Raw genomic sequence first — 234305 nt, forward strand, 5'->3', positions numbered from 1 at the left:
TAAAATAAGAGGCCCCCCCCCCCCCCCCCCCCCCCAATCTATTATGCCAAAGCCTCATTTTCTCTGCTTCATGCTCTAACATCCTTGCACCTCTGTAGGTATGCTTTGCTGGCTGTCTCAGCTTTGGAAGGCTTGGGTCTTCCAGGCAGCATCATAAGGAAAAAAATGGGCTCAGTAGAAAATATGTATAAAATATGCTTTTAATTCTGGTATGCCTGGAAAACTAAGAGCATAACATAAGTGGATTAGGTGACTCAAGCTGCTTGCAGGGATGTTCTACCCCAAGGGTTATAGATGAATTCCTGAAAAAAATCTGCAATATATCAGGCTCTTGCTTGACAACAGCATGGCTGAGGATTGGGGACAGTCTCTCATATTCTCTCTCTGACAGCTCATTCCTCCCCCCTATTCTCTGTACATGCTCTGCTATTCTGCTTTTGCTAATAGTGGTCGGAAATGAAGTGAGCCTTATAAAATATATAGTGCAGTTGCCACTCAAAATAGACATCAGGAAAATGAAGTAAACAGCACGGTAATAATTGTTTTTATCTAGTCAAGAGAGAAGCTCTATATACCTTAATAGCAATCACTACCCAGGAATGGTCACAGGGGTGGGTTTAGGCTTACAAGTCACTCTCTTTTCCTTGTTATTTATTAGGATAGGGAGAGCAACAGGCGTGCATGACACAGAACGATGAGCACAAAGCCAACCTTATGATCGAAGAGCCTCAAGCAAAAATAAAATCTTATCTCCAACCGCAGAAGGAAGAAATCCCACTGCAGCAATAAATCCAGAGGAACAGAACCAGGCTCTTAGTTACGTCCTTTGATTCAGCTGTAGGATGGGAGCAAGTAGCCTGTGCAGAGGCAGAAGACCAAAAGATGAATCAGCTGGGGCTTTTTGTTTTTGTCTAATATAGGCACAGCCTCTTCTTCTACAACTACCCTCCTGCCCAGGTGATCCCAGTTCTGTCCTGAAGGGTCTTTGAAGTCTTGTTTGCTTGCAGTGCATGACCTGAAACGATGGCTCCCTTGCTCACAGCATTATCATTATGATTTGCTATTTGTGCTCCTCAGTGGACCCTGCAATTACAGTTGACTGTCCTAAGTTTCCCTAAAACAGTGATGTTTTGTGTTGTTGTTTCTAAAATAATAGTTTCCAGAGGCCATTCCCCACCACACAATAAGCATTTGAAAGCAGCATTGTGTTGGGAGGCAACCTAATTCCCCTGTGGCTCTTTCCAAGGCCCGGCACTGCTGTGTTACTGAGGATGCTTTCTCCCTCCTCCCAATCTTGAAATGCCAAATATATCCTGACTACAGATGTTCCAGATGATATAATGACATTGGATTGTAATTCAGATGATGATTTTACTGCCAAGTAAAATCTTAGCAATGACTACAAACCTCGCAATGTTCTCCAGTGAGAAAACAATATTTACAGTAGGATTTCAGCCACAGCAGCTCCATGGTGCATTCAAGCATCTGTTTTCAAAAAGTTCAAAGAGGCTGAATTGGCTACTGCAAGAAGTGACCAATATACCACCTTTTCATGACATACCTCCATACATACTACCACCAAATATTACCTCCACTTAAATATTAGGATAAATTGTACAGACATAAACACAGAAATAGCTGCTTATATAACTTTGAAGCTGTGGCACAAACTTCCACGGTAGAAACAACCAGGGGAAATCCATTGTTGGGCAACCGTCTTTGACGTAGTTGGGGTTGTGCTCTGCATTGTGTTGAGCAACCAAGACCAAAGCTGAGATGGAGGATTTAGCGCCGTCCTAACTTTTAACTTCCTGACACATGCTGATATGTATCACAGCCTTCATGTTTTTTAAACAGAGCAATTCCTGTATGTTTAATATGGAAGCTGCTATTTGCTGTGGAGTTTCCAAAATTTATATGCGTGCAGGATATTTAAAAATATTTTCAAATCAGCCTATCAAGGCAGGTTTTTCTCCTGTCAAGCGGGTTTATGTAATAAAAACAAAGATCTCAACAAATGCCTCCCTTGTAACTTTGCCTGTATACAGAGCGGGAGGTTTGTATAAAGCAGGTGTCAGTTATATGAGTATTTCCCTGCCCTGTTAAACATCTACTCCACTCTCTAAATTACTAGCTCCATATGCAAACATAGCAGGTTTGCAGAAAAATACACTGCAACTGACAACATTCAGACTTAATCTACCAAAAAATAAGGTTGCAAAACTACAGGGTAACATATCCCTTTAATATTATCCGCTTCAGGGCTACTAAACATATTGTAACCACCTTCTCCAGCAGGATAGGTGGACCCTACTAGGAGGAAGGGATGCCTTACGGCAGGATGGGTTTTACGGTGATTTTATTTTGTTTTTTCATGGGGCACATGCGAGGCAGAAGCCACAAGGAAGAAAACATTTAGAGCTCCCCACAGTACAGCGCAAGACTGCGTACAGCCGTGGTTTGATGGACCGGAGGTTTGGCAGCAGAAGGGGATGGAGCAGCCGCTGAGCCTTGTCCCCAGCGTTACTCCCAGGCAGAAGCAATCCTACAACACCCAGCTCTACCACCGCCTGACACAAGCCAGGAGACAAAGTACGCCCCTTGGAATGCAGGTGCGCTCCCTGCTTTAAGATGACCCCGTAGCAATCCCTGGATCAGGAGCTGCGCGGAGATGGCACGCAGCAGCACCACACAGAAGTGCATCGCAGGCCATGCGAGGGTGCTGGTGGCACGACCGGCCCCAGCACTTGCCTTGACCTGGCACAGAGCCAGCACTGCCTGGTGAGACCCCTTGCCTGCACGGACGGTGAAGGCAATGTTGGGTCTCTTTCCCAGTCGCAGAAGGAGGCATCGGGTGCCCTCGTTCCTCCCTGCTGCTCCCAAGCTTCAGGCCCTCTCCTCCAAACCCCAGGGGTCCTTCAGCCACTTTTGGGACGTTTCTAGGTCTTTGACATTTTGCTGCCATTCTGTGCTCCCCTTAGTGCTTACTAATGCAATAGTCAGCGAAGTTCCCGATTCCTCCCTGCTGGCATTTTAGCCTTTTTTGTCTTCTACAGCTGCTTTCCCTAGCAGGTGTTCTTCAGCTGCAGTCTGAGATAATCCCCTCCTTGCCGTGGGGGTTTATAAAGCCCATGGCCACCCCTGTGCTGCCCCTGCTCTGGAGGTCTCTTCTCCCGCAGCCGCCCGGGTACTCACCCTGCTTTCCTCCAGAGATGCAGCCGAGAGCCCATTGCCCCACCACAATGGTACGAAGGGTCTTGACACGAAAGAGAAGCAGACTCACCTTTTCCTAACTACAACCAGCTCGTCTGCGTGCACAGAGGAACAAAAAAAGTCGTAACAATATTATTTAATAACTCAATAACTATTCAGGATGGACAAAAACACAAGGCACGACAAGGAAAAGATTATGAGCATGGGCAGCTTTAGGAAAATATGCTCACATGAAATTTTCTTCCTTACTGCAGGAAGTCAGAAAAAAACCCATGCTTTCTGAAGAAACTGTAGTGGTTCCCTTCAGGAAGCTCTATTTCGGGATAACATAAACTATGGGCTGGTTGGATTAATATTTAACATGGCTGAAAAATAGTATCACCCTACTACAAGTTCCTCCCCAAAATGGGCACAAGCCAAATTCCGTTCTAAAGTAATACCTTTAGAAATATAAGCACCTTGTAGGAGGAAGATACTATCATAAGTCAAATAAATGTTTAAATATTATGCTTATAATTAAGAAAATAAAATTAAGAAGTTAATGACAGAAGAAAAAAAATACAGATATCTGCATCTTGATATTCTGTTGAATCACCTTTATTTATATGGTTGATAAATAATCTGTTGATTCAGAATTGTGAAAAATGGGGATTCTTTTCCAGATCTGGAATTTGCTTAGGAAAAGACTTGCAATAATTCATGCCAAACTACACAGACACACACGTGTATTTTAAAAGCACTTTATTAGGATAGAATCAAGCTCTTCCTTCACCAGTGTTTTGAGTCTTTCTAGGAAGGAAGAAATATTTTTCAACTTTCTTTATTAAACATATCTGTTTTTTCTAGATATCACAAGTCCTCTCTTATTACCTGTGACAGTGAAATACCAGCCCTTTGGAGCCTGGTTCAAAGAGGTCCTACACCTTCCTTTTCTATTAGTTTTGAATGTTTTCTGTGGCTAAGATTCATGACTGTACAGATGGTCTATTCATCATGTTAGGCTCAATTACCTCTCAAAATATACGGGGGGAAGCATGTTTCCATTGAATTCAGTGTTAAAATTCCTATGACTGCAATGGGGCTATGATTTCACTCACAGGGTTTAAATGGCACACTGACCTTTGGGAGGTCCTCTGGATGGGAGTGAAAATCCTACAGTGTGTGTATTACTATGTTTGATAGCAATGTTTCTAGAATATACTGTTTCTGTAGCATATATTATTGCAAAAAGTAGTCATGCCATTTGCCAAAGCACTTTTTCAAAGCTGAATTTGTTCAATATTTTTTATAATTAATGGCATTATGGAGACTCTTAATTTAATTATTCAACAGTGTATTCTCTCTTTTGATGGATGTCATTGGTCATTAACTTTCTTGCTTCTTTTTCAATTAGCCTAGATGATAGAATTTTGCCCTTACTGGTTAACCCTTAACATGCACCCAGCAAAGAGGGTGCAGCCATAATCTGACACATGGTATGAGACAAGGATATACATGTTGCACTCTGTCAGCAGTGCTAATGCTCAAACACAGTTTACAATGACTTATTGACCTAGAAATTTCTTTGTCAGCTTCTTAATTTTCCTTCTTTAAAAATGGGTTTTAAATCATATCTAAAATTCTAATGTTCTGTCTTTGTGTCATTCTGTCCCAAATTCAAACCACATAACAAAATGCAAATTCTCTTATTTGTTAAATATAGTTTTTGCAGAACTTCAAAACAGTATGGTACATTCCAGTCCTGTCTTAGTACATGTTCAGGATTTCAAAGCAAACCCTTCTCAAAGCAGAAAAACTGAAAGATCACTCTATATGTTTTGTTAAAGAAAATTACTCTTTCAAACACTCTGGCGTTTCTTCTGTGTATAGACTCAAGGACGAGGGTCCTGTGTGGTAAGTAAGTGCACAAAGAATGTCCTGATTTTTAAATTGCACTTATAAACCAAAACTATTAATGACAGGTCAAGGCCTTCAAACGATAGAGCAATTTACTGCTTATATAATAAGAATACATGTGGCAAAAAGGAGTGGCAAGCTTTGGGTAGCAAAATTGTTTGCAGATGGCAAAGCCGTAAGTGAGTATACAAATCATGACAATGAAAACAGTATCAGGAAAATTAATTTTAAAGGCAAAGTGCAGGAAAGAAGTATAAAAGACTATGTAAAAAGACTACTAAAATGTTGGCCTGAATTTTTTTCCAGGAATAGTGAAAGATGCCTGAACTCCATCTTACCTGACAGATGTTTCCTCATGCTCACTGCCAAGAAAACACCTGTGAGAGCCACAGAAGAAATCCTATTGCTGCACTTTTCACTGACTCCTCCCACTCTGAATCTGCATGTTTGGTGGCTAGCATCCCCAGCGTGTGTCTCAGGGGGACACATTTCGTGTCCCGTGATAAGGGCTGAGCTGACACGTGCGGGTGCGGTGGTGGCTGGGTGGGTGCTGCAGCACTGGCACGTGGGGGCTGCCTTTCTGCGGGCAGCCTCGGGCTGGTGAGAAAGGGGGAACACGTGGTACCCACTGTGATCAGGCCAGCTCAGATTTCTTCACAAAGGCATCTTCTCTTTCCCAGCAGTCGAGTTGTGCTGTCCCATCACCTTATCCTGAGATCCAGATGGGGCAAAGGTTGATACTATCTTACGTAGTCGGTCATGTCTAAAAACTGAAAGATATTCTCTAAGTCTTCATTTTCCTTTGAGAAAATTTTTCCCTGGTTCACCTTCCCTTCAAGAAGCTCCTCCCCGAGCAGCCCAACATGGCTTTCACAGCATCCCCCAGGAGATAAACCATGCAGCACAGCTCAAGAAAAGGTTGACACAAACTACTGAAAGCAAATTCACCCTCTCTTTTTCAATCAGATAAGGTACCTATTTGTAGTGTCAGCTGGGCCAGACCTCAAACATGACATAACAGAGAAAATAACACTGTAATCTTGGAAGACAAATGCTGGGAAACTTGCTGCCCTTTGTCTGTCCTTGTGCTGTCCTTCATCCTAGAAGAGGTGACATGAGACTTACATGTTGAAAGCAAAGCTGTGGCACAGTGATTTCCAGGTGGTGTATAAAGCTTGGGAGCGTTGAACTGTGCCCTTCCAAATTCCCACATAGAAGAGAAGAAGCATGACCTGGATGTCCCAGAGCTTCAGAGATCCTCCACCTGGCATGACCTCTGGGAGCATACAAAACTGACTGGCATTTAGAGAAGCTCAGAGGTTTCTCTAAAATGTGCCAAACCTCAGCATTAACTCAAGGAATATGCAGATATTAAGATGATTTAAGGGAAAGATGTTTTCTGCCTCCCATCAGATATTCTGGACTTGCAGCTGAGGCTCTTGCCTGCAGAATTCCAAATCAGGGCAGTCAGCCCCCGTTCAGTGGTTTATACCACTAAGGCAGCATACGTGCGATTAATAAAAACACCTTATTTACCTTTCATTGGAGCTACTGAGCTGCTGTAAAGCACCTCTTTTACCAGACACAGCAATCATCCTAGATTTCTGATCTCTCTTCTCCAGTTTATGGGAAAACGGGGATTATGGGCAACTTTCTATCTTACAGAGAACTAAATCCTGGAGAAAAATCTGTATGGTTGCTCTAAGTGTGGAGAGAAAACAAAGACTTAGCTTTATTCCAAACTTTAACCCAGCTCTCCCCTTTGGAGTCCTCACTTCTTGTTCCATCCGGAAGCAATGTGAGGGCTACGTACTTAGGTCGTAAGGATCTTCTTTCTCATAGGGCACAACTTCTGGTACCACTCAGAAAGGAAATGTAATCACTCTCTTTAGGAAGTCTAATTAAACATACTTCATAACTACAACAACATGACAAGAAGCATCATAAAAACATATGAATATAAAAAAAAAACCAGGCTCGTTTAAGAGAGCTTGATGCTAAGGTATGAAACTACTTGTTTAATAGTCTTGCTAGTATTTATTCCTTTCTTTTCTGTCTTAAAAACATTTACCATTTGTTTTCTGAGGTCACTGCCTTTTAGCAGTCCAAATTTTTCCTGTTTGCTTTTCTTCTGTTTACTAGCAGTTCCAAGAAGAATAAATGTATTCATATAGTCATATGATGCATCCAAAAAACCTGTGTTCCTTTGGTTCACTGCTTACTCTGTGAAAAAACTTGCCTCCCCTTCTACCTGGAACTGGCCAGGCTGTAATTGAAACTCACCAGAACCTTTATTTATTTTATGCGTTTGTTGGTGGTGAAGCTAAGTAAACATTATATCCCCATTGGTAAACATTATATCCCCATTGATGAGCAAAACTTGAAAGGGTAGAATGTCTAGTTTGGATAAACACTCAAGTGTCTAGCATTTGCCCAATATTAAACTCCCAGAAAACAAAAAAATGAAGAGAAAAGTCTAAAGGGTGATACCTTCTGTCCTTCCCCTGCTAGTCATGGGCTTCACCAGCAACACTACCATAGAGCACATGCTCCTCTCCCTCTGGCCTTTTTACCTCTGCTAAGGGGAGGGCTTTGCGGGGGGGGCGGGATCTGTTTAGGACTCAGGGCTGGACTTAGACATGCTTGTCAGCAGCTCTGAGACAACACAGCCTTATGTGCCCTCTGCTGCCTTACCTTGCCTTGCCTTGCCAAGGTTTGCAAGGAAGGAGCAGGGAGCTTGGCAGAGGACAGGTCTAGGGACCTTTCATGCTGCTAATGGGTAGACTGCAGAGGAGAAACTCTTGCAAGCTCCTATTTGTCCCGATTTCACATTTTTTCTCTTAAATCATTCTCTCTGTCTTACAGCTCTCCAGGTAAAAGTCTGTTTACTCTTCTGGTTCTGCACCATGGGACCCTGACATGTGTGATGCCTTTTCTCCTGCCTCCATGCAGGCAGTCAGCTGTGCGAATGGGTCCTGCTCAGAAAACACCTGAGAAAGAAGATGTGCTTTGAGCTAGATCAGCTCTGGCTGTGCAGACTCAAGAGCAGGAGGAGGTGGAAACAACTGGCTTGCTGTAGAGGACCAGACAAGATCACTCACTTCTTTGGATGGCAGCTTCCATTAAAACAATGCAGAAACTGCAGCCACATTTTGATCAGACTCTGTGTGTAGTGTAGGGGTTGTGTCTACATCTGAAATCATGCATATGACCCCTTCTGTGTTGCATATTCAAAGAAAAAAATACCTGATCACTTGCTACTTCTCTTCCACAACGGCTGTTTTTATAGATGCTCTTTCTTTTTATAGCTGAATCATTCTTTTTCAAACTTGGCTTCCTTGCACACATGAAATGTTTTTGATCAGATTATATTTACGGTGAAGGCCAATGCTAATTTAATATCTGTCACAAGATCTTGCAAGATTTCCCATGAGGTCTCATGATGGTGTATCAGCATGTAATTAAATAAGAGGCCCAAGTCAGTCTCTGGTGGAAGTCCTGGGAAGGCAGTGATATTACATCAAGGAAGTGTTTTATCCTACTGCAGTCAACTCTAGCTTGCCTGACATCTTGCTACTTTAAATTTCTTTGGCTTTCTTTTTTTTTTCTTTTTCCCACCAGTTCTCATTCATTTGTACTTCAATTCCACTTTTCGTTTTTCTTTTTCCCATTTCAATCAACCATGTGAAACTGTGTCACTTGTCACAGATTCCTTTGATATGCAGGTTGGTTTCACTTTGTTTTGTTCAATGTACTGGTTAACTGCTTATTTATAATTTCATCCCCAAACAGACTGATGCCTACTGCTCTCTGATTTGAACAGCAAGAGGCTGCAATAGTGTAACACATGGTGTCATGATAATGCCTAGAGCTTTAGCTGGGATTCATTACTTGTCATATGTTCCCTTGAACTTTTCCACGCATGCCATATATTCATTCACAAAGAGAACTTTCTATTTTCAGCCATTCTCTGTTATGGCTGCTCACCCCATTAAGCTGCACCCCGGCCTTGCTGAGCCCATCATACGTGTTCAGGTGCTGCATGTCACCTCTGGCATCTTCTCCATCAACGTCCCTGGCTGTTATGACCACCCCTGCTGGCAGCTGGACACAGACACCTAAAGCAATGCAATGCTGCTGGCCTCTGCAGCTTGAGATGACCCTTTTGTCTGCAGGGAGGGTACATCTGCGGGGCCCAATGCAGCACTGTGCAGAGACATCTGCACCTCTGCCCAGGTTGATGAGCTCTGCAGAGAGGTGGGATGCTGGAGCCAAGGCAAAGGTGCTGCAAAAATGGCAGCATTCCTTCAAGAGCCTCTGCAAGATGGCTCAAGGCATGTTCAGGTTTCTCTGTATGCTGATGCATGATGCAGCATGGACTGGTGTAAAGTGCTGGAGTGATTCCTTCCTCTGCTGGAGTACATTGGTATGTCATGAGTAGGTTTCTGCCCATGTTGGAGCTCTAAGGACAGCCACAGGAAGAGGGCATTCAGCTGGTGTGTAGCGTGGCCACAGATTTCTAGAGTGACTAGAGCTACAGCACAAGAGCTGGGGGAAGATGGGGGAAGAGGGGTTTCTATTTTTTTTCTCCATTGAAAATTGTCAACCAGAAGTGATTGGGAGAGTGAGTATGGTCTTGCAAATCAAGATTCCAGATCTGCTGAAAAAAGATAGCATCTCTGTGGTCAAACCACAGTTTTCTATGTAAAAATACATCAGTGGATGCTCAATCCTCTCACCAAGTCATTTAGCCTGTCCCATACTTCAGTCACCTCTCAGGAAAATAGAGAGACTTCTCTACCTCACAGGGAGGAGCTGTAGCCACATCCTCCAAACACATTTCACACCCCCAAGCCCCTGGGAGCCCTCTTGGCTCTTCTCCCCACCGCACTCATCTCCACGCTGGCAGTCCCCAGAGCCCCTCCTGCCCTATCCTCTCTCCCTCTGCCCCAAAGCCATCATGCTCCCCTCCAGCTCTCTACCTTACCGACCCCTCTCCTTTCCCAATTCACTTCCCTGCCTCCACAAAGCCAAATTTTGCTCATCCCATCCTTAGTAATCTTGGTTACTTCACACAATCGCATCTTTGTCCAGTGCGGGTGTTTTCCTTTCATACTAGATTTGCTCTAATACAAACTTCACTACAACATGTCCAGTTGCTGACTGCCAAAATCAGTTCCTATAGCACAGACCTTTCCAACCAGCAGTCTGGCTGTCCTCCAGGCTGTCTGCAGGAGAGATATTTGAGGGAGAAGGCGAGGGAAGGAAGGCCTGGCACAGGATCTAGGTTTTTCTCCTTTAAATAAAGCTGCAGAGACCAGCAGTAATGTCTGTTGTTCGGGATCCCCACAGACATTGTTAATGGGAAGAGAACTGGAAGCATCTGTTGAAAAGTTTGAGAGGACTGTTAGAGAAATTAAGAGCAAGTCAGTGATTTGCATGGTGTATTTATTTTCTAAAATGGAAATTAAGGTTCTAATTGAGCATTTTATGTAATTAAAATCTTTTACGTGGAAAAATGAAGTCTTTGCTACAGAGGTAATAGGAAGTACAAAAATACTTTGGACGTGCTAAAGATAGTGCGGATAATTAAATGTTCTCCATGCTTCGGTTCTCTCTCCAACCAGATCAGGTAATTAATGTTTGCTTGTGCCAGATGCTGGATTAATCCCAGATCCTGCTGTGCACAATATGATTCTCCTACAAATTCCCATTTGTGATGAGGTGAGCTGAGATAACCTCACCACTGTTATGAGTCTCTGTACTTTTTATTCAGTAAGATGTATCCCTGGGAGAAGTTGAGAGTCCCACTGTGCTGGGTGCTGCACAAATGAGGAGCAGGTACCTGCTTGAGAGCATTCCTCAGCAGAGCACTTCATAGCCTTTTACATATTTGGGGAGTGGGGATGAGAAAAGGGATGTACAGAGCCCAAACTCTTATCCTAGTGTCGGTAACTGTGCCTAGTGTGAAACAGACAAGTCTTCCAGACGATATGGGGAGCAGATAAAGATGCCTTTGCAGTGGGATGTTTTTCCTGGTGCTGGCCAGTGAGAAAACATTGTGAGATGAAAGAGAACAGGAGAACCTCAGGAGGAGTTTCCAGATACTTTTTCCATTTTGTGCAGCAATTTAGGTTTGCTTTAGATTCAAACATGAGCATGTCTACTTTGTCTTAACTGCAGATTTGCATTTCCAGCATGATCCCAAAATAACTGATTACTAGAAGCTCCTAGTTTCCCAGCTCTGTGTGGGTTCTCTGGAGGCAGGAGGGACTTCCGCCTGTGTGAGAAACAAAAACCTTACCTGTTCACAACAGCATTTTATTCTGGAATGTAAAAATTTCTCTCTTTTCTTCCCCCTGTGTTTCTTAAGCTCATAGCAAATCAGCTACTATCAGCCAAGCAAAAAAGTGAAAAAATCTCTTTGAGATTGAGAGGGTTCAGCACCCTCACCTTTAGGATATACAGTTTCAGTTATTTTTGTTCCTTGTGTGCTTAAGCATCCCTGTGTAATTTCCATTTCGTTACACTATGCCTTTCTTTATTTCACATATACAAATGCGCATGATCATTGCAGAGGCAATGGGACAAACAAGGCAGTCCTTACTCAGCCAGAATCTCCATTGATTTCAATAAGCAATTCAATTAAGTGGAGACTACAGGGTTTGAGTCGGCCAATTTCACCCAGATAAGGGGAAAACATGCCTGAAATTGATTGATATAGAAGCAGCAAGAACATGTCCATTGGACACTCACAGCCTGCAGGCATCATGCATGCTGTATCAACACTAATATAAATTCAATAAGAGTACATAGTCCAGAAGCAGATTTGTCTTGATAGATCTTTAAAAGCTGCACAAGGAAGTTCTGCCTCTGAGAGCATCGCAATCTTTCTTGTCAGCGGGATGCAGGCTCAGCTAGGTAATCGATACCATGCTCTCGCCCAGCTCACTGCTGGGTTAGGATACCCCTAAATAAGCATCCCTTTCACGACGATTCTTCCCTTTTATCAGCACACAAACTTCACGCTGCTGCTGTCAATAGCACTATCACAAATTTGAATGATGTAGGGAAAGCCAAGGACCTATGAAGGTGAGACACCTCCTGAATTAGAGTTCAATCCCACTTTGTTGAGACATCGTGCCACCTAATCCTGTTCATAAATGTACCAAAATCTGCCTTATACTATACAGCATGGAACAGCTCTGTGCAGCTGCCTTCCTCTTTGAAAGCTCATTCAAAGGAGAAATCTTAATATGATGCTAACGCATAATCTTCCTTTGAAGCCTATGGAGCCAACCACCTCCTTACAGTCAGCGCTTCCATGCTCTTGCTTACTTCAATATCTGCTGTCAACAAGGTACTGAAGCTTTGGTGATTGCTGATTTGCATTCCTCTTGCACAGGGTCTCTGTGGAACACATCTCACACAGCCTGTCTAACCTCCTGGCTGGAGACGAGCCCACGCCATGGGCTGCTACGCCATATAGCTCAGGAGCATCTTTGCAGTAAACCTTCTCTCACCCTCGGACTCGTTGGCCAGCGAGTGAGCAATGCAACTGCTCCCTTTAAAACAAGCCCACAGAAAAGTAGCTGAGCAAAATGGTCATCCCTGGCTCATGTTGTAAAGGCTTTACAGAAAGGGAGAGAAAGATTTCAATGAAAAATCCTCTCGGTTGGAAAAGGCAGTTCTTATCTGCATTCCAGCAATTTCTAGCAAAATTTACTGTTTCTTTTATGTAGCAAATCCTCTGTAAAAATTATTATATATACAAACATTGAAAATTTCCAGGTCCCGGAACACATAATAATATTTGCCACTTATAAAGCCCTTTTCATCTTCAAAGCACTCTGAAAGGACCAGCTAATGAACCCTCAAGTTATTCCTTTGAGGTTAGGTGATGTGCTCAAGGTCAAAGCTTGAATCAGTCTCAGAGTAAGGATTAGATATGAGCAGATTTTTGCCTCTGCGTTCCCTACTTAACCCATGACCTTCATACGAGCAATCACTTGCTGTAGTTTAACAGAAATTCAGATATAGAAGCGTAACAAATTCTTTAAGGGAAAAAAAAAAAGAAGTTGGATGTTTCAGAAGTCATTTCTCACCTTTCCTCCAAATTATAACTACCCTCTGTGCTTTAAAAATAGCAGCCCGCTGTGTTTTGCAGTTTGGCAAGAGAGCTTGCCCACCTGCTTTGCAAGAGGAGTCTCTTTGTTTCTCAACAGGCTCTGCCTTTTTCTTCAGTCAACCAATCCCAAGGCCTGCTTTGAGATGATGACCCAGTCACCTTCCTAGCCAGATGCCAACCCTATTCCAACATTACTCCCTGCCCTGTTTTCCCCAGCATTAAGTGCGTCCACTTGCCCCCTGAACTAGATGCAAAGAAGAAAGTCTTATCAGAGAGATCCAAGCATGATATAATTATATCACTGAGCACGTTTTGTTTGGGTCATGCAGAGAGCTAATTCAGAAAAATCAGTTCAGTGTGTTTATCAGTACAAATTTAACAGGGTACTTTCTTATCAGTACAAATGTTGTCAAGGTGGATTTTTTTTTTTTTAGCATTAAAGCAAGGGGGGTGTAAATCAGTGTAAACCTTAGAGAGGTTTAACTCCCTTAACACCTGGGACTCATTGCAAAATAGCTCGAGTTGCACTCTGCTCTTTAAGCGTGTGGGCTTGTGGAGATGACGTGGTGCAATCTGAGTTACAGGAAGTCCTTAGGAAGCCCAGACCTGGCATGACTGGGGTGCTGCTCCCTGGGGCTGCCCAGTGGGAGGGAGGGTATCCCTGGGACCCCCGGTCCTGCCCAGGCAGCCCTGCAGAGCTGCACACAGTCCCTCCTGCCTTTCTCCATCTGCCTCCAGCTCAGCTTCAGATGCACAGCACCCATAGGAAAATCTATCCCAACAGCTCAGCGCTGCATGACTCAGCCTAAATGAAAAACAAGATGTTTTTTTGTCGTAGCTGGTTCGGAGTCACTCTGATAACGTGATTGTAATTTAGGTGGGTGGGGAGCAGGGGGGGGAGAGAAAAGGACATCTTGCAGACAGCTTGAAATGTCCTAAAACTTTCTGAAATTGAGCCTGCAGTATCTCTTTGGCTCTTGTAAATGTTAGTCAGAGCCCAGCATGTATTTATGATCTGAGGCTTACATTGCCCAGTTAACTCATGTCTTCCAGATAGCAAACCACAGCTACCTCACAGTCTTCCCGTGGTGCTCTCCACTGGCAGCTTCAAGCTGCTCAACAGATAATGAAATGAGTATTTTTGAAAATTTGTAAGTCCAATAAAAGTCTTTTATCAGCCATGGTAGAAGTGTCCCAGAATAACAATAAAAATTTTGTAACTCACTGCTATTCAGTAACAATAAAAAGATTATGTGAAACAAAAGACAGCAACAGTCCTGGGAAAGAGCAACCAGGTACTGGGATTTTCCCTGTCTGCCCACCTAGTAGGATATACTCATGCAAATTCTCACTTTTTGTCTGATTTAGTGAGTCTGAAATGCCCTTCTGCACAATCAACCTCATTCAAGAAAGGGGATTCACCCTTTCCTAGCACATTGGACATTTAGATTTCAGTCCCACCCAGCAGAAAATCATCAGGGTCCTCCACATCCCATGATGTTATTATCAAAGCACTATATCAAAGACAGCACAGACTAGCACTAGCTGTCTCATAATTTTAGAATTAAGTGGCAGCTGCTACTGTATTTTGTGGGGGACCTGGTCCCCTGCCTTGCATTAGGCATGCTTCAAAAAATGTTATTTGCAGCAGGTCCCTGGGGGACACCAGCTCAAATCTGGACTGGGGTGGGAGGCAGCACCATGCTGCTGGGACCAACACAACCCTGGAGGACATGGAGACCCTGTTCTAGGTCTCAGCATGCTTGGCACTATGTAACCCAGGTGTTTCCAGCCTCTGCAGTAGTCAGTTGGGATTTTTTGGATGTATTTCTGAATTTAAGCAGTTAAAGTCCTCCTAAGTCCTTTTTTAGACACTAAGTCCTTTACTGGATCTAACCCAAAGCATATAAGTAGGAAAAATGTGAAGTTTCTGCTCTCTCCATAAAGATGTCTAGCTGTCTTTTAAATTCATTCCTGTTATTTGCTTCAATAGCTTCACCTAGCAATAATTTATTCCACATGCTTATTACTTTTTGATTGAAATAGCTGTGCCTGAATTCCCCTTTCACTCTTAATTTCCTAGTTTTTAGACTGTGTCTCTTGTTTTTCCAGACTTCTCATCAGACTGAAGAGTTTATCTCATTCCAGTTGATCAAACCTTTTTACAACTTTAATATTTCTTCAGGTCTTCTTTTCTCTGATTTTTCTGACAAGAATAAATGCTTTCCTTTTGAACAAATGTAGATTAAGTCTGCTTATGCTTCCATCTCCAGAAAGGCAGAAAGCTATGTGAGAAAGTAACCATGTCAAAAGCCTGTATTTCAATCTTATGAGTACCCTATTTAGTAATAGCAACAGTGTTTTAGGGGTGAGAAATCAAACATACTATATGCCAATTCCCATCTTCCATTACTTTGACAGCTCTAGACTTTCTGAGCTGGCAGAGCAAGGTGTAGCTTCTTTTGTGACTGAAAGTGTACAAGTAACTTCATGAATGACAGAGAATGATTTGGGTGTAGTTTTTTACTAATTACATCTTTTTTTCCCCCATATTTATCTCACAGTGCTGCAAAAAGATGTAGCATACAGCAAAAAAATACAAGGTTGTACATGGATGTGTGTGCAGGAGTGTGCATTTCACTGATTTCAGAAAAGCCAGCTACAGTAACCATAGCTTTTAATGACTTAGTCATGAAGGTGTGTAATCAGCTCAGAACAACAGCTTATTGAATTTCTTTTGTTATATTAGTTTTTGCCTCTCACTGTGTTTTCCTTTTTCAGCAAGGTATGTATTGCAATCTCAGTGAAGGTTTTGGGCTAATGTCCCATGACACTTACAAGGCAGATCCCAAGTCTTGAAGTTATTGTTTTAGCATCCTTGTGGAGTGTGGCACATTGCCCCACATCAGTACATTTTCTGAAAGTTTTTTTCTTGTAGCCAGAATGGTCTAAGGCATTGTTTGGGACCAGTACCTTGGTTTAGGGAACATGTGCCTTGGAAAGGAGAAGATTCCCCAGTGAACTGCAAAGCTGTGGATGGAGACGTGGCTCCTGCTTGGCATTCATTGAACGGCTGAGTCCTACCTAGCCCTTGGGCTGGGGAACAAGAAAACTGGTGGGGGTGTGTGTGTGTGGAAAAACTGCATTTCAAACTGGTTTTGTTTTTCTTCTTTGGTGACTCAAATCTCTGCTTGTAAGCCTGAACTGAACCTGCTCTGCACAGACTGAAATCTGTCCCCATCAAATTTGTGCTAGATAAGTATTGTGGGCCTCCTCTCCTCCTCCTATAGCCTGGCCGAGGTGTCCGGCACTCCCAGCAGGACTCTGGGAAGACACCTGGCAATGGTGTCAGACATCGCCACTGGTACCCAGGGGACAAACAAAAGGAAAGGCAAGATAAGGGAATTGTGGGTCTGTAAAGATTGTCCTGCTGCAGGCCAAAGGATAGTAAATCAGTAATTTGGGGCCTGTTGGACTGTCTCAGGAAGATATTGCACACACACCGCCTTCTCCAGATGTTCACAGGCAACCTAACAAATGACATAATTTTAGATCTTCACGCATCTACTTTTCCATTTCTACTTTTTTTTTGACAGAGCTGATGGAAGGGGAAGTAAGCTGCCGAAGGAAAGGAGGTAGCCAAAATGGGTAACGAGGAACGACGGGTGGAAACATGCGCAACTGTCCTTGCCCATAGTGCCAGTCTTTGCAAAAGGAGAAGAAGGTGGCCAGAGGGAAACACACCAGCAAGCCTGATCCTGTGGCTCCAAAAGTTTTCCCATGTTTTAGAGTGGGAGGCTGGATTTGTGGTTTTCAGTCATATTCCTGCTGCTAGCAGTGCCCCTTCAACATATTATACTGTATTTTTCCCTATGGTGCCCAGAGCTAAAGGTATTAATATTGTCAACAGAGAAAAAATGAGCCTGATTTTCAATAAATACCTTATTCATTGTTTCCCATTAGTATCACTACACATGGTAAGTCAGAGCAGTGTTTCTTTAAACATCCAACATCCCCTTCAGTGGTACAGGAAGACCAGTGAAAGGTTCAGAGTACTGAGCTATTTTAATTAAATTTTCAGGGCTTGAGGATATAGATAAATTAAAAGGGGAGAAAGGATTTAAGCAGGGAGTGGTTTGGGATCCAAAACACTGCGTTTTTTGTCAGGGAATGACTCTCCAGAATATAATTCTGTTTATCTTGACTATTTATCAGTGTATCAGGGAGAGGAAAATAAGGTATTGTCACTGCCAGATATGGAAATGAGATCCTGGTGACTGAGTTTGCATCTCAACACATTGCTAGTTTGTCCTTCAAAAGGGGAGATACAACACAGAGAATTCAGTACATCCTGAGAGGACACTAACTTTGGAAACTGTTTTTGCAAGATGCTTTTCCAGGAGCACAGAAATACTTGAAAAATGTCAGATGTATTGGAATATATATATATCTATATATCTATATACACACACACACACACACACATATATATATATATATATATATATATAGGCTTAGTAGGAAAGAAAATCTTTTCCTTCTTTCTTCTTAGCTTTTTCTGGTTCCTTCTTTATTTTTATAAAGAAGAAAGGACTCTTCTCCTGTTGAAAGAAATCCTGTAGCCTCCAGAAATACTTTCTTAACTGCTTTGCCGTCAGTAGATTGCAAAAAGAGTGAACCACCCCTATACAACTGCATAGGGTTGTCCATTCCAGTTCAGATATGAATATCTGACTACAAAAAACCCGGAAGATCAAAAAGAGGAGTTTTTTGAAAGAAGAAAGTAAAGCAAGCATGGACTAATAAGCATTAAAAAGAAGACAGTTAAGACACAGTAAATAAAATAAAATGCCCAGAGACAAGTATTCCCTTTGAAAAGGAACATCAGAAGGAATGGAATTAGTGTTCAAAACATGGCTGACAATACCCCGGTGACAGCAGCGAGGTGGTGATGGAGAGTTGCCTGGTGCACCACTTACTGCTTAAAACAGAAGTTCGTTCCTGTGCAGAACGGGCGAGATGTAGGAGCAGATTTTTCTGTGCCTTAGTGGCAGTGGTTTTGTCTAGTATTTCCATCTGTTTTGATTAGCACTCTGGGAAATGTACATGCAAAACAGTGCTAATCACAAAAAGCAGTACTCTGAATACTTTGTGGGAAAACATCATGGGCTCAGTGCAAGATTTCGGCACTGGAAGAAAGGTTTCTAACACCTACCAAGGAATTAATACTAGCAGATGCAGAAAAAAACTTAAAGGAAAAGACTTTCTGTACCAAGATGCTTGGTACAGGGATGCTATATTTATATCAGAGATGCTTCATATATATCAGAGATGCTATATAAAAAAGTAAGTAGTGAATATACCAAAACTGGAATATCAGTTGAACTCACAGTGATTCTGATTTTGGGTTGAGTTAGTCTGGTGAAAGGTTTTTAAGCCAAGAAGTCTTGAGGAGGGAATAAAGCTGTTAATGCAGAACGATTTTGACATGAAGAGTTTACTTTTGGAACTGTTATAATGTTTCACATAGCTGTTTTCCTAATGAAACTTTTCAGCTTGTATTATGAAATATGAAAAGAAACTAACCTAAGTTAAAGGATTAAGCAAAATTAGAAAATTTGGTAACATAAGCAGATATTTCAATTAGTTTCACCAGCCATCCCCCAAAACATGGTTTTGGTTCAACTCAGGTACAATATTTGTCCTGTTTTCTTTTTCTTATTTTGAGCATGAAACTAAAAAAAAAAAAAAAAATTCATAAAGCTTTAGCTGAATGTTTCTACTAGGTTTTTAAATATGTAACTTGAAGAAAAAGAGCCAGTGAATATAATCTCTAAGAACTGCATGCCTGTGAAGTTGCTAGTTCACTGTGAAGCTGGATCACTATCATAAAGCCATTCAGTAGTAGGATCAGGCTGTCAACAGAGGGAAAAATGTGCCTCAAAAGCTACAAAAGACAAGGTAAAAATTAAATATAATAGACTAATAGAAGATGCAGGTGCAGATACATCTCTGTGAATTTACATGCAATGCTAGTAGGAGGCTTTGTCTTGATCCAAGACACTTTCAGATGTCTAGTTCAAGAAAAAAGAACATGAGAGCAACAAGAGAAAAGATTAATCCTAAAACCAGAATTTAATTACCCAACTGAGGAAACTCATGTACTATTCTGACCTACACAACCTTCACAAGAAGGCTCTCTGGGAAATGTACATTCCTGAAACCCAAAAAAGGCCCTGGTAGGAACCCAGACAAGAGCTGCAGACCACCCCACAGACAGCAACAAGCTCTCCTACCACACAGGCATGGGATCAGAAAGCAATTAACACTGGCACTCACCATATGCTAATGAATAGGGGACTGTAGATGGGAATAATACAGCCACATAATGTACTCAAAACCTGGCAAGGAGAACAATTTTATTTGGCCAAGAGAGTGTCTGGTCAACCTCTGGGGACAGACATAGTCCCAGTTGTTCGAGCGTGCCAGAGATGGATTGACGTGACCTGTCAAAATGGTCATGCGAAAATTGCCCCAAAGCTGTGGGCCTAAAATGCTCGGTACTTCTGACAGGCACTCTGATTTTGCAAGTCCGCATTTCTGCAGGATGCTCTCAGGCTGTCAAGTACCAGCCGTGTCCTGAGCCAGCCAGGGGTTGCTCTCAGCAGCCTCGAGGGGAGCACGGGCGACTGTCCCAGCCCTCCACTGACCCCTCTTCCAAGCTCTTCAGCTACCTGCCTGTTCAGAGGCCACGTGCTCCCTGAAGCGAAGTTCAGGGATGGAGAGGGCTTTGTGCTGACAGTCTTGAGAGGTTAGGATGGAAACAAGTCTGAGGAAAATCTGAGGTTTGTTATCCAGAACTAGGCTGTCAGTGTTTCACACGGCCCAAGTCTTAACCTATCTATCCTATTTAAAAAAAATACACTCAAACCACTATAGTTAAAAAAAAATAGTGGTACTTCAAAAGACTGTTCAGCCAGAATCATTATACTAGACTTTTAAATAAACAAAGTAGAATTCTAGAGAAATTTAGAAATAGGGACCTCTCCCTTGTTAATAGAAACAATCAGTGTATCAGTAAGTCATCTTTAACAGATTAAACTGAAAGCGCAATGAAATGCTTGACATAACATTTTCCATTATGTACTAATTCTAAAGCCACATTATCCTTAAAAAGCAACAAATGGGCTGCAACAACAACAAGAAAAGCCCAAGAAACAAACAAACAAACAAACTTATAAAGCCAGACGGGCCGAAGGCATATTTTCAAATAAGCACAAGAAAATTCAGACCGAGAAGCACTATATCATTGCTCGGTGACTTTAGCTTTTTTTCTTCTTCAGTAGTTTAACTAGCTGAAAACTCTGCTCCAAAACCCAAGCTTCCACTAGAAAGCCATAGTTCAGCTTGTGAAACGAATGCAGACCCATGCAGTGTGGACAACCTCTGCAAACAGTCAGCAATCTGGAAGAAGCATCACCAATGCAAAACCAGCCCTGAAATTTCTACATGGCTGAGCAGAACTCTAGCACTACCAATGTCACAGATTTTTGTATTTGGGCTTTTATTCATTTGTTTACACTTAGCTGTACTGAGTAAAACTATTTTTACTGTCACTATGTAAGGATTCACAGAGAAAAAAAAAATCAAGTCCATTAATGTCTAAGAGTAGTTTACTCTTTTTATTTATATTTATATTTAGGATTTGACTGAAGAAGAAGTTCTACTCTCTAAAATTAATTGCTTGGCAATTCAAAACCATTCTTGGCTTTTGTAATGACAGCACTGAATTTCACTGAGATCTTTGCAGAGCTGCCTGCGTACATAATAGTCAAGATTAGGGCCCTCCAGCACAGAGCAGGTATCCCAGTGCTGCACAGAACACATCATGTGCAACATCTCCTCTGCAACCTTTTACAACAACAAGTATTTCTAGCACTCATCAGCCCCATGCATTGTCCATGCAGCTCTGAAGCTCTCCTGGTGCTAGCTGTGACAACGTGCTCCCTTCCACCATGCCCTTGCTCCCACTGCTGCCTGTCCCCTGGCTCCCATGATGCCCGTCACCAGGCCAGCCTCCTCCTCTGGGTTGGGGAGAGGACATCTGGTAGGCTGCTCTTCCCAGGTTGGAGGACATTATGCTGCAGGATCTGTAGGACAAGAAATGCCTGAGGTCTTTGGCACTGAACCAGGACACAGTGTGGACAGGCTCCTCTTCTCTGAGAGCAGAGCTTGGGCCTAGCAGGCCAGCGGCCGAGCCACTGGCAAGTGACTGAGGGTGTCCATGTTTACTCACACTGGTTCAAGGTGTAACCTGCCATCCAGGGCCAGCATGCTGCCTTCTGGGCACCTCTACCCACCGAGAGGGAGGTGTTCATGACCCTTTCAACTCAGCAGCCCCCAGCCATTTTGGACAAATGATTTGCTATGGGGCAGTAGACAATGACGCCATCTTGCAGCTCCCCTGCACAGCTGTCATACTAACCCCCTGAAAGGATCAGAGGCAATTCCTGTGATAGGAGCTGGTGACACTAACAGGATACACATCCTCACATTGTGTCCACATGGCTTTTATGGCTATATCACCTCCATCATCTTGCAGACCCTTGTTGATCTCCATAAAACATTCATCGATAGGATGACCAGCCTAGCGGTCACATACACTGCCCAGATCTTCTGTAACTCCTTGCTCTTCTTCCAGAGCTTCCACAAAATCCTAATCCCAGCATGGTGCTACACATGCCCTGTTACTCTGGGTCATGTGGCTAGACTCCTAACATCTGCTTCAGCTTTGCCATGACTGTCTACAGGAGTGAGGCAGCATGAGCATGCAGACAGGTGACTACATAAGGGGAGATTTTAAAAGACAGACTAAAAGCCAGCAGCTCCACCATGGCCCATCATGGTCTGCAGTGCCATGCACTTGACTTGCAGTGCCTGGCACAACTGTAGCAAGACCATGCCTGCCATGTCATGTGTGCCCACAGTTGCACTGCTCCAACCAGCCATGGGAGGGGAGGGCCCAGTGGTGGGCTCCCTTCACCCTTGTTTTGTTGTTTGTGAGGTCTCTCTTGTCCACATCACCCTACATCCTCTGCTTGCCAGCCTGGTCCACCCCCTCCTCAGTTGGCTGTGGGTCATCATCTCCCTCCACATTGCTCCTAGTTTAAAGCACTCCTCACTGGGTTGGCCAGCCTGTTGACTGATTCTCAAAGTCCCTGATTCTCAAAGAGCTTGTAGAAAACAAATCCATGTAGTCAACACCAGCTGTGCAACCAGTTGTTGACCCACAGGATCTGTCTGCTCCTCCTCAACACAGCTCCCAGCTCCTCTGTTACCAGGGACTGAGCTACTCTGTAGCTGCAGACCTGCAGGTGGAACAGGAGCATCCTCCTGGTGCCGGGAGTCAGACCCCTCTCTTTCAGAGAATCTTGGGTAATGAAAAGCTTACACCATTTGCGATGGGGAACTCAGGTTTGGATTCCCCCAGGGAGGGCCCGGTCCCTCTGAAGTGGATCCATGAAAAACATGGTGCTGAGTCAATAGAAACCACGATGCTGCAGTAAGATCAAATGGACATAGGCAGCACTGCAAGGAGACGTCTCTTCCACTCTGCATCCTCTCCTGAGGATGGGTACCCCAGGCCTTTCTTCAAAAAAGTGAGCAGCGTTGCTTTCAAAACAGCTCTGGGGAAGAGGGACCTGGTGGTTGGGAAGTCAGGACTTGCCTCCAGCCTTCTGTGGGATATTTTATTTTGTTTGGATGAACACAGCTTCAGAAATTCTTGCAGATTTGTTTTATGTTATGTATTTCCTGCATTGCCCAGGCCATACGATTTCTTTCACTTAATTCATAATAACACAAATGAACCCAATAACCTGACGTATAACTCACTGCATCTGTAGAGCAGCTAATGTCCAGTCCCTCATGGGGATTCAAGAAATGACTATAGTAAAAGTTGTAACTGCTGCTGGCACTGTCAGTAATACACAGATAAAGCAGAGAACACCCTGCAGCAGGGCAAGCAAATACTCCTGGTTTGCTGACATGGGCATGCTCAATATGGTTTGCTTGATCTAACTCTGACTCCCCCAAAATATCATGCTCTTAGCCTCAGGCTTTAGGTTTCTTCTCCACGCACAGAGCTAAGCACTTGCCTTCAGCCTAACCTATATAAGGTAATAAGGTAATAAGGGCATAGGGCTAAATAAGGGATAAATGAGGGCATGGCAGAAATGCAGGTGGATGTGTAAGGGGGCTGCCTCAGCAGCCGGCACAACAGTCTGAGTGGGAAGGGGAACTCCTCGGAGACAGAAGAATTGGTTTGGTCTTCCTCAGATAGAAGGCAAAATCACACTTGGCTTTTCCTGGCTCTGAAGCCATCTGTCCCTCCTATGCTCTAAGGGACAGAGGCACAAAACATGGGTGTCTTCACTCCACACCCCTACGTCTGTGGTGCTGGAAGCTTTCAGAGACAGTCCTTAGGTTCTTCTGCCCAAAATCTTTTAAGAATTTTGCCAAAACATCCTACTTCTTAACCGTAAATGGAAGGAGAATGTTCTTAGGGTAAATAAAATAAATGCTAGGAAATACTCAGGGATCACTATGAGGCACGCAGAAAATGAAATGGCATGTCTTGACGTAATAAAGGGTTTCTTAGACATACAAAACTACAGTAAAGCATCTGTAGCATCACCTACCTCCACTGCTAATTAGCCCTATTTTATACATAGGCAACAGACCCAAAGCTGCCCAAATAGGCATATTTTGATCTAGAAATCTGGGTTTGCTCCATTACTACATTTTTTATTTATGCGATGAGAATTCCAAATTAATGTGTACCAGAGAAAGGAAGTCTGGCAAACAAGAGAGGAAAAAAGTAAGTGAAAAAATGTTTTCTCCTCTCTCATGTGTGATGAACCTATTGCAGAAGCACAGGCTACTGCATTGGGTTTGGACGGAGGATGCCTGGTGCCTTCGCTTGCCTGCTCTGAGCTGCAATCAATGGTTATCTCATCTGGGAAAAACAGGATCATTCAGAGCTATTAAAGAGTTACTGGAGTCTGGAAGGAGAGACGCTCTCTGAGCGTGGGGACTGTAGCAGCGTGTTGCCCTACATCGATAGCTCTACATTAGGACTGGTGCCCATATGAAAAGTAGGAGCTTTTCTGCATGATGCATGCCTCTCTTGGAGAATGCTTAAAATAAATGCTCACAGTCATTTCCCTGTCTGAGGGCTCTGTTGCTTTGGCTTGGTTTTTCTTTTTATTTTCTCTCTTTTTTTTTTTTTTTTAATGAGGAGATCCTTGTCCAAAAAAAAAAGTCCAAAGATACTATTTCACTCTATTTTGGGTTCCTTCTTGCCTCCCCTGTCCTGGTTTTGCCTTGCTGAAATGGTGCCTTGCCCTCAGTGGAAGCAGCACACGGTTTTGGCTCAGAGAGTGGGTGGGAGCAGCCCCCTCCATAGCTGCTGCCGATTCACCCTCCTGAATCATCTAGCAGGGGTGCTGCTTCTCTGGCAGCGAGACTGATGCAATGAGTGCGGCCGCCTCCGTTTGGGTCTCCTTCCACTCTGTGCTTCTGGGGCCGGCACACCCTGAGTGACACAGGCTGCGCGGGGGCCTGGGAAACTGCAGCGGTTCTCAGCAGCGTGGCTCCAGAAGGGCAGTCGCATCGCTCTACCACCAACATCCTCCCACCAGCTTGCCTGCAAATTCAAATAGCTGGGATGTTACCAAACACATCCAAGAAAGCCAGACAGCGAGGAGTCAAGCCTCCCACCCTCTGCTGCCTTTATGTAGCTTGAGGTCAATTATTATAAACTATCAATTTTTCAGGAATGCCATTAATTTAACTGCTGTGTAAACTGAGTTTCTGTTTCTCAGCAATTATAATGCACAAGATCTCAAGCAGTAGTAATTCCTGAGTTTTTGCCTCCTTTTTCTTTTTTCCCCCCTTTCTTTCCAGAGTTAACAGTTTCCAGCTGTGTATTCTTTGGATGTGTTTCCACACCAGCTTTTTCCATAATATAGAGCCGGCCCATTTCCAAATCCCAGATGTGCTATTTATTTACTCTGAAGCATCTGGGCCCCGACATGGTCTTGTCACTGCAACGTGGCAAACTTGTGAAAAATCAGAGTGGCAGCCAGTTAACAAGCTCTACTACACTGGCAAGCAGTGAGAACAGTTCAAAGGAGAGAGGAAGAGGGTGGTGGTGGAGTGGAAATGAAAAAGGAGCAAATTCCATGTTTGGCTACACTGTGTTTTCTAAGGTTACAAATGGCTAGTGGCATTCAAATTGGAAACTGGGGGTTTTGTTCTTTTGTAAACAGAGCCATAAAGACACTGGAGGTGGTTGTGAGATGTTAAACACCCTCTCCCTAGGTGGGTTCTCTGAAGAGCTTCAAGCTCAGAAATGGTGCTGCATGTCTTAAGCAAGCTCATGCATCCTCCTAAAGACCCTTGAAATGACCACAGAGCCTAGAATAAACTGAGAAAGGTATTCTATTTCCCTGCTCAGGAAGGGGCCAGCAGCAGTATTTTTTATGCTTGAGAAAAATATCCCTGTTGCTGTCATGTTGTAACAACAAACCTCTGGTTTTGTTTTAAAATGTGGAGTATGAGGGGGAAAGCAAGCATGCTCTGAAATGAAAACTGCAAGACTGCAGTGCAATAGAAATACGGCAAGCTAAACTGTAGCGCCTTGGTTATGACTGGGGTCTTTGGCTTACGTTTAACATTGCCTTCGAGCCAAGAATATGAAATTGCTTTAGGGTTACTGAGCTTTCAGTCTTTATGTGGCCCAGGAGATACTGTTGTTGAAGCAGGTGTCAGCATTTGTTTTAAGAAATAGAGTCAGAGTTGCATGTGAAAGGCTGAAGAGTCCAAAGGCTGTTAAAGGCAGCAAGGGGGAAACAAAGTAGTCTGTGAAAGCAGTATGTTACCTAGTTTGAGCTTAATCATGCAAATCTTTGATCACTCAGAAACAGGAAGGTTTCTCTACCACTGTATCTTGGTTGTCCTGTATTCTGCCTATTATTTACATTTTAGAGCTAGTAGGATATATATTTTCCCCCTTTAAAACTAAGGTAGGAGACCAGGTAGGAAAGACAAAAAAAAAATTTTAAAAATTTAAGGAGTCTTGCATGGAAACAGAAGGGATGAATGCAGGAAAAAGGGTTGGCAGCACTGTTTTCTCTAAGCTAATGATGTTCCTTGCTTTGTGTTAGAAGAAAGCAATATGTGACCCATGTAACATGGCAAGAAGAAATACCTCCCAGATCTGTCCCTCTCTCCATGTCCATCACACTTTCTCAAGACCATGTGAGTGAAGGAAGGGTATATATATATCCTTCCTCCAACATAGAAATCAATCTTTCCTGTGTCCTGTTTACCATTCATTTAGGCAACAAAAAATTCCCAGGAACTGAAGTAGTTATGTCAAGAGTTGCTGGAAGATGGTTAAAAACTTCATAGGAAATGTTTTCAGCATATTATTCAGTGAGATTTTTCATCTTCAGATCTTCTTTTCACAAAACTCTTGGGTAGCAATTTTGGTACTAAAGCATATCTAAAAGTTACTGTCACTGAAAAGGTACATATAGAAGAGAAGGTGTAAGGCAGAGAAAGAAGACAAAGGCCTGAGTCACTACTGGTCATACATGACCAAATGCAACACTAAGACACAGGCAATTTTGTCTGATCCCCCACATGTTTTTTTTATTTAAAAAAACTTACAGCAGCAGCAAGAATCTTTTGAAAAGTGCCTAACTCATGAGACATAGAGAAGCAAATCCAGATGCTTCTGCTTAGCAGACCCAGAGGCTAGGCAGAGCTTGCTCCGTATCAGACAAGTGTTGTCCTCTCTAGCGAGCTGGGAGCCAGGGTGCTCTGATTGTCCGGTGGCAAGGTGCAAAGAGTGGGAATGGTAGAGATAAGAGGGATAACCATCCCTCTTACATCTTTTCAAGGAAAAAAAGGCATTTTCCTAGCCATGAGAAGCAGAGAACATGGAGGAGTGTGTATTCCCAGCCTCAAGTTCAGGCTGATCTTTTCCAAGTGTTGCACTTTTCCCACCATTATGAACACAAAGTAGAAAGCTTGCAACCAATGTAATTGAAGCACTCAAACACAAGTGTCTGGCTTTTCATAATTTCCTATGAGAAGGTGCCATTTTCAGGCAGCCAGTGGCTCATACAGTGCTGTGGCACCAACTGGAAGAGGCCCATGTACCACCTCACGGAGGTCTCCACTGCACCCATGATTCAAGTGTGATGCCATTACTTCCAAGCTGGTGCATCGTGGTGCCACCCCAGGCAGTGGCAATGACTACCGGTGCTCCTAACAACACCTCCCTGAACTGTTTACACAGCAGCGAGATTAAAGCTCCCCATCACTTCAGTTCACTATGACTATCATTTCCTGAGATCATAAAATTACTGCAAAAATTAAACATGATCTTTTCCTGTTGTCAGAAAGCTTTAGGATGCTTTGCAGAACAGCTTATCAAACCATCTACTCAATTCCCAAGGGAAATGCAAGTATCACTTATGGGGTTGCTATACATGGCCTTTTACTGTTAATGGACATCAGCTATATGGGTGTCCTTTCATTCTGACATATTGCTGCATACAGTGGTATAGCACATCACATTGTAAGTAGCAAAATACTATTATTGGTCTTTTAAGTCTTGAGAACTGAGCAATGCTCAGTGAAACTAGCAGGTCAGACACCCTCTTATTTTGGCCATTGAAGGGCAATCCTCCAACTATGGCCAGAGAATTGCCAAGTAGATTTCATTTAAAAGAAAAAAAAATTTCAAGAGACAAGAGTCAAGCTGAAGGTTTTGTAACCTAAACAAGCACAACTGCTGCTTTTCACAACGATGTCAGTTATTACTGATGGCCAAATATTTTATGCTGTGTATGGTATCTATTGTGGACTGAGTCCATTGTCTTTGTGATACATCTGATACACCAAAAATTTTGAAGCCTACTTTCAAAACCCACGGGACAAGGGATTCGACACAAAAGAGAAGTACAGTGTTTCTGGGGCAGTGGGTTCTCTGCAGGTATCCTGCACCATCTCTGGGTTTATCACTTTGCATGCTCTTTAGAAAATCACCCTGGCCATTGCTGCTCCCTTTTGGAAAGTGAAATGATAGATCATTACCAAACAACCGAATACACAGCAAATGTTAATCTGATTTAGAACTACACATAAATGCTCTGCAGATTAGTACTCCTGCCATCATTCAAGGTCATCGCTCTGCTGTAGCCAAAAGGGTAATGTCTCATTACATCAAACCATGAGTGCTTTGGCCCCGGGCCGGATTCAGCTCAGTGATGTAATGCTGCAGGCATAAGCTATCATAAGATCCCCAACAGTGGAAAAATCTGCCTGCAGATGGGTTGGGTTTGAGCTGTTGCTGTGGTGGGTTGAAGGTGTTCATAATTCCTGCTCTTCCAGGAACGTATCCCTGAATGCCCCTTGCTCACCGGGGAGCCTGTGTAATTGCCATCCTTGGAGGACAACCCCTTCCAATGCCAGCAGGGAAAGGGGAGAGGCTTTAAAAGCTCCACCAGAGATTCTGCCAGGACCAGGCTTCAAGGCAAAGCCACTACTTTTTCAGAGACCCTCCGGGATGTCAGGACTGCCTGCTCTCTTGGGGAGAAATGACCCAGGGAGCTGCCAGCAGAGATGTGCATTTCCAGCAGGGGAGGATGACCCAGAGACTGCTCACAGGGTCCCTTTCAGCTTGTTTGGTGTCTGAATACAAACCTATCTCAGAAAACCTGCCATTTCCTCTTGGGCAAGCAGAAGAGCAGTGCCTCTGCTGTGGTAGACTCTTAATTTCCCTATCCTGCAAATGTCCCATGCTCAGAAGCACCCCTTCCCTTTCCTGAAGGCATGTTTTATTGTGCTGTTGGATTTTTTCTTTCTTAATTATGCATGTTGGCCACATATCTACGTCATCTCTCCTCCTTCCAGAAAGGAACTGCAGTCTCACAGGCCACATGAACTTTTCCATAAATCAGTGGCCTTGTTATTTAAAAAAATGATTAGGTAATTCTCATTCTAGAATTTTAGGATACAGTAATCTTAGATAAACTCATTAATTTTGATAAATCAGGATATTTTTCCTGAGCCAGAGTAGCAGCCACAATATACGTCATCTTCCTCTAAGGTCTTTTTCTTTATTATTTTTTCCAGAGTCTGTACACATTAGAACCCAGCGGGCTTGTTTTGCACATAGCATCGGGAGCCACATTCACCCCTGGAGTAATTCCACTTAAGCAGAGGGAATTACAGGAGGCTGAAACTGGTTCCAGCATGTTAGATGGTTAAAACATTCCTGGTGTTGATAGACTGGCATTTCTAGATCCCTGTGTATCTGGAAATGATAGTCTCAGGAGTGTGGCTGGTCTCCATGCCTTTGGGTTTTTTTTCCTGCTGCTCTGAGCTCATTAGTGGAAAAGGGAATTGAGGAAAAGTTTGTCAATCCCTTGACAAAAAAACCCAGAGCAATACACCAGTCTAATTTACACTAATAAAAGTCTTGGTCTCCACAACCACTGATTATAGCTTCAGCTCGAGTGGAAAGAGAACAGTGGGTACTAAGAATCTCTGCTGTAAATGGAGCGAAGTCATAGGACTTGGTTATATTCATCAAAGGCACAGGGTGACCTAAGGCACACAGAATTCATACTAAAGGTCTGTTGGTTTTGCTACAACCAGGACATTCAGGGAAAGAAGTCTTAGAGCTGAAACACAGTCACATACTTTTTGCATGAAAAATAATAAAAATTCTGATTTCTTAAGTTGTTAGAAGCACTTTCAACAGTTATCAGCTCTGTCCTGACATTGATTACTTAAAATTGATCCCATTTGGTGATCTCAACCGTAAATAATGATGTTACTATGCCAGCCCTGCCTCTGTTATGTGAGCAGGATATTTGTTTCCTGAACAAGAAATAAAGTACTGGATTCACAAGCAAGAGAGAAGTGGTTTTAATATATTTGTAATTCAGGCAAAACCAATTCCTCTTTCACAGGTAAAGGAGCTTATATCACATCTGTTGAAGATGAGAGTTTAATGTAAGTTGTAAGTTACATCTGACAATTTCTCAGAAGAAAAACCAAAGCTATTTGGAAAACTGAAGTTCTCTCAATGGAAATGTAAAGTGAAAAATGTCAAATGAAGCATGTCTTTTTTCTTCAGGAGATTAAGAATGAATTCAAATGGGGGGAAAAAATATTTCAAGTGTAAGGGCTTCTTTTCTTTTTTTCTCCTGAGCTGGAAATGCTCAATGCTGTAAATGTTTAAAATTAAGCTATTGTTTTCAAAATTTTCCATAGATAATCTAAACATTTTAACCTGAATTAACATCTTCCAGTGGACAAAAAAAAAAGATGTGGGTTACTTTAATTAGGAAAGATTTCACTACAAGAAATTTCAGCCAGCTCTAGGTGGAAGCCATAGTAGCTGCAAAAAAGGAACACCTAGACTAATTCATAAAACCAGAGGAGAACTTGGGCTGGGCTTGCACAGAGCACTCCCCTGTATCTGTCCATACTCTAAATCTCAGCACATTCCCCAGCACCAGTTTTGGCCATGCTAACCAATGGGCACTTTCCTGGCCCCTGCCCAGTCATGACTCAGGGGATAGTGCATGCCAAGGACCACTGCCAAAATGTCCCTGTCATGGGGTAGAGGAGGTAGAGCTCACTCATGCTAACGAGCAGTGCCCTGCTCCCTGGCTGCAGGGCTACTGATTGGATCCAGACATTCTGTTTAGAAGGAGCGACGTAGCCTATGAGCCTGAGGACTGCAGTAGAAAAGATGCTATGAGACGTGATGGGATGCTGAAATTATACAAAACTGTCCTGTAGGTTTCCTGAGTAACACCGTTCAAATGAGCTGACTTTTATCAAAATGCCCCCTTAAGCCTCTAACACATTTGCTTTCCTACAAGGATAGTTTTTCCTGATGATCCTCTGGAGCATGAGCAAGTAAATGGGACCCAGGCAGTGCATCTGCCTTGCTGGATGTGGGATGCTGGGCTGGTCTCTGGCAGTGTGTGCGCTGCCTGGGCCCAGCACGCAGCTCTGGAACACTCCTAGGACCTGTCTGTCCAGTGCAGCTGGGGCTAGGAACACAGAATACGTGGCGGAGGCTGAGGACACTGATGGCTGCCCTGTCCACACAGTAATGACAGCAAAAATGAAAGCTTCCTAAACAAACAACACTGGGCCATAAGCCTTGGATATTAGCAAATACACTCCAAACAGAGCATAGATGTATCCTCCCTCCCTTCGTCCCTCCTAAGGCGGCAGCTGTGTCCCTTAGTTGGGTGGGATTTTGCCTTATTGCAGTGCTGGAGTCATTAAAGCAGCTGCTGACCTGTGGGGAGAGCTGGGACAAGGCTGGGAGAGGGGCAAGAGAGATGTCAAAGGAGTATGCAGCTGCTGGGGGAGCAGAGGGTGGTACATATAATGGAGGAGACACACGCAGCAAAAGTTAGTCCTACATACAATTGCAAAGCCATTTTGCTCCTGTTGCTAAGGAAGGGGTTAGAGCAATGGGTACAGCAGGAGGAGACGATCCCTCCCAGGGCTGTCCTTGTGCTCCTTCATACATAGACCTTTAGCCCACCCCATTACCGCCCACAACAGCAGGTAAAAACCATGTGCTCCACAGCCATCTGAGCTTCTGACTCAAACTCCAGAGCAACAGCCAACCATTTTGGGGTGGGTGAGCAGGCCATGTTGCATGGATGCTTGCATATCATTGGCAACTATGCACATCATCAAGGAGTTTGCCACAGCTGCTGTATGAGAAGTGACACAATGCTTTTCAGCTCTGATGGATAGTGCTCTACCATATTAGTGGGTTGTTTCCAGTGATGTTGTGAACCTTAGCCTGAAACAGAAGGAGGCTATTTGTGGGGATGAGCTCCAGAACAAAAAGCCAGAAGTGGGTTCAATATCATAGCAATATCAAGACACACTTGTACTTTCAAAGAACATAAAAGGAATTTTAAGCCATATTCTATCCTAAGGAGAGGTCTCAGCATATTGCTGCTCTTTGCCATGTTACATTTTCCGCATTAAACTATGAGTATGCACAGGAAAAACTGCCTTTTTGTAAGAAGACATAATAACGCTTAGTAGTTTAGAAAGTCAAATGCTGCTTTTGGATTAAATCTCAAGGAGGTGCCAGGGAAGCTCTGCTGAAAGCATAGTTGCCTGACCTGGGAGGCAAATCACATGAGGTGCTGGACACAAGTATGTCACAGCCATCTTCTGAACTTTTGCTGTGGGCTACCTTTTTAAAAAGGGTTCAGTATCTCATTCCTTAAGGAATTAAAACCAAGAGAACCAAAGGAAATCTGGATTCAGAAATAACAATGACAGGGAAAACAGGCACTGTTGACACGGAGCAGAGCATTTGAAGAGCACAAAATTCAACATGAGCAAAGCTAGCAAGGTGTCATGTGGCGTTACAAAGTCCGTCAGTGGTTGTGCTGTATGTGTGAGCACCCAGCTCTCCCAAACTGCTGCTGCTCTGCTGTTCACAGAGGCAGGCAGGACAACACTCCTAACAAATTGATGGCTGAATTTTAAATTAACTTTGTGGGGCTCGTAGGACCTGGCCAGACCTGGTTAGTGAAGCTTAGATTATAATAAGCAGCGCCCAACCTAGGAAGCCTGAAATGACAGATAGCCACTCAAGAGAGGAAGACAACTCATTTTCAGGAATTGTCCAGACTCATTCCACTTCTGCGTTAATTCCCAGGCGAATCCAGGAGACATCTGAAGTTATCTGCCAAAAGCAGCCCTTATAGACATTATCTCCCAAAGAACACCCTTGGGAAGAGACAGATACAGTGCACTGTGTCCTGTGACCACACGGAGAAAGCCAAGCACACTGATAAGAAACTGGAGCATATGCCTTGTTTTTGTTCATGCTCCTTACTCCCTATCAGAAGTTTTGAATTATTACAACTACACTAAGCAAGTCAATGTTGAACTGCCCCACGGTTAAGACCTTACTTAATAATGAACAAATGAATAGATTTAGGATGCTGTAACAGTTAAATGGCCACTCAGTGAAATAATATGGGGTGTAACCTATTATTGCTAGATGCCCAAACAGCTCAGGACTGATGTTCAGTCCTACCTGCAAGCGAGGGAAGTAGGAGCACATATACAAAGTGTAAATACATATGTATTATGCTGAAGACTGGCTGTGGTTTCGAACAACAGGAATAATGCCAATTAAGCTCCAGCTGAGATCAAATTACTAGCATCAGGCATTCCTGCATCTTGAGAGAGAATAGCAGAGAGGGCAGTTTCTGTTTCTTCAGAGCCTGGCTCAGTGGGAAGAAAATGGCTTATTTTGTGACCTAGTCTCCATAGCTCACATGAAACTTCCTCTCCAGCCGCTACAAGGTTCTCGCTTAGATTTCATTAACTGTAGAGAATAGTACAGAAAGAGAAGCATGGGTTATAAAAAAAAATAATAAAAATCAATCCATCAGTCAGGAGAAGCAGAAGAGAAAGAGCTGTGTGTATGTGCATGTATGTGATTTCCTAGATGCAATCATATTTGCTAAAACAAAAGAAAACCACACTCACCTTTTCAGAAGAGTGGTCTGCTAGACACTTATCACCTAGCAACTGGCCAGTGATTTCTCCTCATGCCTTGAAACCCATCACTACCCTCCCACTGACTTTTCAGTTTTATCAACATTTTTGCCTGTCAGTAGGCAGAATTCATCCATGGCTGCTGAACCGTGGAGTTATATCAAGAATTGATTCCCCCTCCAATCTGGGTCCTGTAAATTACCTATTAACCCTCCTTTCCCCTTCCTCAAATTAAATACCAAAGAAAGTGGCTTTCTGTTTAAATTTTCATATTGTTATGTATTGACTTAACACAGATAAGGCTCTCAGGCAAGTTTGGGGAAATCAGCTGAGCAAAAATTGTTTTGCTGGGAGAAGATAAGTGAGGAAAGATTAAAGCTGCAAAGCCACAGTGTTACTGATTATTGCCCATATTACTGCAGAGTAAAAACCTAACCAAGTAGCAGAGGGCAACGTGTCAGCAGGTATCTAACCACCTAGAAGGCATCATCCTTTTAAGACCCAAGGAGAAGGGTGAAGGTTGCCATGCAGCTATTGAGTAATCCCACCAGCTTGACTGACAGTGAAGCAAAAAGCCAGGTAAAGCAGAGCTGATGCATCATCCCATTGTTGTTCTGCAAGCATGGTGTAAAGCTGTCACATCCCACGTAGGAGGCAAGTGTCCACTTCTACCACTGCTAGATAACAACCACCTTTCTGCCCACAGAGCCAGGCTGCCAGACCCTCAGCTAGTCCTTGCAGGCAGCTCCGGTGAGGCAGGCAGGACTGGAGTGGCTGCTTGGCATGGCAGGTGGAGTCAGCACTTAACAGCCCATCCACATTGCTATTTAGGACTGACAAAACACCTTAGAGTGGTCAGACCCAGCAAGGGAATGCCCTCTCCTGTATGGTAATTCCAGGATGACGTCTCAAAGGCAGCACTGCCCCGGGATGTACCCCGAGATCCCTTCCTGGTGCAAGAGGAGAGGACCGCTCTGTGGGCTTCATATTACCTTGCAAGCTTCACTCTGCTCCTGGGCAGGGGAAGGAAAGGAAGGCACCAAGCAGGCTGCACACCAACCTGAGGAAGTGCACATTTGCTCCTGGAATCCACCACTGTCTCCCCAAGTACTCACCGACCTGTTACGGGTAGGGGTGTGCCCCACCATTACAGATAGCAGCTGGAAGCCACTGATAGGTCTCACCAGGGGAATTCAGCTTGGCTGACAGACTCCAGAGCGAACAGCTGCCAAAGGACAACAAATAGACTGCAAATGTTGGGCTATTTAATCACTGTGAGTACATTTGTCCAAGCCCTATCTATATTGCTGTTCCTACTTCTATCTTAACATTACCTGGCAGAGTCAGAAAGCTACCTGTGTCAACCGGCTCAGAGATGGAGTTGGATTTATAACTGCAGGAGTCCTGGATCCCTGTCAGCTATACCCATGCCATTAGATTAAGTTGTTTCTCATAACTAGAACAGACAAAAATCATGTCTATTGAGTCCCTCTCCAGTCTCAGAACCCTCAGATTTGTCTCTTAATTGAAAGAAACATCACTTTTCTAAAATCTTGTTACAGCTTTCTGTATGGGTTACCGTGGTGCTCACATCCCTATGCGGGAGCACGTTATTCCTCCTCCTGCTCAGCCACTGCATCCAGCCGCTTTGTAAGTTACTTTTCAACCTGGGCAGAACTCACCGATTCCTTTTAGCAGACACCAACAGAACTTCTTCAGCTGAGACGGATAATAGAAGATTTCCATTTCCTGGCACACGCAGCTAGCCTTTAATCACTGATCTGGGACACGAACACTCAGGCTGACACATGCGATTCGCAGTTCCTGGAAATGCCACGTAGGTTTTGTAGCAGAGAGGTGGACTTGGGCACAAGGATGATCCCAGCATGGGCACTGCTGCTTTGCAGGGGAGTACCTGCTGTCACCAAACATCACTGAGCAGTCTAGATGTGCCCTTTCAAACAGTTCTCTCTCAGGAAAGCATCAATAAAGCAAACACATGTAATTGTTTTTAATAAGGAAAGACCATAAACAAAGGCTTTTCTTTGCTGTGAATGATACACTTTGATTTTCACTATTTAGAGAAATATGTCACCATCTATTTATATTGCTCCTGGTGTTCTGTTGTTTCATCACGAGAAATAAATAAGTAGCTAGCTCAAGAGAAAGGTTGAGGTTTTAATTATGGAGTATACTACATACGAAAGTATACTAGAAATAGCTCGCAAAAATACAGAATTTGTTAATACGCATCAGGAAAATTAACAAAAGATTAGTTTTTCAGTAAGTATCATCATTTCGTAAGCATAGATGTATCAGGCTATATTTCTGCCACATACTCCTACTAAGTGAAATTGATTTACATCACCAAATAAATCTGAACTTCATAAAGTAGCTATTTTTAACTTCTGAAATAAATTTTATTCCCTTTTAGAATTTTGTTAGTTCTCTACATTCTATTACAGATATTTGCTTTGCTAGAAATAGCGTTTGGTGGTAAGGCTTATTACTAGGATTCTGTTTGCAAATAAATCCCAGTATTACTGAAGCTGTGGAGGAAGGAAGGTATTTGGAACATTTGAGAAATAGGATATTTGGATCATTGAGAGATGAGGACTTCTATCAGCTCTTTCCTTCAGTTAAGTATATGATCAGGTAGTATGATGCTGAGGGATAGGGCTGCTCTTTGTGTAGTCAGAAGGTAGAGTACCAAGTTTACTATATAACTAAAAAGACCACAGTATGCTTTCTTGGTCATTCGTCAGCCGTGTGCCATTAGAATATTTACAGTCACCAGCCTGCTCACTTTAAATTAGATGTGAGTCCATCCTAGAAATCCTTTTGCTAGAAATTCCAGTTTGAATTTTGGAATGAATAGCACCCCCACAATTTCCAGGGTTTGTGTCTGTTGATCAAGATGTTAGTCTAGCAACTTGTCCAAGATTAATGTTAGCAGACTGAGAATTCACAAGAGCATCCCTTCATGTGCCTCACAAATTCTGAACACCATCTTTTCAACCACATCCAAAAGCCAAGCATCACTGAAGGGCTTCATAGTGAAGAGAAGTGCAAGTGATAAAGCACAAAGTTGTTTTTCTTGCTTGGTGGCATTTCAGTCTATAGAAGATGTATAGAACTAATACAGACAGATGTTAGCTGTCCTAGCAAGACCTATGAGGAGGACTTACAAGAAGCTTAAGCCTGAAGTAAAGATGTCAGAGATGCTCAGATCATGTTTGGGGTCAGGGCCTGCTTCATTCTAAAGAGGTCACATTCGATACAGACAGAAACTCAAAAGCTTTTGCTACCTGCCCAGTAAACTCAGCTGCAATGATGTATATTTAATATCACCAGAAAGTCTCTGTATTTATTGCATGGGAGACCCCAAAGGTAATCTGAACTTTGTACCAAAACCCTTTTGTAAAGTGTTTCTGATTAAACAGTCATTTACACGTTGAGATGACAGAAATCTTGACCAAGTACAGTTGATCAACTTTTGGTGCAGAAACAAGGCACAGGATTTTAAAGTACATCAGATTATCTTTTAGGACAGTTAGAGATACTGGCTTCCAAGCAGCAAGCATATTAAATGTGGTTTTGCTACTACCTGTGGAATAAAAAGAAAGCAGCAATATTTAAAGACAAGTGCTATGCTTTAAACAATTTTTTGTTATTTTCCTTTTACTATTATACTTTGGTTTTATTACAAATCTAGCACTGTCTGATACCAGGACACTACATGTTCTCCTTGGACAGCCACTTTCAGCCTTTACAAAACTTTATAAAAGTATTCAAATAAGAGTCAACAAATCTTTTATAACATAGGATCTTTCCCTTAAAAAGTAAAGCAATGCTTCATCTGTACACACTTTGACTTCAGATTAACAGCTCCTGTGGACCACATCATTTACTTAAATCCCAGACTAGGACTAGGTGCAAATCTCAAATGGTTTAATAGCACTGTGGACTTAGCTCTTCATGAAAACATATTTTGTTTGCTTTAGTTCATTTGAATTAGAGAAGAAGTACTTTCTTCTAAATGCAAGGAGGGACATTTTCAATTTTAGTATCTATTTGTAAAAGCAGTAACATCTATCACTGCACAGAAATAAGTCAGGATGTTTACAGTGGAGTGGCTGCTGTGCATTCCTCCTGGTTTTCCACCCTCAAGGCTCAAGCCTAGAGTGAATTTCTTCCTTCTTGTCTGTGAAATATGATGGTCTTCACCCACCGTGCTCCTGGTACTACTGGAATTACTTCGGACCCCCAATGCAATTAGCCCACAGGAGCCAAAATAAAAAAAGACAAACAAAATTAGTTTTCTCTCCCCTGCCTTCTTGGGATCAAAACCAGGATTTAATGAATTACAATTTTTAAATTAAATTTAATGCATTACCTGTTCTGGTAAAATGTGGTTTGCATACAGAAGTAGACCTCAGTCTTCACCGACCCTTCTCCCTTCTGAAAAATGACAGAGCAGAAGTTGTTTCCCATCCACCTAAGGCTCATGGAAAAGGGAGTGCTTATTCAAGCTTTTATTCCAGCATGAGTTCTCATGCTGTAAAATTTAGTTTTGTTCCAAAATTCACTATCCTCTTATTTTTCATTCAAGTAATAAGATGGAGACCTTGATACTAAATAGTGTTGAGCTGACTTCTGCAAGTATTTCTAAAAAAACCCCTGAATAGTAGATCTGAAGCTTTCTAGAGATCAGATGATTTTTCCCTATCACCACTGACTGCAACAAAATGCAGAACTTGGCCAAGACAGTATACATGTAATGCTGTTTCCATTAACCACAACCCAAGGTCTTTGCAGAAAGGACTGTGCTCTTATTTGTTTTACTTTCTGATTCTGGGCTCCCTGAAGAATCAGATACTATAGCTTAAAAGCTGTTAAAATATATCTTGGTTTCAGAGCTTAAAAGCTGATAATATATAACTCAGGATCTGAAAACACACTTATTAGCAGAAAGGAGGGATCTGTAAAGATGACAGATGAATGAAGAAAGGTATTTTACTTATATGGGTCAGATCCATTCACAGTCTCTCAACCTGCAACGTCCTCACCTCCATGGGTAGGTGAGGGCTCTGCTTCTTTACCCCCTCAGAGTAAGACTCTAATACTTTCTTAAGACTGTTACAGAGCATTAAAAAGATGACTTCACAGAAGCCTGTTATACCAACACCCAGCAAAACAGTCACAACACACGTTAACACACAACTACCTATTGCCCTACACAATGTTCTTGATGAACAAACTCCTTCCAGCTTGTCATATTGCAATAACAGGATTTGAAGTTCAGGCAGAGATACATTTTTCACTTTAGCAGTAAGTTTGTGTAACACGTCTCATGGAAAGAGAGACTACTTTAAGGGTAGAACCCAAACAAAAGAAAAAAAAAACCACACAGACTAGACAGCAGGGAGAGGTCTTCCCTCTGAGGCTGGGAGGGGTTGTTGCATGTGCACAAAGCAGCCCTTGGAGTTGTTCCTCAGCAGATCGTTTGGTAAACCCTTCCACTGCTATTGCAATGCTCAAGGGCCCAAATCCAAAGTGGTTCTGGGCTTTCTTAGTGGCTGGGTACTTGTGCCAACTAGGAAATCATTTTGCATGATGCCATGCAAAAGAGTGACCTTACCTCTACCATCACAGGCCCACACTGCAAAATGAACGTTGGCAGAGGAGGTGTCCTGGGGATCCTGAATTGTCCCCTCCAGAACGAGTGTACCACAGGAACATACTTCCCGGGGTGGGGTACTCACCCACATCTGGGGTGGCAGGGCAGGATTGCACAGAGCTGGGGCATCCACACCTCCCACAGCAGGGGTGTGTGGGCAGGGGGGCCTGCACACCCAAATGAGGAAGGTTGTGTGCGAATTCCACAGCCTGGGAGGGGGATGTGTGTGTGCACACAAATCTGTGTGCATGTGGCATATGTTGGGATCAGTTACAGAAGGTGATCTACAAATCTGTAGTTGCATGTTACCACTTGTGACTGGTATTGTGGTTATGTGTTGCATGGCTGATATTGATCCTGAATGTATTGTTCAATGATTGGCAGTTCATTACATAATGTTAATGAATCAATACACCCCAACCCTGATTTGGTTTAAACTGTGTGAACTGATGGTGATTTGCTACAGTGTTTAGTCAGTGACTGGAACAATGAGCTGAACTTCTTCAAATCCTCCTCAATTTGTCTGGGTAACCCAGCTGATGAACACTAAGAAATAAGAGTTTCTAACGCATCCATGGGACCATGAGGAAGAGCAGTACCTTTCTCCTGCCTTAATCTTTCCTACATGCACCATTGCAGCACATCCCTGAAGGCACTGCAGGGTTTCATTACATGTATATGGTTGGTCCTGTGCATGGCCAGAACGTGGGTACTTCAGTCTGGGAGCAGTGGCCAATTATCGTGACAGCAGTTAACCCAAACATTGTTCTGCCAAAGAAGTCACTGATGATGATGTCTGGGCTACCTTCCCTAGTCTTCTTCCATTTTGTGTCGTTTTCCACTTGTTTCCCCTCCAGTGAAGCAGGGTAGAGTGCAATACTCAGTGTGCTGTTGCAGAGCTGCGCGTATGCCATGCAGCACTCTGTGCACCAGCAGAAGTGCTGCTCACGGAGCTACAGCCATTTGTTTGCAACAGTGGGTTTGAATACCATCTCTATTGAGCTGTGCCAGTGGGGGGGATGTAGAGGAAGTTCTCATTGCAGTATCAGCATCCGACACTGATTGTAAGTTACCTGCAGTCATTCTGCCCAGAAAAAGGGACATTTTTATCGTATGCATATTTATGCTCAGCAGTAACCATCTTACAGAGAAACGGGAAGCAGTTTAACTTTGATGGCTGATTTTAAGTTTTCCCACTCCACCCCATGAAAACAGAGCTGGCAGCATACATTCTCAGAGAGCACATTAGCAGTGAATTCATTCAAACCTCCCCATGTGGGCAGGAAAAGGACTGGAGCTATTCTTACATTATTCATGGCAAGCTTTGGCAACTTGCTTGGTGTCAGCATTCACAGCTTCTGCTCTGTAGTGTCTCCATTGTCCCACACATCTCCCATGTTCAGGCTCAGCATTTCCAACAGTAATAAATACGTTACAGGCTTCCGGTGCCATTATGCAAAGGCAGGGAGGAAAGCACTAAGGCAGCCTGTATGCCAAAAGGATAAGGAAGGCATCTCCTCCGTCTCTTTCTTTTGCTGGTGAACCTGCACCTCTTTTTCCAAAACACAGCTCGTCCTTTTGGCAGGATCGGACATATTCAAACTCTTTCTCCACTTCTTTCACTTTCTTTTGTGCCATTAAGCAGTTGCCCTTAAAATTCTCTTGGCTGGACAGGATCACGCAAGGAAAAGACTTGGGGCAGGGTAACGAATGGCAACAAACAGACTTGGCAGCAGTAAACAAAGGTGTGTGAATGCCCATTTCAAAACTTCCATAGTAGTCTCATTTTGTCAACTCATTGTTATCTCAGATCATCCCCCATTCACCCCCCATCACGTATAATTCATAATTGTTACCCCTTCTATTGACATATGTGTGATAACTTAAAACTCTTCAGCTATGGAGGCATAATAATATATCAATCCACCACCAGTAACCAGCTGAAGCTGGAAGTTATTAAAAAATTAAAAAAGACATTTATTTAAGAATGCCCTGCCTGTGCTGACATATGGCATTTCTGGTGCCAGCGGGATTCCTTTGAGAATAAGGTGCAGACTGACTTGCTGAAAGGGCATGTTTGTAGGCTGTCTGTTTTGGTTCGGTTTTGGGTGAGATGTTGCCCCTTTCTAGGAGCGAAGGTGTTTCCTTTGCTGCCTCCCACTTCCCTCCTGCTGGCTCTAACTCTGTGTCCGTCTTCAGGGGAGCTTTGTGAGGGCAATCTTCTCACTTTTCCTTTAATATCTCCTAGTCTTGAGTGATGGAGAAATATCCACACAAAATTATATTGTTAACATTTCCAAAAGCCACAAAGTGGCTGTAAAGGACAGGTCCCCAGCATGGTGTTGGACTCCAGCGTCATTTTTTAGATGATTTTGAAAATGTTTCCTTTTATATCACACAGCTTTCCTCCAAAGCACGTGATTGAACTGAACTTCAATGGCTTTGTCTGGATCCCTGTTCACAAGTTTTCCTTGTACCATGCTTGAGATGAGATAAAACTGCTGAGGCTCCTTTAAAGTTGCAAAATGTGCTGTCTGAGATTGTTGCCCTGGGGTTTGGTGTGGAAGAAAGACAAATGGAAAATACAATTTTCCTTAAATCCCTGCTGTCCTTTGTTTGAGCATTTGACTCTAATCCTCCTTAGTTGTAAGAAGTTTATTATTTGTTTAATGTTCCTTTTGCGCCTCTGAAAATAACAGAATTAAGAGAAACAGGATGATTAATAGCTGCTCATGGAAATAATAAAGTAAACTGACAGCTCCTTCCCATCAGCACAGCGCTCAGGCCAGCCACACAGGGAGGTCATGGGGACAGAGATGCTGTAAAGCCATGATGCAGGGAGCCCATGCCCAGCCTCGCACCAAGGCCCATAGCTGCAGCTCTGGGGACAACTGCAGCTTTCCGAGACCTGAGCTCCGGCTCAGACCTAATTCAGACTCAAGCCTCATTGTCAGGGCCAGGAGACTGCCAGGAGACCACCATTGCTTATTCTTGGGAGGACCAAGGGCACAAGGCCAGTAGTTCCCAAACAGAGGGCTCCAGGTCCATCATCTGTGGAGATAATTTTATTTCACTTACTGCTGACTCTCCTCCAGTTTGTTCAATGGGTGTCTGAGATCTTCATTGCAATGAAGCTAGTGGCCTGTGAAGGCAACAGAAAACACATATTGCTGTCTTCTCTATGGCCACCAATCTACCAGCAAGTGGAATCCAATTTTATATTTAGTGAGTGTCCCAGAGGGAAAAGCAAGACCTAATAGACTTATTTCATTCCTAACTGCTTTAATGCTGTTCTTCTTCTCCATATCCACTTGGAGAGCAAATTCAATTAAAATGTCCTTGCCAATTTACAAAACGATTAACATGTTAATGATTTTGCAGTTTTACGGAAGGGCAACAAGGAGAGAGGAAATAGCTTAGCAAATCCATCCATACTATGGTCATGAAGAGTTACAGAGGGCTGTGGGCACTGGGTTGCTATGAGAAATCCCAGCCCAGGTCAGAGCTGCCTCCAGCTCTCCCCTTGCCTGGGGCAGAATTGTCTCTTTCACCACCAAAAACAAATCCAAGCAGTGCTGGGATAGTAGGGAGGTCACAAGGCAGATGTAGATGAGGACAGACAAACACGGGGCAATTCTTATCAGCAGATGGATAGGAAGAGCAAGTACAGTTATGCTACACCCACAGCAGCTCAGTGAACATCTGTCCCTCACACTGTGAAGGACGAAGATTTATTGCACTGAATCCAGCGGCACGGCACTTGTTTGAAACTCATGTTAGTGAGAACTGGGCTGGGCTGCAATTTCTGCAAGCATTTCAGTGATGCCTTACTGGCACAGCAGGGCTTCAGCCCATTGCTGCGGGTGATAGTCCAGTGTGGGCAAACAGTGGGAGACTCTTGTTTCAGCTTACACTGACCTCAGCAAACTATTAAAAACAAGCAAAAAAAAAAAAAGCTCAAAGCCAAAGTCTGGCTACTGCACAGCTCCACAAAGTGCTCTGGTCGTGCTTGGCAGCTCCTTAGAGGTGGCACACTGTGAACCTGCAGTGTAAGCAGGCGGCAGGTTTCATCTCCCCCTGCATGGTGGCTTTGCTCCTGGCACCCAGGGCAGCAAAGGGCCAAAAGTGATCTCAAGCACACCTCCATGAGCTGCTATAAAAAAATGACAACATGAAGAGCAAAGGCATTAAGATCCCTGCAGTGGCTAAGCGCTAAGGATGTGCCTGCGTGATGTTGATGATCGTGGCAGCAGGACACATGTTCTTGAGCCTCTTTTTTTGGAAGAGCTGTAGGGGGAAGCTCTGAGGGCCTTGGCTGAGCTCAGCTGTTTGGGATTTCATTGTGTCTTGGCTCTCCCTAGATTTGTACAAGAGCACATTTGTACAAGCCTTGGCACTTCACACCAGGGATTACCTGTGAAAATAATGGTCATTTTGGAGAGCACCAAATGTATATTAAACTGATAATTTCCCCTTGTTTAGGATTTTCTATGAAAAAGTCCCACTTATTTCAGTTGCACAGGTTGCATAAATTAATGGCCGCTGATGGATTAACCCAAAGGCCAGATTCAGCAAACTAAGCAAGACTGTAACACTAAACCATAACTACCCTGTTAGGAGACGTTATAATCCAGCGGGTTTGAAAAAAAAACCAAGCACCCTCCCTCCCCATACCATTTGTAAGCTTTGTAAAATTGCCTAATTAGAGTATATTTTACAAGGACTTTTGGCAGCAGCATCGACTTGCTAGCCAGATTAATGTGACAGAGCGTGACAATGGCTTCTCTCTGAAGTTTGCCAGACCCCACAGCTAGATCAGGGCTTCACAGTTTATCTTGGGCAGATGCAGCTTCAGCACCAGCAAAACAGTTCAAAGAAGTGGGAGGTGACTCGAAGCCGTGGATGTCTGAGGATATTAATGGCAATGCTTGGCTGCTCCAGCTCCTTCCCTCTGTGTCTCCAAAAGCTCTGCTCGACATGGCAAAGTTTTTCCTGAAAGGCCTGACAAGCTTCAAATGGACCTCTTTCTTTTGGTGGGAGAAATTACTCGGGACATAAAGATGACTTTTTTTAACCTGTCCACCCGCCAGGATGTTGTTAGAGACCACAGCTGAGGCTGCCACCAATTACACTGTAAGCACACATGGAGAGAGGCAGCCCTTACCCCAATGGATGCATTCATTCTGCTGGTCCGCAGACTTGTTTCTTTTAGAGAGAAACTGCATTTTGAGCACAAAAGACTCAAAGCTTAGAGATGCCTGGAGAATTTGGGGCAGGAGGCCTGGATTTGGATTATGCCTTTGCAGAGAGCAAAGTGCTCACCTGTAGGGAAGATGGACAGCCCTAGCATACCAGGCCTGCCCTGGCTGTCCCAGATAAGTTCTCTGTCCTTCAGAAACCTCCTTTGACTCTGTGTTTCTCCTCAAAAGGGCACAGGCACAGCTGAAAAGATTAACTCAATATTATTAAAAGGATGATAACAGAGGTAGAGCTTCTCCCCACCAGCAGAACACCCTTCTTCCTCTTTCTGCACTGAAGGTCCTTTTTAGTTACATAGTCCTTTAGCTATCAATATTTATGAACAAGAAATAGTAATGCACGCCCGCCTCTGGGATTAATTCTGAACCATGCATCTGCAGAGCTTGGAGTAAACTAGGAAAATAACTGTTGAATGAGTTGGGATTTCCCCTGCATCCTTCCTTCAAGCTGGAAGAGCTACGCTGTGGGATTTTGAAGAAGCCCCAGTCACGCCAGAGAAGTGATGGTAGCCTGGCCATGTTCTCCAGGTGTTTGCTGAAACGGCCAGAAAGGAACTGTCCTGTCCTGGTGTGCTCTGAGGGGCCGGTCTGCCTCAGGGACCAGGTCCCTCTGGTGCTGTTCGAATGAGCTGCAGTACATAGGTACAAGATTTACTGGGCCAAGGCTCGGGGTTGGCTTAACCATGGAACAGTAAAACAACACACAGAGCTGCATTTTAAGACTGACTGTTTTTTCTGGCTTAAATTACAAACAAAAATGTAGATGTTACGTTGCCTGGGAAGATGCTCATTCTTCAAATGCCAGTGAGCTGACTACTTCTAGAAAAATTTTCTGAGCTTTCTGAATGAGTAATGAAAACAGAAAGAGAGAGAAAAGGTGCACTATAAAAGACTTTTCCGCCAGTAAAATGCATGCGATGAATGCAAGTAAAACACAACTGAAGGGGAAATTTTTCCCTATGAAAAATTTTATATCAAAAGCAAATATAGGTCATTCCAACTGAAAGAGGAGAACGAATGTGTTAGTCATAGAAGTCCTTTCTGAAATAATAGGCTTTATTGCTTTCTGGTTTATTCCAGGTAAAACCTTGAATCTGGAGTGAACATTGACCTGGGCTAGGGCAGCCATGTTAACCAATGCCCGTTCAGCTTAAAAAATAGATTGTCACATCAGATTTGCCCTCCTGTCCCAGCATAACCTGCTCTTTCCCTGGAAGCCCATGCTGGCTGACAGACTTCAGGATTACTGGCATAACTCACTCAGCCACAGTTTCTTGCCGGCAGCCCGTTCAGTGGCACACAAGGGTCTGGCATTTGTGTCAAAAGAGATAAAAGCTAGTTTGAACAATGTGAAATTACAGGTGCTGCTTGGTCCTGCAATTCATAAACTGAGCTGAACAGTTTTACTGCCTTTTGCTGCGAAGAGAGAGAAAAAGGGGACAAGAGGTAATTGTGGTGTCATCTACTGCAGCAATGTTACACAGGACTTTACCCTAATTTAAATCACACTGATGTGAGGGACAGTGCTGTCTTTGATTTACTGAAGCCGGTTAACATGGAAAGCCTCTCAGAGCTTCCTATAACACTCTGCTTCATGTGGATGCCCTCCTTGGGACAGCACGGAGGACCCTTCCCTTTCCCATGATGTACCATTCAGTGCAAAAACACTCCAAACAGACCCAGCAAATCTCCCCTCCCAAAACAAATACCTCTCCCCTCACCAAATGATATTTCAAAAGGGCAAGGTCTTTAAACAACAAGGACGGACATCCTTCCCTCCTACCTCCTTCAGCACACAGCATGGGCCAAGGCACAACGTGCAAAGGGAGCTGCTGCCCCCCTGCTGCATTTGCTGCAGAAGCCGGGGAGCGAGGAGTTTCAGCGCTGTGCGGTACAGCCAGTCAAGGCCACATGCTGAACTCTGCAGATAAAAATAAATATTGAACAGCTGCTCTTTCAGGCAGCATTATTCATCCTGCCCAGCAAAGGAGGCAGGGACCCAAAGGAGAGGTAGTCCGTGGTTGTTGGCAGTAACACACCGAGGATGCTGCAGGTGTGGAAGGGGAGGAGCTGCAGGTCCCGGCACCATCTTCTGGCTTTTGCTCACTTCAGGTGCCTGTCTCATGCCCTTAAAGTGCCTCAAATGTGATTGGTTCTGGGGAAAAAAAAGTTATCTCTGGCATGTCTTTGTCACTGCTAAAATAGAGCATAGCACTGCTAAAAGCCCTGATTTCATCACTCTGCCATTTCACATCAGCGTGCCACATTTTTCTTTCTGAGCTGTGTGACTCTACTGTGTCTTCCCAGAGCTTGTACTGATTTTCAGATCTTATCGTATTGCACAGACCTCTGACTTAATCCTGTCCTTACCTGCTTGATACTAGCAGCCCTAAAACAGTTGTCAGGGCTTTTTAAGTGCCTCATTCCTTCATGCGCAAGAGTTGCACTCAAGCCACCCCTTTACAAACTGCCCCTGCAGACCTGGGTATGCCGGCACCTCTCGGGCAAGCTGAAGCAAAGAGCAAAACAAATCAGGGATGGGGAAACCATCAATCTACCGTTTCCCCCTCCCGCTTGCCCTCCTGCCAATATCAGAAGGGAAATGGGCCAAAGTTTGATGCTTTTTAATGTGAATGAAGCACTTTGATATCGCCGGAGAGGGAGCTGATCAGACAAGCTCTGCTATTCTTAATTCTGGCAAACAACGGAGCAGTATGTTATCGACCCTTGCCTCAGGCGAGGCCAGCTTAGATCAAGCAGGAAACCAAATGTTGATGTTTCAGAGATTTCTTAGCTCTGAGGTACTCTAACACACTGAAATATTTGTGCCATAGAAATGAGATTCAATGCACTCGCTATTTTCTCACACTGTTTGAACACCCACGAGGGGTTCCCATGAATGCCTGCCTGAAAGCAGGCAGGGGGTTGCTGATGCCATAATTATCTTGAAATGGTTGCATTGCTTTTTTATTGGATTAGCATTAAAAGCCCAAATACGAGCTTTCTGTGGGATGCTTCAGTGTAATTAGATGTTGGAAGACATGTAAATGTATATATGCCAGAGCAGAAGCTAACTCAATCCGTCGCTTATGAGCAGGCAACAGTGTCACTTTGTCATCTCTGGATTGTGTAGGGTCACCGTGTGAGCCCTACGCTGGAGTTCGGGTTGCAGTGAGCACGGGTCTATTTAAGGTCACTTAGGACAGGAGCTGAACAAAGGATTAATATGAATCTGACAAAAATCATGTTTGAAAATATATTTATTCTGTCAGATTTCATGAGTGGTAGCTATTGCTCCATTCAAGCTGAATGATAGCGTTCAGCGTGCACACTTACTCATCCTGACAGCTAACAAGATAAACATGTCAGCATGTGATTTGCCAAATATTTTCCTGTGGAATTCAGGCAGGAGTTGCCAACGGAGCTGGCTTTCGAGCGGAGGGACCAAGGCATTTGAGTATACACACATGCACCACGCAGAGCAAGCAAATCCCACACCCAACCAGTGAGGGACCTTTTCCATCACACTGGCCAAAACTTAGTTTCAGTGGTGCTGTTCAGCTCTGCCCACCGTGACGGTCTCTCCTGACTCTTCAGTAAATCTCAAAAATCCTGGTTTTGCAGCACAGGATAATTGCAAGGGGAAGAGCTGATATTCATGCAAGTTCGGTAGATGCAAGGAGCTGGGCAATGTTCATCAGGCCTTGGCAGCAGTGGATGCAAAGGGCAGTACTGGCAGGCCCCAAATTGGCTTTACCTTTCATTGTGGGGTAATTCTTCCCAGAGACTGAGCTCATGACCTTTATCATAGTGAGTTTTATTTACAGATTGGGAAATGGCAGGGTGTCCTTTAAGATGAAAGGAATCAAAACACAAGGGAAAAAGAAAGATTTTGCAGAGCAAAAGATCTGACTGGAGAACTGTTTAGAAAAGTCTGTATAAACAGACCTGTTAGGCTGATATCTCACATTTTAGCCACAGCTTTTTGGAGCCTTTAACTAGATAATGAAGGGATTTTTAGGTTTTGGACTCCCTGGTGCATCTGTCCTATTAATAACACCGCATCTATTTCCTCATGTGTTTGCAGCTGACTCCAGTGTAATTTTTACCTGCCTTCCCTGTTTTATGTTCCCTCTCTGTCCTTTTACCCGTTACCAGCAGGTAACAGCCACTGCTTTAACATTTTTTATCTTGAAGATGCTTAGAAGCATTTTGCAGCCTCTTGGCCTCATCCAGGTGTCTATTCCCATCTATGAAAGAGGATTAATTGCTAGGTTGCTAATAATGGCCCCTGTGTGATGGATAGGGATCATGTCACACCACAGAAATGAATCCAGACTCAGCAAGAGGCAGGTGACTGTCACAGGCACTGAGCAGAGATGTCCCCTGCTAGCCCCAGCCCCGCTGCATGGTGCATGGCATGGAGCGGAGCGGAGAGCAGCCCAGGCCAGGCAGCTGGCCAGGACCTTAATAGCCCTGCTTGTTGCCAGAAACCCCCCTGGGAGTCCAAAGTGGGACCCTGGACTCCGGGCTGGGCACCACCATGCTGCAGGTCCCGGCAAAACCCAGAGGGAAGGGTCCACTGCCTTCCCCAGCAGTTTAGGGGATGCTCAGGAGAGCAGGGTCCCCTCCCCTCCATTCCCCAGGAGACACATCAGCAGGAATTTTGTGGCAAAGGCCGAAGTGCCTCCAGAAAAGCACAAGTAAAGGCCTGATGTGAGGAGATCACCTACTGCATCAGGCTGTGCTGGGGAAAGGGGATCTCCTCTGTCAAGCTGCCTCCTAAGGACAGCACTGGGATGATGGGCAAGCTACTGGCTTTCCCCTTCATGGCTTGCCCTCACAGCAACTGCCTATGTCTTAAGCTGAATCCACTGCACCAATAATTTTACTGAAAGAAATCTTTAAATAGCAACAAACAACTACATATTATACCAAAGAAGAACTAGGAGGATAAATTATGATTTACTTTATGCTCAGCTCTTCTCAAAGGTGCAAATCACTCATAAACGCTGCTGGTGGTTAATGATCAACCCACCTTTCAGGCAGCCCAACGTAGCCACCATTAGTATTGTTCACAGAGCAGTGAAGGTTCCTGGCATCCTACAGACATGAAATAAAAATAGTTTGCAGTTCTACAACTGGGAAATGCTTGAGCCTGATAACGCTGCTGTGAGCTGTCCCCAGCTGAGGGAGGAGGGAATCGAGGTTAACCGCCTGCCCATGGCCGCACAGGAGAGGATAGAGCAGATGTGAGCAGGGCTCTGCTGGCCACCTGTCTGAGCTCCCCACCTGCATCTCCCTCCACCTCCAGTGGCTCATCCATATCCCACTATCCGTCAAGAAAATGTGAGATATCCGGGTACTAAAGCAGTCAGTGAAATAAAAATCTAATCTGTCCATAAGGATCTCCTAGCTCCCAATAGGTTTTGGCTTAGCTTTCTTCTGAAATACTTCATCAGCATTTTAGTGGAAGATGCCTTTCAAAGGAGCTCACCTTCTGCAGCACCTGTAACAATCCTAAAAAGGCACAAGGCTCTCAGTCCTCACTTGCACAGCTTCTTTCCAACCCATGATGCATCCCACCCATCACTTCAAGTGTTCACCACCCTACCCCAAAGCCACATCCCACACCCTGACCCAGCTTTGCTGTGGCTGTGCTGTAAGGGTGCCCTCACAGTGCCCCAGAGGCCAAACCCAACACATTGTCTTCACCACGCTCTTGAGCGTGTCATGACAGAGTCTGCCCTTTGGCCTCCCCTTTGCCTAATGCCTGCAAGAAAAATGCCCCCTCCACCACCTTACAGGAGGCCCGGGTGATGCTTGCTCCACAGAAGCGATGTGTGAGCTACCTCAGTGGAGTTATGTCTGCAAAGCAGAAAATGCTGGAACTGGCCAGCTCTGCAAGACTGCCCATCATCTCTTATTTTTGATCTTGGTTAACCAGAAGACAGCATGCAGAAGTACTCCAACAGCAGCAAGGTTTCCATATGGACCATCCTTCTGGCTGTACTGGTGTCTCTGACTCCTATTGATACACCCTGGCCTCTCCTCCCCATTCCTTTGACCAACTCAAATGCTGATAAACTGCAGTGGTGTGTAGGTATACGATCCCATATAAAAAACAAAAAGTGCTGCCTTATCTCAAAACCAGGCACTGGTTAGCCTGGTCTTCAGTACATGTATGAGAAAATGTATTAGAAATTCAGTTCAGAACAGGTGGTCTCATCTCAAAATGCCACATTTGCTCCTCTCTGGTGGACAGAATGGCCTTTGTGGGTGGAAGTAGTTTTTGGACATTTGGCATGCCCTTGCTCTACAGGTCTCCTTTTCCAGCCCTCCTGTGACTGACCACTGGTGAAACCATCACGCTGAGGAGAGGGAAGCTTCTTCCATCTCCTCGTGGCCTGCTGCTGGCTGAAGAGTGGTGAGGGCTAAAGCCTTGAGCATTGTCTTTGGTCAGTCAGTGGAAACTGAAGGTCTCAGGGATGACTGAGCCTCTTGGGCCCTGCCTTAGACCGGCCATAAGACAAACCTCAGCGGAAAACTGTCACAAGATCCCAGGAACCCAAGCAATGAAACACTTTGGGGTATAGGCAGAGGCAAGGGACTTCCCTACAAGCCCTAATGTGTGCTTTGGATGTGCTTTTATTTGGGGTGTTTCTATCGATTGGGAATTCCTTTATTTAGAAACCAACCTGGAAGACCCAAAAGGACTGTGGGAGAGCATGGTGGCCCTGAGGACCTTGGGACCTTCTGGTGGCCATTACCTCTCATGTTTGGCTGGCTGCTGCTCTTCCAGGGCTGATGTGAGTGCCTTTCCTTTGCACAGGAGGAGTGCCGGGGCACTTTGTACAGTGCAGACAATTGGGCAAACCTGCAGGAACATGAGCCTAAGTATAGACAGTGACATGGAGAGTTGTGAAGAAGCTGTTGGCTGAGACAGGACTAACAACTGCCTTTAAGGTCTAGCTAGAGGCGTGTGTTGCTGAGGTCCTGCTTCCACTCCCCGTGCCAGGAGAGACCTGGGAAGGGGAGTGCTGAGGAGAAGGGCTTTGCAGGGAAGCTGGGGGCTTGATGGTACCCAGAAGGGGCAGTGTGGACACTGCATGCCCTCATTTGGGTATGGTCTAGCTCAGTCCTCTAGGCACGATCCCTGCTCATAAATTTCTTCCTCAGCCTCCTCTAGTAGTTGGATACAAGACGTCCGCTTCTCGGAGTAGCTGCGGCTGAAGGCTTTGCCTCTGCTGCTGGCAGTGGTGGTAAGACTAGCCCTTTGGGGGCAGAGAGGTTGTGCCCAGTGCCTCTGCAGAGGATGGGAAGGCAGCTTGTGTCCTTTCCCTGTTTCTCCCGTATGATAAAACAACACTCTGGCTTTTCACTTGATCCACTGGTATTTCTGAAGGAATTTGCACAGCCTTGACTGTGGGTTGTTTCCCCAAGTTAAACTGAAAAGGGCTAAAAAACAAGGCTACACTTATATCAGAAATTAATAAGCTGCAATGGAGATCTATGGAAATACACTGTGCTGTGTGCAAAGGGCACAGATTCTTGTAAAAAAAAAAAAAAATTCTTGAATTGTTTTTTCCCAGCGTGGTTTTGGTCCAACCTGAGGATGCAGGTGTTTAGTCCCAGGACAGTGCAGGAGGGTGCAGGGCTCTCCCCCAGTGCTTGCACAGAAAGGGAGTCCCAGGGAGAGAGGAGGCGAGGCTGTGCAGAGGGTTTTGAAAGCGTTTTGGGGTGTTTTTCAACCGGTCATGATAGACGACCAATTGGATACTGAGCAAAGTTAGCAGGAATAGCTTGGAGTTTGTGGCTGCTCAGGCACTGGAGAACCAGCCATCAGCTCCCATTGCACTGTCCTCAGAACCACTCCACGGCTGAGCGAGGCAGACAGTAACATACCTTGTAATTATAGGCTGCAAACAAGCAGCGCAAGATGACAAACAGGGAAAAGTATAGCCTATCAGAAGCAACTCAAATCACAGCTGTAAATATGATTGAAACGTAGTTTAAAATTCAGAGATTTGTTGTAACTCTAAATGCACTGGTAATGTGCTGTATTATATTTGTAATTTTAACGTAATGTAATTTAATGCTAGGCTATTTTTCAATATTTCAAGACACTGTCAAAAGGGTGAGTTGAATAAAGGAAAAAAACAATATGGTGGAACATTTCAAAGAAATGTAACATCCAAAAAGAAAACACCACACACCAATATTAGGAAAAAAAAAGATTGAAAACAAATTTGTGAGTTATCTCCTGAATGCATTAAAATAGATAACATCAGAGGAATTTTACCTTTCAACTTTCTCTTCTACATCCTCATTGTTTGAAAAGTTAGTGAGAGAGGAATAAAAGCGAGCAGAATCTCACAGCCCAAAGATTAACTCTGTCACATTTAATGACAGGAGAAAGATGGGGAAAAAAAGGAAAGAATAAAAACCATTTAAGCCTCAAATTTGGAAATACCTAAATGTCTGCTTTGGGGGATTTCCCTTCCCTCCCAAACTCTAGAAGGAAATTAATTATTTTCATAAATGTCACTCCTTCTTTCCGGAAGAAAAGAAAATGATTCGTACAGAAAATTTCCACCGGTTCCAGTTGCAACTTCTTTACTATTAGAAGTGGTATGTAAGCAAAATGCATTCTTACATCCATTTATGGATATTTATGTCATACAGAATATGCAACCTTGAACTTAGCCATTCACATACAAGAATATGAGCTGATAGCAGATTAATTTATTTTACACCATCTTGTAGGGATATTTCACTAACAGGTCATTTTTAAAAAAAGAGTATCTTGACAAATAAACCCAGAACCGGTTATGGAGATCCCGCTGAAATTACAAACTGAAAAGGATTCATATGGGTGGAAAGTAACACAGCCCAGGAAGAGGAGATGATGAACCTCTACAATGCATGAAAATGGAGCTATTTTGCAGGAAAGTCATTCCACAGCAATTTCTCTTTATAGGCATGTACTGTGCAAGTCAGGAAGTACACAGTGTGAAGCTTGCACTGCAATTTTTTTCCACTCAACATTCCCAAAACAGTGTTCAAATCGATGGCATTTTAGATTTCTAATCAGTATTCCTTGTGTGTTAGTTAAAAAAAAAAACCAACAAAACAGTTAGTGGATGTTTAACTGTATGTTTAATTACAGAGTTTAAATTCTAAAACCCAAGGCCTGATAATAAGGTTGGGCTAAGGTCCCACTGAAGTTAAAGAAATGTTTGTCTAAGTAAAAAACCCAGGGCTAGCTCTGGAGGCCAGGTGCTTAGCTTATATCACATCTGCTTACTTTCAGGTATGGCCAATAATATAGGCAATTCCTGTTTGGACCCGGGGTTGCCTAATACAGCAAGGACACAAAGCACAGGCCCAGGATGATCATTTGAGTTTAAAGGGTATTTTCTTGCTTTCGCAACTTTAACACTGCTAGTGCTGGATTTTCTGCATGGCATTTATACACACATACATACACAGACTTACTGTACCAGAGAACTCAAAGCTTTACTGGTGACTCACAGGTATCTACATGAATTACAGCTTATTACTATAATTAGGACCTGTAGATCTACTCTTTTGAGTGCAGATGTGGGAAGCAGATGAAAGTTTATTGTTTCAAATTACTTTAGCTTTCAATGCATTTTAGTAGGAGTGGTATGAAAAGACAAGACTGGGGTAATTCTGCCAAGATTTTTAATACCCTCCCTAATGCAATTAATGTGTTAGAGCTGTGAAAAATAAACAAACAAACAAAAAATGTTGTCAGAAGTTGGACAGGGTGAGTGGGGAGAGGAAGCTTTACCAGGTCAGTTGCCTGGCATTCCTGACTACAAAATAAGCCATAGCCAGTCAACCAAAAATATTCACTCTGTACACTAGATTCCAGCTAATTTTTAACAGTCGGCATTATTAACACACTCCAGGTCTAGTTACTTAATCATAATTAATACTGCTTGTTCCTTCTTTAAATAATTTATCATTCATTTGGCAGTTAGTGCCTAGATTTGGGTGTGCATGTAAAACATCACCTGTTTTATACATCTCCTGTAAGATCTGCCTATATTTCCAACTGCTACACAGGTCAAGAAAAGTTTTGCTGTATGTTCAGTTACTTCTTAAATAAATTAAAACCCCAGAATTGTTTTTAAATGTGTAGGCAATCCAAAAACTGAGACAAATCTTTGATTTTGAGACAACCTGAATTGTAGGAGATTTCATTAAGGAAAACTTCTGTGCTTGAGAATCATTATTAATTGCTGACAGTGCAATAATTCTTAGATGATGCAGTGAGATTTAGGCCTCTCTCAGTGAAAGGCAACAAAGCTGCATGGAGGCGTCTGCTCTGTTCCTTCTCTGAAGTGCTGCAAAAGAAACTGAAAGAAGTCACAATCCTGCAATTTTCCCAGCATCTTTTAGGAGCAAGTATAATAAGAATGAAAAGTTGTGGAGTTACTTTTATTAAACACAGCAATCAGCTCTCATTGCAGCCTGGGTTTCTTTTTGCTGGCAGTGACCAACTGTCCTTCAAGCTGATGGTTACATGTCCCTTAATGACTCTGATATGAGAAAAAGCCAAATACAGAAAGATGGAAAGAAAATTCTCTCCTTTGTATCTGTATGGGAAAAACCACCGAAACATGGTGCTAGTCCAACTGAACACAGGGATGCTGCTGAAGGCTCTGCCATGCTGCTGAAGGCTCTGCCATGCTCTATGGCTCTTTCCTGCTCACATGAGAAGCAACAAAGACAGAAAGGCTCCTAAAGCACAGCTTTATTTACACAAAACCAGGAGTCTGTGGCTTGAAGGAACTAAATGAAATAGACAAATGAACTCAGTTCTGTCTCCCTGTTTAGACTCCTTGTCCCAATGCTTGTCCTCACCGGTTGCTTCTTCCAAGAACTTCTCTGTTTTCTATGCTGCCTTTTACACATGGAAAAAAGTTTACTAGGTCAATTGAAACAGCTGCTACAGACCTTTAACTACTTCTTTCCTATACATTAAAAAAAGGGTAACCCTATTTTGATGTGTTAACAAAAAACTGGGTTTTGAATGCATTTAAATTAAAGCAAGTTCTGCAATTAGTGATTTCTAGAATTGTGTGATCTGATTTTTGTTAGACTTCACATCTCCTCTATATATGTACCAGTAAAGCAGGAATGTGCCTCCAGATATCTCCTTTGCACATCTAATGACTTTTATCACAGGATCAAAAACATGGTAATCTTTGTAATATTCATTTGCAAGCAGAGTCTGTGTTTTCCATTTAGTATGTCTAAATGTCTAACAAACCCCCATTTTACAACATTATCTTACAAATACAGAATACTTTTATACTTTGCTATATACTTCATTAACACTGAAGTAACAGAGCTAAACAGGTTTCCCTCTATGTGGCTCTCACTAACTGCGTCTTCTCCCAGGCTGGTATGACCGTGAAATGCTTTCACATCCAGGTCTTTTTATTCTGGTGACAGATAAGCTTTATTTGCTTTAATATCACGAGAGTTGTTCCTGAGCCTGTTTTTCTATTAAAAAAGCGAAACAGTAAACAAAGATTAACCTGAAGTAACCATTTCAACTTGCTTCCATTTCTCTGTGTACAAAACTGCACAGGGCAGAGTCCCCTACCAATGCTGGAGAAGAAACGATGCCAAGGAATAGTTTTCAGATTATGAACGGGTAGATCAGGGCGGTCTCTCACGAGTGCACTTTACACACTTCACCAGCTGATCTGTCACAGTGGTGACACAGGTTATCTCAGGACTAGGGGAAGGACCGACTGCTGTCACTACACCCTCGTGCGGAGCCAAAGCAGCAGCAGCAGCAGCAGCAGCAGCTTGCTTGCTGGAAAACAAGTCCCTTGGCCAGAAGCCCGTAAACTCATATTCAGCAGCCCTTGTGCGTTACGGGGATCGGCCCTCGGTGGCAAACAGCATTTGCACGCTCTCTGTGGGCTCTTCGGAGGGGTTCCACTTCCAGCACTGCCCAGGCACCGCAAGCAGCAGAGCGTAAATGCCAAGGCCCTGCTTCACCACAGCTGTACCGTTGAACAAGTCACTTGGATGCTGTTGATGTCCGGAATTCCCAGACAACACACTTGGAAATGATCCCCTCTTGCCAACTGCTACTTTGTTTGTTGGGATGGAGGTTAGATGAATTGGGTGGAGAAATAATGTTGGAATCAACATCTCTTGTTTCAGAAATGACCCAGGCCACAGGCGCCCACACCGGTGGTCTTTTCTCAGCGCTGCCAGGGACAGTTTTGGATTGCTTTTTGCCCATAGTATAGTTGTTTCAACCTTATCAAAGAGTGTTTGCAGATCAAACACAAGCACTCCCACCCACAAATGGGCAGCCAGTGCCATACACCATGAGCACACCAGCAGCGGGCAACCTTAGGGCTTATCAGCAACAGAAAGTTGCACCACTTAACTTTGCTTTGCAAGTAAGTGCAAAATCTTGGGTAAACACTGATTTCAGTTATGAGTGGCTGCTTTCAGTGGTGTAAGCTGATACAACTCACTTAGGTTTTGATTTCAGAGATGTTAGTACGATTTTGCACCACGTTCTATCAGTCAGTGTAACTTTGAGTGTTACACCACATCAGTGCAAGATCTTATGTGAAGATCTAATAGGGTGTGTATTTGAATTCGGGAATGAGTGGAGCTAGCCTACCTGTGTGCATTCAAGATCTATGTCTGGTTTTATTACATTGTCAGCTTTATGCACTCCATAAAATACATTATAGGGTCTTCTCAATAAAACCTGAAATCATATTGAATGTAACTGGCTTTGTGCCTTAACATATATTTCATTAACAGGTCTCCTAAGCTTCCTATGCCTTTACGTGAAACTAGGTCTATATATAGCAACAGCCTACATTCACTGAGGAACTTAGTTTTTCCACCATATCTTCTCTATGAAGCCAAGAGAAACAGCACACTCATCTATAGGGAAATCTCAAGGGACAGGCTCTTCTCTGTTTTGGTTTTTTTTATTTTTCATGTTTAATTTTTTTTTTTCCTAAGACACAGTCAGGATTAAAGGGATGTTTGCAGGGTGTCACCACTCAAGCCCAAAGGAATCAACATGGAGGAGAAAAAATTATAGAAAAACTCTGTAAAAGGAACCTTCAAGAGCTTTGCCAGTTGCTAGTGAAACCATGCTATGTTGCACCAGAACAAAACACCACAAAGCTGCATAAATACATTATGGTTAATATCAAGTGTTCAGAAGACTTTACTGGAAGATGGGGATGGAGAGGAGTCTCTTGATATAAACAACTTGAACCACAGAGACTGCCTGTGTTTGAAAGTAAATACATAGCTGTTTGAACGAGGAAAGAAAAATATTTTAAAGTCTTAAAATACAGTTGGGCTTTTGTTGTTGTTGTGTTAAATGCTTGTTTGGTTTGAGGTCTTGTTGGGCTTTGGTAGCCAGGTCTAGGAAATGGGGAGGGGTTGGAAATAAAAGACTTTTAACAATACAATGAAAAACAATCTGTAGCATTCACAGGAGGGCTTGTCTTTGTGCCAGGCACAGTCCTTTCATTTCACGTATTACAAAGGAAAGACAGTAGCGTTTTTTTCTTAAGACCAAATCAAACGGTCTGTCCCGCTGCAGCCAGTCAGGGAGAGAATGCAACTTTTTGTGAGACAGTGCCAAGGATACAGTTACTTTGAGGGAATGATTTTCAATTTCTTGCGAAAGCTCTTGTTTTGCAGAAATTAGTGTTGTAAGACATTGGTTTGCTTCACAGAAGTTTTGATCATCTTTTTCCCTAGACACAAAGTGGCCGGGACATGAATGCTTGAATTCTTGCAGGCATATAAGCTTACATTATATTACTCCTGTTTTAATGACTTTACATTGGCTTCCAGGAAAGTCATGTATTGATTCTGAAGTTCTCTTTATTAACTGCCATTAAGAGACTTTCAGAGGACTTGCCACATCATAGCTCTCTGATCTTCTTTCTATTTATTAGCGACACCATTATTTAAAATGCAGATTGGCTGGCTATTTAATTTGACCTGAATTTATGGATCCTCACAACATTAAGGGGAAATTTGTTATATCTTCAGACAAATTCAGTAGTGAGAAAACATACACCTTCCTTTTATCTCACAGAACCACACCCTCCTCCTGCTGGGAAATGTCTCGCTTCATCTGCGCAGTATCTTTTGCTTCAATCATGTACAAAAATGTGCAATCATTTTTGCTAAAGATTAAAATGTAAAAACAATCTTTGGTGGACTTTTATTCCTGTTGTTTACATTAACACATTAGATAGCAACCTATAGTATTAAATAGCAACCTCACTAAAACCCTTTGTGGCGAAGGGAGGCAAGTCTGGACATTTCAGAACATCCTTTATCAAAAAAGGTGAGGCAAAAATGCCCTTTGGATTTTGTAAACCTTCTCTGGATGTGATGTTGAGATATTGAATTTGTAGTGACATGGTGAAGGCAAATAGCACAGCAATCGGATGACCGACAAGCCCTGCCTACACTCTCCATGCAGCAGTTTTCTTTTCACCTGTTATTCCCAGGCTGCTGCTGCAGTTCCACAAAGGCACCGACCTCAAAAGGCTGGAGAAGCAGCGAAACAGTTGGGTTTTGCGTTCTTTCTTTCTTCAGTTAAGAATCACCGCATGTAATATAAATAAATCATCAACATCTGCAGTCACATGAACATAATTTTCTCCTAGAACACAAATTAAAGGGCAGGGGGTTTGTGCCTGAAAATTGTGCAAGCACGTTGAACACCAGCATTATCCCACTGCTAAGTTACAAGCTCCGAAGAAGTTTGTAGGGAAGATTGACTGCAAAGAAAACTTGCTCAGGGGAAATCGTGGGAAATCCATCAATTTCAAACTTTAAAGTAAACCTTGACAAAAGACTCAGCATTGACTGCATGAAACAATCCTCGGCAAAAGGAAAAAGAAAGATGAAAAGCCCTGCTGTAGCAGTGTTAGACACTGCAGTTTCCAACAACAGCTTCATACAACAATTCTTCTGGCATCGGGGACTGTTGTTCCAAATTTCCCTTGAACCAAAATTCTAATATAAGTAAGTGCATTGAGATCAGCCAATTTTCACCTGCTTGGGTGACGAAGGATAATGACCCCATAAGTTATACATTTCTTCCACCCAGCTGGCTCAGGTTTGCTTAAAGCTGCTTTAAACTTCCAAGCCTGCCATCAGCCTGGCCCAACTCTTGGTTCTGTAACAACATCTGAGGCAGTTTCCTGGATTATAAATTCCTTACTTTTTATATAGTTGCACTGAATATAGGCATTTTGCTCTTCAGTTTCTTCTTTTTTCCAGCTACCAGAATAGTTGAGCGCTTCGGGTATCTTGATGCTACGTTACCTCACTTGGGCACAATAAGAATTTCTCATCCTCCCATTTGCATGTCTTCATATTTTAACTTATACATCCCATTTCCCTAAAGATGTTTTCTTCCACCCAAAATAAAAGACAAGAAAGTTTTTCATTCATCAAATGGCAGCATCTCAGACTTATTGTATGTAATTGGTGGTTCTACTTTTTTAACCACTACTGTTTGATTACGTTAGTGCCTGCAAGAAGAATAACTCCTCCCTGCGCTGCTTGCTTTTGGCTTTGTAAATTGTGAAGATGCATATCACTAGTGACGGAAATTGAAACTGACTTTTAAAAAAAGTAGCTGGAAAAAATATTTGAGGGCAATAAGTATTTTAAAGACAGTTTTAGTTTCTCCTTAAAGTACAAAGAAGAATGTTTTTATAAAACTAAGTTCTGTTGTGATTTCCTTTAGCAAAGAGATGCAGTTAATACCATGTACCAAATCTAGAGCTGGGGTCAGCAGGTGAAAAAGCAAGTAATTGATGTATTAAGGAGTCTGAAGACTTAGTTATCAGTAAACTGTCTTCTTAAGCCACTGGCATTACTTCAAATTTTGACTTTAATTTATACCCTGAGAAGTCTTCAGTGTCCGTAATTGTATCTACTAAGAAAATTGAGAGGATAGTAGACGAGTTTGTAATAAAACCAAACATGGAGGGAAATCCTCTGACATTTCACTAACTTGTAAGTGCTTTATGAGGGATGACTCCTAATTATTTGTACTAAAGGCTCAGTAAGCACCAGGAACAGAAGCAGAATATGTGAGATTCACGTAGATTTCTGTTCAGGATACTGGAGAAGGGCAGGACCTAGTTCTGTTTGCTGGATTTTCTCTGAATTGACTCCAGTAGGGCTTATTTCCTGAGCCATAAGAAAATGACTTTGGATTAAGAATAAATTAGACACTTTATTAAACTTACTCTGCAGTTTTATTATCCTAACTCTTATTCTTGAAAAAAACCCCCAACCAACCAACACTTCAAATTTGGAATATATTCCCTTTCCAGGCTGATGGTATTACTATGCATGATGGTTTTTGTACTTTGCCCTTGATATTATTTTCTAGAAGTCTCTGTGCAGAACTTTGAAGAGAAGCATTTACAATTTCACATGTAGAGGGTCCAATTTTTTAACCATCAGAAAATACTCCACATCTCCAAGATTTCATCTGTTTTGAGGTCAAAAACCCACCAAATTCTGATGTCTTTTCCATTCCAAACTGTGCATCAGCCACAGTGAAGATGGACTGCAATGGTATTCAGATTTCAGCCAAGCTGGAATATTATTTAGCTGCAAGGTTAATTCACCTACAGAGCATAAACTAGAAGATGCCCAAACCTCAGTTGTTTTCAGGTTATGACTGAAGATAAAAGATACCTCATTAGAACAAACAGTGTCCCACACCTCTGGCCGTATCCACACTAGGAAGAAGACCTTTTATTTTTTTTTCATTTTTAACAAATTAAATCTGCACAGAAGGCATACCTTTAGGGTGTGCCAAGACCACCCAGCAAGACGGTTACCGAGGCAGAATTAGAACTTGGGAGTTCCTGGTTTATTGTCTTAAGTTAAAACCACTAGACTGAGCTTATTCTAAGGTGAAAAAAAAGTGGCCAAAAAGTAAACTTTTACAGCATGGTGGTAAATTTAGAGCTTGTTAGAATGTTGGAGATTAATGGCAACAGGAGGATTTTTGTAAAAATCAGGATAACTTTGGGGAAAAGAAAGAGTCTAATGTAACTGCTTGCTCTGCTACAGTGCAGAACCCCCAACGCCATCTGCCCACATTTGCAAATGTTTTTAAAGAAATTGCTACTGACTTGACCAATGCTTATCTGAAGCTGCAATCTTTGTTTCTTCATATTTTAAGCCAGTGTAAATCAAAGAAACTCTGGGAGATCCTCCTACAGTTATTTTAAACTGGGCTGATCATTTTTTTCCATAGAGAAATCTAAAAGTGATAAGTTAAAAAAACAGGTATTAATTTCACTTTGTTAGTTTACAACAATAAAGTAACAGAGGTCTTTAGCTGGTCAGCAAACTGTTTCTGCAAATACTGCAAAACTCTTATACTTCTGTTTTAAAGGATCACCCATTACTGTGTGAATAAACACTGTGCAATAAACAACATTGCTACATTTGCAACTTCTCTGAAGTTTGCCAAATCCTGATGTCTCATATAATCTTACACCTCAAACCGATTTAGAAGTATTGTAGCAGCAGCTCTGAGACTAACTGCTGCACAAACACAGAGCAGTAATGTTTTCCCCATTCATCACTTCACAGATGAGGGAGGGAGGGATAAAATTTTCGTTGACACCTAATAGAGCACACACAGCAAATGTTTACTCAGTTCTTCTGCTTTGAAGATACTGTCAAGTGCTCCGCTGACAGCCATTACTGTTCCTGCTTGTTTAGACACAGCTCTGAAATGTAGAGATATGGAACATGAAAAGTATTAGACTTCAGTGATTTCACAGTGTGATGACAATGTTATATATTACAAATCCATTGCAAATCCAAGTCTAAAAGACATACAAGTACTACAGTTTGAGCTATAATTCAGGCTATTTGGGAGGAAAATAGAGTCTGTGACCCTGATCTCTTCCTGAACTTCTAGCATTTGGAGTGCAAAAAAAAGTATTCACCTCCACATGGTCACCAAGCATGAAAACTCTCCTGTCATTCTAGTTCTATGGGAGTATGGATGCAAAGGACCTCTGCACCCAGTGGATGAGCAGAAAGATTCTCCACGGCAATCCAACATTAGCTGTATAGAAAGAGGTCAACACCTGGACTCTGGTCAGTGATCCTCAGCTCTCTTTTCTCTAGATGAAGCCTGGAGTGATCACCCTTTCCACAGGACCACAGGGCAACCACTCAGGCTGAGGTGAGTGGCTGAGCTATCCATGGCTCATTTATTATTTATTTGTCACACAAAGACGTGGTGTCAAGAACAGCTGTGTCACACACTTCTTGCAGAACATTCCCAACAAATGCTTCTGGTCTTCACCCCATAAATTCAAGCTTACAGAGTTCTGGGAATATAGAACACCCAGCATGTTATCAAATGCATAGGGGAGGGAGAATCCCCTAACCAGAGAGCCTCCTGCGGAGCAGCCTCTGCTGATGCCAGCAAGCACTGTTGGGATTTTGCTCAACAGAGAAGGATATGTACATTTTCTGTAACTTCTCCTTTGAGTTCAAGTGAACACACGATGTCAAACACCTGAAATGAGATTTTGCTCAATCAAAAGTAAAAGTCTACACTTCTATCACGTCTGCTTCCTTCTAACAACTTGGAAATTAATCCTCTCTTCATGTTTAAAAATTTGTTCCTGTTGATAAATGGATTCATTTTTTGTAACTTAGGTTGTTGTTTAATACATGTGATACTTATACAGAGCTTACTGAATTATTTCATTTATTATCTTCTCATACCTACAGAGACACTACTGTTTATGAGAGGAATGAAAAGAGGCTTCAACAACCGCACATGCCAAAACCTAAGTTCAGCTATTTAACAAGCTAAAGGTATTTCTGCATTAAAAAAAAATAATAAAAAAACCCCAAAACAACAAAACCCCACAATTTCATCATTTTATGAAGATCTAACAGGACCAAATTTTTAAGTAAATTGTTCTACTGCTCATACTTATCCTTCCAATAAGCTCACCATATAGCCAGAAGGGACTCCTGCTTGGAGGGACAGCAATACTAAAGCTAGACTGAGTTCCCGATAGAGCTGTATCCTGCTTACCATTGCAAAAAAGGCATATAGGAATTCACAACTAGTGTATATTTTCTTCTCGACGTTTCATGTTACAGGCTCAGGCTACATTATAAAGGCTTAAAATAACTACTACGCAGAACTCAGCATTGGGAATCACTGCTGAAGAGAAGCCTGCATTTTCTTGTAGATATTTATAGCTTTCTCTGCTTCTATGATGAGCAATTTGGAGGGGTAAAGCTGTCAACATTTTATTTCCATTCAGAAACTATGCAGTGATTTATTCCTGTTAAACTGTCCATGGTTAAATGTCTCATGACTCACTTTCTAGTAATTCCTTTTATTACACTCATCTTACTGATGAGCTAAAGCTTGATAATAGCCACAGAAAGAACAGCACAGCAATTTTATTTTAAAACGTGGATATTTTGTTATCTGCTTTTGAACAATGATTAGCCTCTACATTGTGTATCATATTAAAAGCTGTGATACATTTCCGTCCTAGTGATAGAAATTTAAAGTAAAATAAAAAATGATGACTTGAAGTGAAAAAGAACTGGGAAAGTTGCTTTTAAGTACAAGCAATGATATGAATTCTCTGCAGCTGTAATAATATGACATAATATCCCTGGAAAAAGCAAAGGCATAGATAATTTAGGATAAGTAACATACTGAATAATCACATTCACAAAGGTGAAGTCAAAATATTTCAGAGATTATAACACGAGTCACAAAGAACCTCAGTGAAATCAGAGTTTTGAAGACATTCTGAAAGATTCGGTCCATGCACAGCACATCAGTTTTATCAAGATGCATGCAGCACTATTATCTCAATTCCTACTAAGGCTAAAGAATATAGTTGCCACTCTGTAAATCCAGAAATTTTTTTTGGCAACTTCTGCTTATAAAGTACATGCTTTGACAAAAAGCAGAAATGAAGTTATCTCCAAGGTAAGAAAGCTTTTCTGTGTTATGTATAGAGAGGGAAATGTGTGCAGGCATGCATTAATTTGTTTTAAGGTTAATATAAATGGCATAAGCCTACTTGTTTTCCTTCCAGAAATCACTACCTTGGTTAGCTGAGAGAAAACACAAAAATTATTTTCTCATTTCTCTCCCTTGAATTTGCAGTCCAGTGTGTTGCATATGATCAGTCAAAAATGTCACTTTTGCACAAAATTTTACACTTCAGCTTCAAAATTATCTCAGTGGTATAAAAAGAAAGTAGCAACTCATTTATGGGCAGCACAGCTTGGTTGAGGTAGGAACTTCTGTATCCTAAACTTCACTTCAGGACTGACTGGCTGCATGGCTTTTGGAAAACCATTTGATGTATTCTCTTTTCCTGTATTGCCCTACTGTATGGCCACTGATTTTGTGAAAGAGACTTAGCATATGTGTGATGGTCCAAAGCTGTGAAATGATATATATAGATGGCATTGTGTGCGACTATTTCGCATACATAATTGTCCCACATAATTCCTGGATGCAAAGTACTGTACCATAGTTTAAAATGGATATGCCTAATGTCCAAATTCTATCTTGAAATGGCAGTTTCTGGTGGAGGACTATTTCTTTTTGTTTGTCATGACAAATAGTAAATGCAAGTAGTAATGCAAATGCAAATAATGCAAGTAATGTAAATGCAAACAGTAATTACTAAAAGACACATTTTACAGATGAATTCTCATGCAGCTAAAAGGCGTTAACTTCCTATTCCTCTCCTCCAGTTGAACATCACCTCTGCTATGAACTTACATTTTGCATGCATCATGTATTTTAACACAGTGTTGCTAAATCGGGCTACACCAAACACCACTACCAACATTTAACAGTGAAACTGAGGTAGGTTTAGGTAGTGTTCCCCAACTCAACCAGCAAAGCAGAGTAAAACATTGGTACTTGAAGCCACAGTCCCTGCCTCAGTGTTACCTTGCTCTAATTTTTGTGGTCCCTTCTCCAGCGCTTCCCTCTTTGGTTTCCATAAACCTGATTTTCACATAGTTATGTAGAAAATCATGACTGGTGATGAAAACTCATTACATATTGATCACAAAGCTCTGTCTGGCCATAACACAGGCCACCGATAAAGGCAAGTGGTGGCCTGGATGGAGCTCTCACCCATGTGCTACGTGTTGCTCTTCAGAATCATCTCAATCACGTCTTGCAGTTCCTGAGCCCCAAGGCACAAAATACACAGATTTTTTCAGTTGGTTAGTCATTCCTATTATCCATATCACAGTACAGATGATGAGAAAGATGGAGTGAAAGACCAAAAAAACCCAAGAAAATAGAAACTTTACATAAACTAAAGGAGGTTGATCTGTCCTGAAGTGAAATTAAACTGCAAGCTAAACACAGAGCTGGATATAAAGTTGTCATTGAGGTCCTTTCTCCAAGGGCAAAGAGGATTACTAAGAAGAGAAGCACCTAAAAGCCTTAATCAGGTGCTAGCACAATGTATTTATTAAACAACTGTAACTACAAATCACAGCTCCATAGTTGGCCAAACTTTTGTGCAAAAGGGCTGGAGCTTCCAGAAGTATTGACCATAAAAGACTACGGTGTGCACGTGGACAGTGCTTACATGCATTTGCTGTAGACAGAAGATTACAAAAGGTCTAAGTTAAAACATTTCCATAAGTGTGGTGCAAAGATAAAATGGACTGTGCACAAAATAATATTCCTTTCTATTATATGTGATCAGGCCTTCCTATCATTTAGCAGAAAGGAAAAAAAAAAGCAGCAGCTTCTCTTCCAGAAAGTCTTGAATTTTCCCATTGAAGAGCTGCGATGCATGCATCATTAATTTCTATGCAGAAAACATTGTTCACTTCAACCAGCAATTAGTGGTAACATTTCTATCCTGTGCAGTGATGAGATTTTTATGCTAATCATTACACAGCAGTAAATTAATCATTTGGGCACATTTAGATGGTGTGTATATTTCATGAGACAGATATAGATATCAAGATCAGTTTGATATTTACTCATGGTAAATGGAAGTGTCTCAAATCGTTATGGGGGAAGCATACTAACTAAATACACAGCCAGAGATGTTTGCAGTATAGCAGTGGCAGAAGCACTGCTTCATCTCTTGTTCCAGGAAATAGCTCTCTTTCTTTGTTTTTAATTATTTTAAGGGAGGTAGAAATCTTGTGGGATCACATAGAACTGAATCATTCAAAGAGTCAGTGAAACTCCAATAAAGTCTTGACACATGAAGGACAAAAGCACCAATTCGGTTTCCTATCCTGCAATTCTTCTTTTATTACTGGCAAAATTACCTATGTTACATTATGCAGTATTGAAAAGAGACTTTTCATCAGCATTTGTGCTATAGTCTAGTCGGGTAAATGAATTATGTATTGGCCTCATCCCTCTGTAACTGTGTCTGAAAGCTTTGAATTGTAGCAGAAAGGAAGGCTACCCAGGGGCCTCCCTTCTCAGCAGATGCAAGAGATATGTAATACCTTGAGGAAAATGTTTATTTGAAATTTAAATTTTTGACATATATTTAAATACTACTGCTGTTTTTTCAACTCTTAGCTTACAGATCTTTGCAGACAAAAAGCAACCTAGTCCAAAGCTGATAGTGTTTTATTTTATCAGAGGGAAATGTACACATGGCCCCTTTATCTTAGAATGTCACCGAAATACTTATGAAAAACACAGATTTATGGGACCTGACCCTGACAATAATAATAATAATATAAATAATATCCTCAGCTATTACTTTCTCAACTGAAGTTGAGAAAAATCTCAAAAATCAAAGGTGGCGTGCCAGTGGAAAGCAAAGTTATGTTGGCTTATCTGGATCACTTCAGAAGAGCTCTTGAACTGAAAATTGATCAGCCGATAGAAGTTTAATTGCCACCAATTGAAACAGAATAATTGCTCCACTGAGCAGGGATAAAGATGAGCTATTGCACAGAAGGTACAAAATCCCACTGGGAAAGGAAAGAAATTTATTAGCATCTCTTTGTTTACGGAAATTTTTGAAAGAGGTACATCTGAACAGGCAGGTTATCAGGACAGCATCTTGAACAGCTGTACTTTTAGGTCTGAGAACCATTACAGATCAGACAGAAAAGAACTGATAATTCAAAAAGACAATGTCTTATTTTAATGAAATGTGTTTTTACATGTAAAAAAATCTTTGTTTTTCAATTTGAGAAGGAAAATATTTTTAATGTCGCTATTTTTATACAAATAAGATGGCAATTTTGATTTTTGAACTTTTTTTTTCAAAATCCACTCTGCAAAGCTTCTCTCTAGAACTATGTATCTGAAGTTGACGTGAAGGTTAAATTTTCTTCAGAGGCATCACAGTCTTAATTTTTATGGCCTATCTTATGTAGCCTAGGAGCCAACAAGCACATCTTGGGATGCGCTGTGGCACAATGTGCACGCCGCAGCGTTCTTCTCCTCTGCAGAGAGTATTCTTGACTCCAGAGTTTCTCCATTTGACTTGAGGCAATGGAGAAAAAAACAAATAAACCCTGTTTCCAAGTAAGCACAGGTTAAATTTTGTAACAATAAATGTAACTTCATGGAAAACCCTTCTGAGTCTCTGATGTACAAAGTGGCACTCCTTGAGGGAAAAAGATGTGGAACGCAGTTCAGGAAACAGTCTGTAATATTCTGTGAAGGTCAAAAGGCTGGATTTAGAGACAGCTGAGGATCTGTCAGTGGTGAGCACCACCACCTATGCTCTTGTCAAGCAAATCAGAAAAAAGAAGCATAGGCATCATGCCTTGAAAGCAGAGGAAATTTTTGCTAACTTTATTTCAATACTGTTTCTTTAAAAAGAAAGAGCAGAATATCTCCAGGCAGCTTTTATGTTCCTGAAATGATTTGGAGGGAAAATTGAAATATTTAATAAATTTGATGTAAACCCGCTATTATCATGGTAAACAGATATCATGGTTATTAATACTATAAAAATGAATGGCTCATCACTCAGCTATTGCTCAGCTACAGAGCTGATTAACAGCACCAGGAACTGCCTGCCATTTGGTTTAATACTCCATGTTGTTCGTTACATTAGTTGTCTGGCGTTGATTATATTGCAGCAGGTATTCACATCAGTAAGTTTGCTTGTTGTAAAATTTAAAAGCACAAACAAGGATCATGTCACAAAGAAATAAGCAGAAATCATATGCCTTAAAATATTCCCCAACACCAGTTACATCTTTCCTACAGATACCCCTGAAACTCATCTGAATATTCATAATCTTTGAGCAGGAAAAAAACCCAAACCCCAAACCCAATAAAGTATACAAGAATCAAATTCCCAGATTAATTCCTTCATCAAAGTGCATATGTCCCAGCATTCTCTCGCCTGGCTTCCAGCAGGGGAGGGGATCACCGCAAGAGAGGGGCAGCTGGGAATGGCTTCAGGAGACTGAATTAAAATCTGCTTTCACACTTCGTTTGGATATCAGCTGGCAGGTAGTGAAGGTCACAAATTACAGCTGTGATGCTGTTTCTGAAACATCATGGCATTTCAGAGAAAAACTGCCATATGAAATTCTCTGCATGCCACTATGGCAAGTATTCCATCAGAAAGAAAAGGACACACACAGCTTTCCACAGGGAGGTGCCCGAAGAAACACAGGAGATCTGGGAGTCCTGTGGTTGGCTTTCTATCCTCTATGTCCTGGTTTATCTGAGTCTTGCATGAAACAACCTTTAGTAAGATTTAACAGCAGGAGCTGAATGAACTATTAAAAGCCCTATTATTTTAGCATTTTGACCATTATTTGACCATTTTACCATACATTACCATTAAAACAGCCAAGATTAATTTGTCCTATAACCTTAAGCTACACTATTATCTTAGAGTAAAAAAAGGGGCTGTTTTATTAAGAGTACATCACTCTAATGCATAGAGCAAAAGACCAAAAACAAACCCATAAATGTGCACACTAACTCAATACATTAATTATTCTGATGCAACAAATTTATTTGGTATATTTTTCCTGCTGCATAGAATCACTTTGCATACAAATGGTTATTATACCATAATCAAAGAGGTATCATACGTTCATCAGAAATTTAAAAAGTACTTAAAAGAAGAAATTTTAAGTGAAAATAACAAGTGGAAGACATCAAAACAGCAAAAAGAAACAGGAATGTGTAAAAGAGCATGTGCTTTGAGGAAAACAGACATAATAATGCACAAAATTAGGGTGAAAACCAGAATTTCCCACAGCTGTAGACCACATGCATTAGTGGACTCACAATCTTTACTGAAGAACAGAAATCCTCTTTCTTGGTGTTTTATTATCTTGGCAACATCTCCTCCATGTCAGCAATCACATAGGAGACAACAGTCCAAACAGCAGCACAGAGATTCATCTGGTTTGGATCCTGAACTGTCATTGTGTCCCCTTGAGAATGATGAAACCAGAAGTATTTACTGAGGTCATCACGCAAGCTGGCACCTACAGAGAAAAACGGGCAATATTCCATTATAGGAATACAAATATTTAAAGAGGAATATAAACTTGAATCCATTCCTGGGCTGTTTATGATTAAATCCACATGCAACTGTATAAAGTTCCATATAATAACTGCACAGAGCCATGGCATGTGCAGTTTGTAGGTTTTAGGTTAATTGACTTGAGTGAGCGTGAGGCAGCAAAAATTCACACCGGGGAAAAGCTGACCTTCCCCTGGGAGACTCGTTTCCTCAGCAACAGTATACATCCATTTTCCTCGAAGACTACCAGAGTCCAAGTAGGAAAATCCCTACAGGAACCTCACATGCGGCGGCGCTTTCTCCATTCTTCATCCCACTGCTCCGATGATGAGTTACGACTGAGTGATGGATCCTCTCCTTGCTGTTATTTGTGTTGGGGAACGCTTTGGAATTCGCTTTTGCTTTTGTGACTTTGTTCATCGCAAGGATATGCTGTTTCAGAGCAGTTCTCCATATAACCTGCGGTAACCTAGATAGCCCAGGACTACGTTACCCTCTCAGTCAGGAGTCCTCATCAGCTGGGGCAGAAGGAAGTTGGGTGAAACCACAGTTCTTCCCATTCAGGAACAACTGACTTCCTCCGAGTGCACATGGGCAGGGAAAGGACTACTCTTCCCCAGGCCAGGTGGGCTCAGGGAGCACAAATAATGCCAGGGAGGCATCACGCAAGGCCCCAAGGCAGACCAAAGCCAAGAGGAGCAGGAGAAACTGCCACCACACCGGGTGCTGCAGCAGAGATTTTCACCCCAGCCATTCTCTGCCTGGTCCACATTCCCCACTGACCCTGTCTGACCCCTTGTCCCCTTGCAATTTCTTCTCTCCCACTTCATTACCTCTGCCTCCTGTTCTCTGATTTTATGCTTTGTTTTAATCTCAACAACCCTTCCACCATTAACAGAATTCCACGCCAAATTTTGAAAGCAAGTAAATGTGATATTTACCCCCACCGCACTGATTCACTGCTTGCAATTCTTCTGCGTTGATTCCCTTGGCCTGCCCGCTCATCAGGCTGGGAGGTGCACAGCTCCCAGGGTAGGACCCACCTAGCACGACAGGACCTCCGCCTGGCTTGGTCATCAAACCCAGAGAACAAGCACTGATGTGAATTCACAAGTAAGAGCTACGGGCCCCCGGCAGAAACACAGACTGAGGCTACTCCTACCATGCCAAGTAAGACAGGAAAAAAACCCAGGATTGTTTGATTATAAAGATGAAGTAAATAAATTATTCATATATTTATTTACACGCAGTGGAAATCAGTATCAGATGATGAGGGCTTTGATAAACTCATGTGTGCTCATAAGACTTACTGTTATGATTTTTCCTGGTTTCCCTGAGATGCTTGAAGCCTTTGAAGAGAATGAAAGCAAAATTTCTCACAGCATAACTGTACATTCCTATAATACATATCTTTTGATCACTTGTATAGTCATTCAGGACAGAGTCCAGCTCTCACTGTGGTTAACAGGCATGCTTCTATTGCTGTAATGGGGACTGACTTGGACCGCTTGTTTCACTGCTATTTTAGAGAGAAGGAATAGAAAGATAATGCATTTTATAATTCCATCCAAGGTGAAGATCCCTTCATAAGAGAGATGATATGCAGAAAGACCAAATGCTGTAGCACATGGTTATACGGTATTGTGATTGATTTTAAGAGGCTCTTCTTGCTCTTAAGAGACTTGTTTGCTACTGACTTGAAGCAATGCAATCCCACAGAAGTCACTGGGTAGGTTATAGGTGCTGAATCATGTTCCACTAATTTTAGCATTGAATTTATGCCAAGTCATATTCACTTTTAAAATTTGATTCTGAATTATTTTAAATATATACAACCATAAAAGGGTTGAACAATGATAAATTCATTAACTGATGGACTTCTGCACTACACACACATTACAAGTTAAGCCACTCAGGCAAACCCATTACAATTTTTGAACACTTTTGTAAGGCTCAAGACAAAAATTTAATGCCTGGAATTTGTCATAGACATCTCACTAATCACAGTAACTATGGATTTACAGAGTAGCATTTCATCTCTGTGAATGGAACAAGGATAAACACCCATTGCTTTGTAACGTTTAACTCCCTGAAATGCTGAAACAGATTTGTTTCTCTAAATTGATTTTAAAAATCAGCAAATGATCTGACTGTGGCATCAAGAAATTACTGTGCAAGAAACATCAGAGTGTATGAGTAGAGAGAATATGGAAGGGTTCCTAAACTGGCTGTGCTGTTTCTTTCATCTCTTGGGCTAGCATTGAAGTCAGTGACCTGCAAACATCTTGTGAGACTAAGGAAAAGACCCTAAGAAAGCAGTTTTATCCTACATAATTAGAAACAAAAGTGAAAATCCGTGTTCTTGGCTTTGAGCAGAAGAACAGTTTACAGCCGAGGGCCTCACGCAAGCCTCTAGACATGAAACACCCTGGGGCACAGATACGACTGCAAGCAATTTTCATGTCTTCTGCTCCAAACTTGAGACTCCTCCATGTTGATGTTAGCTGCCATATTTATGGCTTCCAGAGGTCACTGGGCTACGGTAAGGCACTGAATAGTGCCCTTTTGCCAGTAAATGCATCCAGGACTGAGATCAACCCCTGCAGATGACCATGAAGAGGGAAGTTCTGCGGGGCTCTGCAGACTGCAGTCATGTTGGGTTACCTAAATAAAGTCCATGGGATCCTACAGCCCCTTTTCCAAAAAACTAACAGAAGAAGCAATGCTGTGAGCACAAGTGCCATCCCACAGAAGGCAGGGGCAGGGACAGAAGAATTCTGCATAACACTTCAAACAGTGAGGTTTCAAAGCACATCAGCTGGCTGACTGTACTCTATCCTTGATAGCCACTGAATTATTAACCCTTCTCAAACAAAACCTGCCTGAAAAGCCAAGCATGCCGCTTCCAGAAGCTTGAAAGAAACTGGAAAAATTCACCTAGATACAAGTTTTAAAACTCCAGTTGCTAACCATTTTGTTCTTTCACCTACCATCCACCTAATGGGTTTTTTTGTTCTTGTTCTGTAACATTTCCCTCAGGAACAACAGCCAGTAACAAATGGAAGTTTATTTTTGCCAGCTACATAAGCTAGCAGTCAAGTAAAACAGATTAGTAGCCAAGTCTCATAGACCTATAAATTATTCACCCATCTCCATGCTAGCCACCTAGAAAGGGGATAGTATACAGCCTTACAAGAGTCTGAAAGGTCTAATTAAGTACTTAAAAATCCCCAGATGGGAGGTATTATGTAGGTAAGTATCCCATATTTAATTCTGATTTCCAGGTGGAACCAATACTCAAACAGAAAAACAAGCGATGGGCTGGGTGCTCCACTGTCACGTTTTATGCACTTTGCTGCTTTCCTGTGTTTGCAGAGCAAGAACACCCATAAAGAAAAGAGGGATGTTTGCCAAACAACACTCTTTAATTGTCCTTTTTCAGTCTGTTCACATTTACAGTGATGGGAATCACATGAGGAACACTGCTGGGCAATAAAGAAATCAGTGAGAAACTGCTTCTAGCCGGATGTAGTAGGTGTTGTGGCATGAAAACAGGGTACGTTAAAAACCGCTGCCAAAAATGCTGTACTTACTATTTGAATGCATCAAAAATACTGGAAATAAAAAATGAAAAGAATTAATAATTTACAGCTTAGGTAAGATAATATATAGATAATTCATAGTTCCATTTAAAACCCCCCTTTAGTACAGCGGTGCAGTTCAGTTACCCAATGGCTGCGACCTAGTGCCACTGGTGATCCCCCAGGTGCCTGGTGGGACCTGTTGACATGGGTCTGATGGAGGGACCAGAGAAGATATATCTCATGTTTGGCCCAGCTGCCGGGGCCAAGCAGTCCACTATTCAGTAGCACAACATGTGTATTTTGAGAACTTAAAGCAGGGTTCTCCTTGTCGCAGCAAGGCACCACCTTACTTGCCCTTTGTGGGAAATAGTGGCATAAGTAGGATCAGAGGGAAACGCTCAGTAATGCTTCTAACTTCTCAGGCTGGGCTTTCTGGTTTCTTTGTTGTGGAGGTTGCGGGTTTTTATTTTGTTTTGGTTTTCTGCTTTCAACTCCTTCTGAGCTCGTTTCCTTATACTTGACCGATTAGTGAGTCTGCATGCTCAGCAGGCTGCAGATGAAACCGATTTTGTCCTTAGGTTGTAGAGCAGGGCAGCGCCTGCCAAACAGATCAACTTACTCCATAAATGTAATACTTTTAAAAACATGTGCAACCAGCAAATGCTCTTGTGTGATCAAATGCCTGTTGAAAACCCAAATTGCACTGGCGGGTTTGGGGTGATACTGGTGTCATCTGAGCTGACAAAATCATTAATCACAGGGGTACCCTTAGCACAGGAGGCAGGTGTCCTGTGATCAAATCCAGCTCCTAGAAAACATATTGATCCTAGGTATTGCAGGTCTGCTACACACAGTTCAACCAGTCTCTCAGATATAGACATTATTTACCCCTTCTCCGTTCCCCAAGTGCTGCACCTTCTTTTAAGACTTGCCATCTTCCAAGCTTTGCCACCAAGCGCAAGTGTTTGTTCATGTGCTGATTCACTGTCATGCAGTTGTGAGAAAAATAAGGGAACGGTATAAAACTGCACCAAAGCAGTCCATTGCTTTTTGTTTTATTAATGTGAATTCCCAGAAGCAACAACCAAACCTAACGACTGTTGTTTGTCAACCTTCTGCCGCTACTGTTGCCAACCCTGCCACCCTCTCCATTTGCCCTGTTTGTGACTTGCCCAAACATGCCGTCAGGACCTTGTTTCCTGGCCCCAGATGGTGGGTACCTCATGGAGCAGGAGTAAGATACACCGCCTCCTGTGCCACTGCACCAGGGCCACCATCTCCAGAAATGGCATCTCTCCATCTACCCATCTGGAGCTCCTTACTGGAGTCCAGCACAGGGCCACTAAGACAATTAATGGACTGGGGCATCTTTCGTATGAAGAAAGGCTGAGAGAGCTGGGGCTGTTCAGCCTGGAGAAGAGATCTGTATAAATACCAGATGGGAGGGAACGAAGACGAGGGAGCCAGGCTCCTGTCAGTCCCACTGACAGGACAAGAGACAACCACCACAAATCAAACCACATGAAATCCCATCTGAATGCCAGAAAACACTTTTTTACTGAGAGGGTGGGCAAACATGGGGACAGGTTGCCCAGATTGACTGTGGAGTCTCCATCCTTGGAGATATTCAAAACCTGAGTGGACATGGTCCTGCTGCAGCTGACCAGGGGGGCTGGACTACATGAGCTCAAGAGGTGCCTGCCAACCTCAACCATTCTGTGGGATTCTCTAACCCATGGTGCCATTTCCTTGGCTCATTCAGACATCTCTTATAACTGACACACCATAAACAAATTCTTCAATTCAAGCTCATTCATGTCTTCATTTCATGAGTCTCTGCATAACCAGCTATATTTCATACATGGTTTGACGCACTGCACAAGGCAAGTAAAAGCAGCTGCTTTGGTAATGGATACTGACAATGTATTTTCAGTAATCAGCTGTGTAAGAGTATCTTGATGAAAATCCACACACACACATTGAGGAATTCTGAAAAACTGCTCATCCCTTCTAGCTTCTGACCTCAGCATGAAATGCACAATGTGAATGTTAATTAGCTGATGACCAGAATATTTACCTGCCTTACAACATGTCCACATTAAACACCGATTCTTCACACATTAATAAACTGTCTGCCACATTTTCTTCTTGCCAACTTAAGAAGATGTGATGCTGCTATTGAGGTAGAAGGATGAATGAACCACAAAATGAATGATGAGCATGTCAGTGATGACCACTGCTTCTTGTCAGTCACTGTCAGGCACTACTACCTTCATATGCACTGCTGTGATAAGTCACCATTAGAATTAAACTCTATTGCCAGATATTTAAGCATTAAAATTATTGTCATTGGTGCAAACAATGACTGGGAAATTAGTTATTGATTATCAGAATGATTATAAAGGCAGTTTCCATAAAACACAGATGTCTTCAAGGGGGAAAGCATATAGTAACTCCAGAGTATTTTTCCAGTGTAAAACATTCTACATTACATTCTGTCCTACATTTTGTTTCTCTCCTTTTTTATAACCCAAATAGCATTTAATTGCCAAAGGAAGCCAAATGTGAGTCTGGAAGTCAGTACACATTTCCCGTACAGCCCTATCAATGGCTTCCCAGTTGTATTTGCTTTCAAGTAAACTTCACAACACAACCATTCCATGAAACTTTCAAATACGATAGGAAATTCCCCAGTGTTTGTATAACTTCTCTTGGGTGTGCTGGGTCTTCAATATTACAGTTAGATCTTTGGGATACTGACCTCTATGTGTACATTGCCATATATAGTGAAGTTAATATGCTAATGAATTACAACAATGTATAACTTTTTTAGGTTTCATTTTACAGTAGTCCCTAGAGGAGCTGCAGAATTGCCACTCCATTTTACACAGTATATATACGCCTCCAAATAAAAGAGACTCCAGCTCAGAAGAACACACACTCTAAACAGACAAGAGGGACTGCAGAATGAGAGAGGCATGCAGAGATGAGATGGCACATTCATTTTCTCACAGGAGCTGAGAAAGAAATAGATGCCAGACATCTGAGCCTAGGCCAGTGCCCTGTTGAGCAAGCTGTACTACCTCCTAACAGCAAAGCTGCAAATGCCTTAACGGATGTTTTGCTCAAAGTTTCCAAAGTTTATGAAGCTAAAAGAAAGGCTTTGCAAGATAACATGTATCTCTTGCATCTTCCAAGTACCTATGTGTTCAAGCTTCATCCCCCTGTGAAGACAAATCTCCATACTATCGAAGGTACTGCTTGTAGTAAGATGTCAACACAAAGACCTGATCTGAAACCTTATTTTTATTTCTGCAGTGATTTTCCTGGCTACAAAAGACAGATTCCTTTTTTCCCCCATCTATTAAAGATTGCTTTTGTTTCCTGCTTTTTCCTTAAGAAACACGAAAAATTCCTTTACTTCATTATCAAGTTTATTCCAATCTTGGACCTTTTTAATGCCAATGACACTATGCAGGAACGTACTAAAAAACTACAATGCCTTGGAAATAAAGCAAGACCTGATGAAATATATGTCCTTTTCCTTCACGTCAAGTGCTTAGAATTAGGAAAAAAAGAGGCAAAGGGATACACCACAATCTTCTATGCAGTTAAAAACGGCTATGTACCAGGAAAGCATAAATACTGAAGATAAGAGCATTCTCCTCACACCAGAGTGCTAACTCAGCTTTGTGCTCCTACACACCCTATGAAATGGGGGTGTGGAGGTACAGATATGTCCATACAGTAACAGAATCAATAGCCTCTCACTTTTCATAGCTGGAGCACTGCTGCCCCAGACATTTTGAGAGGTCAAAACTCCAGGGCAGAGGTGGGGAGACACATGATTTTTCCTTCAAAGGAAGTGTGTCAAAGAGCTACCAAAGAAAAAACAGATAAAAGATATGAACAGGAACATAATTTCTTATTTTTTTATTTTCATTTTGTGTCTTTCTAAAACCCAGCAAAGTCACAAATCTTAAGTGGTCAGGGAGTAAGCCTGCTGCAATGGTAGTTCTGTTTTGGATGGGTTGGCTGGAAGGCTCCCCCCGTGCCACAGCATCCCCATTGCTGAAAGCCCCATGGAGCGCTTGGCTGCTTGTGCTAGGTGTTGCACAGATGTTTTGTGAGCTGCTGTCGCTTAATCACAGTCTTTGGAACTATTACTGTAATGAAAACCCAATTATTGCAGACATGTATTGCATGTATTTTGGTGCACGTATTAACCTCTTCTTTCGTGGGATAACCTTTGTTGGTGGCTGGCTTTAATGCCAATTATTTCATTATCCATTTTTCAAGTAAGCAGAGGCAATAGAGAATGCTAATGCTGTTTAGTGGGGCGCTGACAGCATTAGTTCTCCTGTCATTTAGTCTCAAATGATGAAATTACAGACTAAGTTGCTTGAGTTTCATGTCGACAGACACTGAAATAGTTTCCAGTACAGAGCTTATAAATAACATCAGAAGTCCTGCTGTTTCACCTCCTGAGTCATTCTCTCAAAAGTCTTTAAAATTCATGATTCAAACAACAAGGCAGAGGGAAAGCTTTCAGTCGGTTGTTTCAGTGGCTAATTAAACGAGACTACAGTGTAAGGGAGACAATATGAAGTGTGCATTATTTCCTGTTTTGCTTAATGCATTTGAGAATTAATCCTCTGGATACACTAAACAGACTAAATTACAGCTCAGGATTATCACAGTTACTTTTGCAACGCATTAACCTTTCACTCATTGCGGCAGAGGACCAGTGACAGCTGAGGATTTAATCTAAACTTGCATGAAATCCTGTGAAATGAGGTCTCAGGGAAGGAAGCAGTTCTACTACACAGAGCACAGGTTGACTAGACTCTAAAATAGTATCATAAACAGCGCTTGACTGGAACAAAAACATAAACAGATGAAGCTTCAACAGTAAAAGGCACTCACTGGAAGCTCTTCCTCCACTCATCCACCCTCTGTCTTAAATCAGCAAGGCTTTTTTAAAAGAAGAAAATAAAAGGGTGAGTCTTCCTAGCTGGCACTGCCCAAACATGACCCCACACTTGCGGGCTGGCTACCTGGGATGGAGAAATGCTCTACAGGCTTACTAATCCCATTTTTGAACCTATTTACGCCTCTGCCAGCCACAGCTCCGTGGCAATGCAGGGTGTGCCTGAGCATTTCATGTGGGCATGCTATGATTTTCGCTTCATGAGCTGCAGTAGTAGCACCCTGCCTCTCTTCGTTCACCATCTTCATACCATTGATGGCTTAATACGCTTCTATCACACCCTAACTCAGCAGCTTTTTCCCAAGCTGAAGAGTCCTCCTCATACAGAAACTATTTAATATCTCTGAGATTACAGGCTGCTGGTGACTCTTCTTCTCCCTTTTCTAATGGTGTTTCACCATTCCCGACATAAGAAGCCTAATACTGCCTGCAAACACCAGTGTGTGAATGGACTGATGACTGCAGTATACCGCAACAGGTTACCTATGAAAACCTTCTGTTTCTTCTCTCTTCCTTCCCCAGCTGCACAAAACACTGTGCTTTTTACCATCCCTGGGCACTGAGTTGACAATTTCAGACAATTATCCACAGTGATTCCCAGATCTTTCTTCTTGAATGGATCCTGTTGTCGTGTATGCATAGCACATAAACTGCATTACTCTGCATTTATTGACACAAAAATGTCACTGGCTGTTGTATTGCTTAGGCATTTTCTACTATAAGATTACTGTCACATTTTCACAGCATCAGTTCTGATATGAAATATTGGAAGTAGTCATCAGCAAACTTTGCCAACTTGCTAGTCTTGCTATTCACTCCATTTGCAGCTAGCATGGAGTTTTGTGAACATCCAAAGTGCCAAAAAAAGGGGGCTGGGCAGCCTAATAAAGCCCTTCTCCATTATGAAGAGGACAATTTATTTCTACCTTCTTTTAATCAGGTATTACTCTGCAAGAGGAAAATACCTCTTATCTCACAGTAGCTTATTTCTTTAAAGGTCTTTGATCCAGGAGCTTTTGAAGACTCGACTGTACTTTGCTGACCAGATCTGGCTACAAAAATAGTTATAAACTTCTCTGAAAAACCCTGCTAGATTGGTGAGGCATGACTTCTTTCTTCAAAAGCTACACAGACTCTTCCATTACTTTCGTATTTTCTGTCTTTGAAGCCCTTCTCTTGGCTCTGTGGCCACCCTGGTTCAGTGATTCACAGATCCCTCTTTAGCGGATTCTCTACTTAGGGCATTTCAATTTAGAAGGGTTATATACCTGTAGTAGATGTCTGTATATGTATGTGTATGTTATGTATATTTTAATATATTTTATTTCGTTTGTGCCTTCTTTAAAATTAGGTATATGGCTACTTTTATTATGTAGAGACTACTTAACAAAGTTGATAGTTTTAAAATTGGTTGTTGGAGTTATAAATCCTTTACATTTTGCATTCTCTTTTAAACACCGTGTAAGAGGGATGAAAGTCATTGCAAAATCAGCAATTTCGCTAATTTAGAATTCTTTTTCATGTTTTTGTTTACGCCTCAGCTCAGCAAAGCAGTTAAAGTTTGAGCATGTGATTTATTTTAATGCCATTGAGCTTTAAATGTCACACACGAGGGTCAAGTGAAGACTGGGACCCATGTAAACCATCTTTCCTGATCAAATGTATTTCTGTTTGTCTCTATACTCTCTGTATAACTGCACCATGTAGCTGATGTTATAAACCTGCTTAGAAACCCAGCATATTGAAGTGCTTTCTTCACCGTCCTCCACTAGCCAAAGAGCTTCCCTCTAAAGCCCAGGGGTAGACCATTGCTCCACCCTGTGCCAACAGCTTCCAAACCACCCCAGAAATTCAGTGGAAACAGGCACCCCCTGGATGGTTTGAAGTTCGGATGTGGGGAGCGGGAGCCATGAAAATGACCCACTTAGTGGGGGTTTGAGCAGCATTTCTGTTTGCAGTAACTGTTTGCATTCATTTACATTTTCAATCCATTCAGGAAGCTTCCTTGTATTTTACAATCAAAGGAGCTATTTCCTAAGCCAAACTCGCAATCCAATTTAATACAAGCCTTTAGGTCTGCTTTCCCAGAGGATGCTGGAGATTGAGAGGAAACATGCAAGATTCCACTGAAGTTCCCTGCAAGCTCTAACCTCCCCTCCTAGATATGATCACAACTGGATGTTTAATCACAAAGTACCTGTAGGGCGCTCCCCAGCGAGTAGCCAACTCCTAGAAATGCCAACATTCATGGGACCCAACTAAGCAGAGCTCTCTTCTGCCCAGATGGTGAACAAAGCCTGTTAATGACCACTCTGGTGCTTAACTAGTTATGAAAAAAACAAATGGTCACCCTACTTTAAGTAAAACACAACCTAAGCACACTGCAAGTCTGTTATATTTTATATCACATAAACAGCAACTGCATTTATACAACCACACCAAGACAAGCAAGGGTTTTTACTGTCTCTTTTCTGTCATACCCCATTGAGACTACAAAACTCTTCAAGGTCATGGTGGATTTTAGATGTGGGACCATTAGACAAGGCTGGAAGAATACTATGGCTACAACAATAAAGTATCCTTCAAAATATCTGTGGTTACTTTGATTAATGCATACTTGAGTTTTAAACCAATATAAGTTACTTCCTAATAAAAGTTAGATGCTCCAGGTATTGGTGATGAAATACCTCTTTCATTTGATCTAGTATATATTTAGCTAGTTCATTATGAATAGAAAAACAGAGAGGTACTTGAAACAAAGTTCAGATCTGATCTTATTGCAAAGTTCAGGGCTGTTCAGATCTGGGAGTTTTGAGTCTTTTCTGAAACAAAGCTGTAGTAATCCTCCCCATTCTGGTCTACAGATCACGTTGTCCCACAGGCTGTGAACACAAAGCAGCAGAAGGGAAATAAGCAATTCTAACGATTCAATGTTCTTAAGCAATAAATTGCATATTTTTGTCAGCAAAGCTGCAAAGAAACAAGACACTTTAACAAAAAAAAAAGAGAAAAAAGAATTAAGGTACAGTGAGGACACCTGCTGCAACACTGTTGTCCGCAATCTCAAAATCTTTCTCTGTTTTAATGTTTCATGAAATTACATGGGGCCGCATTTGGAAAAGAAAAGGGGAAATTAAAGGATTTCTGTCCTTTGAGGGAGGGAAGGACAGAAATTCCTCACATCTGCTCTGACTCTGCAGTGTATCACTAACTGTATGTAGGCCCTGGCTAATCCACAGAACAGAACTAATCCTAGAAGAAGAGAGAGTAAATAAAGAAATGTCCCTAACTAGCATGATTCTTCCAACCTGTAAATTTGAGTTGCTGTGATAGCTGTTTTACCACAGTGCGTACACAGTGACTTGTCAAAATGCAAATATATTAAGAGTGAAACAGAAGTCATACAAGCTTAGAAAGAACACTAAGAGAAACTGACAATTAATTTTAAGTTGAAAGGTTAACCTGTTTGCTTTCAGCAACAGAGCCTCAGTCCTACCAGTAAGTGCAAATAGCATTTGCCTTAAAGATAGGCTTACTGCATTCTCTGTATTACCATGCACAGAACATGCTGTTTTCTTACAAATTTGAGAGGTTTTTGTTTTCATTCAAATTAAATCTATATGGGTGAAGGCCCCATTTAAAAGATGGAAAACAAAGACTGGTTGGGTGAAACTTTACAGAAGCAGAACAAGGTACCAGCACGTCCAGCTGCCCTGAATGCCAAGCTGTGAGCGTAGCTTTGAAAATCCTCCTCCAGATGCCACCTGACTATCTCCATCACAATCACAATTTCTGCACAAATCAAGGACCAATACATATTTTTCACCATTTGGGAATAAAAATGTCCAAGGCCTCATTTTAAATTATATGCTCATGTTTCTCAGTGCAGCTTTTACAGAAATTTCATGAGCAGCTACAAATGGCACAACGTTCTACGTATGATGCAACAAACGTGGATAATTTGATAACAGTGACCAGACTCTACAAAACACAAAGTAAACAAACCTCTATTAGTTGAAACACTCCCTACTAAGGGTTGTCAGGCATTGGGACAGGCTGCCCAGGGAAGGGGTTGAGTCACCGTCCCTGGAGGTATTAAAAAAGTGCATCAACAAGGCACTTCAGGACATGGTTTAGTGGGCATTGCTGACAGTTGGACTTGATGATCTTAAAGGTATTTTCCAGTCTAAATGATTCTATGATTCTACCATCCTTCTGATATATTGTGCCCATGCTAAAACTTAGAGCAGTGTTTACAGCTGTATAAATTGAAGCCATTTTGATTTGGATTTAGTCAAAGAAATCAAGTGCAAGCACTCTCTTGTAAAGCTGTTTATGGTGCTACATTCAAACACCACCTATAGACTAATGCAAAGGGGAAAAAGAGCCAGTGATGATGATTGTTAGCAGCCTAGAGCAAGATTATTACCAAATGATTATAATTATTTTAATATAGAGAAGATAGAATTTAATACATTCCTTCAAAAAAACCTTAATCTCTGCATTGCTATGCTTACCTTTCGTAGGAGAAAGATATGCTCCCCAAATGCAAGTTTTCATAATCAGAATCCCATTCGACAGGCACTCAGGGCATTAAACCCAGATTAGATGGATTAGATATCCACCCTCATCAACCTGCCTTCGTTTTAATTACTGCACTAATACACACTTCTCAAATCAATTAAAATGTTTCCTGTACTATGTTCATCATTAAGAGAAGTCTGAGAATATAGATAAACCTTACAGTGTATCAAAAAGTTCAGAATACTCAGGTTTCATTGGAAAAGAGTAGATATGACCATTGGTTCCTTTCAAATACACAAATTGAAGACTTTTTTTACACAGCAAACATATACATATACATATACATACACATACACATACACCAACCCACACATAATTTAAAACCTTTCATGAGCCAAATGTGCACTTGCTAAATAGAATGGCATGGTATAAACTCAAAGGACTGCAATGACTACTCAGTCAAACTGGAATTACAGGTCTTACCTAAAAATAACATCTGAATGAAAAATTTTTACACTCTGGCCAATATTTATTTCACTTTTACATCCTCACTTTAAAACTCACAGGCACTTGATAGTAACAAAAGAAAAAGAGGATGATTTTTGTCTCTTTAAGATCCATTGTTGCAAAATAGTGTTGCATGATTATTGATTGAATAGTTTCCACTTCCTACTCCTACAAAGACTGACACAGAAGAAGAAAAACCGGCAGGTCTCATTAGTCCTGGGTAGCCCAACCGTAGCCTTAGCTAGTATCAGATTCCTCAGAAGAGGTGAAAAAAAAAGCACCACCTTTTCAGAAATGCAGCCATTGAAATCAGAATGCATTGAGTGAAGAAGGGAAGACTTTCCCCCATCACGTATTCAGGGTCAAAAAATAGACAAGTGAGACTTTAAATAAGTAACTCATTCCAGGTAAGTACAGTCAAATCGTTCCCAGGCTGACAGACTGCCATCACATCCCACTGCTGCCAGCAGGGTCCACAGCTGTGACTCCAAAGGTGGCTCTGGGTTTGGAAAAACACTGTATAGCAGAGAAGGCAATAATAATTACTTCAATAATTAGATTCTGTCTTGTGCTGTGTATTGAGAGCTCAGGGCTTATCTGGAATTAGATGAGGCACCCAGAGTGCCTTTACAGCTGTTTCAGTGAATGGAGCAGCCAAATATCCTCTTCTTGAAACAGTGGAAGAGCAATCACACTTTTTCCTGTCTCAATGAATTTAAAATATACTGCAAACCAAGAAGAAAGAGAACAGCCAGAGAAAAGCAGCAAAAGGCATGGAATAACACTATTCACGACAGGAACATTTATTCAATATTGCCTGATTAATTTGCCGCTGAAAGGATGCTCTACACCTAAAAGAGGGAGGCAGCTGGTTTTGCCCACGTAAGCCATAAGGAGGGCTGAGAGAGGGGCCCAAACCACGACTCGCACAGCTCAGGGAGGTGAAGCCAAAACATGGCTGGCTGGGGAGGACCGACCGAGCTGGCTCGGCAGGCAGGAGCTCTCATGCCTGTTAAATTATTACAGGAGTGTTTCTTAGCAACCTTAGCTCAGGCCCCAGGGACCACCTGCAGTCCCTTCCCTCTTGCTCTCTAATTAGAAACCTGAAGTCATTACCTGGGCCAAGGGATAGTGAAATGAAATTGTCACTAGGTTGAGTATACCGAGTGAAAAAGTTTTTAAAGATAACAAGATAATGTTCTCAAAAACATTGCACCATGTATCAAAATCATTTTACCATTAATAGATTTCCTGGCAGCTACTTGCCTGACTGAAAGAGAGGAGCTGCATGGAAAAGAAGAAAGCAAGCAGATGACATATTTAACTGTGTGACAATCCCTTCTTTTCCCCAAGCATGCTGAAACAAAAGACATAAATGCAGAATGCTTAGAGGCTTCAACAGCATCCAATGGACGTGCTTTTAATCATGACTGCACATGAACATCTGCCCCAAAATCTAGCCAGCAGGTTTTGGTGGACAAGAAAAGTACCCATAGTACTTAGGAACTAAAGGAAGAGGCAGGCAGTCTAATTAAATTTCCTCAATGCTTCCCATTTAGCACATCTTAGGGATTTAAAATTAAAGAAGTGTATAATTTGGGATGTTTTCAAGATTAAGATATCTAAAACTCGTCGATTAGCTGCACAATGAAATCTGTTTCTTAGCTAGAACTTAGAAGGGCTAAAATTGTTCAGGCCAAGAAAACAAGCTGCTGCAGCGGAGTGTTGAAGCCCTGACACGTTCAGCCTGTGGTTCTCACACTTCAGCACAGCAAGAGAGTGAGAGCTGCCCTGTCAGACCCGATCTCCATGCTGCTGGCAGTTACAAGCTTGAGACTAATGGTGGCTGGAGACCTAATAACAATTTTCAAGACTGGCAGTGGCAGTTCTATGCAAACAGCTTAGGAACCTCCCTCGCCCTTTTGCATGGGGAAGAAAACACCCCAAGAATTAACCTAGGCTTTGCCAACACTAGGGATTTTAGCTATTAGTGGCCATCTATTTCTGCAGCTTTCTGTGTACAGGCTGTGAACAGAGACGACAAAATGAGAATGAACTATGGCTTGCCCAAAACCAGTATAGACTGTGTAGAGGCAAACTGCAGCTTACAAGACTGCTGCCTGTTTCTCCAGGGGTTACTATTAATGCAAAGGCCCAGGTCAGTCTGCGAGATGCACTGGTTAAAGCCAGAGTGCAAGAAAAACAACAACTGCCCAGCCTTCAGCAGTGTTTTTCTAAAGACTTCTTTTGGTGATATTTGTAGCATGTACACGGGGCCTTAATTCTGCTCTGAAATACAAATGAAAAAATACTTTATAACTTTTTTTTTTTATTTCAAACCCATTCAGCTTATTTCGGGGTGTCTGTAATTTGGAAGCAAAGGGCTGCTGCTGCAACATCTCATCTGCTTGCAGATTCAGTTATCATTTTTAAAGCACAGAACAGAAGTAATACACAAGGCGTCAATAACAAATGTTGGTACCATTAATATTTCCTGATTATGTCTGACTTAAATCTGGAAAGCAACTAAAAGATGATTTCATTTGAGAGTGGCTAGCCTAGAAAGCTGAAAGCCTAAGACTCTACACAGCTCTACCCCAGCCACTTCACCTTCCCTCTCCCCTTTCTTTCCCTTCCCGTCTGCGTTACACTGCCTTTCAGCTCAGGCCAAGTGCTGCAGCGGGAAGCTGCAGGCACTGGGCTGCAGGACGAGGGCCTTGGATTTAAATTATACAGAGACAAAGGCTCAAAGGAAAGACTGCATCATAATTTACATCTAACATTTTAAATAACACACAGAACATTCCTGCATCTAAAAGGCCACTGACTGTAAAGAGTACCCGGATTATTTAACACTATTTAGACTATACACAGACTAGCACTACTTAGAACATAAAACCAGATGAACTGGGAAAAACCCCAAAGGTTCAGCCAGCCTGCTACCCGCTCTCTGGTAGCAGCCAACATTGTGAGAAAGAATGGGAGAAACAGGGTTTCCTCCTTCAGTATACCTGTCCAGCCATCAGCAGATTAAGGATTTTCTGAGTAGGAACTTGCACTCATATCACTGTGTTGGACAGCCTTTGCTGGACCTTTCTCCCATGCAGTAGTCCATCCTTTTTAAATTTACATTTGATTCTGGTCTCCAAAACGTCTTATGGTACTGATTTCCTCCATTCAATTATCCATTGTCCAGAGAAGTGTGACTTTTTGTCTTAAGTCTGTTTTCCGGTTAGTGTTGATGCTCTGATCCTCTGGTTAGATTATAAAAGGTGAATTGTTATTCTCTGTAATATAATAGAGCACTATCTATAATGTAATATTACAGAGGATAACTATTCATCTTTTCTGTGCTGTTCCTATATGTGTCTCATATACTTTTCTTTCTTCTTTCCAGAGATGATGATAGTTTTGTTGGTGGCTTCCACCTTAAGTCATGACAGGACAATCTGATAAAACCTGGAACTAGCCTCCTTCGTGTCTGCATCAAATTCCAGAGAGTAGCTTGTACAGTATAAAGACTGGTTTGCTTTGATTAAACTAATAATTTGTAACCCATATTACCTTGCTGCAGTAATACATGATGCAAAGAACTGCAGTTTCATGGAATCCTTAAGACAGGCAGACAAGGAAAGGCAGAGCTGGGGAAAGCTGGCTTTTTCATTTTGTAGCAAATGACACAATTCTGCTTTTCTCTTTTCCCAACTCAAGTGAAAATAAAAGGCACCCAAACTTTTCTCACAAAGTGAAATAAAACAGTAAACCCAAATAGCCCAGTCATGCACATTTTCTTGACTTACTACATATGTGAAATAAAAACCTTAAAAAACTAGTTTCTACCATTGCTCTAAATTTTAACTAAATGTTTATTCTTAGTGGAACTTACCATTCTGTTATTTTCCATTCTAATCTCATCAAAATAGATCTTGTTTATACACATCAACATTTCTTTCTTTCCTGAAGACTTAAAGAGCTAATCTACCTACAGAAACTGGTTCTGCAATGCATTCTAACTCTGAAGAAACCCCAAAACATACACCTAGGATCAATGTTTTTAATGTCAGACACAAAAGCACTGTGATCTCCAGATGCTACCAGAGCATAGTATGGTGCAGCACCTCAGTCTATGTCCTCACGATGGCTCCCTTTGAACTAACTTTCTGATCCTATAAACAATGTATAAAAGTTCAAAGTTATGTTAATCACTAAGGACACCAGAAGAGACAAAGAAAATGTTGCATATTACAAGGTTGATCCAAACTGGATGGTCAGTGTACTCAGGGAGTAAAACATGGAAGGAGATGCAGAGTGGGGCACCATAGGGGTCTGAGGCTATTTGGTATTTTCATTATAGACAAAAACAATGGAGCAGAGTCTTCCTACGCTAAGAGATGACACTAACCAGGGACGTAAAGCAGGGACACTGAGAGCATGATGAGAATTTGTTACGTGATCTTCACTAACGAGACACTTGAAAAAAAATCCAGGATGAAGATCAGAAGGGGCAAGTATAAACTACTACACCAAGAAAGGAAAAAATCAACTTCACATAAAAACCTGCTGCAAGATGAAAGAAATAACCATGTCTCTGGGTTCATAATGGAAAGAAAAGAGAGCTAATGCACTTAAATTGCAGCAGGCAAGACTTAGGCTAGATACTAGAAAAACCTCCCTAAGCACTTAGAATAGAACTGGGACATACCAGCTGGTCTATAATGTTCCCATTATAGTAAGTCTTCAAGAACAGCATAAACAAACGTGAAAGAAATGACACAGGCATTGGCGAGACTGTGTTGGAACGGAGGATGTTTAGAGGCTCTCTAGAGACCTTCTTGCCAGCTCTGTGGTTCTTTGAAATCTCATCTGTTTGTATGCATTTCTGAATTAGCTCCTTAATAGACTACAGATCTTCTTTCTCTGGCACTTGACTTGACCCATGGCTATGGCCAAGTTTGGCCTGCAAGGCAGAGGGAAATTCAGGATCACTACTCCAAGTGAACTTTGCATGCAGCATTAAACTAGACATCAAACTTCTGGAGTAACCTTGTTGCATTTTACAAATGGTCTAGAAATAAGAACTTTACACCAGAAAAATGTCCCACTCCTAAGTGTTTCACATGAACTGCAATGCACGTGTGTGTGTAAAACTGTTCTAAAAGTCTTTCCTCTAGAAGTTTATGAAGTACAAGTCATAAACATTTTTGAAAATCACTTCTGTGACTTCACTGGTGCTCAGAGATGAGCAACTGAGCACTGATGTTTCTCAGCCTGCTCCCAGCACCTTCCACTGTGCTTTGGTTGTTGTTGCTGTGGGTTTGGATTTGGGGAGGGGGGAAGCAGGCAGGCAATCCAGACAACCCTTGTTTACATAAAACCACTTTACTTTAGGATTCTTCACAATAACCTCTGTTGTCAGATAACTTTAGTTTTTCTGTATTGTATCTCTAATTTACTTTTGTAAGTTACTTTCAGTAGCTTCCAGCTGGTGACGTGTTTGTATGTTACACATCCCCAAGGGAATTTGGGATAGCTGTAAAATGCCAATACTCTAAACCCTCATGTCTCAGCTTGTAAGGATGGAGAATCTACCCTTTGAGAAGCCAAGCTGCTCAACTTATTTCCCCTCCACAATGCCACATTAACGGTTTTCAACTGCTTCCAATTTTAAAACCCATAAACATTTTCTAGCACATGGATGATCCCAACCGACAACAGATGGATAATCAAGACCACTGACAACAAACTTGCTCTCTTCTTAGTAGCAGATGAAGTTGTACATTTTTAGGAGTAATCCACAATCCCTCAGGAGTCTGGAGACCAGAGTCTGAAAATCCCTGCTTTCAGCTATTTCTTTACTTTAGCTTTTTTAAAAACAGCAGCAACAACTACAAAAATTCCGCTGTCCCAGAAGGTCATTGCTCAGGTTTAATATAGTTAATAGAACTGAACTGTTTTAAAATCCAGTTTAGCCAGCTAAGCAACAGGAAAAGTGCCCATTTTCTTTGGTGGATTTCCAAGCCTTACATGGTGATTGAGACAGCACTCTGTCATGGGCCCTGCAAACAGTCGAGAGCTGTGGACAGACGGGCCCTGATGGGTAATAATTCTTAATAAGGTTTTCTGGCTCTTCGGATGGAGAATTTGAATAAACTGCTGCTCATGTTGAGGTGCGTGCTTTGTTCTTGCAGACAGATTTGTTTACATGTCCCCAGAATACATTTGTAGGAAGTTTTTTCCACATATGCTGCTATTTAATTTACACGCATCCACAACATTTGATCAGGTAAAGCTGCTCTTGTGCTAAATAAATGCAAGGCTGATGATTCCAGCAGAAGATGGACCAGCTTAATTAGGAAGGTATTGAAGACTCTTTCCTCTTTATTGTACCTTACAGACAAAAATAGCACCTCAGCACACCTCTGGTAACTGTTATCATTAGGGAACCTGAGGAAGCATATATTGTTCAGTGATGATTGCAGCTGATGTCAGAGCCAGAACAGTATCCTTGTACCTTCTCTCTTGCATTCCTACACAGCCCACAATCCTTTCTTGAGGATTTGCCACTACAAAATACAAACTTATATTCAGTTTCTTTCACACTTAAGTGTTTTTCTGTGGTCTATTCCATGACTGAATTGACAGGAATTGTTGCATGAAAACACATATAATGTCACTGGAAAGAGAGATATCCAGGAAAAAAATTGGTGCTCAATAAATTCTGCTCTTCTGAAATTCAGTAGCACTGTAGACTAAATCTGTCGAATCATTTTTGAAGACAAACAGTTAGAAAGTTCCCATTCTGAAGTTCATAAATGTTAACAATGTCCTGGAGGGACTGCCACTGAAATAATTTTGAACTTGCTCCTTTAAGGAAGATGTCTCTATAAATGATTCCTGAGCTTTGTATTTGTTCAGCTAGGACTACTATCAAAAGCATTCTTCAGAAGCCTCAGACATTTACACCTAAAATGTCACCTGCAAATGAAAGCGTGATGTGTTTGCTGCATAAGGAAGGGACAAGTTTTCTGAGTAATATCTAAAGCTCTGTCACAGAAAAGCTTTCTGATCCTGGATCAAAAAACATACTTGGTTCAAACCTCTAATGTGCCCGCACAGCCAGTCAAGATGTTTTTACAGCCTCCTTTCCACATAAAACTTTTAGGTTGCTTGGGAAAAAAATGCTGTGGAAGTGCTATATTATTTGCTATATTGGCTATAATGAGTAACAGAAGAATAATAAGAAAGTAATTGCAGTGGTTTAAACTTTAAAGTAACTCTCAGGTCTCTGTCTGGCAGCAGAGTTGGGGAGAAGGGGGAACAGGTACTACTTATGGTATAGGAAGATGAAATTAGGCATTGTTTAAGTAAATAGGGCAAATACAAATAAATGGTATTGGATGGGCTGCATGAGGGAGCCGGCCAATGCCACTGAGAGGTTGCTTTCTATCATCTCGGAAAAGTGGCAATCAGGGGAAGTCCCCAATGGCTGAAAAAAGGCAAATGTTATGCCCATTTAAAAAAAAAAAAAAACAAAAAGCAGCAGGATCCAGAGACCTATAAGCCAGACAAACTAACCTCAGTTCCCGGGAACTTTATGGACTGGAGTAGTAGAGTAAAGGTGGGTGGAAAACTCACCAGACCACTGGGCTCAAAGGGTAGCCATCAAGAGTTTGAGGTCTAACTGGTGGCTGGTTATGAGTGGTGTCACCCTCAGGGGTCAATACCAGGCCAGTACCCTTTGCATCTTCAGAAACCACCCAGATGACAGGGATGGCCCACATCTTCATTAAATTTGTGGAAGGAGCAGTTGTGTGTGCTGGAAGGCAGAGCTACTGTTCAGAGAGCTCAAAATTCAGGAGTGGCCCGACAAGGACCTCAGAAAATTCAGCAAAGACAAAACCAAAGTTCTGTACTGGAATAGGACAACCCACTGGAACAGTACAGGCTGGAGGTGCGCTAGCAGGGTAGCAGCTCTGCAGAACAGGACCTGCAGGACCTGCTGCACAAGAGGCACCAGTGAAACCTCGTGGCAATGAAGGGAACGGATGGGCTACATCAGCAATAGGGTAGCCAACAGGTCCAAGGAAGTGGTTTTTTCTAAATATTGTATCTTCTTTTGGGACTCCAGTACAAGAACGGTGTGAACCATGTGGACAGAGAGGACTCAAACTTACATAATCACCCTGGCCGGATGATCAGCTTGTTCTCATCATTCTTTATCATTCCAATAGCAATTACATCAGCTGTGTTTTGTTGTAATTTTAAACTCGATTCCAAACCACCAGTGGAAACTCTGAATAGTTGAGGATGTACCAAGCCCTGAAGAATCCTATTAAAAACACTCATCATATGACTTCATATAGGAAACTACTTGGAGAGCTGCAAGCCAGATCTTAATCCTTTTAACCTGCGTCCCTCCCATCAAGAGCAGCTTATGCATGGTCTCTTGGAATGCTACTGAAAGGTTTATATTTTTTATTCAGTTTTCAATACTGATGCCATTACAGTTTGTTTTCCAGGAATGAAATCCACGAATCCACAGACATTTCTGCTGTTGTTTCTAACAGCTGTTCTGGATCATTACACATTTGGTGAGAAATCTCCCAACATTTCCAATGTGTCTTATTTTTCATACAGTCAAATTCTAAAAAAGTAAAAAAAAAAAAAAAAAAAAAAGAGAAAATCACATTTAACTTTCACACTTTTCCATTGGCAAACACTTTCCACCTCCAACTTCCTTACAGAACACAAATTAGACACACACACACACGTGCCTTTTTTCTCTATTTACTTCATTATTTGCATGAGCTTCAGTGAAGTAGGGGACAGTTCTAGGAATAACGCTTAACTAACTTGTACTTCCAAACTGCATATTTAGCATGTTAACACTGAGGTCTCTGTGTTAATGTAGGACACTTGTTATTTTAGGATGAACAAATAGCAAATACTTCCATATGAAAAGAATATTCCCACCCACAGAAACAGAATTCAGCTTTCCTACGCAGCAAACAATAGAGAATTAATATGCCTCTCAGAGGCACAGCCAGAATAAAACCAACCACACCCCAAATCCAAATGAGATTCTCAGTTAGATATTTTCAGTGTTTCTTTTCTGAGACAGAGCGTATTCTCTTACTAACAAGGTGAGTGGCAGGAGCAAAATTATTGACGGTTTTTGAAATATTTAGAAATTTTGTGTGCCTACAGAAGAAAACTATTTATAACAGGGTCTTTTACACCAATCCACCTCATGTAATTTTTAGAAGAGTAAGCATCTAAAAGTAAGGAAAAAAATTCAACCTTACTGATATTTATGGAAGGAACAGTGACAAAATAAGAGAAAGAAGTCCACTAGCCAAAAAGTGCAAGAACCATTAGAATTTACGATTTTATTTGAAACACCTTAATTTAAGTTTTCATTACTAGATTAATGAGCTTGTTTAATATTTGTACAGTGTTGAATGCACTGGAACACTTTTACTTCTTCTAGGATTCTAAAAGCCAAACAGAATGTCAGTGTTTCAAACTAATTTATTGTAATATTCATATAAGATTATTTTAAACCTGCCTTGCCTAGTTTTTTGAAAGATAAATGTAAATGCTATGTAATATCAGCTGCTTAACCCATGTGCTGTAATTCTTAGCTTGTGATCACCAAGAAAACTTTGTCAAATAAACTGCATCACAGATACTGAAGAAAAGAGAATAACTAGAAATAAAATAAGAAATTCAAGCTGTTCAGCAATGTTTGATAGAGTTTTGCAAATATTTTTGGTTTCACAGTTCAAATTTCCTCTGGGATTGGCAAGTTAACAATAGTTCTATTTTTTTAATTGTAATCAGGATTACCTAAACATTGTACAAATCAGACAAAAGCTTTTGACATTCAAAAAGCTAGTCTGTTTGAAATGGGTGAGGCTTAAATGGGGAAGGAGGCATTTAATTATAGAAAATGCATGTAAGATTTACTGGCAGATTCACAGATTTTTTAAGGCCAGCAAGACCCATTACCATATAATCACACCTTCCGAATAACACATGGCAAAGAACCACACCTTGTATCTGCTGCATCAAGCCCATTCCTCCTGATTGAATTACCCTTTACTTTTTGAAGGACAGCCAAGTCTTGTTTTACACATTCAAAACGATGGAGAATTCACCAAGTCTGCAAGGTGCTTCTGTAGCTCTCTAACCTTATTGGAAGGTGTTTGCTTTCTTCCACTTTGAATTTGTTTAGACTCAGATAGACCGAATTGCTAACAGACTATTTTTTAAAACAAGGGAGAAAGGCACTCTAATTAGACAAATCACTTCCCAGCCTAATATGTATGCTGTAGTTGAGTCATCACTTAATATAGTTTTGCATAAATGGAGAGAGATTTAAGGTCTCCTGTTTCTCACTGTAAGGTAGGATTTCTAGACTTTCAAGTCTTCCTGCAGTTCTTTTGTGACCTTGCTCTTACTAAAATGTCACTAATATTGAGTGAAGTAAAACCACTTAGTACTACCTGCTAGCAATTGCAGCATTCGCCCTTGACTCTTCTTAGTACTTCTATCAGTCTCTAATAAAATACTCTTAAAACATATTACTGAAAAGTGGGAGTTCATAGTTAAGGTAGACTTCAGCAAGTTCATTCAGAAGTAGTCTTCAGTTTTCAAGTATTTGCTACAATCATGAATTATTTTGCCCCAACGATGACACATTATTTTTGACTTGACATGACCACCCTGTGCCCTCACATTAGAAATGTACATGCTCTAATGAGAAAGCCCTCTTAAAACTACCAGTAAAATCTGCATTCAGGCACTGTGCCTAATCGCCCAACTCCATCCTTCTCTCCCACAGTACTATACCAGCTGAATATTTGCATGGTCTGTGTCTAATCTACGTGAAACAAAAAACCTTGCAATTCTGATGCTTCCTGTTAATTCTTAGAAGTAGCCCAATACTCCAATATGCCAAAACAAGACTCTAGCCCAAGCAGAACAAAGGTGGAAAGAATTCTATGTAAAGTATGGTCAAGCTTGTCTGGTAGTCAAATAGCACAACTAATAAGAAAACATACCATAATTTACAGACTAGTCCTTTCATTAAATGATTAGTCTCAAAGACCTTATTAACTTTATTAAAAGCAGAAAAAGGTCATATGAAAGGCTAATATAACTGAGATATTATGTTAAACTATGAGCCTTTTAAGGTATCCACCTTCATAAAAAGTTGCAGCATATTAAATTTGTTTAATTACTCTAGAGTAATTTCTAATTTCAAACGCCTATTTTATGGAACAATGATAAATTAGAGCATAGATGAATTATTTTACAGATTAATACACACAGTTCTTTCTGCGATCAAGATTTTAAATGGTTCTAATAGCTGTAGCACTTATAGTAGGTTCTTTAAGTGCCAAGCAATTATAATTGTTCTCTTAGCATACTGGTTTAATTTAATACCTCCCAAGTTGCAGAAAATTTGACTTCCTCAAGAACACACTCATTCACCATATTTCCTTTTGGAATGATAAAGTAAGATATTTAAAAGGAGAGGAATGACCTGGAAAAAGCAATACAATATTGCTAATTATCACACAACAGTGCTGGTATATCTCAGACTTACTGAGATCAAGACTCAGACAAGACATAGGTGTACACCATAAGCCCCTTACCACTCATTTCCACAAAAAAATAAATCAGGCCCATAGTGGCTGGTCTTGGTGGTGTGCTTCAACACTTGTCCAGAGCAGTGGGAACTCATGAAGTACAAAAATGTAGCACCTGTGGAGTAACTAAAATTATCTAAGTACTTATAATACTATGCATAAATCTGGTTCTGTGGGTAGTGTTCAGGAGTTTTGTCCAACTTTTTGCTCCATGAGTGAGCAGGAGACATTTCATTTATGTTAGTCACTTGATCAGATAACTGGAGCTCTCCACATGATAAACATCTCAGATCATGAATCACTTAAACACTACGTATTAAAGTGAGGAAGTTAAGTTTAATGTCTATTTTTAAGGAAACGTTTTTCTCTTTCCCTCATCCTGTATGAAGGTCTTTTGTCAAGTGCAACATCCCTCACCTGTGCACAATCAAGCCAAGGCTTTTCAGCGTTGGCCTATGAAGTCCTAGAGTATGTAAATCTGATTTTTCCTCTTTTTCTTTGCAGTTTTTATTCTTTTGGCAATAAAAAGAAGCTTAGAAAGTGGATCCAAAGAGTCTGCCCAAGTCTGTGGGCAGTATAAAACAGGTACACTGAGGGGCAGTGCTTCGTGCATCACAGTGGAGTATCACTTCCAAACAGTGATGTAGGTGAGAGTGAACACAGGTTACCTGCTTACAATTTGGGAAATAGGGAGTTTATCCAATTCGTCATGCCCAGCTGGCAACCTCAAGTCAGGGAGTTTTCCCATTACACCACTTTCTCAAACATGCCCCTGGCTGACATGGAGCAGAGGAGCAGGCTTGGCTTAAGCACGCCGGCAGGCTCACACTGGAGTTTGGTGCTACAAAGGATGGTGGGGACCGGGGGATGACAGGGCAGCATGCTCTAGAAAAGGGGTGGAACTGAAGGATTTAACCTCTTAGATAATAAGAAAGGAAATCATGCATGTCAAAGTCTGTCTAAAGCCACAATACATCTTATTTTAGATGAAGCTAATAAAGAAGTACTATGAAGATATAAAAATGAGAGAAATGATATATGATACTACTTGTTTGCCACCTCCAAGAAAATGACTAATAGGTTGGGTTAGCAATGAATTTTTGATTTGAGAAGAAACATTAAAGTTAGATGAACTACTGGTTTATTAGTTTCTGGAAGAATAATTCCTCCTCTTGTGTAATGTAACAAAAAAGCGAGACACTGTCACTGTGGAGACAGAGAGACACAAACAACCATCAAGGTTCAGAGTGACATTGTAAAAAGGAGTTTTACCTTTAGGTCACTGGTTGAATTTTAAATAGAAGAGTTGCCACATGTCTTTGGGGAGTTGCTTGATGTCCTGGGTCAGCTCGATCTCAAATACAGCTCAGTTCCTAATAGACAAGTGTTCCCATCGTAAGCACTGCAGCGACAGATAACCTCCCTGATGGGCCTGGCAGCAAGGAGCATCCTTGAACCAGCTCTCCTGGGAACACTGTGTCACAACAGCCTTCCCTCTGCAAAAATAGGAGAGCACCTGTTTTCCTTGCCCGTAACACCTAAAGCTGAACTAATGTTCACTGGATACCATAATACAAATATAATCACGGCATTCCCCCTTCTCAGTTTCTGAAAGTTTGCAGGGAAGGCTGATGCAGCCCTGGTCCCATTACCTTAGGAACTATGGTCTAAATCATGTTCGAAGCATCCTTGTGATCATCAGATACCTTGCTTTTTCAACAAAAATACCTGAGCGCTGGTCTAGCAGGGCTTGTTTAATGTTTTTTAACCCTTTCAGACACTGAAGAAGCCTGTTGTGAAAAAGCATGCAAAGAAACCAAACAAATAAACCCAACCAAACCATCTCCCCACCTATATTTGCAAATTCTGGCCAAACTTGATTAGGACTTAGTGTTGGAAAGGAGCACCTTTACATGCCACAATTTAGATGTATCCCTAACTAAAAATAAATACGTAACTGAATCCTTAAAGAGAAAGCTGAGGAAGATAATTGCATAATTAATAAAGGAGCAGTCTTAGGACCAATGGTCACCTCAAACTGTAAAACCACAGTGTAAAATAGGACACCACAAAAACCCCATTTCATTTGATTTATCCTTCATGAAAAAGCAAAACAAATGTTATACAAATATTTTCAGTAGCTGGAAACTGGCTATCACTAGAAAAACACAGCTACAGACATTCCTCATTGCTGGGCTGAACTGTTCTCAAAATAATCCTAATGTAAAGGCCACTGACAGAAATATTTCTAATATTCTGCAGTCACAAAGCATTGAACTGCTGTGTTTGGTGCAGATCACCTTGCTTGTGCTTTAGAAGTATTAGTTAAGCTTCAGCCTATGGTTTGAAAAGCACTCTGAACTCTCCTGGCCTCTCTCATCCTGAAATTTCAGAATAGCCACTGCTGTTTTCTTGCAAATATGTTTAAGTAACATTACAAATAACATTTCACTGCATGCCCATTAAAAATAAACATGCTGGAAATAGCAGAGAGTAAGGAGCCAGAGTCACTTCGCCTGTCTCAGAAGCAGCTATGAACAGGTCTGAAAAACACACGTACTGTTGCCCTCTGTGGATCTTTCAGACCAAAAGGAGCAGGAGGAGCAGAATTTTAATAGCATCTAAAAAGGTAAATCCCAGAATCTTTTTAACACTGAAAAGGAGAAAAAGTCTAGAGAAATTATGTCAGAAACCATGCTTACTGTTCAAGAACTACACTATATTTTCTCTCACTGTTGCTGAAACAAAGCCACCAAGTGTATTTTCAAGAAAATATTTAAATAAAATTGATGAAGTGTCAACACTTGACTGCTTGTTTAAATTGGACAAAATTATAAAAGCTGTTACAGTGTGTTCAATTTGTTCCCATGTTATTATATACCATAAGGGCTCATTCGAGCAGTGAGAATACTGCAGACAAGGCGTGAAGATTACAAGATGTCTTAGACTTCTCCCTGGTACAGTACGAAATACAATCTAAAGCAGCCGAAATTCTTTTAGTGGAGCTAATTCCTTCCCACTGGGGCTTCATGGGGGAAAAAAAGAATCACTGTTCCTTTATGCTGCAAGAACACTTTGTTATTTGCTTAATGAGAAGTTAAATGAATCAAAGCTTCAGACAGCAAAAAAACCCCACCATCAATTAATGTGCCAAATTTTTAATAGGAAAGCAAATCAGATTTATTTAAAAACTGAGGTCTCAGTTCTGGTGTATTTATGTTTTCCCAAGGTTGAGCTTATAGTTTATGATATTTTTCATAGTTTATGCTTTCTGAGGAATACAGATGACTGTGGGAGAGGGCTCCCATTTCTGCCCTGCTCAGTGTACTTTACACATGTAGCCCAGGTGACCAATCAAGATGACCGTGGCAATTGTAGCTGTTTATGCTCCAGGTGCACCTCAGCTGATGAAAAGTCGTGTAGAAGAGCTCAATACACACTGCCATCAAAAGCACCATTCACATTATCAACTGAAAACCAGGCATTTGAATGTTATTTTTTTCTCTCTTCTTCCATAATCTGTTGCACTTAGATGGGAAGCACAATGCAAGTCCCTGAGGACCATCTGTAATGCTCCTAACACCTTACCTAGGAAAAAATTCTGAAACACTTGCATTTTCTAAACACAGGCTGAGTGGTGAGTTCTCATACTCCAGCTACAACACAGACATGCTGGTCTGAAATTCTGGACCAGACGTCTTTGCATGGGTGCTTGCAGGCTGTGGAGGACGATGCATGGCTACAGCCTCTCAGCAGTGCTTACGGTCTCTCAACTCAGCACGTGGTCCTAACACTCAGGTAAGATGCACCCGCAGAGACTAGGAATGCGAGTGCACACCAATGTCACAGCTGTATGATGTTGCTCCAAACAGGTTTCACCTCACCAGGAAAGCAGCACACCAGCTGAAGATGAATCCCTAGCTGTTTAACAATATCCATTCATCCATACTTCTTGCCCAGCATACCTATTTTGCTTTGAAAATTAGACATCCATACATTTATTGAAGCAGTCAACTTTATGGTATCTTTGTACATCCCAGGTGAGTGACAAGTGTTCTGACCATAAATAAGAAGCATATATTCCATGACCCACTGCATCTTCCACAAGACCAGGTAAAAAACAAGGCAGTTAATAAAATATTAAGAGATTCTAAGCATATAGTAGCTACTAGTAAAACTAGCATGAGAAATGCGCCAGCCTACTTCAGTCATAAAACACCGGAGAAAAAGAACCTTAAAATTTTAAAACCAATCATAATTTTTTAAATATCAGTGTTATGAAACTTTTCTTTCTACTATTATTCAAGTGTGGAAACTACCATGGAAATTCACTAAAGCTTCACCCAGGCTGGCCTCTAATTGGGACTCTTGTCCCCCGTAAGCCCCCATGCTAGTGTGGGGCCTCCTGCATGGGGGAGCTGCCAGCGGTGGATCTCTCTCACAGCTTGCAAGCCTCTTTGCCAACAAGCTGCTCCTCACTGGGACCCAGATATAATACTCCAAAGAAACCCCTAAACCACTTCAGACTTAGAAGAATTTTACCCCTTTAGCACACCTTAATGCCCCATAACCTTTTAAATGCCACGTCTCACAAACATTGTTTCTTCAGCATATAAAACAGGGAGAAAAAGCCCTGTATTTCAAAGTCAAAATAATAATAATAATAGAAAAATTATTTGTTCTGCATTGGAGAATTCCCCTCTGCCTTAGTTTACTATTTATAAACCACCAGTCTGGGATTAATTATTAAAATCCTTAAAGCCGAAAAGAAGATTTTAGTCATGTTACGCTACGTATAATCTATACCATTATTAAACTGTAGCTCATATGCACTTTATGTCCTATTTCTCTTGGTCACCTTTTAACATTTCCACATTTTACCTACAGTAAATTTTACTCCTTGAGAGAAAACATTTCTCACTATTTTCAAAACACCAGACCACCCATCTGACGTGCCACTGCACGGGAGGAGTGATGTCACCTGTAAAGCGTGCTCACCGGGCACCCCGTCTCTCATCCAGTAATCGATGTCTGTTCCATCTGCGTTGTCATAAACATCCGTAACATTGATGGGCTGCAGCAGAGTCATGACCTCTTTCACGATGTCCCGAGCTTTAGCATTGCCAGTAAAACCCAGCCCAGATGGCTGGAAGGTGCCCTCATCAGACTCCATGACGATATCGAAGTTGGAGATATTTTCCTAAACATGTAAGGAAAGAAGATACTGGTTTATGACTGCTATTTTAACTGGCACCAGATACTGGATTCTAGATGTCAGCGTGAGCATACCATAGCAAATTTGTTCAAGAAGCAGAGAAATGCTTCCTGTGATCATGTGTATATAAGCATAAATGTAGGGACCTAATCTTTCTGTATGAAAACGCTGAAACAGTTCAAGTTCAGTTCTGAGGTATCAATATCCTGTAGGAGCCACAACATGACTGGCCTGCTGTCCCCAAATATTTGCTTTAAGAATTCTGAAGTGCCACCTAGAAAGGTAAGCCATTACCACCATACTTCAGTTCTCACTTGCAGCTCTCACTTCTCAGACCTGAAACTCAGAAATTCTGTTGCAGCGGGGAGGGTACGCAGTCTGGTTGCCTTTAAAAGTAGATGCATTCAAAGCTTATTTAGACTGTGAAGGACATCCCATTTAAAAAAAAAGAACAAAAAACCCAGCTGCTGCTTCTTCAGAAACACAATATTTTCAATATAGCATGTAGTCAATTCTGACTTTGGTTGGAGTACTGAAATGCCAAGGTTCCTTCTGACCTGAAGGAATAATGTCTGTTTTAAGGGAAGTTTGTGCTTGCAAGGTAAGTCCTTACAGGAAACGTGGAATTTTAAGATTTTGTGTGCAAATGGTATAATAACATTTGCTTTTTGTGTGCACTCAGAAGTTTCTTTTTAGCTAAAAGAACAAAAATTAGCATCCAGAGCCATTTATTTGCTTCCCATACACTCAGAATGCTCAGTCACAAAAGTTTAATTGGAATAAAATACTTAGGGACTTTACATGAAGGAAGGTTTCAATCTTTTTGTGAGGCATGTAACTTTTTTTTTTCAAAATAAAACAGTTTATGGCCAGGTCAGGCAGAAAAAAGCTATACTTCAGACTATCTTGAATGTGACTAAGAGAACTTACTGCAGGTTTTACTCCTATGCCCAGATTTCATTCCAGAATTTTATGGCTGTCATGGGTTATTACAAGAAAATTGTTACAAGAGATATGTGATAGCGGTGAGTAACAGATCCATGTCATTAACAGCTTACATACGCCTACAATTCCGTAAAGTATTCTTTCACATTTTTCTGGATATAAAACCAAATATGAACTACAGGTGGCTGTGAATGTGATATTCACATAAGTTTTCAGAAATTCTTTATAGAATTTACCAAGAACTGCATTTTATATTCTACTTTCCCAAAACTTTTCTCTTTTGAGTGAAACAAGTTCTGACATAGCAAACGTATTCATTTCTGAGAAATACATCCAGTGGTTAAAAAAAATCATAAAAAATCTTTGCATATGATGAAGTAACTGTAAATGTTATAGTACCTTAAAATAACCGATCTACCTATCCACCCATGCAACTACTGGAAATCAAGGTGGAAATACCCAACATTGTCACCAAACTGGCAATCACTATTTTTATACAAGGAAAAAAATCTTCAGTTTATAAAAGATTAAATGTAAAGAATTAGGATACATGTGGTGTCTAGGCCTATCAAATGCAGTATTACAGGTCATGAGCCTCAACATGAGATCATGATTCACAGACCCTCTGAACACAGTGGGAGAGAAGCAGGGCAAGAAAAGCACACTGCATGGTAAAAGGGACCAATGATGCTCCAAAGTCACAGGTACAACAGAAAGAATGTCTCAAAATGTAAATCTTCTTTATATCACAAGCCCAAGGAGCAAGACTTAGGGAAGACAATACACATTTCAGTGTGCTGGTTAATTGCCAACAAAAGCTAACTTAATTATAGTGAGCTCTGTATAAATACCATGATAGAAATCATTCAGAACGGACTCTTTGGCTGAGTCTTCAAAGCAGGACTTCTGCTCATTTTTAGAGAAGCTGCAATGAGTAGGAGCAATAAGGCAAGTGGAAGGGACTATTCGGGGCAGCGAGGTGAGGAGAAGAGCGAGCATGGGAACAGTGCAGACACTGAGAAGAAATCTCACCTACCACTCCAAAGAACAGAATTCCTGAGTTCCAAAACTTCATAAACCACTAGTATAGCAGCATTACTGCAGTCTTCAGTTGTGTTTTTTCATATAAACGTTTGCATGTGTTTTTAATATGAAGCTGAGAAAACAAACCACCCACAATACATTACACCATATCCTTGCTCTGTAAGAAAGCTGTTCAGTTCTTAGAACATGCTGGCGTGGCATGAAAACAGGACACCCTGGGGAGAGAAACTAGACTCATTGGAGGACAAAAAAGAAACAGGTCACAACTACTTGAAGTACTATGTGTCCCTGAGAAAGTTTTTTCCCTATTTTGTCCACTAGAAGATAGGCTTAATTACAAAACTATTCACTGTGGAGTTCAAAAGTTGCAATCTTAAAAAAAAGGGGGTTAGTTTGGTTTCACCATACCCACTTTTCTACACATATATTGGTGTTTCTACTTATACAGAAAGAAATATGTGCTGGAAAAATGCTATAAGGAAGATGCTCCGTTGTCCTTTGCCCTCTACGGTGCAGGGTTAACTGCCACTTAGCAAAGCAGGGTGAGACTGTACATTGCTCCCTTGACTAATTTAAGGGAACAGCATAAGAAAGCGGTAAGATTTTATAAAATAACTGCAGGCTCAGCTGTTTCCTTCATTTTTGCTCATAGGGAAGGTATCATTTAAATGAGCATTTTAAACTCAGTACGCAATTTTTTCAGAAAGTAATCCCATTTGCTGCATCTTGATACTGTGCCACTTCTCTTAGCACATACCAGAAAATTAAATTTTCTTGGGTGTAACCTGCTGCCTAATTCTCTGAACATCAAAATAGACTTTTATCCTTTATCTTCCTATGACTTGGTCACAGAAGAGGTCACCTCTCTTTAACTTACCATGTTTAGCTCTTACTGATTTTTAAATGAAACATAGGCATGATCCTTGCCAATACTTCTCCTATTTTTAATTTCTTTATTTTAATTCCTTTTATTTCTGTTTTCTCTATAAACAATCTGTTTTTATCTCTGCTAAGCAGAACTTTAAAAAAAGTGCTTCTCATCTCTAAGGCAAACACTTGAAAACATGTAATTACAGTCACATCTTTTCAATTAAGAAAACAAACCCTTGTCATATGCATGACTGGTACTTCTATTGGTAGGAAACGTGTCCCATCTAGCATAGACACTGGCAATCCCAAGCAGGTATACCTTACAGGTATCTACTTATTCAGTCAAAATCCCAATTCTTAATTTTCACCAAATGTTAAACTAGGCTCTAACATCTCATGACTAATCTACCAAGTCACTGATGGCAATTCCTCTTACCCAGCTAAAGCAGTGAGATACCTGAAAGGATAAGGGAGGGAACAGCTGTCCCAAAAGCCTTTAGTAATTTGGGGCTATTTAAAATAGAGTGTTATTACTTGTCCAATAGCTCACTTACTGATTTGCTTTTCCATTCCACTGAGAAAAATCACCACCTTACAGGGAAAATACTGAAGTCTGTAATGGCAAAGCACTGTCTTTGACTAATGGTTAATTTGTTCCAGTAATAAGGGACATCAGTTAATCCGACAGTGCATTTTCAGCTTTCTGTTATTGATTTACACTTAACTTTAGGAAACAGCAACACTTGTATTCTTGTATTCCAGTATTTGACTCAGAGCAGTTGGGATCCAAGTATAGCATGGCGACAACTGTGTTGCAGAACTTACGGTGAAATGACAGTCATCCCACTTGAAGTACTAAAAGTGTGTTTAAATCAAAGCCCAGCTTTGTTAGGCTGGCAACTAAGACTACAGATACCACAAGAGAAAACACCAGAAAACACCTAAGTGCATGTGACAGCTGGAAAAGAAAAAAACAAAATAAATAATACCCTCTAAGTATTTAATAATATATAAACATGGTGTAGTATAATTTTGAGTTGCTGTTTAGGATCAAGATTATTTAATGAAGCAAACCAGCATAAATGGAAACCAGAGAAAAAACACCAGAACAGCTGTTAGGAAGCAGAGATGTGCCAGCATCAAGGCATAATAACCCAGCCACAAGTGTGATCATACCACTCACACTCTTTTTGAATGAAGACAGGGAAAATCAGCAACACTGTGAGTTATAAATTTTTGTAAATTACCCCATCATTATATGGGAGAAAGCTGCTGTAAAGCTGAAGATTGGCACAATCTTTGATAGATGACAAGGTATGAATAAGGCTCATACTTTTGTTAAAAGATGAAATATTTTTCTGCCACATTTTGTGGGAAAGCAATCTGTAAGAAAGTCCACAGATTTTATGGCTTGTTCTCTATCAGAGTTACGGAGTTCTGACCTCCAAGAAGCCAAGGACAAAAGTCCTAGTAACTTCAACAGCCCTGGAGCAGGATTTGGTCATGTACCTATTAGCATTTCACTTACTAAAAACATACTACTAGCATGTCTTGCCTTGTACAATACCACTACTGTTTCCTCTGCAACCACTTGCCAGCACTCACAGAGATGACCATTCAGTATTGTAAGTTCTCTGGGATGATAGACAAGAAAAAGCAGACAGCTCTGAAGACAGCAGCAGGCTAAGTAAGGTATGCATCAGATTACCTGAAGCCTTGTCTTGGGAGGTTTTTCCTTTGACAAAGAGGTATATCAAAAAGAAGCACTCTTCCTGGAAAACGTTCCATAACTTAAGCCCTTTTACTGCTCAAATACAAGGGTATCAAAACACTGTCTATGATTCTGAATGACTGTCCCACCACTGTCCTTTTTTTGAAAGGTTTTAGGTTTTCATTTGAAAATAGGCAACACTGCCAAAATTAAAAATTGTGATTTCATGTCTTTCAACCAAAGATGATTTTTACTCTTTCAGTAAGCAAATGAGTACTTTTGTAACTTTCAATAAAAGATAGATGAAAATAAATTGGCAACACCTTAGAAATTATCACAGCACACGCATTGTTAATATTTGCTGCTTTTATGCAGAATGCTTTTAGGTTCTCATCTGGGTAAGAGGTGAAATGTTTAGATTAAAAGAAGTCAATGAGGAGAAAGTTCATCATGGTGAGTCAACAAGAGGCAACAATTTTCTGTGTCTTGCACAGCTGTGGGGAGTTGGGATAGAAGGTGCCCAGCTTTCTTACAGCAGAACATCCCAAAACACCAAGGACCTGTGGTTGGGTGAATCTGCCTGGAGTATGAAAGCAGAGCAGATATCCTCAGAAGATGTCTCCACCAGTGCACGTTTCAGACAGCAGCTCTGCTACTCACATGAGGGAAAGGGAGGAAAGATGCAAAGACAAAATTTCTCCTAACGCTAGATGTGCATGAAATTTGCCCCCATGGAACGAAGACTAGGTGGCCAGGAGACACACTGTCATGACTGATTCTGGGTCTTCTCTGCTTCAGACAGGGTAAGGAATCAACCCATTCTTCTGTTTTAGCAAAATCTCGCTTTCTCTGCAGCTTTCACTAGGAATGTGACACTTCAATATTAAGAATTATGCGTTCTTACTGACCTAGAATCCATATAAAACATAATTGTATAATTATGCTTAGCTTTACTGTGCTTGATACAATCGAGGGTGCTACTGCTTGTTAACTGTGATTCTGGAGAATACATTGCAATTACTTTCTTTTTGTAGTTTTCTAACTGAACATTTCTCTCTTTATGCATTTCTTTCATTTCTCAATGAAAGGGATCAACAGGACAGCAGTGGTCAAAACAACCAGCAGAAATCTTACAGAACTTTTGATTACAGAGAATATTTCCTGAGAACAGTCAATAGGCAAATGGTCAACATATTTCACCGGGATAAAAGAACCCACATTAAAGTCCTTGATATGTTTGGTTCAAATCAGACACAAATCCATGTCTCACATTTCACCAGAGTACTTGGTACCTTGGGAAACAAACAGGATTTAGAAATACACTAGTTTTCTGAAAACTCTGGTTTTGAGGAGCCAATATTTTCTGGGGAAGAATCATTTCACCTGAAAGCAACAGGAAATTTTTTGGATATTTGCTTCTTAGGGAAAGTAACTCATTAGCAAATCACAGTAGAAACCTCATAGGAGCATCAACAAAGAGTACTTAAGTCAGCAACAACAAGATACCAGCATTTCAGAAAGTCCTGTTTCCATGCAGACCCAGTTTGGGCAAAATATCAAATCTTCTTGGTAATAAACACAAAAAGGAAACCATAGTAAACACTGGTGATTGATATTTTTCATGAAGTTAAACCTTTACTAAAAAGTTAAAACAGTGTATGGTGTTTGCACCAGAAATTTAGGTAAGTACTGTAAACATCATTAAGATAGGAATAAAAGCGTGCAGAAATATTTTAAGAATGCTTTCTCTAACGTGGTTTGAGAAATTCATAACACATTAATGCCTCCAACGATCACAACAGAGTTACTAAAGTAAATTTGAATGTGGCCTAGGATCTCTTAGTCTTCTAATTACAAAATGTATTTGCTTTCCCAGGAGATTGTATGCAATACTTCTATTCCAAAATAAATATTATCAGCCATTCATAGTCCCTTAATTCAGCTGGGTAAATAACTGTAACCTTGTCTTCATGGTACACAGATCTTTCACAGAAACTAGTCTGAAGCAACGAAAAGGAGGCCAGACACTTCATTACATATGCTTCTTTCTCCTCTCATGAAGATAGCCTAACAGTAAACATATAAAAAAATTAAAAACCCTACTGGAGGGCACTCAGGTAACATTGTTAAAGGTTGTAGGAGAATCTGTACTGACTAGCTGCAACATGAGGTCCTCCAGAATTACTAAACCATGTTCCTCCTGCTTCTTCCATTCAACTTGGAAAGGAAAGCAGCAGTTGCAATGTTTCACATTTTTGAAGTTATTTAGTGTATTGTCTGTAAGTAAGAACCCTACTCAGCAACTGGGCCACACAACACCTAGCACTGGGCAAAGACTTCACATGTAGTGTCAAACTCCAAGATCTGGCGCCCGATTTACATTTAGATCCTTTAATTTCATTACCCTTGTCATGGTTTAACCCCAGCCAGCAACTAAGCACCATGCATCTGCTCACTCACTCCCCCCACACCCAGTGGGATGGGGGAGAAAATCAGGAAAAGAAGTAAAACTCATGGGTTGAGATAAGAATGGTTTAATAGAACAGAAAAGAAGAACCTAATAATGATAATGATAACACTAATAAAGTGACAGCAGTAATGATAAAAGGATTGGAATGTACAAATGATGCACAGTGCAATTGCTCCCCACCTGCCAATCGATGCCTAGTTAGTCCCCGAGCAGTGATCCCCCCTGCCCCCACCCCCCCAGTTTATATACTAGATGGGACGTCCCATGGTATGGAATACGCTGTTGGCCACTTTGGGTCAGGTGCCCTGGCTGGGCATGAGAAGCTGAAAAATCCTTGACTATAGTCTAAACACTACTGAGCAACAACTGAAAACATCAGTGTTATCAACATTCTTCACATACTGAACTCAAAACATAGCACTGTACCAGCTACTAGGAAGACAGTTAACTACATCCCAGCTGAAACCAGGACAGAGGCATTTCCCCCATGGTCAAAACTGAGCAGGCGCTCTGCAATGTACTGGTGGGTGGCAGGTACCCCTGCACTAATGGGGGCACTCAAACTGCTGGACGATACTCGGCTTTCAACTCTTGGAAGTGTCTTAGAAAAATCATACAAAGGAAACAAAGGATGAGGACCATGAGATGCTCTCCAGAAAAATATTTGATAAAATGAAAGCACAGTTGCATGGGTAATCTGTGTGTCTGCGTTATTGTGACTGCAGTTGGGCAAATATGCTATTCCTAAACATCTATTTACTGGATGCTATCAGAAACAGGAGACAGCCCTAGACTGAGCTTTTGGTCAACCCAATATGGCAGCTCTTACATTCTCATAAAGCTCTGAACAATCAATATACCCTATCACTAGTTTTAATAATCAGAAACTATAATATTGGGCTCTACAGAAATACTTGAGTGATACAAATAATGTTATTATGCAGGGATATGAGTTCATTATTGGCACCATAGTAAAGCCACTATGCTGCTGCTCTCTCAGTTATTTCTGCAGTAACTTAGCCACTTTCTAGCAGTGGCAACCTATAATGACGGATGAGGAAGAAAGACCTGAAATTAAACTGAAAGAAATAATAAATAAGCTACAAAAGTAAAAGTATTTGTACTTGTCCAGTACTATATTGTCTTCATTTCTTCTCCCTTGCCACATTTCCAATGACAAGAGGAGGTAATTTACCATGTCAAGGAGAACCATGTTTGCCTGTGCTGAATTACTGCATTCATATTTCTACTTGTTTGTAGCGAACTGAAGCCATAATAAGCCCAGCTATGTAGATGAGTCATACAAGCCATCTTTCATTTAACAAGGCATCTTTAAATACCACTCTTAGTTAACTTGTACTCATTACCATCAGCAAGCAATGTTTGTGCCATACTATCCTAATTGCCAGAAATTTGTGCAAGTAAATCATTAAAAGGTTAAGTTATTTTTCATACTAAATATAATGTAAAGTATTAATCTGCTTTATTTTGTTATTATGAGTAATGTAATGTCCTATAGTCATATTAATTTATAATTATGCCAGATCACATGGCAGGGGGGAAACAAGAACAACAAACAACAGACGGATGTCATTTCTGCTTAAATTCTCCCTGTAAATTACAAACTCTTTTTAAGTTAGACTGGGCTTTCTTGACAGAGCACAACATCCAGATGGAATCGCATCAGCAGAGCAAAAATTGAGACACATCTTTGTCTCAATTTTTTTAAAAGCAAAGTAACCAAATGTCTTTCAATCAACACCCAGCCTGCTTTATATTTCCCTGTTTGATCCTTAAGCCTGCTTTTTGATATTACTTCTGAATATAAATCCCAGAGACAACAGTGAAATGCAGACATTTTGGCAAAAGATGAGACGTGCGTGAGACAATTTCATGTGTTACTGACAACGTCACCATAGGATGGAGCCTATTGTCCAACATGGAAATCTAAAGAGGTGATGATACATTTCTCATGAGTGGAGTGCACTAGGCACAGAGCATCCCTCCAGCTCTTCCAAAATGCACTTTTGTACACGAGAAGCCTCTCTTTCCTGTGCTACGTATTCCAGAACATTTCATTCTAGTTTAATCCTGCTGAACACCAGAGTACCAGTGGTAAATCCAGAGGCCTTAATACATACTAAACCACAGCCTGTCAACTCCCTGAAGCTGAGAAAGCAAGCTCTTAGGTACCTCTTCGAAATGAGAAAGCTGAGCTATCCCTATAATTTGGAGATATAAGGAGGAACTACATTATATATAGGTAGTTACATACGCTTCTTCGTAATGTTGAACAAGTTAGTGGGAAATAATTCACTGTTCATCAATTAGCCAGAAAACCATAACCACAGTAATGCTATCTCTGACAACCCTACTGCAGATGCAAATTGATTTAGTTTTGTTCATCACAATGAACTTGATTCAAAGTGAAATTTCCATTTATTTGTTCTGATAGGTTGCTTACCATTAAAAACATACTTTTAGGAATTGCTTGTAAGCATGCTTTCATACTATTGTACAGCAGGTGACTTCCTAAACACAACTGCATTCATCTTGTCTCTGCCTTGGATATATTAACCATTGCTGAGAGTAATACTACTAAATTAGGGAAAAGAATAAAAGATAACTACTTTAGCTTAGTTATATGGGCACAGCATAATTTTTCTCGGAAAAAACCCACACACATATTCCAAAGACTTATCTCCAAAAATAGTTTTATGCAACTGCCCTTTATGTCATGATGTACTTTGAAAAGGCAGTTGTTGGCAGGAGAGACAGATGTGACAATACACAGTATTTTTATCCTGATAACCAGTCATAGACTTTGTGTGTTCCTTGCCTCATCAGAAATCAACCATTTAAAATGTTCCAGATCCCATAAAACTAATGATTGGCAAAGAGTATTTTAGATTACACACTATTAAGATAAGATAGCAAAGATTTTTCTTTGTATTATTTTATGTTTTACATTGTAAAATATTATGGGAAAATGCAACCAAGCAGAAATATATAAGGCAAACAAAATTTATTTATATTGCCAACACATGTAGACCATTATTCATTCTCAGAAAGTTAGCTATGTTTGAAAGCTATGGCAGATATCATCATGAAATATCTGTTTCAGAACAGTTTTGTTCTAAAGTATCTTAGGTCAAGCAGAACATGTATATGTGTGGTTGCATCACTTTCTGTTAAATGTAAAATGAAGTTCATATTTATGATTAAAACCAGAAAATATACTTTCAGGCAGAACTGGAATCCCTACTTTCGGTTAGATATTAAGCTGAACATTTTGACAAAAATAATATGCAAGTCACAAGACTAGGGAGAAAAGTGCTGTCAAACAAATCATTTGAAGACATCATTTACCTTGTGCAACTGATAGTATTGCTTGGCACCTATTCCTCCTTGCTCTTCTGCTGTCCATAGCACCAAGCGCAGAGTCCTTTTTGGGCGAAGTCCTAAAACATAATTTTAAAAATTGTTTTTAGTACTAAATAGCCATATATTTGAGCATTTTTTTGCATTGGTCTCCACTCTCCAATGCATGAAAAGCTTGGGTTTCCATTCAGTCAACTCTACCTTCACCAAACGCAACCTATTTCAAGTGTGGGTTCTGTTGTCAAGAATACTTTTTGCTTGTTTGTGGGGAAGGACTGGGGTGCGGGGAAAGAACCCATGCGAGGAAGGAGTGGACCATTGTGGTGCTGCTACCAGTTGCAGTAGCACAAAAGAAGTACATTTTGGGGACGTACTGTAGGTGTCTGAAAACCATAACATAAAATAACTACCTTGATAGTTTTCTGAGACATATGCTGCTGTCACTGTGGTGACCTGCAGTAAGTAATGTGTGTCCACTTTCAGCAGATCCAAATCAAATTTTCATGAGAATTACCATTGCTTTGCCATGGTTAATTTATTATAAATAATTGAAAATGAGCTGCTGGATTTTTATGAGAAATGTTTACGCATTTCAAGAACTGAGGGGCTCTGCAATATTATTTTGCTTTTTATCAGAGAAATTAAAAGCAACAATCTGTACTATGGAATCTGAAATACAATTGGATGCTGGATGTATGCATAGCTTTTTAAAACAAGGCAAACACAGGCCATTTTCTGTTTTGCTGTGGTAGCTCAGTAAAAAAGGTAAGTTCTCAGATAAATTTTGAAACCATTTCTGCCATGGCAGAACTGAACAGATAGAAGTTGTTGCCCTTTATTTATTTGATTGTTTCTATTCATAAACGAATACATTTGAGACATCAAACCTGAGAGCATGGAAGAGCAAACAGATCAAGAAGAAATAGTGTTCTCTGTGCAGTGTAATGCTAATTATGTTCAAGCGAAAATAAAGCCCCCCAAATTATTAAAAAAAAAATTAAAAAAAGAAAAGAAAAACCAGTGAGAAGACTATATCTCAAGTGATAAAGCATAAATTACCACACACACTTCTGTGCTGAGGAGAAGTAGTATCAGTATCAGTGTCAAAACTTACTTCATTTCCTATGTGAAATGGATGAAGCTTACAAATAGACCTGACCTTCATTATTTTTTTTCTTGACACAATGAAAATCAACTGAAGATTTCTTTCTTGAAACTATGTGCTAGCAATCCTCATAACTGAAGGCAGAGTATACAAGGTATACTCAAAATCTGAAGAAAACACCTTGGATTTTCCAGTATTTCATAACGAAGGAAGTGCAAACAAGTTGTTTAAAGGTGTATTTTCTAAATGTTGGTCTGCTGACTGTAAACAGAAAGGTTGTCAAACCTCATTATTTTAAAGACAAGCAGCAGGATTCCCTGCTCTTCTCCTAAATCATGACAGCACAGGATTATTCTCCTTCACTTTTCAAGTCAGCCAGATGGCCAATGAGATAAAATTAAGATAATAAAAGAGTGATTGGGTTGAAGTTAGAAAGACTTTAGACCCAAAATATCCACAAATGTGTTAGCAGCTTGGTTAGAAGAGGTGGCTCTAAAGAAGAAAAAGGTGCTGGGTATAAAGAATAGAGCGGCCGGTCCTGTGGCACGGTACCAATGGCACTGTAGTTTAAGTGGAAAACAGAGGTGTGTTTGTTGTATCACAAAATACAAAGCACTGAAGCCCAGTCTCCAGCCCACCACACGAAGGCTGTGAAAGCAGCTTTGGTAGGAGATGCTTGAGACAGGGGAGCAGCATCTCCTGCTTCCACCCAGGCAAAATCAAAGATGCTTTAGTCTGCCACTGATGCCCTAAGGGGGACTCGGGTCAGCGATCAGGGACATCATGTTGGGCTCAGATGGGCTGTAAGCCAGCCAGTCTCTCCTGCTCTGCAGAAGCTTGAGAAAGTCTCAGCTCACTTGTGGGGAAGAAGTTTGAGATTCTTATGGCCCCCTCCCAGCCCATCATTGCCTCTGTCCATTAAAGTTGGGGAAATAAAGAAGCCCTACTGAGCTTTGTCTTTCCAGCCCTGGAGGTGGTGTATCAGCTCTTACAATCTCACAGATTTCTGTCAGCAAAGTCACTTGTGTGTTCTACTGAAATTAAATGGGCAAGTTAAAAAAAAATAAATATATATAAGCTATGGAGGCAGTTATTTTAAATACAAAACAAAGTCTACAGAGGAAAATTTAATTTCCTCATTATCTTAATCTGAAAGCGATAAGTATTTATCTACCTGTTATTAAAAACACAGCTATTCTGAGCAAAGAACATCAGACAAATCCAATATTCACAAGTAAAATTGCTAAGAATATTCTCAATGTACGTTTTTATTAAAAAATATGAAGTACTGTACTTAAGTTACAATTTTTTTTTAATGTATTTTAAGTATTTTGGCCTGCTTCTTAAAAACTATTGGTTGCTAAGCAAGGTATCATCTCCGCAAAATCAAAAGTCTTGCAGATCACAGCCCAAATATGTATTGAAAACGCATGATAAAATAGCACTTGGACTAGAAAAATATGTTCTGTGATTGGTGTACCATGTAGAGGGGTAGGTAGCAAATTATAAAATGAAGGAAAACTGTTTCACAGATAAAATAGTGCCTCTTTCCTTTTTATCTATATAAATGACATATTACGTAGTCTAAAAAAAAGAGGATATCAGCAGGAAAAAAAATTGTCAAGTTACCCAGACCATTTAAATAGATCATTTTGGCAAAGTGCAGCAGGTTGTAACAGCATTCACTCATGCATCAGTGCAGGGATCCTACCATGTCCTTCCTGGGTCACTGGGATCTGAGATTATGTAACTCAAATGAAAGTTGCAGAACTCAGCACCTGCTCAAAAAAACACTGAATTCCCAGTTTCCATCCTACTGCTGCATCTTCATAAGGAGAATAGTAGGGATTTACAGGAGGACAACATTGAAAAGGTGCTAGCTGGTACTCAAATAAATTATTCTTTCTATGCTCACGTAACTAAAACCAAAACCAAAACAACTATATATCCTCCTCCAGTTACAGATTAATTTACAAATCTCCAATGTTTTAGAAGCATGAAGTAGCTTTTTTTTCCCCCCTCTATCTTACCCTTAACTGGGAAACATAATCATAGTTTACCACAAAGGTGCATTTTACTGATCAACCTCTACATCCTTATGGTTTATCCCAAGCATAAAAAATACTATAGGGCACCTGGACTCCTAAGTTAAAGAATGAAATAAAAACATTGATATGGTCAATCTATGACTAAGAAAATATGTGTAGTAAGTACAGCAGGACACTTGCTGTATTATAGTCCCTCTGTGCTGGAGTGGCTGCTAGCTCTTTTGTTGTCCTTGGGTACCACTAACACTTTAGTCACACCAAGATGCAGCTCATATTGACTACAAACCATCACAGAGTGCTCACACTTGCAGATGTCAGCAGTAAACCTAGATCAGCCAAAATACTAAATGCTTGAGAAAAAAAGATTTGTAATTAAGTGGTATTAACTAATCAGTTTGACTTCAACCTCAACTACAATGAAGTATTTTGCCAAAAGTTTTTCTTGCATAACTTATTTAAAAGATAATTGTCAGCAAATAACATGGGGGTGTTACACACACATGCACATATATATTTATATATACACATTTTACATTCTTTGTAAATCTAAAATGGATATTTTCTAGATGTGACAGCATTTACTAATCCACACATGTTCTTGCACACGTGGATGATGTCCTTGTGACAGATACTTACCAGGATACTATACAAGACCTGAATTTTATGTCCTACATATCTTGCTCATGCTTGATAGAATTGAGACATTCCCACACAGCGAAACTGAAATGTACAGTTTAGTACAAGCACAGACAAATTAAGCTCATCTGTCACATGTAATGTAAAAAAATAAACTTGCTTCACCCTCAAGATGATAGTACATAAGCCAGGAGGGAGAATTTGAATTGTGTCTTTTTTTAAAATCAAAATAGAGATTGGTTGTGTAAATACTACATTTCCTTCAGTAAATATTTTTCCCACTTTATAAACATAACTCCTTACTGATGGGGAGGATTAAGTACAAAGATATAGGATTTTCTAAAAAGACAGTGTATAGATGGCTAATCAGACTTCTTCAAGAGAAGTCATCATGTTGTTATAAGACTGATGAGCTCTTGAAAATATGAAAAGCATTCCACCTTTGTGAAAAAGGATATTTTCCCCTGCAAGCCAAGGCACTGGAATTACCCACAAGCAAATCAAATAGCTGTTCAGTTTACACGAGGCCTATAAGCAAACTGCAAGCGGATGTGAGTAGATTAACAGGTAAAGTATTTTAACTTGCATTTATAGTATTCAGTGGTAAAATACTACCTTCTTGGTTTTAATTTCTAAAGTCTATTTCTATTTTTTCAGTCTGAAAGCTGTATTTAATTCCCACCCCCACCCCCGATTATTAAGAACATTCGTAAGAAGTTGCATTAGCTGAAGAGACGAGAAGCTCCTTAGCAGTACAAAGATGGGGCTGAAGATCATCTGTATCTAATAAAAAGAAAAATAACTGTAGCCCCCCACCATGTGCTTTTACACTGTGAAAACCATGAGGTTTCTTAGAGCTTTGTCAGCTTCACCCTCCCAAGCCCTGCATAAATGGCCCAGCAAAGCCTTGAATTGAGCATCAAAGTAGAACAAATTGCACTACCGGATCCCTTACTCTCTAATACTGCCTAAGCCACTTATGTATTTGCTTTAGGAGCTACTAGGAAGAGGTATATACAGATGCATCATCCTCAAGTCTTGTCCACTGCTGCATTTAACATCATGAGTGACACATTTTTCTTCATTATTACCTTGTGGCCTGGAATTTCTTTAAAAGGGTATTTTTACAAAAAGTAGTAAGATACATGATGATGCTGCTGACAATCATTAAATTCCTAATGCACTCCCTACCTTTTTCAGGTTTGCAGTTGCTTAGACATAGGGGATTTACTGTGTGACGTTAGTTGGGACATTCCTATCATGCAAGCACTTCTCATAAAATGCCTGGAATTTCTAAAACCTCTGCCACAGCATAAAATAAAACCAGTACTCCACATTTTGCTAAAGAAGACAAGAATTCATCATCAAACACAGTGGTACAATCTGCTTCCATTTCAAGTATCAGCATAGTTTTCTGTAAACAAGAATGAAATGTTATATTTAATAAGATCTCTGTTAAGTCCTTGATGTAATATCAGTGATGTGGAACACTTCTCTTCCTTCAGCTACGTTACAATAGCAATATTCTACTTGTGTCATGTGCTTCATACCAGCTGAAATTACTCAAGCAAGACAATGACCATACCAAGCTCAAACTCTGTGCTTTTAACAACAGCAGATTATTGTCCATGTCCCATGCACTGCTTTTTGGAGCTGAAAGTTTTAGCTGGACACTGTTAATTTTCACCCAGGCATGCTACAAAACATTGATACTCTCACTTAATACTTTGTGCCACAAATTTATCTTAGAAATTATTGCCTGAATAATTCATAGAGGGCCCTGATACACACCTAATACACCAGTCACCCATGGCTTGTTCACGTGATGGCATTCTGCTTTAAAAGGACTCCTTTGATGACGAGCTGCAGGTTTAGAGTTTGAAGCTGGAACACACACAGCACTGACAAACACATGACTACTACCCTTTTTAATGAGGCACTTACAGTTTGCTTGATTACTAGCTTGTCCTCATCCTTCTTAATTTATTGCAGTATCAACTGAGTTTGTCTGAAAACAGTGTCTTAGGAAACTGTGTCTCAGTCTTTAAGTTTCCTCCATGCTATGTCTCCTGTTTTCCCCATCCTCTATCCTGCCATGTTTTCTTTGTTGCACAGTTTTCACGGAAATTTCCCAAGTCTCTTGTGACTTTACTAGCAGCCTTCTGCAAAAAAAAAAAGAACAAACGCAATTTCTGGTGCATATTTTAGGGTCAAATTAGCTGTATCAATAGTCATTCTTAATTGCTCTGTTTTGCATTAAAATCCTCTCCAAACTAGCAATGCTCTGTTAATTTTTTTTAAATCTGGTCAAATATTCAGACTTTTTTTTCATTTTCTTTTAGATCTGATGTGCTAAAGTGGAAACAGTTTTGCTCCTTAACAGATCGGGAAACAGGAGATTTTCTGAAATTTCCAGAATCTCAGCAAATGCTCTATTTGCTGGTTTAATTAAACTGCTGGGCTTCACAGCAAGTTACATATTTTAGGTCTCACTGCATTCTCATTAAACTGCCTATTTCTTATATCACTGATATTTTTAGTTATAATATTCCCTATTCTGGTCTAGACCTCAAGTGAACTATCAAATAAGGACACTTTCATCAAGCCACAATAACTTTTTAAGCCCTTTTTCTTTTTGTCTAATAGACTGTACACAGTTTTGGTGTCGCAGCCTTCTTCTACATAGTATTTCCAGAGTAAAAGCCCACACTTAGTCTGCAGTTTTGGCCTCTCCTAGAGGTCCCAGTAAGCTAAGGTCCCAATAAAGTGAGGATGCATAAATTCCGAACATTTGCTACCCAATTATATTGCTTTTCTGACAGGGTTTGGATAGCTTTTGAAATAGAAAGCAGGAAGATTTCAATACTCCCAAGTATTTTAGAGACTATTACTTAATTTATGTTTTCTGTGGCATGGGCAAGCACTGTTTAGAGAAAAAAGCTCTTACCCCTAGCATGCCGTTTCTCTGGCTAATTTCAAAGAATATACATATAGCAATAAACTGCAATGTATAGGATGACAGTAATAATGCAATTAATTGAGGATGTCCAGACTTTTTCCTCTGAAGACCAAGAATAAGTCTCCACTCTAAACCAGCAGGATTTTGGCATTCATTCTGTTGTTAGAAATACAATCCTCTATGATTCAGACAACCAATCTCGCTATTTGTGCAGAAAAGCGTCTGTCTAGTTAGACATTTATTTAAGAAGAAATGTTCTTTATTTGAGTGAAAAATAATAATTTAACAGAGAAAATCTAAGGCTATTAAAGTTATAAGCTTCAAAAAGTAAGGCGAAACACACCTCAAAAAAACCCTTTTAGTATTACTTAAGCCCTGACTATGATGTACTGCAAATTCCCTAGTGAAGCTCAATTTATACACAGAAAACAGCTTTTTGCTTGGGAAACTGCCTTTGTTTTTTTTACTTAAAATAGTCTAATGCAACGCAATCTGCTTGATTTTTCTCTGTTGATAGGGGTTCTGCTTGCAGCACTGAGGACGAAGTGCTTGCACAGGGTAGCGCTGGGAAGTGAGTAAAACTCTGAGTCTTGAAGGTCTGCAGTAAAGGGAGACGAGGTCTCCTGGAGAGGAGACATGGTGTCGCAGGAAGAAGACAACAAACGGGCAGGTCAGGGGCTGGGGAGTGGGAAATGAAAGCAGAGGCAGGAGCCAAGCTGGGCGCTGCAGCCTAATCTTGCCTGAGGCTGGCAGCATGCTCAGAGTCACGTTTTGGGGGGTAAGAGGACACGACTCTGCCACAGCCGCAAGCAGGAGCAGCTTCTTGGACAGCCCGCTGGGCGCAGGGAGACGGCGAGGCCTGAGGTGAGCTGGGCGAGGGAGGGACTGCGGCTCGCGGAGCTCCGCTGGCGGGACAGCAGCATCGATGGCAGTGCAGCGAGACACTGAAGTTAATCCAAACAATCTTCTTTTTCTTGTTTTTACAGAGGCTGAGGAGTTTGCGACAGAATAGGAAGGGCAGATTTACAGAAGAGGGGAGGTGGGAAACGTGAGAGACCTGAGGTAGGTTTATGTTAAGAAAGCGATGGAACATCCAAGAGGAAATGTCAAGGAAAGAGCTGGGTATACAAGACTGGAGGGGAAAGCTGTGAATGATTTGCAAACCTAGTAACAAAAATAATACGGATTAAGCCTTTCGAGTGGGGAGATGGGAGAGAAGAGGGAAGCCAAGCCCAGAGCCTGGCGCGATGGGCTGCAACTGAGCCAGGCGGCAACGCTGCCAGCGCGAGGGTTTCTCCGGGGGCCACCTCCTTGCCACCCGGCAGCACGGCTCAGGCAGAGCTCAGACGAGAAGTGCTGACAAATGTGCTCTTCTGCACGTGGGGTTTTAAAGAAAGAACCAGTTTGTGTGGTGTCATAAAGTCAATGCAAGTCACGTCTACAAAAAAAAGAAAAGGAAACCCGCTACTTGCCTGTGTAAAACAGCAAAGCACCAAGTCAGCAGAGGACTCCTCCACCCCCTGCCCTGCTCTGATACTGCTGCCATGTTCTCCAACTCCCACAAAAGGAAGAGGACGCTGTCCACCTTTAAAACGCACCTTATTCCTCTTTAGGAGTGCCTTCTTCCTTAAAGGTATTTGGAGGTCTCATCAAACTGTGAAGCAGAAAAGGCAATGCAGGGCTCCGCTCCTGCACTCTCTGATTTATAAGCATCAACCATGGTTTGATCTTACTGAGTGGTGGCTCTGCCTTCTGCCTCTGCTGCCCCGCTCTTTGGATCAGAAAAACCCCAAATCTGTTAGACTGTCCTCAGAGGTGATGAGTCAGAAAATACATCAGCCTCACTTGTCTCTCCATATTGAAAATATATACCTTAAAAAAACCTGACAGTAAGGACAAGATGCCGCTGACTTCATCTGGGAAGGATTTCAGCATTTCACCACGTCAGCCACGTTACAGATTTGAAAAAAAATCACAATAGCCTCTGTCACCAGGTTTTTAAGATTTTTATAGATAAATAAAGCACACATTTCATCTTGAATTTCCTGGGTAAATTAAAGCTTGCAAAGAAGCAGCAGTCCACAGGACATAGGGCAACATTGTTATGGAGGGCTGTATGCCTAAATTTACCACCACATTAACAACTTTGCATGTCTACAGTCACCCCTCTGCTATGCCAATCCAGTATGGAAGTTGAAGATTTAAGTACTTGCCAAATATGTATTCAACCAAATGTTGAAATGAAGGAATAAATGCATCTGTATATGCAGGTATTTCATACCAAGTAGATTTAACAAATTTGCAAAAGGTGAAGGTCAGAATAAAATATGCAACTTTGGGGAAGTAGAAAGAATGTAAGAACAAGGAGTTAATATCACGCATATTTAATTAAAAAAACCCAAACCAAACACCCTACAGTAAAAGCAGTCATTTAATCATGTTTCACAACATATCTACTAGATGGCAAACAACTACACCACCACAGCTATAGGAAATTCAGAAAAATGTTTAACAAAATTTTTGGCAAGTAGGTTAAAATTGCAGTTATATGACTTCAATTAAACTAGCAGAAAAGGAATTACTTCTGTGATCATTTTTTTAATAAAACATATCTTTAGTCCTCATATATTAGCCAGTGAATTTGGACCTAATAAATGTAACTTCATACAAAGACTACAGTGAACTGCATAAAAATCTGTCTTACGGTTTTCCAGTCACATTAGTCACGGGTATAATTTAGATGAGAGTTACAATTTCAACCTTAAATAAGTTTTAAGGGGAAAAAACTGTCTAATCAACTCCTTATGAGTTACATAAAATGTAATTCAGGTAGTACCTTAAAAATTCTTACGTGCATTGTTTTAAAAACATCTCTGTAGTTTTCTGTGCCTTTCTCCTATGACAGAGAAATTTGGTTGTGCCAGATCCATGTCTACATCTATAGGAAAGTTGACTCATGAAAATCCATTTCCCCGTAACGCTGGCAAAGAGAGGAAGAGGGGAAACTACGCATAGCACCTACCACCATACGTTTCTCCCTTCCTCATGTGCGTATAGATCATCGTCTAGGAATGCAGGAAAGCCGTGTAAAAGGTGTGATAGCTGGCATTAGACTTTGTCAACAATCATCCTTCCTTCATCAGGCTGCTCTAGCAGCAATAGCATCAGGCATCCTGCCCTGGGTGCAGAAGAGGAAAATGTGCCCCGTTCATCTACTTGACTCCTGTTACTCACTGGCTCTGGCAGCTCCCCATAGCAAATATTTTTTTACATGGAAGAACCAGGATTCCCAGAAGCACTTGGAGGCACAGTCCAAGCAGCAGACTTCCTGGTCTAATGTGGCACGCAGACATGACTGAACATGAGCTCAGTGCATGAGACAACAGCAAAAGCGGGGAAACATTTACTCTGTACCGCAATCCATCACTACAGTGGTCTTTGGAGTGCAGCCTTTCCTGAAGTCTATACTGACTACTTCAACACAGGCAGGAGTTCAGATAGCACTAACTGGCAATGCCTTACACTGCTGCAGTTCAAGCAATTGAAGGGAAAGAGGATAAGTTTGCCATCTGCCAAATTCACAGGACAGCCATTGGGCTTCTTCTGAAGATGCACCCCGTAAACACACAGACTGGGCAGTAGCTGGTGGACACGTGTGCAGCTCTGGGCTTGGCAGGGCACCAAGAGTTGACAAGTGATGGAACAAGCGAGACCCAAACACAGCCAGGGAAAGGTATAAAACATATTTCTGAACAAGGAGAGAGAGCTTGTGGGTAAATGTTGCTGAAAGTAACTTGGGATGTGAACAAAGGACCTGCTGACTATTTGATTCCTCCTGTGCTAGCAGAGATGAGACTCTGAAACAAACTAGACTGTAGTGTCAAGTAGCAGACCCCATCAGCTTCCCTTCTCAACAGGAAAAAAAAAAATGGCTCCAGCTGTTTTAATTAAAAAGAGACACAACAGTTATCATGTCTGAAGTTTTTCAGAAGAAAGCAGTGAAATTCATCCATCAAAATCAACTGCATCTCTAACTCCAGTGGGCTCTCTACTGCAGTTAGGAGGCTTAAAATATTAAGCTGGGAAAGCTGACACTGCCATACGACCACCTTCTAGAGACCTTTTACTGTTATTGTCATTATTCAGTTCCCTCAAGCCCCCTTCAAGGGTAAAAGTCCCATATTTTCTAGCGCTGGAGCATGAGGTGGCTTTGGCCAGGCGCTCCCCGGGGTGGGAGCAGGGCAGAGAGCCTGTGGCCTCAGCTGGGAAATGTCCCTCAGCCAAGTGATGCAGGAACACAGCTGGATTAGGAGCAAACAGACAGCACTGGCTAAAGCTCAGAAATCATCAGATACATACTACCTGCTTCTTGCTCAAATACATCATACAGAAGTATTAGTCCTGAGCAAGACCAGCATGGTGGCAGCCGCAGGCTTGAAGTGGTGGGAGGTGAACACAAATACCTCCTTCACAGAAACTGGCAACCAACATCCAGAGCAGGGTGAAGTCCCACAGGCTGTCTGTCCAACCTGTATAGCCAACCCAAGGCAAAATATGGAACCAAAATAAATTTGGTGTAATTTTATGGTGATTTTTTATGAGTAGCTGCTTAACCAGTCTTTCACCTCACCTGGAAAGGCAGCTTCTTTTGTAAACCTCATGTGACACAGGGACAAGAGAAATTGTGTTTCAAATGACACCAGAGCATTAACCAGACTAACATGAAACTGCTGAGGCAAATGGTATTGACCACTCCAGAGATGCTCTTTTTTGCACACAAACTACCAAACATAAAATTGAGAATTATAAATGCAAACTGAAAACAAGTTGGGTTTGAGGTTTCTAGACTGTAATTAGCAACACAGCTGTTCTGCAAACGTAGAAAACCCCAATTTGCTTGAGTGCTGTCTCTCCTACAGCTTCCAAATGCTCTCACACCACATCACAGCTCATGCAACACCACTTGGATTCCCTTGGCTTAAAGATGGGAACCCCTCAGCCCTTCCTCCCTAAAACACCCCCAGTGCCTTCCCATCATCTCTAAATTACCCCGAGCAACATTCTCACTGTCGCCTTAGCAATACATGCTACCTATCACACTGGGTTTGCAGACAGATTAAAAATAAAGAGGCTCTGGTGCTTACACAAAAGCTACACGTGTGCTGATTAACCAGGCATTTGTCATCATAGGGCAAGGATAAAAGCGGAGTTTCTTCCTGCCTCTCCCTCTAGTTGCCACATAATGCACTCACCCATCTCTCCTCAATCACCCATGTGCAAAGAACGTATCAGAACTTCACATTCTAAATATTCCTATGCCTCTATCAAATTTAGTTGAAATTGATCAAAAGGTTAAAAAACTGCAGCGGGCCGGGGACGGCAGCAGCTGCCAGATACAGCTGCAAGCAAACTGCACATTGCACAGGCTTACTGCCTTGGACACCCTGCGTGCAGTTATGAAGGGTAACTTCTTAAGCATCAGAAATCCTCAGCTAATCACAACAGCCCCAGCTCCACTGAAGGAAAGGGAGTTTACCAGTTCAGACCAGCTCACAAACTGCCTCAGTGCCTCTGAAGACGTCTTTATTCCCAGAAAAAGGAATAAAGAGCAATAACTGGCTGAAACTTTCATCTTTCTTCACATAAACAACTTCTGCGGAAACAATTCCAGTTCTTCGTTTTTTAAGCACATAAGCCATGAAGCAGCTCACCACAAATCTTGCCGATCAGCGGCGTATATAGGCTTCAAGAGTTCCAGGAGAAAAAATACTGTTTATCTTTCCTTTGTGCTTCGTTAAACTTCAGTGTTCACTGGGAGAAAAGACCCCTTTGGATAACATTAGTCAATATGGCCACTAGTTGGTGAATTTTTCTGAGATTAGCTACCGGCAAAGCAAGCAGCTGTGAGAGTATAGTTGATATGGAGAATTTGATACGGGTGCACTAAGGAAAACACTTCTGTTTACTCCAGTCAGGAGATGTCTACAACCAGTGCTGGTACCAACAGGTGCACAAGTCGGTGCTGACATTTAACTGTATGTTGGTGAAAGGGGTGTTTTGAGAGTGAAGCTGTAGCCGCACAGAAGAGAAGAGACAGGGTTCAATTTTCTGCACAGGGTGGCTGTGGAAAAGCCACTTGGAGCAAGATTCGCCTTGCTGAAATGTAACCATCTAAATGTTGGCATTTGCTCTGAATTTGCTGCCTGTGCTTCCTCCCTGGAGGAGGAGGAGAGGGAATGGCACCTCCAGTAGGTGCCCCCTTCCCATCATCCCAGTGTAGAAGATGGGCAGAGAGACATTACAGCTATTAGAAGCAAAGTATTCAGACAAACTTGAAACTTTCCACTTTTTAGCAATTCTACTTTCCAGGTCTAACTGAGTTGTTATAGCTCTAAACAGTATTCAAAACCTACAGTAGTTCACAATCTGGCCCTATGTTTTTAAGGTACTACTCTTTTGAAATGTATACATGGGATTTTATATGAAATAAATCTTTTCATTCTACTCTCTGGTAATATAATACAAAATTAGTTCAGTTCAATCTGGTCTTCATGTAGTTCCCTTTTTCTCAAAAAGAAATAGCATTCATGTGAAGTCAAAAAGTGAAATGGAAAAAAAATCCTACCAAAAGTTTGACGTTTTGAAGACTGTGTAAAACTACTTCAGATTGTGCTACTGTTACGTGTCCTTGTAGGGAACATGTAACTATTATAGTGTCTGAAAATCTACAAAAGCACCAGAAAGAAAAAAAGATATCAGTATGGTACAGAAACTGCCAGCTCAATTAAAAAAATAAAAGCTACCACTGAAGATTCAGGAAATATAAAGGCTAATGCATTAAGTAACTGATATACTTAGAAATAAAAGCAAAAACTGTTAAAAAATTTTACTTGAGGCAAGAAAACAAACTGCACTGCTTAAAATAAATTATGACCATCTTAAACTATAATTTTAATGATTTTTCAATGAATTTCATGTATTTGGTCCTAAGCCAATAGCTATTAAATGGTTTGGGAAGGAGGTTATGTTGAAAGTATGGAATGGCGTTTAAAGTATAATCATTCTTTAAGTACTACATGGAATTATCAAAATCCTAATTAACAGGCATAACTTGTGTCCACCAGCCACATCCAAGGGTCACAGTGATATAATGATGAAGTGCTATTAGATCATCACTGAAAAAACCCGCTTAAATAGCATAGTAATATCTTGCTTTCATTGAACCAATGGACCATGGCAGAAGTAGTGGCAGTATTTCTCACTAAACGATACAAACTTCATATGCTAGAATTCATATTTCAGAATGCTCGCTTCAGCTTTAAGATCATGTCACCATAGCTGTAAGATCACTTATGCTCTCGTAAACGCAGACACAGTTTTTATGGCTACACAAAGCACCATGGCTTTAAGGCTCCCAGTACACAGTAAAAAAATTCTACACGTGCTTATGGACAAGCCAGTTGAGTTGGCTTATCCCCAGGTCAAACATATTTGGTGGACTAGTCTGACACTGAATTTATGAGGGTCCAAAAGAATATTAAACCAAGTCTCCACAGTTCAAAATATAATGCTCACTCAAAACACAATCTATGGAATTGATTTTTAATAAAACTTATTAATTCATTTTTCACACCATCTGCACATCTGTTATTTTGCTGTCCTTTTTGCCAGATTTTATGTGCATCTTAAGATATAAAATCTGCATTAACCAATCTGCTATGGAAGACAGTTTGTGAAAGGCCCTATCCCCCATGGTTATCTACAGGTTTGATGTGATGACCCAGAAGTCTTCTCCCAGCCTTACATTCCTGCAAGAACAGTGGTATAACAAGGAAAGCTGAACACAACAGCTGGCCAGAACAGAGAGCATCAGCAAAGGCTTTGGCATTTCCCAGCTGAGAAAACAGCGTTTCACCACAGGTCGTACAGCAAATACACAGGCTACTACCAGAGGAAATCAAATATTTGAACAAGCAGAGAGTGATGTATTTCAGTCATGCGTGAAGGGAAACCCAGTGAATAAGAATTATACAATGCCACCATGAATTTGCCCTTAAGAGAGACACAAAACAGTTTATTCTGAATGGAATAGAGTCAGCAAACACAGAAGCATAATTTTTTTTTCCTGAAGGTGGAGGGAGCATAGACAATTTTCCAAGAATCATAAAAGAAAGATTAAAAAACACTAAAAGAAGAAGTAGGGCTGTTCTTCTACAGAAGAATCCTCTTTAGTTTACTTTAAAAAGACAAAAAAAAATTAAAACAGATGCACTTTGTTTTCCATCACAGACTGATATTCCAATCATTCCAAGGCTGGGAAAATGAAAGATAAGAGGTTCAAATAATGCAAAATAAAGGAATAGGAATTCACAGGGATGTCTGATGTTCACCACTGCAGTATGAGTGGCTAATCACATAACAGAGCTTGTCTACAAAGAGCTTTTCAAGAAACACTGAGATCGTTCATGTGCACAAGCCTTTCTGATCGGAAGCAGGGAAAGCTAGTTTATTATTTAAACTCTGCCAGAGCTATGAGGAGGAGCAGCAGCTGATTTTAGTTTTTAATGAATGCATGGTGCATTCCTCTTGACCACAGGATACAGTTCTGGAAAAAGGGAATAATGAGGAAAAATAATTCCATCTGATGAAGGGGGAAAAGCATCCTTGGATATCAACTTGACAATCTAAGAAGTCTGTTTTGAACTAGCTTTGAGGGGTATAGAGACAAAAGCCTGTATGGAAGTAAAACCAGCAAAAAAACTACAGATCAAGTAGTAAGACTGGAATTTGCAGTTTGGAGACCAGAAATCAGACTAGGCCACAGAAGACTGGGGACAGCAGGACACCAGACCAAACTTTGAGAGGCCGGGTGTCTGGAGAACACAGGTGGATGACTGTGCAACCATAGCTCCCTCTTGCACACACACTGGCCCTATCTCATCTTACCTTGTGGACCATCTCTCCCACCAAACACACCCTATGTAGGCATATATAGACCATGTCCTTCTACAATAACATGCTGTGTGCAGCCCACTTCTACCCACAAGTCAGGTGAAGCCCATGAGTAGAAGAAATTGGCCTTGGGGGGCTATGCAAACCAGAAGGCAGTAGGCTGAGCAAGTCCACACTGGCATTTTATCCATAGCACTACTGGAACAGACAAATCCAGGCTAGAAGCTGCCTTTTTCTCTTTCTCTCCCTCTTTATCTACATCTAGCAATGACAGCATGGAGGTTTAGTTCTACGGATACTTCTGCTGAGCAGAAATTCTGGAGGAGGGAGACCAGCAAGTCCAGGGCTGACAGCCTGTGTGCTAGAATATCAACTCCAGAAGTGTCCAGCAGATCTACAGACCAAATTCCAGACCCCACTCACCTTGTCACCCTGCTGATTACCAAGAATGATTGAAAGAAGTGATCCCTGGAAACAACGTTGCTCTGCATCCCACAAACCTATTGTAGCAGGATACTATAGTGTGCAAGGCCTCAGTGTCAAATGTTGCTTGATGAGACCTATGAGCCCACAACATTTGACAGGACACCATGGTTAAGCCAAATTTGACAGAAGTGTATCCTTGTAGTGATGAGACTCAAGTGTGTACTTCCTCTGACCAGGACTACCTTTGCCAAGGAAATCAGCTGTCACAGTCCAAAGCAGAGCTCAAGCACACAGCAAAATAAAAGCAGCATAATCAGGAAATCAGCCCTCAAGTGCAAAGCTGAGAATGCACCAGTTTGATGGTATAGATGTATCTATCAATATTTGGTGGAACAAGTCCAGGCAGGATATAAATTTATTTAGGAAGAACACTCAAGATAAAAACAAAACCACTGAAATATATACATGGGAAATATGAGCTTCTGTGAAGTTTAAAATAATTTTTGCTGAATATCTTTACATGTAGATGAAAGAAGAAAGACCAGAGGCATGATCATTACCTCAATCCAGTCCTCGTTACGTGGTCTTGAGAGAGACTTAGGTGAAATTGTCTTGAGAAGTTGTCAAGAGCGAGGTAAGGGGTTGGGAATTGAATTAACTGAGTAGCTGCTGTAAAAGCAACACGTAGGACAGCGAAAGATTTAGGAATGTGTTGAATGACAATTGTATTGGGTTTGTGTGGCAAGGTTTTGGTAGTGGAGGTGGTTACAGGGGTGGCTTCTGTGAGAAGCTGCTGGAAGCTTCCCCTATGTCCGACAGAGCCAATACCAGCCGGCTCCAAGACAGACCCGCCGCCAGCCAAGGCAATCAGTGATAGTGGTAGCACCTCTGTGATAACATATTTAAGAAGGAAAAAAAGTTGTGGGGCACACAGAAACGGCAACTGGAGAGAGGAGTGAGAACATGTAAAAGAAACAACCCTGCAGACACCAAGGTCAGGGAAGAAGGAGGGGGAGGTGATGCTCCAGGTGCCGGAGCAGAGATTCCCCTGCAGCCCGTGGGGAAGACCATGGTGAGGCAGGCTGTCCCCCTGCAGCCCAGGGAGGTCCACGGTGGAGCAGATATCCACCTGCAGCCTGTGGAGGACCCCACGCCAGAGCAGGTGGGTGCCCGAAGGAGGCTGTGACCCCGTGGGAAGCCTGCGCTGGAGCAGGCTCCTGGCAGGACCTGTGCATCTGTGGAGAGAGGAGCCCACGGAGCAGGTTTTCTGGCAGGACTTGTGACCCCTTGGGGGACCCATGCTGGAGCAGTGTGCTCCTGAAGGACTGCACACCGTGGAAGGGACCCACGCTGGAGAAGTTCATGAAGAACTGCAGCCCGTGGGAAGGACCCACGTTTGAGAAGTTCATGGAGGACTGTCTCCCATGGGAGGGACCCCACACTGGAGCAGGGGAAGAGTGTGATGAGTCTTGCCCCTGAAGAGGATGAAGCAACAGAGATAACGTGTGATGAACTGACCATAAACCCCATTCCCCATCCCCCTGCACGTCTGCGGGGGGTAGGTAGAGAATCCGGGAGTGAAGTTGTGCCTGGGAAGAAGGGAGGGGTGGAGGGAAGGTGTTTTGAGATTTGGTTTTATTTCTCATTACCCTACTCTGGTTGACGGGTAATAAATTGAGTTAATTTTCCCCAGGTTGAGTCTGTTTTGCCCGTGATGGTAATTGGTGATGATCTCTCCTGTCCTTATGTCGACCCACGAGCCCTTTGTTATATTTTCTTGCCCCTGTCCAGCTGAGGTGGGGGGAGTGATAGGATGGCTTTGGTGGGCACCTGGCATCCAGCCAGGGTCAACCCACCACACAATGTTTCCTTAAAAGGCAGACAACAATATCAGAAGGCTATCTGTGGCTTCATGAAGCTTCATCTCCATTAATAGGGAGGAACTAATGAAGACAAAATGAAAAGGAGTGGCTTTTTTCTAAGGTACCTAGATATCGTATCTTACACTAAACTTTCATTCTATGATGATGGTGACCATGCAAGCTCAAAGCACTTTCTAGATCATTGACTGATGGTGTTGCTTTTGGATGATCCCTGTAATGAAAGAAGGAGCTTAACAGACAAACTTGCAAAATATTTATACTAAGTATGAATATTTGTGCTCAGAGGAATGGATAAAATAGAAAATCCAGTTTAGACAGCATACAAAATGTCCTGGAAATGTAATGCATTAAAAATACTTTAAAATTAAATATTTACCCAGATTCTTAATGAGTGATAAAGCTTCCCATGATATAAATGCTCCACCACCATCATCCATAGCTCCCTGCCCAACGTCCCAGCTGTCCAGATGTCCACTGACCAATACAATCTGGAAAAGCAATTATGAGAAAACATACCTACATAAAAACACTGAATCAGAAAAGTCAGTTCAGCATTAAAGCATTTTAATGATTTTGTCATAAATTTGGCTTTTTAGTTTAGAATTGGAGGAAGGAAACATTTCAAATAAAATTAAAACATTGTTCTCTAGTCACTGAATATAAATCTGGGATGACCAAATGCATCCTACTGCTTCAAACCACTGCCTAAATCAAACTAGATACGCTGTAATAAATGTTTAAATGAAAGGCTTTGTCCTGTGCATTAACAAAGTGCATACTTTCCAGAGATACAGGACTACTACATTGCAGAATGGTGAAAATTGCTTTCATATTCCAGCTGTTTAAGATCTTAGGCATGAAATTTGATTAACCCTATTTTGGGGTGCATAAGGAAGAAATATGAACTTAGACTGAAGTGTTCCCAGACAAAGGTTGTTGTTTTATTATATATCTATGGTACCTGTCACAGAGGACCTCTAATTTATTATTGGATCCCATATGTGCTACAACAATGAGAAAGTATTTTATAGCTTCATTAGTCATAAGGATATTTTAAATTAAAAACAACATGGCAGCAAGTCCCAGTTGGGTCTTCTGCAAAGAAAGTTTTCTGGCTACAGTAGAATATAGTAGTATACCTATCTCCAGAAACACCCACTTTCAGATCCGAACTCCTGACATGTCAACAAGCAGCATCAGACCAATACCAGAAGTGAGACAGTTCCCTAACTGGACCTGAAGCTGAAGGGCTGATGGATCTATGATTGCAATGGAGAGGTCAAGGAGGGACAAGAACTCTGAACCGAGCAGGCAGTGTGGTTAAATGATGCAATAGGACAAAAACAAGAGCAGGGAGCCGCTGCAGTGCCCAAGGAATCTTTGAAGAACTAGTACCAGTAAAAAGCACCCTTGGGATAAGGTGCAAGTGGAAGCGTCCAACCTATACAGCTCAGCACTGAGGAAAACCTGAAGGACACCCTGGAACATCTGCCTGTGTCCTGCCCAGAACTGGCCATACATGAAGGGATGCTTCCCACTCTCTGGTCGGCTGATGTCAAACAGGTCTCAGAGCTGTGGGATCTAGAAAAAAGGGGAAAAATACTCATTCCTCCTGCCACCTTCTTCTCCCTAAGGGATGAGGATCTCCTGGTATATCATCTCAGCTTTCATTCATCACAGGACAACTACTCTAGCACTAAAAATGAGAATATAATGAGGTTTTCCTATTATCACCCCTGGAGGGTGACAGCCTGTGCTGTAAGTGCGCAGCTAACGTTGCAAGGAACTAACTTGGGGCTCAAGCACAAAGATCTCTATTTTCCCCTTTGCATGAAAGAAATCTTAGTACATTTTTCACTGGTTATTAAAAATAACGGACAAACAGATCACAGCAAGACAAAAAGCATTAAGTGCTCATCAACCAACCATGTTTTTTATCCAACCAAATACAAACTCAGGTAACAACTAAAAGGCCTCTTTGTATTAAACACAGGCCATGATGAATAGGCAGTCATATCCATTGTATTGCCATATGCCCAAGCAGAATGCACCAAACCCCTTTAAATTTAAAAATTACACTATGAAATGTTTATAAATGTGTGTATTACAAAAACCATAAGTGTCATGCCTTAGAAGCTGGAAAAGCTTGTGATCAAACTCCGAAGAGCAGCTTACTCTTTCCTTCTCAGATGTTTCAACTCTCTTTTCTGCTTATGCAGCCTTAATTCAACATGTGCTTACTTTCCAGCACAGACTGATTTTCTTGGTAGTAGACAGACATGCTCCAGCCCTTATCCCAAAACCTCCCCTCCTTCAAAAGAGCTTAAATTTGGATGGCAGGCCCCTCTGTAAAAGCCTCAGATTTACTCAGGAGGTATTCCTGCAATTTAATGACATGATCCTCCCAGGCCCAGCATGAAAGACTGCAAACAGCACGTTTTCCAGGGATGCTGCCCTGCAGTAGAAGTACTTAATCTGCAGCAACCCTCTGCTACAATAGCAACATAGCTTGAAACCAGATAATCTAAGAAAAGTTATGCCAGCTTTGGAGGTAGAAACCTTTCTGAAATGAGAGCAGAAAGGAAGTGCTTACTGCGGTACTCCTTGCTCGTTTTGTTTTCTTGTAAGGGAGGACTAAGCACACACACACACACACACACACACACGCGTGCAGGTGGTGAGGGCAATGCATGAATGAACTCTGCTTTGAGAGCTTGGGATGCCCATGCAGCCCCACTGCAACCTGTCTATTGAGGACAGACCTCAAACACCACTACACTTTGCAGTCAACTGATGCAGACTCATTACTGTCCACTCAATAAGGAATTTGCAAATAATAATTTAAAAAGAACAGAAAAGGCTCTGAGTGAAAGCACAACTATCTGTGGTATAAAGGACGTCTATTCCACAAATTCAAAATTACCATGTAGTTTATTTGTTCTTAAAGCAAAAATTGGTTTTAAGAAGATAACTATTCACTTTCCTGGGAAACAGAGTTTCAAGCTGAAGCGAATTATTTAGAACAAGTCTGTAAACACACTGAGAGAGAACCAAGTTTACAATAGAAGTGATGCCTTGTCTTCAGCAGTGAAAGAAGACCTCACTAATGCTGTTCCCTGGCACCAATCTCAACATGAGCGTCTGAGAGTGAATTACTCCTCATTTCTGTAAAACAACACATATTGCAACAGCAGGAAAGTCTGAACCAGAAGACAGTAGTGTAATCCCATTTGGGGTTCCAGATGCCAATCACAAAGCATCTTTACCAAGTTCAGAACATTACACCAAAACAGGTCAAGGTTCAAGTGGATTGAGAAAGTCAGATAATTTTATGGATGAACTTTTACTTAAATTTACTTAAGGTGATGCCAAGAGCAATTACATAAATACAACCAATGTACTTCTATGTGAAAGTTTTTTCAGAACAGTTGTTTTTTTAAACTGTCATGCTTTTGTAGCAGCTGCTAAAATGAATGTTTCAGTGATTCTGCTGATAGCTAGCCAGACATTCTTAAAATAAGACTCAGTCATAAAATAACAAAAAAACCTATGTTTATCTTTGTCTTTAAGTAGATATAATGTGTCTGGGCAATGAATGGAAATATTTCTGAAATTCACTCTAAACCACTATATTATTTAAAATAATATTATAAAATAATAGTATTATAGTTCTTTGTACAGGTGGGTTAATAACAAAGGCAGTTAACGCTATCAAGGGCATATGATTATTGCATTTTCCACATTTCTTTCAAATCTGTTACGTGGTTCTCAGCTCCAAACCTACACATAGACTAGTCACTTACATTTGTACAAACTTCCCTATAGAAATGTCAGCACATGCCAACAGAATGTAAGCACTGCAAAGCAGTGTAAGTATATGCAAGTGTAAGTATTTTTTTTAAATATACAGAGAAACCACAAGCAATGGTATAGGCCAGTACAAATACAGCAATACACATTTGCCAAATTGACCAAAAATAAATTTAGGATAAGACAGCTTGCATGCAACACGACAACTTAAGATTTGGCTTTTCTGCAGTGACACAGCTAAGAAATGTTACTCTAGACATAGTCCTGAGACAATACAACAGAAGTGAAACTGCAGGAAACATTTCAAAGAGATGAGTTCTTCTATTTCCTTCTGCACCAGCATTATGACCCCTATTGGATGACTTTAAGTCCTGCCCAGCATTTCAATAAAGCATACTGAAATATTTTGAAATTTATATTATATTTTATATATTTATATAAATATATATTTTATATTTTAAAGCCAAGAAGATTAGGAAGAGGAACCACATGTTCACATACATTTGCATACATCATGGAGTTATCCTTTTCTAAGCAGGATGGGTTTTGCCACTAAAAAATAATCTCCCATTCCATACATAGTCACACATGCCTATTGCATTTGTCACGCAGTAACCTCATAAAATGTAGGTGAACTACCTTCTGCTTGGTTAGAGAGAATTTAAAGAAAAGTCTATTCCACTTGTAGTTAGTCTCCACAACCTTACTTCCTCCTGTAGAGGTACAAGGCAAAGGCTTCTTTCTATGCAACATTAGAGATCATAAATAATAAACATTAGGAAAGAGCTGTAAGTAACGTTTTCAATCACAGAATTTAAGCTACAATAACATTTGTATCAAGTTGTGAAAAGTTATTTCATGTCACTAAGGTAGACGGTAATGGAAGAGTAATGAAGTCGTCATTCATCTTTGCCCTTCATGGATGAAGACAACTTTATGGATGGAGGTTAGGGTCCACAAAGTAGGACCTTTATTGATGGAATCTGGCTATCAACACATTCTCTTAGAAAAACTTAGTAATACTTTCATTATCCAAACCACTGAAAGGTATTTTTCCTTACATCTTCCTCCAGCAGAAAGGGAAGATAAGGAGCACCTTAACTCGCACGGAGAGGACAGAAAACTTAAACAAGGATCACAGACACAGAGAATGGGATGACCAAAAACTAAATAGGATATTAGAACCAGATCGAGCATCTTTAGCCAAGACACAAACTCCAAGTGTCTGTATGCCAAAACTTCAAGCTAAAATAGTGAAGTGCTCTAAACTGTAACTTGAATTCTTTTCAACTGCTTGTCCATATTTTCAGCCAAATACTGCCACGAGTTAGTCATTTGCTCAGGCAGCACAGGTCTACAGTGTTCCAGCCCAGTTCCCAATTACCTGGAAACTCATGAAAAGCATTCCTATTTAAATTTTTGTGGTTCTTTTTTCTCCAGTTTACTTCTAAATAGGTCCATCTTAAGCTCTAGGTACCACAATAAGGTCTTAGATTATTTGACTGGGTATTTTTTCTGCATGAATCCCCTCCCAGTGCATGGGATATTTGTACAGTACTTAACTTACACATATGAACACCACATACAGTTGATTTGTGTTTGGACCAAAATTAGAGGAAAACAAGTCAGATAAGAATCAGGATCCTCAATTCAATCCTATTAAAAAATTGCCTATAAATTCTCTCCTTCCTCAGATACTTATTACTCTTTTTACTCACACATGCACTCTCTCACTTCACAATTTCCTATTTTCCCCAGTCCCAAACAAAGTTTCTAATACTAACTAAACCATGACTGAAAAACTCTTAATCCCAGCTTCTCAGACAGAGGAACCCAGCACCAAATTCAGGCCTGACCTCCTAAGCATAGGGAGTACATTTTGAGTAATCTTTCCATTTGGATAGCATGACAACTATGAACTGCCAGGTGGCTTCAGTTTATGAGGATCTAAAGATTCTCTTCATTTCACTGTGTTAACAGCATGAGAATAAGGGAAAAGGGAAAGGCAGCATATCATGTATCTAACTAGTGGGCTAATAAAACAGCCGTCAGGACTAAATTTAAGCCCATCATTCTTAACCTGCCTTCAAAACTATGATTAAATAAAGTCTTCATATACACAGATTTGCAAATTAGGAGTAGTAAATCTGGCGCAGCAATTTTAGGACGTATTAGCGTCATCTGCAGTAGTGCTCGCAAATATGTTCTGGAAAATGGCAACACCAAGCAATATGCTTTTCTACTGCTTACCCACAAAGCAAAGCTGGCACTAGTGTCCACAGCAACCTTCCTCTTTTAAAGTAATTCTTAGTTTCCAGACTGTATTCTCCTTCCCCTTTTTTAGGAAAAAGTTTTGTCATCTTAATGGAATGAAATGTTGGTGTGTAATTAGGATTTTTGCCCTGACCCATTCTCTTCCCTACTTCACCTCAAACCTTTCTCTCTTCAACTCATACTGCAAAACCAATAACAAATTAAGAGTTATCAACTCTTCCTACTTGATATTTCATGTCCAGAACCACATTCCTGTATACAAACCAACATTCCTTAAGTTTTAAAATATTTACAATAGTTATTTATTTGTATCATGCAGTAAGATTCTGTAAATAAGTCCCTTGGCTTTTCCATCAAAGGCCTTCTGAACTCTAATCAGAACTTGTAATCCTATGTGCTGTAGCAGCCCACAGACTGCAGCAAATGCATCAGACATCATCTTCCTTTCTGGAATCCAGTCCAGCTATTCCAACCACAGGATAGAGACTTGAAGGAAACTTCTTAAGCACTGCATAATAAAGATAACCATTTAAATAGTTCTTGCAGAGACACTGCATTTTGTATCTATATGTCCTGGTTTCAGCTGGGATATAGTTAACTGTCTTCCTAGTAGCTGGTACAGTGCTATGTTATATCCCAGCTGAAACCAGGACACTATACTACCATTATTTCAAGCTCAGCATCTCAATGTTTGGGGAAGACAAAACTGACAAAAAGTTGAGTGCCCATCAGCAACATAGCACTATATGGCATGGGATTAGAATTGGACTTACATGCAAGGTTAGATATATATATAATATTTCTTCACTGTGAGGGTGGTGAGGCACTGGAACAGGTTGCCCAGAGAAGTTGTGGCTGGCCCATCCCTGGAAGTGTTCAAGGCCAGGTTGGATGGGGCTTTGAGCAACCTGGTCTAGTGGAAGGTGTCCCTGCCCATGGCAGGGGGGTTGGAACTAGGTGATCTTTAAGGTCCCTTCCAACCCAAACCATTCTATGACTCTATGATTCTATGATATAAATATTTGAATATAAACTCTCCTGTATTTAAAAATGTGCAGTTCATTACTACCAGAAGAAAATACTTTGTCCAGTTATGTTTAATCACAGGTCTACACTATTGTGTGTAATTCTATCAACTTCAACAGCAAAATTCAAGCGTGGAGCTGTATCAGAGATAATCAGTTTTAAAAAACACTTACTTTGTAAAAAGTCTTCATGAAAGTCTTCCCTGACCATTTCCCAAGTAATTGTTTTGGGCTACAAATATGTGAAAAAAGATTTGTGAAGTTTCTGCACTTGCCTTTAAGAAAACACTAACTGCCTCCAGTTAAACTGCAATTGGATTAAATCATGCCCTAAATGTAAATCAGGAACATTACCACATTTAGTGAATTTTATTTGGTATATATAAGAATATTTCTTCAAATTAGTTTTTAGCTTTGGTGTCCAAATAATATGACTTCACTGCACAGCTCCTTTTATTAGATTTCACGCACATTAGGAATAGTTCTTAAATAATCAGTCTAGCTGTCTCAACTAATTTACAGTCCTAAAGAGAGAGTGAAGTTCAGAAAGAAAAAAATGATTAAAACAAAAACTGTCTTTTCTACTTACTATGCAGTGTAGTAAGTCTTAACTTCCAGGCTTCCGATTAAATGATAGATCTGCACATGAAACAGAAGTGACTCACTTAGTCACACAAGAATCCAACCCTATCACTGCTAAAAAGCTGATTAACCTTCAAAGAGCCTCTGTGTCACAAAATACAGTAAACTCTTTAAAGCTGAATCTCTACTTTGTAAAAGTGATTGAAAATAAAGTGTTCTCAAAAAGTATTGCAACCAAACCTCCCTGTCTGAAGTGAATCTCAAAACCACTGAGTAGTTAAATAGCATGGGCTGATATAATTTATGGCATATAGGACAGTGAAGGAGAAAATTAGTCTGAAAATAAATTATTACTGATAAGGGATTTGTACTAAAGGTAACGAGACATAGAAACTGTATGAGCATTCAAAGATAACCAAGTATTGAAATTACTACCATTTCATATTAAATGTTGGATTTTAAGACTTATCATTTCCATATTTAAGTTCCCTAGAATCTTTTATTTCCTATTTCCTGAGCTGTAATATTTCAGAAATAATACCACTCTTCGTAATACTGTATTTCAAAAATAAGGATTTCAATTTATATATTTCAGCCCGCCTCCAGAGGTTTTAAGAGGAAAAATCATAACAGTAACTAACTCTAAACAAAACTAGGTATCACTGAAATATCACTTACCCTTGCACAAAGACGATGTTGTAGCTGCTATTTTTCTAGTTCAAAGATTAGCAAAGAATCTCTGCAGTACCCCTGTATGAAAGCTGAAATGGCGTCTGACCTGATGTGCAGAGAGAAACAATCCTTTTTCTACACTTTCCAAAGGAAGACTTCCCTTACACATGTAGTAGGTGATTTGTGTATGAAGAATGGGATTATTTTATAATCTAGACTCTTTGTATTTTTATATTTTTCACTTCAGGGATATATACCATTCCACATTACTACAGATCTAGCAACATTCCCAAATGTTTTATCTTCAAAATTTCTTTTATCAGATATCAAAATTAATCTCAGCTAAAATAAACACTAATGCCTAGTGCTACTTCTTTCATTGAAGCATTTACAAAAACTGTCCTACTTGTACACTGTGATAATACGTACTACTGGCGAACACCCCTTTCCAAAACTGTAAAAATTGTACATTTTTCTCAAAAAAATTACAAAACTATTGTTTCATCTCAAGAACACTAGAGGACCCCTTAAGTCAGACCCATGCCCTGCTAGCACTGCCTTACAGCATTCTGATGACCTAATATGTCCTGAAAGCCATCTTGAGTAGCCAACTCTGAACTGTGCTCCAGAAAATAGACTTCATCTTACAAATACTCCAAGAAGATTGCTGATGGAAGCAAGTCAAAACAACCCTTAGGTGGCTGTAATAACAGCAGAGAACTACAAGAAAGGAGGCTTCAAAACGTAACACTTACATTCCAGTGCCAGACACTGAGCATCAGCGAATACTTGAGGTTGGAAGGGACCTCTGGGTGCTCATCAACTTCCACACCCTGCTCACAGCAGGGTCAGCTTAGATCTGATCACTTAGCGTTTTGCCCAGCTGAGTTCTGAAAATTTCCAAAGATGGAGATGCCACAACCTCTCTGGACAAAGTGTTTCAATGTTTGCTCTTAGGAAAATATTTTTCCTAATACCTATTATATGATGGCAAAAACTTCCTCCTCTCATGGTCACAGATTTACAGGTCTGTCTGTGTTCACAGCTGAAACTCCAGCCTATGATGGAGGCTCTTCTGATGCTGCCCTCTTACTCCACAAATCCATGCGTAAGCCAGGTTCTTGCCATTTCTTCCTCTGCCACTTAAAGGATTTCATTGTATAGTACGCTAAAACACTAAATTAGTCTTTCATTTGATTACTGTAACCCTTTTTTATTTCAATGAGTTATCCCACATTCCTGGCACCTGCACAAGTTTTCTCAGAATTTTGCTAAGGTTATCCTTTTATTTGTCACAGTTTTTTTTTAAGATTCTTACTATTCCTTACTAATTTTTTTAATGTGTACATAACATTTTTAGTTCTTTTTCCCATACACACGTTGTTTCTCTCTTAAACTGCACAATAAACTCAATGCAGTGCTAACTTCACGCATTTCCAGAAGTGCAGCAACCCACTGTGGGGGTAGGAAGTTAGTACAAGGTGATAACCGAAACACCAGCACATGTAGCATGGGGAATGGGCAGGAAGAATGGAGGTCTGTGTGCAGATGCAGGGCTGCCATCTCCTAGGGGTCCCAGAGGCATGGTGGGATGGCTCACATGACCAGAGGGCTGCAAATAATGGGTGCAGGCTCTTTAGGAAGGACAGGCTGGTAGGGTGATGAGAGGGAGTTGCCCTTTGTGTGAGAGCAGTGGGATCTCCCGGAGCTTTGCCTGGAGCTGGATGATGAACCAGCTGGGAACTTGTGGGTCAGGATTAGCAGGCAGACAGATGTGGGTGACACTGCAGTGCGCCTGCTACAGATAGCCTGAAGAGGAAGACATAGATGAGACCTTCTTCAGACATATGCAAGAAGCCCCACGTTTGCAGGCCCTGGTTCTCATGGTGCTCTTTAACCAACCCAACATCTGCTGAAGGGAAAACACAGCAGGGCACAAGCAGTCCAGGAGGTCTCTGGAGTACACAGATGACAACTTCCTCACAGAGGTGATCGAAGAACCCATGAGGGAGATGCTCTGCTGGACCTCATACTTACAAACAAGGAAGAACTGATTGGGGATGTGAAGGTCTGCAGTGAACATAAGATGACAGAATTCAGGATCCTGAGAGGAAGGAGCAAGGCAAATGACAGGATTTCAGCCCTGGACTTCAGGAAAGTAGAGTTTAGCCTCTCAAGGACCTGCTTGTAAGAATCCTATGGGACGCAGAGCTGGAGAGAAAAAGGGTCCAGGAGAGCTGGCTGATTTTCAAGGATCATGCTGGGGCTGACCAGCTGGAAAGCAGTTTGGCAGAGAAGTAGCTTGGGGTCCTGGTGGACAACTAGTTGAACATGAGCCAGCAATGTGCCTGTGCCATAAACAAGGCCAACAGCATCTGAGCTGCATCAGGCAGAGTGTTGCCAGCAGGTCAAGGGAGGTGATCCTTCCCTCTACTCAGCACTGCAGAGACACATCTGGGTGCTGTGTCCAGCTCTGAGCTCCCCAGAACAAGACATGAATGTACTGGAATAAGTCCAACCAAGGGCCACAGAGATGTTGAAGGGACTGGAGCGTCTGACAGAGCTGGGACTGCAGGAGAGAAGGCTTGGGGGATCTCATCAATGTGTATAAATACTTGATGGGGGATGTAAAGAAGATGGAGCCAGGCTCCTCTCAGTAGTGCCCACTGACAGAACAAGAGGCAACAGGCACAAACTGAAATAGAAGAAATTCAATTTAAAAATAAGAAAAAAACTTTTTTACTACAAGGGTTGTAGAACATTGGAACTGCTACCCAGAGAGGCTGTGGGGTCTCCATCCTTGGAGATATTCAAAATCCAAGCCCTACACAACCTGCTCTAGTTGACCTGGCTTTGAGCACAGGGTCAGACGACATGATGTCCAGAGGTCTTTTGTTGTAATTATGACACTGATTCCAGAATGAATAATACACATTTTCTTCTGGCTCTATAAATAATCCACATTTATTTTGGCTCTGAAAATTTCATTTAAGAGACACCAAAGCAGAACACAACTTGGAAATCAGTTCTACCAAACGCAAGTATGTCCTTCAAGATCCAGACAGCTAATGTACAAGTGCAATCTTCAATATAGTATTTTACTGGCACAAGATAAAAGACCTCTCTTCTACTCAGGGCAGTCAAAATCATAGTGAAAATTAAAGTGGGTATGAAATCCATTTTATGGAATCATTTGCAATTTTTGTCTAATAGTTTTATGACTGCTGCAAGAACCCACAGAAACAGGACATTACTTGGCTTGCAACATGAAGAAAAGTCTTTATGTTACACTGACCCTAAAAGAATTGCTTTACATACTGTATGAGACATCGTCAAAGTCTCAACATCACTTTCAGATTACAAGTCTTCTTTCACCAATTACAGTCTCTTTGGTTTCTTTTAGTTTCTGATAATTAAAACAGCACTTCTATTGGGGCTTAAGTGTGGACAAAGAAAACCATTAATTTCTCATTCTGAAATTCAAATTAGTTAATTATATTATATTGATCTTTTCATCAGTAAAATGGGACTAAACAACTGTTTATTATGTAGGGATACAGTGAAGATTAACAGTTATTCCTATATTTATGACAGCATTCATGGAAAATACTAAGAAGTGGAGACTCAAAGCCCCTGACTTATGTTGAAATTACTGGAGCTGTATGTCCTTACACAAACAAAAAGTCAGTCCACAATTTCTAGTACCTGTCCACAGCCCCACAGAAGCCAAAGATTCCTATTCACAGAGACACAGCTAAGTACTTGCATGTAACACTGACAGATTTCCCTACTCAATTCCCTTCAGTGTATCTCAAAATCCCAGAGTTTTGATACAAAGTGATAGCTCACCCTTCATGTTTATCTGTCCTTAATTTCTTTGTTTACATACTATTGTGAAACTTAAAGTGTGTTTGACACAAGTTTTCACCAAAAGAGGGCTGATTTTTCAAACTCAAACAATTTCTGTAAAAGACTAGATGAGACAACTGTTGTCAGGATGACTCCCAGGGTGGAATTTCTGCTCAAAGTCAAAGATTTGGTTTATTGGAACCAGTAACGCAAGGGCTCTGGAATGCATTTGGAGTGCAGGGGACTTTGGAAAACCTGGCGCAAAGTACAGCTGTGGCAAAGCAGGAAAAAACAGTGGCAGCACGCACTTCAAGACATTTGGCATACCACAAGGCTGGAAAGTAGTTCAAGCCCATGAGTCATCTGGGCACTGTATGGCTACTGCCTGTTGCCATCTTTTAATACATGCACATGTGTGTCCAAAGAAGGACAATGAAGCTGCTGAAGGGTCTAGAGCACAAGTCTTATGAGGAGCAGCTGAGGGAACTGGGGTTGTTCAGTCTGGAGAAAAGGAGGCTGAGGGGAGACCTTATCGCTCTCTACAACTACCTGAAAGGAGGTTGTAGCCAGGTGGGTACTGGTCTCTTCTATCAAGTAACTAGTGACAGGATGAGAGGAAATGGCCTCAAGTCGTGCCAGGGGAGGTTTAGATTGGATATTAGGAAAAATTTCTTTACTGAAAGGCTTATCAGGCATTGGAACAGGCTGCCCCGGGAAGTGGGGGGGGCACCATCCCTGGAGGGATTCAAAAAACACGTAGACAAGGCACTTTAGGACACGGTTTAGTGGTGGACTTGGCAGTGTTAGGTTAACAGTTGAACTTGGTGATCTTAAAGGTCTTTTCCAACCTAAATGATTCTACGATTTCATGATTCTGTGATTCTATGCCAGGCACAAACCAGTGCTTCCCTTGCACAGATCAGAGAGCAGACGGATGACTCATGGCTCTGGACAAACCCTGGAGAAAGGTGAAAAACAAGTCAACTGCAGTAAGGGAAAGGGAGGAGATACACAAGTCCCTTGTCCTGCCTCTTTCCAAAATCATGGTGTGACTGCCACAGGTGGGGTACCAGAAAATGGAAGTTATCTCATTTGGAACTGGTCCAGCTTGTGTGAAACATTTGAATATTTATTGGAAGGGACAAGCAAAGTGATTACAGCACTCATCCCCAAAGTGGTAGAGGTGTCCTCATGGCCACACTCTGGAATCAAGCCGAGCCATGCTTTTGTACATGGGTCTCCATCTCCCCTCTATCAAGCACCTATGGAATGGCTGCAGGTTGGTATCATCTCTGACATATTGACAGGCACAAATTTCTTCACATCCTCCATAGCATGGGAAACTTTTTGAGCTTGTGAAAATGTTCACAGCAGAATTTTTTTTCCCCATGTCCAGCTACAGCTAGGTACAGATTATACAGATGGGTTTGTGTGATGTTGGTTTCTGTCTACTTGGACTTAACATCAAATTTATGTCCCTAGGCCACTCAAAATCTGTCAGTGCTAATACTCCCTGTCACTTCACCTCAGATCTGAATCCCTGACCTTCATCTGAAAGGTTGTGTCTCATTGCTAATGCCATCTCCCTCTAGTTTCTCTGCAAGTTGAAATAACTTCTTTAGTTAACTTTCCCAGCACCTCCCAATTTCACACATGACAGGAAAGTATGCTCACAGAAATTCTGACATCTATATAGTATTGGCTAACCAGCTGGCAAGCACCACTGACTGCTGTTAGACATCAGTCTTCAATCACCTCCAAAATATGCATTAAGAAGACCCTATATTCATTCAGCTTCCACAACCCTTACACTGGATGCAATAAAGGTTGTTGGATTTTTTAATGAAACCTTGTGTCATACTAAAATTATTACTGCTGTTCTATTTGTACTTCATTTCATATCTGTTTGTGTTGAAATGAATTTAATTTCTCCTTCAGGCATTGTTCTCAGAGGCTCCTGTTCTAATTTTATTAGGATTTGTGCCTTTAACTTTCAAAATTAAACACAATGGTTATCACAGAAGTACACAAAACTGATTATATGTCCTGGATTAATAAGCTTGAAAGGCATGTTTAGTTAAGATTATATCAGGGCTGTACCTGCTTAAATATTTTAGTGGTTGAGTGTTAAAAGAAACTTATTCTAGCCTTTAAATAAACTTCTAACAAGATTGCACACAGAGAATTAGGGGCATGGGGAACAAGATTCTCCCAATGCATCCACTCCAGTCCTTGTTATCAGACCTAACTGCATGAAAAATCTGGTTCATATGTTTCTCATTTGAGTGCATTCAGCAATTTTATTCCCACGTTAGTGGATTTAATAACACAACAATTTCAGAATAACTGATAGGAATCTGTAGTTCTCTCTAAACTCTTCTCCTCCCACTGATGTCTTATAAAATTTACTGCTGACTTTCCAAGCCACTCTTGGATGCTTCATTCCTGTTGAAAGAAGAAAAGATGCTCGAAGGTTGGCCAGCATTTCTCCTGTCCACCACGTTCTTCTCAAGAGACTGAAGTCTTTATGCAGACAGTTCCCTTTTTGTCCATATATGGCAGGGACAGACCAAAAGGAATAGGAGCCACCATTTGGTTCAAAGGTGGTAACATTGGAGGACATCTTAATTATGGCTTTGAAAAATGTTGATCGCAAAATAAGGTCAGGACAGGCAGGAAACTTGAATATTTATTAGACTGGTCTTCCTGAACAACAGCAAGCAAAAGTATTCACCTGGATTTTGCATGTTAGAAATGAAACAAAATGCAAATTAACTTGTTCTATTACTAAGAGCAAAAAAAGGCAAAACTACTCTGCTAGTGCACTGCTACTCCTGTCATACTGAAACCCCTCAGTTTGGCAGGATAACTTACTTGAACAACATGTGTCAGACACCCTCTTGGAAAAAGCCGCTCCAAAGAACAGGTCCTCTGCAATGCATACGTCCCTAAACCAAGTAAGCTGCATATTCATTTTCTGAAACCACCTACATTTACATAACCCAGAATGTAGTTGCAGATCTCACTCTAGTAACTAACATTTACTCTTCCCGGCTGCAGGACATTCAATACTAACACTGCTACCATAATTACACCATTATAATTGTAACTGAGCCATATATATGACAAAAAGACACAGAACTGAAATATTTCTAGGATTTTGCCTACAAACTTTGCAATCTAATAAGCAAACTTACAGTTACTTTCTACTCCACAATCAACTCAGAGTTATTCTGCATTCTCCAGTAAACATGCCTTTCCAAAAAAAGCTAGCTAATGTTTTACTTCTTTAAAAAGACATGAGGAAAGAAGTTAGCAGAAACAGTAAAGAAGTCAAATGAGGTAAAGAGAAAGCTGCAGATAAAAAGTTGCTGCAATTCTGTAGAAAGGGTTGACTCCAATTCAAGTATGTCACCAGAATTGCCCATGACTTGTTGCCAGTATCATCAAATCAGCATAGGTTTAAGGGGAAGAAATTTATATAAACTGCTGCCTGGGAAAACATATTAGCTGGTAGTGTTGTAACATGTCCTTTGCTCTGAGCATGTCACCAGTGAAAGCACAATTGAGTACCAGAAGTTCAGAAAACACAAACACATACAAAAAAGTGTGCTAGATTGCCTCAATAGTGAGCTCTTTCTATTGGGCTACAGCAGATTGTTTTACTAAGGACACAACCTCTCCAAATTACCCCAAGGGAACACTGAAGAACAAAACCAGGACTGAAAATCAGGCTGTAAATGTATTACAGAAAAGCTTTTAAGTGGTTATGAGAGACCTGAGTTTCCTCTGGGAAGAAGGACAAAGCACAATAAAAGCTCAAGGTACACTGAGCAGGAACTGCACTGGCAAAGGATGGGTGTTAAACAGCAGGTTTCTGTAATAACAAAAGTTGTGCTAGAGATGCCAATGATTTTCCATCACAGGGCTGTCTTGGCATCTCCACACAACACCCTCACCATAATTGCCATGACAGCATCTGGAGACCTTCCTTTGCTTACTCTCCAGACCATCTTGATCAGCAGTCACACCCGTAAGTCCACACTGGTTTTCATGAGTAAGAAAAGCTTAAGTATCAGGTTGTAACTAAAATCTCCCTCCCATCCTCCCCACTCCCATTTTATAAGCTTCAGGGTGGAATCTTGACCCCAGCACACCTGACAAGGTTTCCCTCACAGGTATGAGGGGTCAGCCACCTTCAGTGGGTCACTGTGGCTACCAGGCAAATGAAAAGAGAGAGCACTTCTCAAGATATTCCTCTCCTCTCCCACTGCCTAATTCAGGCTGAATCAGAGCAACTTTATCTGAAAGACAGGAAAATGAATCCTCATAGTAAGGACGGAGAGGAGAGGGCAACCTCCATTCAGCAACCAGAGATGGTGAAAATGAGACATGCGGGCATTTTATCACATTCCTGGAAAGCTACTTTATCATCCAATTTCAGTCTTTTCTCCTGCCTCTCCAATATTTAACTCCAATTTCCTCTCAATTAATTCAGCCCTGAGAGCCTATTTATTGACAGCTTGACCACCATGCAGGACACAGAAAAGAAAACCAGAAAACATTTCATAAAGCACCACTCATCTTCAGAATTTCGTAACGGGCCATACATCTTCAGATATGATGTGTGTATGCATTCTAACCAGAACATGTAACATTTCATGTACCCTTAAATGTCCCACAAGTTATTAAATTTTTAGTTTTCAGAATCTAATCTCAGATCATCAAAGACTTAAATCAACAACAGTTTATATATAAAATGAGATGCACATGTTTTTCAATATGAGAAAGTGCATGCACATACAAAATACAATAGAGTGTTACAAGATTAAAGTTCATTTAGCATGACATTTGTAGCAAATTCCTTTTCTGAAGTAACATTGCAGAACCCAGAATTATACCAAAACCAGAGAAGTACATTTTCTTATACTTGAGGGGAAAGACTGATGGTGAGATTATCTAGGCCAGTAATAACAATATGTTAAAGTAAAACAAAGAATCTGCCCTCAGTGCTTCTGCATTTTGTTTTTGCAAAGTGTTTGCCTTCCCCCTAAATCCAGGACCTTATACACAATTTTTCATAAACCCACAATTTACTAGGTATTAAATCATATTTCTTGACTCTAGACTACTATTATATATTTTAAAAGGCATTTTATTCATGCCAATCAGCCGTAGCAAGAAAACTACTTTTCTAAGGCTCTCAACAGAAGGGAAATTACTAAGTATATTACTATCACATTAGGAATATTTAAAGGTGACCACATGACCAGTGGTTGAAATTCCAGTGAACATATACCTGGGTTTTGCTTAGATACAGGAGACAGAAGACCTTTTGAACACAAATGTTTTTAATCCAGACAACACATGATGTCAGAGACATTCAAATAAATTAATATGTGAGCTAAAAATATGTTACTCCCAATTCTCCCTTCCACATGATCTGCAGGGTCTGGACTGTATTCTGAGTTTGTTTTGTTTAAAATTTTTTTCTCTAATTGAACCTACAAACAAGGACTATTGTATTTCACGGAGTTTCTCAGAATCCATCACAACATCTGAATAACTTCTATGGTGTTTAGTGATGTGTCCAGCATCCCTGTATATTCCCTCCCTCTTCTTATCACAGTGAGAAATCACTTGTTGATTAAATAGCACTGTTTGTATATGTTACACTGATTTCAGGCAGTGTAAAAGATGTGTGCTTTACATCCGCAGAGGACAATGATTGGATTTGGTGCAGTATGGAGTTTGACTGATTCCAAAAAAAGCTGTTCTCTGCATATACAGACAATATGCTCATTTCTCTCAAAATGAAGATGTCTACCATGATAGACTACAAGTTTTGCCAGAGAAGCATGAGTCTCTACATAGAATGACTCCAAGCAATATTCTGTGGGCAGCACATTAGTAAACAAGGATGGTTTTTTTTTCTGCAAGGGTCACATTTTACTGATTAGGTTGCATTTTTTTTTTTATTGTTTGTATATATTTACTGAAAAAAATTACAGTTTTCAGTGTCAAGGGTTTTGGCAGTGCATCCTTTATGAATGAAAGTACTAGTTAGGTTTATTAGTTGGAACATGTTAACCACAGGCACAAAGAAGCCATTGTGTATGCCTGGTGGTTTGGTCTGAAGTTTCTCCTCTCCCAGTGCTTGCTGGAAAGATGCTTCTCATACACTATTTGGAGCAACTGAGAACTAGCCACATACCTAAATTGTGTAATAGATGGTATGTTAAATATACCTCCTACACCAAAACAAGTGTAAATTTTGAGAGATTTAAAAAAATAAACAAATAAAAGCACAAAGGAAGCAGGGGACAGTGCTAACAGATTACAAAATTAAAATTTGAGTAAAATATTTACAATAACCTAAACCATTTTTCTCTGAACTAGCATGGCTGAGGGTGGGAGCCCCTTAATTTTTATGAAGGGAGATGCATGATGAATATGTCAACTAGTGAACAATGCATTCAGGACATCAGTGCAAGTAATAACATTCATATCAACAGAGCGGGAAAGCAGAGAAGGACACAGCTTTTTTCTCATGGCTTTTATAGAAGGGAAGCATAAGGAAACTCTGACCCTGTGTAAAAGCCTTTGAAGCTGGATATAAGCCTTCTCTACAGCAGCCAAGAAACAATTTGTTGGATCTTGTCTAAACACTTATAACTAACGCAGTTTAAATATAGTTTTGATTAGTCTGTCTGCATACATCTGAACCAAGCAGTGTTTACAGTATTTGTTATTTCTTTTGGTTTATATAACATGCTCCATGCATTAACTTTCCATGTAAATAGCCAGCAATTAGGACCAATGTGAAGCAAATGTCCCCAAATTTCCAGTATCCTCATGATGTAACACTTCTTAGACAGCAGATAGTCAATTCATCTCTCTTTTCCGTGAGACACTTAGATGTAAATACAGCTAGATCCCACTTTATCCCCAAGTTGGACAAACTGTCTTTAAAAGAATTTTGTTGTAGCTTTCACGCAACTCAGCAAACTGCGTCCAGTTTGGACAACTCACTGTTAACATCGCCCTAAAATGCAGAATAACTTGCCTTGAGAGCTGGATTTCACTACACCACGAAGCATCTGAAGGAGCCCTAAAAACAGTTCACCAAAATGTATATTGGGAGGAGATGGATTATTTCAGAAGGTGGAAGACATCGTCTCCAGAAAGCTGCTGAAAAGAGTCCAGGCTAGTTTCAATTTCCATCAAAACAGAAGAGATCTAAGGACTGGATGAGCAAGAAGAAAACATACTAACTACACATTATGAATACCAAAGCAGCATCAAAGGTGTACAACACTGTAAGTGCAAGGCCAGCAGAAGTTCAGCCAGTTCCAGAAGTGTCTTGTAAAGACAACTGCAATGGAGTTTTCTCCCAACAGCTGTGTAATTTCTGTCACTGCTGCCTTTGGCTCATTCGCTGTCTACTGCATGGATGGGCAATTACCCGATGAAAATCATCACTCTTTTGCAGGCTGCACATGCAGATATTTTAGAAACTCCTTTGTTTCTCCTTTGTGCTTTTCTCCCAGACTTTCCAGGTAATGGAAACAATCCCACATTAAATAAATGAAAACCTCCCTCACTAGTTCTGACATGCTTCTGTCATGTTCACTGACTGGGAGATAAACCAAAACCTTTAGGGGTAAGGAAAAAAAACAACTCAGCTTTGAGCACAAGCAACAGTTCCCAACTGCAAGCCTGAAGATTTGGATACGACAGCCCACAATCCTGTAGCACTTTCTCCTCTTTGGACTGGGCATATCCCAGGGTCTCTCCAGCAAGAAGACAGCTGAGCAAAGTGTATTTATTCATACATTGGAATTTATTTTGCTTTTTAAGTAGAAGTTTGTTTAATAAGATAGTGGAACTAACAAAAACAGACTAAAAACTAGAGGCAGAAGAGATGCAATGTGACAGCAAACTTTCCTCCTTGTCAGTATTTTGCAGCATTTGAAACATTTAAAACACGAACGCAGGAAACTCAGGGAGCTAAGTATCGGCCATTCTGTAGACAGCTAAAGACCTCTCTCAGGAAGCTTTTCATGACATTCCATCTAAATAGTTCCTGCTTAGTTTATCTCAAGCAATTATTCACACTATGCGCGGACATTTTGTCCTCCTCCTCCACCAACCCACTCACTTCAAAAATACATAATTATTCTACAGTCATTCTCACCTGTCATTCCCCATCCTGTGCCTACATTTTGTGTTCTTTGCACTGAATTCCTTTAAAGTAATCAATATTATTCCTTTGCAGGACTGAAAATTGAAAGCAAAAGATGGACTTCCAGATGAAGTCCCATCTAAGATACCTAAAGTGCAACAAATCCTTGCAATTTGAATTATGTGGTGGTGTGGCAGCTCCAGGAAATTCTATTTCAGAAAACCTCTGTATTACCTGGGATAAAAGTGAATAAAAGGAATTACCTGTTCTTGAAAGTATAGAAAGGGCTGAAAAAATACTACATATAGAGAATTTAAATCTACATGCAACCATCAAGAACAGAATATCTGAAGAAGAGAGTTTGTAAAAGCGCAAGAAGGCAAACTGGCAGACACCTCTAGGACCTACATGAGCCTGCAAGAAATGCTGGCTATGAGAACAGACTTTGGTTTCAGAAGAGCTGAGTAGTTAGAGACTCTCAAATTTATTATCTGCCATTTCTCATTTTTCTCTCTCTGTCAGGATTTAAAAAACTTGGGTCTCCTCTCTCTCACTATCTTCTGAAGTCGTTCTTGGTTTAATTCCCTGTGCACATACTGTGATTCACACCTCTCTCCATCCTTTTTCATTACCTCCCCTTTGTAACCTCCTTTTCTCTGACATTCCTAATTCCTCAGTTAAACATGACAGAGTAAAAGGATTTCTCTTTCTACTGCCCAACCATGTCACTCCCCATACCTCAAAATCCTCTTAGTGAGTTTAATCCCTGAGCTTCCCCCACTTCTGTCAAACAGCTTTTCTGTACTTGCTCTTAACTTCTGGAACTTTTATTTCAAAATCTGTACTTCCAAACTTTCTACAAAGCAGTATTTTAATTGCTCCCTATGTGTCATCCACTTAACTCTTCTCTCATCCCCAGTTTCAACTGTAAAATCTTTGGGAGGCTAACTACCTTGTTATTCTGTTTAAGTGTCCTGAAAACCTGGGATACTATGGACACAACTACAGATATCTGAATATAGCAAAATTAGGAGGGCAATCATATTATTTGTTTTAGATGAGAACACTGCTCAGTCTCCTTTTCTTATTACTGGACCGTAAGTTTAGCAAGTACCAAATATTTCCACAGAGGGTAACCGCACATGGATAACTGTCTCTGGGTTGCAAGATTTGGATAACTGACTCCAGATTTTTCAGTGCTTGTGAAATTCCACCCTTCTACCAGCACAGGTGGTACCTCTTCAGCACCATGGACTAAAGCCAAAACAATAAACCTATTTCATTCATTCCTCTAGAACATCTACTCAGCTTCAGACTGTCAGTCCTTATTGCAAGATGCTCAGTGACCTGAACCTAAAAACCAGTAAGGATGACACAAAGCCGGCAGGCACTGCTGTGACACAGCTGCAACTGGTGTAGCACAGGACGCAACAGAACAGTCGAGGTCACAGATGTCGTCACCACCAACATTCAGTGTGATGGAACATTTACATGGTACTGGTTAAAATACAACTAACTTCTATCCCCTTTAATAAGACTGAAGGTTGCCCACGTTAACAGGACCACTTTCAGAAAAAATACTTTCAGCGAATGCAAAGCCATTTTGGTCCCCATATTTGATTTTAAAGTAGCAATGGATAAAAAGCTTTTTATTATTAACTACTGTAACTAACACACTATAAACATTTATCATAACAAATAGTCAAATAATGCAGCTCTAAACATCATCTACTAGCACTGTCCAAAACATTTTCTGTTCTGATAAAAATTTGCATAAGCTAAAAAATATTCATTGCCAACTGAATTTCCAAAAGACACAATTTTGAATGAAGGAACATGGTAATTTCACCTAGATACAGTTACATCTTATGTCTAGATTCAGAGGTGGCATCCATCACATCTTTAAAGTTGCAAATTTTTCCCATCCCCTCCTTCAGCCCTGCTGTTGCATAAATATCAAATTTTCAAATGTCTTCTCAAGAACATTTTATCCCATCTAATAAAGCCATGTTAACTGTTTAAACCTGTTTTGAATCCTACAGGACTCACGGTATTAATGTTTTCCAGCTATAAACACTACAATTTAAGTCAATAGTGTCAAAATGCTATTCATTAGTACTGATTACATAGGTTTCCTTACAGGTCCACTGCATGTGCAACTGATCTGGTATTAATGATAAAATGACAAAGACACCTACCTGTTTTATCTGCTGAAATCTCTTTACCAAAGGTTATACAGTGGCAGTTCCTCATAAATTTCACTTGCCATTATACAGCCTATTTAACTAGTTCAACTAAACCTTTCTTAAGTTCATAATCAAAGAATTAATTACTTTTGTAGCTGAGCAATGAGAATTCTGAGCTAATAACATTGACTATTTAAGCATAATTTTTAACATACTTTAACAATGTTGAAAGCAACAGTTCATTCCTATTCTCTTTCCTTAAGTCTCCAAAGTAGTTTACAAGCACAACCTGCTGGAAATAGTATTGGGGTAAGAAGTAGTTTCCTCAGTGGTTATTTGTAAGGATATTTGCTAATAGTTCTGCAGTCTGAAGTTATATTCCATCACAGTTGCTTTCAAATGTTTGGAAAACTGAAAAACAAAAGAAGGGGTTTTTTTTCCCTAAAATAATTCTGCTTTGCCCACTTCATATCATGGCATCTGCATTTCTGTCACTTTGGTTTTAATTCTTTATAAACAATTTATAGAAGCAGAGCAGTTCCCATGAACAAATTTTTAGATATAGGTACAATCTTTTGACCCCTGCTTAAGCGTTATATTATACAAACCACAATCCTCTCACCCAATTTTTAAAGCATGATTGTTGTCCATTATAAGACATAATAGAAAGAAGCCAGTACGGTTCTGATGATAAAGTTCTTACTCGGAGGGCACAGTGAAAGCTAAGCCAGATTCTTCTGCCTGTTTCTTGCTTATAAAAATACCACACTTAATTAAGGGGCTTTTTTTAATTTTCTGACTGAGCATAATATTGTTAAAAACAAATCAGGCACGAGTCAAAACAAATAATCCCTTTGATTTACTCCTCTGATGACTCTAACTGGTTGAGTGTAATTCATTCTTGAAAGAATTTCACTCCCCAAATCCCACACTGTGAGCAGCTTTCAGCCCCGTGAACAAAGTGAAGTGGTCTCTGGTTTTCATGGGGAGGCTCAGTGATGTGGAGAACTTTGGCAAGGCTACAAAGGCTCAGCAGAATGGAGGCAGTCTAAACAGATACGGCTGTTTGGTTTCTCTGCCGGAACTGCTGAACACAGAAGTAAACTGTATGCACCCTGTTTGCTCGCTCGAAGTATCACAAAAAGCACAGCTCATGATTAAGTCTGCTTTCTACTGGCAAAAACATGCTCCAAAAAACCCTAAACAACAAGCATATACATAAAAAAACGCTCCGTGTGACAAACATTAAGTATTCTGTACATACAAAGGAACTTCAGCTGAGATTGCTAAAAGGTTAGAGGAAATGTGATCAACACAAAGGACATGAACCAAGCCAGGAAATTGAATCTCAGAATGCCTCTGGTTGCTCTGCCTGGAAAACACAGGCAGAAAAGCCATTCTGGATTAGGCACTTCATAGGAACCTTGAAACACTTGACCTATATCCTTGTCTGAGAAACTTTACACTTTATTTTAGGGAGGAAAAATAGATAAGGGTCAAAAGACTCTTCAAAACCAGTCTGATGCTTCAGGTATAAGACAGTTGTCCTGGTTTCAGCTGGGACAGAGTTAACTGTCTTCCTAGTAGCTGGTGGTGCTATGTTTTGAGTTCAGTATGCAAAGAATGTTGATAACACACTGATGTTTTCAGTTGTTGCTAAGTAGTGTTTAGTCTAAAGTCAAGGATTTTTCAGCTTCTCATGCCCAGCCAGCGAGAAAGCTGGAGGGGCACAAGAAGTTGCGAGAGGACAGAGCCAGGGCAGCTGACCCAAAGTCGCCAACGGGGTATTCCATACCATGGAACATCACATCTAGTATAGGAACTGGGAAGTGGGGGAGGGAATCGTCGCTTGGGGACTGGCTGGGTGTTGGTTGGCAGGTGGTGAGCAATTGCACTGTGCATCATTTGTACATTCCAATCCTTTTATTACTACTGTTGTCATTTTATTAGTGTTACCATTATCATTATTAGTTTCTTCTTTTCTGTTCTATTAAACCGTTCTTATCTCAACCCACGAGTTTTACTTCTTTTCCCGATTTTCTCCCCCATCCCACTGGATGGGGGGGGAGTGAGTGAGCGGCTGCGTGGTGCTTAGTTGCTGGCTGGGGTTAAACCATGACAACAGTACATGTCTGTCACGGAGTCACCTAACTGCTGCTTCCTGAGCATTTACCTCAGTTCTCCCAACCTGATGGAGACACTGCCAGTGCCGTGGACTTCTACGAACTAAAACTGCAGCAGACTGAATATGACTATATCGGTGCAACTGGGTCCTGATGCATCTCCACTTGGCCTCATTGCCTGCACTGGTCAGCTTCACAGAGTGGAGCTTCAACTTCACTGACTTGATCCTGCCGCCTTGCTGTCACAGCATGTCAGGGTGGGCAAGAGCATACTAAGGCAATTCCAGTACTAAAACCACATTGAAAAAGAAAGAAGGGGACGCACTTCTCCAGCACAATCGCTTGTAGCATCTTAATAAATCTCCCCCTCCTAAGCCACAGTAAAGCAATTTATTCCATAAAAAGGGTACATTAGCTTGTCAAGTACAGAAAGCACTGTTCAAAATATTTAATTTCACTGTAAAAACCTTTTATTGTTGTTGCATGATTTTTTTAGTAATTCAGTTACAGCAAAAGTGATTCGTTCCAAGTTACTAAACCAGTAATTTATTAATCATTCTGTCTAGCCTAGTAACTGCTGCACAAAATGCACTAAATGAAAGTCACAAACTCTTTTTCCCTTGAGCAATTTTCCCTGGATACACAGCAATCCATTTACAGCATGCAGAAATTAGCCAGTGAAAGGATTATAACAATTTCTTTTATCTTCAGAAGAGTTATAGTTCCTGAGCGCAGCATCACTGGGAACCTCTTTCACATACACTTTCGAACAAGACAGTAAATCAAAAGTACCACATCTACTTTCAGTTGCAGAATTTTTCATTCTTATAAGACACAGCAAAAAGTCGAAAACAGTGTCACAGGTTTCAAAAGACGTCTCCATACAGTTAAATATTGAGAGTATGTTTAGTTAATATAGAATAATGCAGAAAAGACACTGCATGGGTTCCCAGTGGTGGAGAAAGGGAGAAAAAAATATGGCCCCAAAACCAGCAAGTGAATCTGTTGAATTTAGTCATTGCACCTTGTCCTCCACACAGCCTCTTAAATAAATAGCTGTATAAGCCTTAATCAAAATGGAGTTTGCAGATCTAATTTTGGTTATTAGACATAATTTAAATAAAAATCTCTATAAGAAACTCAGCCAGATTAGAATTTCAAGGAAAAGTGAATTGCACTTAAGTTATTGTTTTATAATTGTTTTATAAATACTTGCTCTGGTCCATTCCCAGCTCTGACAACATTCACTGAATATCTTCCTGATTAGATCACCAAGAACAATGTAACTCTATAGCCAAGCATGTCAGATATATATTATTTGTGCACCTTCACACCCAGAAACAAAGCATCTTACACAGCAAAAATTTCTCCCGAAATGTTTCAACTCTTCTTGGAATAAGCAGGTTTAAATGAACAAAAATATTCCTATTTCAGTGTATAACATGCATTTCCAGCCAAAGATTCTTCTCAAAAGTATGCAAGACAGGCTGTGCAACACAAAACTTTCAGCAATCAAAAAGAGGATTCAGCACATACCGCATTTTTTTTTTTTAAATAAAAATAAATTTAGAATACATTTTCCTTGGTACTTAAGGTCCCCCTCATCGTTGTATTAACATATTCCCATGAATGTAAAAATAGAAGTCTCTTCTTTCTAGCCCTCTCCCTGAGACTGTAAGTAAAGAAACAACCTTATTCACTCAGACATGCCTGGTTGGGACAAGGAGGATGCAAGCAGAAGGGAAAGTTAAAATTCTAATAAATGGATATGAAGTCTGATTTTTTTCCTTGGGAGAATCCACTTTATCATCTATATTCATTTCTCCTGGCAGTTGTCTCCTACCTGTCCACTGGCAGACAAACTGTAGAGATTTTGAAGAGTACATTTAAAAATGGACAGCGGAGTTGTGTAGAGCATTAAAATTGAGGTACTAACATCAGATCTTGCTTCTGCATTCAGCAGAAAACTACTGAAGTCAGCAGAACACTGGGATGGGAGCTCAGCACACAGGCTGCTGTTATTTGGTATTTGCTGAGTCTTTGAAAAGCTGCTTAATTTCCAGCAAAATAATGAAAGAAAAAAAAAAAGACACAGATCATCATGAGTCATGGATCTGGCCTACTGCATCTTTTGGCAAACTAAGTTTAAGCCAGTGTAGCATCACGAATATTTGGGCATCTGAAAGGACTACAAAATCCAAGAGAAACCCCAGGCAAAGGAATGACTTCATCCAAGAGCAGAATTTGCACACTTGGACAGGGGACTTGGGTTCCTTTTACTTGATGGCTCCCATGTGTGAACCCTCACAGGGTTGGCTGCTCAGGGCTGTATACCACCATGGACATACATTTCTCTACAGGAGGAAATATACATGCCAGACTACTCCCCAATGATAATTTTATTTCCAAGTACTTGATCTGTCCAGATGCTACTGGCAGGAAGAAGACAATGTCTCCCCAAATGCTTCTGTAGCCCAGATACAAATTGAGAAAGCTTCAGCCAGATGCCATTTTCCTGCTTCTTATCCTGAGTTCACCTACCGGCCTATCTACTGGGGGGAGGCCCTAAATTTTTGGTACAGATTTTCATGGGATTAGTGCCCCTTAATCGGTAGAACCCCCTACTCCCAAAGCCTGATCTTTCCCTGACATTTAAGACATAAAGTAACAGACTAAAATCTAATACTAGACCCACCCTTAGCTGTTTTTTTAAAAACTAAATAAATAAAAAGTTCTTTATTTGTACCTGTAGCATCAGAGTAGCCCTGGCTATGTATTAATCTCTGTAACGAGTACATGTTCAACACCCACTGGCAGTGTATCATTCTGCAGGATGAGTATCTCTCATATGCTGTTTGTCCTTTAACCTATTCCAAGGGGAGCAAAACATATATTGGAATGTCTTCTAAAAAGTTTTCTTTATTTTTGCTGGAGGAACAGTGTTTGCAGATGTACATGGTGCTGTATGTCTACGGCAGAGAAAGTGAGGTCAAAGGAAGCTGCCTTTGTCTGGAACAGAAGGTCAGTAAAAACCCTTATTTCCTGCGGAATTTAATTCTACAGGCTTGGACCAACTTTGAGAAGTAACATCTACAACAGCTTTGTCAGAATGTGGCCCCTCATACAAGAGGAGCATACCTACTGAGTTTACAGTTTTCATCCTGTGTTTTTAGATAGCATAGGCCCATAAAATTGAAGAGCAGTAGAGAAGGATCAATATCTTGAATATGACTAATTTATCAGTATAGGGTACATATCTTCAGTAGAAGACAAAAGTACCAGGTGTGCGGATTCTTCAGAAAGCCTTTTTGTCCCATCAGAACTCTCCTCTGTCAAGTTCACCTTCACCTAACTGTTCTTCATTCATGAACTGATCTCACCTAAGCACAAGATCAATACAATCTTGGTCCTATTACTATAGAAATACGTGGTAAGGAAGAAAGAATATGTAGGCTTGTCTCATCCACATGTTATTGGTGCTTGAGTCCATGTCATCTTAACAGTTCACTCCACAATTCTCTGAGATTGTTGAAAAGCAGGAAGAGAGAACTGAACAATAGGACTTTCGTCACCACTCATGGGGACTGCTTCAGGAAGGACTTGAAGCATTTTAGCAGAGACCTCAGGAAGCCATGAATGTTGTCTCTCTTTTAACCATTAACATTGCAACACAGGTGGCTCATCTTCTGGCCTGGACACCAACCATGCCAATTCTAGAAGGTTAAATTCTGTCAGATGAGCTTCTAATAGTCTTTGAGTAGTCACTCTGTGGTTTTGCTTGGGAATGAGAGGTTCAGGACAGAACAGCAGCTAGCACATTCAGTTGCTTTGGAGTTGCTTTAACACATAAATACCTGAAGGAGAAACTACTCTCTGAATACTTCTTGCTCCCATTTCCTTTCAACACATAAATCAGAAATGAGGTAACAATACTGGGTAGGAGAGGCAACCCTCTGTAGGTCACCTTGAACTCAGAGAGCAGTTACTACAAATCTGTAACTGAAATAAATGTGCCTCATATGCCTAGCACTGCTTGGGTTACACCAAGTGGTCAACTGAAGAGGAAAAATCTCTTTAGAAACAATCGGTGGCAACCCCCAACCTCTGACTGCCTTCATTTTTCCCCAGGACTTGCCCTTGCAGAGTCAGCACTCCCCAGCCCAAACCAGCAATGCTGGGGAAGGCGCATTCACCAAGTTTGCAGGCACTCAGCAGGGGAATGGCAGAGCAGATGCACAGTTAAAGTGTCACAAAATTAAATAAGGTTGACAGCAATGGGTATTTCAATATAGCTCTTCATTCAAAAACGTGCTCCTGGCCCACAAAATGACAGCCCGTTCATGGCTGAGCCAAAAAGCCACAGAGGACACGGGCTTGAGACCTGCACAGCACTTCCTTCCTCTTCCCAAAACTGCAGCCTGACTACCAGCTGACTCATTTTGTCGACCACCAAAACCGTTTCCATCATTTGGTACTCTGCAGGCCACAGTGCAAGAATGTGGCTGTAGCACACAGCTAAACAATTCTTCCTGCACTTAATTTCAAACAAATGGGAGAAGGAGGAAAGACTATCCACACGACTTCAAAAAGGGACTGCAGTAAGACAGATGGTGGGGATTACATCTGGGTAAAGGCTGCTGCTTTATGACAATAGGATGTGAGAGGAAGGGAGTTAGAAATTTGGCATCCCCACCAATGCAAACTTAGCGCTGCAGTGCATTACCTGTTGTGTGGGTAGTATTCTAGTGGTGAAGGTTGTACCTCCAGGTCCCAGACTGAAACAGAGAGTCACATCATGATATCTTGAATTCACATTTCCTTTGGTTTTGTAAATTTGTGATAGGTGGGTTACCTACAAAGTGTTTTTATTCATCACAGTTAAAATATTTTTGTGCCATTTATTATGCTTGTGAAAAAGTGACGCAGAATTATTTCATTCCTTTGCTCACAGTTTGAGTCAATTTTGCTATCTATGCTATCATTTTTCCTTCATTTTTATTATTTTCAAGAAACATTAAAAAAAATAGTGTAAAAACCTCTGAAAAAAAGCTAGTTACTTTCAGATCCCTTTTCCAAGGTTCAAAGAAGATCGTGATAAACATTTTAGATTTATCACTTGTTAAAATATTGATCTTATGTATTGATACACACATCCAAACAATTCCAATTTCACCTGCAGAACAAAATTGTTAAAGATGCATGTTTGTTAAACCTGTCCCAGAAAATCATTTTCTTTTCTTCTAGAGGCAAAGTTTTGGTTAAATCTGAGACACTGCAGACAAAATGAAGAGAGCTCTGAAAAAAATGGAAGCTCTTCACAGGACTGCCTAGAGAACCTTAGATAAACTAAGGTTTCTTAATTACTAATTCAGTAGGTCAGCTTTAGAGCAATTGCACAGCATTATGCTAATTGTTTCAGATAAATAATTTCTGTGGATTATCATCTGATAGAGTTTATCATCGCAGTTGGTTCACCAAGGAAGAGAGGGAAAGAGATGTCTCTTATTCTACACTACAAGAGATGAATGTTTTGAGTTACACGATGGGAAAGACACCACAGTACCTACTGTCATTACACTCATATCCCAGGTCAGTGTTGCATCCACACAGCAAGATGCTGTATTTATTCAACACAGTGTGGATAATCCCTTCATCTCTGGTTCTGCTTGGTTCAACATCCCAGCTTTAAATTGGTATTAGCAATTATGATTCACATTACAATTAAATATGTGGTTTCAGATAAGGGAAAAAAAAAGATCAGTTCTCTGCTTCAAAGATTCAACAAGAGATTTTAAAGCGCTCAAAGAAGCAAAATGAAATTATTGAAAATATGCTAGTATCTTTTTACACCACCCTGAGAGAAGAAACCCTTATCTATTCCTAAAAGATATACATTTAAATGAAAATGCAATTATAGACAAAGAAGATTCTTTCAAACCACTAAAACTGTATTTACAGCAATTTAAACAGTTTCAGTGCCACTACATTTAAACAGCTAAAATTACTGCAAGCTAGCTGCTCCTTCTTCAATTTCGTAGTAGCTTTCAAAGGTCACCTTAATTAAATACCTTAAGTGATTCTCTGTTAAGCAGGGAAAGGTTTGGTTGCAATTTTTTGTTGTTTTTCCTTTAAATATACACAGCCTTTCCCAATTAGGGAAAAGTTGACTATTAGAAAACAAAAATAAAATTTCTTTGTGCTTTCAACACAAACTTGGATTCCTTTATCCATTAACAAAATTGAATTTAGCAGCAAGTGATTTAATTTGACAGACATGCAAATTATGTATTTTCCCATCTCTACATTATTGGGTAGATCTCAAATAGCTAACATTCGTGCTTTGTGATATTGCAGAATCCTATGCTGAAAGGTCACTAAAAGAGCTTTAAATGTGCTACATAGATAATTAAAAAAACAAAGTAATTTCTTTAGTGCAGAGGCTTTTGAAACAAACTGCAGCAATTACAGCATGCCGAATGATCAGATGCTCTCTCAGGAGCCTGAGCTTTTTGCACTCATGAAAGATTGTCTAGATGCCTTCATTCATCTCTGTACAAACACGTTCTTCAAGTGTGACCCTTCAACCCCCAAACTTGTGGATCTGTCTAAAATATGCTTGCTCACAGAGCAGGACAGCTCTTCCACGGAAAAGTTGGATGTCATCGCATTACTTTTATGCCACAATTTGTACCACGCCTGGTAAGTCCTAAGTACCTTACAACTGTTCTCAGTGAATACAGCAGGGACCCTGTATAAGCCACCCTGCCAGGGCACATTGTACATTCAATTTCTGCTTCCTAAAGAAAAGCAGATCACATTTCATCCTGAGTATTGATGGTTCCTATGAATTTGCCAAGATTATTCTGAATTGTTGTTCTCTCGTCCAGAGTATTTAGTACTTTATCTTTGTGACCCTGCCAACACTTGCAATCACATTCTTCATTCCCTTACCCTGGTCCAGTCACCAGCAGATTCAGAAGGTCACACTGAAGTGCGACTGTGAACATCCCCTGAGTTCTTTATAATTCACAGAAAAACCTGTCACAGATAAATGAAAATGCAAGTAATTTGAGTGTTAGCCATTGCTGACTTTGTGCAACGAATAATCTCAAGCACTCTGAAAGACTTGCTGAGTATTTTGCAAGGGCAGCAAGGGCTGTTACATTGATCTCTAGCAGGAAATTGTGTGTGTAACAAAGTCCACAGATAAAAGAATATAAAGTTTATATATTTTCATATAATCTAGAATATCCTTACAAATTTTGTTGAAATTTAACCAACCTATCAAAGCCAGCTTATTTATAGTTCTTTATACTTAGCTATATCTCTTTCCTGAAACTCAGCATTTAAATTTATCTCGGCAATTTTAAATTAAACTACCAAATTAATCAATGAAAAAGTAAATGCACCATACTTAGTGGGTAAGGGTGCAATCCAGTTATTTTGTTGAACTTATTTGAAGGTTGGAAACTCTAATGAATGAGAAAAAAATCATCAGACTTGGGCTTGCTATAAATAGGCTTATTAACTACAGCCTATTTACATACACAGCTGCAGTCTTCCAGAAAGACTTGCAGAACAACTTGCAGAACGTGTTGAGAGACAGTCAAATAAAGTATCATCTGAACATTAATTCCAGCTAAGTGAACAGATCCCTGGAACACTTTAGCATATAAACGGAGGTCAGTGGACTTCAAGTAGAAGTGGAGAACATAAATCCAAGACTTGAGGTTTACAATGCCAAGAAACAAAATCACAGAAGCAGAACAGACCACAAGCTGTAGTACCTGCTTGTAAGATAAGACAGAGAGGAACATACTTGTCAAGAGTTCAAGATCTTGTTTTCCCTTTCCTTCACAAAGAATAATGTGACCTCAGGTCCTCTTCCTGATTATTTGAAAGGGGGAAGAAGAGGACAGAGGACATCACGTTTTACAGCTCAGTAATCACTCTCCTGGCATGAAGCTGGATGACAGACATTTCCCATTTGGAATGGTAGAATATGCTCTACTCTGCTGAGCAGCACGCCACAGAAGATGGTGTCCTAAAACTATCATATATATATAGCTTACAGCAACAAATTCCATTACAGTGAAGGAATATTATTTCATTAAATACCTTCTCCCACAAGCAGCACATTAAACTTGGCACACAGAGAGGATTAGAAAAATCTTTGTCCAGCTGACATCACTGAAAGTAGAAACTAAGCACAATGATCATTAAACCAGGCACACAATTAAAAAATAAAGCTCAGAATGTTAAGTGATACAGAAGTACTGAGACAGTATTAATATCCTTCCCCGCTGAGTTGAAATATTTAAAATACAAGGAAAATCCTATTTCTATTTGCTTATATGCACTCTAGGAAAAAACCACTGATTTGGTGCAATTGCTAAGGCAGTATGGTTTACAGACTATTTCATCTTACATCATGATATTATTCCATTCTCCACCCTCTATATGAAAATTTATGTATGATTAGATGAAATGGGACATAAGAGGGTTTTTTCTGAGTAATTTATACCAGGACATTGTACACTGTTCTTGAGACTAATATTTCACAATGATGGTTGTAAATTCAAACACTGTGATAGAAATCAGATGTCAAGGGACTATGTAACTACCAGAAGAATACGCATTTTAGTTTCTTTTTGTTCAAATTTGTAAACCAGTCTATGGAATAAATGGCAGAATAAAAACTAGTGGGAAAAACAGACGCAGACTGTGAGGAACATACTTTTCGGCATGTATAAAGAAGCAAACCTACAGAACCTGTAGTACAAAATACATTTTCTGTTAAAGACCCTGTAACATGTCCTTTTTTTTCTTTACAACTTCAGTAAAGAAGAAATAGGATCTCAGTCCTAAACACATAAACCAGTTTACTTTTCTGACAAGTACTACTGAAAAGAGTTAACCATGTAAATCGGGAATTTGTCCAAACTTTCCATTTACCTGTTACAATTAATTAGAATTATATATGTGCACAATGAAACTGTAGATAACTTACATATTACATCATGATATACTGTTGGTATAAGTACCGATAATACTTGAGAAACTCTATGAACAAAATTTATTCTTTGATTTAATTAAGATTTATGCCTGCCAGCCTCACAAGATCTTTAACATTTTATTAATAATAATTTTGGACAAATTTTACTGGTATAATGTGCTTTACAGTGTATTTTGCTTTGCCAAACCATAATAAATACTTTTGCATCATTGTGACTACATTTACAATAAAACTACAGTGGCAAAGTGCAAGGCCTTAAAGGTCTCAGAAGCCTAGAGGAATCCTTCTAGGCCAATGAAACTGTATAAAAAAACTATATAACAATGGTATAAAAAAAAAAAAGAACGAATTATATCAACATTTTGAAGCACATACTAATGAAGCTAACCAAGGTCTTGAGACTAATTTTCTTAATGACCATGCCAACTGTGGTCAGTTTATTGTTTTCACCATCTCTCTGCACTCCTTGTTCTCACAAAGCAGCAATGTGATGCGTGAAACCCTAACAAGTCTACTCACAATTCTGCAGCTGGTTCAGTGTTTCTCAAGAATACTGTCTCTCTGCCCACCAAAACTACGAACTCTGCTAGATACTCTGCTAAATCATTGAGTAACCATCTCTCTCAGCTGCTGCAACCACACGTTTCTTAGAATAACACCTGTACTGTCAGCATCTCAGTGTGATTGAGCAGACCAAGTTCTTTCCCCCTTTCACTTCAGCCCCAACCTGACCATTTTAGACTTCACTGCTTTTAGCATTTCCCCTCCACTCCATTAACAATGTTAACTCCGTCCACCGTCTAAAATCTCATTGTCAGATCTTCCTCCACATTGGTCCTGTGTGTGGGAACCTCTGAATCTGTGTTGAACAGCGCTCTACATCCAACCCACATGCTCTTAGACATGCAGTTTCCCATTAGACTTGCATGGAAAAGATGTATTGTTTTAGCACTCTGCTCATCTTCTGGACCGCAGACTCACTAGGACAAGAACTATCTTGGTAGTCCTCCTTCTGTTGTACAAGGTCAAACATACAGTCTGCACTTAAAAAATACTATAGTCTGCACCTAACAAATACAAACATACTGCTGCAGATATTTGACTACTTCTGTAGTGAATAGCTGTTTTAAACTAATCCTTGATGCTCGACACTAGCATTTCTGGCACCTACTTGTTCATAATGAAAAGTACAATATAGTTTCTTTCCTCCTTCCTCCTCAATATTGCGGCTTCTTACTTCATGCCTCAGGCAAGTATCACATCTGCCAAACCCAGGACTACCCTTTAGAAACTCTTGCATTTCAGAATGCAAGAGGGATGCAGTGTAATTTTAGAAGATAACTTTGTCAATGTGGAGAAAAAAGGCTTTCACAACCATTCTGTAAACCCTATGTGTATTTGTAAATTATTACTGAAATAAAATCCCACAGTAATTCTTTAAACTGCTGTGTGCAAGTAGAGACAAAGGAATGGGTGGGAAGAAAAGTGTATCTGCTTATACTCACATCATCAAAAGGACTACAAAACTGCGTGCTCAGATAAATTTGCTGGCCAACAGAACAAGCACCCTAAATGTTACTTTTTAATTTCTATTCCCACAATTTATTTGGTTGCAGTTTAGGAATTAGAGGATTTAAAACCCAACCGTACGCTCTGAAGAGTAGCACACAGAGCAGAGGTCTAGCAAGTAGCTTTGGGCAGGTACCAGCCTGGATTCAAAAAAAGAAAGGGGCTGGGGTAGGCAGCCAGCTGTCGTGTATACGGTGATATCTACACCCAAGCTCAGGTGGAAGGCAGAAAGCACACTGTCTGAGCTTACCTCAAGAGAATCTAAACAGAACATGTATAGCAGGATGACAGCAGCACAAACTCCACTTGACTCCAGTGAGGAAGGCCACCTCATCCCTTGTCACTGTCACCCTGGTGCTGTAGTAATCTAGGATATCATAGAATCATCATAGAATCATAGAATGGTTTGGGTTGGAAGGGACCTTAAAGATCACCTAGTTCCAACAGCCCTGCCATGGGCAGGGACACCTTCCACTAGACCAGGTTGCTCAAAGCCCATCCAACCTGGCCTTGAACACTTCCAGGGATGGGGCATCCACAGCTTCTCTGGGCAACCTGTTCCAGTGTCTCACCACCTCACAGTGAAGAACTTCTTCTTTACATCTAATATCAATCCACCCTCTTTCAGTTTAAAGCCATTACCTCTTGTCCTACCACTACATGCCCTTGTAAAAAGTCCCTCTCCAGCTTTCTTGTAGGCTCCCTTTAGGCACAGGAAGGCTGCTATAAGGTCTCCCTGGAGCCTTCTCTTCTCCAGTTGTGTGTCAGAGAGTTGAGTTAGCACACTCTGGTCCATCTGGAGACCAGGTGTCAATGGCAACTAAAGCTGATACATTTTTCCTTCATATTGCAATAGCTCGTATGCAGTGATGGTTACTGTGCCTCAGCTGGCAAGAGGAGGATGCTTTCAAAGAGCTGCTGGCTTGCCTGCACCCAGTGGAACACATCTCTTGGTTCTGCTCTGGCATCCCCAAGCTGAGACACACAGCAACTTCAGGCGTCTCCAAGATCAGCAGAGATCTGCTACTACCACGGCCCTCTCCCCCCCCCCTCAGTTGCCCATTTATAGATGCGGTCCAGTCATTTTGAAAAGAACTGAACATTACAAAGGTCACATTACACTGGTGAATCTGACCTGATGCCTTCCAGCAACACTATATCAGGAAAATAATTTTAAAAAAGATCTAAGTTGTTTTGAATCTTTCTTCCACATATACACATTCACTTGTTCCACCAATGTTTCAGACACACACTCTAAGTAGTACAATGCTTTTTAACTGTTGCCCCTTAACAAAATGAACCACATATGTACAAATTACTTTTAAGATGTATTTGTTGCATACCCAGATATTGAGGTTTCCAAAACACATGCCTACTTTAGGGCACATCAGTCATTCAGAGCCAGAAGGCAAACTCTTGCCAAGTTCTCCCTAGCAGAATTAGATGCTTTCAGCTTTTGGGTTTTAGATGGGCAATTCAAGTTTTAGAAGATTTGCCAAGCTCTACACCACAAAATTTAGCATGCACTTTAGTCTTAAAATTTGCTAGGCCTTCTGGCAGTAAAAAAAACCCAACACATTCTTAAAATGGTCAAGTTACAAAGAAAAATTTTCCTCCATATCAGTTTCATATTAATTTGACTATTTTCATCATGACAAGACCTCTTTTTAAGAACAAATGACAGCAATATTGCCACTCCCACAAGGCACACTATTAAAAACAACCGCCCCAATTCATAGGACAAAGTCCTGTTACTATTAAAACAAACACACTCACAGAGGGTACTACTTCTTTCAGCAAATATTGATACAAAAACTTCAAAGAAAATACAACATTTCCTAACAATGCCAGTGTTCTTTCTTCAGCCTTTCTCTTGTTTCTTTTTCACCATTTCTCTTTCGTCATCTTCTTTCCCATCAGCTCACTATCATGAAGTAATGGACTGGCACTCTCAAAACCCAATCTCCATAATCATCTCTTAAATTCTAGCAGTGACAGGCATCAGCTTACAGTCACAGGAGAGAGGCTCACAGAAGTGCACTTACAAACCCTTCAACATTTTGGAATGAATAGCAAAACAATCCACATGGAGAAAATGTGATAATGGAGCCATAACGTGATGGCACCAGGCTCTTAAAACATTTCTACTCAAAGCTCTATTGTATGCATGATTTAGTTTGAGCATAGGGATATCTGGAAGCCACATCAAAGGGCTAATGGATAGACATTTTGTTAACATATGTAGAACTGATGCCAGGCCATAAAACAACATTGTACTGAGTATTACACATCTTCAGAGAAGTCTTTTTTTTTTTTTTTTTCCTGGGGTTGGGGTTTTTTTTTGGTCTACAAATTATTTCTTCCCTTATGTGCATGAATGCCTAACAGGCTCAGAAGCCTGGACAATTTTCATGTTCTCTTGTTCCCTGGAGCTTTGCCCAGTATCACAAATTCCAAGAGAGGGCTGATTTTTGAAACAGGGAAAGGAAGAAGAATGAAAAAGTAAATAAGCTGCCATTTCCTTTGTAGAACAGGTTCTGTTACATCAATCACAGATTGGTAGAGAACTTCACAATCTATTACCTTAGGATCTCTGTTTCTCAGGTCATTCCTGGGACTGCTACTTTCAAAGTGCTGTCCAAACTTGGCTCAGAGCTACAGTACATTCTTCAATGGTCTTTTATGCCTGTGGTGTTCAAAATAGAGTCACTTTTCAAATGGTACATTTTGTAGATATGGCACTCCATAAAAACAGGAGGCAAAAAAGCTGTGTAGAGTGAATTCCTGGAACAGCTCTTCAGGATTCAAAAAAAGCCACTTATGAGCTCCTCTGTTTCTGGTCTACAGTATTTATGCTAGATCACACAATAATGAGCAACAATTAAATTTATGTACTTTGTAGGGCACTTAGGAAACAGTTTTCCCATCACTTAGTAACTGTAAGATAAGTAAAACAGCACTGCACACCAAGAAATATGCAGTACAGAAAGACGCTGAAAGTCAGGATTATAGAAGAGTTATATCTTTATCCACTTTGATACCATTTCAGTTAATCAAGTATTTTGTGGTTCCGTGTTTGGCACATTAGGTACATTGAAGCCAGACTAACAAGAAACAGCTGCTATTTATAGCATTTCCCCAGAGATGGGGATGGTTGCTTCTGCACTTTAAGACCAATCATGTTACATCTGTATTAAAATGAGAAGACAAATATGTTTTACTGCCAGCTCTGCCTGAATTTCAAATGAAAACCACATTAGTTAACTTGTGAATTTCTCAGTCAGTCAGTCTCCAGTGTCAATTTACATAGTTTAAATAAAACATCTTACCAATATACAATACAGTACAAAAGGATGCTAACAGCACGGTCCCAGGTTCAACAGTGTGCTTCAAAAACTCCTTCTCCAAGATAAAAGTCAGGAATGGACTGCAAACGTCTCTAACCTGCAATAGCCTGGACCTCAGCAGGTTCTGCTACCATACCTTTCTCATTTCACAAACTCTTTCGCTCAACTGTCAGCAGTCATAAAGGCTTAAATATGTTAAATCCCATAACCCACAGGTTTACCACTCTCGCTGCTGTCCTAAGCACTGTGAGAATGGGATCCCAAGCTCAGAAAGGCTTCCAGGGCATCAAGTCATAAGCATGTTTGGTCCCACTGCTTCCAATCTGTTTGTATGAAAAAAAGCTTGATCTTGAACTCATTATCTTATAGGCACAGGCTCACCTCCTTTGGGCACCTACAGGTATTCAGGCCTCAGCAGCCACTAAACAAGGACCCCAGGACTGACGGCGAGGATGGTGGATGTCTCTGCTCAGAACATGAACAGTCATGCCCACTCTGACAGTAGCAAGGGTCCTATGTTGGGAAAGCAGCCCTTCCCTAACTTAGAAGGGATAATACAAAGATAAACAGACCAGAGACATTCGTGAGACACTGAACTTTACTGACAGCATGACAAAATCCATTTCCTTTTTCTGTTCAGGTGCTTTCCACACCACCTGAAAACTTGGTAGTGCAAAGTTGCAACTTAAGCAGGTTTGAAAGTACATTTTCCTTCGTTGGAGCAATTGATGCTAAGGCATTTGCTTACTGCTACTGGCTGGCCAAACAGAAAGGATAAAGCAGAACAGAAACCTGAAGTAACAGTGGGTGAATTTTTCAAAAGTACCTGCATGCCTTGGGTGCAGAGCTGCCTCAAAAAGCAACAGGACATCTGCACCCATGTCACATCATCGCTTCTGAAGATGAATGAATCCCTGAGAGCTTGATGCTTCACAAAGCAGTAATTACATTTCTTTTACTGCTTTAAGTTATTCAGGAATGTAAATGTGTTGGTTAAGCATAGGTGCCTAAACAAAGATTTGCAAGTTTGACAATTCTGAGTATTAATTTTTATGATATCAAACATTTCTTGCAACAGCAAAACTAAGCATGTATTTCAAGATTTTAAGAACACTAAGTTTAAAATACAGCAAACTTTTAGAAAAATATGTCAGAAATATTTCAACTAGGATTTTTTTCTGTTTTCCTTAACATTTTTCTAGTTTTACTTTTTCCCCCCTTCATTGCTATATGCAAGAATCCACACAAAACACTTGGAAAAATGACTTAAAAAGGAGGAACTGAACTGGACACTCTACAAGAGTGGTCAAACAAAGAAAAAAAACCATGTTAAGAAAAAACAATAAATTGTTTTCTCCTTTAAAGGATTTTAATAATAATATTCAACATTGCTTGTAACATAAAATTTTCAGACAAATATTATTTCAGTTCTTGGTGATTATATTTAATAAACATGCTAAAATCTCATAGGAGGAATTAATGAATTATTTATAAATCAAGCAGTACATTAAATTCTGGTCAATATATAGATGAACACAAACATGCCTAACGTGCAATTACATCTAGAACTGTATCACATCTCACTAGACATCTTTGGTATCCTACAACGACCCTCATTTTCAATTAAATTCCAGTTTTTTAAGCTATAATTTGCTCCAATACCTGTGACCAGTTATGTTTCACAGGCTTCAGCCTAATTTCAAACTGTTTTGCTTTAGACCTTTGTAAAAGCGATACCACCCGCTGCTGATTTCTCACCCAGAGTTCAGAGATTTGCTTTGTTTCAATTCAAAACTTAAATTGAAATTTTGGCCCGTGGAAATGGCACCTTTCTACTCCCCTGGATTTGCACTGCATTTTGAAACACTTTGGTATAAAAGGCATTGTAAGAGTTTGGGTCTGCAATGTATTTTATTGCCTAAATAGCTAGATGGTTCCCATTTTTACCGGAGTAACACAGTGGAATGAGAGTGGTGAAGCACCCATTAAGGCTCCAAGAGGAACTGAGTACTAAAAAACCTAAACATTCACTTGTTTTATTTTTCTGTTTCTTGGTTACATTTTCAAAGTGTGTCCACTACCACTCCCATTAACATCAGCAGGGGGCTTGTAAATAAGTCTTTACCCAGTGTTTCAAAAAACTGAGCTTCTCAGTGGAAGAAGTGAAGAGATCCCAATCCATTTCATTACTTAAAGAAACAGCAGGACAGCAAAGAGAAAATCAAGTACAGGCTAGCACCTTAACGTATCTTTGAAGGTTACATTTGGACACTTCATAACCTAAATTGAAACATCGAATTTTGAATACACCAAACATAATTCAGGAAAGATAGCCTATTAGTTGGTCAGAAGCACGGCTAAAAATTCAGGTGACATAAAATTAAATTAACTGTACCCTAATTTAGAAGTTGGGGCATTGTCTTTAACTTGGTAAATACTTGTTTCATGAAGCTAGACTCATAGGTGATGGTATGTAATCCAACCAGCCATAAGGGTAGTTACTTTTTCCCTGCCCAGTGATCAAGCTTCTGAAACAATACATTCATGCTAACACTGAGGATCTCTAGACATCACAAGCCAGAGCTACAGAACTACCATCTCAGAAAACATAAAATCTTTTAAGAGCTATGCCTGGTTTAAAGGACAGAGATAGTCATTCTTGTTTTCCATTGAGGTTAGAAAACTACAATGTTTAAAAAAGAATCATGGCTCCCTACATGTACTCTAGCAGCAATTTCTAGTGCTGCTGTAACTGAGCTTGCATCAGCATTTTCACAATAAACCATACTGCCAGAAAAAGCATTCCATGTTGTAAGCTGACATGGAAGACCTCATACCAGGCACAAATCCTTCAGTACCACAAATCTAGTTTGCATGATTTTTGGCTAAGAAGTTGGAAGAAAAGAGAAAGCAAGAAGAAAAGTCTTAAAATGGAAACCAACAATTTAGGATTAACTAGTGTTCAAACAGAATTTGCAATACTTTTTAGCGCAGATGGTTTATTCCTCCAAACTAACACACATAAAACTCCTGCTAAATGCAGCAATGATTTGTATAAGAAACACCATCTTCAAAAAAGTTAAACTGACATCCTGCATTCACTTTTCATCTGAGGAAAAACTCAGGCAAACAATTTTATTTCTGGACAGCAGAACCTGGCTTATTTGCCTGATCAAGAAACCACTTGAAGATTATTAACAGAACAATAAGCAAACTCCAAGCACAAATCATTATGGCAACCTTAACTTACTACTCGTTATTTAAAACAATAACTGTATTCGTTACAGTGCTAGGATCTCCCTTCTGCTTACATACATGCTTCTTTGTAAGCCTATGCAGAGAAACGAAAAGGAGGAGGTTAAATTGTGTACAGTTTAGTTGAACTTCCTGTTCTTAGAACACAGTAATTCTTACAGTTTTCTAAAATATACCCTAGTACGTTAGAACTGAGCCTGGTGGTTTCAAACCTGCTACCTGAAAAAGACTGCAAAGCCGATATGTCTGAAACGTAGAAGAACAGGTGACTGAGTTACTCGCTTGAGGGATTTCTTAGGAAGGGCTGTTCTTTGCGTTTGTTTTTTCATATTTTAAAGAACAAAATAAGTTATTAAGTTTCTTTTTGTATATTCTCACTCACCTGCTCTGGGTACTTGCTTCCAACTATCTCTGCCACAGTGTTAAAGGAAGGAGAGTCTGGATAGGTTTTAGCCCCCATCTTCAGGTGCACAACAATCTTAGTGCCCCGGAAAGACATTCGTGACATCATTTCAGCATCTTCCACAGAGATACAAGCAGTGGGAATCTGGGGCACATCAGGCTGGTAATTCTGCCACCCAGTATGTGGGCTGTGAAAAGAACAATAAAAACAGTGTTAATGACTTAGCTCTGTAAATTATTATAGAATTATTAAAAAGACCACTTTCACTACCATCCCCAGCAGACTCTCAAAAAGGATATATTTACTGTTTTTAAATAAACCTTTTGATAAAATACATCAAGTGTTGTTATACTAATCAGAATATCTGACTGTTAGCATTCTGTATGTCTAAAAGCTATTCTGTGTCAGCTCTATTTAGGTCATTACCAAGCTTTGACATTACAGTAGTAAATGCTCTGATACCACACTTCCTTCAGTGCTTTATTAGGAAGAAAAGCAATGAAAAGCTGGTAAGTGAACAGTTTGTAAGAAGTGCATTTTTCTCCCTGTGACAAGTAATGAAATTAAATTCACTACTTCAGCTATTTCAACATCAGACTGGAGATCTATTTTGAAAAGCACTAATATGAGAGACTTCAGGAAAAATAAGACAATGAGACCATAAAAAAAAAAAAAAAGCACATTTATTCGTTCTCAGTACACTCAAGGTTTCAACCACTACCTGTAGATGAAAGAGAATTAAAAAAAACCAAACAAACAAATAGCCCACAACAATTAACTTTACACAAATTACACAAAGAAGAAGAAAAATATGCATCACTAGATGTAAGGCTTCAGTGTCTCCCATTTAGGAATAGCTATGCCTTGTGGAAATAAAAAAAAGGGGAAAAAAAATAAACCCCTAAAAATAATCACGAAGTTCCTCTGACATTCACAGTGCGATATGGAGTGACTTCTTTCCTCTCAGAAAGCTGCAGATGGTTTCATGACTATTTAAAGCAATTATTTCCCTTCCAGAGGCTCCTTCTACCACTGCTGTATGCAGAGCTAACTGAAGTGAGCGATTCCACGTCTGACATCACAGGATCGCTAAAAGGTAATGGACAAGTGCCTTAGCAAGTTCGTTCAATGTTTTTTCACATTTGGCCATTATTTACATATTTCTCATTTTGTGGTGCTTCTGTTGAGATCTTTGGTTCTGACTTGCAGAAGTCCTGACCATTACAGCTGCAGCTGAAGTCAACGCTTTTGAAGTGAAGTTGTATATAAAGCCAGATACAGCAGCAAGAAACATGTGGGGGAAAAAAGAGAAATCAGGATCTAGATGTATGCCCAAATTCGCAAATACGCCCGATATTAAATCATTCATTGCCTTCATGTCCCACTTGTAAAATGGGAATAAAAATACTCTTTGTTTCACAGACAGGAAAAAAAAGGAAATAAAAATACTCTGTTTCAAGCAGACAGACTCAAAGAACACTTGAGAACCATTCTGATACCACAATAATGATCAGAAATCGATGGGCATACCATTACATGTCCTAAATCCTAAAATAAGCTTAGAAGTGCGCATTGAAATATTAGGGTAAAACTGAATAAGCAGCTCTCCAGTACTGACCATCCTCTGCAGTAAATCTGTAAGCTGAAATAATACATCTGCAACCCTTTATTTCAGGTCTACTTTGTAATTCTCATGTTTCAGTCACTACTCCAGAGGTGTTTTCAAAATAAATAAAATGTTCAGCCATCTAGAGGCTTCTTCAATATTCTTATGAATATGCTATTTGTCTATTTGTCTCAGTTACTAAATTCTGACTTCATCAGTGAAATGCCAGTGAATTATGTTTCCGAAGGAAATATCTAAAGCTAAATCATATCTTTACCTACGTGTCACCCTCTGAAGAAGGGCTAGAGTTGGAAGCTTTCAAACCAGATTAGAGACATTCTTCACATCAGCTGTTACAAATTTTAATACTATTTATCCATATATTAGTAACAGAATTGCAGAATGGTTGAGTTTGGCAGGGACCTCTGGATGTCATCTGGTCCAACTCCCCTGCTGAAGCAGAGTCACCCGGAGTTGGTTGCCCAGAACCATGTCCAATACATGAAAATCTTCACCTATGAGCCTGCTTACAGTAGCAGACTGTTTATACATTTAAACAAAAATTTTTAAAAATTTGAGGGATTTTTAAGGCTTCTAAACTGGAAAAATCCCACTTAATTCCTGGAGGAGATGTGGTGAGGAGAAAGGGAGAAATCTGCTTTGTAAGGATATAGATTAGGTAAAATGTGAGAGATTATTCAGTTCTATTTGTTTAGAAGAAGAAATCCTTCTCAACAATAACAAGTCATATTGTAATCAATAACTTACCTTGCAGAGTAGAGATGTATAAACTTTTATTTGAAAAGAAAATACTAAAAAATCAGTTCACAGAGGTCTTACAGGAGCTGCTTCAGAGTGTAGGCAGATCTGTTTATTAGGTGGCAACAGCTTAGGAAGCTACTGCTCCCAGTTGTTTACGGCTGAACCTCATATGAAGGCCAGTGCCCCTTCTCCTCATCAGCTTGGCAGGTCGGGTAACCAGTAGCTCACCTTTGAAATAACAGTTACCTGGGTACTCAGAATCTCTTGTGCCACATAATCCTCCCTTAGTGGGATAAACTCATATAGACTTGTAAATTCAGATCTTTTTTTCTTTTTTTTCCCCTTTGTCCTTGTTAAAAAGAAAAGGCCCCCCTCAACCCCACTTTAAACCACAACAATTTGCTGCACATGTTTAATATTTCTTTGAGTGTTTGGAGATATACCCAGCATGTTGACCAGGAGACTTTCCAAAAAACATAAAATAAAGAACACACTGAAAAAAAAAGAGAGATGACAATTTCATGTATTAATGTTCAAAAAACCCCTACATTCAACAACTGAGCAGAAACAGTTTCTGCTCATTTTAAATGAAGCCATTCACCTGTGTTTTCTGGCAAGATTATGTCTTATTACTAACATGCCGTGTACACTGAACTGTAGTAATTCAAGTTTTATCACCACCTGTATTGATTTCACTCTCCTTGTTATTTCCCGAGATGCTCAACAAAAGAAACCCCTAAAACTGTATTGTTTCTCCAATATAAGTAGCAATTACATTTCTTTTGGATGCTCAATCCCGATGCCCCAACACAACTGTGAATAAAGCTTCTGACAACCCACTGAGATGCACACGTGCTTACACGCCCCAAATGAACTTGCAGGTACAAAATTTACCCCAGCTACTCCAAAAAATAAACCTTAAAGTCACTTGGTAGTCTTACATTTTTATGCTCAAACTACTATTTTTCCAAGATTATAAAGGCAAACCCAACAACCCAAATTAAGATGTTTTGGCACAGGCAGGCAGAGCCAGCAACTGTTCAGAAGATACCAGGACCTGAAGGGAATGGATGACTGTCCAAATGATTGCTACAAAAAGAGAAATGGACCCTAAGCATTACCAGTACAAAGGCACAAGGCAAATATCACAGTACTGTATATTCTTAATGTTACAAGATGAACTCAGGTAGAAAACATTTGCGGCAGACAGTAAGCATCCTGGGATATACCTGATTAAAGTTTACATGCATGCAAAATACGCCCTGTGTTAAGTATATCTACATAATAAATTGCTTAAAGTGTCAAAGAGTACATCAAAAAAATTCTAAGTAAATTTAGCCCCTTTTATGCAGAGATAACCAAAAACTGGAAAGGCTGCTGGCCATATGGCAAGACCTGAGCAAGTATTAACTAAACAAAATAAAAAAGTTATTAGCAGACTTTTTGTGTCAACAGATGAAGATGGAGAGAAGCAGTCCTGAGTTTGCCTCAGAACAGGGTGAAGAGGATGTAGTTCAGGAGAAAGAATTTTGGTACTGGTGGGCAAGGAAGACTTTTTTTCACTGAGTCTGAACAAACATGACTTTGTGGCTATTCTTTCTGAAGTAAAAGGATTTTACTAAAAAAAAAAAAAAAAAAAATCTGACTTGCATTTACCATTCCCTGTCCCTTGAAAAAGAAAAGAAAGAAAAGGATCACATAAAACCAGCTAGGGAGATCACAAAGCAACCCTGACTCAGAATCAGCATTCACCTTTGCAATGTTGGTACCTACAGGCAAGGAAGGTGCACCTCTGGTGTTTCCTACTAACACCTGGGAGTGATGTCAGCTTCTGCTGCTTCAAACCCACACTCTCTCTGAAAATGCTGTCATCCCGCAAAGCCTGAATTCATTTTGCAAAACTTTAATGGCAATTAGGCCATTTAGCATCTAACATACTCATAGTCCAATACCATAGTTTGGTGTTCAGTAGAGGAGAGGGGGGTGGGCAGGTTTTTGTTTTGTTTTTTTTTTTTAATTTATTTAACAAAAGCACCTGTTCTTCTGATTTTAGATCTACTGGATCACCTCATCTCCATATTTAAACTACTTAAAAAATTGAACACATCTAGCTAGATTAATCCTTTATAAACCTATTAACGTTAATAAAAACTCATCATCATTCGGTCTTGACATTCCTGTTCCAACAGCTGACAAGATTCAGATAAATAAAGTGGTTGGGTTTTGCTTTTGATAAACTCCTAGATTTCACATCTTGGAAAGCATTTAAGAGAAATATCACAGTATGAATAACAAAGCAGAGGAAAGGCTCCAAAAAATAAAGCATTTTCTCTGTTAGAAGTGCACATCAAATGACTAGTAAGAAACAGATTACATCTTACAGAAAAGTGTAAAGGAAGAGTAAAAAAGTCAAGAGGCAGCTAGTTAGTTTCTCTTCTGAGTAAAATAATCAAATGTGGAGAAACTAACCGGTGTGGATGAAAAGATGTGCTGCTGGTGTCAGGTCAGTTCTAACTCCTGTTACTGTGGTAGCTGACCTCACAGTCTTCATGCCTGGACTACCAACTCTTATCTCTGAGATAAGCTAAAATGCCCAAGGGCAAATGAACTGTGTAAGAACCAGTGCTTCAAGCTAAACTGGATGCTCTGATGGAAAACACATCTCAAGTTGAAACCTCGGGCAAAGATAGCAAATCTGCTAAAGGGAGAAGTAAGCATGACATTTCAAGAACTCTAACATGACTAATAGAAAAAAAAAAAAAACAACAAACAAAACTTGATTATACTAAAGCTTACAAAGACCTGTTTCAGCCATAATGTGTATACACTCCCCCCCAATGCACAATTCTTCACACCAACCTCATAAAGCAATCTAGGGTTGGGAAATACAAAATGAATGGTCTAAGTAGCTTTAGTTTACTCACTCATACAAAAACATTGTGAGACTCTAATTACATACATGACCACCTATTTTCCACAGGACTCATGCCATATTCACTGTACCAACCACATATAAACTAAACATTCATATGTTCGTTGTTACTGACTTAAATCATTAAATACATTCCTGAATGGAACCATGACTATATTAATCAATAGCTATACCCATAGCAAGATCGCAGCCTTAACTCTTGGTAATAGCTCACATCCTCCTCCTACTTTGGCTCTGTTTTTTCACTTGTATATTCTACATATCACAGAAAACACGCTCACGTACAAAGCTTTACACTTTAAAGGAGTGATAGAACACTGTAGCAAAACAGAAGGGAAACTGTACATCTTGATCTCACACTTAGCTACAGAGAATAGCTACTCATGAGTGCCTCACTCCTGTATCTTTCTCTTCATTGAGAGCAGTATGGCAAAGGCGGAACTCCATTCCAGTGAATCCCCTTTTCCAGCACCATGAAGTCCTTACAAAACAAAACTTGTCCTTGTGTGCACTCAGACTGTGTACATTCCTTCAAGATTCTCACCATTATCTGGATAGAGAGTCCAAACTGTAACAGAATTAGTCAAAATGTCAAAAGTATCGTTAATCTTCTCAGAAGAAACAGGTCTTTAAAAATAAAATCAAGACTATTCCCTATTTACAGCTACTTGGCAAAATATAAAATAAATAGATGCAGCCTAATTTTGTGTTTCTGTCATCATTTGTCCCAAGATTGTCTTGCTTATTATATTGGCTTTGTAGGATTTGATTTGTTGGTTTACAGTAAGTTGAAATAATAGCAAGACTGCTAACTTTGAAACAAAATATGAATATACACAGAAAATTTTAAGAAACTAAGGAGCAAAAATACAATGTAGTACAAATATGAAATTAAATAATATAGCAGTCTGTTGCAGATAGAATATTTGGAGTCTAGCTATACAGTCTCTTCCAGATTACTTTGTACCAACCTTTAATTGATGTAGCATCTGCACAAGTGTAATGAAGTGTAAGAGAGACTCCAGAAACTATTGGCCTTACGAAGGAAAACTCCCTTTGAAAAAGAGTATAGCATTACTCTGTTACCACATGGACTCCATTTAAATTAACATTTAGAAAACTGCATCTAATCAGTGCTAGGCACTCATTAAAATTAGGCTTTACCAAACAAGCATAATAGCTTTGACATAATTACATATGTGTCAGGCTACAGAATGCAACTAACATGTATATGTTTCTATTTCATGATAATATTCAGTACCACATGCACCAAGGGAATTCTATGATAACCACAGAAGATTTTAAAAAATAGTGTGGATTAGATATGGTTTGTCAAACAAGGAGCAGAAAACAACTGTGAATGGTAAAATGATCAAATGAAGCAAGTCCAATGAATTCCACCCCGGGACTATACAACTGCTGGGAAAGTTGAAAAGTCTGCACAATGCTTTCCAAATGTCTGTAAGAAATGGAGGCTTGCATCAGCTGCTTTTCAACTGAAAAAGAAACTTTCTGCATCTGACAGAGATGAGGATGACTCTCCAGCAGCTGACAATACCTTGAGGGAACGATTTAAGTCATACACCTGTTTGGCCTCCTTCGGCTCAACATGAACAACCAAGCTCCCTCCTCCTGTGTTTACATCGCCGCGCTGTGAGAACGCAGCTGCCTGTTGCATGCTACCATAGGTATGTTAGCAGAGGACTCCTGGAGGGAACGCCAATGACAATTCTAATTGCCAGCAGCTGCAAGGCTTCTGGCTTCATGCAGTTTCTTTTTATTTTTTGTTGAACTTCTGGCTTCTCAGCCTTGAGCAGAAGCCATATTTATGTCTTCAGTGACCCCTCTATCACCAGAGACTAGTGAGCACACAGGACAAATTAAAAAAAAAACCTCACTGGAAACAGACGTTATATTTTATACCTACAGGAAGCATATAAATAAATCCAAACAGAAAAATGAAAACCAAAACAACAACAACAAATTTTCTTTATTTGGAAAGAAGAGAATCAGACAAAGAGGCATCACAGGGCTAGCAATGCCTAACCAAACTAACAGCTATCTGTCTAGATTACTGATCTGGCCTTCATACCTCCTCCATTTAATGACGTTTGTTATTATTGATAATGAATTCTTACATTGCAATTATCAGGCATAAACAGGTGTGAAGAGGCATCAGAGCTTTCAGGGTAGGATCAATCACCATATCAGTGCTTCCAAGACTCTGCTTCACTGCAGACAGTAAGTAGCAGGGAAGGTCAAGCTTTTCCATACTCAGGTATATACATTAAGTCACACTTGAGCCTCCTCTGGCATTGAATACAATATATTACGGGACAGTACGGTGAGGTTCCTCCTCCTTTCGAAAGATGGTCATGGTAAAGGGCAATACGCAGCAGACACTTTCAGTGAACTGAAGGAAAAGGGTAGAGAGATGGAGGATACTGGTCTCACCCACCATAAAACTTCTTCCTTTTAATCAGCTAAGCACAGAGGTGAATAGAGGGGAGCAAGGTCTGAAAGGAGGCAGGGGAAAGTTTCAAACTCACAGAAGAGGGCGTGGATGGCACTTTTCTTCTTCCCTCCCTTCTCCACACTACACACCATTCAGAGCAGTACCCTCTTCGGACACTGTCCTCCATAAAAAAAACGGAAATACAAACCTAACTTAAACATATTTAGGAATAGCTTTTCCACACAATAAGTGGGGGCAATGGGGCAATGCAAACAAAGCCTCATGGAGATACATTTTTAAAGTGTAAAAAGTAACACTTAAGGGTTAACAGGAATACAAGGGCAGTCTAGAAAAAACCCACAAGTTAGGAATGGGAATGACAACGGGGAAGCACCAACAGCAACTATGTAAATGAATAAAAGGGGAGAGCTTTTAAAGCTAAAAAAATAGACAGTAGAATAACTTGGGTATTATTACCACAGATAGCATGGAAGTAAATCCCAGAAGTGAAACAGAAGAGAGGACATGGAGAAATCTAGACATCTTTTCTGCTGTTTGTGAGTATAACCCTGTTTCCACTGAAAATCAGTGGCAAATCTTCCATTAACTTCAATAGAAAGTGGGGAGCAGGGGGAAAGGGTTTAAAAACTGACTGCATATGAGAAGAAAGAGCAAAGGGCCTTGCTGAATTCTGTCTCAAGCAGTGAGCAAACCAAAAGCCACTGCAAGACACTTGTCTGGGTGAGACCCTGTATTTTCTGAAGAAAACTGAAACTCTGAAACATCTTCACTATATAAATGCTTCTTTTACTCCCACAGATCTAATTTCTATGGAATATTAAACTCCTTTTTGATGTTCTATTAAGCAATCCAACACTTTTGCTGTTCAAGTAAAAAAAAGTAACTTCAGGTCAAGACAATAAAAACTATGTTAGTAAAAATAATACAGAGGGGGTACCACTTATTTTTCCCCCTCAAGTGAGAGATTTTAGTAGTGCCACATGAAAGGAACTATTTTAACATCACATGTTCATTATATTTGCCTATCTATTTCACATATTATACAACACTCACACAATGTAAAATGCAATGTAAATGCTTAAGTGATAAGGACACTTTATCTAACAGTGTATTACACTGATTTGATAAACTCATTCTCCAATAAAATGGTATGTCTTTATTTTCAAAACTCAGGCAAGTCTTGCCTGTTGCTCCAAAGTTACAGATACATCCTGAAACTTGAAATCCACTGTAAACAGAAAAGTTCCTTTTAGCAACAGTATATATTTTTAAAGCTTATTATAACATTATAACAAATTCTGTGAACTAGGACTAAATATTGAGCAGCACAGCAAAATGTCATGCCAAGCATGAGCATTCTTTCCCCAGCTGTATTTGTTGACTGTGGCAGATTCTTCCAAAAGCTTCATAATCTACATCAGATGAAATACAAAATGTCCCAATAGGTACATGTTTCCTCTGAACAGCTCCTTTCCTGGCAATTAGTGTTGCGTCTGGGAAATGAAGAGTGCCAGGCTGAAAAAAATATTTTTCGAGTGCAAACCATGGTTGGGATAATGACTGAATCAGTTCTGGAGATCTTCCTGTGCTGCTAGTTTCTTTGGGAGCACGCAGGAAGAACAACCGCTACACAGCAGCTAGCTACCATGAGGAAATAAATGTAGGGGTTTCCCAAGAAAATAGTTAAGTCTTGAGAATTCAAGTAATTTTCTTTCCTCAAAAGGAAAAGAGAAAAGGCTGCCAAATGGCAATGCTTTCTCACTGTTTTATTTTAGATATCAAGTTTGTCGTGCTCTTCATTACATACTACATACTCATACTATTTTGCTTATTGTTTGAAGGTTTGTGCTTTTCCTATTTAATCCTGGAGATATGCTGATTCTTTCATCATCTGCCGAAGGGGAGAGAAAAGATTATTCTCAATCCCACTCTTACATTTTATGGATTCCTTTAATATCTAATAAAGAGTGCCTAGGAGAGTCTCTGCTGGAAGAGAGACTGTCTGAAACGATACAATTTTCTTTCCTTTTCATTAGCTGATCCATGTTGCTGAGGAAAATGTTGTTGGAAAACAGGTAGCAGGCTAGAGGCTTTTGTTGGAATGTACAATAATGATCATGACTTTTATAGTCTGTACATAAATTTAAATACACAAATGCTTTTGGACCTTAACCAAGAGATACAGGCACACAGCCAGTCAGATCAGGTGAACTGTGGTGGTGGTGAAGGTGCATTGGGTTTAGGGACATGACGAGATTCCAGACTACCTGAAAACCGACAGCCATGGGAATGCCACAGCTCTCCGAGCTCACCTCTGGTAGCTCCAGGAGAAGAGGGCTGTCAGGGGGGACCATAGGCTTCCCTGCTTCCTCCTCGCCCATCTGTCCTGGGTGTCACTCTTCTGCTCAGATGGACTCCACAAGGAAGGGCATGCAGTGAGTCACCTGCATTCATAGACTTGTGCACACACCACAGCGTTAGAGCTCAAGATATGAAAACACTAAAGCCCACCTAGTGCCACACTGCAAGACAGTAATGGAATAAAAAGTGGGAACTTTCTTCCCAGTGTTCAAATGCTAAGTAGGAATGATTTCCCCCTGAAGAACACTATGCAGGAAAATTATCTTACTGATTGTTAGCGATTAATGTTAACACTGAGACCACATATGTAACTTCATCAATAATATAACTAGAAAGTCTTTTAAAAAACTGTATCTACTTAGAAAGAAGTGTATCATATAATTTTAGAAGTAGAACTGTGTTTTATAAGCTCATATGCACAGGCTGAATTGACTTGCAGCTGTCAAGCAAAAATTTGTTTCTGTAAAATACTCTGTACCTCACTTCTGTGTAAGCTTAGTGGAGTTACTTAAATTATGCACTGGAAATGGTACTTGTTTCAAATCTAGGTTGTCTATAAACAGATATTGAATTCTATGGAACAACTCTGAATGTGTGCAGTTCATAACTATTTATTGCATAGTTTACAGCAGTTGTTCTGTAAGTGCAGTCCAAAGATCACTTCCAGCTTGCAAAGCCTGCAAAGCCTTTGTACACCCAGCCCTCAAAGAAAGCTTTCAATAGTTTCATCTACATGAAGATAAAGGTTCACTGACCTGCACATGAATCTTGTGATGTAGCCCATACACTGATTAATACCAGTATTAACAAAAATCTGGGTTTAACAGGACAGTGCTTAATCCACAACTTAACCACTGAACTGTTCACCTGCAATGAACAGTTGATGGTTGACATGACCCATGGTACACTGCAAATCACACAGTTATCACTTCTTGCTGCCATAGCTATGAAACTATTGAGTGGCCTGGCTGCAAAAATGCTGATAAAAAATATTCTTCCTTGGAAATTCATGATTTGTCAAACATTTGGGGTAGACAGCCAGGCTGTCCAGCTCATGAGCTTTGCTCCCTGTTAACCCTGTAATGTCCTTCTGAAAAACTCAGGTGGAGGTGAAAAAAGTAGTGTATTTGCGGTTAGAATTTCTCAGCCACAAACATACTTGGACTAAAAACCCCTTCAAGCCTCACAGATACTTTCTCTAATACCCAACAGTTACCCAAGCATACCAAACTGACCTGAGCACTTTGAAATTTCATTACATTTTCTTTAATCGGCTTTAATTGACTTAAGAGTAACAACATCCTCTTTCTATATGTCTTCTGTTTATACAGATACACAGCCAAGCACATCACATGATGAGCTGACCCTGATCTAAGCATTTAAAATTGTTCTTTTTTTAAAATTTTGTATTAAAAGTATGACCAATTACACTAGTTGTTTCAATTTAGACACCTTATGGAGGAGACCGTCAGAGGAATGAACAGCATTCTCCTTTCCTCTCTCATGAAACTTCTATGGACAAGCATTACCTGGAATTTTGATGCTTTACAATGGTGTTCTCCAATTCCTTGTCATCTTTTCACACTTGCCATCTTTTCACTAACTCTTAAGTCATTCCACTAAGTAACATTGAAATATCCGAGAAATAAAAGGTACTGCTCTATACGGGAAAGGGTTAAAGGAACCCATCACTGATTGTCACTGAGAAGTACCATACAAAGATTTACATGACTGAAACTTAACTTTAGGCACTGAAAAACAGTTACGCTTCTAAAATCATAAATTGCAGCTGCACTTATTATTCTAAGTAGCTCTTCTAAAGTTTTCTCATGGGTATGCGTCTCCACATCGCATTTCTGGCAAGACTGAAATGTTACAATTCTCTCAGACACTGCAGCACACCATTTGTGTTTTCCTAGATTGTCAGCTTTATAAACTAAGTAAAGGAAGAGGGAAAAAACCCACATAGTTACAGCCTTGGATGCTCTCTCATCTGGACAGTGTTGAATCCCTGCTCCACCTCTTCGGGCTTCAGCACAAACAGATCCCTCTAATGCCCTTTCTGGAGATACAGAGTGTGTACTCAAGCTGTCTGGTCCCTGCACACTCTTTCTGGCTCTCCCATGTCCCTCCAGCAGCAACTGCAGCCTTCTCAGAGCCTGAAGCTAGGAGCCCTGAAAGTTGTTTCCTTCTTTGAGACTGCAGGGAGAGAAACTTAGAGGGAGACAGACCCTCCTCAAAGAAGCATCACAGTCTACTCCCTGAAAAGGTGCAAGCACTACAAAGATTATAGAACAGCTAAAACCTCCCTCACATCCCACCTGTAAGCTCATTCTTCCAAACCTCAGACTTTTGGCAAAATCACATTTGAATCCCAGGACCTGATTTCTAAAGTTCATGTTGTTCTTGATTATAAAGAGCTGTTACTAGGAAAAAGCCTTGTACTTTTATGAAATTCCAGCTCCTTCATGCTCTTTACAGTGGCTTCAACACTCTCATGGTGAGTTGTTATTGAATTGAACTCAAAATCCAAATCCTTTGAGCTACAGTGAACCAATTGCTTTTAAATATTTACATCTGAAAATACGATATGCCAAGGAAATGACCTGTATTCTCTGTCATTCGCCTCCTTCCAGAGCCTTCCTACAGATATCTGTTAGGTCAACCTGAAATCTCAATCTAGCAGAAGTTCACAATCAAACACACTACATTTTATTTTATCATAAAACCCCATGGTTATATAATGGATTACTTAGCAGCAGTAGTCACCCACTGTTATGTAATAATACAACCATTACTTGGTTTTGGCATAGGCAAATTATTGCAGAATCTACTATTGGCTAACTAATCACAGTTTAGAAGAGCTGACTTTTAATGTTGTCTTCTTCACAGTAAACAATGTGCAAATGTTACACTAAGTTAACATTCTGTCCTGGATTTGGCTGGGATAGAGTTAATTCTCTTCCTAGTAACCGGTACAGTGTGTTTTGGATTTAGTGTGTGAATAATGTTGATAATACTGATGTTTTAGTTGTTGTTAAGTAGTTCTTATCCCAAGTATTTTTTAGTTTCCCAAGCTCTGCCAGCAAGCAGGTGTACTAGAAGCTGGGAGGGAGCATGGCCAGGACAGCTGACCCAAACTAGCCAAAGGAATATTCCATACCATAGAACATCATGCTCAGTATATAAACTGGGGGCAGTTGGCCAGGAGGGGCAGATCGCTGCTTAGGCATCAGTCAGCAGGTGGTGAGCAACTGCATTGTGCTTCACTTGTCTTTTCTTGGGTCTAATATCTCTCTTTTTGTTATATTCCTTTTCATTACAACTATTATTATTGCTATTATATTTGTGTTATTATTATTTTTATTATTGGGTTGGGGGTTTTTTTTAGTTATTAAACTGTTCTTATCTCAACCCATGAGTTTTACTTTTTTTTCCTGATTCTGCTTCCCATCCCACTGGGAGAGGGGATGAGTGAGTGAGTGGCTGCGTGGTGCTTAGTTGCTGGCTGGGGTTAAACCACAACACATTACCACTGCTTGCAAATAGGGAAAGAGAGAAATTACCGTGAGCTACTCAAGATCCCACGGGGCAAAGTGATGAATGGAACTTCAGAATCCCTGGTTTTAGTTAATTCACATGATTATTCTCCCTCATCTGACAAATGTATCTAATGATACAATAGTTTCAATATCTCTTGTTGAGGTACATTTTGTGTGCTTCACAGTCACCAGCAAACTAATGTGATGAAATCCAAATAGAAATAAGTAAACCAGAAACCATGTTGTTCCCTTCTGTTTCTTATTCTTAAAATAAATGTTCTTCTTTTGTGATCACAGTAGATTAAAAATCCAGGAATTGCAGTCAAAGCTCAACCCTGCTTAATAATAATGAACAGAAACATATCAAAGACAACCTCCTCTGTTTCACAGAGTATTTGCAATATTTGTATTAGACAGCCAATGCAGAAGTTCTGCGGACAGTGACTAGGAAAGCAAGGTAACAGTGACACAGTTTAGCAGAAGTCACAGACTCTAGTCACCTACCTAGCTAATGACATATGGGAACAATCTATAAATACAAACCCAAAGGTCAGATTTAAAAAGGAAAGTTGGAAGAGAACAAAGTTATTGCTTTAGGTTTGCACCATCCTCCCAAATACAGAAACAAAATCAGAGAAAGTATAAGGTGCCTGAAGGAGAGGACAACAGGCAAGTAATCAAAGCTGGCATCACTGGCAGAGCAGAAACAGGAGTTGGCACCTCTCATTTAATAAACCAGATGGAGAAGGATTTTCACCATTTAGCCCTACCCTGCAGGCAAGACCAAAGGATTAGTATTTGATGCAACAAGATGGACACGATAAGAGAAAGGCTCAGGTGACTGATTGGATTTGAAGGGGAAAACAAAGCTGGAGAAAAGGATTAAAGTAATTGAAATAGTTACACTTACAAGGCACAAGACATTACTTCTACAGGGAAGAGCCCATTATTACTGTTGGCCGTCAACATCAGGCTACATTTAGAAAACAATTCTAAACAACTGTGGAATAATTGGCTCTGACTTCCTAAAAACACAAGTCAAAATTTGTGTGCCATAAATAAAGGGTTTCATCATACAAACAGGACTAGCTCATCATAGCTAAATGCCTGACATAGATCATAGCAGACCTAACGCAGCAGGGTGAGGCCATCCTATGTGAAGACAACATTTAATGAAATAACACAGAAATACCTTACCATATGGACAAGCCACAAGCAAGACTGTGGGAAATGGAAGAACCAGCAAAAACAAGAGGCCCCCTACCCCCTGAAAAACAATGCATTCTTGTAAAGAGAAATCATAGTATGTTGGAGCAAACCATACACGTTTGCTCACATGTTTAAGCAAACAAGGCAAAAAAAAATGAGGAATTAGCATTTCCAAATCCTCTGCATGCCTGGGGCATAAACCAGAGATTGTGAATATTAACAGTTGACTAGTACATTAAGTATATTTTAAATATGGCATCTATATTTGTCAGCCTGTTTGTTCTATATGACATAAGTAAAAGGTTACATACCAAAATAAAACATTTTGTTGTATGCATGAGAGATTCTGAAGCACACAAATCCAGCCAGAGTCCCTACATAAACCTGTGTTCACTATTGGAAATCAGCAGTAAACCTTGAAAAGAATACTTCAGATGTTTTACAGCAGATACAATATTTTTCATAAATAAAACTTTAATATATACATGCTAAAACTGTTCTGTAATATGTAGATCATTTTTAGTAATATCAGCAGGTTAAGAACAATACCAGATAGATTCTGAAAAAGTATCTCGAGTAGCACAGGAAGTAGAAACAATACTCAGTGGAAAGTACAAACTGGAAAACCAATTATAAGACATGAAAATAATAAAATTGCATAAGCAGGTGAATCTATACAGTAGACCTCTGTAGAAGCTGTTTCAGCACTGCTTGGACCAAAATCAAAAAATGAGTTGCTGTGTAACTTGAAATTAATGGAGTTAATCCTAGAATACATCAATAAACAGAGCCTTTACTCTCTTTTTTTTTTCCTTTTCCTTTTTTTTTTAAATGAAAAAAGGAGAGTATTAGGCTAGGATACCCCAAACACCAATTCTGTACCATTCTGGCACAACTACTCTAGTACTGTTTAATCTCTTCCAGTGGTCCAGACCCATGTGCTCACGTGCTCTGGAGATGAACACTCCAGATAAAGTCCTCAGTGCTGTACTTACACAGAAAAAACACAAGAGAGTTACAGAGAAATGAAATGACAGTCCACATACTTCTCAGATCTTATCAGCAGCTGAAAATAAATACACTCCTTGTGAAAATAATTAATTGGCATTGTATTCTTCAGATCCCTCTCTGTAATGTTTATCTGCATTTTTGTTGTCAGGTTTTCCTACAATCCTCAACATTTATGGTTGCCACATACTAGTGAGACACTTGTCAGTGTAATCAAGAAAATTGAATATTGTGAGAACATTAAAACAGAATCTGCAATTGATGGATCAAGACATTACAATCATGTCAGATGGTTCTGAACTTGCTAACAGGGCTTTTGTAGGCACAGCAACTCATACAGACTCAGAAGGGATTGGCAGCATTGAAGAAAGCCGGAGCTGATTAAGGAGAAACAGGAAATCACAGAAAACTGCTAAAGTTCCCAGTGCTCAACCCACAGCAAGCACAGCTGTAACTCCTTAAAGATCAGTACAAGAAACCCAAGACCTGGCAGTTTTATATGCTCAACATCTTTATATACATGAACCAGTAATGCAAAGGCAGAACAAAATGGTTCCTTTAAATTTTTCTAACTCCAGAATATTACCAAATCTCATCAGCGGGTGCTCATGGTACCCAAATAAGACCAGAGTTAACATATGTTATTCATGGTATGGGTGGCCATCTAGCCACCAAGAAAATTTATGAGTCAGTAATGTTAGGAGAGTGGGTGGGCCAGAAGAGAAGAAAAAAACACCTTCAATACTACATTGATAAAGGTTTGCCTTGGGAAGCTATTGGTGAGGAAGCGAGGATTTCAAAAGGACCATTATCCTTACAGCATCTTTCTGGATAACAGAGTCTACTGACAAAGATTTTACTAGCCCTCTACCTGCCTCTACCAAAGTTACAGGACACTGCTTATATTACTAGACACTAAATGGATGAAACTCTTTCCAATTACATATTCCTGAACAGGAGTAGCCAAAACTAGGAGGTAGAGAAAGCCCTTGTTAGTCTCATCAGCATTTTACTGACTTTGTAAGAAAACAAATCTGCCAGACGTATGAAATTACCCAGAGGTTTCAGATGTCATATCAAGCCCTGTCTACTGGAAAAAACAGAGTTATGCAGTTCAAAGCAAAAAGAGGCAAAAAGTTTGGCAAAAGCCAGAGAGATTGGGACTTAAGAAACATCATCTAGAGATTTCTCACTCTTATGAAGTTACATGAAATTTGACTCCTTAATCACTGCTCAAATAGCAAGAATCCACTGTGCAGTATGGTGATCTCCTAAAGCACAGGCTCCATTTCTTCTAAGGACATCCAAGTTCTCTTGCTGACAGGATTTGCCCAAAAGTGAGCACAAAGACTGCACTGCAGAATGCAGTCTGGCATGTTGGCCTTCAGGGAACATAGGAAGCAAAGTAAAAATTAATGAATTGTCAGTCAACAACATATAGAGACATCCTGGAGAGAAAGCCCCTAAGTGCAGGGCAAGAAAATAAATCCCACAGCACACCAACAATTCATATCTCTAAGGGCAGCAAGACAACATGCACAGTGCTGTGAAACATAACTAGAATCTTCCACAAGCTCACCAGAGACTTATAAAACATGGTCTGCTCTTATTTCCTCTTGTTACACCACAAACAAGGGTTTTATCTTTGTTTCCTGGTCCCTTAGTAGAACAGAACACAATATTGCTGTATCCTATTGCCACAGGATATTGCCTTAGGACAGTCTCTCATTGAGATGTTTCCTATGAACAATTCCTGCCACTATACTAATCCCATAAGTGAAGAGTGTTCAGAAATAATCAGTGGTGCTTCCCAATTTCTTCAGTCATGCTACAGCATTACTGTTACATCTCTACAGTTATCACCCAGCTTCCTGCTGCCCTTATGCCTCGTGCATTCCCCAAGCCTGTGCAAAGCAGACAGAAGGTGCTGCCTACTCAGAAGGAGACTATTTTTATAACAATTCTGCAGTCTCAAAAGCGAGCATGCACAATATCAAGCCGAGGAGAATCAGGTTCATCAGTTTTCCAGTTCCCTCAGAGATCAATTCTAAACTGCCTTGACCACAACTGCATTCTCCTCCCCACTGAAACACAATAACTCTTCAACACACACATTCACCACTTCACCCTGTGCGCATAAAACTCACGTGCTAGGGAAGAAAAAAAACACTTAAAAACCACAAGGCAATAATAAGAACAGTTACTCTTGTCACTGGAAGATGGCAATAAGCAAAGGAAGTTTCTTGAGTAAATAAACGAAGGCATCAGATCCACACATAACAGAGGCAAACTCTTCATTTTCAGTACTTCCAACAAGAACTAGCTCCCTGGAAGTAAAGTGGTGGCACTGCTCATAATAGCATGCACCAGAACCAAAGAACGTAGCATTACAAGCAATCAAGGAGAATTCCAGATTCCAGCTTAGCACTGTCACATGAAATGGAAAAAAGAGGTAAAAATAGTAGATTTTTTTACTCAAGGAATACAGAAATAGTTTACTTTTACACTCAGATAAATGTCTTGTGCCCCAGACATCCTTTGAAAAACATTATTTCTGGAAACTTAACCCAGTAACTTTCTCCCTTCTAAAACAGATCTTTCTCAGTGTTTTTTCTTGACAAAAACGCAATCTGGTTTATCCATTTCTATGAAAAAATTTTCAATAATAATAATGTTTGATTTTATGCACATATCAGCATCAAGGAGACCTACTTGGCTGACATGCAGAGAATATCCCTAAGTTTGTCTTCCCTAACTTACAGAAAACCTCGTTCGTCTCTGTCCCTGCACTCCCTCTTGGAATTGCCATTTGATAATGAAGAGCCACAACCTGCACTGATTAAGCGAATCTTCGTATCACAGAGGGCATATCTCTGGCTACATCAATAGAAATTACACCACAAAAAGTTTAAATTATTATATAGATGATGTGACTTTCTTAAAGGTCTCACATGGTATGTCCATATTAGCCTTTTAGTTTGAATAAAGAATGAGCTTCTGAAGTGAACCTCCCAAAATTCTTGGCTGCCCAATCACCGAGCAGTCTCTGAGCACCAGTGTTAGATTCCTTTCAGATGAAACTAAACCAGAAGATGCACTCAATAAGTGCACCTAGCACAGCCCAACCACTAACACATGCTCAGTCTCAGCTGTTGCACCTACATCTTTAATTGCAGCTTTACTTTTTAAAAAAAGTGATTTTTAACTTAATTATATCATCAGACAGAAAAACTCCATTGCAACACAAGGATTTTTGTTTTGAAACATGTAAAAATTATTTGCAGCTAGAAGAGGAAAAAGTTTGGACAACCAGTAAAATATTTTCCCTAATCCCAACAGAACAAGACACAAGATTATTTCATTAACCAAAAACCAAAGAAGCGGGTTTACAGATGGACTAAAACACATCCCACCCCTGCAGACTTGAGAGCCCAAGGCTAGCTTAATTAGAAGCAAGAAAAATTGAGAGGACTGAACAGAACTGCAGGAAATTAACTCACATACCACATGCGCTAACAGGCCAAAAGCCAGAGTAACCACAAATTCCTGAACTGACACAGGACTTGGAGAGGGGGACCAAAATTCAAATATACCCAAGGCACTGGCAGCCTCACACACACTAAGCCTGTACACGCGGCCAGAGATGTTACGTGTTGGCTTCTCTCCAGCTACGCATCTTGTGAGCTTCAGCCAGGCTGGCCCCTGAACATGGCCAGATATGCCACTGAGGCTGCGTGGCTTCAGCAGCCCAGAAAATCACTTAGTCACCAGGGTGTTATAGGCAGATCAGAAAAAGGTGTGTACGAGTGTTGAGCGAAAAGAGCGAAGTGAAGCAAAAACTTACAAAAACTAATTATACAAACCCTCCTGCTTCATTTCATACATATAAACCAATTTCATTCTTTTCCTTTCAACAGGTGCCAGTGGCAGTGAACAATCTTAGTTAAACTCAAATGCCTGAGGAAAGCTTTTTTCTTTTTTAGTTGAGCAGCAATCTGGATGACCAGTCCCATGCTACAACAGACAGTGTGAGTGAAGAAAAAGTGATGACAAACCTAACTCCTGTTTTGTGCTACCATAGGCTTGCTTGTTCACAGCAATTGTTTTGTTTACTAAATAACAAAAATGAAAGAAGACAATAAAAATGAAGCGGTTAGCTGAAGAGCTCCTGAAATTATTTTAGGATGTAGGTTAAGCTTTAGAAATTTACACACAGGTCAAGATTTTTTGGCTGAAAATCATAGCTGGTGGTCCAGGCCATTTAATGGGCAACAGGGGCAGCTTTCTAGGGCAAAGTGACCTGTCTCACCTGCTTGACTCGCAGCCTATGATACATGGAAGGGAATATAGGTCTGCTTAGCTAGACCGCATGCTCATAGAGCAATAGAGGTGGTTAGGGACCTGACTTACAGCTCATAAGCAGGCTGGGCTCAGGCCATGGCAAGTGCCGTATTAACAGAGAACTGCCCTCACGCTCACACAGAAGTCCTAGCCAGCGCTTACCAGCTGAAATACAATCCCACATGGACATGGCACTGCTCCCCCTCTACAGACAGCAGAACGGGTCATAGGAAGAAAGACTCCTAAGATGGTAGCAAAAAATTAGATATACTAGCATTCATTGTGGAAGGAGAAGCAGAACAGGAGGAAAAGGAGCTTTCAGGGCTCATGACACAATCAGAGGATACAGCCTTTCAAAGATAAAACATCAGTTTTAAAGACCACCAATGCATCTCTTTGCTACAAAAGACAAATAAAAGCTAAAGAAATCCTACCAATACTACTGTACCACCTCAGACTTCAGAAAACTTGCCAGAAGGAGCAGAAGTTGAGTGTCTCTGCCACCACTGATGTGAATAAGCCCTTACTTTCCTTAGACATGGAATTTTAGGGAAAGGAGGAAGCTCTCCTTAGTAAGCAAGTCTCACATCTGGAACCAAAGGCAGCAGGCCAAGCATTAGGAAGAGGTGATGTCATAAGGAATCACTGTGCTAACACCCAAAAGCTGAAAAATGACACTAACTCACATGCATTGCCAGCGAGATTGAGAAGGGAATAAATTGTTTACAAAGCAGTGAAGAATAAAAGGGAAAACAGGAGAGGATAAGAAAATCCACTTTGAGAGTACAATGTATTTACAAAAAGGTATACATGACTATACATGGTAGAAGAAAATAAACCAAGTGAGGTGACAAGAAGGGGAAATTAAGATAATGGAAAAGCAACAGTTTTCAAATTCACATATATTACATGAAATTATATTCCAGCCCTGGCATGCCCGCACTTAATTGTGTCATATGCATCCACTCGGGCTATCCATGCAACCTCTGCCATAAACCTTGAGTTGCACCATGCCACTCATGAATTCAGCTTTCATCGAGAGACAGCTTTTGATGAGAGTTACTAGAGCTTCGCAAGCAGACATTGTGTCTTGCCCACCTGTAGCCTGGAGAAGGGGAGAGAAAGTGAAGGAAATGAATTACTTCAGATAAGTATAAGATGCTGAATTCAGCCAAAAAAGAGAAGAACTTGACCGAGTATGTGTCCTTGTTAACAGTCTTCAGACTGGGTCAAAGTACTCCTTGGTCTGCTTCGGCCTTGTAACATGTTCCCTGTTGGATTTCTTATATACTGTAGAGATTGTTCTGCGGCATTTAAAAAAATAATAATTGGGCTCTTGGCATTTATCTCTGAGAATTCTGGGGAACTTTCTTTTTGAGCTCTTGAAAAACACTCAAATTTGCTTCTTTCTAGAGCCCTTAAAGGGGTTATTATTACAAGACACAGTGTTACGACTTTATCTCATCTCTGGTTCTTGAGGAACAGAAGGATTTACTTATAGTTTTAGATTCATAAGAGTATTCACCACAGGATAAATACTGGACCATTTCAATAGCTAAAGGATACCTTCTATCTATAAAATGTTGTGAAAATGTACAACTAGGAAGCAAAAAAACGTACTTATGGCTAGCTTATTACAACCACATTTTTAACCATGCCTTGTAAATTGAGTATTCTTACTGTAAAAACATCCACTACAAACTGGGAAATACTCATCAGTTTATTGTATACAACAGTAAACGTATGTATTACTTTAACTTGTACAAGACAGTTAATCACAGCACAGCCAAGCTATTAAAGCAAAAAAAGTCAACACCTGGATTTCTCCACAAAGCCGAATACTATGGATTCTGTTGACTGATTACAGTAATATGTGTTATTTGAGAAGGTTCATTAAAAATAGTTCTGTTACTCTTAACTCCTAATATCCATGCTTAAATGTTTTCACCACCAAATTGCCAGTGCTTCAGGAAATTGTTACCGGGAAAAAGGCTGTCATAAACACAGCATTTGGGGGGGAGGGCAAGGAAAATTACCTACCTGTTGCAGTGACTTTCTCCTAAGTAGCAAAACCCACTCTTATATGATACCTATAAAGTAGCAAGAGAATTATGCCACGAGACACAACTGCCACGCAACATGGTAATATCAACCACCTAGCTACTGTCATCTTTTCATAGGCCAAGGGAGATGCTGTTGTTCATTTTATTTCGTAGTCACTTACCATTTCTGTCCTAAATAAATAAATTCACTCCTTGAAACTCAACAACAAATCCTTCCAGTCCTTCACTGTCACTGGTGAGTTGGCATGACCCCCAATATAAACACAGCAATGAGTTTTCCTGAGTATATTCAGGTTCATTCCTTCTTGCCCTTATTCAGAGTTGGGATGCCTGAGTCCCTAAATGGTTTCATTCACTCCATAGCTATATCATCATACCGTAAAGAAAAATAAACTGCCCACATAATCCCTGCTCAAAGGTTCCCTTCAAACTTTGCTCTTGACAACATGGCAGTCGCTTGCCATCTCTGGAACAAGGAACAGCCACCAAGCTGCCAACAAGAGAACACTGATTTAATTCATGTTGTGATTTTACCAATTCTATCCTGTCAGAAAGCTTTAATAATCAGCCCTAATAAGCCTAAAATGTTAATCTACTAGAAAGTACCTAGTATTAACCTATCAATATTATTCACATTGCAAGGTCACCTAGAAATCACACCACAAAGTGGCTTCCATTGTTCCAGCCAGCTTAATTCATTGCAAATAGAACAATCACATAAGCAACCTCCTGTCCAAAAGGGGTTGAAATCTTAAAAAACAAACAAACAAACAAACCACACCAAAGCTGATAAAATTTAGGGAAAATTGTGAAGTTCCACCCTTCATTCTCCTGAGGAAAGTGGGATAGTGCAGTATCAGAAGGAGGATACTTTCTTCTAAGATGTTTCCAGGATGTTTTGGAGAACTGCCACAATCCCATTAGCAGTTATTCATATTATAGGTGCACATGTAAACACACAGGCCCAAGAAGAAAAGGTTCTGGTCAACAAAGCAGCAGTATACAAATTGCAAGAATGCAAGACTTTCTTTCACAACACTTACAAGTCTTTTATCGGCTTTTTACCTTCCATCTCTCACGCTTCTAACACACTACTCCCTGCAGCAATGCAGTATTTCCCATCGGTCAATCAAAAAGGCAAGCGACTTGAACAAACAGTGCCCCAGACACTGATTGACAAGAAGCACCACATCCAGCATAGCGTCCATCCAGCACAGCGTCCATCCAGCACAGCACATCAGTAAGGAGACACACAGCTGGTGATTAAGAGAAAACATAGGAGAAGGCATGGAGATAAGAAAATCCATCCTGCCTACAGCAATACCTATTTTCTGTTAGAAACAAGACAAACAGATCTAGGCATCACGGAGTGACAGAAGTGACAGACTGGACCTGAATACTTCCCTTATTATAGGAAAAAATAGATTAACCAATCCCTCCCACACCCAAAAAAAACCCTAAGTGAAGGTAAATGAAGAAAGGACAGAAAGTACATTTAATGAAAAAATGCTTCCTGGCAGCATCTAAATTTGAAATTGCTTTTGGGAATGACACCTCAGCTCCCAGCCTCAATTAAGGATTCAATACTTCTAAACAAACATGCATTTAGCATCTGTTTCTCTTCTCTTTTCATTCAATTCTGAAATAGCTGTAATGCCAGTACCCAGACCTAATAAACAGGCTTTACTACCTTCAGTCTCCACCTCTGTTCCTCATCTCTAAATTTTCCATTACATGTTAAAATGCACTTCCATAAATAGTCTGGCAAACAGAAGATACAAAGAGTCGCTTTCAATGGATACCTCTCCAGGGCACCAGAACTAAGGACAGGATAGATCATCTTCTGGTTTTCAGATAGTCAGCAGATTATAGATTGCAATATTCTTTGATGATATCAAATAAGACTATTTTGAAACCATGTAATTTTTCATAAAACTGTTTTTGAAACATATTCTACTATCTGTTCATTATTATGAACTTTACTAGAAAATTGAAAGTGTTAGAAAATATATCGTAAACATCCCATTTTGTTGGGGATCAAGAAATACACTAGTATAGTTTGGATAGCATCTAAGCACTCTATTTTCGAGAAAGCATTTTAAATAGGTAATGTTGGCTTCTTTAAGGGAACATAGAGCATATAAAAATGCTATCAAGCAACTACACTGGCAGCAGAGCTGTCCTCTGCACATGATCCAATACAGTTAGTTGGCATTACTGCATTTCTCAGACATTCTGACACAAATGCTGACACTTGCACACTTCTCATACTGCTGAGGTGTGACCACTTATGTTCTGTCCGAAATGGTGGAATCAAGCATGCTTCCAAGTGCTTGTCCCAGCCACTTCCCAGTCCCAGCCTCAAGCAAGACCCAAAGCCATACCACCCCTTCCCACCTTCAGCCTAGACTTGTGTAGAAAGAAAACCTAGGAGCAGAGATCAAAAAGAAACCATGGTGTTATCTAAACAGAACACAATTCCAGTTTATGATGTGGCACACATTCAGGGTCAGGTTAGCCACTGCCAGTGACTTCTCAGTGGGTAAAGAGTTACTGGGCAACTAGGGGAAGGAGTAAATGGCCTGTACTGTTCTAAAAATGTATTTGCCAAAAAAAGAACATTACAAAATACAGCACCTCTTGTATAAACTGTGTGTCTCTCTTCCATGCTGTCTTAAGTGGTTTTATTAACACAGCTCTACAGTTTAAGCAGTCAAGCTTTGTGTCTGGCATCACTAAAAGCCCCTGCCACTCCTGCTCAGGCTGCAGCTCAGGTTCAGGAGGCTGGGCAGGGAGATGGGTCTGTCCCATCTGCAGTCCTCAATCCAGCTCTGCTGTCCGAGCCCGCGTGACCAGAACTCTCATCGCAACCAGCAGGCTACTACACAAGGCTCACTGCAGGCATTAAGTTCACCAATAATTGCATAAAATTTTAAAAATACTATGTTAAAAGACAGCATGTATCTGTCACCCTTTTACTTTATGGCTGGGCTCTTCTCCATTTCCTCTCTATGCCTCAACTAGTCTTTTTCACAATAGATGAGCATTTTAAGTGTAAGCTTTCAGAGTTGGAAAAAATCACCAGATAAAATAAGGAATTCTGTTACCAACCAGAAGAAAACTATAAAAGCTCATTTCAGTAATCTAACACTATATATGATAAATAAGTAATGTACTAAGACATCTAAAAATACTTTTAAAAAAATCATTATTTCAACTTACCTTACTTAAAAGCAGTGTGAGAATTACAAACCTTACTGCTGAAGTGTTCTAAATAATTCTGTTCAAAGCAGACTACTCCTTCATCTAGTACAAGTCAGCCTCATGCTAGGAAAATGACTAATACAATAAAAACTGTACACTTACATTCTAGTCAAATATACAGAATGACCAGTTCATATCATCACTGACAGTCTGGTACATGTTGTCACCAAAGGCATTTGATTTTGGTTGATCTCAGAATATTTATGGCAGCCTTGAGAATGCAGGAACTTCTTTTAAAAAAGTAACATACAAAATTTGGATCAGCAACAAAAAATGAAAACATTTTAAAAGAATGACAAAGCACAGGGGAAAAGAACTATTGTGCAGCCAATAGTTTCAAAACCGAACACCCACTCGTAACTGGCAAGGTTTAAGTCATGGAGAACAAAAATGCCTGCCCAGAAATGACATGTGAACTAAAGACTGAAATGTGAGTCACGGGGAGAAAAGAGAAAAATGCTTACCTGTGAATAGAAAAAGAAGCAATGGATCTAATGAGGGATGCCACTGCTCCAACTTTAGCAGCTTCCACTGCTCCCTGTGATCTGTATCGCACAGTTTCACCATAACTGATGAAAGGTTCATTGTAGACAACAATCTTCCCCTTGGCCTCCTGAGCTCTTTTGTGCAGTTCATCAAAAGAGGCTACCACTATGACTTCGGCTGTAATTCCTGAAAGAAAGTATTACAGTGGCTTTAACATTGCTTTCCTGTAACTTCCCTACAACCAGTTTTAACAGACAGAAAAGCATGGACTGTGCAGAACACAAGAAATTCAGATTTAACTTCTTACTGGAAAAGGAAGACTACGTGAAATGCTTCATCAGGGATTGGTAATAAATAGCTGTAACAGCACCCTGAACCAAGTACACACAGTTCTGTAAACCATGCTATCAGATTGGTATTAAAACATAACTTGAAGGACAAGAAGGATACATGAGGGGAATTCTGTTCTCTGCATGTGCTTTAATGCCTCACTGCAATCATCTATAGCACAAAAACATTTGCAAAAGCTGCCTATGGGATTAATAAAACAAGATAGTAATCCTTTCATGGAATTGTTTTGATATGTTGCTAAACAACTTAGCTTAACATAAGACAACTGGAAGCACATATTTTTAGACTGAAACACTTACAAAATTATTTAATCCATAAATGAAATGAAATTAAAGCTCTTCAGTTTCAACAAATTTTGCAGTATGTTTATAAATAATAAAAAAAAATCTTCCTATTTAATTCAGGAGAATACCACAGTTCTACTGGATCTCCTTCTGGGAGCTTTTCCAGCAGCCTATCTTTCCCAGTTATTACACAGAGAACATAGGCAGGTATTTCTGCAGAACTATTCACACATGGTAAGTTAGAACCCACCCAGCTCTTTGTTTTTAATAGTTGGAATAATTTTAAATTACTAAATTATCTTGCTTGAAAAAACAAAGGATTTTATAGATAAGTAGTTTCTCCCAAAGCCAGAGAATCCTTCTAACTTTTTAGAACATTAATTGAGGAACTATATTTCACAGCATTTAAGAAGTAATTCATTACAATGACCACTATGCTTAAAATCCAATTTTGTTGATTGGTTACAGAGATAAGTAGAAACTACTTAACAACTTGGGCTGGTACTTTCCTTCTAAATATAGAAGTAATGGATGCTTGAAATTTTAGTGTTGTACATTTCACCTAAAAGCCACAGAATATGTCAGTGAAAACTAAAACTAATAACATATGTCTAGCAAGGATTTGTTGAAGAAGTCAAACTATCATGTTTTTAAGAAGAAAATGTTTCTCCTTGAAAGTCCTCTTTCTTCTTTTTCTTTTTCTTTTTTTTTTTTTAGTGTAAGAATTATTTGGAGAAGATTTCAAAGGCTTGTAGTTGAGACTGTAACACATGAGAAGAACTGATAGAAAAATAGGAAGATCATCTCTTCCAGCACCAGTGCATCCAGGCTCATGGCTTCTTTAAGATCAAACTACAGTACACTTCAAAACCTTAAAGTAACTATATCACACAAAAAAGTTTGGTTTCTTAAGAGTGCACCACTAAGAGGGCAAAAGACATCTACTGCTACAGCAAAAGCCCATGAGTTTTAGCTACAGAACTAACCTAGTGTGAGAGGTATAAAAATTTTAAATAACTATTCAGATTCTTAGCTTTACAGAAGGAGGCAGAGAGCCAAACCAGAGAATCACCTTCAAATTTTACTAGTTGTTGTTGGCAGGTAGGTGAGCGTGTTAACAGACTCCAGCTGCTTCTAATGAACTGCAGGTTCAGCTGCCTACCTAAGGAGCATCCCAGTGACAGGATCATTCCGGGTATGGAACCATGCCACTGGAAGTAAAGCCAGGTAGCTGCAAAATTTCGTTTTCCACAAGAAAAGTCATGGTCTCAGTAGGTTGATACTGCAATCTGTATTTCCTATTAGCTCTCCCCAATGCTCCACTTGGATCATGCAGCAGGCACTAGAAGGGCACACGTTGTATTACTGACTGCTCGTCAAGGGAAGCAAGGACTGTAACTCTTCTTGGCATTACTGCATTAATGAACAAACACCAGCCCTGGATGCTTTTTAAAGAACACTACAGAGAGCTAGTAACCATCTATAATCCCTAAGAAATATCATGGAGAGGTACATTTATGGCCCTCCCTAGATGACAGGCATCAGTGGTTTTAAAGTGAGCTTTGTGGGAATTAAAGCTAAGGGAAAGAACACATAGCTGCAAACTCCAGCCCAGTATCTCTGCTTTTGAATGTTCCGAAAAAAACTAAATAAAGCCATCCTTTGACAAAACAAAACAAAGGGTCTTTCTGCAAGTTTAACTTAATGGCAGCACAGTATACTAAAAGCATCAGTTGCAGTGCATTCTGTAACAAAGTAAAACTTCACTCCTGTGTAACTTCTGACTAAGTCAACAACTCATTTGCATTTTAATCCACTTTTATACCATTTCAGTCTCATCTATTGAAGTGACAAGAGCAATGTTTATCTTAAATACAGATGTGGACACACATACACAAACCACCCTAAGACCTCCTGTGCAAGGGGAGAAATGAAACAAAAAACCCAACAGTTTATCAGTTTAAGGGGAATGAGTTACTCCTTTTAAAAATGGGAAATGCCTCAACTTACTTAGCCTTTAAGCAAATTAACAAAACTCTACCCCTAGCATCTCCTACCAATTCAGTGCCTTATGGCTCTGCATCCCATGTCAAAAGCTGTTCTATCTCTTTCTTACTCCTTTCATTATCTGATCCAGAGCTTGTCTGTGTTATTGAATAGAAGTCTTCAGAAAACCCATGTAAGGAAGGAGCCAGATTGCCTGCTTACTTAAGCAAGATATAAAGAATATAACCCACACAGTCCAAAAGATGAATACAGAGCATTTGGGGAATTAGCTAACTAAAGAGCATGAAGCATAGAAGACAGAATTATGAACATGATGAACTTGGCTGACTGTATGAAGCTGAAGATTATTTATTTGTTCTTACCATGTGAAACATTACACATCATTGGGTTGGGCCAGTGAGCAAAAGAATCTATGTAGTACTATGGATCTCCTTTCATTTCTCATATTAAACAGTAAATTGTAGCCTGTCATTTCTGAGAATTAAGGTATAGGAAGGGTGTTAATGGTGGGAACAAGCAGGCAACTTTCAATTACCGACAAAATTTATGGATTACAAAGTCCTCTGTACACAGAAATGTACACTTGGATATGCCACAACTTTCATGATCACACTGCCAGCTGAAATAAATGGCATGGTATGCATTAGCAAAGTCTAAAATCTGTCACAGGCAGGAAGAAGGCAAGACTGATTACAGTTACCCTTTATTAGCTACAGATAGTCTCTCTCTCTCTATATATATATGTCCAATCATATATATATATACACACACACATATAGACATTGGTATATATAAAAGCACTTGTAAATCAGCTGTCTGCAATATTGCCATACCTCAGAAGTCTGATTCTTGACATGAAGAATTCTGTCTGGAGAGTCACCTCCTAGCACCTTGCTTACCTGCCAGCAATCATGCCAGAAGTAGATTAGTTCAAAGGGAATTCCTCACAAGATTACTTATTCTCCCCAAGATTAAATGCAGTGAATATTTAAGCCATTTTAGTATCTGGAGCTATCCATCTGTTTGTGTTAGTAACAGGTTTCAAGAAGAGTAAGAAAAAAAAGGAAAATCCACCTTATTATCAGATTTTAAAAACTGAAGAATCTCTACTAAAACATCAAGGAAACTTCATACAGAATATTGTTGCTGTTCTTGGCCACACCAGGGCAAGACATGGCAAGACTTTACCATATCAAGTATGAGGAATTCCTGAGACTTAGGAACCCAGTCTCCACTGGTTTTTATTACTATCCTAGAAACACTCAACTCATAAACACACAGAAATTCAACCTAGTTAGTTACAATCAGTTGCTGTATTAAAAGAAGGATTTAGCAAAGCCAGAAAGAAATATCATTTACATACTGTTTAATCTTACTGGATACTGATTTCCTCATTCCTCAATTACAGCCTTACTCTCTTCCTTTTTTCCCCCCAGTCTCATTTTTGTCATCCAGTTAACAGCAACAGTCCCCTGGAGATCTAGTTACAAAGCCAAATGCAGCCATCATTAACTTGACAATAAATTTTTTCAGTAACAGCAAGTGAACAACTCACCCCTATGTACCTTCCAAACTTCATTTACTTCACACTGTGTTAACATAAGAATTATGATTTCTCTTACAAATCACACTATGGAACAGCGATGCTGCTAATCCACATGCACTGAAGCTGCCACTGTCAAATAAATAATCTGATGGACAAGGCAATTTTTGCTTAAAAAAATTAAGAAACAGTATTTTTAGAGCTAGACACAACAAAGCTGGAAACTACATCAACTAAGTCTCTGCTAAACTTCTCTGTGTGTTATATATTTAAAATTTTTGCATCCTAAGCATAGAATACTGCCTGAAATATCAACACAAAAAGTCAACAACACATCTAATTGTTCTGGTACTGGTGGAGATTCTGAAAGTGGGGAAGAATGTATCTGAAACACATCCTGGCCTCTGCAGTCATGAGAGCAAGAGGGAGACAGAGAGCTACCTCCCCATTCATCAGAACCAAACATTAGGACACCAGGACCAGGAAATCAAGACACTTCTTCATGGTAGGAAGAAGACAGAGTAGGAGCAGCAACACACAAGAGCAGTGCATGAAGCCTACCTGACCATCACAGCTCTACCTTGCAGACCAGAGACATCAGACCACCCTTGTTTCATGTCTGCTAGATGGCTGCCACTTCTCAGATTTCTCCATTTCCACCTCAGCTCTCCCACAAAGCTAATTTAGTCTGGAGGCTGCTGCACCACGGTATACTGTATTCCATGCCGACGGTAAGCACATGCAGGTGGTAGACCCAAGCTTTTCTGACCTTAGCCTGGCTAATTCAGTTGTCCCTCAGACTCGATCATCTCCCCAGGATAAAAGTACCATGCCCCTGCTTCTTTCAGAAATGGCCCACATGCACTGTCTCGTGCCTACGTGCAAGGTAGCTTCTTTCACAGAGTTACAGAAAACCTAGAAATTTTTTTGCATGGGTCACAGGAAAGAGCTGCACATACGAACTTATAATGCAGCAGCTGGGATGTGCAATGCTCCTGTAAAAATAGCAGTCTTGGACCCTGGATGCCACATCATCCTGCACAGAACCGGACCACATGCCAGGATCAATACTCCTGGATGAGGATGTAAGAAGATGAAGCATACAACAGTGAAAAATTAGATATATGTGCCTGGAGATAGGGAAGAAAGGTAGTTGTTGGGACAGGTCAAAGAAAAGAAGGTTTTGGGGAGTAGAGGGAAAAGGCAAATATATTCTTGAAAGCTAAGTAACATTAGGGATGTGGCATTATATCCTATTTAGGTTCAGCATCCTCTAAAATCAGGCCAGAAAACATTTTTCCCCTCAACCTCTATCTTGCCTTTTTTAAAAACATGTCGCTTTTCAGGTCTCTCCAGGAATTAGTTCAGCTTTCCCCCAATGCCCCACATAATTCAACAAGATTTTCAGAAAAACAAACCCAAATTCTGGGTCCATAATGAACTCATCAAATTAAAGCTTGGTGTCAGGCTGAAGCAAATGAAAGATTCATATCATCACTTATTTTTTTCTCCCTCAAAAATTATTAACATGTACTGAAAATTTAAAATACTTTAACACCTGGAAACACATTTGCTCTATCAACACGTATCAATATGTACTGATATAAGAATTATAATATGAAGAAAAGATTAACTATTTCAGGGGAACTGTGAAACGAAGAAGGAGGCTTTTATCAGGAAGAAAGATTTTGTAAAATCTGAATACACTTCTGGAAAATGTGACCTCACCTACTCTGTGGAACAGTAAAGAGAATTACTTCATGAAACTAGAATTACATAGGAGTTATCCAAAAGGATATGAGGCTATTCAGCCCTGATGCATAGCACAGAGACTAAACCTATTACTCCATTCTTTAAGAAGAACACAGAGAAAAAACACCACTATATAATAGTCACATTTTTTACAAATATGACTTACAATTTCCAGCAAGTACTGGATCTCATTAGAACAGTTTGGTTTCGATAACATGTAGCTTACTGTGTAGCAGTAAATCCTAGCAGCAAGACGGTTGGACCCAACCTCCAGCACAAAGCCTTGGATGCCGAAAGAGCAGGGCAATGGTCCTGGTTCTCCCAGGAGCAGCCCTGCACAGGGCACAGGCTTGCTATGCAGTGTCTGGGAAGAATCAGGCATCCAAGAGTGGGATCCAGAAAAGCCAGTTTCGGAGCACACAGGTGCCCAAGGCAGGAAGTACAGAGGGCAACTATTCCCTGCTTAGCGAGTCAAGATGCCAGTCACTGCACGCCATCCCCTGGGAGGGAAGGTGGCAGTGCCACCCAGCTGTGCATGCACTCCTCACACATGTAGAAAACCATGTTCAAATCCTGCCTCCATTAGTGTGAGGCAGGAGCTTCAGCCTGGGTTTACCATCCTTGAGGTAACCACCCTCAAACTCAGCAACACTGAAAAGGGCCAAGGCCTGATATTCAACTTTCTTGCTGTTGCCAATCCATATAGTTCACCTGAACATTCATTAAAGCAGCAATCAGAACCCATGTCCCTCCCACACAGCATGTCCACATCAAAGCCACACAGCTACTCCTACTCTCTAAATCTTTGAAATGCAACTGCACTAACTTTTGGCCCAGACGCTGCGCCGCTGAACACCACAGCGTCTGAGGTCCTTCATGGACATCATCTTTTACATTCCAAGAAAAACAGTAGCATAATTATCATACTGCAAGCAGCGCTGCTCTAAGTAATAATATACAATCCAGGCACCCCATACTGAGGCTCATGGTCTCAAGATAACGAATCAATAGCTCCTCATGCATAGAAGAAGAGGGATCCAGTGAAGACAGAAGGAAGGCTTTGCTGTGCACTGTGCTCTCATGCCTACGAATCTCTCCAACCCCTGTTCTCAGCACTGAACCCCTCATCAAGGGGGGTACCCAAGCCCCTCCAGAAAGATCTCCTCTCCCAGTAGGTCAGTGGTCATCCGAGATGCTGGCAACTCAAGGGTAAATCCTCTGATACACATTAAAATTAACTTTTTTGTTGGCCTTTTGTTAATCTAGCTGAATTCCCTAATCCACCACTGAGAAACAAAAAAGGAGGGTCAACACTGGGGAAAAATACATCAGCCAGGACTGGGGCCAGACCACTTCTTTCAGCAGCATCCCTGGCTTAAAAAGACTGTGAGCCTACAGCAACAGCACACGCCTTCAACAGCTTCGAGACACATATAATTCCTATTTTATAAATAACAGGCTGGAACTATTTTCATATTATCTAAGCGGCAAAACTCCCACCACCTTCTATAAGAGCAAGACTGGACCAAATGTTGTTGATAGTTAAACAAAAAAAACCCACGACTCGAACACAAAAACTAGGAAAAAGTCTGCCAATACATCATCTTCAGATTTATGTTATTTCAGTTTCACTGCAACAAACAGTACACAGAAACTAGAGACTGTTCCTTTTCTGAGACGACATTTCGGGCAGGCTGCGTTCTGGGGTTGGTTCTACTTGTCAGTATTCCTTTAAAATGAAAGGGCACGGTCACCCATCAGGAAAAGAAAAAAGTGCATTTTAAAACACATGCAGAAAATATGAATTCTTTGATACTTTATGGTCAAACATCTGCTAAACTACTACTTTCCTTTAATTATGGCATTCTCAAAGCAACAATTATATCTATTTTCCTCAGAATTTGGGGGATATAATCACTACTACCAGAAATCAACACAGTCTCTCTACATATATCTCTATGTTTTGCCAATGTTGAAACACTGGAAATGAGACACGGACATTGACAAAATATTGTAAACCTCCAGTTTGCCAGCTCCCTAAAATGAGGGCTTTCTAACATTCAATCCTGTTTGTTACCTAGGAATCCATTTCTTTGAGGTGGTGACCATTTTCAATCTCTGCTGACTTCTGGAAATCCAGGTCATTCTGCGTTTCGTGTTTCTCCTCTCTCTGTTGCTAAGACAGGCATGAAAGTTACTCCCTCCTTGTAAGGAGATCAAAGGAAGTGAAAACTTTCTTTTTGACCCAACATCTTCAAATCTTGGGATACACTGAAAAGGAAAATGGTTTTTTTTTTCCTCTTCAATAATAAAAAAAAAATTCTAGCCTTTTCTGTGCTGCCCCTTTTTGCTGTGTAAATCAGACTGAATCTGGAAACTTGACATCCTGGCATGTTGCCCAGTTCTAAAGAAGAAAACAGGGAAATGCAGATTTTACCCATAAGATCACAAGGTACCAAAAAGCCTCCTGCACATAATCAGAACTGTTTCAAGCTCGAGTGAGCCAACCATCAATATGCCAAACTCATATCTGAGCCAAAGTAGGCAAATCCCAGCAAATCCAATAAACAGGCAAAGTTCTGTCCACATCCCCTAAGGTTTTCAACCCCATAGGCATGGGTTAGATAGAAGACCTGGAGGAAGAGACACTCCTTGTATCCTGTAGTCAATGCTGGCTCAGGCTCCATGGCTAAAATACTGCTACTATTTAGGGCTTCCTGTTCCTGCCCCAAAGGATCACGGATTTTTTTCCACACTTGCTTGGCATGTGCCAAAATGGAAAGTGAGCAGCCTCAGCATGTGCTCTGGTCATTGGGTCACTCTTAGGAAACACTGGTTTGAATTTCCATGGACAGAAGGGAAAATAAACCCTGAATTTCCAAAATGTAAAGCCAGGTTTCTAACCGCTGTTAGGCTATTGCCGTGTTAATCAAGAGCCCTTCAGAGCACTAGCTTAGGGAGCTGAGCTCCAGGAGGAGCTTTAAGAGCAGTGGGGGCCACCATGTCCAGCATGAAGCACTAAGCACATCCAGAGAGAAGCAACATTTTAAGTTTCTGCCAATACTTCCTATTTTCTTAGCTCATCAGGTCCGAAGCCTACAGGCACTTAATAGGAAGAGAGGAATACAGGACATAACAGAGAGGATGAGAAAGCAAGAAATGCTGTCCTGTACCTCCTACTGGGATGGGGGAGTCACCCCCTCCCATCTTAATCCCATCCCCAGACATTAAAAGACAAAAAGCTGAGCCAGTGCTGTCCTCTGGCTCTAAGTAGGCACCAGGTAGTGTCAAGGAAGGGATGCGTCAGGGCTCTACAGACAGTGGTTTGTAAACCGAGGGGTCTGAAACATATCCTGATAGGAATGATTTAAAATGCAGAATAACTATCAAGCTAACATCAAACACCTTCAGGGGTCACCTGCACATCCACTTTAGAGGCAGCTCTGAAGGGTGTCTCTGCCCCCGGGCAGAACCCAGGCGCCAATGGCCAGAACATGGAGCCGACGTCTGAACGCCAGTCCTCAGCCTTTAACGCATTACTCTGGCAAAGCACGGCACAGCAGCGGTAGATCTCCCTGGCTTGATCCCATGCAGCAACAGCAGCACAATACCAGGAGAATCAGCATCAAGCATCTCATATTGATGAAATATTGAATTGCATTATTTTGATTACAGGATGACTCACACACTTCCACAGCTTCTTGGCTAAAACAAGACAAATCAGAACTGCCGGTATTCCCTCACTGAGGGAAATTGTTCAAATATTTCTGATGTGATTCAGTTGCCTATCCTTTTTTTTTCAGGAATAGGGCACGGTGACAATTGCTGGTTACAGCAGAGGGAGCAGATCTGAGAATGAATTCCTCGGAAGTGATGAGGTGGTGATTTTAATAGTGTAACCACACTATTTTTTTTCCATGCTTGGGATGAGTGTGAGTTTTAGGACAGGCGCTTTTCTGAGCAGCACACCTTGCAATTCTCTTGCCTGGAGAGGCTGATGATGAGTGGCTCTCACCAGGCATTTCCGACAGCCAGGCGGCCGGTCCAGCGATCGGAAGAACGACAGCCAAGAGCTCATCAGGGACCAGCTACCCCACATAACCTCCTCAAGCACGAAAACCTGTCACAGCTTGCACAGAGTAAGATGAGACCAGCAGAAATTGTAACAGCCACAAACAGTAGGACAGATTTTAAGTCAGAAGGTAAGTAATTTAATCAAAATTATTCCACCAAGTGTGAGAAACTGCCCACTCTCCTGTGAGAGATCTCATTGCCATGCAGTCTTCTAGCACCAACACATACACCTCTTCAGAAACATGGCAGATGTCAGAGGAAAGTAAAAAGGTGAGGAAGAATAATGTGGGGGTTTTGAACATTACTCAGTATAAACCAGCACTGGATAATACAATGTTATCTTCCAAGATATCACCAGCCACAGGTACCAGCCAGACCATTCAGTCATCAGTATAATGAGATCAGATGAAAAAGTAGGACATGATTAGCCTCTGTGAGCAATTTTAAAGATGTAAATTCAGTATCTTTCTAAATGAAAAAAGGGAAACCTAGGAGTAAGACCAGCCAAGTGCAAATAACTACACAGCTAAGAAAGGAAAGCAGGATGTGATCACTTCTCAGGATGTGAAGATGTTTGCCAAGATTAAATTCCAGGTTCATTTTGCAGGTTCAGTAACACTTGCTCAACACCAAAAACACAGTTTTAATTTTAGCTTCGTTTTTAGGAATCTTGGAATAGGACTGGAAAGGATAGAAAATAAGTTGTAGGTTTAACATTTGCTGTAAATATTCTCTTGCCAAAGCACTAAGCCTTAGACATATCATGGGATAAACAGATATTATTAAGGGTTTTAGTTGTTTTGCATTTTAGGCATGTGTTTACCTCGATATGACAGAAATACCTCAGACAAAATTTACAGTAGCAGTTTCCCAAACCAAGTAAGATTTATTCCAAACATATCTTAAATTACCCACTTTCACTTTGTTGTGTTTTGAAGGGCTATATAATTTTTCTAAACAAAACAGCTTTTATACCATTATTTGTTTCAAACAGAAAGCTCACCATTACAAAAATTTACAATTAAAAAAAAAATTATAAGTATCATGTTACCTTTTATTTCCTAAACTAAAGTTATTTTCTCATAAAGGAATAAGACTGCTTTTGAAGTGGTCTAGGAATAAGTCTACTGTTATTTATGCAGAGCAATCACAGAAGAAGGTTGTCACCTGGCCTTTAAATAGCACTCCTGCCCTATATCAATATGTACAAAAGGAGTATCTTAGAAATCATTTCATTTGCAAGTGAGCTAATATTTGGGGCTCAAAACATCTGAATTTTGCTGAGCCGAGCTAATGATTATTCTTGTTCCTGAAGTAACATATCACACATGATCCACTAAAAGGCAACGCATAGTTCAGTAAGAGGTAAGTGCCAAAGACTTTTCCAAGGTGAGCATGAGACGGGGGGAGGAAAGGACACACAGATACCAATTGCCACGCTTAGCGAGGGGCTGGCACTTTCCAAGCTCAGCATGAGATTCTCCTCCTCTTCCTGCTGTCTTGTTTTTTGCCAGAGTGAAGTGCTGAGCTTGGCAGGATAGGGCACAGCAAGAAGAGCAGAAATCATGTGTCAACTCAACAGTCCATAGAGAACTTCTCTGGCCAAAATTAAAAAGAGGGGCTGGAAAGCCCCAGATCACAAGAACAAGTTTTCCACCAACCTCAATGGAGGAGCAGAATCTTTGCAAATGAGGTTCAGCAGTGTTAAACAACAGGGTATAGATTTAATGGAGAAAAAACTTTAATTTTACAAGCCGGTTCAACCAAACTGAGTTAAACCAAACTGCATCATTTACAACCATGTCGCACAGAAAAGTAGCATCTCGTCTTGCAGAACTATTATAGCAGGCAGAAAACTTCAGTTTGACCACTGAGAGAGGAAGTTGTTAGGCGTATAATACAGTTTGGTGTTGAAAAGCAAGTGATACTTAATTCCAAAAGGAAGAGTTACCTTCTGGAGGAGTTGCAACACTGCTCCCAAGTCCCAAAATAGCAATGCTGTGATTCCTTGGTTCCAGCATCATTGCAAACTCTTCTCCTCTTTCCCAGTGTGGTACTTTCACAGGCTCCAGATGCACATTTTCCAGCCCGTCTTCCTGCAGGGCACTGAACATATATTTGATGGCTGCATCTAGATTTTTTGAACCGCTGAGTCTAGGTCCTATGGTATCGGCAAAAACTGCTAATCTTTCATAGGATCTGTTCTGAGCTTTTCCATGAACAGCAAGGTCAATAATAGCTTTAGCAATATCAGTATAGCCAGCTATCTCATTTTTAATGTCTTCAAATGTTTTCGGGTATCTATCATCTCTTCTCAAAGCCTTCCCAGCATACTGTGGTAATAAATTCATGAAAAGTATTAAGAATACATACTTCATTTTTTCTTTTTCTTTTCCACAGATGGCCTGTTGGAGAGACAAAAAGAAAAAAAGAAAGAATATTAAAAGAAATCATACAGCTATCAGCAATACTTTTTGTTATTTGGATTGGCAGACAGACCAAAATAAAAAGTAATCAGTTTATCATGAAAATGCTTTGATCAGAACTGGCAGGAAAGTAAACTCAACTTGGAGACACAATTATTGAAAGCAAATGAAAAAGATACTTAGACCACTGGACATAATCTTTGTTGTGGTCTTCAGAAACATCCTTGGAATGCTGCATCCCTCTAAATAATCACATCCTTCACTGAATAAAAAAACAGGGCTGCTCCCATCCAGGAGGAGCTTTACCTCTCCTTTCTGTTAGGAGCAGAATTTGCCAGAAGTGCCAAATCACATGTCTTCACACAAAATACCTGGATGAAAACATTTCTTAAACCATTCATGAATAAATGTGCTTTTTAATCTCTATCTTCATAATCAGGAAGGCACTTTCTATTGCACAAGAAAGATGTCAGAGCAATTTAGATCCAATGCCCCCAGGAAGAAAGTATGAATTTCTTCATTGCATAAATCTGTGACTACCAGAGAAACGCAATTTCTCATTAACTGGTGTATCTTTTAAGGCCTGACTTCAGCAGCACTGTAGAGAGATGCAGTGTCAGGGGTGCTGATCCTGTGTTGAATACCAAGAGTTATCTTTGTTAACGCTTAATAGTTTATCCAACTTAGCATTAAAAGTTCTCATTTTTAAGATCTTACAAATTTTCAATCCCATAAAAGCAACAGTTTGTCCATACTATTAACTGAACTGACAAAAAAACCTCTGGAATCAGTTGAAGTAGTTGCAAAGCTCTTATAACACAGGAAGTATGATTATCCAAACCCAAAATATAAAGGTCTTTATTGATACACACTAAGGGAAATGTAATTGTTTCGTTTTCCTTTGAATTTAAATCAGGCTGCAATTTGAATTATAAAAATTGGCAATAAGAAATAAGGCCTTTAAATCAGCTCTATAGCTGCAGCTATTACGAAACTTAAAAAAATAGTAATTAGTCACAGCCAAGTGAAGAGGCAATTACTACTAGGCTAAAAAGATTTTGATTCAGCACTTTTTGCCTTGGACTTTCATGGGAATATCAGTATTTTTGAAAAAAAATGCAATTTGCCTTAAAAACCAGTAACACTAGACGCAAATGTTAGCCTCTACTCTATAAAACAACAATTGTTCTACAAATAGCAAAGGACTAATTAGTTGGCTAATAGGGATAAAATATGGGTAAATCAGACCTGCATGGCAGAAGTATTACTAAAAGCTTTTGCTGTTAAGATTTCCATGTTACCCTTCTTCCCTGTTTGTATTTATTCAGTATTTCTGGAGAGTTATACTCTTCATTTTATAATCACTGACCTGAGGAATCATGACAATATACTTATCTTGTATTTTTGGTTCATGATGTTATATGCATAAAGAGAGCCGGTACAAAAGGTAGGGGGGAGGGTATGAGTATGTGTGTGTGTGTGTGTATACACACGTGTATTTGTATACATTATATTCACACATGATATTCACACGCAAAATACAAAAAAATCCTCCTTTATTTTCAGACAATTGCACACTACAGGACCTTTAATCGAGCATTAATTCTCAGTCATTTTATGGAGTAAGCAAATTTCACAATAACCAAATAGTTTTTTAAATCATAATGCCAGAAGGGACCAGAGTATCTACCTCATCTGACCGCCACAGAACGCTGATTGCAGGATATTCCTGAATTAACTCCCACCACCAGATGCCACACACCAAACCAGCAGTTGAGCCAGTTCCTGAGAGAGTAAAGGTGAGGTTACACCAGTTTTGTGCCTCTGGGAGCACACACCACAGTTGTATTTGAAGCTTCTGCAAGCTCCATTCTGAATGATCTAAGCTAAGAAACCACCTTTCCACTTATGTTTGTTACAATGAACCACAAATAGATGAACTCATTTTGTCAAGATGTTCATTCTGGACCATTTTCCAGCATTTGCTAAAAATAAATAAATAAAAATGAGCCTCTGGAACTCATCTTGTCCAGCCCCCCTGCTCAAGCAGGGCCATCTAGAGCAGGCTGCTCAGACCATGTCCACATGGCTTTTGAATGTCTCCAAGGAGGGAGACTCCACAACCTCTCTGGGCAACATGTGCCAGTGCTCCGTCACCACCAGTTTAAGAAATGTTTCCTGATGTTTAGACGGAACCTCCTGTGTTTCAGTTTGTGCCCACTGCCTCTGATCCTGTCACTGGGCATCACCGTAAAGAGCCTGGTTCCATCTTCTTTGCACCCTCCCATCCAGTATTTGTTCCCACTGATGAGATCCCTCTGAGCCTTCTCTTCTCTGGGCTCAACAGTCCCAGCTCCCTCAGCCACTCCTCATATGGAAGATGCTCCAATCCCTTAACCATCTCTAACCATCTCCCTCTTATACTGGGGAGCCCAGAACTGGACACAACACTCCACGTGTGGCCTCACCACAGCTGAGCAGAGAGGAAGGATCATGTCCCTCAAACTGCTTGCAAACATCCCTCCTAATGCAGTCCACCAGGCTGTAGGCCTTTACTACAAAAGTACACTGCCAGCTCGTTCAACTTTGTACCCACTGGGACCCCCCAGATTCTTTTCTGCAAAGCTGCTTTCCAGCTGGGCAGCCCCCAGCGTGTCTTGGTGCATGGGGTTGTTCCTCATCAGGTGCAGGACTTTTCACCTCCCCTTGTTGAACTTCATGAGGCTCCTGTCAGCTAATTTTTCCAGCCTGTTGACATCACTCTGAACGTCAGCAAAACCATCTGCTGTACCAGCCACTCCTCCTAACTTTGTATCGTCTGCAAACTTGCTGGGAGTGCCCTCTGTCCAAGCATCCAGATCATTAAAGAAGACGTTGAAGAGTACTGGACCAAATATTGGCTTCTGGGGGACACCTCTAGTTACTGGCTGCCAACCAGACTTTGTGCCAATAATCACAACCCTCTCAGCTCGGTTGTTGAGCCGGTTTTCAATCCACTTCACTGTCTGCTCATCCAGCCCATACTTCATCACCTTCTCCAAGATCTTATGGGAGACAGTGTCAAAAGCCTTACTAATGTCAAGGTAGAAAATACCCATTGTTCTCCCCTCATTTACTAAGCCAGGCATTTCATCATAGAAGGTTATCAGGTTGTCAAGCATGACCTCCCCCTTGGTAAACCCATGCTGACTACTCCCAGTCACCGTCTTGTCCTTCATGTGCCTGGAAATTATTTTCAGGATGAGTTGTTCTGTAACTTCATGATTGAGGTGAGGCTGCCCAGCCTGTAGTTCTCTGGGTCCTCCTTCCCATGCTTTTTGAAGATGGGCATGATGTTTTCTCTCTTCCGGTCCTCAGGTACCTCTGCTGATTGCCGTGAGCTTCCAAAGACTATCGAGAATGGTCTTGCAATGACATCAGCCAGCTCCCCCAGCACTCGTGGGTGCGTTCCACCAAGGCCCATGGACCTATGGATGTCTAGTTTTCTTAAGTATTCCCTGACCTGACCCTCTTCACCAAGGGCAACACTTCCTTGTTCCAGACTTTCCCCCTGGTCTCCAGGACCTGGGATTTCTGAACGCTGGTCATACTAATAAAAACTGAGGTGAAGAAGGTATTCAGTTCCCCAATTTTTTCCATGTCTTGTGTCATCATCAGCTCCCCTGCCCCATTCAGCAGCAGGCCCACCTTTCCCCTAGTCTCTCATTTGCTGCTTATGTCCTTATGGAAGGTCGTCTCATTGCCCTTCACATTCGTTGTCAGATTCAGCTCCAGGTGGGCTTTGGCTTTCCTAAACCCATCCCTGCCTGCTCACACAGCATCTCTGTATTCCTCCAGGGTCACCTGTTCCTGCTTCCACCTTCTGTACACTTCCTTTTCATGTCTGCATTCTGCCAGGAGCTCCTCGTTCATCCATGCAGGCCTCCTGGCATCTTTGCTTGTCCACCTGCTTGTTGAGATGGACTGTTCTTGAGCTTGGAGTAGGTGATGCTTGAGTATTAACAAGCTTTCTTGGGATCCTCTTCCCACTTTCAGGGCCTTATCCCACAGGACTTTTATCAAGCAGATCTCTGAAGAGGTCAAATTCTTCTTTCCTGAAGTCCAGAGCTGTGGTCTTGCTTTTTGCCCTGCTCTTAGGATCCTGAACTCCATTATGTCACGGCCACTGCAGCCAAGGCTGCTTTTGATCTTCATACCACAACCAGCCCTCCCTTGCTTGTATGAGGCCCTTTCCTTGCTCACTTCTCTAATACCTGTGTCAGGAACCTCCTGCATTGCTTATAACCTGCTGTGCTGACCCTCCAGGAGATAATGGGATGGTTAAAGACCACCACGAGCATCTGGGCCTGTGAATGAGAAGCTACTTTCAGTTGTCAAGGCCTCATCTACTTGTTTTTGCTGATCAGGTAGCCTACAGCAGACAGCTACTACAATGTCACCCGTATTGGTCTGCTCTTTAATCCTTATGCATAAGCTCTCAGTTGGCTCATCATCCATCCCCAGGCAGAACTCCAAGCACTCCAGCTGTCCTCTCACATAAAGGGCAACTCCATCTCCTTTTCTTCCCAGCCTGTCCTTCCTAAAGAGCATATACCCATCCATTGCAGCATTCCAGTCATGTGAGCTATCCCTCCACAACTCCATGGTCCCAACAAGATCACAGCCCTGCAACTGCACACAGATCTCTAACTCCTTGTATTTATTCCCGATATTGTATATATTAGTGTACAGGCACTTAGAAGCACAGATTCATCAATGGAAACAGAAGAGACAACCCACAATATTTTTGTAAGAGCTGTCTGATCAGCTACCAAGAAGGGAGGATGACCCACCAGGCATGCATTCATAAGATGTCATCTGAAACACCAGCTGTGCAATGCAGAATTAAGACACAGAAAGAGTGAAAGGATTAAACCACATTTCTAGGATCCATTAACCACCAAAAGACAAAAAAACCAACCCCCCAAAAAACCACACACACAAAGTTTTTGGAGTCACCAAACCTAGCTCATATGACAACCAGCACAAATTGCCAGCCTTGCGTAGGTCTTTATGGGTCCTTTCATAAACAGCAAGTTAAACAATAGCTTTAGCAATATAAGAATATTAAGCTATTCTCCTTAACTCTTCAAACATCCCCTAAACTTGAGATCAAGGCAGTAATAAATTCTTCACAGTGAAGTGTCATTTTCCCAAAAGAACAACAAAAATAATCTGTGATTTCATCTATGAATGATAAATCTATCACACAGATTTCCTCCCTCTCCGCAAGACAGACAGGGCAAAGGTCTTACACAACCAGGAGCAGAAGACTCGGGCTATCTCAGGACACCGCCAGAGAAATGCAAAATGTCTTTTATAGTCTCAGTTACTGCTTATTTGTGGTTATACTACACAGAGGGTATTGGTGTATTTTTATTGCTACACCCTGTACTTTCCCCATGTTCCTTCCCTTTGGACCAGTTAATTACATGCTTATAGACATCCTCTGCTAGAGACATCAGTAATTTTCTCAGGATGACCATACACATTCCCTGATTTTTGCCAAGCTCATCATCCACAAAGAAGCAAGCAAGATAATCTGATTTCTGCCATAAGACAAATTCTTGCTGAGTGGAGGAAGACAACAACTTTGTAGAGTTAGTTTCAAAAACTTAAAGTTTGGGGGTTTGTTTGTTTAAGGGTTTGTAAAATCTACCAGACAAAGCTGATACATTTAGTTGTTAAACAGAAAACACGGGGGATTGTTTAATCAGCATTGGCCATAGCCCCCAGCTACCAACTCTGTGCATTTTTTCAATGGAGAAATGAAACCACAGTTATCACATTTCCCTTAACTAAGAAATGCTGCCTTTGCTCTTCCTGGCCACATTCAAAACCAGCAGCATCCTCACTCCAAAGGCTGCCCCAGAGGAGCTGCATTTAAAAGCCACACTTTTTCCAGGAATTTCCCACTGAACACTGAGAACAGGGATGTTTCCACAGCTTTTGTGGATGTACCATACTCCTGCCATGTACAACGTTTCACTACCTGTCACCGCATTGTAAAAGGAGTGTAACTGAATTCAAACCCTGAGCAAGGACACAAGAATGGGCATGTAATTTATTGTGCTTTCCTTGAATAGTCCAGCACAATCTGTCCAAAAGCTAGCAGCATTCAGAAATAATTCCGTGCTAGGTAAAATAATGTAATACTCACTTGGACTGCAATACAGGAATCACTTCACTGCTAATTCAGGGAAAGAACAGCACATCTGTTGTCCCAGTCTCTGCAACATTAAGTTTATCACCCCAGTGAATCACCTGGGAAAAGAGACTACTGATTTTTGCACATCTCACTACTTAGACTCAGCAAATGAACATCACAGTGCCAGCTGAATTAAAAAAGACAGTCACAATTGTTCAATGCATTTATTTATTCACTGAATTTCTTCAGTAGAAGTTTAGAGCAAAACGAGATGAGAAGAAAACACACTTTCAGGAAGTACAGTCTTTTCTCCAAGTCCTATTAATGCATCTCATTCCACAGCTCTTTAATACAAAATAACCATTTTCTAAACTAGGGGTAAGAATCTGGGATTGCCCTTGCCCTTCCAGGAAGCAAGGATGCTCATTAGAGGGTTACAATCCCTCTACTTAATTTCTCTGACCTTGTAAATCTTCCATGCATGGAAAGGACACAGAATGGTCCTGTGCCAGCCTTACCTGCAGCCTCATGTTTAGGGTATTATCCTAAAAAGTGAAGGTCTCAATACCATATAAAACCGACAACCCCTACCTTTCACTTCTTGAAAGGGAATTCTAATCACTGACATAACAAGCAAAAAAGTGGGAGTCACCATTGCTCCTCTTCCCATTTTGAGTAGAACTGAAAGCCATTCACATATTAGACACTGCATGTTTATGTCAGATGAATTTGGTCCCTTCAGAAACTTCAGCAGGGCTCAGGGCTTAATCATCTCCAGGTTAAAGGGTTATACAGGCTCTCAACTTTCCGGGATGAAAGACTACACTTAAGGACCACGGAAACTCTGTGGTCCAAAATGAGTACAAAGCTAAAAGGCAGTAATGTAGAACAGTTCCAGTTCTTTTAGCTTCAGGTGAAGTGGATAGGGGGCATCCAGCCATGGCAGTACCTGGATGCATATACAGAAGGAAGGATTTGGTATGAACATAGTCCATAGAAGAAAGAGATTTCTTCTTGCAAAATCCTAGCAGAACATTTCAAAGGGAAAATCTGGAGCAAGGAAGACACACCCCCAGTGGAGGAAGACCAGGTTAGCCAGCACTTAAACAAACTAGACATATGTAAATCCATGGGGCCTGATGGGTTGCACCCACAAATGCTGAGAGAGCTGGCTGATGTCATTGTGAGACCACTCTCAATTACCTTTGAAAGGTCATGTCAGTCCTATCTTCAAGAATTGCAAGAAGTAAGAGTGGGGAACTACAGGCCAGTCAGCGTCACCTCAATCCCTGGCAAGGTAACAGGAGAAAATCCTCCTGGAAATTATTTCCAAATATATGAGGACAAGACAGTGACTCAGAATAGTTAGCATGGATTTACCAAGGGGAAATCATGCTTGATCAACCTGATAGCCTTCTAGGACAAATTACTGGCTTGGTAGTTGAGGAGAGAGCAGTGGATGTTGTTTGCCTTGACATTAGTGAGACATTTGACACTGTCTCCCACAAGGTCTTAGGGAAGCTGATGAAGTATGGGCTGGATGAGCAGACAGTGAGGTGGGCTGAAAACCAGCTGACCAACCAAGCTCAGAGGGTTTTCATTATTCACACAGCATCTAGCTGGTGGCCAGTTAACTAGTGGTATCTCCTAGAAGTCAATACCTGGTCCAGTATTCTTAAACATCTCCATTAACGATCTGGATGCTTGAACACAGTGCAGCCTCAACAGACTTGCAGATGATAGGAAGTTAGGAGGAGTGGCTAATGTACACGATGGTTGTCCTGCCACTCAGAGTGAATGGAGAAATAGGCAGGCAGGAACCTTATGAAGTTCAACAAGAGGAAATGAAAAAGTCCTGTATTTGGGGAGGACTAACCCCCATGCACCAAGACAGGCTGGGGCCATCCATCTGGAAAGCAGCTTGGCAGAGAAAGGCTGTGGAGTCCTGGTGGACAAGCTAAGCATGAGTCAGCAATGCAACCTCATGGCAAAGACCAACAGCCTAGTGGGCTGCACATTAGGAGGAGTGTGGCCAGCAGCAGGAAAGAGGTGATCCTTCCCCTCTACTCAGCCCTGGTGAGGCCACACCTAGAGTATTTGTCCATTTCTGGACTCCCCAGTACAAGAGAGACATGAACATACTGGAGAGAGTCCAACAAAGGACCATGAAGATGATTAAGGGACTGGAGTATCTATCCTATGAGGGGAGGCTGAGAGAGCTGGGACTGTTCAAAGCCAGCAGAAGACAAGACCCAGGAGGGGTTTCATCAATGGGTATAAATACCTGATGGGAGGGAATGAAGACAACAGAGCCAGGCTCTTTTCAGTGGTGCCCACCAACAGAACTAAAGGCAATGGGCACAAACTGAAACATATGAAATTCCATCTGAAAACAAGATTGCACTTTTTTACTGTGAGGGTGGTCAAACACTGTAACAGCTTGCCCAGAGAGGTTGTGAAGTGTCCATACGGGGAGATATTCCAAACCTGACTGGGCATGGGCCTGGGCAATCTGCTGCAGCTGACCCTGCTTAAACAGAAGGTTTGGACTAGATGAGCTCAAAAGATGCCCTCCAACCTAAATCTGTGATTCAGAATATGAAAGGAAGCCATAAACACAAGCTGAAAGGATTTAAAAAAAAATCAAGGGAGAAAGGTGCTAGGTATGCAGAAGAAAAAGAGAAATTAAAGGCAAGAAATAAGTCTTTTTCAGCTCCAATGAGTATGAAAGAGAATGAAAAGTACAGCACAATGCTACGTTGGTAGTGCAGACAGTCCCATAAGAAGATATGTTTAATAGTAGCTAAGTAGCTACTTTAAGGATGCTTCCACGTATTGTCTGATCCATTTGTCTGTTGCTAACTACTGTCTTTGATGCTAAAGGGCAAGATCATTGGGATCTTCATCTTTTATGGTGCCCTTATATAAAAGAGCTTCAGCACACCCAATCTGTAACGAGGCTAACTGGTGTTATCACCATTAAAATTATTACAATATAAATTACTTAAATGTAACAGATGGAAAAGAATGAGAGAAAGAGAATAAAAAGAACCTCTCAGATGAGAACACTCTCTACAGTAAACAGATAACTGAAAGAGGAGCAGAGGGAACAGAAATAGGATAAACAAAGCCAGAGCAATGCTTCTTCTTTGCAGTGTGGCAAAGTTTTCCCAAGATCCCAGTTGAAAATACAGACAAAAGATACAGAGAGTTCACAAGAGTCATGGTTATGGGAAATGAGGAAAGAAAACAATAAATTGAGGATATTAACCACTTAATTGCTAGAGATCTGCTAAATCTGCAGAGTATCTATCTGTTTTCTAACCATGTACCGTTTGATTTTCCTCCAAGGAACGTAGGAAACCTTGAAATCACACAGTGGTTTTGATAACATGAGAATGGACTGAAATGCCCCAGGGTAACAAACTCACAACTGCCGAGTGATGTCTGATACATTTAATAGCATCTGAAAGAAAGTTTGTTGTGACAGCTGTGGAGTAGGATGGCTGGAAGGCTAGGTGGACTTGCAAAATGAGGAGGAAATTTCTGCCTAAAAATAAGTCATAGAGTTCTTCCACCACTTAGAAAGATAAGAGGGGAGAAGCTTTATGATCGTGAAGAGTGAAGTAAAAAAGCGACATTCCTCAAAGACTGCTTTTCCAGAATTGTCAAGATTCCTCATCTTGAAGAACGTTTAATCAGCTGGAAAATCTTGGCTTTGGGAACACTCACAGTCAAAGTTCCATTTATATTACAAAGTCCTTAAAATGAGCCTTTTTACATCCAAAGCTAAAGAAAGGAAAGGTACAACACAATATGGATACGAGACTTTGAATACACTACAAAATCTTAAGTCTAAAACTCCAAAGGAAACACCAAATCATGGGTAGTTTTACCTTTATCCACTTCAGAAGAACTACCTTGATTTGCTACAACTCAAGATATGTCCTGAAAACCTTGAAAAGATAAGTGCGACCTAGTAGTTACTGAAATGTTTAAAGAAGGCTAAGGATTAAAACAGAGAAACTACAGATGTGCCAAGAGACACTGCAGTCATAGCTCCCCATTTGGCAAAAGAAAAAGTTCATACCCCATTTATACTGTGTATGGTGGAAGTACTACAGCTTAACATAGGAAGGAAGCAGTAAAGGGAACGATACTTAACTCTTTCTTCACCTGCAAGCCTCAGAATAGTAACAGGCTACCTTGATATAATCTTATTCACTACCTGCTGCTAAAACGGATGGCAGTAATCCTGAAGAATCACACCGTAATCCATGTGCAGAGTACTGTATCAGCAAAGCTACAGAAATGATCGGTCTGCTACCTCCCTAAGAAGCAGTGACAAACAAGACAAAAATTCAGTAAAAAAAAAAAAAAAAAAAAAAAAAAAAAAAACCACCAAACAATGCTTAGCCCACATAGCAGCTGATATTATTCTTAATGAGCATTCAAAATGCAAACAGTTCTCAAAAGGGAGCACATTATTTTTTCAGAGGCAAAAGACAGGAATTCAGTGGGATTTTTAGATGAGAACAACTGAATAGAACAGAAATACTTAATGAAAGGAAGGCAGTTAGGAAACAATGACATCAAAATACACAATGTTTTTCATATTACAATGAATGCCAAAGTACACAGCTAATGCCAGCTGATGGCATTGAAAGACAACTGGGGAGGAGGGTGGGAAAGATTATTTTTTACAATTAAATCAAAACATAACAAAATAGAGCTGCAATTATATTACCTGGTACTTTGACGCTTACCTTTGGTGACAATTCCTTAAAGTCCCCAACAATTGCTCTAGTGTAAAAAACAAGACAGGTTGCCTTCAGACATTGAAAGACTGGCTTATGAAAAAAGTATTCACAGACACCCATTTTGAGACAAAACATTAGTGGCCTCTTACTAATTTAGGAAACCTTTCTTTATTGTAAAGGCCCTTGGGATAGACACATATCTTGTATCTTTTCACAAAATTCATATATAATTGAGACACAGAACTGCGTATTTTTCTTTCAGCCTTTCCTACAGGAGAAAAGCATTCCCTTTTTATTGAGGCAATATAACCACAGAAATCTTCTCTTACAAACTCTTCTGTATTTTCTGTATTTTCTTATCTGAGGACATGAATTAGGCTATGGAAAAGAATGAAGTATCCAAGAGAGAGAAACAAGACACCACCAACTAAGGGGCAGCAAAGACAAGAATTGCCAGCAAGGGCCCATACTTAAACATCTGTCAAAATGCTAAACTAAGTTTCTTTTTTACAACACATTCAACAAGACATCTTATATCCTGTATTTAGTTAAATTATTCCCACAACTCTGATGCTAAATATTTTCTTTCCAAGTTTTTATTGAAAGACTAGCAGACTGCATCCAGCCAAAGGATGAAACCTATCTTCATACCAGGAGAAAGCCTAAAACAGAAGGTATGAGCTATGAGCAAATGATCAATCCATATCTCTAGAAAGCAAAACTGCTAAAGTTGATGGACGGACATTGTAATAGGAGCAAACCAAGTTCCATTAATGACAGTCAGTGCAGGGCTGTTACTGTCACAAGTTGGTCTGCCACCCCTATGAAAGCCAAAAGGAATCAAATTGCTATCTGGCACTTGCAGGCACTTCTGGTGCTCCTCCAAGCAGCATTCCAGCAGAAGGCTGTTCAGTCCTACAGAACACGTATGTTTTATGTTGCTCCAGATTTTGGCCAGAAAATACAAATACTTTGAGTATCTCCTTCCAGCGATTAAATCTCAGTTTTAAAGGTGACTATACACTACTGAGGGTCAGGATATTTGCCAAAATGAACCACCAAAATAAGCAACCTTAGTTACTAATTATGTAATGGAGTGCAACAGGCCAAGTTTTCTGATGAAGCAACCTGTCTGGCCTTAACAAAAATTACGCCGGATGACAATCTCACCTACATACATTATAAACCACTCTAGAATTATAAACTCTTAAGTTAAATTCTTAGCGATTCCATAAATGACAAGAATAATATTCCTCTATGACCACACACTACAAAGCATATTTGTTTTGTATATGGAACAAAATTTTTCATTTTAAGTCAACAAATTCAGAGAAAAGTTAGGCACATTATTAAACACTTCAAAGAAAAAGAGCAAAAAAAGGCAAGACCAACATTTTCAAAAGTATCCAACCATTTTAGCTATTTTACTCCACACACCTACAGTCTCATTTTACGGACTCTAAGTAGCACCACAATCCCAAATTAAGTCAATAATTATTCAACATTGCCGAATAGGATGAGATATTTAAGAATATTAATAAATAAAATTTCCAGATTAAAATAACTGTAACTTTTCTGAACATCTTTGTTAGTTTTTTCATACAGTCTTTCTCTACAGTCACAAGAAAAGGTACGTTCCTCCTCCTGCTATAGTAACAACATTCAAGTGGTTTTGTGAAGCTAAGAAATCTGGTGAACATATTGCTAGATTTGTTAAGAAAACTGGTATTCTAGTCTTTTGCCTCCTTACTCTACGATATGCCCACCGTGCCTTCCCTTTCCAAAGCAACAAAAGATGAATTTGTAAATACAACTATATGAAAAAGGCACAGCATGAAGATTTCTCATTACAACTGACAGAAAAATGATCTTTATGATCCACACATTTCTTTACTTATATTAAGGGTGGGAAAGGATATTAATTTCAATGAGATATGTTATGAAGTATGTCACTTACGATTTCATCACGTTCACTAGGGCATAATACTGGTACTCAAATATCATGCTGTATTCCCACATATCAACATCAGAAACAAACTGCTACACTTCAGTGGCAATGTACAATGTACACCATCCCACCACAGACTGCACTGCAACATACAAAGAAAAGCAAGCTTAAAAAGTTTAAATGTAAAGAAACAAGGCAAAGAACAAACTGTAAACAAGATGAATGCACTTTACTTAAAGAGCTTGATAGAAAACTGGTTTTCAGCCAATTTTGAGAAATAAATTAGCAAAACCAGACCTCCTTCTGACGTTGAGGAAAGCTCCAACAACATTTCTTCACCAAAGCTACTCTCCATTGCAGCACACATTTGATCATGGAGTACTACAGCTACCGTGCATAATGCGGTTCTGATTCTGTATTTAACTTCTAATTACTTTTTACTGCCATTTTAGAGACAAAAAATTATCAAACAATTTTGCTACCAGAGAACAAAAAAAGTCAGTTATGGCAGCCGACATCTATCAGTATTAATTTTTTTTTTTATTTCAAATGGCATTCAACAGTCCCAGTCAAGATCAGGGTCCACAGTGCTACCCACTGCACAGATACAGACAAACATGCCTTTAGGGCCTTACAACTACAGACATACAAAATGGACAAACAAGTGGAAGAGGAGGGACCCAGAAGTGACACCTCCAAGTGATTCAGTTGCACATGAAAGACATTTCAATTAGCATGACCACTCAGCCCCTTTCTCCTGACACTACCAAGACAAGCCGGTCAAAAGCTCATTGCAGTGAAGCAAATGGTCATATTACAAAAAGTCAACAGGAAATCAAAGTGGAAAAAAACAAAACAAAACAAAAACAACAACAAAAAAAAACACCCAAAGAACATACCAAAGAGTAAACGCACCAATTATATAGAGAGAGCAGTGACAAATGCTGACACCAGTGAGTCTGGGTAAGACAATTCCTATTTTTCTGAGCCATGCAATTCTACTTCCAAAAGTGAATTTTTAAAGATGTGTTTAAGTTGTGTTGGTATTTTTTTAATAGAGCATAGCAAAATAGCCATAAATGTAAACAATTACTGTATCTGGTATACTAGTAATAAATATCTGAAAATGTCTGCTGTCTATTGTTGTTCACACACTAACTCAGCTGGCATGTTTCTCTCCAGAATTCTCATGCAGTAACTCAGAAGATCCATAGATCCATCATGCAGGTAACCTGTGAAATAGCTTACACTGAGCTGCTATAGGTTAGTGAATCTTAGGCAAGTATTGACAATTTTCTGTGTAGACAAAATTTGAACATCAGCAAATACGGACAGGGAAGCCCAGATGTATAAAATTTTCACATGAAAGTACCTCAATGCAAAATTTAAAGTTCATTTTGAATATTTAGTTCTCAAACATGCATCTTGCTACTGCCAGCTACGGTCCTTTGGTTTTTTAACATGAAAGAGAGGAATACACTGCTCAGAACCAAAGAATAACTGACACCTGAATGAACACTAATTTCTTAATGTCTTTTGATGAATTACCATTCTAAGCAGATGGCTGAAACAGAAGAAACTTCTCTCTGAAGCAGCCAAAAAGTGACAACATAAACCTGAGCGGATGTTCAAAGTGGAATCAAGAGTCTAAAACACCTTTTAGAGGACTGTGTTGACTTCTCAGTACACAGAATTAACACCAGGAAAAGTAGCCGTATTAGCAATTTATACGTTCAAATCCTATCCATGTGCTCAAATTAAAATACTTAATTGAGTGCAGTAGCATTGGACTAACAGCATTATAAACTATGTTTTCTATTTAGTAAGATGCTTACACAGTGAATTATCTATAAAGCTAAACATAGAATATGCCTACAGTATAGTTTTCAGGTTCAGGAGTATTAGCCATTGGCCTTGATCAGCATTTTTCAAGAGATCTGAAGCCAACAGTTTCCAGAAAGTTTCCAGTTGTTTGGGGTTTTTTTTTAAGTTTTTCATCAGGGAAAGTCTTTAGAAAAATATCAAAATAGAATAGAATAGATTTTAGATGTTGTTGTTAATACAGATAACTGTCCAAGCAAAAATAAATGCCTTATTCTTGTACAGCTGTACCTGCAGAGATACCATAGAACAAACAAGCACAAATACCAACAGCAGCTTCAGAATAAATAAAAGAAGTACCACTGCCAAAACATATTCAGGAGCTACGCTGGAGATAGCTTTCCAAAATGGCAAAAAAATATCTGTGAGAAGGAAGGTAGTTTAATGAACTATGAAACTCCCTTTTCTCAACACAATTATTGTTTGAATCTCATGGTATTAGAAAAACAAATAGAGATCTATCATTTAAAGTCCTCACGGGTTCTTTGTTCTAGCTACCAAACTACCTGTGGTACCATTTGGTTGATCAAGGTGCTTAGCAGGGTCTTGAATGTGACAATACAAAAGCTGATACTGTACTTCAGTGTCATGTTAAGGGAAGATATTGACTTTGGCAAACATAAGTTGACTAGGTATACATATATGTCATTTTTCCGGCACACATTTTACTGCATCTGCAACACTATCAAAGACAGAATGTAATCAACCCTCTCTCTGCAAATATTATGTTAAGATATCTCCCTGTCTTTGCATTGACATGATTCTGACACTGCACCTGACCAATAATACACAGAGATTAAATTATGCTAAGAAAGTACAGGAGGAAACAAAACAGCCAGAAGTTTCCTCCTAGGCCTTAAATACTTCTGCACAGTTCAGACTGTATAAGGCAAAGCTGGCATGCGGGTGTCAGCTCCCAAACTCCAGAGAAGTTTTTACACTGGCCATCTTTGAGAAAACCAGCTCACCACCACTGCCAAGAACGCACCAGGCCCAGGTGAGTGACTGCACCTGAGCTCGGGAAGCACACAGCCAAGCACAGCCCAGAGAGCCCACAGCTCCATTTCGAGACCCCAGTGGCTCATGCTATCCTTCTGCTATTGCAGGTGACAGCCAGAAGCTCTTTCTGGGTCTGCTGGAGGAGTTACGCCTGGAACACAATAAAAAGTGAACCTATTTAGACACTCTTTAAATTGCCATTTAGATACAGTGTTACCAAACCGGGCAGGGACCCCGGGTATCAGGACACCTCTGTCTTTTATCCTACCTGCTAAGCAGCCCTCTGGAAGCACAGTTTTAGGAACGCTGCTTTTAAGCGTTTCTAGTCACAAGACCAATCATTAAGGAGACAAAAGCTTGCAGGAACAACCCACTTAGAGCACTTTATTTTGATTTAGCTATAAAGGGTGATTTTTCAAACCCTCACATTTGCCTTGTCATAATTGCATAAAATTCATAGGGCTTTATACACAGCATGAGTAGAGAGACTGTTTAACATTTGTGGCTCTGGTGTTACTAGTATGAGGAAAAAATGGAGCCTCTGCCTCCTTCAGAGAATCCAGATGTTGCAAATGTCAGTCTTTTCATGAATTAAATGCAATTCCAAACTAAAATGAAACTGGTATTAGAGGATTGCTTATACTTGGTTTCGATTTTATCACATATATCAGCTTGCTAGCAGGGGCACTTGATGAGGTAGAGTTCACATAAAGTTACAACTGCTCCTTCACTCAGAAGCAGCCAAAAAGTCATCTTTGACTTGTCAATGAAGTGCTGAACCTTTCAGGATGATGGTCTCACCACATGTGCCCACGCTTCCATGATTTCCCTATTAGGGTCACTCCTTAGAAAGCTCTTCTTTGAAACCATTTCGAAGCCAGGCTGGGGTATAAACAGTGCTTTGGGCAATGAATTACATATCAAACCTGCTCCCCAATGATGACGACTTCCCAGTTAACCATTGAAACAAATCTGAAGGCAACACTAATCCTACATCCCTTATTCCATGTTTACCAACAAGCCCTACTTGTTGAGTACAAAGTACTTAGATATAAACACCTGAAGAGCAGGCAAGGTCAGCAAGAAGCCTACATTTCTTAAGTTTACTATCCCATTTAATTCCTAGATTAAGGCTTTTTCTACAGCAATGTTACCTTTTGCTTTCAGAAGAGCAGCTGAGCTTGCACAGATCACCACCCGCAGTTGCAGTGATGCTTGCAGCTAACAGCCCAGCTGTTACTTCACCACAGCTGAAAATGTTTTCCAGGAAAAAAAGCTAGTATTAGCTGACTTTCGTCCTTCCTGTACCACTCATCTGTAGGGACAGGAGATGTTAGACAGCATGTTTCATTTTGATAATTTTGGGAGGTTGCATTAGACAGATGCCTAGTCTAATTATTATTTATCCAGTATTCATCTGTTTTTTTATATACAGTTCACGTACTGATAAGTTCCCAATAGTTATTTTTATATAACATTCTTCAAAGGAACTTTCCCATGCTCCCATTCCTGTCTGCAAGCTGTTCAACCAGGCTGCATGTTCTGGATTTTCAGAAAACAGTCTTCATAAAATCACAGAACAGTTTGGGTTGGAACAGACCTTTAAAGGTCATCTAGTCCAACCCCCCTGCAATGAGCAGGGACATCTTCAACCAGATCAGGTTGCTTGGAGCCCCATCCAACCTGACCTTGAATGTTTCCAGGGATGGGGCCTCTACCACCTCTCCAGGCAACCTGTTCCAGTGTTTCACCACTCTCATCATAAAAAATTTCTTCCTTTTATCTAGTCTGAATCTACCCTCTTTTAGTTTAAAGCCATTATCTTGTCCTGTTGCAACAGGGCCTGCTGAACAGTCTCCCTCCATCTTTCTTCTAGGCCGCCTTTAAGTACTGAAAGGCTGCAATAAGCTCTCCCCAGAGCCTTCTCTTCTCCAGGCTGAACAACCTGAACCCTCCTGTATGAATAAATTTAATTCTAATACCAACGCACTGAGAACAGAAGCAACAGAGAAGTGCCATATCTTCCAGCATTACAACAATAAGGAAAAGCCAAAGGAGATAAAGCAGCATGTGAAAGGATAGAAAAAAATTAGAAAATTTGACTACTACTCCCCCAAAATATAACTGCTCTGACGTTGGTAAACCCTTGAGACCTGTAAATGCATGACAGTGGGACTGACAAGAGTATGGTGTGTAACGCAATGATGAGATAACTGAGAGGGCTGCACCATAATCACAAGAAAATAGCACCGGTTTAAAAAACAAACAAACAAACAAAAACAAGCATATAAACATCAGATATGCTTTATAGACACATATGTGGTTTTTAACTGCTGGGTTCATCTCCTGACTTAAAGTGAGGGTCAGCAAAACAGGAATCACTTTGTATGGGTTTTTTTAATGCTTCTACTTTAAATAAAACTTGCCATATGATCTGGATCGAAGAAACATAGGATATATCACTATTCATAATGACAGCTCTTCAAATAAAGCTTAAACCACGCATTGGCTTCTTCCAGCCCAAAAGCTTAAACCATAAAGCAATTTTCATAAATTTGTTTCACAGATAACGTCAGATGGGAGAGTATGATGTGCGGAAAAAAAAGTATCATTTCTAGCCATGACAAAATACTACAGAAAGCATAAAGTCTTGTTCGCTTATGAACACCAAGTAACTCATGTTGTTGTGTCAAAAGGATTATTTTTACTCAAAACCAATACTCTGGGCCAAAAAATCAGACCTACTTTGAGCAATGACAGGACTGCTAACAGAAACACCACTTAGCACTGGGAAATACCTTTTCCTCTAGGGAAAAAGATTTGTGAATGAGTTTTCAGCTCACCTACTGCCAGATGTAAACACAGAAAGATAATCATACTATTCTGACACCCTCTTTTTCCAATGAGACAAAAAATTCATCGTCCCAGTCAAAATTTAGATGTGAGGCTAAAGACAGCGTCGTCACCTGCTACGAGCACAGAAAACTTTTAAGAGATGTTTTAACATTCAGCATAAGCTGTTGTCTCCAAGTTTCTTCCAGTTTGACCACCTTCTCCTCTCTCAACACCACATTTGCCAGAACAGTCCAAAACTGGACAACTACCAAAAAGCCCCATATGATCCACTCATATTGGATATGCTGTGTTTGGCTATGCCACGTCTTTTCAATAATCATGACTATAGCGTACACCAGATAGCACTGCAAAGCAAGATGTATCTGCTGACTTGGGCAGCATCACTTGCTGGAAACAAGCGCATCTGTCCACACTCAGTTACTCGGAGATATTTGAACTCACTACCACCCTTTCTGCAAGTTTTCTCTTCAGCTATAAGAGGTAAGTCCAAAATGAAGCATGAAGCACAGACCTTAGCTGCAGAAGTACTGTATATTAAAATCAGTGTAGGTGTACTTTACCAGCCTATGGACTGGGCAACAGAAGATTTTGATCAGTTGTGGCTTAAGTCCATCTAGGTCCCAGCTACAGTGTCTCTGCCCTCCAAACTGTCATTCACTTGCACCAGAACCTCATCCATATGGTCAGGCAGCAAGTTGGTTCTGGGAACCAATCCACTGAAAAACATTTATTCTTTGTTTGCAGATATTAATCATGAGCATTAGTACCAGTAGGTTACTGCCAAAAGAAAATGGGGATATACTACTTGAAGGAAGATTGGACTGTGGCAGTCCCTGCCGCCTGAAGAGCAGACAGCTCTGTTCTTTCCACCACCTCTGCTACCTGTGTGAGAATCACTGACCAAGGGACAGGTGGGTGGCTGGGATGGAAGCCTCTGCAGCAGCTGCAGGTAAATTAGACAAGGGCAGTAACTCAGAGCTTGCACAGAATTTTCCAAGCCTATTCCTGAGACTTTTTTGCTTCTGGAAACCCTCTAGAGATTACTTACTCAACAACTATTTCAAGACAATCAAACTGAAGAAGTAATTAAAATAAAGCTGACTTTGTTTTCCTTCTAGGGTATCTCACAGTGCATCACCGAGGTAGAAATTGTCTGCTCTGTGTATTTTTCGGCAGCACTGAATACATTACCTGAGATTAGTAATGTAATTTTCTGCCTTATCTAGTTGTCATAAGAGAAAATATTAATAGTCCACTGCAGTATATGATCAATCTTAAAGAAATTAGTAACTTCCAATTCTTTCTGCTTCCAAAGCAATAAAGAATTTCATTAAACTAAAACTCAAAGAAGTGTTTACACAGTCTGCCATGGAAGAGTGCTCGTGTTTTGCATGGGAGAACATGACCAGAGAGAGCACTAGAAGGTGAGCCCTGTGATTCAGAACAGTAAAAATCAACAAGATCAGAAATGCTAATCTCAAAACCTGTGGAGAGTAGAAGGGAAACCATTACAGATAAATAAAATTTATGCTTCTGTCTTCAAAAGATACAGATAAAAAAGTGGATGCTTTCCCAACAGAGTCTATTGGCTCAGATCTCATTTTAAGGCCTCAAAAAAGCACATTTCTTTCTCAAATGTCTACTGGCACATGCATAATATTACATAAGCCCCTTTTGCAGGGCTACTTGAAACACAAAATTACTTTTGACTCACTCGTCTTATGTAAATTCACAGTCAAGTGCCTCTGAAAAAAACTAACACAAAAATTAAAGGCACAGGATATCAATGTACATGTAGCAGATGAAAGCTAGAAAAATTGTTGGAGGGTGGAAGAGTGATCTCATTCCCTTTCATACAGAGACTTCTGGCAGGAAATGTACTATCACTACATTTAAGTAAAAGATCAGACACCATAACCAGCAACTGGAGGAAAAAGAAAGCAAAAAAAACCCCAACACACATATACTTAAAACCAGAACTGTTTTCTCACATCAGTACTAAAACAGGCTTCACAAGGGTGACAACAATTCTCAGTTGCACAAGATGCTGCATCTGTGGGGTCACAAAACAGGCTTGGTCAAATCCTGAGCTGGTTGAAACCGTCACTGTTGTATTGAATGCAGGATGGTCATTCAGGCAAGTTTAAAGTAAATCTTAGTTGTTTATATATCCTATGATGTAAGAAATGTCTATGAGAGGTGACCTGAGATTAACCTCCTCTCACTATAACACAAAATTCTTAGAGAATTGAGATAAACTTGACTGGAATTCTTCTTTTCTAAAACAGCATTAGTCTCTTTTAAAGTCAGGTTTTAAGATCATAGGTTTTTTACCACACCTCTGATTGCAATGGGTAGTAGAGAGAAACACTTTGCCAAAATACATAACTTCTTAGAGATGCATTTTAATCCGTATGTCTGTTCATTAGATACTTCTATCAACTCCCTCTTGGCAGCAACAGCACCAAAGGGATTTTCATGTTTTTCTCTCACCCACTGTGGAGAAAATTCATCAAACAGGTCTATGTTAATTAGATTTAAAAGACTCTGAGAAAATATTACTATTATTAATACCAGGACAGAAAAAAGAATCCAAACAAACAAAAACCCCATAAATAAATAAATAAATACCCCACTACCACCACCATTGGTCCATTCTCTCTGTTTCAAAAACAGAAATCAAGGCTCTTGTAAGATCAAGGCACCCAAATTACCATTTCTTAAAACTACAGGCTAACAATGTTAACATTTTTCTCAAGCCGACATACAATTTTTTCTCCTATTGTAAAATCAAAACAAAAAAGAGCAGAGCATTCTCCAGAGATTCTGTCAGAAATACTGACTTAATCAAGTAATTGGCATTTACGAGATCAGAAAATCAGAGCTAAAAATTCACTATTGACATCACAGTGAAAATGTAAGTGACTGGGGGTCAACTGAAGAAAGAACTTACACTTATTTCACTACTTTGAGATTATTGCAGACATTTGGTAACAAAAACGTGAAAGATTACTGCAATGCAGTTTCTGACAGATAATATTTCCTGTCGAGACAGAAGAGAAAGAACTGTAGAGCTTCAAGATTGTAATCGTTTCGTACATTTCCACACACAAAGTACTTTTTTAAGCAAAATATTTCACCCCTGCAGCTGCTATCTCTTAGATGTACTGCCATCCTTCATCTTCATCCACACACAACTGGAAGGAACGAAGAAATGACAGGACAAAGTTTTCAATCTTAAACAAGAAAGTTTTACACACTATAGCAGGAATAGATAAAAGAATCCCATGTGCATTATGAGTTCATGCAATTATATCAACAATAAGAGACTGCGTAAGTTGCTTCCTTTCCTGATTTGGCATTAAAGACATGCAGGCATTTGCAAAACCATGTTATAAAACAAATAAGAATTTATATGAGCTTTTACTGACAGATGTCTCCCAACAGGGGTCAATGCCAGGTTGTTCTTCCCCAGCCCAGATTTGCAATCTGTTCTTATCTGATTTACTATCTCATTGCTCTGCTGTTCAAAAGAATTATATATATTTAAAACACCAAGAAACAAGATTGGTTAAGACGAAGGCTTTGTATGAATCTCTAAAGCTGCAGTGGCTCTGATCCAAGTTTATCCGCACAGACTTCATCTGAAAGATTGAAGTTTGGGTAAAGCAAAACTGATTGCAAGCACAATTGATAGATGCTATTCAAGATAGAGTGGATAAGCCTAAAGAAATTAGTCAAAAATTAGAAGGAAACAAGGGACATAAGAACTCTCAGGGATATGGCAGGCTTTGTAGGGCTTCTTTGGGGAAAGAAGTGTTTGAGGTTTTATTTAAAGTAATAATCTAACAGAGGGAGCACCAGAAAAGACTGGTGATTTTAAGTGATTGTAGGTAAGCGTGAGAAAGACTTTTATTAACAGCTTTCATCCTCGCAGAAAAATAACCAGAGCAAAATCAAGGCCAACTTTTCTCACCCTAGCTTAAATCTTATGAATTTCTCAAGCTAAAATAGAAAGATACATTCTAGATAGACGTAGATGTGAGCAATTCTTCCATTCCCACACAGGGAATCTGTTCTACAGTCATACCAAGTCTTGCTTTATAAGAAGAAACACCCACACGCTTCCCCTTCTTCGACAGATTACAACACTCTTACAGTCTTTTGATACAAAAGGGCGAGCAGATGTGGAACTATCTCTAGAAACAGTAAAAATTAATCTAATTTTGAACAGAGTGAAAACCAGACAGGCAAAATTTTGAAAACTAAGGCTTACAAAACAAGAAATCAGGATTTCAGGTGTTGCACATGCATGGCCCTCTCTGAGCAGGTGCTTTGGATGCTCATGCAGCACTTAAGAAAGCCAGGCCCCCAAAATTCTGCAGTTTCAAGGAAGAAACATGTAATCAACAAAGAAACAGAAATCTGGTGCTTGTATTTTGAATTTTCTCTTCAGCAGTTGTGAGCAGACTTGTAACCTGTCAGACATAACCACTAGATTCAAAAGGCTCCTCTGTTATCTAATGCTTTCTTAGTAAAATCTGATTCAGCTTGCAAAACTTAAATTTTTTTCATTTTTTTATATGTCACTTTTCTCTCCCTCATATATATTTTAGTACTTCTATAAAATATGTATATGCATATACACATATATAAAAAATGTATATACATAAATAAAAATGCCTCTCATACTTTTCCCTTTTGTATGAATTTGAAAAAGATAGTCTTTGAAGAATAAAGTCCTGTCAAAACAAATCTAACGGGTACTAGTTACTAGGATTTCCTACTCAGAAGCACTAAACCACTTTACATGCTGGGACCTCTTCACTATGAAGTCTGCCATAAAACGTAACTAAATATCTAATGCACCCATCTGGTATTTATGGGTTTTACCCATTTGCAGCGGCTTAGCTTTCAGTCAGCGACTGCTGTCAACTCTGCCGGTTTCAAGATCACGGCAGAGCACTGTGCCTCGCCTAACGCCGGCCACGCGTCCCCCGAGCACGTGTGCGATGGCCAGCTCCAACTGCGGGCCGATATTTGCTTAATTATTAAACTATTTCTAAATTAATTGTTTAATTATTAAATAAATAACTGAAAATTAAGAGGAACCAGAGGGTAAGCAGGCATTTCTTGCCACGCAATGGAGCTCCCGTGTTGCTGATGGGCGACCAAGCCGGTGTTTTTCCCCCTCCAGAGAAGGGCGGGAGGACAGGCCCGAGGTGGGCCCGACGCCCCGCTGCCAGGCCGGGGGACTCCAGCCCACCGACCCAGGGCAGCGCCCGAGGCTGAAGGCCCCATTTCGGGGGGGGGACGGGGGGGACGGGACACGGACGGACACCCCAGCGCATGCTGGCAGCGCTTTAAAGCAAGGCCTCGGCAGGAGGAGGAGACGGGGCTGAGCCCCGCCGAGGCGCCGGTGATGGCGGCCTGCGTGCCCCTCCTCGACCCCAACCAGGCGGCCGAGCCGGAGCCGGAGCCGCAGCCGGGTCCCCCGCGAGGAGCGCGGCCCGGGGAGAGCGCTGCAGCCGGGCGAGGGGC

General features: G+C 40.5%; 1 protein-coding gene across 1 annotated transcript; it reads right to left on the reverse strand.

The window, feature by feature from the left end:
- Positions 1-69906: 69906 nt before the first annotated feature.
- Positions 69907-210108, reverse strand: CPQ (carboxypeptidase Q). The gene is made up of 7 exons (XM_010577074.1): positions 209659-210108; positions 197675-197882; positions 171626-171833; positions 129727-129838; positions 111330-111421; positions 100704-100905; positions 69907-70405 (listed from the first exon to the last, which is right to left on the reverse strand). Exons 1-7 carry the CDS (start codon positions 210083-210085, stop codon positions 70245-70247), a joined length of 1410 nt encoding a protein of 469 aa, XP_010575376.1. The 5' UTR covers positions 210086-210108; the 3' UTR covers positions 69907-70244.
- Between the last annotated feature and the right edge of the window lie 24197 nt (positions 210109-234305).

The sequence above is a fragment of the Haliaeetus leucocephalus genome, unplaced genomic scaffold, assembly GCF_000737465.1.
Source record: "Haliaeetus leucocephalus isolate CR32 unplaced genomic scaffold, Haliaeetus_leucocephalus-4.0 Scaffold555, whole genome shotgun sequence".
NCBI lineage: Eukaryota > Metazoa > Chordata > Aves > Accipitriformes > Accipitridae > Haliaeetus > Haliaeetus leucocephalus.

What these genes read in the sequence shown, in the direction of transcription:
- CPQ (XM_010577074.1), bottom strand. Translation starts at nt 210,085, where the DNA reads ATGAAGTATGTATTCTTAATACTTTTCATGAATTTATTACCACAGTAT. An exon ending in GCTTCTTTTTCTATTCACAG is followed by an intron (nt 171,834 to 197,674) that starts GTAAGCATTTTT and finishes TTCTTTTCACAG; the next exon opens with CCCACATACTGGGTGGCAGA. An exon ending in AATACTATCAGTTGCACAAG is followed by an intron (nt 100,906 to 111,329) that starts GTAAATGATGTC and finishes TTACATGTTTAG; the next exon opens with GAAAATATCTCCAACTTCGA.